Raw genomic sequence first — 276354 nt, forward strand, 5'->3', positions numbered from 1 at the left:
TAACTAACTTCCTTTTGATTTTACAGGCTCATAGGCAAAAGGGACTTACTCGTGTTGTCTCAGATGACACTTTGGACTCGGACTTTTGAGTTAACTCTGAAATGGGTTAAGACTTTGGGGGACTATTGGAAGGGCATGATTCGGTTTTGAAATGTGAGGACATGAGATTTAGGAGGGGTGAGGGGTGGAATGATACAGTTTGGCTATGTCCTCACCTAACTCTCATCTTGAATTTTAGTTCCCACGTGTCATGGGAGGAACCTGGAGATAATTGAATCATGGGGGCAGTTTCCCCCATCCTGTTCTCATAATAGTGAGTTAGTGCTCACAAGGTCTCATGGTTGTATAAGGAGCTTCCCCCTTTGCTGAATTCTCATTCTCCTTCCTGCCACCATGTGATGAAGGACGTGTTTGCTTCCCCTTCCACCATGATTGTAAGTTTCGGAGGCCTCCCCAGCCATGCTGAATGGTGAGTCAATTAAACCTCTTTTTTTTACAAATTACCCAGTCTTGGGTACCAGTATTTTGGTCACAACCATTGAACCAGTCTCTGAGAAGTTCCAAACTTTCCCTTATCTTCCTGTCTTCTGAGCCCTCTAAACTCTTCCAACCTCCGCCCATTACCCAGTTGAAAGTTGCTTCCACATTTTCAGGTATCTTTATAGCGATGCCCCACTCCTGATACCAGTTTTCTGTTAGGCCATTCTTGCATTGCTATAAATACCTGAAACTGGGTAATTTATAAAGAAAAGAGGTATAATTGGTTCAGAGTTCTGAAGGCTGTATCAGCATGGCTCCAGCACCTGCTTCTGGTGAAGTCTTCAGAAACCTTACAATCATGGCAGAAAGTGAAGTGGGAGCAGTCACATCACATGGCAAGAGCAGGAACAGAGAGTGGTGGGGAGGTGCCACACACTTTCAAACAGTCAGATTTCACAAGAACTCACTATCTCAAGGACAGCACCAAGCCATCCAGAAGGGATCCACCCCCATGACACAAGCACCTCCCACCAGGCCCCACCTCTATCATTGAGGATTACATTTCAATATGAGACTTGGAAGGAACAAACATCCAAACTATATCAGCATCCAAATTGGAAAACAAGAAGTCAAACTATTGGGTTGGTGCAAAAGTAATTGCAATTTTTGCCATTTGCCACAATTACTTTTGCACCAACACAATATCTCTGTTCACTGATGATATAATCTTATACCTACAAAACCCTAAATACTTTTATTAAAAAACTCTTAGATTTGATGAACAAATACAGCAAAGTTTCAGGATACAAAATCAATATACAAAAATCAGTACCATTTTTATAACCAAGAGCAAGCTGAGAACCAAACTAAAAAAGCAATCCCATTTACAATAGCTACAAAGAAATAAAATATCTGGGAATATATTTAACCAAGGAGGAGAAAGATCTTTACTACAAAACACTGATGAAAGAAACTGTAGATGACACAAACAAATGGGAAAATATCCCACGCTCAGGGAGAAGAATGAATAACATCAGAATGACCACACTACCCAAAGCAATGTACAGATTCAATGCAATTCCTATCAAATTACCAATGTCATTTTCACAGAATTAGAAAAAGCAATCCTAAAATTCATATAGAACCAAAAAAAAGAGCTTGAATAGCCAAAGCAACCCTAAGCAAAAAGAACAAAGCAGGAGGCATTGCATTACCTGACCTCAAATTATATTATAAAGCTATAGTAACCAAAACAGCATGGTACTAGTATGAAAATAGACACATAGATCAATGAAATAGAAAAAGAGAACCTAGAAATAAACCCACATATCTACAGCCAGCTGATCTTTGACAAAGTTGACAAATATATACATGGGGAAAAAAATGACACCCTTTTTAATAAATAGTACTGGCAAAATTGGATTGCCATATGCAGAGAATGAAACTGGATCCCTATCTCTCACTATATACAAAAATCAACTCAGGATGAACTGAAGACTTAAATGTAAGATCTGAAACTCTAAAAATGCTAGAAGGAAATCCATGGAAAACTATTCTGGACATTGGTCTAAAGAATTCATAACCAAGACCTCAAAAGCACAAGCAACAAAAACAAAAATAGACAAATGGGACTTAATTAAACTCAAAAGCTCCTGCACAGCAAAAGAAACAATCAACAGAGTGAACAAACAACCTGCAGAATGGGGGAAATTATTTGTAAACTATGATCCAACAGGGGACCAATATCCAGAATTTACAAGAAACTCAAACAACTCAATAACAACAGAAATCAAAAATACAATTAAAAACGGGCAAAGGAAATGAGTGGACATTTTTCAGAAAAGACATACAAACGGCCAACAAGCATATGAAAAAATGGCCAACTTCACAAATTATCAGAGAAATGCAATTTAAAACCATAATGGGATATCATCTTATATCAGTCAGAATGGCTATTATTAAAAAATAAATAAATAACATGTTGGAGAAAGTACGGAGAAAAGACAACTCCTACATACTGTTGGTGGGAATGGAAATTACTACAACCTCTATGGAAAACAATATAGAGATTTCTCAAGGAAATAAAAATAGACCTACCATTCAACACAGCAATCCCACTACTGGGTATCTACCCAAAGGAAAAGAAATCATGATATCAAAAAGACACCTGCACTCATGTCTCTCATAGCACTATTTACAACAGCAAAGTCATGAAATCAACCTAAATATCTATCAATGGATGACTAGATAAAGAAAATATGGAGTGTGTGTTTGTGTACCTATGCATATATGTGTGTGTGTATATATATATATGCATATGCATATGCATATATGTGTATATATATATATACATATATATACATATATATATGTATGTGTGTATATATATATATATATATATATATATATATATATATATATACACACACACACACACACACACACACAATTTAATACCGTTTGGCCATAAAAAAAGAATGAAATCATATATTTTGCAGCAACATAGATGGAACTGGAGACCATTATCCTAAATGAAACAACTCAGAAAGTAAAATACAGCTTGTTCTCACTATATGAGTTAAATAATGTGTACACACATGGATACAGAGTGTGGAGTAATAGTCACTGGAGACTTGGAGGGGTGGGAAGGTAGGAGGTGGGTGAAGAATGAGAAATTACTTAATGGGTACAATGTACACTATTTGTGTGATGTTTACACTAAAAGTCCAGGCTTCACTGCTAAGCAATATATCCATGTAACAAAACTGCACTTGTACTCCTCACATTTATACAAATGTTAAAAATAGGAAACAAAAGCAAACTGGGTGGAGAAAAAAATGCAGATCATTCCATTGTATTTAGCAAAATCAAAGAATTCAAACACATTTAACAATATCCAACTTCATTTTGACAATCAAAAATATGCAATGTTTTCATAGCTTGTTAGTTCTGCTAAGAAAATACCTGATAGTGGATAATTTATAAAAAAACGAATTTATTTCTGACAGTTCTGCAGGCTGAGAAGTCCAAGATGAAGGTGCCAGATTCAGTGTCTGCTGTCTTGCTGCATTCTCACTTGGCAGAAGGCAGAAGGGCAAAAAAGGTATGAACCTGCTCTCTCACGCCATTTTAAAAGGACACTACTCTCGTCCCTGACAGCTGTCTTCATGACTTAATCACCTCCTGAAAGTCCCACCTCTTATCACATGGGTAATTAAGTTTTAACATATGAAATTCGGTGGATACATTTGGACCATAGCAAATGCGAATTAATCATTTTTAATTTTTAAAATAATTTGAAATAATTTCTAATGTATGGATATTTATCATTTGCCCAGATTCCTCAGCTGTTAAACTCTTTACCTCATTTGCTTTATAACTTTTTTTGCTTTATATATTATTGCATTTTATTCATTTCTTTCTGAAACATGAAAGGGGCAGGCATGGTGTCCACCCCTAAATTTGCCATTGTGGTTTTCCCCAAGGCAAAATTTTCTCTACATAATCATGCTACCACTTAAGGCAAAAACCAATGGCAAAACATGACTGCCCAAGCCACAGATGCCCTTCAGATGTTCACTCCCATGTGACAGTGTCTTGTTTTCCTTTCTGCTACAGGATCCGCACCCTGGAACATGTGTTGCATTCGGGAGTCATACCATTTTCTTCTTCTCCAGTCTCAAACTGTTCTTCATCATTCCTTGTACTTCTCACCCTCAATATCCTACATGAAATTGAATGATCCTCTACTGGGTCTTTCTGATGATTCTTCATGACCAGATTCAGTGATGTTCCCTTAGCGGGAAGAATACAGAAATTGTGCTGTGCCCTTAGTGCCTCCCACCAGGGATCACATTTGCTATCCCTCCCACCCTGGTGACGTAACCATTAATGACCTGGTCTGGTTGGCATCTGCCATCCCTATGCAGCTTTAATTTACACTTTTTACTTTATATTGAATAAGAGATATTCAAGGCAATGTCAGTAAACTGTTCCTCATCACATCTCCACTAACCAGCTTTTTTGTATAACTCCTATCTGAACCATCTAATACTATGATGATTGCCTAATGGCAGCTCTAGACATCCTGTAGTTGACGTCTACTCTAAGGAGTATTCCCTTCTCCTTCACTTTTCTATTTTTTTATTTATCTTCATATCAAAAATACTCTTCACTTATTATATTATCCAATGGGCTCCATTTTGTTACAATCACTTATTTTCATGCTTATGTGCCAGATTTGGCCAGTGGGAGACTTCTAAAGCTCATATTTTTACACAAGAGGTTCTAGGCTCAGACAATTCCAGATGTCATACTGATATTGTCAATTTCATCAAGAAATATGATTCCCTGTCATGGAGCATGTTATGCAGACACCAAGAGTGTTCATACTTATTTATACCTTATGTGTTTCAAAATCCAATCTCATAACCACATCTCTGATGTTCCCTGTCTCTATCTTACTTTCTCCTAATACCTCCATGTCCTCAGATGCTAGCTGGCTGGCTAGCTGCCAACGTGCCTCCATGTGACTACCTCCCCACTTCCTGTTTGAATCCTTGGGAGCTGGCTAATACACCACTAACACACATCTTCTCTGCTCACCTTTTCCCTCACTGCATTGCCTTCTAGGTTGTTCTAACCCTACTACTAAGGTAACCCAGCAACCAAGGCCAACCTCTGTGGCCAAAAGCAGAGGGAAGGAAATAACAGACAGGAAGAGAGAAAAGAAAGAGCAAGGGAAAGATACACATTTTCACTGGAAACAAAATTCTGAGCTGACCATTTTTTTCTTTCCTAATGGTACCCTAAGATTGTACAGCTCAAGGAGCAGAGCCAGGATTTTAAAAATGGGTGAGTCTGATTGCAGTTAGTAAATGTAGAAATTAGAATGAAATTAGAATATCACCATTTGGCAACTACTACAGAAATAGTAAAATTACGTAGTCACAAAAAAAAGAGACAATGAAGAAGACTGACTTACATAAAGAAAATGGTAAGACTCAACATTATGAAGGATGCCTATTCTTCCTAAACTTATCTGTAAATTCAATGCAGTCCCAACTAAAGTCCCTGGAATTTTTCATGAAAAGTTACAAGCTGATTTTAAAGTGTAAATGGAACACTTGTGAAGAACAACATAAAATAACTTGTCTGATTAGATAATTTTTTTTTTTTTTTTTTGAGCCGGAGTTTCACTCTTTGTTGCCTAGGCTGGAGTACAATGGCACAATCTCAGCTCACCACAACCTCCGCCTCCTGGGTCCAACGGATTCTCCTACCTCAGCCTCCTGAGTAGCTGGGATTACAGGCGTGCGCCACCACGCCTAATTTTGTATTTTTAGTAGAGACGGGGTTTCTCCATGTTGGTCAGGCTGGTCTCGAACTTCCGACCTCAGGTGATCCACCCACCTCGGCCTCCCAAAGATACTGACTTTTTATAAAACTATAAGGCAATATAGTACTGGCATAAAAATAAACAGAGCAGAACAGATCAGAATAGAGGACCAGGCGTGGTGGCTCATGCTTGTAATCCCAACACTGTGGGAGGCCAAGTCGGGAGGATCACTTGAGCTCAGGAGTTCCAGACCAGCCTGAGCAACATGGCGAGACCCTATCTCTACAAAAAATATATTTTAAAAAAATTAGCCAGGGATAGTGGCACACACCTGTAGTCCCAACAACTTGGGAGGCTGAGGTGAGAGGATTGCTTGATCCTGGGAGGTCGAGGCTGCAGTGAGCTATGATTGCGCTACTGCACTCCAGCCTGGGTGACAGAGTGAGACTCTGTCTCAAAAAAAAAAAAAAAAAAAGAATAGAGAACTCAAGAACAGAGATACATATGAAAAGTTGATTAAGACAGTCTGGGCTTTAAAGATCAGTGTGGGTGGATGGATGGATGGATGGATGGATGGATGGACAGAAAGATAGGGAAGAGAGAGAGAGAGATGGAAAGTCAGTGTAAGACAGACTGGGCGGGGTGGAGCAAAGATGGCCGAATAGGAACAGCTCCAGTCTATAGCTCCCAGCGTGAGCGACGCAGAAGATGGGTGATTTCTGCATTTCCAATTGAGGTACTGGGTTCATCTCACTGGGAGTGCTGGACAGTGGGTGCAGGACAGTGGGTGCAGCACACCGTGCATGAGCCGAAGCAGGGCGAGGCATCGCCTCACCCAGGAAGTGCAAAGGGTCAGGGAATTCCCTTTTCTAGTCAAAGAAAGGGGTGACAGATGGCACCAGGAAAATCGGGTTGCTCCCACTCTAATACTGCACTTTTCCAATGGGCTTATCAAACGGCACACCAGGAGATTATATCTCGCACCGGGCTTGGAGAGTCCTATGCCCACGGAGCCTCACTCATTGCTAGCACAGAAGTCTGAGATCAAACTGCAAGGCGGCAGCCAGGCTGGGGGAGGGGCGCCTGCCATTTGCTCAGGCTTGACTAGGTAAACAAAGTGGCCAGGAAGCTCAAACTGGGTGGAGCCCACCACAGCTCAAGGAGGCCTGCCTGCCTCTGTAGGCTCCACCTCTGGGGGCAGGGCACAGACAAACAAAAGACAGCAATAACCTCTGCAGACTTAAATGTCCCTGTCTGACAGCTTTGAAGAGAGTAGTGGTTCTCCCAGCACGCAGCTTGAGATCTGAGAACGGGCAGACTGCCTCCTCAAGTCTGTCCCTGACCCCCGAGTAGCCTAACTGGGAGGCACCCCCCAGTAGGGGCGGACTGACACGTCACACGGCCGGGTACTCCTCTGAGACAAAACTTCCAGAATAACGATCAGGCAGTAGCATTTGCGGTTCAACAATATCCGCTGTTCTGCAGCCACTGCTGCTGATACCCAGGCAAACAGGGTCTGGAGTGGACCTCCAGTAAACTCCAACAGACCTGCAGCTGAGGGTCCTGACTGTTAGAAGGAAAACTAACAAACAGAAAGGACATCCACACCAAAAACCCATCTGTATGTCACCATTATCAAAGACCAAAGGTAGATAAAACCACAAAGATGAGGAAAAAAACAGAGCAGAAAAACCGGAAACTCTAAAAATCAGAGCACCTCTCCTCCTCCAAAGGAACGCAGCTCCTTAACAGCAACGGAACAAAGCTGGATGGAGAATGACTTTGACGAGTTGAGAGAAGAAGGCTTCAGAAGATCAAACTACTCCAAGCTAAAGGAGGAAGTTCGAACCAATGACAAAGAAGTTAAAAACTTTGAAAAAAAAATTAGATGAATGGATAACTAGAATAACCAATGCAGAGAAGTCCTTAAAGGAGCTGATGGAGCTGAAAACCACAGCACAAGAACTACCTGACGAATGCGCAAGCCTCAGTAACCGATGCGATCAACTGGAAGAAAGGGTATCAGTGATGGAAGACGAAATGAATGAAATGAAGCATGAAAAGAAGTTTAGAGAAAAAATAATAAAAAGAAATAAACAAAGCCTCCAAGAAATATGGGACTATGTGAAAAGACCAAATCTACATCTGATTGGTGTACCTGAAAGTGATGGGGAGAACGGAACCAAGTTGGAAAACACTCTGCAGGATATTATCCAGGAGAACTTCCCCAATCTAGCAAGGAAGGCCAACATTCAAATTCAGGAAATACAGAGAACACCACAAAGATACTCCTCAAGAAGAGCAACTCCAAGACACATAATTCTCAGATTCACCAAAGTTGAAATGGAGGAAAAAATGTTAAGGGCAGCCAGAGAGAAAGACCGGGTTGCCCACAAAGGGAAGCCCATCAGACTAACCGCTGATCTCTCGGCAGAAATTCTACAAGCCAGAAGAGAGTGGGGGCCGATATTCAACATTCTTAAAGAAAAGAATTTTCAACCCACAATTTCATATCCAGCCAAACTAAGCTTCATAAGTGAAGGAGAAATAAAATACTTTACAGACAAGCAAATGCTAAGAGATTTTGTCACCACCAGGCCTGCCCTAAAAGAGCTCCTGAAGGAAGCACTAAACATGGAAAGGAACAACCAATACCAGCCACTGCAAAAACATGCCAAATTATAAAGACCATCAAGGCTAGGAAGAAACTACATCAACTAACGAGCAAAATAACCAGCTAACATCATAATGACAGGATCAAATTCACACATAACAATACTAACCTTAAATGTAAATGGGCTAAATGCTCCAATTAAAAGGCACAGACTGGCAAATTGGATAAAGGGTCAAGACCCATCAGTGTGCTGTATTCAGGAGACCCATCTCACATGCAGAGACACACATAGGCTCAAAATAAAGGGATGGAGGAAGATCTACCAAGCAAATGGAAAACAAAAAAAGGCAGGGGTTGCAATCCTAGTCTCTGATAAAACAGACTTTAAACTAACAAAGATCAAAAGAGACAAAGAAGGCCATTACATAATGGTAAAGGGATCAATTCAACAAGAAGAGCTAACTATCCTAAATATATATGCACCCAATTCAGGAGCACCAAGATTCATAAAGCAAGTCCTTAGTGACCTACAAAGAGACTTAGACTCCCACACATTAATAATGGGAGACTTTAACACCACACTGTCAACATTAGACAGATCAATGAGACAGTTAACAAGGATATTCAGGAATTGAACTCAGCTCTGCACCAAGCGGACCTAATAGACATCTACAGAACTCTCCACCCCAAATCAACAGAATATACATTCTTTTCAGCACCACACCACACCTGTTCCAAAATTGGCCACATAGTTGGAAGTAAAGCTCTCCTCAGCAAATGTAAAAGAACAGAAATTATAACAAACTCTCTCTCAGACCACAGTGCAATCAAACTAGACCTCAGGATTCAGAAACTCACTCAAAACGGCTCAACTACATGGAAACTGAACAACCTGCTCCTGAATGACTACTGGGTACATAATGAAATGAAGGCAGAAATAAAGATGTTCTTTGAAACCAACAAGAACAAAGACACAACATACCAGAATCTCTGGGACACATTCAAAGCAGTGTGTAGAGGGAAATTTATAGCACTAAATGCCCATGAGAGAAAGCAGGAAAGATCTAAAATTGACACCCTAACATCACAATTAAAAGAACTAGAGAAGCAAGAGCAAACACATTCAACAGCTAGCAGAAGGCAAGAAATAACTAAGATCAGAGCAGAACTGAAGGAAATAGAGACACAAAAAACCCTTCCAAAAACCAATGAATCCAGGAGCTGGTTTTTTGAAAAGATCAACAAAATTGATAGACCGCTAGCAAGACTAATAAAGCAGAAAAGAGAGAAGAATCAAATAGATGCAATAAAAAATGACAAAGGGGATATCACCACTGATCCCACAGAAATACAAACTACCATCAGAGAATACTATAAACATCTCTACACAAATAAACTAGAACATCTAGAAGAAACGGATAAATTCCTCAACACATACACTCTCCCAAGACTAAACCCAGAAGAAGTTGAATCTCTGAATAGACCAACAACAGGCTCTGAAATTGTGGCAATAATCAATAGCTTAACAACCAAAAAAAGTCCAGGACCAGATGGATTCACAGCTGAATTCTACCAGAGGTACAAGGAGGAGTTGGTACCATTCCTTCTGAAACTATTCCAATCAATAGAAAAAGAGGGAATCCTCCCTAACTCATTTTATGAGGCCAGCATCACCCTGATACCAAAGTCTGGCAGAGACACAACAAAAAAAAGAGAATTTTAGACCAATATCCTTGATGAACATTGATGCAAAAATCCTCAATAAAATACTGGCAAACTGAATCCAGCAACACAACAAAAAGTTTATCCACCATGATCAAGTGGGCTTCATCCCTGGGATGCAAGGCTGGTTCAACACACACAAATCAAAAAATGTAATCCAGCATATAAACAGAACCAAAGACAAAAACCACATGATTATCTCAATAGATGCAGAAAAGGCCTTTGACAAAATTCAACAACCCTTCATGCTAAAAACTCTCAATAAATTAGGTGTTGATGGGACGTATCTCAAAATAATAAGAGCTATCTATGACAAACCCACAGCCAATATCATACTGAATGGACAAAAACTGGAAGCATTCCCTTTGAAAACTGGCACAAGACAGGGATGCCCTCTCTCACCACTCCTATTCAACATAGTGTTGGAAGTTCTGGCCAGGGCAATTAGGCAGGAGAAGGAAATAAAGGGCATTCAATTAGGAAAAGAGGAAGTCAAATTGTCCCTGTTTGCAGATGACATGATTGTGTATCTAGAAAACCCCACTGTCTCAGCCCAAAATCTCCTTAAGCTGATAAGCAACTTCAGCAAAGTCTCAGGATACAAAATCAATGTGCAAAAATCACAAGCATTCTTATACACCAATAACAAACAGAGAGCCAAATCATGAGTGAACTCCCATTCACAATTGCTTCAAAGAGAATAAAATACCTAGGAATCCAACTTACCAGGGATATGAAGGACCTCTTCAAGGAGAACTACAAACCACTGCTCAATGAAATAAAAGAGGATACAAACAAATAGAAGAACATTCCATGCTCATGGGTAGGAAGAATCAATATCGTGAAAATGGCCATACTGCTCAAGGTAATTTATAGATTCAATGACATCCCCATCAAGATACCAATGACTTTCTTCACGGAATTGGAAAAAACTACTTTAAAGTTCATATGGAACCAAAAAAGAGCCCGCATAGCCAAGTCAATCCTAAGCCAAAAGAACAAAGCTGGAGGCATCAAGCTACCTGACTTCAAACTATACTACAAGGCTACAGTAATCAAAACAGCATGGTACTGGTACCAAAACAGAGATATAGACCAATGGAACAGAACAGAGCCCTCAGAAATAATGCTGCATATCTGCAACTATCTGATCTTCGACAAACCTGACAAAAACAAGAAATGGGGAAACAATTCCCTATTTAATAAATGGTGCTGGGAAAACTGGCTAGCCATATGGAGAAAGCTGAAACTGGATCCCTTCCTTACACCTTATACAAAAATTAACTCAAGATGGATTAAAGACTTACATGTTAGAACTAAAACCATAAAAACCCTAGAAGAAAATCTAGGCAATACCATTCAGGACATAGGCATGGGCAAGGACTTCATGTCTAAAACACAAAAAGCAATGGCAACAAAAGACAAAATTGACAAATGGGATCTAATTAAACTCAAGAGCTTCTGCACAGCAAAAGAAACTACCATCAGAGTGATCAGGCAACCTACAGAATGGGAGAAAATTTTTGCAACCTACTAATCTGACAAAGGGCTAATATCCAGAATCTACAATGAACTCAAACAAATTTACAAGAAAAAAAAAAACAACCCCATCAAAAAGTGGGCAAAGGATATGAACAGACACTTCTCAAAGGAAGACATTTATGCAGCCAAAAAACACATGAAAAAATGCCCATCATCACTGGCCATCAGAGAATGCAAATCAAAACCACAATGAGATGCCATCTCACACCAGTTAGAATGGCGATCATTAAAAAGTCAGGAAACAACAGGTGCTGGAGAGGATGTGGAGAAATAGGAACATGTTTACACTGTTGGTGGGACTGTAAACTAGTTCAACCACTGTGGAAGTCAGTGTGGCGATTCCTCAGGGATCTAGAACTAGAAATACCATTTGACCCAGCCATCCCATTACTGGGTATATACCCAAAGGATTATAAATCATGCTGCTATAAAGACACATGCACACGTATGTTTATTGCAGCACTGTTCGCAATAGCAAAGACTTGGAACCAACCCAAATGTCCAACAATGATAGACTGGATTAAGAAAATGTGGCACATATACACCATGGAATACTATGCAGCCATAAAAATGATGAGTTCATGTCCTTTGTAGGGACATGGATGAAGCTGGAAACCATCATTCTCAGCAAACTATCGCAAGGACAAAAAAACCAAACACCACATTTTCTCACTCATAGGTGGGAATTGAACAATGAGAACGCATGGACACAGGAAGGGGAATACCACACTCGGGGAACTGTTGTGGGGTGGGGGGAGGGGGGAGGGATAGCATTAGGAGATATACCTAATGCTAAATGATGAGTTAATGGGTGCAGCACACCAACATGGCACATGTATACATATGTAACAAACCTGCACGTTGTGCACATGTACCCTAAAACTTAAAGTATAATAATAATAAAAAAAAGAGAGAGCATTAAGAAAATGAAAAAGCAAGCTGCGATTTGGATAAATATATTTGAAAAACATAATTTATAATGGATTAGTATCCAGAACATGTAAGGAATCAATAAGAAGACAACCCAATAAAAATTGGACAAAAGAAAACAGAGATTTCATAGAAAAAGAAACAGGAATGGACAAAGAAATGTAATTTATGCCTACTATGTGATATTTTATAATCATCTGGTTGGTAAAAATTAAAAAGCTAGACAATTTCAAAAAAAGAAAAAGACAGACTGGGCTTTAAAGATCAGTAGGGAAAGGATTGATTCTTTAATAAAAGGTGCTGGGCTATTTACTCATTATGAAAAAAATTATATCCGTACATAACATAAAATAAAGTCATACTGTAAGAAAAGGACAAAATAACTTCATAAAGCAGTAGAGGGAAAATGTCCTTATGACTTTAGGAGAGCTAAGAACCTCTTAAAACACAAAAAGCATTATCATAAAAGATGGATAAATTCAATGACATTGAAATTAAGAACTTCTGTTCAGCAAAAGACCCAATAGAATAAAAAAAAAAACAGGATAAAACTGTATGTAGACAAACGATTAGTACAGGGAATATATAAATCAATTTGACATCCAATACAGCAGTGTGCAAAGACTCGAATAGGCATTTTACCGAGAGAAAATATTAGTGGCTTCTAAATATATGAAAAGATGCTCAAGCTCATTAATAATCAGAAATGCAAATTAAGGCCACAAGGAAATAATACTCAAATCTCCTGTATTTGCAATACCTAAAAGATAATACCAAGCACAGAAGAGGATGGGGAGCATTGGGGTGACTCATCTATTGATAGTAGAGACATAAACTAATATAAGCACTTTGGAAATGTTTAGTGCTTCTCAAAAAAGTTGAACATGTATATACTCTATGATCCAGCAATTCCATTCTATGTCAATACTCTTAAACAGTGGTTCTCAAATTTTACTGTGCATCAGAGTCACCTGGAGGGTTTGCGAAACACAGATTGCTGGGCTCCTCCCACATAGTTTTGAATTCAGTAAGTCTGGGTAGGGGGCTTGAGAATTTGCATTTCAAAGAAGTTCCAAGGGATGCTGATGCTGCTGGTCTGGGAACCACTCTTCAAGAGCCATTGCTGTAAAAGAAACTTTTGCACTTACATATCAGGACATATACAAGAATATTAATAATGTAGTGCTTTGGTAGTAAAAAAAGAAAAACTGGAAACCCAAATATCCTTTAACAACAGGATGAATAAATTATGGTATAATCATACAATGAGATTTATATAGCTGTGAAGACAAATGAGATCATGGAGAGGTATGCAAGGGCTTCCAAGTTATCAATGATGTTCTAGTTTTTAAGGCAGGTGGATATTTTATGGGTATTCTAGTTATTCCTGAAACCGTATGTACAAATTTTGCATACTTACTTGTTTGTACGCACTGCTTCTCTGTGGCTACCACCTACTGGCCATTTTTCTACTCTCTAGCCCTACACAGAACATGTCAACTCATCTCAGAATTTGAGTAAAAGGGGAACAGTATTTGGGTCCCACATCTCTACTGCCTCAAATGTTTACACATACTACTACCCCCATCTTCCCTAGTTGCTTTCAGCCAATTCTCAAGTTATTTTTATACCCCACAAGCTCCTAATCACTCTTCTATGACTCTAGGCCTCAAAATGACACCCAAAACTAATTTAAGACTCCATATGTGGTATAACAGACAGTACTTCTAATAAAAACTGTCTCTTGCTACCATAGGTTTTTTTGGTGCAGTCCATGAAGAGTGTTCTTGCAAACTATATCAGACTGGTTACTCATACTGACTTTAGCTTATCTACTAAGATTCTTAGTAATATTCATATATGATGTTGAAGCTATACCTGAGAATGTAAGCCTTTTTGGACCAAAAGAATGGACTGAAAATTTTATCTTATTAGACTCAGCCTTTATGACTTCTTAGATAGAGACAGATAGATAGATAGATAGATAGACAGATAGATAGATAAAACTTCTCTCATCAATGCATTTCTACCATCCATTCTCTGAGGAGGCCTCTGCACTCTTTATAAATTTAATGAGTCATCAATGATATTCAAGGCACTGATCAAAAACTGAACAGGACTGGACCAAGAACAAAGATCTGAGCCATTTCACTAGAAGACTTCTCAATTCATCTGTATACATTAATGTATTACAGCCATTCAGTTGTTGTTGCTGTTTGAGACGGAGTCTCGCTCTGTCGCCCATGCTGGAGTGCAGTGGCATGATATCGGCTCACTGCAACCTCCACTTCCCAGGTTCAAGCAATTCTCTGCCTCAGCCTCCCCAGTAGCTGTGATTACAGGTGCCTGCCACCACGCCCAGCTAATTTTTGTATTTTTAGTAGAGACGGAGTTTCACCATCTTGGCCAGGCTGATCTTGAACTCCTGACCTCGTGATCCACCCGCCTTGGACTCCCAAAGTGGTGGGATTACAGGCTGAGCCACCGTGCCAGGCCAATTCAATTGGTTATTAATCCTCACTCACATTTCTCCATTTTACCACAAGGATATTAAGATAAACTGTTATAAAACATGTCACTAGACTCTAAAGAAACTGAGGATTTATCTAACTCTCTCTGGTCCTTCAGCCTAGTAACACTATTAGAACAGTATTGCTCTGTCATCTTGGACCATAGTGAAGACCACCCCTAGGGAATGACAGAATGGGAAAATGGAAGAAAGCTGGTCTCTAGCAACTTTGTGGAGTTGCCATTCCTGCCTGGGGCTGTCTATTGTCGGAATTCTTTTAACTGGGAGAGAAATAAACTGCTTTGTATAAAGAAAAAAATGGGGGTATTACTCCAATAAATTGAAGTGATCCTAAAACAAAGAATACAGGCCTAGGGAGAATAAAGCAGGCCAAACTACGTGGTGTTTTTTTTTTTTTCCAAACAAATTTAATTCTGTTCCAGCCCCAAAGAAGAGGAAGGACCTAAAGTTCAAAAATAAAAATAAAAATTGCTAAAAATAAAAGCCATTACAAAATTAAGCCCCCTCCTTTAGCAATAAATACTGAACTGATATATACATATGAGGCTTAGGAAGGAGGCAACAACAGGAACCTTGGGGACTCTGTCCCATGGCAAGATCCCAAGACTTCTACCAATTCCATGCTCTTTGCTTAAAACATAGAGAGCAGTGGAAGAGACAGGAGAGATATGCCAGAAGAGTATGTGGCCCTGTAGAGAGCTGGAACATGATGAGGACAGAGGAGAGAGAAGAGATACGAAGTGTAATACAGGCAGGGAAAGAGAAAGTCTTCATTTAAAACATTCCTCCCATCCCTGCTGAATCACTGGATGTGGCTGGACCGGCTGTCCAGAGCCTTGTCTCCTCTCCTCCACTCCCTGTTGAGCATGCAAGTCAAAGGTCATTCACACTGTGGTCGCGATGCCACTGTGGCAACAGCCTGGCTGCTGGATCCCTGAGGCTTCCCATTCACCACTAGCAGGAGGGGCGTCTCCACTCGAACACTGGAAAAGGAATAGTCCTAGAAAAGACAGACAGACAAAGGTTCACTACAGATTCCAAGATGGAAAAAGCTCCAGCATGGGGATACACCACTTGCAACTTTCTGCACCACCTCCCCTGTTGTATACCCCCTCTACTTCCATCTCACATCAGACAAAACTGAGCTAACACAGGGGACGAAAATTTCCCAAAGTTTTCAATCTTCAGAAGGAAAACATGGAGCATGTAAGGTCATGTAGTGCCACTACAAGAATGAGACAGCTCTTTGATCCAAAAAAGGCAGGTTCCTGGCATTGCCTAACAAAAGAATGCAACCAACTCTCATAGAATCTGCCTTTTCCCACGGTGTTTCCTGATAATTAACTAGATACACATAGCAGCCGGCCAGAGCCAGTGGGAATCCTGAGAAAATCTCAGTCCAAATGTTTATAAGGTCCTAATTTAATCCACCAAATACAAATTAAAGTTACTTCTCTTTTATATCAAGAGGAGGAAATAGAACATGAAACAGAATGTAGCCGTTTTCCTAATAACAAAAAAGGTATCAGCTCACTGTATCAGTTTAAGTGTATTTTAAGTTGTAAAACATATTAAATAGTCTTCATCCAAAAAATATGGCAATGAGAGGCAGGCTCTTTTAAGTCCAAGTAAAGTAAATTTAAAAGTTCTCATAAACCAATTTTTTTTAAGTCTTCACAGAAATATCAACAAGTGACACAAAAAATGGCAATTTATACAAGAAATATAAATTAATATTCATGCTATATTTTCCATGTAAAATTAGAAAATAACTTTTCAAAGGTTTCCAACCAGAGTTGAGAAAAAAACTACAGAGAAACACTTATTTACATCCACTGTTGGTAGTGACAACTAACTAGTACAATTTTCCAAAGAATTATTTGGCAATATGTATCAAAAGCCTCAGAATTCTGCATACCCTTTGGACCCAGGAGTCTACATTAGAAATTCATTTAAGGAACTAATCATAGATACAAGCAAAGATACAAAAATCCTCACTGTGTTTCTAATTTTTTTTCTATTATAAAAGTACTAATTTAGATCGGAGGTCATCAAAGTATTTCTGCAAAGGGACAGATAGTAAATATTTTAGGCTTTGTAGGTCATATGGTCTCTGTTACAGAACAAGTCACCTCTGACACTATAGTGCAAAAACAGCCACAGACAATAGTAAGCAAATGAGTGTGGCTGTGTTCCAATAAAGCTTTATTTGTGGACACTGAAATCTGAATTTCCTGTAATTTTCACATATCACAAAATATTACGCTTCTGTCCATTTTTTTCACTTAACAACACAGAAACCACACTCTTGTTTTTCTTTTTTTTTTGAGGCAGACTTTCTCTATCACCCGGGCTGGCGTGCAATGGGACAATAATGGCTTACTGCAGCCTCAAACTCCTGAGATAAAGTGGTTCTCTCACTTCAGCCTCCTTAGTAGCTGGGACTACAGGCATGTGCTACCATACCTGGCTAAGTTTTTTAACATTTTTTTGTAGAGACGGGGTCTCACTATATAGCCCAGGCTGGTCTTAAACTCCTGGGCTCAAGTGATCCTCCCACCTTGGCCTTCCAAAGTGCTGGGATTTTACGCATGAGCCACCATGCCCAGCCTAGAAACCATTATTAATAAACACAAGCAGTGAGCCAGATTTGGTCAATGGGCTTTGCCAACCTCTGATCTAAATGGTTAAACAGTAGTTAAATATCTACATTCATAAGGTTTTTTTAAGAATTGAATGGGGCAAGGCAGGTAATAAAAACTCTTAGCACAGTGTCTAGCACTCAATTAAGTGTTAAATAAATGTTAACTATCATTACCATCTTCATCACCCCGTGTCTACTCAATGTGGTGAAATATGTAAAAACATAGGAAACATTCACAAACATTTGCATATAATATCCCACTCATGATTTAAAATATAGATATATGTGTATATATTTGTGAAAAGAAAAGACTTCAGGTATATACACCAAACTGTTAACAGTAACAGTTAAAAGGCAGTAATACCTGAGTGATAATATTTCACTGCATTTTTTTATTTTTCTGCTTACCAGTTTACCTTTTTAGTAAAAAAATACATATATATATATAAATAAAACATATACACACAAATATATATACACATAGCCTACACACATACTTACATATAATTATTTCTATATCTTTTATAAAAAGATAAGCTTGGTTCTACTTTTAGAGCCTACGAGTTGTAAGAGAATCCTAGCCATTGCTCACCTTTCCTTTGTGCTGAATTCGGTGAAGCCGCAGGTTGGGCTCAGGAATGGCTACAGAGTCTCCAATGAGCACTCCCCAGCTCTGCACTATATTGTACACCATCACTGCATAGCAAGGTCCATCTGAATCTACCAGGCCAAATGTACTACCAAGTAAAGACAGATTAGGAGAGAGGAAAACAAAAAGGTATGTGGGTAGGAAAGAAGAGCAGAAACAGTGGTTTAAAAATACTAGCAAAATACTGGACTTAAAGTCAGTGACAGGTAATTAAAATAAAATATAAAATTTAACTTAATTAAACTTTAAAAATAAAATACTAACAAAATAAACAAATGCTTTTTCTCAGTTACTCAGAAAACCTATGAGAGGTACCATCTTCCACTTTATATATCTGAGTCTTCATTTTTCTGAAACTCATCAGTCACTTTGCTAAGAACTTAGGACAAAGCACACTGAAGCCATTCAACAAATATTAATGATGAACTAGACCAACATGTTACAGTTGTAACATTATTCCTGGTCTATCAATTTAACTATCATACTCTTAACCAAAGCCTCTAACCATCACTGTCTGTGTAGTTTAACTCCACAAACTTTCACTGAATATTACATATGTGCCAAGCATTGTGTTTAGCAATAAGATACCAATCCAGCTATGAATGACCTATAGTCTAGCAGGAGTCAGACAATGAAGTCATCACTTACAGCACAGTGTGATGGGTGCTAGAATAGCTTTTCCCTTGTGCTGAATTCAATGAAGCCACAGATTGGGCTGTGGGAGCCCAGAGGACAAATATCTAAATCAAAATTGGAAAGCAGGGAAGATTTCCTGGAAGAGGTGACGCTCAAAGTGAATCTTAAAGGGTAAAAAACCAGCTGGGTTAAAAGAGAAAAATTAATCCTCGGTAAAAATGTTAAAAACCTCTGAGGGGATAGGAACAGAGATTTTGACTTGGAGGCAACATCAGGGAACTTCCCAGAATGGTGGTAATGATCTCTATTTGGGTTATACAGATATTTTCCATTTGTTAAAAGCTATGAAATGTACGCTTAAAATTGTACATTTCATTGTATGTAAATTTTACATAAAAAGAAAAAATTGAAACAAATACTGAACTCAGTTAATGACTGCATGCTAAAGTATGTAAAGTATATTGATCTCTGCAATTTACTCTGATAGCAGGATAAACAGACTGATATGTAATAAGCTAAGTAAAATAAAATATTAATGGTAGAATATAAGTGGATGAGAACACAAATGTTCAATGTAAAACTCTTTCAACTTAGCTATATGTTTGAAAATTTTTATACAAAATGTTGGGGGCAGAAGAGGATGTTAGCTATGTCAAGAAGAAGCTAGAGATTATCCAGGCAGAGTAACTGTATGTAAGACACAGAGGCATGAAAACAGCTGTTCTAAAACCAACAAAATTGTTCCATGGTTGAAACAAAAGGCACTGGTGGGAAAGAGACAAAAGATAATAGAAAGAGAAGCAGGGAGCAAATCATGAAGGACTTTGTATGCTAACCTAAGTAGTTCACACTTTATCCCAAAAGCTACATATAGTACCAGTAAGGGATCTTAAATAAGAAGTAGCAATGGTCAGATTTCCATCTAAGAAACATTTCTCTGGCAGCACTGTGGAACACTGGAGGAAACCAGAGAATCAGGGAGACCTATCTGGAGAAGTGATAAGGGGGTGAATTAAGGTGGTAAACACAGAGAAGTCAAGTCTATAGGACAAAAAAGGCAAATCTTTTTGGAGAATGGAGAAGCCTATTCTTCCAAAAGTCTTAATCAAGTGACTGAGAGGTGATACCATTCATTCACAAGGAATCCAGGGAGGAGAAGCAGGTTTACAGAGAAAGATTTAGGTGAGTAATACTGAAATACTGAGTTAGAGATTTCTTATTGGAACCCAGAAGCAGATGGTTATAGGAATCCAACACTTGGAAATGAAGCTTGGGCTGGAGATATATCTGTAAGCATATAGGAGGCTGCCAAAGCCTTGGGTTTATATGACATCACAGGGCAAGATGATCTATAGACAGGATGGAGAAGAATCACACTCATGCCATCACGTGACATGCCTGAATTCACAGGAAATATTGCAATCAAGCAAAGCACTCTCCTGATGAATCCAGTCAAAGCCTCAGAATCCTTCTACACAGTATGTCAGGCAACCACTGACAAGTGATCAAAGTTGGCAACTATAGGCCATCCTGATATAAAGAGAAAAAAGGAAAAAAACAAAAATAGAGTCCTGGGAACCTAAGATTTAAAAGTTAGGCAGAAAAAGAGAAACCAAGGAGTGGCAAAATATCTATTTGTTCTCAAGGTCCTCCAAAACCTACCTTTGTCTATATCCCTTTCTAATTCTTCTCAGCTCTAGGATTTGCTCTAGTAAACTAAACTGTTCTCAACTATCTTTTTGCCCTTCAACTCGTCAAATATACAAACCCCTAGAAAATGCCATGGAGAAAGCTTGGGCATATAATGGGAATTGTGAATATTTCTGTTTAGATGAACAGAAAGGATGTGAAAAGCAATAGTGAGAGATAAGTCAGAATGTTTTGGAACCATGCAATAGAAGTTGCTGGATCCAGTGCCTAGAAAGACAATGGTGATCCTAGGAAAATAACAATTTCAGTAGAAAAGAGAAAGGGGAAACCGGTCAACCAGGGATTAGGAAGTGAGTGAAGGACCAAGGAGTGGTGGCATTCACTAAACCGTAACTTTTCAAGATCCAAAAATTTTCTAAACAAATATTCTTAATTCATTTCCTCTGCTGCTAGAAGCACCTGCACCTGGGTCCTTTACATTTCTTTTTTCTCACTCCCTATGACACATATATTACACACTCAATAAATATTTGTTGAATGACATCTAAGACAATCTCCCAACCAGACTTTAAATTATAACTCAAAGCTCACTTTTCAGAACTAAGTATACCTAAGTACAAACAGGACTAAGAAATTTGTCCTCCTTCAACTTCTATGATCATGAAAATGCAAAGGGACAGAAGAATTTTGAGGTTTCTGTCTTATAAAAAAATATGTCCTGCCAAATTTCAACTATGGATATAGGAATCCACATAGCACCAAACTCAGGGATACAAAATGGGCAGTGACAGAATCTACAAAAGCCTCTGATCAAAAGATGGTTAAACATCACCCAGACAATATCTGCCCACGGGATAGTCACAGAAGGAAATCAGAAGTCACAAATCTGTGACCACTGACAATCTCCTCAACTGCCAGGGAAAGAACAGGAAGTGAGAGCAATTAGTTCAAAAGGGTAAAATGGGGGAAATCCAAGAGAAACTCACAAGGGGACTTTCTCCTCTGTGGTGAGGCTAAATACCACCTTTCCCAGGATGACGGCACCGCTGTTCACCCCAGGCTGAAGCGTACTCAGTGGCTTGAGCTCCAGGGTCACTTTCTGCCCAGAGGCTGACTGATAGTGCCCATCACTGCAAGGGCCTAGATGGGCTGGGCGCAAGCTTCCCAGCATGCTCTGCAGCTTTTTGGTCTTCACCTTTCCCTGCAAAGAAGGGGAAATAGGTAAGAAGCTGGAAACTAGTCGCCTTCCTTGAGATTCTAATCCTTCCCTCCCACCCACTTCTATAGGGTCTCTACCTCGTAAACCTATTTATTCTTATTTTATTGACCCACGACAAAATAAAAAAAAAAAAAGTGGAATTCAGCCCTTCAGACATTTTTACCTTACTCTCAAGGAGGCTGGTTAATCTATCCAGGAATTCCAGAAGTTGTTGCTCTCGTTGCCGGGGCTCTGGCCAGGCAGGGTCCAGGGCTGCAGCCCGAGAGAAGCCCTCCAGGGCCTCCCCATAACTCTCTTCATATTTATGCAACTGTACAAGAAGTGTATCCCAATTATAAGTATATCCAGACAAACTATCCCGAGGGAATGGCACCATGGGCTAGGAATCTAGAGAAATAAACTGTTTTCCTTCCTGGTTATTTTCCTGTGCTGCAACAAACAGCCTGAAGAGCTGGTAACACCTTACATCCTTCTTCCTAGCCAAGATGATCACAACCCCAAAGATGGAATCATTTCAAAGAAGCTAATTTCCAAACTCTAAAATAGTTAAGTTGTATATATTGGCTCACTTGACCTTTATATTTACTTAACATTTCAGAAGTCTTCTAAAAGATCCCCCCATTCTCTACCTATTCTTCCACCTCCACAGCCCCTTCTCCTTTCCCTCCAGTGACTACACCAGATACTGAAGCCAAACCGAGCTAGCTATTTATAGAAATAGCATGGCTTTCCTCTCGCAGTCTGTACCCAATCTTGTCCCTATGCAAACTCAGTTATCCTCACAAGCTAAGACATAGGTGTCTTATTTATTTGACCCTCAGATGACTACACCCCAAAGGTCTTACCGTCGCCCTGTTCAGATGAAGGTCAGGATTGCTAGAAGCTTTTCTGTCAACTTTCTCCTATAATGGGATGAAAAGATTATCAGTGGATCCTGTCTCAATGTTAAGGACTGACATGCCCAACATGTCCTACGCCTCCTCTTTCTAGAGAAATGGAAGTTTCTTCCTTGCCAAAATGGTATTTATACCACAGAAGCAGTTACCGTATAACAGTGTGGATATCTTAGTCCCAAAACCTTAGGGATATAAGTGTTTTTGTATGTGTGAGACTTCAAAATATTATTATAATTTATCCATGTAGTAGTATTAAGATAGAATAAATCTTTATATAAATGAAATATGTGGGCCGGGCACAGTGGCTCACACCTGTAATCCCAGCACTTTGGAAAGCCAAGGCTGGCAGATCACCTGAGGTCAGGAGCTCAAGACCAGACTGGCCAACCTGGTGAAACACTGTCTCTACTAAAAATACAAAACTTAGCTAGGCATGGTGGCATGCACCTGTAATTCCAGCTACTCAGGAGGCTGAGGTAGAATTGTTTTAACATGGGAGGTGGAGGTTGCAGTGAGCCGAGATTGCACCACTGCACTCGAGCCTGGGTGACAGAGTGAGACTTCATCTCAAAAAAAATAAATAAATGAATGAAATAGGTGAAATCATTTTGATTTTTAAAAATTTAAATAGTGAAGTGCTGGTAATAAATGAAGAAAGGCTAGGATAGAAATGGTGTTCATTTAATGCATTTCCTCTGCCCATAAACCTAGCTCCAGACACATGCGGAATCATGTTTCTACATCCAAGTTCCCTTAAAACACAGATAGAAAACCAAATTCAGACTCTAACTAAAATAGATGGCCAGGAAAAGAATTTTTTTTAAACAGATAAAATAGATGGCCAGACACCACAAGACAGTGCAGACCATGTGCTGTGAAGCAACTGCTGGCTATGTTCATGACTATGCTTATTATATTTTTTTAATTCTCTTCATTACCTGGCGCATTGTAAAAGCACAAACAACATGAATTAAAATTGTTTAAATGGTTGGTTCAGATATGTTTACAAATGCAGGTCTGGGCGAAAAACTTCAGATTAAAAAGAGATGACCAGGCACGGTGGCTCACACTTGTAATCCCAACACTTTGGGAGACCGAGGCGGATGGATCACCTGAGGTCAAGAGTTCAAGACCAGCCTGGCCAACATGGTGAAACCCCGCCTCTACTAAAAATACAAAAATTAGGCGGGCATGGTGTGGCACGTGCCTGTAATACCAGCTACTTGAGAGACTGAGGCAGGAGACTCACTTGAACCTGGGACACGGAGGTTGCAGTGAGCCGAGATCGTGCCACTGCACTCCAGCCTGGGTGGCAGAATGAGACTCCGTCTCAAAAAAAAAAAAAGATTAAAAAGTGACTATTTAGCAGAAGCCAAATATAAAATGTTGAAGGAATATACCACACTATTCTTTAAAATGTAAACATTCACCAAATTAAGAAATTAGAGTAAAATATAATTGCTCTAAAAGTTCCGTGATTGAAAAAGGGCAGTTTAAAGTCAAAGGTAGAGTTGTGGGGAGAGTGGCAGGAGGGGGAGAAAAACCAATTTAAAAGGGCAGTCCCTGAATTGCAAACATGAACATACAGTAACTGTGTTCTTTATTCTACCACAGGGAGCAGAATAAGTAATGATAAGTTAAAAAGCAATTCTCTATATCAAGAGAAGCAAAAGAAGAAAGGTAAATATGAGAGCTAAATAAAAAGTGCTCAGAGGACCAATGTGAAGTCAGAAGCCAATTCTAATAATGAGAAAAAAGGCACTCAAAGTCTGAGGGAAAGCCCTATGCAAATGCCTATCAACATAAAAATGCTTGAAAACCTAAATAAATTTCTTGAAAACCTAAATAACCTAATTCACTTAATTCCTAGGAAATGACACAGAACAAGCTACACATTGTTTTCTCTTTTAGCCCATGGGAAATCCAGAGCCATAATATTACCTAACGGTTAATTTGGGGATAGCACTTAATTTACACTGAAGTATAAGTTTTCATTATTCTTTAAAATGAATGTACAAAAATATTAATAAGTATTATTTTAATAGACTTTTTTCCCATTAAAAAAGATGAACATGTTGAGGCAGCTCTGTGATTTGGTTATATATGTGTGTAAGAAACCCAGACAGGTCAAGGAGCTATCCAGCACCAATGCGACACGATGCAAGTGGTTCCTAACACTCAAGTTATAAGAAGTCAGTCATCTCTGCAGACACATCTTTGCAAAATCACAAAAATGAGATGCCAGCAAACACTGCCACTGCCCATGATGCTTGCTAAAGGGCCACAAAGAAGACTGAACAATGCTCTTGCTTCTGTTGTTGCCTATTCATCTGGCCTGGTGACCATAAGTACTTACTGCTTGGGCATAGGCACTGAGGGCTTGCTGGGAGATCTTAGGGTTCTGGCCAGTAGAGAAGTAAAGGGAAAGATATGAATTCCCAAGAATATCTGAAAGAGAAACACAGTGACAAATCATCTCAGAGTCCAAGTTCAAGATATGACTTATTTTGATCATTCTTGAAAGTATATTTGAAAGGTCCCACAAGAAATCCAAACCAGGAATGACACGATACTTAGTATACCCAAAACTCCACTAGGATAGAGCACCAAGGACACCAAACTGAAGTTTGAACAGACTGTACAAAAGCCCTTCCTTGCTTACGTGAAAACTAGGATCAAAAGATCGAAGAGTTCCTAGAAAAGTAGTTCCCCAAAATGTCTTTCGTGTGTCTTCAAAACAAAGATGCCCTCTCTGGCTTAAACCTCAGAATCACACTCAAAAGAGGGACTGCAAATGTTGCTCTGATTGAAAACATCTGCTCTAGAAACCTGTTGGAGATCTTTTGAGAGCACTCACACCAGGAGCGGCCATCATGGACATCCATCTGAACAGCCAACTTAGCCTGTCGGACACTGTCCATGACATGGTGAGAATGTTCATCTTCAGTGTCAGTCCGCAGCTGACGAAGCACCATTGACAGGTTTTGCAAGGAGACTTTGTTCCTGCACTGCAAATAGGAAGGGCACATACTCAATCTTCCTGATTCTACCTCCCCTTTCCAGATCTATTCTGAACTCAGTCTTCTAAATCTAATTTTTTACCTTTCTAAGTTTTTTGTTTTGTTTTGTTTGAGGTGGAGTCTTGCTCTGTCACCCAGGCTGAAGTGCAATGGCGTGATCTCGGCTCACTGCAACCTTTGCCTCCCGAGTTAAGTCTTTCTCCTGCCTCAGCTTCCCAAGTAGCTGGGACTACAGGTATGCACCACCATGCCCGGCTAATTTTTATATTTTTAGTAGAGACTGAGTTTCACCATGTTGGCCAGGCTGGTCTTGAACTCCTGACCTCAAGTGATCTGCCTGCCTCAGCCTCCCAAAGCGCGGGATTACAGGTGTGAGCCACCACGCCTGGCCGTATTTTTCTTTTTGTGACAGGGTCTCACTCTGATGGAGTGCAGAGGCACGATCTCAGCTCACAGCAACCTCCACCTCCTGGGTTCAAGTGATTCTTGTGCCTTGGCCTCCTGAGTAACTGGGATTACAGGCACATACAACCATGCCCATCTAATTTTTGTATTTTTTGGTAGAGGCAGGGTTTCACCATGTTGGCCAGGCTGGTCTCGAACTCCTGACCTCAAATGATCTCCCCACTTTGGCCTCCCAAAGTGCTGGGATTACAGGCATGAGTCACCACGTCTGGTCCATGTATATATATATATTTTTTTTTTTTTTTTTTTTTTTTGTAGAGACAAGGTCTCACCATGTTGCCTAGGCTGGTCTCAAACTCCTGAGCTCAAGTGATCCTCCTGCCTCGGCCTCTCAAAGTGCTAGGATTACAGGTGTAAGCTACCACACCCAGCCCTAATTTTTTCATCTAAATTCTTGCTGCCATCTGTATCTTCAACCCCCATCCACAGGGATCAGCTTAGCTGCTAGCTTTTCTTCACTTCCTTTCTCCCCCTGAACCTGATCCCATCATCATCTTCCTTTCCCAGGCCCCTGCCTCTATTTTCCTCATTCAGGTCTGCTCTCTGACCTTTCCTCCCTCCTGATTCTGTCCTAGTTCAATTTCAGTTCTACTCTGGTATTCATGTCCTAGGGAAACTCATAGAACCAAAGAAATTCATCCTTCCCATCTCTGCTTTCCAAAGGGATAGGGGGCAGCTCACATGGGTGAGGGCTCCTGAGAAGCAGGTGTGGGCAGCTGCAACATCCCCTTTTTTCCAGTACACCTCACCCAGCTGGTTCCAGGCTTCCACCAGCTCGGGCTCCAGCTTCACAGCCTTTGACAGAAGCTCCTCAGCCTTAGGGCTATAGTCAGGAGTCACATTTAGTGCTTTCCCAGTTAGCATTAGAACTTGTGCCTTGCCCTGGACAGAACCTAAGAGGAAGAAAAAAAGATAAAGTGGGAAAAAAACAAGTTAAAGACCAGGGCACTTTCTCTCAAAAAATAACTACACGTCAGTTTTAGGAATAAAAAGAGTTGGGGAAAATATTTATCAATAAACCATTTATTGAAAGCTCACCATAGGCAGAGTGTATGTTAGCTAATTAGGCAACAAAGAAAGCACTATTTCTAGAGCTTCTGCCATCTGTTTCTTGGGCCCCTATCTACAAGGATCAGCTCGGTTGCTAACTTTCCTAGAGGGGTTTACAATCTAGTGGAGAAGACAAAGCGTAAACATGGAAAATTAAAACCATGAAAAAGAGCATATGGCATTAGCCCAATGAATGGGCTTTAACAAGTGAAGAGAAGATGAGTCAGGACAAATAGTTATCGTTAAAACAAAACAGAGAGAGAGAAGAAAAGACCCTCCAGGTTAGAAAATGATATAAACAAAGACACAGAATCAGAAGTACATGTGGCCATGTTCATGGGAGAATAGACAGTTCAACCTGGATGAAACAGAAAGTTCCTCTACAAGTAATTAGTCAGAGATAAGGTTAGAAAACAGAGTAAAACAATGGACACTTAAATACCAGGTTAAGGGGGTTAGACTTCAGCTAGTCAATAGCAGGAATCTTTAAAGATACCTGAGCAAAAAGGCAGATGAGAGGATAAGGTTAAATGCATGAAGTAATGATTTAGAAAGATAGCCATGGCCATGGTATTATATAAGTGGATTTGAAAGTAAAAGAAATTAGAGGCAGAAAGTCAGATTACTGCAATAGTTCAAGTAAGTATGCTCTTTCATTTCATGCCATTTGCTATAATCAAATTTTAGGAAAAGTGGCTTAGGGAATGAAAGGTTGCACAGGGGCCCTGAGAAGTAGTATTACGTTGTACTACCCTATAGCAGTAACAGATAGGATACCAAAGAGTCAATGAGGAGGGAGCAAAGGTCAATCACATTTCACTGAAGGATGGGGGTTGTACAATCTCTAGGGCTCATACCCACTACTTCTTCCATCTGCTGTAGGGTTTTCTCCATCTCCTTCTGCACATCCTGTTGCTTCCTCCCAGCATCCTCAACACTATGTGTCTCGAAATAGCAGTCTCGAAATGAGTAGAGCTGATCCACGAGTTCCTAAAAAGTATGACAATGGAACCATTAAGTGGAAAGATCACTGGATAGGGAAACTTGAAATTGGCTAGCCATACCAGCTCTTGGTCTAGAAATACCAATTCTCTTTCTCACCTATGAATGGCACAATAGGCAGGTGGACAGGTTTACTAAAATGCCACAAATCATGAGGAAAAGCAGCCAGTACCCCAGGCCAGCTCTCATGGTCCCATGTTGTCCCATGCCAGTGTCTCTATTGTGATGACCATTTTCTCTCCCTGCCTCAGCAGGGCTTCTAATATGACTAAGCACTTCACATACCACAGTCATGAGGAGGGAAACACTGCAACTTAAGATAAACCAAAAGTTAGTAAGATCATTCTATATGGTCCTGGTCCTCAAAGAATAACACTTTGAAATTTACCCTTAAAGTTGGACTTCTCAACTAAAACCATTTTATCCCTGATTTTTCATATGCTGAGATCTGAAAATACAACACAACCTTTGTGAATATAATAAACATGTTAGAGAGTCATTGTTTTCCACCACAAACATACCAATTTGAACTTGGTAACTTTGGTATCTTTGCAGCATTTTGTTCTTTTAAATGCTTATTGTGGTTTTGTTTAGTTTGATTTTTTTGTCAAGTCATCTTCTGGCTGCCTTGGATTTTTTACAAATAAATATTCTCTTTCCTCTTAAATGCCTCTGAGTCTTCCTGTCACACCAGGCAAAGCTTTTCTACTACAGGTCAAGCATCCCTAATGCAAAAATCTGAAATCCTCCAAAATCTGAAACTTTTGAAACGCTGACACCACAAGTAGAAAATTCCACACCTGACACACAGTCAAAATGCGGTCAAAACGTTGTTTCAGGCACAAAATTATTAAAAATATTGTATCAAATTACTTTCAGCCTATGTGTATAAAGTGTAAATGAAACAATTTTTTTTTTTTCTTTTTTAAAAGACAGGGTCACCAGGCGTGGTGGCTCATGCCTGTAATCCTAGCACTTTGGTAGTCCAAGGCAGACGGATCATGAAGAGATCGAAACCATCCTGGCCATCATGGTGAAACCCGGTCTCTACTAAAAATACAAAAATTAGCCAGGCATGGTGGCGCACACCTGTAGTCCCACCTACTCGGGAGGCTGAGGCAGGAGAATCGCTTGAACCTGGGAGGCAGAGGTTGCAGTGAGCCAAGATCATGCCACTGCCCTCCAGCCTGGCAACAGAGCAAGACTCCGTCTCAAAAAAAAAAAAAAAAGAGTCTCGTAGGTTGCCCAGGCTGGTCTCAAACTCCTGATTTCAAGCAATGCTCCCACCTCAGCCTCCCAAAGTGCTGGGACTACAGGCATAAGCCACCAAGTTTCATATTTAGATTTGGGTCCCATCCCCAAGTTATCTCATTATGTATATGCAGATATTCCAAAATTCAAAAAAATCCAAAATCCAAAAAACTTCGAGTCCTAAGCATTTCAGATAACAGATATCCTATTCTTTCCTGAAACTAAATAGATAGCAGCAGAAAGATATAATCACTTCCCTTCGAGTGTAATCAACAATCTTCACAACACATCCTGAATTCATCCACCTGTCTCCATCCCACTATGACCATTCCTGGATTACATCAGCTTCATTACTTGCCTGGACTGCAAGAGCTTCTTAACCAGTCATCTTGTTTCTGTTCTCTCCCATTCTCCTCACTGTAGTGGGAGTGATCTTATAAAAAACGTACATCATATCACAAACCTTCAAATAGTTTCCCATTGCAGACAGAATAAAATCCAAGTCCTTATCATGACCTAGAAGACTGTATGAGCTGACCTACCACCACCCATCCTGACACAAACTTCACCTCTCACCATTCTCTCTCCTACAATACTCAAGCCAGAGTTGCCTTCATGCAGTTTCTCAAACCCATCAAGCTCAGCCCACCTGGAAGACCTTATGCCTGGACACTTTCTCCAGATCTCTGCATAACTTATTCCTCATCATCATTTAGATCTTAGGTCAAATATCAATTCCAGAAAGGTTTTCCCTAATTACTCAACCCAAATGAATCCATTCCTTCTCTCCTCTACTGTTATATCATACTCTTATTTTTCTTCATACTTATTTAAAATCATGTGGCCTATCATTAATTGTCTATTGTCTGCCTCCACCACTGAAATGTAAGCTCCAGGATGGAAAGGCCTTTAATCTGTTTTGTTTCGAGCTACACCTGAGCACCAGAACGGGACTTGGGACATGATAGGCTCTAATTCACTACACTTGATTGAATTAACTAACTAACTATCCCTGTTCTAACAAATACATATGTGCTATACTTAATTTAAAATCCTATCCAGAATGAAGGGAACAGACTAGCACCCTCTGCAAATTTTATTGTATTATATCCAAGACCCAGCCTGCAGAGACTCTGATTTTAACAGTTTAGCAGAACTCAAAATTCTACATTTTTAACAGGCACCCCAGATGACTGTAATGAAACTGTCTGTAAAACACACTTTGAGAAATATCCATTTATACACTCTTTTTACACTAAAATGTCTTTAACAATGAAATCAAAGTTTACCACCATCTCCATGAACAGCAACACCATTATCTAATCCTTTTCCTCTTCTCTACTTCACTCCTTTATTCCATTCCTGCACCGACCCCACCCCAAGATAACGGAAGTATCCTCTCCCAAGCTGCTTAGGACATTTACCACAAATGAACCTAGGAAAAGACAATTCTCATAAAAAATTACAACCAATTTCCTTTTGTCCTGCAATCAACATGGCTGCAAATTAAGAGTTTTAGAGAAGGGCTTATTGATTGGTTTTAGTTGTTAAACCAAACATTCAAGAAGTTGTTTGGTTTTATTGTTTGGTTTTGTTTTCCTCTGGACTGAATGTTTTTAGAAACTTATTTTTTCATGGCAAAATCAATACATGTAAGTTGTTAAAATTCAAATAGATACATGTAAAAAAAAGAAAGTACAAAATTACCCCAAAGAACCTCAGTGATAACCACTGATTTGTATACCTTTTCAGATTTTTTTCTGTGCATATACAAACATATATACACAAATAATGTTTCTAATATAGAACCAGAATTGAGAATCTCTGATTTCAGCCAGTCACAGTTAGGGAATAAAATGAAGTTAATCCAAATCAGCTGGAACACTCTAAAAAGTGTTACTATTTTAATGTACCCAAGAACAAAGAAATTTCACCAGTATTTAAATTTGTGCGTTAAACACCTTTAGGCAAGTTACAAGCCTGTCATAGTTCTAATATTTAAGTTACAGGCTGCCTTAGAACGAAGAACTGAGTTCCTGAGGTGTAAGGAAAATCATGGGTTCTTAAAGGCAAAGAGCCAAGCAACTAGTTAACGCCTCCCTACCAAGTCCAAAAGACTAGTCTTACCTGTGGACTATGTGGAGTCTGGACCCCTCTGCATCAGACCCCAAAGTGGAATTACACAGGTTGAAAGAAATCAAAACTGAAATCCTAAGGGGAGTAACCAGGACACTTGCAGTGCAGGTCATTAGCGTGATTGTTGCCAAATTCAAAGCAGAAAGGTGTTAAATGGCTTTTGTAGGGATCAAAACAACATGTGACAGTAGTTCATGCAGATCTGCCACACACATGTATATGCTATTCGCTATGGATGAATCGAGAAAACAACGTCCTCTCTAAAAATGTACATGAACAGTTAGGAGCAACAAATCTTCTTCCATACAGGACTGAAATTAACCGCAGTCAGGTCGGCAGCAGGAGGTTCCAACGAGGCTCCCTGGCTGGCTGCGGCTGCACCCTCGAGGGTTGTTATAGTAACCACACAGACGCACGCAGCTTCGCGTGTGTGCCGAGGAATTCACGGGCAGTACATAAACTGGACTCCCTGCTTCATTCGGAGTAACAAAAACACATACAGAATTTAATCTACGGCCCCACCTGCAATTTCTGCAAGATCGGCTTGACTTCTTCCTCTTCATCAGCCATCATCTCCCGGCCACTCCACCCCCAACTTTATAACCACAGAGACGCACGCCCTCTCTCACCGCGGAACCACAGCGACATCTGGCGTTCTGGAGGCTTTTCTGCCCCAGAAGGGCTTTGCTTCAAACCGACTTAACCATTTATTTCCACAGAGATGCTCTACAATCACTTGTGAGTTCATAAACTTCTTTCTTTCCCAGATCCTGGAAACAAAATGTCCTCAGCTTAATTTCTATATTCTTGTTTCATGTCTTCCTACTTATTTATACTAAGATTATAATACTCCATAAAGAAGAGAGTTTAAGAAGTGCACACCTGTGTTGTTTGAAATTTCGAAAGCCATGTAGTACAATAGCTACTTTACTCAATCTTTTCCAAACTTTGCAGTAATTTTCTATGTATGATTAATTTTATCATTTTAATGCACTATCTTAATAAATACTACACTTGGGATGGCTCATAAAAACCACCATGCTCTACACTAACAATGCCTCCATATTTATAGACAACATCCAGAAGGATATATAAGAAAGGATGACTGTCTCTGCAGAGGGAAACACAGAAACTGGGGAACTGTGGGTGAGCGAAGAAAATTTTCACTGCCTGCCCTTTTGAATTTTCTTGCCATCTATATGTATCACCTATTCAAATATAAACATTTTTAAATAAAAAATTATTTGCTTCTACATAGTCTCTGGAAAGAGACACAAGACACTGGCAAGACTATCGCTTACAAAGAGCAGAAGTGAGTGGCTGGAGCAAAAATGAGTGACCAGGGAACTGGGGTAGACTTTTCACTCTATGCCTTTTTTGTAACTTTAAAGTTTGTACCTTGTGAATATATTAAACTTCTGAATAAATCTTTTAAAGTGTCATGTAATATTCCTGGCAGTTTTGCTTTACTTTTTTAGTTTTAATTACAGCTTCAAGCTGATTCTGTGAAACTAACAAAGAAGTAAAACGTTCAAGGCAGAAATCATGAATATACATAAAATCATTTCCTCAAATCATTTTCCAACATAAAGGAAATAGTTTGTATTGTAACCTATAAAATCTATGTCGTTAGCTGTAAAATAGGGAGGGATGTTTTAAAAATTTTTTTTTGAGATGGAGTCTCACTGTGTAGCCCAGGCTGGAGTGCAATGGCGCCATCTCGGCTCACTGCAACCTCGGCCTCCCAGGTTCAAGCGATTCTCCCGCCTCAGCCTCCCGAGTAGCTGGGGCTACAGGTGCATACCACCACGCCCGGCTAATTTTTTGTATTTTTAGTAGAGACGGGATTTCACCGTGTTAGCCAGGATGGTCTCGATCTCCTGACCTCATGATTCACCCGCCTCAGCTTCCCAAAGTGCTAGGATTACAGGCGTGAGCCACCACACCCGGCCCTAAAACTTTAAAATTTTTCATCCTCTTTCTCAGACATTTTAACTTTGGTGCACACGAGGCTGGGCACGGTGGCTCACACCTGTAATCCCAGCACTTTGGGAGGCCAAGGCGGGCAGATCACTTGAGGTCAGTTCAAGACAAGCCTGGCCAATGTGGTAAAACCCCATCTCTACTAAAGATACAAAAATTAGCCAGGTGTGGTGGCATGCACCTGTAATCCCAGCTACTTGGGAGGCCAAGACAGGAGAACCACTTGAACCCAGGAGGCAGAGGTTGCAGTGAGCCAAGATGCTGCCACTGCACTCCAGCCTGGGCAACACAGCAAGACTCCATCTCAAAAAAACAGTAATAAATAATTTTGGTGCACATTAAGAATAATTTTTAAGAGATTTTATACTCTATATTCCTAGTGAAGGAAACACTACTTGCTTTTCAATTATGTAAAGCAGGGGTATTTAATTGCCTTTCTACAATGACTAAATATATCTTCAAATGATTTCAGTATAATTTTTATTACCTAAAAAACAATGGGATTTGACATTTAGGGTAATTCCATTGTTAACACATCTTAAACCATTAAGAATCAATCCTAAAATTTAAGAGTTAGAAAAGGCTGTAAGGATAACTTAATTCAGTCCTTCATTTTACAGATACAGAGACTAAGTCCAAGAAAGTTCAAACTAAGTAGAAACCAGAACCCAGATCTTCTGCCTCTCCAGCCAGTATGCTTTCAAATCTTTCCTCTAACAGGACATAAAGTTACTGAGAATGTCCTTCAAATTTCTATCATGGCTCTACATTTTAAATAAATAAATGCATAAACAATTTAATTCCCATAATAATAGTCAGAAATACTCACTAAATAAAGGAAAACAATAAATAAATCTTTTATTTTAATACAATCTCGAGATCAATAACACATTGGTAAACTTTCTGCAGAAGTGCATTCCTAAATAAGTAAACCCAAGGCAATAGTTGACAAAAAGGTAAAGAAGTAGCTTTATTTTAAAATACAGTCTTCCTTTGGTATCTTTGGGGGATTGGTTCCAGGAACCCTCATGGATACCAAAATCCTTGGATGTTCATGTCACTTTTATAAAATGGCATGGTATTTGCATATAACCTACAGATTCTCCCAAATACTTTAAATCACCTCTAAATTATTTATAATACCTACAATGTAAATGCTATCCAAATAGTTGTTATATAGTATTGGTTTTTAATTTGTATTTTTTTATATTATTTTTTCTCAAATATTTTTGATATATGGTTGGCTGAATCTGCAGAAGCAGAACCTATGGATACAGAGCACCGACTGTAAATGCCAAAAAAATTAACTTTAAAAAATAACTTCATCAACGTGAGTTATTTTTAAATACAAATAGGGACTGAACATACATGCATCAAATTGTACTCTCGTTCACTGACATAAGCACACCTCCAAACAATACGAAGGTAAATACATAAATATATACAAATAAATACACACACCCAAATAACAAGCTACACATCACCCACCATTTTCCAAGACCAAAATTTTCACATAAACATACTGGCAAATACAGCAAAATATCAGTGTACATTAACATACTTACATATACAGATATGCATAAATACCAGAATTCAAAGCAACATGTAGCATATAACACAGGTACTTAAGGCATAAACACCACAGCTCAGTGAGAAACAGCACAGGGAGAAAGAGTTATCTATTGAAACAAATACTATTGTGACCTTCTCACACTAGGGATGAAAATTCAGCAGTTCACAATGGAATTGAGACTAATAAAATGCTTATGCTTTAAATAATAGAAACAAAGAAACCAGACTCTAAACCACTCCCCACTGCCAATGAGTTTGTTATGTTGATAATGTGAAAACAACTTCAGAGACTTAAAAGCACAGAGAAGCTGGGGAGTCCTATCTAGAAAAAAGATTTGCTACCCTGCCCCTGCCCCTGCCTCTGCCTCTGCCTCTCCCTCTCCCTCTCCCCTCTCCCCTCTCCCCTCTCCCCTCTCCCCTCTCCCTCTCGGTCTCCCTCTCCCTCTCTTTCCACTGTCTCCCTCTGATGCCGAGCCGAAACTGGACTGTACTGCTGCCATCTCGGTTCACTGCAACCTCCCTGCCTGATTCTCCTGCCTCAGCCTGCCGAGGGCCTGCGATTGCAGGCGCGCGCCACCACGCCTGACTGGTTTTCGTACTTTTTTGGTGGAGACGGGGTTTCACTGTGTTGGCCGGGCTGGTCTCCAGCTCCTAACCGCGAGTGATCCGCCAGCCTTGGCCTCCCGAGGTGCCGGGATTGCAGACGGAGTCTGGTTCACTCAGTGCTCAATGGTGCCCAGGCTGGAGTGCAGTGGCATGATCTCAGCTCGCTACAACCTCCATCTCCCAGCCGCCTGCCTTGGCCTCCCAAAGTGCCGAGATTGCAGCCTCTGCCCGGCCGCCACCCCGTCTGGGAAGTGAGGAGCGTCTCTGCCTGGCCGCCCATCGTCTGGGACGTGAGGAGCCCCTCTGCCTGGCTGCCCAGTCTGGAAAGTGAGGAGCGTCTCTGACCGGCCGCCATCCCATCTAGGAAGTGAGGAGCGCCTCTTCCTGGCAGCCATCCCGTCTGGGAAGTGAGGAGCGTCTCTGCCCGGCCGCCCATCGTCTGAGATGTGGGGAGCGCCTCTGCCCCGCCGCCCCGTCTGGGAGGTGAGGAGCGTCTCTGCCCAGCCGCCCCGTCTGAGAAGTGAGGAGACCCTCCGCCCAGCATCCGCCCCATCTGAGAAGTGAGGAGCCCCTCCGCCCGGCAGCCACCCCGTCTGGGAAGTGAGGAGCGTCTCCGCCCGGCAGCCGCCCCGTCCGGGAGGGAGGTGGGGGAGTCAGCCCCCCACCCGGCCAGACGCCCCGTCCGGGAGGTGAGGGGCGCCTCTGCCCAGCCGCCCCTACTGGGAAGTGAGGAGCCCCTCTGCCTGGCCAGCCACCCCGTCCAGGAGGGAGGTGGGGGAGTCAGCCCCCCGCCCGGCCAGCCGCCCCGTCCGGGAGGGAGGTGGGGGGGTCAGCCCCCCACCCGGCCAGCCGCCCCGTCCGGGAGGTGAGGGGCGCCTCTGCCCGGCCGCCCCTACTGGGAAGTGAGGAGCCCCTCTGCCCAGCCAGCCGCCCCGTCCGGGAGGGAGGTGGGGGGGTCAGCCCCCCGCCCGGCCAGCTGCCCCGTCCAGGAGGTGAGGGGCGCCTCTGCCCAGCCGCCCCTACTGGGAAGTGAGGAGCCCCTCTGCCCAGCCAGCCGCCCCGTCCGGGAGGGAGGTGGGGGGGCCAGCCCCCCGCCCGGCCAGCCGCCCCGTCCGGGAGGGAGGTGGGGGGGTCAGCCCCCCGCCCGGCCAGCCGCCCCGTCCGGGAGGTGAGGGGCGACTCTGCCCGGCCACCCCTACTAGGAAGTGAGGAGCCCCTCTGCCCAGCCACCACCTCGTCTGGGAGGTGTACCCAACAGCTCTTTGAGAACGGGCCGGGATGACAATGGCGGTTTTGTGGAATAGAAAGGGGGGAAATGTGGGGAAAAGATAGAGAAATCGGATGGTTGCCGTGTCTGTGTAGAAAGAAGTAGACATGGGAGACTTTTCATTTTGTTCTGTACTAAGATAAATTCTTCTGCCTTGGGATCCTGTTGATCGGTGACCTTACCCCCAACCCTGTGCCCTCTGAAACATGTGCTGTGTCCACTCAGGGTTAAATGGATTAAGGGCGGTGCAAGATGTGCTTTGTTAAACAGATGCTTGAAGGCAGCATGCTCGTTAAGAATCATCACCACTCCCTAATCTCAAGTACCCAGGGACACAAACACTGCGGAAGGCTGCAGGGTCCTCTGCCTAGGAAAACCAGAGACCTTTGTTCACTTGTTTATCTGCCAACCTTCCCTCCACTATTGTCCTATGACCCTGCCAAATCCCCCTCTGCGAGAAACACCCAAGAATGATCAATAAAAAAAATAAAAATTAAAAAAAAAAGTTAAAAAAAAAAAAAAAAAGAAAAAAGATTTGCTAAATGAAATCACTAAAGATGAACATAGAAACAGTCTGTAAAGTTAGCTAAATTATCTTTATTTTTTTTTAGAAACAGGGTCTCACTCTGTTGCCCAGGCTGGAGTGCAGTGGCATGATCTTAGATCACTAAAGCCTCAGACTCCTGGGCTCAAGTGATCCTCCCAGCCTCAACCTCCTAAGTAGCTGGGATCACAGGTGCGTGACACTATGCGTGGCTCAAATTCTTTTTACTTTGAAGGCCCTGCTAGAAACTTGCTGCTGCTCTAATTCACGACTTGGAGAGACAAAACTAAAAAAGCTGTTGCTGGGTTCAGGTGCTGTGGGAGAACCCGCAAAAAATGGTCTGAACTGAAAATCTCCATCTCCATCGCCCCGATTTCGAACAGGTGTATTATCCAAAGGAAACTTGGAGTTGTTACCTAGGGCAGAAAAAAAGGAAAAACATAATTTTATTCATTTGTTATCTATATAATCTACTTCAGAGGAATCATCAAATATATATATATGAATATATATTTTTTCTCCAATATTTGTCTTAGAAAAAAACAGACATATAAAATCTTTTACCCCAGGTTAAGAATTTTTTTAAAAAAACATTGCAATAAACATTCTAGAAAAAATATAACTGAAATATTGGCATATACCATGACCCAATATCAATTAGCATAGGCTTAAGACAAGCAGATAATAGATCTGATTAAATTAACATTTAACTACTTCCACTGAACCCTTCCTTGGCTTTTACAGGTTTTAAAGGACCAAATAACTAAAGGAAAATGCTGACTATATATCCTTCAAGCTAACAGTGGCAGCAGGACATAAAAAGGTTAACTGTGTACAAAAAGAGGAATGGGAAAGAACTGGTGAATATGAAAAAAATAAGACAAATGTGGACAGTGACAAAAAAATAAGTATATCTATAATGCCCATTTACAGTAACTCTGATTGACTAAATTACATTATATAAGTAAAACTGAAAGTTAAGCAGAAATTTAGGTTTTTATTCTTATATCTGATATTCCTCATCTCATCACCTCAAACCTGCCCCCCACCTTTTTTTTTTGTAGAGACAGGGTCTCACTATATTGCCCAGGCTGGTCTCAAACTCCTGGGCTCAAGTGATTCTCCCACCTCAATCTCCCAAAGTGCTGGGCCGCACCTGACCACCTCATACTTTTTATAAGACATCAGCTCCTCCCCTATTAAATCTTTTTCCTCAGCCTATAGTAAATATCCAAAAATGAGTATTAGGAAAGTCCAGCACAAGAGGCTTCACTTTTTTGTATGCCAAAAACAATTTCCATTAATAGCATAGCAAAAATCTATTAGATTTTGTTGCATAAAGAGTAGTATAAAGGAGAGAGCTCAGGAAGATATGAGATTCATTCCGTCTGCAAGGCACCTAACAAGCAGAAAAGAGATGGCATCATACTAGATTGTGATTTAAAGAAAGAACCCTATTTGGATAACCTTTATATCCTCATTAGTTAGGATCATACCTAACAAGCTGGTACATAAAACATATTTGCTAAATATTTGATAAATGGAAAAATGATTAGACAAAAGAACAAAACAACCAAACTGACAACTTAAGAACTGTACAATCAGTATTGGCAGGTGAAAAAAATTGAAACATGGCCTTCTTGGAGGATAGCAAATGGTTAAGAGTATAGGCTCTGAAAACAGGTTAGTGATATTGACCAAATTACTTAACTTTCTGTGCCTCAGCTTTCTCATCTGTATAAAAGAAGGATAATAATACTTACTTCATAAGGTTTTGTAAATTATATGAATTTATATAAAACACAACAGTGCCTAGCACTTAGGAATCAATAAATGACAGCTAATATTATTATTACTACAACTACATAGCTTTTAACTTAATGTAGCAATGTGCAAACTTTCATTTTGCAGAGATTAACTGCTCAAATTAAAGCTTTAATTTAAATGTAAGCAAATACAATAGATAAAAGCAATGATGTACAGGTTGAAACATGGGTGAAGAATTCAGAGCCTACCACAACTCAATGCTTGTCTTATCCTTATCGTCTCGACTGAATGCTTGGAAGTGGGCAGAGCAGTATAAAAAATCATTGATTTAAAGAACAGACACTTGATACATGTCCTTTCTTACCTAATGGGAAGCCAAGAACACCAGACTGTGCAATCATGGATGGTTCAAGGGTGCCTTCATGGTTAGCAATAGTGATGTTTCGTAGCCTAAGGCTATCATAGAGGCCTTGGAGCTTTTGATACTGACGATTGCGCTCCATAAGTTTCTCAGAGATGTCACTGAACTTTTTCTTGTATTCTTCTAGTACTTTCTTCATGGAGGTAACCTCCCCTTTCATAGAGGTCAATTCTACATCCTTGCTTTGTATTTGCTGAGTATATATCTTCTCCATCTGTTTCAGATGGCCCTCAGCCTTGCTGAAATTGTATTCTTGATAGAGACGTTCCTGATGTACCTGGTTCCAAAAGAAAAAAGATTTTTAAGGTATTGGGTACAAAGTTATATATTGTAAAATGTTATACAAACACAAAAGGAAAAGAAAGATGCTTATATAGGGATGTTATTTTATCATTTAGAACCCAGTTTAAGAAGCAATCAGGATACACAATGAGGCACAGAAAACAATAAGTTATGTTACTAAATGCATAGAAAAAAAGTCTGGAAGAATACTCTCAAACCACTAACTTTATACCACCAAAAGAACTGAGTATTTGTCTTAACAAGTGACATGTTTTCCAAAGGTTTTTAAGAAATATAATCCCATTTTTCAAGTAATCCAGAGCATGAAGAATAGACTCTAAGACAACCACAAATTATCGTCTCCTGGTACATACACCCTTGTGTAACTCCCTATCCCCTTGCACGTGGGCAGGACCTGTGACTAGAATACTACAGAAAATGTGACAGGTTGTCACTTCATAAGTATATTACCTAAGACTATAAGGTCTGTCTTACTAGGAGACACACTCCCTTGCTGGCTTTGAGGAAGCAAGCAGTCATGTCAGGAAGGCCCAAGAGACAAGTAACTAAGAACAGCCTCTGGCCAATAGCCAGCAAAAAATTGAGGACCCAATGAATCTAGACAGATCTTATACTTTTCACAAAAATAAACTCAAAATGGTTCACAGACTTAAACATAAAATGCAAAACTATGAAACTCCCAGAAGATAACATAGGGTAAAATCCAGGTGGATCTTGGATTTGGCAGTGACTTTTAAAATACACCAAAGGTATAATCCGTGAAAGAGAAAATTGATAAGCAGGACTTCATTAAACTTAAAAATCTCTGCTCTGTGAAAGACCCTGTAAGAGAATAAAAAGACAAGCCACAGATCAGGAGAGTATATTTGCAAAAGATAGCTCTGATAAAGGATCAAAGAATACTTCAAACTCAACAGTAAGGATAAAAAGAACACTTAAAACTCAACAATAAGAAAACAATTTAAAAATAGACCAAGAACTCGGCCGGGCGCGGTGGCTCATGCCTGTAATCCCAGCACTTTGGGAGGCAGAGGTGGGCGGATCATGAGGTCAGGAGATCGAGACCATCCTGGCTAACACGGTGAAACCCCGCCTCTACTAAAAATACAAAAAATTAGCCGGGCGTGGTGGCGGGCGCCTGTAGTCCCAGCTACTCGGGAGGCTGAGGCAGGAGAATGGCGTGAACCCGGGAGGCAGAGCTTGCAGTGAGCTGAGATCGCGCCACTGCACTCCAGCCTGGACAACAAAGCGAGACTCCGTCTCAAAAAAAAAAAAAAAAAAAGACCAAGAACTTCATATACACCTCACCAAAAAAAAAAAAAAAAAAAAAAAAAAAAGGCAAAAAAGCATATGAAAAGATGCTCCACATCATATGTCATCAGAGACATGCAAATTAAAATGAGACACCACTATACACCTATTAAAATGGCCAAGACCCAGAACATGGACAATACCAACTTCTGGCAAAGATGTGGAGCAACAGGAATTCTCATTCATTGCTGCTGGCAATATAAAATGGTATAGCCACTTTGGAAGACAATTTGGCAGTTGCTTACAAAAATAAACATACTCTCACCACATAAGCCAGCAAAAACACTATTTGGTATTTAACCAAAGGAGTTGAAAAATAGAGGAGCATGTAAGAGAAACAACTTACCCAGAAAAATATAATAAAAAGTTACTTGACAGATGACAAACATCCTTAAGAAGTATAAGTGTATATGTAAGATATAACAATACATTCAAGGACATGCTTAAAGTCATCCACAGGGAGGTCTTTCAAAGGAAATACTAAAAGTAGAAATCATAAAGGGAAAAAGTTAAGGATGCGTATTTGATAAGAATGCTTATCATAGCATTTTAATAACTTGGAAATAAATTATGATACAATATAACCATTAAAATATGATTATAGAATAGTTAACTAAAAAATATTTAACAAGATATTCATACCAAGTGAAGCACAGGCTACTCAGGAGGCTGAGGCGGGAGAATGGCTTGAACCCAGGAGTTAGAGACTAGCCTGGGCAACACAAGAAAACCCCGTCTCAAAAGGAAGAAAAATTCATACCAGATATAATATACTGTCAACTCTTAACAATAAAAGTGTGTGTGTTATCTTACTTTTATACAGAAGAGAGAGAGAGTGTGTGAGTGTGTGTGTGTGTATACCCAAAATATAAACAATGGTTATCTCTGAGTGATGGAATTATGAGTGCTTTAATTTTCTTCCTTTTGATTTTCAACAATAAACAGTATTGCTTTTGAAAACAATTTAATAAAAAGAGTTTCTCATATACTCATAAAAAATTAATAATAATACAATGAAGGAAAGACACTAGAAGTTCCCACAAATGCCATAAATCACATGCTCAAGAGAAACTAGACTAAGCACTAACCTGATATGTCCAGAAGGCCAGCGCTCGGGAGCTAATGTCCAACACGATCTCTGGTCGCAGTCCTGCCAATACCATAGCTTTATATTCCTCTGATGGACTGAGTTCTGTGCGGACAATATCTAGCTTTCCAGAAAGGGTACTGTTGCAGGCAGGACAGATAGCTGGTGAGCGACTAAACTCACCACTGCCATGCTGATCACAGAAGATGTGAGAGCAGGCAGTGACCCATGCATAGCCAGAGAGTTTGATGCGACACTTTCGATAATTACAAAGCAGCATGTCTTCACACAAAGACATAATAGGATAGTGAGGTCTCCAGAAGCTGAAGAGAGGCCTAAGAAGGGGTAAATAAAAAGGCCAAGTAAGTTAAATTGCAATGAAAATAAAAGTAAAAAAGAAATATAACATGCACGTTTTTATCATAAAATACTGCACATTTTATTATATTCCTTGTATTTATTATAATTGATATATTGATTTCAGTTACTCAATAATATTAATTGTGCTCGTTTGTCCGGTTTTCTAAAAACGCTTTAAGGACAAAGGTAAAGACAAAGGTGGTTACAGATCTTGCTAACGTCAAAAATAATATATACGTGGGCCAGGCTCAGTGGCTCAAGCGTACAATCCCAGCACTTTGGGAAGCCAAGGCAGGCGGGGTCCCTTCAGGTCAGGAGTTCCAGACCAGCCTGGCCAACATGGTGAAACCCAGTCTCTATTAAAAATACAAAAATTAGCCAGGCGTGGTGATTCAAGCCTCTAATCCCAGCTACTCGGGAGGCTGAGGCAGGAGAATCACTTGAATCCGGGAGGCAGAGGTTGCAGTGAAGTGAGATCGCATCACTGCACTCCAGCCTGGGGGACAGAGCAAGAATCTCTCTCATAACATGTATATATATAGGCTGGGCGCGGTGGCTCACCCCTGTATAATTCCAGCACCTTAGGAGGCCAAGGCGGGCGGATCACGAGGTCAGGAGTTCGAGACCAGCCTAACATGGTGAAATCCCATCTCTACTAAAAATACAAAAAATTAGCTGGGTGTGGTGGCGGGCGCCTGTAGTCCCAGCTACTCAGGAGGCTGAGGCAGGAGACTCGTTTGAACCCGGGAGGCGGAGCTTGCAGTGAGCCGGGATCGCGCCATTGCACTCCAGCCGGCGACGGACTCCGTCCCAGAAGGAAAAAAAAAAAAGTTGCCTTGGCCCTCCAGGTCGATAGAAAAGAACACTCGCACACCTTTATCCCAATAGCCCCGCTGAGTGAGTTTCCTCAGGTATGTCACCTGGCAGCCACAGTTAAGATTAAGAGGCCTATTTTACATCCGGCAGAGTAGGGGGCAGCGGGAAAGCAGAGGAGCTGGGAAGCTTTAAAGCTGAGCCCTCTCTCACGCAGCAGAGGCGCAGCTAATTCCGAATCTTCCACCAGCTGGGAGTAAGCGCCAATCTAACTTCTGTACAAGCTGCGTGAGGGGCAAGTTTTAGAGAAACAGACCCACAGAAATTACACTCTGGAATTTTCAGCCAGCTTTCCACGCTCAGTAGAGAAAATAATAGTAACAAATGATACTTAATCTGAGGCTGAAAGAAAAAGCGCGGAAAAACTCCGTTGCCTCCACAGCTCCACAAGCGAAGATTCCAGGATTCTCTGCGAGCGAGTGCTTCAGGGAACTACGCCAGAGCGCGCATGCGTGGGGTTGCCCCGAAGCATCCTGGGACCTGCCAGGCTGAGGGAGTTGCGGGCCGCAGCTCCGGCTAAGAATCGGGAGAAATTCCCAGAAACAGAGTGACAGCTGTAATTGGACAGCTGGCACCTCCATGTTGAGGTAGTCCACCATTTTATTTTTTATCCACCTTGGAATAGACATCTTTCCACTCTCACACATCCTCTATACACATTTAAGGAAATTATAATTTTCCTTGAGTCTGCATTACAAACATGCATTACAGCTCTTTAAATTAAGCGATAGTGGGCCGGGCGCGGTGGCTCACGCCTGTAATCCCAACACTTTGGGAGGCTGAGGCGGGCAAATCACCTGAGGTCAGGAGTTCCCGACCAGCGTGGCCAACACGGTGAAACCCTCTCTCTACTAAAATACAAAAATTAGCTGGGCGTGGTGGTGGACGCCTGCAATCCCAGCTACTCGGGAGGCTGAGGCAGGAGAATCACTTGAACCCACGAGGCAAAGGTTGCAGTGAGCCGAGATCGCACCATTGCACTCCAGCCACGGCAACAAGAGCGACCCTCCGTCTTTAAAAAAAAAAAAAAATTATTTAATTAATTGATAGTATTGAGGGTCAGAACTTTGAGGTGACCTACCTGCGTGCTCTCCTGGAACTGCTAGCAGTGTTTAAATGATTGCACTGTGCCAGTTTTACTCTAATGCTGTTGCCTGTCATTTTCTTTGCCCTTCTGTGCTTACCCATAGCAGCTGCTTTAGGTAATTATTTTCTGCTTAATCTATATGGATCTGTTAGAATTCAGATTAAAAATTAACCTGAAGAGGAAAGCTAGACGGGTCCTCAGGATATAAACCTTAATGAAGCTTTTTTTTCTTTTCCAGATAGGGTCTCACTCTGTCGCCCAGGCTGGAGTGCTGTGACGCGATCTCGGCTCACTGCAACCTCCGCTTTCCGGGTTCAAACGATTCTCCTGCCTCAGCCTCCCGAGTGGCTGGGATTACAGGCACATGCCACCACACCCCGCTAATTTTTGTATTTTTAGTAGACAAAGGGTCTCGCCATGTTGGCCAAGCTGGTTTCAAACTATTGACCTCCAGTGATCCACCCACCTCGGCCTCCCAACGTGCCGGGATTACAGGCGTGCGCCACCATGCCCAGCCTTATACCGTCTTTTGTAGCCATCTTTCCAGATGTTGTGAACCTATTATGAATTAGTAACAGATGCAATTAGCCACGCAGTGGACATCAAACCCTGCAAACCCCTGAGTAGTGCCAAACCATAATATCAAATCTTTTTCCTTCAAACAAAAAACTGTCAAAAACTGTGCAACTTCCTACAAGGTTTGTCATCTGTTTCGGAGTAATTAGGCCTTTGTACATTTCCTAAAATATCTTCTGATAACTTTAAAGTGGTAATTTAATTTTGGTATAAACCAGTTCCAAAAAAAGGAGATCTTCATGTGTGAACCATATACTCCCTAACATCTGTTTTTGGCTGTTTGAGCCTTCTGTGTGAATTCTGGTTTTAACTATGCCAAATGTAGAAATATTAATACAAAAAATAGTACAACTCATTTAAAGTTGAAAAATGCAAAATATTCTAATTTGACTAGTACCTAACTTTGTGATCCTAGCCAATTCCCTTTGCACTGCAATATGATCACTTCCTGGAGATGTATCTAAGTTAATAAATACTTAACATTAATTCATTTTAACAACATGTACTGCAAATATGCTACAATTTATCCATTCTTCTAATAGACATTGATTGCGGGTTTTTACAATTAAAAACAATACTGCAATGAACATTCTGTACATGTCTCCTTGAGTCCACGTGCCAAAAATTCCTCTAGAATATAACACCCAGAGCCTGGGTTAGTATATCAGCAACTTCAAATCAACTAAATGTTGCCAAACCACTCTCCAAAGTAAAAGCATAAATTTCACTGCCACCAGCAAAGTATAGAAGAGCCCAATGCTATAAATTCAGCAACATGCACACATGTCAAGTTGTTTTACTTTATTTCATTGTTGTCTATCTGATGACAGCGAAATGGTATCTCAGTGTTGTTTTAATGTACAACTCTTTCATTACTCGTAAGAGTGAGCATTTTTTCATCTGAATGACTACTCAGGGATCCTCATCTGTGATTTGCCTGTTCATGTCCTTTGATGACTTTCTTGATTTATATGGAGTCATTTAACAGTAATATGACATGCAAACATAAGTTTGAATTTTAGTGTACACAAATTTATCAACTTTTCCTTTTTGTACTTATGTCTACTCCAATATCATACTCTTGTTTTCAATAATTCTAAAGTTTTGCTTTTCATATATACAACTTTAATTCATTCTTCCCAACATAAAGAGTCTGAATAACTTACAATAAGAGTTGTGAAGGCCAGGCCAGAGTGACCACGACATTCAAGAAAGCAAACATTCCAACAACTTCAGTATTTGATGGAGTGGTAGTCTAGTCTGTAACATTCCTAGGTTATATTTACCATGCAAGGGATACAATATGCATCAAAATATTAGAAATGTATTTCATTTGCTTTTAGAATGATATTTCATCATATTTATTGGCTATAAAAAAACAAGGCAACCAACCACAAAGACAAAACTACTCAGAATAACAAAATTATATTCCAGCTCTTTGGGAGGCCAAGGCAGGTGGATCACCTGAGGTCAGGAGTTTGAGTCCAGCCTGGCCAACATGATCAAACCCCATCTCTACAAAAAAACACAAAAATTAGCTGGATGTGGTGGCAGGCACCTGTAATCCCAGCTACTTGGGAGGCTGAGGCAGGAGAATAGCCTGAACCCGGGAGGCGGAGGTTGCAGTGAGCCAAGATCACACCACCGCACTCCAGTCTGGGCAACAAAGCCAGACTCCGTCTCAAAAAAAAAAAAAAAAAAATTATAGATATGAAATACTTTCCATGAGAATCAGGCCAGGCGCAATGGCTCACGCCTATAATCCCAGCACTTTGGGGGGTCAAGGTGGGTGGATCACCTGAGGTCGGGAGTTCGAGACCAGCCTGACCAACATGGAGAAACCCCATCTCTACTAAAAATACAAAAATTAGCTGGGTATGGTGGTGCATGCCTGTAATCCCAGCTACTCAGGAGGCTGAGGCAGGAGAATAGCTTGAACCTGGAAGGCGGGTTTGCAGTGAGCCGAGATCACACCATTGCACTCCAGCCTGGGCAGCAAGAGCAAACTCCGTCTCAAAAAAAAAAAAAGAAATACTTTCCATGAGAATCTATATAGAGAAAAGCAGTCTGAAGATATTATAATTAAGGAGAAAAGGCTTTGAGTTTCAAGTAGTAGTTGTGCTATATTTGAACACATAGAAGTAACTTCCTGTTTATTTTGATACCTTGTTTTTATAGCCAAAAGTTGAGATTTGCAACAGAAAAGTCTGACTGCCTGAAGACCTAACATATTTCTTGTAATTTGTAAAATGGTTTAACTCAGTTGTTTACTGTTTTTAGACAAACTACTGAATATTCATGAAATGTATATTATCGATGAAGCAATTTCAAGAATCTTTTTTTTTTTTTGAGACGGAGTCTTGCTCTGTCACCCATGCTGGAGTGCAGTGGCACGATCTCAGCTCACCGCAACCTCCGCCTCCCGGGTTCAAGCAATTCCTTGCCTCAGCCTCCCGCATAGCTGGGACTACAGGCACGCTGCCCCACCCAGCTAATTTTTTTTGTATTTTTAGTAGAGACGGGGTTTCACCATCTTGGCCAGGCTGGTCTTGAACTCCTAGACCTCGTGATCTACCCTGCTCGGCCTTCTGAAGTGCTGGGATCATCGGCGTGATCAAGAATCTTAATTTAAAGAATACGTTTCATATTCTGGCCAACACAAGTTATTACAGTTGCATACCATTTGTGAGATTCTGGTATAAGCACGAGTATTAAATCTCATTACAAAAACAGTGAAGTATACCAGACTTTCAATATTTGGATTTTTATTTTGTACCCCTTGCATGTTAAATATACCATCATGGATGTAAACACAGCATATAGGACAGTATACTTTAGTCAAAACAATTGAGAATATTTCAACATGAAGCAGAAATGAGTTTTTAACCATACCTGAATGGTATGTGCAATTTAACTCAATGATAAATATCAAGTAAGATTGTAAATAAAATATTAACAATAAAAGATTTCCTACTAAATACCAGTAAGGTTTTATGTATCTATTCCTCACATAAATAGATTGGTTTTGGCAGTCATTCTTATAATAGGCACTGATTCCAGGTTTTACAATTAAAAACAATACCACAGTGAATGTTCTATACATGTCTCCTTGAGTACATATGCCAAGAATTCCTTTTGGAAACCGCCCTGGTTTGTCAATCAGGGCTTCCCCCACCTTCCCCACCACCCCACCCTGAACCCTCTATGGCTCCCACACCCAGAGACTAGGTTAGTATATAAGCAAGTATTTTTTTGGTATCTCTTTTGGGCCAAGCCTTAGGGCAAAAGAAGGTATCCTGCTTTCATGGAGTTTACAATCTACCAAAGGATCTAAGAATAACAGAAGAAAATGAAAATATTATTTTATTCTTTCCTTTGCCACCTCTTACATTTTTGCAAATTGATTCCATAAAGCCATTTCTGGTGAAAAAAGTCCATCTTTAACTTGAAGAATTATCTACCTTCATACTGCAAAGAAAAGTTTTATATATATATATATAATTTTTTTTTTTTTTTTGAGACGGAGTATCTCACTCTGTCACCCAGGCTGGAGTGCAGTGGCACAATCGCGGCTTACTACAATCTCCACCTCCCGGGTTCAAGCGATTCTGTTGCCTCAGCTTCCCAAGTAGCTGGGACTGCAGGTGTACACCACCATGCCCAACTAATTTTTATATTTTTAGTAGAGACAGGGTTTCACCATGTTGGCCAGGCTGGTCTCGAACTCCTGACCTCAGGTGATCCGCCCACCTCAGCCTCCTAAAGTGCTGGGATTATAGGTGTGAGCCACCGCACCCAGCCAAAAAGTGTATTTTTAAAACTGCCCTGACGTGTGTGAGCAACCACTCTAAAAAACTGAGTAAACCATTTAAAATTTGAACATGAATGACTTTAGAGTATAATGTTTCAGTAACTCTCAGAATCAACTGGCTTTATTTCACAGCACCAGATGACAGCTATCTAATTACTATATGCTCGTGTTTTGAAACTAGGCTGCTTCTTTTATTTTTTTAATCACAGGTACATTTTCTTAATCTGGAATCACCACCCGTTTAGTAATTGTTTGACTCCGCAAAAATCAGAAGGCACTAACGGACAGCCAGCCCATCCTCATGGTGCCCTGAGTGAAGATAAGCCATTTTTGATATATGATGGATCAAAATCCCACTGCCTAAGGCTTCAAGCAGTGAGAGGAACAGCCATCAAAGTTTAACTCCAACCACATTAATTTAAGAAACGTTTATAAAAAATAAAGACATCCCAACCTGGGCAACATGGCAAAACCCCATCTCTACAAAAAAATACAAAAAATTAGCCAGGCATGGTGGCCTGTGGTCCCAGCTACTTGGGAGCCTGAGGTGAGAGAATCACCCGAGGCTGGGAAGCCAGGGCTGCAGTGAGCCCTGATTATGCCACTGCACTCCAGCCTGGGCAATGGAATGAGTCCCTGTCTCAAAAAAAAAAAAATGAAGACATCAAGAGACTCTTATAAGATAGGAATCATTACATCTAAGTAAGAACTAGAGGCCGGGCGTGGTGGCTCACGCCTATAATCCCAGCACTTTGGGAGGCCGAGGCGGGTGGATCATGAGGTCAGAAGATCGAGACCACGGTGAAACCCCGTCTCTACTAAAAATACAAAAAAAATTAGCCAGGCGTGGTGGCGGGCGCCTGTATTCCCAGCTACTCAGGAGGCTGAGGCAGGAGAATGGCGTGAACCTGGGAGGCGGAGCTTGCAGTGAGCCCAGATCGTGCCACTGCACTCCAGCCTGGGCGACAGAGCGAGACTCCGTCTCAAAAAAAAAAAAAAAAAAAAAAAGTAAGAACTAGAAGAGATCATTAAGGATCAACTGATCCAGCAAGGGAAAATGAGGAACTAGATAACAAGTTAGTACCAAAATCAAGATTAACCAACTAAAGAAAATGTTATTCCAACAATTATATAAAGATACACATTATAGTGCCTATGACTAATTCTAGAACTTAATTAAGTTTTGAGGGGCGGGGTGAAGGTAATGAGGGGTAGTCTAATTAACAGAAAGATATATGAGCAATAAAAACAAAGAATTTCCTCTTTTTTTCTGAGACGAAGTCTAGCTCTGTCACCCAAGCTGGAGTGCAGTGGTGCGATCTCAGCTCACCACAACCTCTGCCTCCCAGATTCAAGCGATTCTCCTGCCTCAGCCTCCCAAGTAGCTGGGATTACAGGTGCACGCCACCACACCCAGCTAATTTTTGTATTTTTGGTAGAAACGAGGTTTCACCATGTTAGCCAGGCTGGTCTTGAACTCCTGACCTTAGGTGATCTGCCCACCTCGCCTCCCAAAGTGCTGGGTTTACAGGCATGAGCCACCACGTCAGGCCAAAACAAAGAATTTTCGTCAATCTATTATGCAGATGTCAAAAATTGCCAGGTAGTACAGAATCTAAGAGAAATATACGCATGGATTCTGATGACAAATAGTTAACATCAAACTGAGCATTTACCGTATGCTTTACCCACACCCTTACTAATTTAATCTTCAAAATAACCACCCTGAGTCAAATACTATTGCCATCCTCTAAAATATAAAACTAAGACATAGATATTAGGAAACTTGCCAATGCTGCATAACTGGTGAAGTGATAGAGCATGCGTTTGAACTCAGTCTGACTCCAGAACCCATATATATACTATACAATGCTACTTCTCAACATCTTTAATTGACTCTTTTTTTTGGAGACGGAATCTCCCTATCACCCAGGCTGGAGTATAGTTGCGCTCTCTCTGCTTACTAAAACTTCCACCTCCTGGGTTCAAGCCTCAGCCTCCTGAGTAGCTGGGACTACAGGCGCACACCACCAGGCCCAGATAATTTTTTGTATTTTTTTAGTAGAGATGGGGTTTTGCCATGTTGGCCAGTCTGGTCTCAAACTCCTGAGCTCAGACAATCCACCCACCTCGGCCTCCCAAAGTGCTAGGATTACAGGTGTGAGCCACCACGCCTGGCCTCAACTGACTTTTAAAAAGTGAAATTTAGCCGGGCGCGGTGGCTCACGCCTGTAATCCCAGCACTTTGGGAGGCCGAGGCGGGCGGATCACGAGGTCAGGAGATCGAGACCATCCCGGCTAAAACGGTGAAACCCCGTCTCTACTAAAAATACAAAAAATTAGCCGGGCGTAGTGGCGGGCAACTGTAGTCCCAGCTACTTGGGAGGCTGAGGCAGGAGAATGGCGTGAACCCGGGAGGCGGAGCTTGCAGTGAGCCGAGATCCCGCCACTGCACTCCAGCCTGGGCGACAGAGCAAGACTCCGTCTCAAAAAAAAAAAAAAAGTGAAATTTATAGCACCTTAGCAGCTGGCCATGAAGTCACAAACCTGAATTTTCAAAGACTCATATATATGGCAAAGCTTCTCAATCTCAACGTAAGCCTTACCATAAAAGAAAAACGCAGTACTCATCTACAGTATATCCAGGATTTACAGCACCAAAGAGGTCCAGACTGGAACAGCGAAACTCAGATCTGGTTTCAGTCTCTTGAAATTTTACTCCTGCAAAAGACAACAAAAGCTAAAAAATTATTTCAAGTCCTGATGTTACTTTGAGTTGTTTGTATTTCCTGTATTTCACCCTTCTTTCTACCTAATTCTCTGCTGAAAATGCAGGCACGGGTAAAGAATATAAGCTTGTCCTAAGTTACCTAAAATAACTTTTAAAATATTACAATACATGAATACAATAAAATTAGAAAATAGGTTTATAATAATAAAAGATTACTTGTAGAACCCAATTCTAGAGAAAATAACCCCCTAGTATTTTAGTATATATGTCCTTTCAGTTTTCTTAAGCAAACATATGCATATAAAAATATTTAAGCAGAAACATATTGCTCTATATAATCTGTTTTTCATGTGTCATGAATACCGTTCTATTTCAATAAACATAAAACTGTATCATAACTTTTAAGTGATTCTATAGTGTTGTACCGTATAGTCTTCACAAAATTGATTTAACCAACTCTGTGTTTCCTTTAATCTACATGTATAGATTGATAAAATAATGATTAGTTTAAAACTGCCAGGCTAAATTGCCTATAGAATTATACCAGTTGCCAGTGCTTTTTCTGTAGTGTTTGAACTTTTAGATTAATGATTCCTGACCCTAGTTCTAACTCACAAAAGTGATTTTTTGGGGATATAGAGATATCACAAAAGATCAAAGCACAACAAAACATTAGTCTCAAATTCATAATTTATTAAGATTTAAGAATTACCTGGGATTACAGACTAAATCCCAGTATGAATTCCAACAAGCAGAATTCAATTGCAGGTGTTTGCCCCTAGCTTTAGTCTGCTCAGAGCATGTGTTTAATCAGGCTGATCAGCTGAAACACGGACTTAACATGCATTTCATCATGGCAAACTGTAAATGACTGAGGAAGGGCAAACCAGCACTGGCTCCTCATCCCTAAACAGGAAAATTCTCCTAAGGTTAGAACTGGGGATTTTTTTTAATTACCAAATTCCATCCACTAATAACACCGAGTCCCAAGTCTTGCTAAGTGATTAGAAATCCAAATGAGGTAAAAACGAAGATTTTGCTCTTACTCTTACCTCTGGCATCACATGAATCCAGCTTCTATCTAGAAATCCAGTTGAACCACAGGATCTATCAATTATCTAGGATCATTTCTGGAAAATTTAAAAAACATAAATAAATTCACAAAGGTTATGATTACATGACAACTCACACCAGCATGTTCTATACCAAGTCACAAGAAAATTTAGAGTAACCGTTCATCCTTTATTTAACTCTCCATTCATTAATATAAATTATTGACTCATCTATTTGGAGAATGTCACCAAATGCCCAAGCTCAATATCAAATAGGGCAGGATCAGGAGTTCAAGGTTACAGTGAGCTGTGATCGTGCCACTGTACTCCAGCCTAGGCAACAGAGTAAGACCCCGTCTCGAACAAAACAAAAAAAATTTAACAACAACAACAAAAAAAAACCGAGCAGGACCCCTACACAAGCTTAATTTTGTATAAATTTACAAGCTTGGATAAAACTGCACAATAGTCTAACCAACTTCTGAAAGGCTATAAAGGTCAACAACCTCACAGTAAGAAAACAGTTATGCAAGAGGAAGGAGTCAAGAACTTTTAAGATTCAGATAACTGAGAAAATAATCCAAAATAGTCAGTTTTTTCAAAGCATGTTTCAATTTCATTTGAGCCAATGCCGGATTGTATTTAACCTTTACTCTTCGTAATCCTTTGTCAAAATAATCTGAAGAAAATCTTCCCTTTATATAGGAAAATTGAATTAGTAACATTTGTAACCCAAGTCTGCCACAAGATGGCAGTGTAAGAAAGAGTCTTGCTTTAATTTCCTCTTCCAGCATTTGCGTGTCATCTGAACTTTCAGGTCAAATACATACTAGATACGCAGTTCATCTTTGCAGGCAACCTTCACACTATTCCCTACTCTTCACCTAATTACTAGCTAGAAAATTTTTTGTATTTACTTGTAATGATCATCTAAAACTTGTTAGCTAAAAATACTGCAGTTATACTTTCATCATTATGTTCTTTTTCATGCAGCAGTGTGGAGATTTAAAAATCCATAACCTCAGATACAATCTAGCCAGAAAGACAAGACTCACAGAAATTAACATACCACCAAATAAGTAGTAGAAAGCAAGTAAGGTTAAGAAAAGAAGTAGGATTGGTCAAGGAAGGCTTCATGAAGCAAAAAGAGTGGGTCACAAGTGGACCTTAAAGTTGCATGTCCAATAAGTAACCACTTAATTAGAGTTAAAAATTAAATTTCTCCCATTACCCTAGTCACATTTTCATTACTCAATAGCTAAATTGGCAGTACAAACATAGAGCATTTCCATCATAACAGAAGGCTCCATTGGACATCAGTGCCTTTAAGAATGGGTCTAAAATAAGCTGACAGAAAAGAAAGCAGTGGCTATCATTCTTTAGAAATCCTATCTGTCAAGCTGTATAGAATTTGTATCATTTAAATTTTACAACCCCCTATTTACAGGAAAATTGAGGCTCAGAAAAATTACATAAATTTCCTAAGGTCACCTAACTAGTAAGAGCTAGGATTTAAATTCAATTCCATCAAAACTCCATACTCTTCAATTCACCATGGTACTTCCTACAGGAAATACACAGAGCTAAAGGTTTGCTTTAAAATGTAATGCAGTGACATGCTAGCTCAGTAGGTTGGAAAGAAACTGAAGCATTTTAAATATCTCAGACAGATATGATCAAAATGTTATTTTACTCCTTCCTTGCCCTATACTTAGCTTTAACTATGTAAAATGTTTTCAGATCAGCAGGATGCAAGGTTAACTAAGAGAATGTAGACAAGAAGCAAGACATGGTGTGAAAGGTTTCTCCAGTTTTAACAATGTCTACCTTAAAACTCCTTGATCTCTCCAAACCTAAAATAAATTTTTTTAAAAAGGAAATTAAAAAAAAAACTACTTGATCTAAGTATTCTTACAGGATAATAATTATAGGTTGAAAGGAACAACTTCTCTATTAATCTCAACTCACAAACAAAACCCAGATTGCAAGAGGCCTGGTCTTTTTGTTTTGACACATAGCACAAAGCCTGGCACATAAATCCTGATGTTAAATATGTGATACCTTTCCCAATGTGTGATGCTTCCCTGCAGGATTCTAGTCATGCATGCTTCAACAAGTGTCATTCCACCATACAAAGGACATTTCGTATTTACTAAGTATTGTGCAAATGCTCCATAAACAATCAATGATCCCAGCATTTTGTTGACTGTGGGCAGTAATCACTTCAAAGTACTAGTGTTCATAGCCAAAAGGTACATTTTATATGTGTGAACAGATGCTTCATGAAGGCCTAATACAAACTACAAATTGATACTAAATCAGCAGATACTCGTGTTAAGATTTCATCACCATTCCTTTTGACTCTATTCCAATTTACTCAGTGCCACCTAGCATTATAGGATACAATGGTAACTCGAATCTCTAAGCTAGGCTTTTTAGATAGGAAAGACACACATACGTGTAATGAAGAGAACTTAAGGCAGCTTATCTTGATCAAAATTCAAGTACCAGGCTTTAGGTACCATCAGCCTTTAACCCTTTCTGTTGAGAATATCCAAATCCAAGCCCATATGATTTTCAGGGGGTCTACAGATGGGCCAGTTCTGGACTGGCACACAGGGTGCTGGACTTCCCTCCTCAGTGGATTTCATCTTCAACCTGAAACAAAATGAACACACAAAATTTTGTTCATAGGAAGTAAATACTAGACTAATAGCTTGGTATAGTTTTCCTTTAGAGATAGTTATATAAGGTACTGCTATCAGAACAGACTCCAAGTTTTATTTCCCACTCACTATCAGTTTCCTTCCTTTTTAAGGCAGAATAGTATTCCACTGTACATATGTATAATATTTGCTTTATCCATTCATCCGTTGATGGACCCTTAGGTCAATTCCGTATCTTGGCTTTTGTGAATAATGATGCAATGAACATGGGAGTATAGGTATCTCTGACATACTAGTTTTATTTCCTTTGAATATACCCAGAAATGGGATTTCTGGATTATATGGTAGTTCTATTTTTAATTTTTTGAGAAATTTCCATACTGTTTTCCATCATAGCTGCACTAATTAATATTCCCTAAAATAATAGATTTTGAAATCATACTAAACTAGATTTTAATCCTGGCTCTCTCATGTATTTGCTGTGCCCATGGGTAAGTTATGCAACTTCTCTAAACTTCAGCTGTCCCCTCTGTAAAATGAGGACAAATACTACATACCTCTTAAAACTTCCGTGAAGACTGAGGTAATAAATACATTTTGCACTGTAGCTGGCATGGAGTTAAATGTTTAATATGTTATTTCTATGTCTTGCCCAAGCTCAACCAGCTAGTGAGTAGAAAGGCAAATATTCTGCCTAAAAATTTCACACTTTTCCACAGCCATAAAAAAAAAAAAAACAAAAAACATGTCCTTTGCAGCAACTGGAGCTGCTGGATGCTGCTGGGGGCCATTATCCTAAACGAATTTATGCAAAAACAGAAAACCAAGTATTGCATGTTCTCACTTATAAGTGGGAGCTAAATCTTGCGTTGGGAGCTAAATCTTGCGTAGGGAGCTAAATACTGGGTTCACAGGAACAAAAAGTTGGGAACAATAGACACTAGGTACTCCAAAAGGAGGAAAAGAGAGAGAGGGGCAAGAGCTGAAAAACTTCCTATTGGGTACAATGTTTACTACCTAGATGGCAGGATCAATAGAAGCCCAAACCTCAGCATCATGCAATATACCCTGAAACAAACCTGCACATGTACCCCGTGAATCTACAATAAAAACAAATTTAACAACAAAAAGTCACACTTCTCACAATAACCCAGAAGCCAGAAAGGTCACTCATATAGTACTCATAAGGGCCCTTCCAACTCCAAGATATTGTGTCCTTTTTTTTTTTCACTCTTGTTGCCCAGACTGGAGTGCAATGGCGCGATCTCGGCTCACCACAACCTCCACCTCCCGGGTTCAAGCGATTCTCCTGCCTCAGCCTCCCGAGTAGCTGGGATTACAGGCATGCACCAACACGCCCGGCTAATTTTGTATTTTTAGTAGAGACGGGGTTTCTCCATGTTGATCAGGTTGGTCTCGAACTCCCGACCTCAGGTGATCCACCCTCCTCGGCCTCCCAAAGTGTTGGGGTTACAGGCGTGAGCCACCGCGCCCGGCCATATTGTCCTTCAAGCAAAAAAGACACAGGTTTGCTTCCCCCTTCCCCTCATTTCCTACTTAACAATGAAGACTCCAATGTATTATGAAGTCTTATTAACAAAAGCATGCTTCCATTGGAAAGAATGTAATGTTTTCCCAACTCACAAAACTTCCACCTAAAAAACCGGAACTAAGCCTCTTAAGACTAAAACAGCTTTGGAGAAATTCCCAAAGGCTTCCTTTTTTATTTTGCATGTTTACATCCTAAAATACATTTCAGCTTTTCCTAACTTAATACTAAAATATGCCCTCAACACCATGAGTTCAGGGGCATATCCAGCACACATTTTCTAAGTAAACACTGAAAGCATGCCCTTTCTGCCCCTGTGAATACAAAGATGACTTGGTTGTTCTGGGCCACTGCTGTCACTCCTTCCCAGCATTAAACACATGCTCATAACAAGATAAACCATCCCCACTCAAACCAAAGTGGGCAAAGATATATTCACATAAAAGCCATCAAGATGATTTTCCTTTCGGTAGAAAATCCTTTATTGCTCAATCAAGTTTAGAGTATTGATTGGTTTCTAATCACCACCGTGTACAAAATAAATATAAATAGGAAGCACTGCAAAATATCTAGAGTCCTTTTAAACAAGAATATACCAAAACCCAATTGAAATGCCTTTATGCCAACTGACTGATTTACAAGGTTATTCATTTGAGGGGGAAATATCAAGATCATAAACTATCTGAATACCTACTGATAAAAGCTAAATAAATTATAGTAGGTACATAAATTAGAATACTGAGTTACCATTATACCCTGAAAACCTACTGAAAAAATATATTTTTTAAAAAAAATAATTTTTAAAGAATACTATGTTACCATTATGAAGAATGTGAACACTCTACTCATGGAACTTAAGTGGAAAAAGTAAGACACATAGTAGAGTAGGTATAGTAAAAGGGAAGGATACCTACACATATTTGCTTATATGCATAAAATATCTTAGTAACACTGTTATGAGGGAGAGGAATTGGATGGCTTAGGGAAGGGGATAAGAAACTTTGATATCTTTTGAATTTTGAACCATGTGAATGTATTACCTATTCAAAAATATATATATATATGATGTGTATACATATATATATATATATATATATTTTTTTTTTTTTTTTTTTTTTTTTGAGACAGAGTTTCGCTCTTGTTGCCCAGGCTGGAGTGCAATGGCGCGATCTCGGCTCACCGCAACCTCCACCTCCCGGGTTCAAGCGATTCTCCTGCCTCAGCCTCCCGAGTAGCTGGGATTACAGGCATGCGCCGCCATGCCCCAAAAAATAAATTTTAACAATGCTTGAGAATTATAAAAATTATGGGAGGCCTACAAATACCTATTACTACATTCGATTAACTGGTTTATTATTTGTCTTTCTCACACTTTCTGCCTATAAGAATATCCAACACAAACATCACATTAAAATTAACATGTACCAAAAGAAAGGAATTCAGTGAAATGACATTGAAGGTCACTAAGCAAACTTTTTATGAGAAAACAGATATCCAAAATACTTGCTGTAAATAAATAAGTACTGCTTACTTCTAAAGGTACCTAACATTTATTACACACCAACTAGAGCCTAGTTTTTATATATTTTATCTGATCTTGGAAAGCTAAGCCTCGGAATGGCTCACTGCTTCTCCCAAGGTCACCAGAGCTGTAAACTGTGGCGCTGGAATTTAAATCTAGAGGCTTGCCCTGAACTAAGGTCCCTAATCTTTTTCCATAGCTTTTAAGGACACAATCACCACAGTGGCAACATTAAAAATTAGGAGCTCCTTTTAAGGCTTATCTGTCTTCAGAGTTTGCTGCCCAGGTTCACCAAGAAAGCCGAAATGATCTGAGCGAAGGCCAGGAGAAAGACAAGGTACGCTGCAGCTTCCACAAACCCAGTAAGGACCTGGGCCCTCTAGACACTCACCGGAGAATTAAACTCTACTGAGCTGAACGCCTTCTCCCGAAATCTGACCTCACCCAGGGAGATATAAATCAAAACAGCATTAGGATGATAATATCTTTCCCGCCAAGCAAAATGAAGCCGGCGTTTTCCAAGAACACACGCACTGTGCACATGAAGCACAGTCTATTGTTCCTGGGTCACCAGGACTCGGAGACGGAAGGCAAACCCAGTACTGCAGAGGCCCACGTGGAAACAAGCCAGGAAGAGCATTTCACTGCCTTCTCCCAACCTCCACACAGCCGAAATTAATCTCCTTGCGACTCACACACACTCCTATGCCGACTTGAAATAAAGGCCTGCCACCTGGGTATATAACTCAAATGGAAGAGAAATTCAAAACAATTAGAGAGCAAAATTAAGCGCACACTCACCAGCCCACCAAAACGGAGAGGGAAAGAAAGTGGAGAGACAGGAAGTCGCCTTGGGAAGTGTCTTCAGAACCTGATTGGCTAATGAGTTCAAGAGGATTCCCTCCTCCTTTACCTTAAAAGGTGCTGAAATGACGTAACCCACTCCACCCCTCTTTATGGACCAGTGATGCTTCTTGCACTATTTTTGGAGTGAACTTCTTAAACCGAGTTTCCTTTTGAGTTAATGTACTTAGGCAAAAACAGGCTAATTTAAGCTATTTATACACGTTGTTGTTTGCGTGGGCCTACTGCATTCTATTCTAAAGAATTTTCATCCCTTAAGGGTAATTTCTTATCCTTTGTGACCTCAACATGCTTAACTTATGCTAGGCAACAGATTCCATTATAAACAGTCTAGATCGATTCAAGTTAAAATTTACCTTCATTTTTTCCCCCCAGATCCAAAGCTGGCCTGATAAAATTTACCTTCAGGTAATCTTTGAACTAACAGGCTTAGTAGATAAAAGGTAGGTGGGTTAAGTGTTTTAGGCTTCAAATAAAATTTAGCTGATTTTGAATCTGAACCTTGCCACTTATTTGCACACATCTAAGCCTCAGTTCCAACTATAAAAAGAGGGAAAAAAGATGAAATCTTCCTACTCTGATGGTTATGAGGATTAAGTAAAATAATTTATATAATGTACTCAGTACAATGCCCGGTACACAGTACTCAACAATGTTAGCTGTTATTATTGTTATTACATATTTCTTGTTAGATTTATATTCCCAAGTAGACTATAAACAACTGGAGATCAAAGTGTACGTTTTACACATCTCCAGACAAAAACAATGACTTTCAATGCTGAGGACATAATTGATTAATCAATTATTTTGACTCCTCACATCGCCCTCCAGTTAAAGTATAGGTTCTTACTCTGTTAAATTTTTTTTTTTTTTGAAACAGGGTCTCACTTCGTGTCCCAGGCTGGAGTGCAGTGGTGAAATCTCGACTCACTGTAGCCTTGACCTCCCAGGTTCAAGCGATCTCCTGCCTCAGTAAGTAGCTGGGACTACAGGCGTGCACCATCACACCCAGCTAATTTTTGTATTTTTTTGTAGAGATGGGGTTTCGCCATGTTGCCCAAGCTGAAAGATTTCTTTTTAAGCCATAATTAGAGGACTCCCCGGCACAATATTCATCATTATTCTTAATAAATACTATTATAGTAATAGGGAATATATATACAAGTATGTGTTATATGTACAAATATACATGTAATGTGCAAATGTTTGAAGTATAAAGATTCAAGTTATATGGAGAAATGATACAACTCTAACTCATAGTAGTTCTCATTTTTTAATCATTTCATCCTATCCACCCTGCTTCCACCTTACTAGAAATTACCTATTCCAATCCACTTTAGAGTTTACCTGCCCCAAATTTCCCAACATTTAGCATCAAATGCTAATTTGTTATTTCATAATTGATTTATTGTAACTTCTAGAGTCAAAACATTTCTTGAATGTTTACTATAAATATTCAAGAAATGTAATATTCATTACCTTGTTTAATCTTCACATTAACCCAAGAATGTAAGCACTTTCATTATAACTATTTCACCAAAAAAAAAAAAAAAAAAAAGGAAACAGAGTTATAGAGATTAAGGAATTTGTCTATTTAGCAAGTGGTAAAGTCAGGATTCAGATCCCAGTTGCTATGGTTTGACTGTCCCCTTCAAAATTCATGTTGTCACTCTAGTTTCTCTTCATATCGCATAAATCTTTCACCTTTTACAAAATTCATGTTGAAACTTAATCCCTAAAGTGGCTGAAACTTAATCCTCATTAGAAGTGGGGCCTTCAAGAGGTGACTGGATCATGAGGGTTCTGCCCTCATAAATAAATTAATCTATTCATGGATTAATAGGTTATCATGGGAGGGGAACTAGTGGCTTTAAAGAAAAGGCAAAGAGACTTAAGGATAGCATGTTAGCAGTCTCAGCATCCTGGCCATGTGATTTCCTGCCACGCCTTGGAACATCACAGCGAGTCCCCTCCAGCAAGAAGGAGTTCAGATGCAACCCAGAGGCAGTCCTTAACCTTGGACTTCACAGCATCCATAACTGCAAAAAATAAATTTCTTTTTTAAAATAAATTACCCCACAGCCTAGCCAACATGGCAAAACCTCGTCTCTACTAAAAATACAAAAATTAGCTGAGCATGGTGGTATGGGCTTGTAGTCCCAGCTACTCAGGAAGCTGAGGTGGGAGGATCGATCACTTGAACCCGGGAGGCGGAGGTTGCAGTGAACCAAGATTGTGCCACTGCAGTCCAGCCTGAGTGACAGAGTGAGGCCCTGTCTCAAAAACTAACTAAATAAATAAATAAACCAGGCTTGGTGTGATGGCTTAGACCTGTAATCCTAGCACTTTGGGAGGCCGAAGCAGGTGGATCTCTTGAAGCCAGGAGTTCGAGACCAGCCTGGCCAACATGTCGAAACCCCATCTCTACTAAAAATACAAAAAATTAGCCAGGCATGGTGGTGCACACCTGTAATCCCAGCTACTTGGGAGGCCGAGGCAGGAGAATCGCTTGAACTAATGAGGTGTAGGTTTGGAGTACCGCTATACTCCAGCCTGGGAGACAGAGCAAGACTTTGTATCCAAAAAATAAATTAATTAAAAAACAAACTAATAAATAAGTGACCCAGTTTCAGGTATTCTGTTATAAGCAACAGAAAACAAACTGAGACAGCAGCCATCCAACTTGACAGCCCAAACTCAACCACCACATTGCACTGCTTCCTATATTGTGTGATTTCAGAAAACCTTAGAAAGTACAATATTCTTTTCAAATTCCCATTAAATATCTAACATTTCTTTATGATATTCTGTATTCCAGGCTTTAATACTTATAATAATCCATGATGAAATTCTCTTCAGCTGGTAACATCAAAATTTTGTGCTCTGTAAAATAACTTTGAAATTGTTTAAAAGTCGATAGATTCCTGGGGCCAGGTGTGGTAGGTCACATCTGTAGTCCCAATACTTGGTAGGTGGAGGCAGAAGGAGCGCTTGAGCCCAAGAGTTTGAGGGCAGCCTGGGCAGCATGGTAAAACAACTGTCTCTACAAACAATAAAAATAAAAAATTGCCAAGAGTGGTGATGCCTCTATAGTCCCAGCTACTAAGGTAGGCTGAGTCGGGAAGAGAGCATGAGCCCAGAAGGTAGAGGTTGTAGTGAGCTGTGTTTACACCACTGCACTCTAGCCTGGGCAACAGAGTGAGACCCTGTTTCAAAAAAAAGTAGATTCCTGGGACACACGTTCAGAGATTCTAATTCAGTGGGTGGGACTCAGGAATATGTATTTTAATAAGCACCCTCAGGTACTTCCGGTAGATTTGAGGCTCACCCTTTGGAGAACACCAACTGAATGACTATCGTTTAAGGATGTTATCACTGAAAGGGTGGTGGGGTTGAGGGATAAGGACTACATGCTGAGTACAGTGTACACTGCTCTGGTGATGGGCGCACTAAAATCTCAGAAATCACCAGTAACCAAACACCACCTGCTCCCCAAAAACCTATTGAAATAAAAAATAAATTTAAAAAAAGGAAAAAAGGGATGTTATCACTGCTGAAGTGAGTAAACTCTTGGAAAAGGCAGCACTCTAAAAATTTCATTTATAATTTATTCAAAATGAAGAATTGAGAATGGCCATTTGTCTGTAATTAAAAATTAAGCATCTCCTTTGCAAGTTTACATTTGGTTATCCACCCTGGAGAACTATTGTGCTCAAATGGGCATGTTCAAGGAAGGATGTTCCTTGTAGCACTGGTTATGACAGCAAAACAATTAGAAACACCCATGTCTATTCAAAGATCATTAAATCATGATACAACTATTCCTTGGCGGCAGGGGTGGTTAATGGGTACAAAAAAATCGTTAGAAAGAATGAATAAAACCTACTATTTGATAGCACAATAGGGTGACTATAGTCAATAATGACTTAATTGTACATTTTAAAATAACTGAAAGACTGTCCATGGATAAAGGTTTCAGGGGATGGATACCCCATTCTCCAGGATGTGTTTATTTCACATTGCACATAAAACATCTCATGTGCTGGGTGCGGCGGCTCACGCCTGTAATCCCAGCACTTTGGGAGGCCAAGGCGGGTGGATCACGAGGTCAAGAGTTCAAGACCAGCATGACCAACATGGTGAAACCCTATCTCTACTAAAATATACAAAAATTAGCCGGGCATGGTGGTGTGCGCCTGTAATCCCAGCTACTCAGGAGGCTGAGGCAGGAGAATCGCTTGAACCACGGAGGCGGAGGTTGCAGTGAGATGAGATCGCACCATTGCACTCCAGCCTGGGTGACAGAGCGAGACTCAGTCTCAAATAAATAAGTAAATAAATAAATATCTCATATACCCCATAAATTTATACACCTATTATGTACCCACAACATTTTTTAAATGATACAACCATTCTATGAGATACTACCCAGTAGTTAAACAGAATGAAGTAAATCTGCATGTACTGACATGAAAACATCTCCAATGCATATGAAGTGAAAATAGCCAAGAATAACACCATGTAATATGCTCACATTTATGTAACACTTCTCCCCCCCCCCACAAAAAATGCAAAATAGAATAATTCTGTATGTGCACATTTTTGCAAGTAAATGAAAAGAAAATAGTCTGGAAAGAGACACACCAAACTGCTAACAAGTTACTCCAAGGAGAAGGATTGAGGGAATTAAGGGAGGAGCTTTTTGGTTTTGAATATCTGCAATGTTTTACGAGAAGAATGTGTTCGTGTTTAAAAAATAAAACAGTACCTCTCCACAAAATAAGGGTAGAGATCCAAGAGTAGGTTTCAATTTAGAGGGGAGAAGAGAAAAGTAGGAGACCCCAACCCCCTAAGGCAGCAAAGGACAGGCTTCAAAGGCTAAATGGACACCACATTGAATGCCTATCCCCCAAGTTGAACCTAGGACTCCAGAGATTGGGCCTTCTACATGTTCAACACCTCCTACCCCAACTCTGAGCTACTACTTTCCCCCTTTTAATACGTCTCAGAACTCTCTCCATTTTAAATTAATATCTCTTGAGGATCCTTTCCTTCCAAAGTTGTAGCAAAGTAGAAGGTTCTCATCAACATCCCTTTCCTAGCTATTCCTGAAGACATGTATGCAAATTCCTTTAAATGGTGGTCCTGATCCGCAGCTTTGCTGATCACTTTTGGAAAATTGGCAAATAATAAATTTGGAAATTTGTTTATAACATCAGGCAATATAATATATAAATAAATATAAATAAGTTTGGAAACATATTTATAACATCAGGCAATATAATAAACCATACTTGTGGAATTTCAAAGCTTTTAAAATCTTACTAGTTTCCTTCAATTACTGATCTTTTTGATTCTGAATTTCTTTTTTAAACAACTCTCAAGATCCACCTCTTTGAATAAGGTAGGAAAGAGAAATCCTCAAGACAGTGAAGTTCAATAAAGTCTCACCTTTCCTTCAGAACCCACCCTCTTTTTCAAGTCATACCCCTTGCTCCTTGACACCCTGTCTTATTTAGTATCTCATTCAACAAATATCATTGAAAGCTAGATACTGTTCCAGGCATTGGTTACAGAGCAGGAAACAAAATACACAAAGCCCTGGCTCACTTGGAGCTTACAGTCTATTGGAGAGAGTCAGATCTCCTAAAAATTAAACAAATATATGTTAAGTTGTAATTAGTACTCTGGAAAAAAATAAAGCAGAGTAAGAGGCTACAAGTGATAATGGGAGTGATGTTATTTATATCAAGGAAGGCACCACTGCTACTAAGAACAAAGACCTGAAGAAAGTCAGGGATCAATCTTGTTAGCTGGAAGAAGAGTAGACCAGGTAGAGAGAACAGAAGCCTGTAGGGAGAAGAGTGACTGGTATGTTTGAGACAAAGTGGAAAGAGGCCAGAGTGCCTAACAGGAGTAAGCAAAGGGAAAAATAGTAGCAGATGAAATCAAAGCACTGGGGTAAGAAGCAGATCATATAGAGCCTGGTCAAGCCACAGCATTTGAGATGGGGAGCCACTGGAACAAAAATCTAACATGATCTAACTTTCATTTTATTTATTTATTTTTAAATTTATCTTATTTTTTAGACAGGGTCTTACCCTATTGCCCACACTGGAGTGAAGCAGGGGAATTGCTTGAAACCCGGAGGCAGAGGTTGCAGTGAGCTGAGATCACACCACTGCACTCCATCTGTAAAAATAAAGTAATTCTAGATAACGTGATGTCTTATCAGAAAATACTATAGCATGCTTTTTTTAAAGAACTTTTTTTTTCCTTTTGAGAAAGGGTCTTACTCTATCACCCAGGCTGGAGTACAGTGGCATGATCACAGCTCACAGCAGCCTTGACCTCTCAGGCTCAAGTGATAAATTATACAGCTAATTTTTGCACTTTTTGTAGAGTCGGGTTTCGCCATGTTGACCAGGCTGGTCTTGAACTCCTGGGCTCAAGCAATCCTCCTGCCTGAAGTTCTGACTGCTGAGATTACAGGCATGAGCCCCCACACCTACCCTAAAGGACATTTTAAAATCATAACTAGAATATCATTATTTTAAACCTAACTAGAATACCATTATAATATCTAATAAATAATTCCCTAAAATCATCCAATTTCCAGTCCATATCCACATATCCCCATTTATTGCTGGCTTGTTCAAACCAGCATCCAAACATTGCATTTGGCTGTTAGGCTTCAAATGTCTCTTTTACTCTAAAACAGTCCTAACAATTTTTTTTTTACATAATAGTATGAAGAGAGTAGGCCAGTTGTCCTGTCGAATATTAATTTGTATTTTTCATACTATGTGAGCCTGAATATCTTTTCCATGCACTTATTTATCAAATGCAAACTGTTTATTAATATCTTTCATCCACTTATCTATAGAGGTTTTGGTTTTAATTATGAAAATAAATTTGTTGGTTTCTTCCAGGCTTTTTTTGTTTTTGTTTTTCAGACAGAGTCTCGCTCTCGTCACCTAGGCTGGAGTGCAGTGGTGCGATCTTGGCTCACTGCAACCTCCGCCTCCCCAGTTCAAGCTTCTCCTGCCTCAGCCTCCTGAGTAGCTAGGATTACAGGCACCCACCACCATGCCCAGCTAATTTTGTGCTAGAGAGGGGGTTTCACCATGTTGGCCAGGCTGGTCTCGAACTCCTCACCTCAGGTGATCCGCCTGCCTTGGCCTCCCAAAGAGGTGGGATTACAGGCATGAGCCACCGCACCCAGCCGGTTTCTTCCAGTTATTGGTGACATGCTTCAGTACTATTTTAGTTACACTTGTTCTGTATTTGACTATAAAGAAGTTATATCTTCACAATATATTTTCAGTAATTCTCACTCTGACCACCATAATAACTAAAAAAGAAAAAGAATCAATAAAAACTTTAAAAATACATTTTTAAAAATGTGTGTGGGATGGTAACTACTGTCATGAAACAGAATACATTAGCCTAGTAGATAACAACATAATTTGGAGTCACCCAGATCTGGCCCTGCCTTTTAGGAACTGTATATTATGAGCTGAATTGTGTCACCTCAAAATGTATGTATTTGAAGAACTCTCATTATCTCAGAATCTGCCTGTATTTGGAGATAGGACATGTAAAGGGGTAATTAAGATAAAATAAGGTCATACGGGTTGGGAATAATCCAATATCACTGATGTCCTTATAAGAAAAGGAGATTAAGGGCCAGGCACCGTGGCTCACGCCTATAATCCCAGCATTTTGGGAGGCTGAGGCGGGTGGATCACTTGAGGTCAGGAGTTTGAGACCAGCCTGGCCAACATGGTGAAACCCTGTCTCTAATAAAAATACAAAAATTAGCCAGGTGTGGTAGCCCACGCCTATAGTCCCAGCTACTCAGGGGACTGAGGCAGGAGAATCGCTCAAGAACCTGGGAGGTGGAGGTTGCAGTGAGCCGAGATCTTGCCACTGCACTCCAGCCTGGGCAACAGAGCAAGACTCTGTCTCAAAAAATAAATAAATAAATAAAATAAAGGAGATTAGGACATAGATGCACAGAGAGGAAAGACAGCATCCATCTACAAGCCAAGGAGAGAGGGAGGCAGGCCTTAGAAGAAATCAGCCATGTCAAGACCTTTACCTTGGGCCTCTAGCCGCCAGAATTACGACAATGTATGTAGTTATAGCAGCCCTAGCAATACACTGTGTGATCTTGAATAAATTAAATTTTTCTAAAGCTCAGTTTCCTCAACTATAAATGGAGATAATAACATATGCCTCATGAGGTTGTTGTGAGAATTAAATAATGTATGTAAAGCTCATAGCATAGTAAGAACTAAATAAATTCTGGCTATTATTCTTATGAAGATTAAATGAGGTTATGCATGTAAAGCATTAGCTCAGCCTCTAGTACACAAGAAAGTTCTACTAAGTATTAGCTATTTTTAATAAATTTTCATTTCATAAAGGCTTATATTTTTCCTATCTCCAAAGTATTTCCTTTTAGACCTAGTCTAATTTATTTGTGTCATAATTAAGTCAGATGTAACAGGCTTTGTACCGCTGAAACAGGTTAAGCAATCCTATCCAACAACATTTATTGAGCACTTACATTTTGTTAGATTTATTTCCAACTACTTGATATGCTTTGGTGTTATTGTAAATGCTACCTTATCCAAAAATTTTATTTATAGTTGTTTGAAGCTCTTTTATAAGCATGGAATTTATTTTCACACGCTATTTTCTATCAGTCTTGCTAGGCTTTGTATTAAGGTAAAATTTTTATCCTGTAGTTTCTTCTAGCTTTTAAAATATTCATAATCAAATTACATGCAAATAATGAGATTTTGGGTTTTTTCTTTCTAAACTTTACATCTTTTGATGAACAAAAATTAAAATGTATCAATTTTTTTTTCTTTGTTTTTTTCAGACGGAGTCTCACTCTGTCACCCAGGCTGGAGTTCAGTGGCGGGATCTCGGCTCACTGCAACCTCCGCCTCCCGGGTTCAAGCGACTCTCGTGCCTCAGCCTCCCAAGTAGCTGGGATTACAGGCGCCCGCGACCACGCCTGGCTAATTTTTCACTTTTTTTTTTTTTTTTTTTGTAATAGAGACGAGGTTTCGCTATTTTGCTCAGGTTGCTCTATAACAGATACTATGCTATCCTAACAATATGTTTCTAAATGATATTAGTGCCAAAACCAGGATTACCCAGTGATTTTGTTAATACAGGCTTATTGAATCGGAGGGTCTGGGGTGGGGAATTTGCTTAAGTATGCAGTCCCCATACTCGGTGATTCTCATGAAGCCAAACATTTGGGCGCCCCTCACCTGATGTCACCAAGAACCAGAAGACCAATTAGAATTTTCGTGGGCTTCCTGCCCCATGGTTCCCTCTGTTCCCAAAGGGTTTCTGCAGTTTCACGGAGCTTTTCACATTCCACTCGGTTTTTTTTTTTTTGAGACTCGCTCTGTCGCCCAGGCTGGAATGCAGTGGCGCGATCTCGGCTCACTGCAAGCTCCGCCTCCCGGGTTCACGCCATTCTGCTTCAGCCTCCCAAGTAGCTGGGATTATAGGCGCCCGCCACCACGCCCGGCTAATGGCTAATTTTTTGTATTTTTTTTTTTTAGTAGAGATGGGGGGGGGTTTCACCGTGTTAGCCTGGATGGTCTCGACCTCCTGACCTTGTGATCCGCCCGCCTCGGCCTCCCAAAGTGCTGGGATTATAGGCGTGAACCACCGCGCCCGGCCCGGTTTCGTTTTGTTTTTTTTTTTTTTTTTTTTTTCCAAAAATGGGCGGAGGAGAGTAGTCTGAATTGGGTTATGAGGTCCCCTGCGGGGTACCTCACCTCAGCCATTGAACTCACTTCGCTGGCCGTGAGTCTGTTCCAAGCTCCGGCAAAGGAGGCATCCGCCGGGCCCCTCCCCGAAGGGCGGGGTCCACGGCATCTCCTGCCCAGTCTGACCTCGCGCGGAGCCCCGTTCTCTGGGAACTCACCTCCCCGAAGCTCAGGGAGAGCCCTGTTAGGGCCGCCTCTGGCCCTAGTCTCAGACCTTCCCAAGGGACATGGGAGTGGAGTGACAGGACGCACTCAGCTCGTGGCCCCACTGATGAGCTTCCCTCCGCCCTATGGGAAAAAGTGGTCTCATACAGAACTTATAAGATTCCCAAATCCAAAGACATTTCACGTTTATGGTGATTTCCCAGAACACATAGCGACATGCAAATATTGCAGGGCGCCACTCCCCTGTCCCTCACAGCCATCTTCCTGCCAGGGCGCACGCGCGCTGGGTGTTCCCGCCTAGTGACACTGGGCCCGCGATTCCTTGGAGCGGGTTGATGACGTCAGCGTTCGAATTCCATGGCGGCGCGGCGGCGACGGAGCACCGGCGGCGGCAGGGCGAGAGGTTCGGAGCTCAATATCGCGGGACGGCATGCGGGGGGCGGGCAGTCAGAAAGGAACGATGCCACCTACTGTGACCCCCTTCCCCTTCCAGCTCCCTATAACCTGCACTTGGCTACCAAACCAGTTGGGGTGCTAAATTTTGTAAATTTCGGTTTTCAGAGCTTTGGGGATTACATAATTGTGCATAAAGCCTTGCGGAGCTGTAACAACTAATGTGCCAGTACTGTTGTTAATACCTAATGTCATCCAATTTACAAAAAGTAATTGTAAGGCACACCATTATTTTATACACAACAAAGGATAAGCACTGAAAATGGTGAACTGTGATTCACTGCTTATGTCATCCATTGTAAGATGCATCCCAGTTCCAGAGAGTAAAATGCGAGTCTTAGACCTATTGAGATACGGTATTATGTGTATAATGTTCTTAAATGCATAGGTGCACCCTATAAATTAGGTTCTATTGTACTTCTCTAGAAGTACAGTATTGTACAATATTCTAATATTGGAGTAAGTGAAGTAGGAAGAGATCAAATACTTCTCCAAGTTTCCACAGAGAAAAGCAGCAGAGCTAGGCTCTAAATTAGGCACAGACCCTTGAGCACTTAACTAACCTTTATCCCATACGGCCTCATGTATGAGGTGGGTATTTGGGGGACATTGGGACACAAGTAAAACAGATAAGCAGGCCTCAATCTATGAGCTTACAAGACTCCTGGGACTCCCTTTTATTTTGTTTTATTTCATTTGGCTAGAATAGCAATTTAGGAAGAATTACACAGACTGTTACACAAAAGTAGTGTGGGACAGTTGTTATTGCCTCTGTAAACTTAGAAAATTATCTTAAACCGGCGGGGTGAGGTGGCTCACGCCTGTAATCCCTTGGGAGGCCGAGGAGGGCAGATCACTTGAGGTCACGAGTTCGAGACCAGCCTGGCCAACATGGTGAAACCCTGTCTCTACTAAAAATACAAAAATTAACTGGGCATGGTGGTGCACGCCTGTAATCCCAGCTACTCAGGAGGCTGAGGCACGAGAATCACTTGAACCCAGGAGGCGGAGGTTGCAGTGAGCCAAGATCGCACCACTGCAGTCCAGCCTGGGCGAGAGAGTGAGACTCCACCTCAAAACAAAAAAAGAGAGAAAATTATCTTAAACCATTTCTTTAAAAGATTTTTTTCAATCTTTAAAATCTACACGTATTCGGGTGTGTACTCATTCTTTGCTAATTTCCAAATTCTGTAGCATTAAATGAAAGCAAAAGAGTTAATAATGGCAACACGGCTCCAGAAGACTCTTCCCCTGCCAAGAAAACTCGTAGATGCCAGAGACAGGAGTCGAAAAAGATGCCTGTGGCTGGAGGAAAAGCTAATAAGGACAGGACAGAAGACAAGCAAGATGGTATGCCAGGAAGGTCATGGGCCAGCAAAAGGGTCTCTGGTAGGAGTGGATCTGGGGATGATATCTTGTTATTTCAACTCCTATTTCGTCCTTCTTTCAGGGAATAATTAATTTCTCTATCCTTTGGGCATACCACAGCACTAATCTACTGCCTTGAATCTTCATTTTCATGTATTTGAGATGGATTGGGGTCTAAGGAAAGACCAGGATTGGTTGGGCGGGCAAAGTTAATCCTGACAAGTTTCTGTTTTACCACAACAGCTGTTTTTGATTCCCATAAAGTAGTACCTATCTGTCTTTCCTCAGAATCTGTGAAGGCCTTGCTGTTAAAGGGCAAAGCTCCTGTGGACCCAGAGTGTACAGCCAAGGTGGGGAAGGTAAGAGACTCTGGAACCGATCTTCAGTCCATGGATATCTCAGAGAGCATCCTTTGTTATAAGGACTCCTGTCTGGGATGCTGTTAGTACTCATTTTAGGAATCCTCTCCAAAATATGATGAGTGAGTAGTTTTCTCTAATGGCAAGAGATAGGAGTGGTAGGGCTTGGGGTTAATAATCAGGGTGTTTTTTAACATGGTGTGTTAGACCATTCTTGCATTGCTGTAAAGAAATACCTGAGACTAGGTATTTTATAAGAAAAGAGGTTCCTAGAGGCTGTACAGGAAGCATAGCAGTATCTGCTCCTCAGGAGACCTTAGGAAACTTTTACTCATGGCAGAAGGTGAAGCGGGAATAGGCACGTCACATGGCAAAAGCAGGGGAGAGAGAGAGAGACAGAGAGAAAGGGAGAGAGAGAGATTGGAGAAGGTGTCACAGAGAGAGAAAGAGAGAATGGGGAGGTGTCACACGCTTTTAAACTACCAAATCTTGTGTGAATTCACTCACTATCAAGAGGACAGCAGCAAGACAGTGGTGCTAAACCATTCATGAGAAATCCACTTCCATGATTGAATCACTTCCCACCAGGCCCCACCTCCAGTACTGAGGATTACAATTCAGCATGAGATTTGGAAGGAGACAAATATACAAACTATATCACATGCGTACCTTTTGTGGTTGCCATCAGCCTTCTACACCTCATTCTCTTTTTAAACCAGAAAATGGTATCATTGTTAAGGGAAAACTGTTTTCTTGTTCTAATGAGAAACTGTACCCTGGAATGGCATGAGTTACTGATGAATGGGGAAAAAAGAAGGCTACCTCTGGAATAAGTTTTCTTTAACTCAGTTAGAATCTTTTTTTTTTTTTTTTTTTTTTTTGAGATAGAGTCTCACTCGGTCACCCAGGCTGGAGTGCAGTGGTGTGATCTCAGCTCACTGCATCCTCCACTTCCTAGGTTCAAGTAATTCTCTTGCCTCAGCCTCCCAAGTAGCTGTGATTACAGGTGCCCACCACCACGCCCAGCCTGGGCTAATTTTTATATTTTTAGTAGAGACGGGGCTTCACCATGTTGGCCAAGCTGGTCTCGAATGCCTGACCTCAAGTGATCTGCCCACCTTAGCCTCCCGAAATGCTGGGATTGCAGGCATGAGCCACCATGCGCAGCCTAACTCAGAATCTTTTGTATAGTTAAAAAAAAGGAAGCATGTTTTCATTTATAGTAAGGTTACACCCAGGTTACTGGTAGAACATAGGTTTGCAATTCTTTCCTTGGGAGATGAATGTTGATGTTGCTGTAGAATGATGACTTGAGCCATAAGAAAATTTAGAGCCTCATTTAGGATGTCAGGGCTGAACCTATACTAATGTTGATTTTTTCTCTCTCTCCCTTTCTAGGCTCATGTGTATTGTGAAGGAAATGATGTCTATGATGTCATGCTAAATCAGGTAAGAGGCAAGAAGAGGTGGCACCATTATATTTATGAGACCATCTTCTTGATAATTATTGATGATAGCATCACAGTGTTCAGATCTTTAAAGTCCCTTTTTTTTTTTTTTTTAAATTTTGTTTTTTCTTTTTGAAATGGAGTCTCACTTCATCTCTCAGGCTGGAATACAGTGGCACAATCTCGGCTTACTGTAACCTCTGCCTCCCAGGTTCAAGCAATTCTCCTGCCTCAGCCTCCCAAGTAGCTGGGGTTACAGGCGTGCACCACCACTCCCAGCTAATTTTTTGTATTTTTAGTAGAGACAAGGTTTCGCCACGTTAGCCAGGGTCTGGTCTCGAACTCGTGACTTCAAGTGATCCACCCACCTCAGCCTCCCAAAATGCTGGGATTACCAGGTGTAAGCCACCACGCCTTGCCTAAAGTCCTTCATATGTGTGTGTGTATATATATATATATATATATATATATATATATATATATATATTTTTTTTTTTTTTTTTTTTTTTTTTTTTTTTTTTGAGACAGAGTCTTGCTCTGTCACCCAGGCTGGAATGCAGTGGTGCAATCTCGGCTCACTGCAATCTCTGCCTCCTGGGTTCAAGCAATTCTCCAGCCTCAGCCTCCCAAGTAGCTGGGACTACAGGTGCAGTGTCTGGCTAATTTTTTGGTATTTTTAGTAGAGATGGGGTTTCACCATGTTGGCCAGGCTGGTCTTGAACCCCTGACCTCAGGTGATCCACCCACCTCACCCTCCCAAAGTGTTGGTATTACAGGCATGAGCCACTGCGCCCGGCAAGTCCTTTATATTAATATTAGCCATTAGTGGTTAAACACCTGAGTACTCAGCCCTAGCACACTCTTATCAGATAGCAGAGTCCTCTGTGAGAAGATTTTTTTTTGCAAATTTCATATCATTTATTGAAATTGTTAACTCTCTGTTCATATCCTTTTGCACATTTTTTTTTTTTTTTTAAACAGACAGGATCTTGTTCTGTCACCCAGGCTGGAGTGCAGTTTGTACAGTCATAGCCCACTGCAACCTTGAACTTCTGGGCTCCAGCAATCCTCCCACCTAAGCTTCCTGAGTAGCTCGGACTTCAGGCGCATGCCACAAAGCCTGACTAATTTTTAAATTTTTTATGGAGATGAGAATCTCGCTATGTTGGATAGGTGGTCTTGAATTCTTGGCCTCAAATGATCCTCCTGCCTTGTCCTCATGAGGCACTGGGATTACAGGGATGAGCCACTGGGACAAGCTGTTTTGCACATTTTCTAAAGTTATTGGTCCTTTTCTTACTGGTTTCGAGGAACTTTATATAATATGGAGAATAGCCTTTTGTCTGTAATACAAACCACTTGTGTTTTCCAGATTTGTCATTTACCTTTTGGTTTTCCTTATAGTACACTTTTTGCCCATATTGAAGTTTTAAATTTTTTCTGTAGTTAAATTTATTAATTTTTCCTTTTTAAAAAATTTTGGGTTTTTTTTTTTTTAATTTTAGAGACAGTGTCTTGCTATGTTGCTCAGGCTGGCCTTGAACTTGTGACCTCGTGTGATCCTCCAACCTCAGCCTCCCAAGTAGCTGGGACTACAGGCATCTGCCCCCAAGCTCAGCTTTCTTTTTAATCAACCTTTTTCTCTTGTTTACCTTTGTGGTTTTGAGTAGATAATACATTTGCCTCATTAATATATTTCCTGGATATGACTTCATGTTTGAATTTATTGATCCAACATATATAATTTTAACAACCAATTAGTATTTATTTCTTACTATTTCTTCTACTTAAAATACCACGAGCAGATAGAAAATACCTTAAGGTTAGCCAGGTGCAGTGGCTCACGCCTGTAATCCCAGCACTTTGGGAGGCTGAGGCGGGCGGATCACCTGAGGTCGGGAGTTCAAGACCAGCCTGACCAATGTGGAGAAATCCCATCTCTACTAAAAATACAAAATTAGCCAGGTGTGGTGGCATATGACTGTAATCCCAGCTACTCGGGAGGTTGAGGCACGAGAATTGCTTGAACCTGGGAGACGGAGTTTGTGGTGAGCCGAGATCGTACCATTGTACTCCAGCCCTGGGCAACAAGAGCAAAACTCCTTCTCAAAAAAAAAAAGAAAAGAAGGAAAATACCTTAAGGCAGCCAGGTGTGGTGGCTCATGCCTGTCATCCTAGCACTTTCGGAGGCCAAGGCTGGAGAATCACTTCAGGTGTGAGTTCAAGATCAGCCTGGGCAACATGGTGAAACCTTGTCTCTACAAAAAAATACAAAAACACCGGGCATGGGCCAGCTACTTTGGAGGCTGAGGTGGGAGGATTGCTTGAGCCTGGGAGGTTGAGGCTACAGTGAGCTGTGATTGAGCCATTGCACTCCAGCCTGGGTGACAGAGGGAGACCCTATCTCAAAAAAATAAAAAATAAAAACCATAAAAACATTTACAAAAAAATTTTTTAAAGGAAAAGAAAATATCAAGCTGGGCATGGTGGCTTATGCCTAAAATCCCAGCACTTTGGGAGGCCAAGGCGGGCAGATCACTTGAGTTAGGGGTTCAAGACCAGCCTTGCCAACATGTTGAAACTCCATGTCTACTAAAAATACAAAAAAAAATTAGTCTGGCATGGTGGCGTGTGCCTGTAATCCCAGCTACTAGGGAGGCTGAGGCACAAGAAATTGCTTGAACCTAGGACACAGAGGTGGCAATGAGCGGAGGTTGCACCACTGCACTCCAGCCTGGGCGACAGAGCAAGACTCTGTCTCAAAAAAAGAAAATATCTTAGGCTCCTTTTTGTTCTAACATCTAATGACCTTTTTTTTTTCACCAGTGGGCTAAGGTCGTACAATGGCTTTAGAATGTGAGCAAGCAGGAGATAGAGGTAGGAAGGGGCAGCATGCTTAACAAAAAAGAATGCCTCCATATCCAGGGCTCGGCCATACAACACCAGCTGCTATGCCTTATCATGGACTTCTCTCTCTTCACTCTGAGTGATTTACTTACAGATACCTCTTTTTAGATACTGGCCATATTCTCTCTCAGTATCTCCAAGTCAGGTCAGGTTAGGTATGGGACGGATGTGGCAGTGGTTTTGCGTATCCCTTGTCCCCTCCCATTATTGCCCTGCTCTCAGCTCATTGTCAAATTTCTGCAGCTGACAAACAAAAGCTGTGAGTAGAACTGTCAAGGAGTAAGTCATTTAACAGTTGAGCATAACAGGTTTAGACCTTTGGAGCATCCAAATTGTTTTCATTTGGGAAATAATTATTGGGAGTGGATTGGGAGCTGGAAAACACATATAGCTTAGAAAATATCTAAATAGGGAGCTGAGGCAGGAAAAAACTGGAGGAGCCATTCAATGTAGGATATTTGAGGTTGGATAGAGGGTTTTAGGAAGCTTCTAGGCTCCCACTTTAATTCCTAAGAATCCAAAGTTTAATGTATAAGCCCTATTTCTTCTTTATATCTTTAATCTTACAGGAATCTAATTTTCTTGCCTGATGCTATCCTTTTCCTTATGGAAATAACTGGCACCTGTGACGAAGGATGAGTCATTGGTTTATGTGATTTCCATTTGCAAAACTCCTTTTTTTTGTTTTTGTTTTCACTCAACATAGACCAATCTCCAGTTCAACAACAACAAGTACTATCTGATTCAGCTATTAGAAGATGATGCCCAGAGGAACTTCAGTGTTTGGATGAGATGGGGCCGAGGTAATGATTTTTATTGAGATTTTATGAGTTGGCATTCAGAAAGTCAGAAGCAGCTTAGTGGGTGGCCAAAGGATTCTCTGGGTTTAAATTGGGTCAGTAGAGGCTCTGAAGTCTGGGAGAGCCTTAGGAATCAAGTTGAGCATCTTGAAATTGGGGAATGGCAGGCATCCTCCTTAGAGTTCCCACTGGAAAAACTAAGAGCAGCCCATTGAGTCTGAAAACTCTTCTATAGTTGAACTGCTAGTAGTGCTCATAGACTATGGCAGTTAGCAAGTAACTTGTATCAACATGATTAGTTCCCTAAATCCTTTCACCTTTCCCTTCTCCCTTTCCTGCCTGTTTGTCAGATGTTAAGCAGAGAGATCTTGGAGAGCTGGCCTGTTACTCTTAGGGAACTATCTTATGTGTGGCATTTCCTTTGCAGTTGGGAAAATGGGACAGCACAGCCTGGTGGCTTGTTCAGGCAATCTCAACAAGGCCAAGGAAATCTTTCAGAAGAAGTGAGTGCTGAAAAGTGACTACAAAAAAATATACCCTCCTCTTCTTAGATGTATATTCTCTAAAAAATTTTTTTTTAGACAGTTTCACTCTTGTTGCCCAGGCTGGAGTGCAATGGCATGATCTGAGCTCACTGCAACCTCCACCTCCTGGGTTTAAGTGATTCTCCTGCCTCAGCCTCCCTAGTAGCTGGGATTACAGGCGCCCACCACCACGCCCAGCTAATTTTTGTATTTTTAATAGAGATGGGGTTTCGCCATGTTGGCCAGGCTGGTCTCGAACCCCTGACCTCAGGTGATCCGCCTGCCTCAGCCTCCCAAAGTGCGGGATTACAGGCGTGAGCCACCGTGCCCTGCCTTCTCTAAGAATTTTATAAGTGTGTGGCTTATAAAAAACTTTTCGTTTTATAGGTGTGATTTGGCCTAAATGTTAATGTCTTTTCACCCTGACATTCTGTGGTTGAAACACCAAACTGCATCCTTAGTGATTAAATCAAACTAATACCTTGAAAGTCACTAAAAACAGAAGAATCTAATATATTTAACACATGACTGACAAATTTAGGAAATTTGGGATAAGTGGAGACTATCCTGGGATAGATAATATTCAACTAGGGGCTGAGCACGGTGATGCCTGTAATCCCAGCACTTTGGGAGGTTGAGGCAGGAGGATTGCTTGAAGCTAGGAGTTTGAGACCAGCCTGGGCAACAAAGCGAGACCCCTGACTCTCCCCCAAAAAAAAGGAAAGAAAAAAAGAGAATATTCAGTTAGAATTTTTAAAACTTTATGATATAGATGAAGAACTTTCTGGAGAATTGGAGAACATGTTTCTTTCAGGGAAAGAGATTAGATGGATATCTTTTGTTTGAAATCTCAATGGCTTTTGTGGTGTTTGGGAAGGACAAGCATTGTTTTTCCCATTTTTTAAATTCCATTTGTCTCCAGAGCTTTTTTGTCCATTTAGTGTCCTCATTTAGAATTAGACTAATTTTGATTTATGGAAAGTTGATGTGTAAAGGAGCTCAGTGCTGGAAAATAAATTCTTTGGAGATTTTCTGTCTTGTAAGTCCATCTTCATAGTAGACCTTTATTTGTAAAGTTTTCTTACACCTTGGACTCTACAGATTCCTTGACAAAACGAAAAACAATTGGGAAGATCGAGAAAAGTTTGAGAAGGTGCCTGGAAAATATGATATGCTACAGATGGACTATGCCACCAATACTCAGGTAACTCTCACTATACTTTTCGAAAGAAACACATCTTCTTTTTTTATTTTATTTTTTAGAGGCAAAACTGTGCTCTGTTGCCCAGGCTGGGTGGCACAATCATGGCTCACTGCAGCCTCAAGATCCTCAGGCTCAAGTGATCCTCCCACCTCAGCCTCCTCAGTATCAGGAACTACAGGCACGTGCCACTCTGCCCAGCTGATTTTTTTTCTTTTTTTTTTGTAAAGATGAGGTTTCACTATGTTGCCCAGGCTGGTCTCGAATTCCTGGGCTCAAGCAGTCCTCTTGTCTTGGCCTCCCAAAGTCCTGAGATTACAAGCATGAGGCACCACACCTACTCCTGTTTCTTCTTACTCAGGGTAAAGCAGAATAGCTTAGATCATTCCTGGACTGGGACAGGCCAGGATATCTTGAATCCTTTCTACTTCTCACCTCAGGGGTGCTCTCACTGATCTTTGTAATCCCAAAGGGACAGTAAGAATGAGGATAGAATGTGCCTTTCTAGTCTTGGCTCTGTTATTTACTAAGGTTCTTTTTTTTTTTTTTGAGCTGGAGTTTGATTCTTGTTGCCCAGGTTGGAGTGCAATGGCTCAGTCTCAGCTCGCTGCAACCTCCAGCTCCCGGGTTCAAGCGATTCTTCTGCCTCAGCCTCTCAGGTAGCTGGGATTACAGGTGCCCGCCACTATGCCCAGCTAATTTTTTTTGTATTTTTAGTAGAGACAGGGTTTCATCATGTTGGCCAGTCTGGTCTTGAACTCGTGACCTTGGGTGATCTACCCGCCTCAGCTTCCCAAAGTGCTGGGATTACAGGCGTGAGCCATCACGCCCGGCCTACTAAGTTTCTTATAAAATCTTAGGCCCTATTTCCAGACGTTTATTGTTTTTTTCGTTTTTTTGTTTTTGTTTTTTTTTGATACGGAGTCTCGCTCTGTCGCCCAGGCTGGAGTGCAGTGGCGCGATCTCGGCTCACTGCACGCTCCGCCTCTGGGTTCACGCCATTCTCCTGCCTCAGCCTCCGGAGTAGCTGGGACTACAGGCGCCCGCCACCACGCCCGGCTAATTTTTTTTTGTATTTTTAGTAGAGACGGGGTTTCACCATGTTAGCCAGGATGGTCTCGATCTCCTGACATCATGATCCGCCCGTCTTGGCCTCCCAAAGTGCTGGGATTACAAGCGTGAGCCACTGCGGCTGGCACCAGAAGTTTATTGTTATGGACCAAGAGAGGAGTGATAAAAAATCAAACTGATTAAACAATTAACATTTAAATTTGTTTTCACTTCTGGATATATACCACCATAAAAAATTTAATTTAGATAAACTGAGGTATACCAGGATGCTGAAACTGTCCGGAAACAGTCACATATCCAAAAAAATGGAGAAGTTTTAGTCTTTTTTAAGATGGGAAGATCTGAGACATAATAGCTGTCTTTACACACTGACGTCATGAGGAAAGCCTTTTTTTTCTAGACTTATTCTGAGTTGTAAAATGTGGGAGGCAGAACTTGGATGGTCAACCCTCTATATCCATGGATTCAATGAACTGAGAATCAAAAATGTTTGAAAAATTGCTTCTGTACTGAACCTGTACAGCCTTTTTTTCCTTGCTTCTCATTATTCCCTAGACAGTGCAATATAAAAACTTTACAAAGCATTTACATTGTATAATATTGGGTGTTATAAGGAATCTAGAGATGATTTCTTAGATTGTCTTGTGTTTTGTTTGTTTTTTGCTATAGGATGAAGAGGAAACAAAGAAAGAGGAATCTCTTAAATCTCCCTTGAAGCCAGAGTCACAGCTAGATCTTCGGGTACAGGAGTTAATAAAGTTGATCTGTAATGTTCAGGCCATGGAAGAAATGATGATGGAAATGAAGTATAATACCAAGAAAGCCCCACTTGGTAGGACTTCACATTTTCTTCTGCATTCTCTCCTTATAATTCCTAGCTCCTTTAATGGATACTTTATTATCATTATGATTTAAAGCTTGCTCATAGTACTGAATGAAGAAAATGGGATTTGGGGTGACAGGTTGTATGGAGGGAAGAGGAACTATTTTGAAAGTTGAGGCTGGGTGTGATGGGTCATGCCTATAATCCCAACACTTTGGGAGGCCAAGGCAGGTGGATTGCTTGAGCCCAGGAGTTTGAAACCAGCCTGGGCAACATGGTGAGACCCCATCTCTACTAAAAATAGAAAAATTAGCCAGGCATGGTGGTGTGTGCCTGTGATCTAGCTACTTGCGAAGCTGAAGTGGGAGGATCACCGGAGCCCAGGAGGTTGAACTGCATTTAGCTGTGTTTGTGCCACGGCACTCAGCCTGGGCAACAGGAGTGAGACCCCATCTTAAAAACAGGAAAAAAAAAAGTTGAAAGATGAAAGTCTTTTTTAGGGAAGGATGTTAAGTACAGTTCACTAGATGGGATCCTAGTTTGGAGTCTGATCTCTGGGTGGGCCTGCAGGGAAGCTGACAGTGGCACAAATCAAGGCAGGTTACCAGTCTCTTAAGAAGATTGAGGATTGTATTCGGGCTGGCCAGCATGGACGAGCTCTCATGGAAGCATGCAATGAATTCTACACCAGGATTCCGCATGACTTTGGGTAAGGCCTGTGCTGTTACTTCACTTTGTTCTTCTACCTATACATATCCCCTGTATCCATCAGCAGCAGCTATAATCTTTTAAATCTTTTATTCCTAAGAAAATGATCGTCTTGAATAGGTACAGAAACAAAATGATATATAGGTAGCCTATTTAATCAGCTTACAAATATGGGATGCAATCTCCCGGCTTGACCACAGCCATATTCTCTGACAAAGTGGAAGTTACCAACCCAAGAGAGAATGGGTCTAGCTATCCAACCACCCAAGTAAAACACCTTCAGGCATATCACCCCCTTTTCCTATTTGAGTAACTAAAACCACACAAACACCATTTCTGTGAACTCAAGTGATATTAGATAGACAAAATAACATTTTACATTTGTTGATTCTGTTTTCTGGTTTACATCCGATTTCTATTTCTTTTATAGCTTTATAGAGCCCCGTGACCTAGAAATAACCCTGAGTGGTCAACAGGTCTACCTGTGCTTCTAGATAGAACTGTATCCAACTGTTCCCTGTTGATATCAATATAACTTATTTTTAAATGATTTTATAAAAAATAATTTTAACTCTAGTCTCAAAAGTCAAAATCCACATAGTTCATCTTATACCGAGTATATATTTAATATTATTTTATATATTTGGAAGTTAAGATCTCTTTACAGATCTCTTTCTCTCTCAAATGGAAAACCTGTTTCTCATACCTGTTTTCTAAAGGACCTATCTGTCATTTTCTATTTTTAGTCATGCGCCTTTTAGCCACATGTCAGAAAGCTCATTATGGGTTATATCTCTGTTCTTAGACTCCGTACTCCTCCACTAATCCGGACACAGAAGGAACTGTCAGAAAAAATACAATTACTAGAGGTGAGATATGTATGATTTGAGAAGTATTATATCCCTTATACCAGTGTCCTCCCACATTGATTCTATATCTCATCTTCTCAGGCTTTGGGAGACATTGAAATTGCTATTAAGCTGGTGAAAACAGAGCTACAAAGCCCAGAACACCCATTGGACCAACACTATAGAAACCTACATTGTGCCTTGCGCCCCCTTGACCATGAAAGTTATGAGTTCAAAGTAAGAAAAATGATCATTTATTTTCATATTCTTGCACCCTTAACCACCTCCCCCATCCCACTGTTCTCTAACTACTTCTTGTCAAGAGCAAATTGTCAATTAGGGCAGACTTTTTATGTACTAGGGATTTGGGAAGGCCAAGCTTTTCCTAGCTGCCTTGTAAGACTGTTTGGGAGCAGAAAGGTCTGCCAAGTTATATCAGAATCCCCAAATTCTTCAGTTCAGCTCAGTCTCTTGTAGAGTCTACATCAGCCTTTTTGTCTTATTTTTCACAGGTGATTTCCCAGTACCTACAATCTACCCATGCTCCCACACACAGCGACTATACCATGACCTTGCTGGATTTGTTTGAAGTGGAGAAGGATGGTGAGAAAGAAGCCTTCAGAGAGGACCTTCATAACAGGTCTGAGTCTAGCTTTGCGTTTGGAAAGACACTCCTTGCCCGAAAGTACAGCTGTAGAACTTATAAGAGGGAGTCAGAGGAAGGTGTTGGCTTTTTTATGCTTATGGCCTATCTGTGCAGAACAACAGAGTACAATAATATTGGCTTTTCCTTAGGATGCTTCTATGGCATGGTTCCAGGATGAGTAACTGGGTGGGAATCTTGAGCCATGGGCTTCGAATTGCCCCACCTGAAGCTCCCATCACAGGTTACATGGTGAGTGAAATTGAACTCTGGGAGGAGCACAGGGGAAAGGGATACAGTAATGTTCTCAGTGCTTTTTTTCCTAGATTAGGATTAGATGGTTCCCCTCCCCAAGAGTTAAGCCAGCTCACTGATAACCTTGTCATCTCTTACTGTGTCCCTCTTTCTTTAAATTCCTAAAGATACCTCACCTTTCCCTCAGAAGGCGGAAATTCACAGGGGCTTCTACCCTCTCTAGAACAGAATTGTGAGGGGAAATGGAGAAGGGTCTATATTGTGTTTAAGGGAATGGAAAAACAGGGTCAGTGGTATGCACCTTCTCTCTAACACAGTGGGTTAGAAGCTGACCTTGGTATTCATGTATATATTTCAGTTTGGGAAAGGAATCTACTTTGCTGACATGTCTTCCAAGAGTGCCAATTACTGCTTTGCCTCTCGCCTAAAGAATACAGGACTGCTGCTCTTATCAGAGGTGAGACAGGAGTATGTCTGTGATCTCTAGTTTATTAATTCCAGTTTTTTTCCGATGAGAAAAGTTTGACCCCAGAACCAAGAGGTTTACCTGGGATAGCTTGAGAGAGGACCAAGTACAATTTCTAGTACATTGGATTCCTCTGCTGGAGTAGGGGAAAAAAGTACTGATGGGATTTTCTGTTTGGCTTTGGAGCCATCTAATTCTTAGTAGGATATGGGAATTCAAAGGTTTTTTGCTTTGCAGGTAGCTCTAGGTCAGTGTAATGAACTACTAGAGGCCAATCCTAAGGCCGAAGGATTGCTTCAAGGTAAACATAGCACCAAGGGGCTGGGCAAGATGGCTCCCAGTTCTGCCCACTTCGTCACCCTGTAAGTACTCAGAACCAGGAGGACTAGAAGACTCCTTTTGGCCAGATAAGACTACGTTCTCTATTGCAGCTTCTGAACCAGAGACTGATGTTGACACACTTTTTTTCCATTTGGCAGGAATGGGAGTACAGTGCCATTAGGACCAGCAAGTGACACAGGAATTCTGAATCCAGATGGTTATACCCTCAACTACAATGAATATATTGTATATAACCCCAACCAGGTCCGTATGCGGTACCTTTTAAAGGTTCAGTTTAATTTCCTTCAGCTGTGGTGAATGTTGATATTAAATAAACCAGAGATCTGATCTTCAAGCAAGAAAATAAGCAGTGTTGTACTTGTGAATTTTGTGATATTTTATGTAATAAAAACTGTACAGGTCTACCACTGGCTTCTTCGGGCTTTATTTCTCCAAGAACATATTTCTTCTGACATTAGTAGATCTCCATTTCCAGGACAGAAATTACTCATTGCTCTGAGGGTTATTCAGTATCCTGTTCTTAGTGGCATCTGTGCATTGAGGGACACTAATGGGGGCGCTAATGCTTTTACCTGTTTAATTCAATTTTTCTGCAAACTGGAATTTGTTGAGTATTATCACAGGAAGGGTAGAGGCAACAAAGGCTAAGTCGTGTTTTTCTTTCCCATGCATATGTATTCACTTGCCTTTTTCAAATTTATCCACTGCAGCCTAGGTCTCCCACTACTCAACATCCTAGGACTCATCACATGTCCAAAAATTTGGGAAGCCCTTGGAGGACTGTCACTAAGCCTGAATACATCTTGAGGAGGAAAGGAAAAAAGTGGAATGAGTTTTTACATAACCTGCTCCAACTAAGAAGTACTAAAGTCCAGGTCAGATCCTGATATGGTTAGGCTTTGTGTCCCCATCCAAATCTCATCTTGAACTGTAATCCCCAGAATCCCCACATTTTAAGGGAGAGACCAGGTGGAGGTAACTGAATCATGGGGGCAGTTTCCCCCATGCTGTTCTTGTGATAGTGAGTGAGTTCTCACGAGATCTGATGGTTTTATAAGGGGCTCTTCCTACTTCGCTTGGCACTTCTCCTTCCTGCCACCCTGTGAAGAAGGGCTTCCCCTTCACCTTCCTCTATGATTGTAAATTTCCTGAGGCCTCCTCAGCCATGGTGAACTGTGAGTCAAACCTCTTTCCTTTATAAATTACCCAGTCTCGGGCAGTTCCTTATAGCAGTATGAAAACAGACTAATACAGATCCAAAGACTTCCTGATTGTATTTAAACACACAACACAGATAAACAACACACTTCCTTAAGTAACAGAGAAGTTTGTTTAAATTTTTCCTGTAACTTTTTAGAAACCAGGTTTCCAATATCTATCAAAATTTGAAATGTTCATGCCCTGTTGACCTAAAACTTACAGATATATATGTTTGCATAGATGTCACTGAGGCATTGGTGTACACAAAAAGATCATAGATAAGGAACTAGTCAAATATATCTACTCACTGAAGTAACCTGCTATTAAAACTGAAGTAGACTGCATACTTTTCCAAAGAATAGAAGAGAGGAAAATACTTTGCAACTAATTCTACAAAGCAGAATGAAACCAAAACCAGATGAAGATATCACAAGAAAATAAAATTATAGACCAATATCCCTTAACAATATAATTGCAAAAATCAACAAAATACTACCAAGCCTAATCCAGCAACATTATAAATGGACTATATACAATGATCAAGTGAGATTTATCACAGTAATGCAAGATTGAAAACCAAGGTAGGGCAAAAATCACATGATCATCTCAGATGCAGAAAAAGCATTTGGCAAAATGTAACATTTTTTCATAATGAAATAAAATCCAACAAAGTAGGAATGAAAGGGAGCTTCCTCCACCCTATGAAGAACATCTATGAAAAACTCACAGCTAACATTACAATGGTGAAAGATTGAAAGCTTATCCTCTAAGATCAGGAATAAGACCAAGATGTTTGCACTCACCACTTCCATTCAATATTGTACTGGAGGTTCTAACCATGGTACTTAAGCAAGAAAAAAAAGGCATCAAGATTAAAAAGGAGATAAAACTAAATTTGCAAATTACGTGATCTATAGAGAAGGCCCAAAAGAATCCATATTTAGAGCTAAAAAGTTCAGCAAGATTGTAGGATACAAGATGAATTGTATTTCTTTTTTTTTCTTTTTCTTTTTTTTTTTGAGACGGAGTGTCTTGCTCTGTTGCCCAGACTGGAGTGCAGTGGCGCAATCTTGGTTCACTGCAACCTCCACCTCCCGGGCTCAAGTGATTCTCCTGCCTCAGCCTCCCGAGGAGCTGGGGCTACAGGTGCCCACCACCACGCCTGCCTAATTTTTGTATTCTTAGTAAAGACAGGGTTTCACCATATTAGCCAGGCTGGTCTCGAACTCCTTACCTTGTGATCCTCCCACCTCAGCCTCCCAAAGTGCTGGGATTACAGGCATGAGCCACTACACCCAGCCTGTATTTCTTTTTATTTTATTTATTTTTCTGGAGATGGCATTTTACTCTTGTTGCCCAGGCTGGAGTGCAATGGTGAGATCTCAGCTCACTGCAACCTCTGCCTCCGGGTTCAAGTGATTCTCCTGCTTCAGCCTCCCGCCTCGGCTTCCCAACTAGCTGGGATTACAGGCATGTGCCACCATGCCTGGCTAATTTTTGTATTATTAGTAGAGACAGGGTTTCACCATGTTGGGCCCAGGCTGGTCTTGAACTCCTGACCTTAGGTGATCCACCCACCTTGGCCTCCCAAAGTGCTGGCATTACAGGTGTGAGCCACCACGCCTGGCCTATGAATTGTATTTCTATTTCTACACACTAGTAAAGAATAATCTGAAAAATTAAGAAAACAATTCCATTTATAATAGCGTCAGAAAGAATAAAACACTAGGAATAGATTTAACCAAAGAAGCATGAAACTTGTACACTGATAACTACAAAACTATTGAAAAACATTCAAGGCCACCTTTATTTATTTATTTATTTATTTATCTGAGACAGAGTCTTGTTCTGTTGCCCAGGCTGGAGTGCAGTGGCACAATCTTCCCTTAATGCAACCTCTGCCTCCCGGGTTCAAGTGATTTTCCGGCCTCAGCCTCCCAAGTAGCTGGGATTACAGGTGTGCACCGCCACACCCAGCTAATTTTTGTATTTTTAGTAGAGATGGGGTTTCACCATGTTGGCAGGCTGGTCTTGAACTCCTGACCTCAAGGCCCACCTCAGTCTCCCAAAGTGCTGGGATTACACACTTGAGCCACCATACCCAGCTAAGACCTATTTATTTAGGTCTTGAATTTCTGTCAACAGTTCTGTAGTTTTCAATCTACAAGTGTTCGTAGATTGGAAAATTTATTATTAAAATGGTAATACTTCCCAGAGCAACCTATAGATTCCATACAATTCCTATTAAAATTCCATTATCCTTTTTTTTTGCAGAAATGGCCAAGAAAAATTCATAAGGAATTACAAAGATCATGAATAACAAAAACAATCTTGAAAAAGCTACAGTACTCAAGACAATGTGATAATGACATAGGATAGACATAGAAATCAATGGGATAGAATTGAGAGTCTGGATATAAACCCAAGCAAATATGGTCAATTGGTTTTCAACAAGGGTGCCAAGACCATTCAATGGGGGAAAAATAGTCTTTTCAACAAATGGTGCTGGGACGACTTGGATATCCACATGCAAAGTAATAAATTAGGAACACTATCTCACACTACGTAAAAATTAAAATGGATCAAAGGCCTAAATGTAAGCTAAAACTAAAAAGCTCTTAGAGCATAAGGAGAAATCTCTGTGACCTTGGATTAAGCAACAGTTTCTTAAATATGACACCAATGCACAAGCAAGCAAAAGAAATAAGTTGGTCTTCGTCAAAATTTAAAACTCTTGGCCGGGTGTGGTGGCTCACGCCTGTAATTCCAGCACTTTGGGAGCCAGAGGCAGGCAGATCATCTGAGGTCAGGAGTTTGAGACCAGCCTGGCCAACATGGTGAAACCCCATCTCTAGCAAAAATATGAAAAATTAGCCAGGCGTGGTGGCATTTGCCTGTAATTCCAGCTACTCAGGAGGCTAAGGCCTGAGACTAACAAATCTCGGCAAAGATATGGACAAATAAAAATCCTCACACATTGCTAGTGCGAATATAAAGTGGTGCAGCTGCTTTGGAAAAGCTTGGCAGTTCCTCAAATAGTTGAACATAAGAGTTATCAGGACCTAGCAATTCCACTACTAGGTGTATAACCAAGAGAATAAAAAAGCAATGTTCACACAAAAATTTGTACATGCATATTGATAGCAACAATATTTATAATAGCCAAGAAGTAGAAACACTCCAAACATCCATCAACCAATAAATGGATAAACAAAATGTGGTTTATTCCTGTTAGATATGTTAACTATCTTGACCGTGGTAATAATTTTATTAATATATATATATGTCAAGCTTTATCGAATTGTGTATTTTAAATATGTGTGGTTTATTGCATGCCAATCATAACTCAATAAAGCTGTAAAAACATAAAAAGTATATCCATCCAATGCAATATTATTCCGTCATAAAATGGAATGAAGTACTGATACTGCATGGATGAACCTTGAAAACATTATTCTAATTGAAAGAAGCCACACAGGTCACATATTATATGATTCCATTTATCCGAAATGTCCAGACTAGGCAAATTCATAGATACAGAAAGTAGATTAGTGGTTGCCAGTGGCTGGAGGAAGAGAGAGGGGAGTGATTGCTAATGGAGTCAAGGTTTCTTGGTGGGGTGATTAAAATGTTCCAGGATTAGCGGTAATGGTTGCATAATTTGTGAATATACTAAGAACCACAGAACCGTACACTTCATAAGGGTGAAAATGAATTACAGGCCAGGCACGGTGGCTTACGCCTGTAATCCCAGCATTTTGGGAGGCCAGGGCGGGTGAATCACTTGAGGCCAGGAGTTCAAGACCAGCCCGGCCAACATGGTGAAACCCTGTCTCTACTAAAAATACAAAAATTAGCCGGGCGTGATGGCACATGCCTGTAATCCCAGCTAGTCAGGAGGCTGAAGCAGGAGAATCGCTTGAACCCAGGAGGCGGAGGTTGCAGTGAGTCAAGATCACACCACTGTACTCCAGCCTGGGCAACAGAGTAAGACCCTGTCTCAAAAAAACCAGACAAACAAACAAACAACAACAAAAAGAAAATGAATTATATCACAATAAAAATATACCAAGTTTTTGTAATATAAATATATATATATATATAGGGGGATCACTTGAACCCAGGAGTTTGAGAGTACAGTGAGCTCTGATCATGTCACTGCACTCCAGCCTGGGTGACAGAGCAAGATCCAGTCTCAAAAAAAGAAAGGAAATCAGAAATAATTTCAATAACTAAATGTCAAAGGGAAATAGAAAGTATCAGGGAAAATGGAGGTGAATAGAAAATCATGATTAGAAAACCGCACTAATAATACTGCAGTCAAGATCCATGGATGAATGCTAAGATTAGTCGGGAAAATGATATTTGCATAGCCTCAAAAAACCTACCTCCAGATGTATAAATTTCTTTGATACCTCTCTCTTCTAGAGGTTTTCTTTCCTTCCCCTTGAGTATGGGCTGGACTTAGTGACCCGCTTCTAACAGAAGGTATGGCAAAAATACCTGGCAAATATCACTTTAACTTTAAAAGTGATCAAGGTTAACACCACCAGTTATAAGTTATGTTAATATCATATGCACCCAATAGGATGCAGTATGAAGGCACATCATCTCTTGAATTCATCCATTAAATCCATAATCTCAGCCTATTCATGAAAAAACAGAAAACAAAACCAAACTGAAGAACATTCTACGACATTCTTCACTCTTGTTGCCTAGGCTGGAGTGCAGTGATGTGATACTCGGGAGGCTGGGGCAGGAGGATCACTGAGCCCTAGAGACATGGGTTGCGGTGAGCTGTGATTGCACCACCACGCTCCAGCTTGGGCAACAGACTGAGACCCTGTCTCAAGAATAAATAAATAAATAAATAAATTTATTTTTTAAAAGTGTCAAGATTTTGAAAAGACTGAAAATCTGTCACAGTTGGAGGAGACTGAGAAAACGCAATGACTAAATGCAATGTGGGATCCTGGATTGGCTTCTGGAACAAAACAAAGTCGTTAGCGGAAAAATTGGGCAAATCCAAATCCTGACTGTAATTTAATTAACATTTTTAAATTAACTTACTGGTAATTTAATTAACAAATGTTAATTTCCTAGTTTTGATAAATGTAGCATGGTTATGTAAGATGTTAACATTAGAAGAAGCTGGGTGAAGGGTATCGAGGAACACTTTGTACTATCTTTGCAACTCTTCTGTAAATCTTACATTTTTTTTTATTTTTTAGAGACGGAATTTTGCTCTTGTTGCTGAGGCTGGAGTGCAATGGTGTGATCTCAGCTCACTGCAACCTCCGCCTCCCGAGTTCAAGCGATTCTACTGCCTCAGCCCCCAGAGTAGCTGGGATTACAGGTGCATGCCACCACGCCCAGCTAATTTTTATATTTTTAATAGAGACAGGGTTTCACCATGCTGGCCAGACTGGTCTTGAACCCCTGACCTCAGGTGATCTGCTCTCCTCAGCCTCCCAAAGTGCTGGGATTACAGGCTTGAGCCACTGCGCCCAGCCTAAATCTTACATTATTAAAAAAGAAGGATTAAGAGCCATTCTAGTGGGAAAGCACCAACACAGATATGTTCTTTGGGGATGTCATCTGTGTATTGGCTCCTGGTTCTTCTTTCAGACACATCGTAGGATACTTCCTCCCCATCCCTTGACATTAGGTATGGCCACGTGACTTGCTTTGCTTGTATTTATTAAATATGAGTGGAAGTGATGTGTTTTATTTCCAAGTGGAAGATTGAAGAGTTACTCGCCACGTGAAGCACAGAGCTCAAAATATGCGCAAAGTAGAGCAGGGCCTTCTCGCTGACCCTTAACGGGCCATGTGGCATGATTTAGAAATAAATCTTTGCTATTTTAAGTTGTTGAGATTTTGGGGTTGTTATGATAGCATAACTTTAATATTTTAACTGATAAAGAAACATACCCATCGTTCTGGATGAGAAGATTAGGTATTTGGAGGGTGGGAGGAGGGAGAAGATCAAGAAAAACAACTAATGGGTACTAGGCTTAATACCCGGGTGATGAAATAAACTGTACAACAAACCTCCATGACACAAGTTTACCTATGTAACAGACCTGCACTTGTACCCCTGAACTTAGAAAGAATACGAGTTTCACATTTTTTTGAAAACTAAAAAATTCGGTCCAGATTTTCTGATTGATTAAATATATACTAATAAATAAGACATTTATGAGAAAGAATAATGAGGTGATACTCGTACTGCTAGGTAACAAAAAGAACAGTCAAGTTAGCACTTATTGAATACTTACCACAAAAGTGTCACTGTTCTGTGTTTTACACCTTAACTCATTTAGTCCTTAAAACACTCCCATGAAGTAAGCACCATTATTATGGCTGTTGTACAAATGGGGGAAAGGAGGCATGAAGATTTGAACTCAGGCAGTCTTATTCCAAGTCCATGCTTTTTGCTGCTGTTACCCAGTCTCTCTAGAGTAGTGCTTCTCAAACCTTCTGAGATGAAGGACTAATTGTTCCTTTGTCTTTCTTTCTTCCTTCCTGCCTCCCTCCCGCCCTCCCTCTCTCTTTCTTGCTTTCTTTTTTTTCTTTTTTTTTTTTTTTTGACCAAGTTTCATTCTTGTTGCCCAGCCTGGAGTGCAATGATGCGATCTCGGCTCACTGCAACCTCTGCCCCCTGAGTTCAAGCGATTCTCCTGCCTCAGCCCCCCAAGTAGCTGGGATTACAGGTGCCTGCCACCATGCCCAGCTAATTTTTTGTATTTTTAGTAGAGACGGGGTTTCACCATATTGGCCAGGCTCGCCTCGAACTCCAGACCCCAGGTGATCCACCCGCCTTGGCCTTTCAAAGTGCTGGGATTATAGGCGTGAGCCACCGTGCCTGGCCTGTTTTAATTTCTTATCTGTCACGGAATAATACTTTTATAAAATATAATCAAAATGGATTATTAAGAAAATGAAATTAAAAAGCACACAAAATACAAGCCTCCATTTTTATTATTAAATTTGTCAGATATTACTTTTTAAATTCCTACACAGTTTCTAAATGGTTACTCTCAACTTCCGTACTTATCTCATTATAAAACATTAACAATTTGTGAACTGGCACTAGTCCATGAACCAAACTTTGAGTACCTCTGCTCTAGATTTCAAAAACAGATGTGGATATATGTGTAAAAATTTGGTATATAAAAAAGATGCTTTTCTAGATGGGTAGAAGAAAAGATTGTTCAAATGTCCTATGGTCTCACAATCCAGTGGTTATAACTGTAAAACTCATCCAGCCTTTGGGAGACACTGAAACTCCATTTAAAGATAAGAACTTGAAGGATGTTTAATGTAAACCTAAATTGATTTTCCCTTCAACTCCTTTTGGGTACATAATTACTTTTACCTAGAAGCTGTTCTTGACTTTACTCATAACAATTATACCATGACCTCACTGTCCTTCTCCAAGATGAAACAAAAAACCCTTCAAGTGGGCCTGGCCAACAAGACTGAATCTATTGAGCCTATTGGTCAAGTTAGCCTTTGCTTAACTTTCCCCAACCCCTTCACTCCAGCCTTAGCTGGGATGCTTTTATATAATTTTCAGAGCATGGAAGAGAGACAAATAGAGCTTCCTCCTGCAATTGGCCCAAGATTTTAGGGGAGCAAAAGGCAAAAGATTGAAATCAATGACTAGGATGATGCCATGCCATAGTTCGCTGCAGGATTTCTGGCAAGGATTATGGATCATAAATTTCAAAATACCATAACTAGGACTTCTAGTCACAAGGTAGATGTGGAAATGATGGTCCAGAAGGTATATTTCGAGGCTTGGCATGAGGCACATAAGAGAAGACAGAAGCATGGCCTATCAGCGGATGTCATCATCCTCTGGTCAGGATGGAAACCAGGGCATTGGATAGAAATAAAGTCCCTCAGGTTATTTCTCCATGTAAAACCTGGAATCAGGGTACAGTGAGAGTAAAACTCAGTGCCCTTTAACTCCCCAAGTCTTCAAAACTCATTTCTAGACCAGGGTGTAGTGGTATTTCTCCAAGAGAAACCTACCAAACCAGGACAAAATCCCTGTAATAGCCTTCACTTATCTCCTACAAGTCCTTGAATTCTTGGCCACAGAAGACATTTCCTTCTTCTTTAACCCTCAGAAAGAAAGGGCCTGAGGAAACTAAAGTCAGTGGTTTCAATCTTTTGCCTTTTGCTCTCCTAAAAGCATGGGCCAAGGGCAGGAGGAAGCTCTAGTTGTCTGTCTCCCATGCTCTGAAAATTCTACAAAACACCCCAGCTAAGGCTGGAGTAACAGAGGAGGAAAGTTAAGCAAAGGCTAACCTGCTCAATAGATTCTTCCATATGATTGAATTTTAGAAATATAATAAAGTTCTTTTATGGGCCGGGCACAATGGCTCACGCCTGTAATCCCAGAACTTTAAGAGGCTGAGGTGTGCAGATAACCTGAGGTCAGGAGTTTGAGACCCACCTGGCCAACATGGTGAAACTTCGTCTCTACTGAAATACAAAAATTAGCTGGGCGTGGTGGTGGGCACCTGTAATCCCAGCTACTCGGGAGGCTAAGGCAGGAGAATCGCTTGAACCCAGGAAGCAGAGGTTGCACTGAGCTGAGATTGCACCATTGCACTCCAGCCTAGGTGACAGAGCCAGACTCTATCTCAAAAACAAAAAAAAAAAAAAAAGGTTTTTTACTTAAGAAAATCAGAGTTCATGGCTATGATTGTGCCACCTCTCAATTAGTTTTAATCTTTGTGAATTTCAATTTGAGAGAGAGTAAGACACTTTCGTGATCTCTTCTGAGAATGCCAATTACCATATTGACTAAAGTTGAAAGTCGTGTCAGAAGTTGGGAAAACCAGAAGGTTTGTTCCGCTTTCAATGGCTTGGCTCCTCACCTCTCATCTGGGTAGTTCTTTTTTTTTTTTTTTAGACAGAGTCTCGCTCTGTTGCCCAGGCTGGAGTGCAGTGGTGTCTCGGCTCACTGCAAGCTCCGCCTCCTGGGTTCACGCCATTCTCCTGCCTCAGCCTCCCAAGTAGCTGGGACTACAGGTGCCCGCCGCCACACCTGGCTAACTTTTTGTATTTTTTAGTAGAGACAGGGTTTCACTATGTTAGCCAGGATGGTCTTGATCTCCTGACCTCGTGATCTGCCCACCTCGGCCTCCCAAAGTGCTGGGATTACAAGCGTGAGCCACCATGCCCGGCCTCCTCTGGGTAGTTCTGAGAAAAGGGCTGTCTCTGTGACAGAAACATAGCTCTTTCTAAATGCCCTGATGCATGACTGACTTATTCTCCCTCCCTCATTCTTTCCCGATGAACTGAAAGGTCTTCCATGCTCTGTTCAAATTGAATGTTGGCCAACATCACTCTCATTCCTCCTCCTGGCAAGAATGGCATCCTAGGGTCCTAGGGCCCGCGAGTGATGCAAGAATTCTAAAACCTAGTTTCAAAAGAGTACCTACTAAAGATTTCATTCACTTTCTTGTGGTTCTAGTAAGGATTAATGTTGAATAAGAAGAGACACACATTAGAATGTACATATACATACACATAGAATATCCTCCTGTTCTAAATCCACATGAGAACACAGGCAGGCCTACACTTGAGATTTTTTGACACTTCATTTTTATAATTATCAAGAAATTATTAATTTTATAATTATTAAAAGCTACCAGTGTCTTCAGGCTTTGCATCTCTAGCACAAGGGGTATCATTATTCCCGAGTGGCACATCTTCATTCCCAATTCAGAAAGTACACATTGCCCTGCACGTCTCCCACGGCAAGCTGCAGGGTGGAGTTAGCGCCCAGCCAAGGTTCCAGGCAGCTCACTGACCCTTCGCATCGGAACAGGCCCAGCTACGATGGGAACAAAAATAGGGGAGGTCAGGGCTACAAGCCTCCTTACTAACTTATTTTTTCTCACATTAATGCCTTTTATTTAGAAACAGGTTAGTCATACATTGCAAGTGATTGAAGAAAACAGAATTTTGATCTTTTGCCCTTTCTTACTCTAAGTTTGCTGTCTTGTGACATCCCTTTGGGATAGGTGTGCAGGCGCACGCACACACACACACACACACACACACACACTTACCAGCTGCATACTGGGTCTCTCCCATAGCTTAACATCTCTGTCCTTCGAAGCTGTCACCAGCAACTCAGGTAGCACATGGAGGGCTGTGACAGAGCCCGAGTGAATCTCAAAGAGGAAAGGGGAGAGCAGAATGGTGAGTTCTCAGGGGCCCCTCCTCAGAGAAGCATCACAATGTGCTGTGTCAGACCTACAGCCCTCCTCCCTTAGTATTTCTTTTTTTTTTTTTTGAGACAAGAGTCTCGCTCTGTCGCCCAGGCTGGAGTGCAGTGGCGCAATCTCGGCTCACCGCAAGCTCTGCCTCCCGGGTTCACACCATTCTCCTGCCTCAGACTCCCGAGTAGCTGGGACTACAGGCACCCGCCACCACGCCCAGCTAATTTTTTGTATTTTTTAGTAGAGATGGGGTTTCACCGTGTTAGCCAGGATGGTCTTGATCTCCTGACCTCATTATCTGCCCGCCTAGGCCTCCCAAAGTGCTGGGATTATAGGTGTGAGCCACTGCTCCCAGCCCTCCCCTAGTATTTCTGACCCTTCCTTCAAACTCACCTTTCTACGCTGCCGTGTCTTTAGATGTGGTGTTGGCTCACTATCCATGCTGGCATCACTATCCATGCTGGCATCAGATTCCCTGCAGGTAGATGGGTCTGTCCCTGGAGTTTGGGTTTCTGGAGTGTTTGCTTTTTTCTGCCACATGTTACCTGTGGTCCATTCTCCTTCTGGGCTGCATTTGGCCAGGTTCCATAGGATCCCATCAGAGCTGGCACACAAAAATGAGGACTCTGCCATTTTAAGGACAGAATTAGAGCCAAGTCTCAGGGATCTGCCATCCACCCTGGGCCATCTCCCGGCTCCTCAGGTCCTCCTGTTACCACTCACCAGATTCAGGTTTGGCTTGAGTTATCGATATTAGGGTCCTACTAGGATTCTCTAAGTTTATATCAAAGTTCAGCCTCTCTTCAAACTCTCCTGATTCCTTTTGCCTCTGTGAAAGAATAGGTAATTTTGTTTAGCCTACCCATATGAGTCAACTTGTACCAGACAAAACAACAGTTTTCTGCTCTGGGCTGGTCAGGAATTTTTTTTTTTTTTAACTACAACTTAGATACAATCAAGTGCGCAAATTTTTTTTTTTTTGAGACGGAGTCTCACTCTGTCGCCCAGGCTGGAGTGCAGTGGCGTGATCTCGGTTCACTGCAACCTCTGCCTCCTGGGTTCAAGCGATTATCCTGCCTCAGCCTCCCAAGTAGCTGGGAACACCGGCGTGCGCCACCACACCCAGCTGATTTTTTTATTTTTAGTAAAGATGGGGTTTCACCATGTGGGCCAGGCTGGTCTCGAACTCCTGGCCTCAGGTGATCCACTGGCCTTGGCCTCCCAAAGTGCTGGGATTACAGGCGTGAGCCACTACACCTGGGTAAGTGCACAAATCTTAAATGTACATCGGCGATGTATTTTTACATGTGCATCCACCCATGCAGTCACCCGACAGATCAAGATGTAGAGCATTTCCATCACCTCAGAAAATTGCCCTTATGTCCCTTTCCCATCAATACCAGACCATCACCACAAAAGCTAAAAATATTCTAATGTCTGTCAACTGAAATTAGTCTTGCTTGTTCTTGAAACTTCATTTAGGTGAAATCATATAGTATGTACTCCTTTGTAACTGGCTTCCTTTGCCCAGAATAATGTCTACGAGGTATGTCTGTATTATTCCATTCATCAGCATGCAGTATCACATTAATTTTTTTGCCATGTAGTATTCCATTGTATAGATATACCACAAATTATTTATCCCCTTTCTATTTATTAATATTTAGCTATGATGAATAAAGCTGCTATGAAGATTCTTGTACCCGGCTTTGCAGAATGTATGTACTCCTTTCTCTTAGGTATATATTTAGGAGTGGAATCACTGGGTCAAGCATAGGCTTTAGTAGATAACTTTAGTGGGTAGCAGGTCAGGATTTAATAACCTTCCCAATAACAAGCGGCTCCCAGGAAACTGCATTTGAAGTGAACAGCTAGCTTTGGCACACTCAATCCAAAAAGTGTTGAACATCTATTAAGTAACTGCTAAGTATGATGACAAAAACAAGATGGAGTCCTTGCCCTCAAGATGCTATTATTCATAGGGGCAAGACAAGAGAGACACGGGAAAAAATGCAATTGAGAAAACTTCTAGGTTTATGGTTTCCTATGGCTTTCTAAAACGGTAGAGTCCTTTCTTGTACCAGTGAAATCTTACATGGGAACCCAATACACAATGTCCTAAATTAGAACTGCTCCAGTTGAAGGAGGATAAGAGGATTTGCAGCCAACTGCCTTTCCCTTCCCTATCCTCCATGACGGGCCCCAAGGTGTAAAAACACTGGTCCTAGACGAATGTTTGCTTTAGCACACACTCAAATAGGACTTACCAAGAAAGAAAGAACTCCAGGATCCTTGGGCTGCAGGACAAATATGCCATACTCCTTGTGGGTGGACAATATCATAGGATTTTCTGTATAGCTGCTCCTGGTTTGTGAGAAAGGAATAGGTTGAGCTCAGGATTTAAAGAGAGGTAAAGAGAAGAACACCTCTCTTTAAGACTCCAGAGTTTTCTTCTAAGTTAGACTCAACCTCAGGATAACCACTAACTCAGGTTTCCTTTTTCCCCAGCTCAGGAGGAAATGGCATTTTGGATCTTACCAGATTTCAGATGGAGCATCCCCTGGCTTCATGCAAAGTAACTTCAAATCTGCTTTGGCCAAGATGAGAAAGTGACCATCAGGAGCCCAATCCAGACTTGTCAGCACCCCTAAGTCCTCCTGTAGAATTCGGTTCAGGTGAAGACTAGCTCAAAAAAGTACATGGACAGAGAAAGATCCTATTTTAGTTAACCTTTCTCAGGCTCCTCAATCCCACATGAATTCCTCAGGAATGAAGTACAAAGCAAAATGTATCACCTTCCCTGAAAATCCTGTTCCACTTTCTGGTTTTTGTTTTTTAACATTAGTATTCATCGGTGCCATCCCATTACTTGCTCAAACTAGGAATCTCTAACATTCTTGGCTTTTCCTTCCCTCTCTACCTCCAACTCACCAGTAAGGCCTGTGGATGCAACACATGCCTAAATCCGTATCTCCCCTTCTCATCTCCACAGCCCAGGTCAGGCCCACATTACGTCTTTCCTAGGCTATAGCTACAGGTGTAAATGTGGTCTCCTTACCTTTAGTATCTCTCTACTACCATCCATCTTCCATACTGCCACCAGTTCTCTTTATAAAATCCAGATAATTATTCCACCCAAAATTCTTAGCACTGTGCCCTCTACAGCCTGACCCCAGTTTATCTATTCAATTCCATTTCCCTTACTCCCACCAGGAATCCAAGGAGCTGGCTATACCCAGAATATACTACATACTCTCAACATCTCCATATCTTCTGTACATGTTCCTTCCTCTTCCTGAAACACTGTTCCCTTCTCTTACTGGTCCAGAAAACTCCTACTCATTCTGTAAGTGTCCAACCTTAAATACCAACTCCTTCCCACAATTTCTCAAATTTTGAAGCCCCAGGAATATGTGTGTGTGTGTGTGTATGTGTGTGTGTGTGTGTGTGTGTGTGTGTGTGTATCTTCATTATAGCACTAGTCAGTCTGAATAGTGCTGCTGGTTTAAATATATGCACATTCCTCTACTGTGAGCTTCCTTAATTAAAGGATGAATTTCATCTGTAACTGGTTCATACTGCCTGGCCCAGAGCTTGGCATCAAGTAGGCACCTGAGAATTATTCATTTACATTGCCATGGACAGAAGCAGAAAATAATGTCCCACTCAGTAACTAACATCCAATTGACCTAGTTCAGAAGCAGAAGTGCAGTAATTTGGGTAAAATGCCAGGAGTGAGGAGACTGCTGTTTCTATCCCATTAACCCATCAGCCTGTTTCACCTCAAATTTCCGGGTGCCGAACCCTTCCGCAGTTTCACTTGCCACTCGCTGATTTTCTCATCAGCACTGAGGACAAAAAAGGTGTGTGCCGAGGACCAGATCAGAGCACCAATGTGGCCTGGAGCCTGGTGTACACAACAAGTTCAATTCAGTGCTTCTGATGAGCCAGGATGCACCATCTTTTCCCTCCCAGGCACATATGCAACCTCTAACGCCCAGTAAATACACAGCCAGGGTAGAATTCACACAGACAAAGAACCAAGGGTACACCGACTCACCTGTGCTGTGGCCACAGCCTTAGCTTCCTGCCACAAGATTAGTTCCCCAGCTTGATTTCCAGATACTGCCATGGAACCATCTGGTGCCCAAGCCACAGCAGTGACGGCTGCAGAACTCCTTGGTATACATGTGTCATCTGGAGGAGAAAGGACGTGTTTCATTAGGAGCTGGGATACTGCTGGGATAAGAGATATCAGGCCACCCTTGACCTTTTTTTGTGCCAGTAACACACCCTGTCTCTCTCCAAGCCTCACTCACCTGCTTCCTTAGGAACCTGCCAGAGCCGTACAGAACCATCCTCAGAGGCGGTCAGCATGAGGCCTGAGGTTTCTGAAACAGCAGCAGCACGGACTGGGCCGCTGTGTCCCAGGAGGGTGTGGGTTTGGCACACCTAGGAGGAAGGGATGGAGATGGGCTCATGAGAGTGGGCACAACAGAAGGTTATTCCGCATACCTTCCCCACCTCCCTTGACTCTGGTCCTTGCAGGAACTCACCAAGAGTGGATGCCATAACCGTGTGGCCCCATCTAGCCCGACGGTTACCACCAGAAGCTCTGACCCAGGCTGTCCAGCTGATAAGACACAGAGACTGAGTCAGAAGAAGGGACGGAGCAGGGGAGAAAAGAAGAGACAGCAGGGAAGGGGAGGTGGCTGACGTTTTGTTACCTGCACGGGGCTCCATGGCAGCTGCACAGTGGCTAATGGGTCCTGAGTGAGCAGGGATGCTGGTCAGCTCCACGCCTTGATGGTCCCACACTTTCAAGGTCCCATCCCGGCTCACAGACACCACGTGCTCCTCCTGCCCACAGAGCACAAGATCAGAGCAGAGTCATATTGAGCAGGACATGGGAAACAGAACTTCCTCCACAGAGGTGGGTGGAGCATTAGGAGCATGGAAGATGTCAATGAGGGAGGAGAACTCAGGAACAGTGGGGTTGGGTGGCTCAGGACAGTGGGGTCGGGTGGCTCAAGTTCATGATACCAAGAGGCTGTGTTTTCATGCTCTCCTCTCTCCCTTTACACCAACCCTTAGCCTCAACACCATAATCCAATCCCAAGTATCTCATTTTCTTTTTCTCTTTTTTTTTTTTTTAAAGATAGGGTCTCACTCTGTTACACTGGAGGCTGGAGTGCAGTGGTTTGATCATAGCTCACTGTAGCCTTGAAATCCTGGGCTCAAGTGATCTCTCGCCTCAGCCTCCTGAGTAGCTAGAACTACAGGCATGTACCATGGTACCCAGCTAATTTTTATTTTTATTTTTTATAGAGATGGGGGGTCTTCCTATGTTGCCTAATCTCTAGGTATCTCATTTTTATGCTCATTTTGCCTCTGGGATTAGATACTCCATGCACCGTCTCCCAAAGCCCCCTTAGCCCTTCCAGAGACCCCCCAGTGGGATCTCCATTGCTTTCTCACCACAGCTGCCACAGCGCTCACAGCACTCTGATGACCCAGGAACTGACCAAGCCGCTGTCCTGACTCTGGGTCCCAGAGCCCCACAGAGCCATCACTGGAGCAGGATATCTACAGAGTCAGAAGTCAGAGGAGTGGGATTATCAGCATCCCTCCAGCATTTTGGTATATCTGTAGTGTAGGGTGGAAGGCGGTTAGCCACGTAATTAAGGGCCTGGGTTCTCCTGGGTTCAAATCCTAGCTCTGTCACTCATTACTTTCTGCTTTGTGGTCTGTTTCTCTTTCTGAGCCTTGGGTTTCCCAACTATTTAATGAGTATAATGATAATGTACCTATCTGATATGGTGGTTGTGGGGCTGAGTGCGTCTACATAAAGGACTTAGGCTGGGCACGGTGGCTCATGCCTGTAATCCCAATACTTTGGGAGGCCGAGGCAGGTGGATCGCCTGAGGTCAGGAGTTCAAGACCAGCCTGGCCAACATGAGGAAACCCCATCTCTACTAAAAATACAAAAAATTAGCTGGGCATGGTGGCAGGTGCCTATAATCTCAGCTACTCAGGAGGCTGAGGCAGGAGAATCATTCGAACCTGGGAGGTGGAGATTGCAGTGAGCAGAGATTGCGCCACTGCACTCCAGCCTGGGCAACAAGAACGAAACTCTGTCTCAAAACAAAAAAAAAAAAAAGGACTTAGCATGCTGCCTGGCACACAGTGAGCATATAATAAATGGTAGCTATTGTCCATATTATTATTGTTATTATTTTGAGATGGAGTTTCACTCTTGTTGCCCAGGCTGGAGTGCAATGGCGCGACCTCTGCCTCCCGGGTTCAAGTTATTCTCCTGCCTCAGCCTTCTGAGTAGCTGGGATTACAGGCATGTGTCACCACGCCTGGCTAATTTTGTATCTTTAGTAGAGACAGGGTTTCTCCATGTTGGTCAGCCTGGTCTTGAACTCCTGGCCTCGTGATCCACTCGCCTCGGCCTCCCAAAGTGCTGGGATTACAGGTGTGAGCCACCGTGCCCAGACCTAGGCTTTCTTATTAGAGAGTTCCCTGGCTCAGCTTCATCATTGACCTTGGAAATGTTCTGAGTTCAATTTCCTTGTCTGAAAAATAGAGATAAAAGGAGTATCTACTTTACAGGGTGTTGTAAAGATTAAGTGAAGCAATATATGAAAAGAGCTTAGTTCAATGCCTGGCACATATCAAGTTTGACAAATATTAGCTATCACTATTATTAATGGGTGCCAGAAAAAGGACGAGGTGGGGAGTGTTGTCTTGCCCCAGGAACCCAGCTGGGCTCTGTGCCACCCCTGGCCCTTTACTCACCAGTAGGTTATCTTTGGTCCAGGCACAGCCAGTGACCCAGTCACGGTGACAGGCAGGGAAGGAGTGGATCAAAACAGGGGTTTTGGGTGTCCTCACGTCCCAGCAGAGGAGACTCTGGATAGGCCCCAAGGAGAGGGAGCAATCAGGACCAAAGGAAGGATGGGAACCCCGGAGCCATTTCAGGCAAGAAATTTCAAGGAAAGAGGGGCACAAGGAAGCACAGGCAGACAGATCTATACTAGATTTGGCAAAACAAAAAGCAGGAGGAAGCAATGGGAAATGGGTTGTTAAGAAATCTAGGAACTAGAGAGGCTATGGGACCCCAGGGTTGCATCCTTCTGCAGCTCACCCGATCCCGGCCCCCGGTGGCCAGGCTGCCTCCATCAGTGCTGAAACTACAGCAGCTCACAGGGCCCTCATGTCCCCGCAGCTCAGTGCCACAGGGAAAGTCTTCTGCCTTGTGTGGCCGCGTCAGCAGCTGCCTTGGCCACAGCTGCACTGTGAAATCCTCTGCATTGGAAAAAGAGAGAGGGAACAGCTTCCTGAAAGAGGAAGCCAGACAGGCCCTGGGAGGCCAAAGACAGGAGCGGCCATGGGGGCTGAGGGTGACACCTGAGGCTCAGCTCCATGGGAGGGATGCAGGGAGTCACAAGGCTGTGGAGAGGCCCTGGGCAAGGGTCATCAGCGAGTGTGTACATAGGACGGGAACGTGCGGCACTCCCAGCTCCAGCTCCACAGCTCAGGCCGGGAACACAGTTCCTTGTCTCTGCTTCTCTAACTGTACTCCCACAGCAGCTGCTCCAGACCCCTCCTCTTCTCAAGTGTCCAGTGTCACTTCCACCTCGTGACCTGTGAGGACCAGTTCTCCCTCCTAGAGAGGGCCTAGGCCATTCTACATTTTCACCTCAACATCTCTCTCTCTCCTTCTAAGGGAAACCTATCCCTTTTCACAGCAAAGTCTCCCACGGGGCAGAAACTCAAAGGATTACTGGGAGGTTAGAGGTCCCAGAATGAAGGTGAAGGAATGAGTGGAAACAGTCTAAACAGATTATGCAAGATAATTGCATTCAAAAGCACTTTGAAAGTTGTAAAACAAAATCGCACATGTGTATTTTCATACACATATACATACAACTTGGAGAAAGGTGTTAGTGTCTTTAAAAGGAACAGTGATTTGTGGGCCAGGCGCAATGGCTCACGTCTGTAATCCCAGCACTTTGGGAGGCCGAGGTGGGTGGATCACCTATGGTCAGGAGTTCGAGACCAGCATGACCAACATGGTGAAACCCCATCTCTACTAAAAATATAAAATTAGCCGGGCGTGGAGGCGCATGCCTGTAATCCCAGCTACTCGGGAGGCCGAGACAGGAGAATTGCTTGAACCCAGGAGGCAGAAGTTGCAGTGAGCCGAGACCGTACCACTGCACTCTAGCCTGGGCAACAAGAGTGAAGCTCTGTCTTAAAAAAAAAAAAAAGAAAAGAAAAGAACAGTAATTTGTTAACCCTGCCCACTGTCTAGTAGTACCTGAGGCAGAAGCCAAGAGCTCCTGGGAAGTGGCCAGTCCTAGCACAGGCTTCTGGAATCTGGACAGGAGCCAGAGGGACTGAAGGGAGCATTCCTTGAGTGCCCAGCCCTGCAAGGACCCATCTTCTGCACCACTCACCAATACCTTGGGGCTTAGCCAGGCCAGGGCGGACACTGCCACATCCAGTGCCTGACCCTGAGCCCCCTGGGAACCTAGAGAATGAGAGAGAACAAGGGAGTAAGACACTTGGGAAGGGGTAGGGGGCAGGGGCTGCGCTCTTTCTAAAGGCTCAAAAACCCACCCATTCCCATTTCAGTACCTGAAGAGATTTTGTAGATCCTAATGCCATCCGCTCGATATCCAACAGCCACCCGATCACCATCTGGGCTGAGTGCCACAGAGAGGGCAGGAGAGAGAGAAAGGGAACCCAGGTGCCCACGGGGCCGACCCAGAGACCCTGACCACACCTGAACCTGGGAACCAAGAAAAGGGCTTAAGGATACCACCTCCACCACGCGGTCCTCCTTCCTGTTTTGAGTTACAGCCACCCCCATTAAAGTCCTCCTTCCAGAGACTCTTCTCATGAGAGCTGCCCCTGCACACAGCGGCACCCCTCTCCCCGTGGTTCCTGCAATCCAAGCTCCTCCACAGTCTCCTCGACAAAGGACCCCCACCCCCACCAAGATATTCTTTGCCTTTGCTACTCCTCCTCACAACCCACCACCAGCCCTCTGCAAGCTGACCTTGCCATCCTCTCCAGCCGTCAGTAACTGGCAACCCGCATGCAGGAAAAGCGCAGCAGCAACAAAGCCATGGTGGGCAGGGAAGGCAGCCAGCCGTGCCCCTTCTCGCCAGGCCCACAGCTCCACCATACTGTCCAGCCGGCCCACAGCCACAACCCCCCCAGGCACATTGAAGGCCAAGGTACGGATAGAGGCTCCGGGTGCCCCCAGGTCCTACACAGGGAGGTAGAAATGGAAACGTGAAGACCTGCTCTCAGCAAAATCTTAAGTGACCCAGAATGCTGCTGTCTGTCGTCTGCCACCCTCCACTCCTGTCCTCCTGTGCTTCCCCCAAGAGCAACACTGGACCTTCTTACCTTGGTGACTTTGAGCCCATCCACCTGGAAGAAGCTGATGCTGCCAGCCCAGCTGCCTGTGGCTATTACCTGCCCCTCTGGGTGGAAGGCAACACAGTTCAGGGACTTGGGGTAGGTGTGCTGGAAGGCCAGCTGCCCACGGACTGTGTCCCACAGCTGAGGGAGAGAGAGGAGGAATCAGGATGCTGAAGAGAGATGCCTGAACTTCTCAGTCCCAGACCTCCAGGAGCAACCTTGTCCAGTTACCCTGCCCTCAGCAGGGAAGGCCTTCTCTGGCCAGGGAGTCAGCAGCCTCTGCCGCACTGAGAGAACAAATTCACGAGGGTGAGTCATGGCTCAGGGCCACTCTGACCACTGCAGACCCCAAGTCTTACCTTTAGGCATCCTCCCAAGCACACGGTGGCTAGCAGCCGGCAGTCTGGGCTCAGGCAGCAGCCAGTGATTTGGTACTGGTGAGCCTTAGTCTGCAGCACCCTATCCCAGGAAGATGAAGTCAGTCCTCTGGACCCTGGCCATCAGCTCCCTCCTCATTTCCTTCTCCTGGGGCTTCCAAAAAATGGGGAAGGCCCTCATTCCAAGACAAATGGGGAGGACCCCTTACCGACAACCATGCTGCAGGTCCCAGAGCTCCAGGAGCCCGTCGAAGGCAGTAAGAAAGAGTGTATCATCGGAGAGGAACAAACAAGCAGAGATTCCATCACAGCCACTCACCACAGACTTCTCCTCCTGCGACAGTGGGTGAGGGAGCGCAGCTCAGGCCATCCCCTTGACCCTCCAAGTCCCACCACTCCAGGCCCCACCCAAAAAGAAGGCCAAGGCACAAAGGCCATGAGTCCTTGGCTCTCTATGTTCCAAGTCAAGCACACGTTCAAGTGGGGGCCTCGTGATCCAAGTGGGGCCACATTTTCTCCCCTACTCCAAACCCCATACCTATTCCCCAAGTTACAGAAAATTTTGATGGGTCTGAGAAAATGGGGTTACATGGGGTAGGGGATGACATGAGTGTAAAGAGGATAGAAAGAGGCTGTGGTTCTAGGACTCACCTCTCCAGCCTAATGTACTATTAGCCTCCCATAAGCACGCTGTGCTGCCATAATTCCCAGCAATTTACAAATTTACCAGGAACATTCCCCTCCTGTGTCTTTGCTCAGGTTCCTTGTTCAAACAAGAGTGCCTGCCCTTCTCTATCCTATGTCCTCCTATAGCTGCACAACTCACTCATGTCTTAATTAGATTACATGGCTATGTTTTGGTTCCTTTTTTACCTCGTATGTCTTATCTCCCAACAAAACTGACCACTTGGTGGGCAATGACAATGTCCCAAATCCTGTGTTTCTTGCAACGCTTAGCACAGTGCCTTAAATGGAAGGTGTGCAGCAAATATTTGCTGTGTGATTGATTTTTTGGCCAAGCCCTTTGAGCTGATGTGCAGGCAGTAAAGTTGCTGAATTAATCAGAGTGATAACAGGTGTGTTTGGCTCATCTAGGGCTTCAGGGCAGTCTGCATGGATTTTCAGAGGGTAAATTCTGCCCCTCCTTGATTGTCATACCTGCCAAGTTCTCAGGTCCAACAGGTAAACTGTCCCATTGGCAGTGCCCACAGCTGCTCTTTGCCCATTGGTGGAGAAGGCCACAGCAGTAGGGGATGAGGAAACTGCCAGAGACAGGCTGGAGCTAGAGAAAGAGTAGGAAGAAAGGGAGGAAATAAACGAGAGAATGCAAACAGGAGTTGATTTATGTGCTTCTGTGCCTGGATCCCTCTCCAGTGTTTCTGGTCATCCTTATTCCTCAGTTTCAGAAAGAGCTGCAGCTTGCTCTCTGGTGGGCTTACTAGGGTCTGGGGTCAAGGTCTTACCTTTGCTGATTTTTCATGGTCCGGGGTTTATTAAGCCATCGTAGTGTGTGTTGGAGGTGCCATCTCCGGGAGAGCAGCGAGGCTTGGTGGCAAAGAGGTGAGTCCAGGGGCTGGTTGGCTGCCTGCTGGGGCAGGAGCCGGGGGTACTGGCTGAGGATTGAAGCCTGCTGCCTCAGGAAGGTGCGAAACACTGCAACGTCAGCCTCGGGGAGCTTTTGTTCCTCTTTGGGGACTGAAGAAGCTATAAAAGGGTGGCAGAATGTCACTGGGGAGCCAGCTGGACCCCATTAGCCCCAGCACCAAATAAAACCATATGGTGTGTCTACAATAGTAAGTCTCAAAGTGTGGCCCTCTGGCCCTATATCAGGAATATCTCTTAAAAGTACAAAGCTTTGAGCCCCACTCCAAACCTAGGAAACCAGAATATGGAGACCCAAGGATCTGCAATTTGAACAAGTTTCCTAGATAGTTTTATGCTAACTAAATAAAGTTGAAGAATCTCTGGTCCAAGAGATCAAGGTGAAAGGTCTCCTGAGAGTCACGTGCTCACCCTCTTGGCATTTTCAACTCGAAATGGAAATTTGAATCTTTTTTCCCTGACACCCACACCCCTGCCCCAACCCTGAGCAGGGCCCCCATAAGCACACCCAGGAGTCCCATATCTCAGAGAAGAACCCAGCCAGTGACTCATCTCACCATAGAGGGCATGGGCCTCCAAGAGCCGAGAGACCAGACCCAATTCCAAGTGTGCAGCCACCACATGGAGGTTGGTAAGGAACTTCGAAAGAAGTCCACGGTTCCCGCTCTGGAGCTGAGAAGGTCAGATTGAATTCATTAGGGATATGAAGGGGCTGGTGAGAAGGGACAGTTTAGTCTCAGAACCTGGATACAGAGATAGGATCTGAGCTGGGACAAAGGACTTGAAGAAGAAGGGCAGGAAAACTGAAAGGAAAGAGGTCAAGGGAGTTTGGGAGGGGTAATGGCGGCGGTGATGGTGGAGATGGTAACGGGGAGAGGGGTCTCAGAGCAACCAAAGCACTCACTTTGGGAAAGGTGTCTATGGGGTCTAGGAACTAACCAGGTGGTAAGGCAGGTCTCCCAGAGCCTCAGGAGGGCAACTTCGGAAGGTGCCTGAGGCATCAGCGTCACATGTCTTCCAGAGCTGAGCTGCATGAACAGATATTGAGAAAGGCTCAGCCCTGCATCATTCCCAAGGGCAGTAGGTGAGCTGGCCAGCAGATGGGAGCACAGTGGGTGGTCCTGGCCTCCAGGCCCAAGCCCCACACTCAGTGCCCAGGCTGACTTGGGCTGCAATCACCTGCAATGAGGATGTGTGCCGTGTCCTCTAGCCCTGGCCTCTTCCCATAGCAACGTTTAGCTGCTGTTCTCAGGGGCCCATCAGGGAGGCACAGCCGGGCACCAGGGCGCTCCAGAGGGCCCTCCCCTAGCAAACTGTCCTCGTGTGAGGAAGGGAGAGAGAAGAAGGAAGAGGCCTGTCAGTGAGCTTCCTGGCACACAGTGGGCTCCTATTCCCCCCTCAAATAGCGGAAACTGGAGCAGCTGGAGCAGTAGCTCATTCATGGTCTGGGAGCCAGTTGTTGAAGCTATACAGAGGGCCCCGGCTCAAAGAAGGGAAGGCACAGAGAGGTCAGCGGGAGCTCTGCTGGGGCACCTGTACCTGCGCAGACTCTGGACGAGGCAGGCAAACGGGCCCATGGGGTAGGGGTCTCCACTGTTACCAGCAGCCACTGCTTCTTCCCAGCTCTTAGTCCCCTTCGGTAGTGTCCGCCACACACTCAGCACTCCGTGCAGCTGGTCCACAGTCAAACCTGAAAACTCAAGCTCTCTGAGGCCCTCATCTAACCATACGGTGTCCCCGCCCCCACCACACCCAGTCTCTCCTTGAACTGCCTGCTGAGACCCCAAGGGAACCAATGTAATCCGAACCCTGGCCCTCAGCCTCCCAACCAACCCACCCCAAGCACTGACCACTCCGTGTGACTTCTAGGGCAGTCAAGGCCTGGGGAAGGACATCAGGCCCGTGCTCCTTCTCCAGTGTGCTCAGGATGTGCTGCAGCAGCAGGGGGACAGTGGCAGGCAGGGTCCGGAGTCTCTCAGACACCTAGGATGGCGGGAGGACAGCCTTGTTCAGTGCAGTGGGAGGAGAAGCAGCTTGGCTTGTGGGATAGGGAAGGGGCAGCAGGAGGACAGTGTGGAGGAATGAAAAAGTAAAGAACAACAGTAGGAGGGAAGTGAGGCGAGGTATGAGGCGAGGATAGGGAGTGGGTGATCACAAGACAGCAAAGGACGTGGGATAGGGATGAGACAAAGCAGCTGAAGAGAGAATGGGAAGTAGTGATTAGGACTTGGAAGGTGATGAGAACTGACCTGCTCATACAGCGTGAAGAGCCTCAGGTGATCGGTGACCAAGCGCAGGTAGAGCGGCCGGCCTGATTCCCGCTTCACCAGCAGCAGTCGCATCTGGCAAGACTCAGGACTCAGGGTGGGGTCCAGGAGGGCTGCCCGCAGCCAGCCCTCTGCCCCAGCACCAGCCCCTCTGCCAGGCAGCTCCTCCTCTGAGAGTCCCCAGCAGACGCCAGGTCCATGGCATCATCCCAGGACACAAACCATCCCTCTCCTACGCTGCTCTGCCCAGCCAGCCCTGCCAGAAAACCCCTGTGGCTCGGCCTACCCCACCAAAAACCACTTGACTCATCCCCTCACCCCGAGAGGCCCTGGAAAGGCCATTCACCGGGGGAAGAGGGCTGGGTGACATGATCAGGAATCACAATTTTCTTATTAACAACTTCCCATGGACAGAATTTCTGAGAAAACAAAGGAGCAGGTCTGTGCAAGGCAGCTAGCGGCCTCGGCACCCCAGGTCCTCATAGCTCCCAGATTCACCCCACACACCCACCGGCCCCGGCCTAGAACCCAACCTGGTTGTTAAATGGTGACTCCTCCAGCCGCTTCCCGTACAGGGCCAGCTCCTCTCTCACCAGCCGGGCCCGAGCAGAGGCCTCCAGAGGCCCCAAGGCCAGCACGTGGGCACCCTGGCTCTGCTCAAGGGTCTCCCCTAGGCCTGCATCACTAGACACACTCAGCACCAGGTGTACACACTGTGATATTTGGGCAAAGGGGCAGGAAGGTAGAAAGAAAAGGAGAACCACATTGGAGAGGCCTCTCTCCTCCGTGCCGTATCCCTCCTTCTCCCCAGCCTGCCTCCCGACACCCACCTCCTTCTCACACTCACCCGGGGAAGCTTCTTTGGGATCCAGTCTGAAATCAGCTGCCCATTCTGGTCCACTAACCTATCAGCCCCATCGATGATCAGGACCTGGGTCTGGCCAGGATGCAGGGACTCAGCAGACTTGGGCAGCAGCCTCTGCTGCAGCTCCCACACCAGGCTTCTGTACATGGAGAGGAAGTCAGGGTCAGTGGGAGAGAAAAAAAAAGCAGGGGTGGTACGTGGGCATCAACAAGGCTGGGCTCATTGGGGGATACCCACCGGTAGGTGCTGGGGAGGGCACCTGGCTCTTTTAGTTGGCCACGCAGATAGGTACAGAGGCGTCTGAGCAGAGTGAGGGCAAGACCCTGGTCAGGACGAGCCCCAGAAAAGTGGAAGAAGACTAATGATGCCACCTTGGCCCCATCAGGAGCCTGCAGGGCTGACACAAGAGATGCCTGCATGGGACAGGAACAGAAAACATGGTCACATTTTACATGCCTGAGCTCCCTGTGCCTTACCTCCTTAGCCCACACAGCCTTCCCTCCCTCCTGCCCAGGCCCCTGAGACTCTGTACCAGGAAGGCTGTCTTGCCCTGTCCTGACTGCCCCGTCACCAGGCTCAGCCTTCCGTGGGGCAGCATCAGCCGTTGCACTGTGTCCTGAAGAAGGCGTGGCCGGGCAGGACTCGGTGGCTTCTGCAGCTGCTGGAAGGTGGCCTGGACCAAGTCATCGTCTGGGATGGACACTGGCTGCTCCAGCAGGGCCCCAGGCTGAGGGTAAATGGGTCAGTGACTATCCATGGTGCCATGCTCCTCAGCACTCCCAGGCTAAAACTCACAGAGCCCCCGCCAAGCTACTTCCTCCCCAGGACAACCCAGACCACCCCATGTCCCTCTCCATGCCTCTGGTCACCAGTGCTTCTGCTGACCTGCAGGTAGAGCTTCTGGATCATATTCCATACATCCTGCAGAACCAACTGCCCAAACTCCTCCAGCCCGCCAACATAGGGCCGGCCAGCTGCCACACCCCCCCACTCACAGGGGTATCTGTGGGCAAATCAAGCACAACCAGGTCAGAGCAGGCCCGGCTCCTCTCACCACATCTCTGTACAGGTGCTCCCTACCTCCCTCAGCTCACCTGCGGCAGGTGATCCCTTTCTGTCTGCTTAGGTAGCTCTTCAGTTCTGAGATCCGACGTGCGGCCTCTTCAGACTCAGAAACAAAGTCAGATTTCCAGGCATCTGGCACAGAGCTGACCACCAAAGACCCCAAAAGTTGGAATAGACTCAGACCCCAGCCAGCCTCCCTCCACCAACCACCAGACATAGCTGTAATTTCCTGAAGCTCCTCAAGTAGAGAGCTCCTGACTCCAGCACCAAGGCTGACGTGGGGCTGCAAAGGCATGCTGAGTCCTGTTTCTGCCTCATAGCACTCCCCTTCTATACTCTGAATACTGAGGAGAGAAGACTGGCCTGTCTGGCCTTTTGGGGAAGGAGCCCCAGCCTGCAGGCAACAGACAGTACCTGAGGAAGCTGGAATCCCGGAAGTAGATGAGAGCTTGGGCAGAGGGCTGCAGACGTTGGTTCCGGTTCAGGAACTGCATCACCTCCATCTCTGTCACAGAGCGCCCTGAAGGGTACTGCTGGGCCTGCGGGGAGGACAGAGACAGTGAGTTTAGTCCTAGGCCACAATGACCCTCCCTCCAGACCTGCCAAGGCCCCAGGACTCCTGTATCTCTGATGTTCCTCTCTCCTTCCCTCCAGGCACAAGCAATAAAATATAGCTAATAGCTAATGTTTTTTATTTATTTTTATTTTTTTTTCCTGGAACAAGGCACTAATAGCTAACATTCATTGAATGCCTGTAATGTATTGAGTATTCTGTTACAGACCTTTGATTTTTTTTTATTTTTTATTTTTTGTTTTTTTGAGACTGAGCTTTGTTCTTGTCACCCAGGCTGGAGTGCAATGGCGCAATCTTGGCTCACAGCAACCTCCGCCTCCTCGGTTCAAGCAATTCTCCTGCCTCAGCCTCCTGAGTAGCTGGGATTACAGGTGTCTACCACCAAGCCCAGCTAATTTTTGTATTTTTAGTAGAGACAGGGTTTCACCATGTTGGCCAGGCTGGTCTCAAACTCCTGACCTCAGGTGATCCACCCGCCTTGGTCTCCCAAACTGCTGGGATTATAGGCGTGAGCCACTGCACCTGGCCCTGTTACAGACTTTCAATTCTCATAATAACCCTCCAATGTCAATGTCATTGCTTCTCTTTAATATAGGGAAATGGAGGCTAGGTCAGAGTAAGCTGCATCACACAAAGCCACACAACTTGTAGATGACAGAAGGGAGATCAGTACCCAGATCTATCTGATGGCAACACCTAAGCAGACCCACCCTCTTACTTTTGCTCATGGCCAACCCCAGAGGCACTTCTCAAAGGACTTTTCTCATCTAGAGCATGGTCACTTGCAGTATCTTCAGCCTGTATTTCACTTCAAGTCTCAAGGACCTGCCTGTTCATAGTTGCAGGGTTTCTGACAGAGTGTGGCTTCTCCCAGCCTCTGCCCCAATCTTTGCTTCCTCCCCAGCCCTCCTCCAAACCTGTCTGCCTTACCCAGTGGAAGTGTGGATGGTCAGGAAGGTTGTAGCTGGGGGGAATGTATCCATAACGGGAGCCCAGAATCCCCACAAACAGCTGTGCGTTCTCCACCTCCCCAAGGCACACTTCCAGTTGTCTGTAGGCATGATGATAGGGACGTGTGGGAGTCACTGGGGGCATGGTATCAGGGAACATAGGCACAAACAGGGAGACGGGGCCCTGACTCGCAACTGAGTAAAGAAAAGGTAGGCTGCTCTTGTTAGTATCCAAGGAGCGACTCCCGCCTTCACCCTCATCCATTCTTGCAGCCCCAACCATGCCCACCTCAGGTCCACCACTCAAGCCCCTCATCCCCGACCCAGCCCCTCTTCTCTGCAGCCCCCACACCTGTTCCTACGGGTCTCCTCCTCAGTGACGCCCCAGCGGAGGTCGATTCCGTGAAGGCTGATACGGTGAGGGGCCGCTCGGGCCTGCAGTGCTGGCAGCACAGACCTCAGCAGCAGGTCCCGCTCCCCATGCATGTCTCGGAAAGTGGATGAAATGAAAAGCCGGATGCTGCGCCATCTGGGGATAAGCAGAGAGCTGGGCTCAGTCTAGGGATGATTCCCACCCCCCATCCATAGACACTGCTGTGATCACCCTTTAGCACTGAGCACAAGCCAGGTACGACAGACAGCAGATGGGTGCCCAGCAGGCCTTCAGAGAAGCACCTGCTAGTGGTCTCAACTGCAGGGCCCTGGAATTTAATGCCCACTTGCTATTTCTTGTACACCTCTCTTTTTTCTGGTAATCATTTTTATATACTTACTGCTTGTTCATGACAGCACTGTGAGGTAAGCACTATCATTATCTCCATTTTAGCAATCAAGAAACGATAACTTTTTTTTTTTTTGAGACAGAGTTTTGCTCTTGTTGCCCAGGCTAGAGTAAAATGGCGCGATCTCGGCTCACTGCAACCTCTGCCTCCAGGGTTCAAGCAATTCTCCCACCTCAGCCTCCCCAGTAACTGGGATTACAGGCATGAGCCACCACACCTGGCTAATTTTGTATTTTTAGTAGAGACAGGGTTTAGTCATGTTGGACAGGCTAACCTTGAACTCCCGACCTCAGGTGATCTGCCCGCCTCGACCTCCCAAAGTGCTGGGATTACAGGCGTGAGCCACGGCGCTCAGCAAGAAACTATAGCTTTAAGAAATTAAGCAACTGGTCAGGCGCGATGGCTCACGCCTGTAATCCCAGCACTTTGGGAGGTCGAGGCGGGCAGATCACCTGAGGTCGGGAGTTCAAGGTTAGCCTGTCCAACATGACGAAACCCTGTCTCTACTAAAAATCCAAAAAAAAAATTAGCCGGGCATGGTGGCAGGCGCCTGTAGTCCCAGCTACTCGGGAGGCTGAGGCAGGAGAATGGTGTGAACCCAGGAGGCAGAGCTTGCAGTGAGCCGAGATCACGCCACTGTACCCCAGACTGGGCGACACAGCGAGACTCCGTCTCAAAAAAAAAAAGAAATTAAGCAACTAAGCCAGATTCAAACTACTATTTGGCAAAGCCACAATGAAAAAGCCAGAACCTGTGCTCCTAAGCCCTCTGCCTACGCCCTGGCCATACGGCCATGATGTCTGCCGTCATCTTTGCATTCTGACTTCCTTTCCTCAGTAGAGAAAGGAAGGGCTTGCTCACAATCTGACAACTCCCTGTGGTAGAGAAACCTCCGCCTGAGAAAGAGGAAGCATGCCTTCATGAAGAGAACAAGCGGCACCTCACCAGCTAGAATTTCAGCCCCAGGGTTTCCCAAGGTTTGACTGCAGCCCCTCCCAATTCACAAAGGCATAGAAACACAGACTGACCCTTGCTGGGAAACAGGAGCCAAGGGGCTTGGAGTGTCCTCTTCCAGTGGCCGGAGAGACTGGACCCCTGTCTTTCCTGGGGGTGGTGGAATCTTGAATATTTTGTCCATTTGGCCCACATGTTCCAGAAGATGGGAGGCCCCATGCTCTGCAATGAACCTGACATAAATAACAAGATAAATGAGAGTAGAATACCACAGGTCGAAATCAGTGAGGTCTTCCGAAAAGGGCAGGGGGAAAAAGATATGTCCAGGTTTGGTGACCAGTTAAGTCAAGCTCCTTAAGAAGAGGACCATAAGCAGTTTATGCAGACTTAAAATAAATGAGGATGCAGAACCACAGGAATGAAGGAAAAGAGAAGCCCAGCTCTAGCCCCTCCTGCTGTGCGTGGTAATCACAAACTTGCTGTTGGGCCGGGGCAACGGGGTAGGGAAAGGTGTAAAGATTAAAGCCATCCCAGTCTGGGCTTGAGCAGCTCTGTGCCAGCCATAAAGGCCCCCTGGAGAAGGAGGAATGTGCCTGAGGCTTTCTCATAGGAGTTGAGGGAAATGGATGGTATCCAGAGGAAAAGCCAGGGGAGAAAACAAGTAAATAAGAAGGCAAAGGATGGAGAGACAGATAAAAAAAACGTGAAAAGATTTCTGTAATTTTAGCTTAAATAGACATAATTTTCTCTGGATCAAGAATTGAACAGAAGCCACAGTGACATGGCCAACTCTTGACAGTGAAGTCTCCCATGTCCCCTTTCTTCTTTCCTACTGGATATAATACAAACTTGGCTGAATACCAAGATGGCTGGAGCTCAGGCAGACATATTGAATTATGAGGTAGAAGCTGAGTATTTGAGGATCATGGAGCAATAAGAGAGAAAGTGCCTGGGTCCCTGTGACACTGTGTTGCTGCTATGCCTGGATGGCTGTAAAAGAGGAGTGAACTACCTCACTTTAAAAAAGAAGTAACTGGAGCCGGGTGCGGTGGCTCACGCCTGTAATCCCAGCACTTTGGGAGGCTGAGGTGGGTGGATCACAAGGTCAGGAGTTCAAGACCAGCCTGACCAACATGGTGAAACCCCGTCTCTACTAAAAATACAAAAATTAGCCGGGCATGGTGGTGCATGTCTGTAGTCCCAGGTACTCGGGAGGCGGAGGCAGGAGGATCGCTTGAACCCAGGAGATGGAGGTTGCAGTGAGCCAAGATTGTGCCACTGCACTCCAGCCTGAGCGACAGAGTGAGATTCTGTCTTAAAAAAAAAAAAAAGTGACTGGAGTAGAGATAATCTCCTAAAAACTTTCCAACAAAGTATCCAACCCTTCAGTATCCATTCTGTACTCACTTCAGTATCGCATCAGTACAGCCTGAGAGTGTCACATCATTGGGATTCAAATCTGTTGACCTGGCAAAGGAAGAAGCAGTCATTAACCATCACAAACAATACCTGGAACACAGTCACTGCCCACTAACATCCCAAGATGAAAACCCCACTTCTGCACCTTTAATAGGGTTATGTGGTAGGCTAGGGCTAGGGTGGACTCTCACAGAGGGGTACAGAGTTAGGCTAAAGTATCCACCTGAAGTGCAACAGAGGTAAGAAGGCAGAGTTGGGGAGATCCCTGCCAAGTGGGAGTGTCCTATGCTTTGGCAGGCGTAGAGAGGAAATGTAGACCACTGATTTCTGACACTGGGCAGGAAGTATAAGCACCCTTACAGGTATTGTACCCTTCTTAGGAGGATACCAACAAAGAGGCACTTGGAATTCACACGCTGCCAGTAAAGCTGTTTGGCCACATTTATCATTCCATCATCCATGCTTTGGCCAAGGAGGATGACCCTGTCCACCTGTAAGATGAAAAGGGAGAAGATGCTAGAGAAGGGATGCTAGACAGCCCAGGACATTAAGATATGAGCTTTCTGAGGACAGGAGGATTAGGAGAACTCTGAGAGGAGTACCTCTCCTGAGAGCACATAGAATGAGGGAAGCCACTGCATTTTAACTTACAGGGGACATCAAAGTGGAGGTTGGAGTGGGGCAGTGGTATACTGCAGCTGGCTCATTCAGGCTCAAGAGAGCTGATTGTTAAGTTTTCAGGAAGTTTGTGGGCAGTTGTTAAAGGTGGACATTATTAAACATTAAATTGTATACATTTAAAAAATTAAATAAGTTATATTTAAAACAAATGTGGCTGGGCATGTTGACACACACCAGTACTCCCAGCTACTTGGGAGGCTGAGGCAGGAGAATCACTTGAGCCCAGGAGTTTTAGTTGCAGTGAGCTATAAGCGAGCCACTTCACTCCAGCCTGGGCAACGGAGTGAGACCCTGTCTCAAAAAATAAAAATCAGAAAATAAAACAAATGTAATAAATACTCAAAATGTATAACTTCCTAATAATTTTACTACATTTTACTATTATCTACACGTGCTTATTTACATCTACTATATCAGGAGTGTGAGAATACTACACAGCAGTGTGCTCCTGAGCGTCTTTTCCCAACTCTATGTTCAGTAGCATCATGTCGATAGCTTGAAATCAGCCACGGTAGGACTGTTTACACCATGGAAATTTAGCAGATGCTACTAACCAAGGCTTATTTTTCTAGGCAGCTGGTTGTTAGATATTCAGCAGCACACCACTGGGTAGGGGGTTGTAGCCAGTAGAGCTGATCTGACTATTGTATGTGGTTGGAGAAGTCAGCTCTAAAGGTCAAGAAATGAAATATATCAGTTGCAGAGGAAAATGTGGGGGAGGGAGAGGGTTTCTCAGGGATTAATACTCACAGGAACCCTTTGGCCAGCCAGAGACAGCAGGTATTTCCCAAAAGTATTCAGGGACCATCCATCATTTTCATCAAACTCCTGAAGGAAAGAGACTTCATGTTATGTGGTTGCACAGTAAGCGACAAACACTGCAGTCTTGCAGTCTGCTTGGGAAATCTTCAGAACTGTGTATTGTCTGTGCCTTTACCAAATATCTGGGCTATTCCCAGGCCTGTGTCCTTCATGTATTTTTGGATGGTGGGTGTTGAGTGTCTGACCTGGACTTGAGCCTGGAGCTTGATGGCAGTCTTCAGGATGCCTTCTTCTGCCTTAAGCACTGCAGTCTTCAGAGTGTCACCTCCACACAGCACGACGTCCACCTGCTCCGCCCTCGTGATCATCATCCCAATCAACAGCAGTGCATAGTTCAGCGGGGGCTGATTGGACAAGTGTCAGGGGAAATAAAGCTCCCCTGCTTTGGAATTCACCCTTGCCCAGCCAGCCCTGGAGGCCAAACCCTTCCATTGGTTAGAGGGAATAAGAAAAAGTGTAAAATCCCAAGTTAGGAGGGGTCAGCTTCAGCAGCCCTCAGGAGGAGCTGACTGTGGAGGGAGGAAAAGAGGAGCCAGGATCCCTGCCCAAGTTCAACACCGGGATGTAGTGAGGTGAAAGTGAGACATATTTTGGTGATGCAAATTTAGAGAGTACCAAGTACCAGCCAAAGGTGAAATGTTAGTATTATAATCCATAAACCTGGTTGAAACAACATCCTAGGAATTGCCCCTAGGAACCAAGGACTGATACTTGGAAGCAAATTCATATCATTTATTTCAGTCTGAGTGTTTGCCTGGGAAAACCAGCTCTGGGAACAGGATACTGCTCAGGATCCCCAGCATTCTACCAACCCAACCCCTTGGAGGATGCTTTTTGTTTTCTTACCCCTTGTGGGTTGCTCTTTGGACAGAGCCTGTCTGCATTAGCATCTGTCAGATAGACCAAGACAGTGCGGCCTGGCAGCAGGGGCAGGCTGTGCTTCACAGAGAGGTTCACAGCTGTCTCTAGGGCCTGTCGGTACCTGTTCAGCATCTCACCATCATATTTCCACTGTCTACATGCAAGAAAGACACAGACACAGGGGCTCAGGGACTTATCTGCCCCTTAGAGGCAGACGGGGAGATGAGAAGTTGCCACTAAGTATTGAGTCTTCTCCCTCCCTCAAGCACCATACCCGCTTCCACAGCCCACTCCATTTCTGGTGTAGAGGACTGGGAGAGAGCTTCCCTCTGCCCCCATCCTATAGGATTCTTCTAATCCACACTCATGGTAGGAGAGGGGAAGTCACCTGTAGACCCACTAGCTACACTTACCACATGAATCCATTCTTACTTCATGAAGCAAGATTCAATGGCTACATAGTTTTAAATTGTATTTTAAAAAACAAATGCTAACTCCTTACTCTGAAAACTGGCAATTAAAGGAGAATAAATTGAATATTCATCCCACCTTTCCCATACAATCTATTTCCGGGTAACTAAATAAATATAGTTGATAAGGGAGGCTGTTTTTAAAATTCCAGTTAAAAAATATGCAGGAATGATAAAACCCTCATTCTGCAACCGCCAATGAAACAATTGGTTCACGCAAAGATCACCAATGGATGAGCATTAACTACTGTGGAGAGATTAGGCTATTACTACCTAGAAGTGCTGATCAACATTAGCATTACTGAGTAGTGGTCCCACTTAAATAGTATATATATAGGATCACCTATGAACTACTTGGCAAATCTAAATCTGTTCGAGGCTTTAGAGCTAATGCCCAGTGAACAAAAACAGAAAAACAAGTTAGATGACATCATGAGGAAGGAGGCAAATCCAGAATATGGGATATTCTTTGGGGTCCCTGAACCTGGTTTTCACAGTAGCTCAATGCCATAAGAACAATTAAAAGGTTAAAAGTGACATAACAGACTTAACAACCAAATGTAATGTGTATACCTTGTTTAGATCTTGATTTGAATAAAACTGTGAAATGATATTTTTAAACAATTGGAAAATTTGAATATGGACTAAATAACAGATGATTTCACCGAGGAATTATTTTTAGTTTTGTCAGGTATATTAATGACATTCTCATTGTATAAAAAATGTCCCTTTTTAAAGAAACACACATGAAATAAGGAAAGGTGAAATAAAATGTGTCTTATTATTTGACATTTGTTTTAAAAATATCTTCAAAAGAAAAGAAAAAGAAAAAAAGATCAGTAAAGAAAATGTAAGCCGGGCACGGTGGCTCACGCCTATAATCCCAACACTTTAGGAGGCCGAGGCGGGCAGATCACAAGGAGATCGAGACCATCCTGACTCACATGGTGAAACCCCATCTCTACTAAAAAAAATACAAAAAAATTAGCCGGGCGTGGTGGTGGGTGCCTGCAGTCCCAGCTACTCGGGAGGCTGAAGCAGGAGAATGGTGTGAACCCAGGAGGTGGAGCTTGCAGTGAGCCGAGATTGTGCCACTGCACTCCAGCCTGGGCGACAGAGCAAGACTCGGTCTCAAAAAAAAAAAGAGAAGAAAAAAAAGAAAATGTAATAAAATCTAGATAATCACTGAATCTGATAGTTTTATGAAAGTCTATTAATATTTTTATTACTTGTGTGCATATTTAAAGTTTTTTATACTAATTTTTTAATCTAGCAAAATCAGTAGTCTTCCCAGCACTATCCAATAGAATTCAATTACAATTAAATCAAATTAAACTTAAATTATACACATATAATTTTCTAATAGTCACATTTTAAACAGTAAAAATAAATTGGTGAAATTAACTTTTCTTTTCTTTAAGAGACAAGACAGGCATGGTGGCTTACGCCTGTAATCCCAGTACTTTGGGAGGCCGAGGTAGTTGGATCACTTGAGGTTGGGAGTTTGAGAGCAGCCTGGCCAACAGGGTGAAACCCTGTCTCTACTAAAAATACAAAAATTAGCGGGGTGTGGTGGTATGCACCTGTAATCCCAGCTACTTGGGAGTCTGAGGCACGAGAATCACTTGAACAGGGGAGGCAGGGGTTGCAGTGAGCTGAGATCACACCAGCCTGGGTGACGAAGTGGGACTTTGTCTCAATTAAAAAAAAAAAAAGAGCCAGGGTGCTTAGCTAATGCCTATAATCTCAGCACTTTGGTTTGGGAGGCCAAGGTGGTTGGATCGCTTGAGCTCAGGGGTTTGAAACCAGCCTGGGTAACATGGTGAAACCCTAACTCTACAAAAAATACAAAAAATAGCTGGGTGCAGTGGTGTGTGCCTATAATCCCAGCTACTTGGGAGGCTGAGGCAGGAGAATCACTTGAGCCTGAGAGGTAGAGGTTGCAGTGAGCTGGGATTGTGCCATTGCACTCCAGCCTGGGTGATGGGAATAAAATCCTGTCTCAAAAAAAAAAGGGACAGGGTCTTCCTCTGTTGCCTAGTCTGTGCAGTGGCATGATCATAGCTCACTGCAGCCTCAAATTCCTGAGCTCAAGAGATCCCAGCACCTCAGCCTCCCAAGTAGGTGGGACTACAAGTGCAAGCACCTGCACCTGGCTAAAATTAATTTAATACTGCATTTTATTTAACCCAATATATGAAAACATTTTCATGTCAGCCTGTAATTAATACAAAAGTTATGAATATTTCACACTCTTTTTTCAGACTGCCTTCAAAACCTAGCATGTCTCAACTCAGACGTCACTAGCATATTTCAACTGCTAAATAGCCACATGTGGCTAGTGGCTACATTGGTCAGTACACAAATACCATTTGGACTGGCCCCTTGGGCTTTTTTTTTTTTTTTTTTTTTTGAGACAGAGTCTCACTCTTGTTGCCCAGGCTGGAGTGCAATGGCGCGATCTCAGCTCACAGCAACCTCCGCCTCCCGGGTTCAAGTGATTCTCCTGCCTTAGTCTCCCAAGTAGCTGGGATTACAGGCACCCACCACCACACCCGGCTAATTTTTGTATTTTTAGTAGACAGGGGGTTTCACCATGTTGGCCAGGCTAGTCTCAAACTCCTGACCTCATGATCCACCTGCCTCGTGATCCACCTGCCTCGGCCTCCCAAAGTTCTGGGATTACAGGCGTGAGCCACCACACCCAGCCAGGCTTGATTCTTAAATGGCCCTCTGTTCAGCTACTGATTCAGGAGATTCCTAGTTACTGAGCCCTCTAGAAAGTTAAGTGAGTCCTGTGTTTGTTTTGAGTAAAAATAAGTGTAAGATACTGATGAACCACTTAAAAAGACAGCTGAGACTTCATCAAGCCTACAAAACAGATGGTACATCTGTCTTTGAGCCTGCTGATGGTAACTATCTTTGTGTGTATTTCAAAATACACACACACACAACAAAAACAAAAAAGATGAATGGGTCAAAAAATACAGAAAGATAGAAACAAAAAGAAAAACAAACATGTCACAGAAAAGAAAAAGAAAACCATGAATCAGAGCAGAAGCAGAGAGGACACCAGCATACACCACCATACATCAGCATAACTAAAAGAAAGGAATCTACATAAACCAATAAAACAATCACAGATAATAGAGTGGAGGTCCAGGAGTAGACTTTGTTTCATGATCTCTCTTTAGGACAATGTTAAAGACAAGGTGTGCTGTGCAAGAAACCAGGCAGTTCTGAGCCACTGCGATGACTGACAAGCAAACCTTTACAGAAAAACAGTTGGGATTCCCAGATGACTTCCAACCTGTGCCAGGGTAGCCCCGATTGCCCACCCTTGGCTCCCAGACAGTGCATACATACCTGGCCTTGTGTACTCTCAGCTTCTCCCTCTTGAGCTGCTCATACAACACAGGTATCCTCATTGCCATCCGAAGCTGCTGACGGCTTAGGTGGCAAAGAAACCTCCGCCTGGGACGGTTCTTTTCATTTCTAGTTAGTATCCGCCTCATCAGTGTTATATTCGAAGGAAAGGGCAATGCTGTATGATGACAGGTAAATTTCCGAGTTAGGCAGCTTCTATTCCCTCATCTTTTCCTACCAGTAATGTGACCTGAGCCCCAACCCTTGGGGCTGGCAAGTGCCTGACCTCTGCCCCCCACCCCGATACACCCTGAGACTGCAAAGCAAGAGGCTAAAAATATTGGTGCTGCTGCTTCATTTATTGTCAGATGTGGGAGGCAAAGAGGAGTTGGAAGAAAGGGGAGAATACCTTGATTTCTGAGTTGAGCCTCGAGGGCATCAATGGCATCATGGGCGTTAAGAAATCTGAATGGAAACTGCCGACTGTGGATCACCGACTTCTAGAAAGCAAAGGAGGGAGGGGTCATGAGCACAGGAGCCGGGAGTATGGGGGGCTTCAGGGGTCCACTCTATTAGCTTTGTGGGAAGGTACAGAAGGACAAAATGAACTTAGACAAGAGATATAGAAAAGGGGTAATAAGAAGAAAGAAAAAAGTCATCATTTTAGGATGTGAGAAAAGGTAACAAAAGAAGAGAAAGTAACAGAAGGAGCCCCGTTTCTTTTAAGACTCCCTCTGGGCAGGGTGTGGTAGCTCACGCCTGTAATCCCAGCACTTTGGGAGCCTTAGGCAGGTGGACTGCCTGGGCTCAAGAGTTTGAGACCAGCCTTGCCAACATCGCAAAACCCCATCTCTATAAATAAAAAACAAAGACTCCTTCTGAAATCAGTTACATCACACAAGTGTCTCTTCCTGGTAAGTCACTGAGCTCAGAAAATTAAAATGAAAGTTCTTATACTCTACTGTAACTTCTCAAAGGATTTACTGAACCCCAAAACTTATCTCCCTCAACCTAGCTGTATTCCCAGATCTACTTACAGCCCACATGGAAACAGCTTGAGGGCCGTACCTGCCTCTGCCCCCTGAAAAAGCCTGGCCTCTAAAGCAGCAGTGGCCTCTCCACGTGCACATCTAGTTGCTGGGCCCCATGGCTACCAGCCCCTCACACATACCGCATGCTGGAGTCTCTGGAGAATGAGCTCATGGTGGCGGGAACTGATTCCAACCCGCAGCAGGTTGCACAGGTTCCGAAGCATGGCCATGAAGGGAAGCTTCCCATTTTCTGTGGAATGTGGGGCATAGAGTGAGAAAAACAAATGAGAAGGCCAGGCACAGTGGCATGCACCTATAATCTCAGCTACCAAGGAGGCTGAGACAGAAGGATCACTTGAGCCCAGAACCCAGGAATTAGAGTCCAGCCTGGGCAACATAGCAAGACTGTCTCAAAAAAAAAAAGCAAATGAGGGATGATTAGAGAGAGGTCAGAGACCAGAGCAAGAAGTTCAGAAACCAGGCATGTGGAAAGTCCAAGATAGAGGAAGTGAGGAATTCACATACAATCTACCCTACTCAAAATGTTTTAAAGGCTTGGAAAGATTAAAAACAGGGTTGGCCCAAAGTTTGGAACAAAATTTATGCAACACTGTTTATGGGATGGCTGTTATGTTACCACTTAATCTGTTGGCTCTAGCCCTAAGATTGGGTTCAACTGGCAAAATGTATTATCTAGTCTAGAGCAAAGGTTTCTAAACTTTTTAGATGGCCAAAAGAGAAATTTCGTAGTGTAAGTTGATTTATGAAGTATATACTAACATAATGTAGCACATTCATTAGTTAATATTTCAAGGCACAATATCCATTTAAAAGAAGGTTCACCATTTATGAAACCCCGTCTCTACAAAAATACAAAAATTAGCCAGGCGTGGTGTCTGGTGCCTCTAATCCCAGCCACTCGAAAGGCTGAGTCAGGAGAATCGCTTGAAACCAAAATGCGAAGGTTGCAGTGAACCGAGATCACGCCACTGCACTGCAGCCTGGGTGACAAAGCAAGACTCTGTCTCCAAAAAAAAAATTAAAAAAAAGTTCACCATTTATAATGACGAATGTATGTAAATCCATATTTGAAATAGTCTTCATAATTTGTAAGCTTCTCACCCAATTTCTTCTATTTGATTAGTCATTACTTTTTTTGCTTAAATATAGGTGAAAAAGATTTGCACTGGAGATAGAATTTCACCACTGACCTCTGTCACTTCCTTATTGTTCCCTTGTACCTGTGTTATTAATATTATCTTCAAGCCATAGTTTCTTTTCTTTTTTTTTTGAGACGGAGTCTCACTCTGTCACCCAGGCTAGAGTGTGGTGGTGCAATCTCAGCTCACTGCAACCTCTGATTCCTGGATTCAAGCAATTCTCCTGCCTCAGCCTCCGAGTAGCTGGGATTACAAGTGCTCACCACCATGCCTGGCTAATTTTTGTATTTTTAGTAGAGACGGGGTTTCACCATGTTGGCCAGGCTGGTCTCAAACTCCCGATCTACAGTGATCTGCCTGCCTCGGCCTCCCAAATTGCTGGGATTACAGGCGTGAGCCACCATGCCCAGCCCATAGTTTCTTAATAATAATATTTTTAAGGTTTATATCAATTTTAGGCCGGGTGCAGTGGCTCACGCCTGTAATCCCAGCACTTTGGAAGGCCGACTCAGGCGGATCATGAGGTCAGGAGATCAAGACCATCCTCGCTAACACGGTGAAACCCCATCTCTACTAAAAATACAAAAATTAGCCGGGCGTGGTGGTGGTCGCCTGTAATCTCAGCTAATCAGGAGGCTGAAGCAGGAGAATCACTTGAACCTGGGAGGCGGAGGTTGAAGTGAGCCGAGGTCGCGCCATTGCACTCCAGCCTGGGCATCAAAGTGAGACTCCGCCCAAAAAAAAAAAAAAAAGGTTTATATCAATTTTAGACAGTTAATTTGGTTAATACTGAATAATATAATTCCAAATCCATCTACAATTGAAAGATAAATTGCTATAAGTCAAATTATATAGAAACCAAAATTAAAAAAAAAAAAGAGTGAAGGGGTGACATTAATGCCCTCAGATTGTGGATGCTCAGAAAACCTCAACTATTACACGTAACACATAACACTGTATCATATGGATTCAGTGACTATGTGGGTTCAATCTGCATGGTAAGTACTGGGAAAATTCTTTTCTTTTAGATAAAAGTAAACATAAATAGGAGGTGTGATTTTCTTTTCCTGGACAGAGGTGCATTCAAACCACTTTAGAGGCCAGGCCGGTCAGTCCGTCACCATGCCTTGTGCACCAGCCCACACCATCAGCAGCTTCATCAGGTAAATGCTGCTCCCTTTGTAAAGGGGATGTAAGTCTTATTTGAATTATAGCTGGAAGCTTTCAGCCCTCTGGAAGTCTTGGGATTCTCCAGTCATCATTCTTTTTTTTTTTATTTTTGAGATGGAGTCTGTCTCTGTCACTCAGTGGCACAATCTTGGCTCGCTGCAACCTCCACTTTCCAGGCTCAAGCAATCCTCCTGCCTCAACCTCCCAAGCAGCTGGGACCACAGACATCAACCACCATGCCCAGCTAATTTTTCTATTTTTGGTTAGAGACGGGGTTTCACCATGTTGCTCAGGCTGGTCTCAAACTCCTGAGCTCAAGTGATTTGCCCGCCCCAGCCTCCCAAAGTGCTGGGATTACAGGCGTGAGCCATGGTGCCTGGCCTCCAGTCATAATTCTGATTCACAAACTGTATGGAACAATTAGGTTGTATATGTACTATAAATGAACTATTGCATCCATTGTCGACTCAAGTTTTTTCCACTGTTACTATGTATAAAAGGTTTTCTAGATCATTTTCGGTAAGAAATTAAGTCCAATATCATACTGGTGATATTAGAAAATAAACTGGACATTTATCCTTAAGATTGCAAAATTCACTAATTTCATTCCAAAAAAATGTTAATGAGTTATTAATGAGATCTGTGGTCTTCAAAAAGGGTTCTGTATATCCAATTACATTTTATCTTATATTTTATACTTATATCTTTTTTTATATTTCCTTTTATTTATTTATATTTATTTTTGGCTGGGCACAGTGGCTTACATCTGTAATCCCAGCAATTGGAGACCAGCCTTGGCAACAAAGTGAGGCCCTGTTTCTTAAAAAAAAAAAAAAAAAAAAAAAAAGTACATATACATATATTCTGGTGTATCCTAAAAATTGTTTTTGTAGTATATGATTAAAAAAAAGAAACACTAGCCACCACGGGATTAGACTATGGGCATTTGCCTCAACCAGGATAAATGACATTAAAAGAATAAATTTACATGTCCTTACATTTTCAGGGACAGTGGTTCTCAACCAGAGGGAGGAAGTGGAGATGGGTGCATATAGAATTATCTTCATATGGCTGGGCGTGGTGGCTCACACCTATAATCCCAGCACTTTGGGAGGCCGAGGCGAGTGGATTACTGGAGGTCAGGAGTTCAAGACCAGCCAATATGGTGAAACGCCGTCTCTACTAAAAATACAAAATTAGCTGGGCATGGTGGCATGCGCCTGTAATCCCAGCTACTCGGGAGACTGAGGCAGGAGGCAGAAGTTGCAGTGAGCCAAGATTGCGCCATTGCATTCCGGCCTGGGCAAAAAGAGCAAAACTCCGTCTCAAAAAAAAAAAAAAAAAAAAAAAAAGAATTATCTACATATACCGGCTTCTATCCAGGCCCCTTTATTCTACTCCACCCCAAGTGGTTTCAACCATCAGGGAAGAAGAGGCTGTCAACTGGGGGCAGGTGTGTGTGTGTATGTGTGTTTGTGTGTGGGTGCGTGTGTGTGTGTGTGCAGTGGCTCATGCCTATAATTCCAGCACTTTGGGAGGCCAAGGTAGGAGAAATGCTTGAGGCCATGAGTTTGAGACCAGCCTGGGCAACATTACAAAGACCTTGTCTCTAAAATTTAAAAAGAAAAGTAATAATTTTATAAAGTAAAAAACGAAAGAAAGAGCCTGCTATAGGTAAAAGTAGACCAAAAAAAAAAAAAAAAAAAAAAAAACAGAGAAAGAGAAAACTGAAGATAACTTGATCCTCCTCTATTTGACTTTTTTTTTTTCTGTATCAATGTGGGCAAATTACCTAAAACTTCCATGTCCTAAATACAATATGAGGTTCTGTACAGATTCCAATATGCCATGTGCCAGTCCTACCTTTTTTGGAATGAGTTACAGAGATATCGATATGAGTACAATGAGAGAGAAGGTACTTTTGTCATATGTTGATAAAAACTTGTACATCACCTAACTACATCTGGTATAATGATCTATGATGCCAACATTACTCAAAGCAGGTACCACTGTTTACTTTGGTGTAGTCAATGGCAGACCTTATAAATCAAATACAACAACCAGGCAAAGTAATAACTTCATCATTCCACAGAAATCTTCTAGTGAGGATCTAAAATGTGGAGGCATAAATGGGGAAGAGAAGGAGGGAATGTGATGGTCAAGGTCACTCTACCAATGAGTTCCTCCCAGACCGACGCTTTGTTCCCCCGTAGGCTCAGCTCCCGCTCCCAGGTCTCTGGCCTAGACAGCTTCATCCTCTTCCCAGCTCTGCTAGAATCCCAAGGCCCAGGAAGGCGACTTCGAGAAAAGAGCTGTAGGTTGGAGGGGTATCTGAGGATAGGTAAGAAAGAGGTCTATCATTTCAGAGTCAGCAAGAAAATAACTCAGAAAAGGAAAGGTGAGTCATGTTTACAGGGCATGTCTGCCCAAATATGCCTAAAAATAACTCAGAAAAGGAAAGGTGAGTCATGTTTACAGGTGAGTCAGAAAAGGAAAGGCAGCAATTGGAAAGGCAGTCATGTCTACAGGGCATGTCTGTCTAAAGTCATGTTGCTGGGTTTGAGAACTACTGGGATGGGGGCCACGGATGTTGAAAAGTTAAGGAATTACTTAGATGGAATGCATGCTCAGGGTGCAGCTTCTCACCTGTAACCCAGCAGGGCTTGAACGTGCTGGGCAGGCTTGTGGATGTGCAGTCGCTGAACCAGCTTCTTCAGGGTGAACCTTGGAGGATTCTTTTTCTCTGACACTGTATCACCGGCCTTCTCAAACTGTGGAAACATCCCCAAGTCCCACAGGGGTCCTTTCATCCATGACCATGGGAACTTTCTTCAATAAAGCAGATTGTAAGACCATCCGATCCCTATGTGGTAATTTCTTTCTTCAAAATAGATTTGGCCAAGGAGCAGGAATAGAGGGTACAAATCTCTGGCAACAAGAGCTCCCATGGTAAGCAGCACAGGATGGCAACTCTTTGGGGTCACTGTTTCATTCACACAAGCAGTTAACATGGGTTGACTGGCTTGTGAGAAACAAGGTGGGGATAGAATGAACACAGGACAGCTTTGTTTGTAGAGGAGGGGAAAGGGAAAATCAGCTCCGATTTAAATCACTAAGACTCTTAATAGATAAATAGAGAAACGAGCACAATGCAGGCTACGAGGAGTTTAAAAACTAAAAGTAGGCAGGGCGTGGTGGCTCATGCCTATAAACCTAACACTTTGGGAGGCCAAGGCAGGTGGATCATTTGAATCCCAGCTACTCGGGAGGGAGGAGTAGGAGGTCAGGAGTTTGAGACCAGTCTGACCAACATGGTGAAACCCCGTCTCTACTAAAACTACAAAAAAATTAGCTGGGCATGGTGGTGGATGTCTGTACTCCCAGCTACTCGGGAGGCTGAGGCAGGAGAATTGCTTGAACCCAGGAGGTGGGGATTGCAGTAAGCCAAGACAGCACCACTGCACTCCAGCCTGGGCTACAGAGCAAGACTTCGTCTCAAAAATAAATAAATAAATAAAAACTAAAAGCAGGTAGCTTTCAGCATCTTCTATGGCAGAAGAACTAAATTTAGGATATATTAATAGGATGAAGAGAAAAGACGAGTTGACCAACTGAGAAAGCGTTTTTTCTTATAACGCTAATATATATTTTCCTAATCATCTGTTTTAATAACGATGATGGTAGTGATAGCTAACACTTATTTACTTCCAGGAATTGTTAGAAATACTTTAAATATAGTAACTTATTTAATCTTTATGACAACCTAACAATGTAGGTTCTGCTTTTATTCCCATTTAATACGTGAGAAAACTGAGGCAAGAGAGGTTAAATCATTTGACCAATGTCTCATAGCCAGTAAGGGGTGGATGGAAGATTCAAAGCCGGGTGACGTGAATCCAGATTCTATGCTCTTAAATGCTACGTACAATACCTTATTTGTCCAAAAGTAAAAAGATTTTGTTTGGTTTGTTTTTAAAACTTCCTGTGAAAGGTATATATTTCATAATGTTTTTAACTCACTTATCCAACTTTACTGACATGTCACCCGGCAGTAAAGTACAATACCAGCTGGGTGTGGTGGCTCACATCTGTAATTCCAGCACTTTGGGAGGTCAAGGCAGGTGGATCACGAGGTCAGGAGTTCGAGACCAGCCTGGCCAACATGGTGAAACCCCATCTCTACTAAAAACACAAAAATTAGCCAAGCGTGGTGGCACACGCCTGTAGTCCCAGCTATTCAGGAGGCTGAGGCAGGAGAATCGCTTGAGCCTGTGAGGTGGAGGTTGTAGTGAGCCAAGACCGTGCCACTGCAGCTCTCCAGCCTGGGCCACAGTGCATAACTTCATCTCAAAAAAAAAAAAAAAAAAAAAATACAATACCAAGGAGAGTGAAGTGAAAAAAAATAAAACCACATGCCTTTCCCAGTGCTCTCAGAACCTTACCCACAATCACAGCCAAGAATCCCCAGGAAGAAAGTATTTTCAACCCTAATAGAATTTTGTTCGTAAATATTAGTCCAGAAGAGATTGTACATGCACATATACAACCCCAGAAGAAGGGACTCACCTTTCTCTGCTCTTCTCTGAGAAACCCTATGTACCTTGGAAAACATCTGTGAGAAAATGGAGGCTCCATCCCCTGTAGGGACAGGAGAAGCAATTTCAAAAAAAGGGAACTGGCTGTCCTTGAAGAGATCCAGTCAATAGCCCTGAAGGTGCATCTCTACCAAAAAGGAAGCCAACTAGAAAAGAAGACTGCCCTGCACCATATGCCCATGAGCTCTACCCAGCTCCCCTGCATTTCTCTGACTCCCTTTGCTCCTGGTGTGGGACTCCCCAGCATCAGCATGCTCCCTTGTCCTGCCCTTCCTGGAGAAAAGGGGCGTGGGTCGAGGGCTGGGGCAGTGACTGACTGGAGAGCGGGGTGGCCGGCGGGGGTGTCTCTTGGCCCGGTGCTTCCGAGGGTTGTACTTAGCCAGCTGGTACTCGTCAAACTGGGCAAATTTGTCCGTCATGGCAGTACGGAGACAGGCGGGCAGGGGCACCAGCTTATTCTTATCTCCCTCAGCCAGGCTCTGTCAAAGAGAGAGGAGAGACCACTAGAAGCAAGACCCAAACCAACCCTCCAAAACAAAACGAGATCACTTCATGGAGATACACGAGAGCACAGAGTAGCGAGCAAGTTCCCAGCCCTAGCTCCAAAATCACAATTTCTGTGGTACTGATTTTCATTTCTTCATTAGAAACATGAGGTCCTGGCTGGGCAGGGTGGCTCACCTTTACGCCTGTAATCCCAGCACTTAGGGAGGCCAAGGCCAGTGGATCACCTGAGGTCAGGCGTTCAAGACCAGCCTGGCCATCATGGTGAAACCCCATCACTACTAACAATATAAAAATTAGCCAGGCGTGGTGGCGCACGCCTGTAATCCCAGCTACTTGGGAGGCTGAGGAAGGAGAATCGCTTGAACCTGGGAGGCGGAGGTTGCAGTGAGCCGAGATCACGCCATTGTACTCCAGCCTGGGCGACAAGAGTGAAACTCCGTCTCCAAAAAAAAAAAAAAAAAGCATGAGGTCCAGAATAAGACCATTTTTTTTTCTCAAACTTTGGTCCAGCCCTTCTCAATCACATTCTCCATGCTGGACAACCCAGCCTAGTGGAGGGAGAAGCTGTCCTGTCTGGGCACCAATGCTGAGGAAAGCTGAGGGGAAACCAAATTGCCTGAGAATTTTCTCCAAGGATGCAGTGAGCATAAGAGAAGGAATGAAGTGAAGGCCCAAGCTCAGGGAAATGAGCACCATACCTGGTAAAGCTCAGCCACCTGGATCCAGTCAGAAGGCAGCTGGACAATGGCACAGAAATATCGTCGCAGGTGGGGGCGACACGCCGGCAAGAAAGCAGCAATGGCCAAGATGTTATTGGCCACATTCCGGACGTTCAGCTGCTGCCTGGCATACAAAGATGCCTAGGACACAGGGTGAGAGGACTAGAATCTCAGTCACTCCTCCCGTAGCTTTCTGCCCTGAAATTACTTGCTGATTGAGTGTGCCTGTATAAAACCTTTCCTGAGCCCTCCACGTTGTCCACAAAATACGAAGCCCAGGCCACCTGACTTGGCATTCTAAGTCCTCCATACTCTATCCCTTACTCAACTTTCCAGCATGTCTTCTTCTGAGTCTACTGACTGCCTTGCAAGTCAACCAGGCCTTTTCCTTCTTTGGAAGACCTCCTGCATCAACAGCTATCAAAAATTTATTCTGGGTTCAAATCATTGATTAAACCTGCCATTTTCCAAAGCATCATAGAAGATATTTCCCACCGCGCTCTTCTTTGCTTCAGAAATGTTCACTATCTAATATTCCAGCTGTATTTGTATGATATTTGGAAAAGTATTTTGCTTCCCTAACAATACTATAAGCTCCTTGAGAGAATGGGTACTTACTAAACAAACCAAGTCTAGTATACTCTTTCCCCACTCTTCACTGAACCACAGGGACTAGGCCGCAGACTCACCCAGAAATCCTTCCTAAGAGAAGCTCCTCCCACCCCCAACATGAAGCTAGTCACCACCCCGCCACACACCATAACCACACTCCCAGTCTACCAGCTTCACACCCCCATCCCCTCCTTCACACCTCAATACCTTGAGGATAAACTCAGGCTCCAGGAGGGCAAGTTCACGACAGATTTCAAAAATGGCAGCCAGGGTGGGGTCAGATGTATTGTTCATGTTTACTTCTGAGACCAGAGTAGAGCACAGCAAGCTCAGTAGAGCCATCTGGGAATTGAGAAAGAGGGAAGAAATGAGAAGAGAGGTAACAAGGACCAACTTAAGCATCCATGCAGACTAACTTACAAAGTCAAGGACAGAGAGAATGGACCCGAGATGTGGAGTCCAGTTGAGAACTTACAAAAGGGGATTAGGGCCAGGCATGGTGGCTCACATCTGTAATCCCAGCACTCTGGGAGACTGAGGTGGGCAGACCACCTGAGGTCAGGAGTTCGAGAGCAGCCTGGCCAACATGGCGAAATCCCATCCCTACTGAAGATACAAAAATTAGCCAGGCATGGCAGTGCACGCCTGTAATTCCAGCTACTCAGGAGGCTGAGGCAGGAGAATAATGAATTCAGGAGGCAGAGGTTGCAATGAGCTGAGATTATGCCATTGCACTCCAACCTAGGTGACAGAGTGAGACTCCATCTCAAAAAAAAAAAAAAAGAAAAGGAAAAGAGAGAAAGAAAGGAAAGAAAAAAAGAAAAGGAAAATAAAAGAAAAAAGAAAAGGGGATTAGGAAGTGAGAAATAAGAGCTAGGTTGTATCCCTACCTTCCCCTTCCAACTGGGGAGGGGACCTGGTTCAAGTACTCCACCACCAACCTCCCCTCCACACCATTATTAACCTTCCCCTAACTCTTGAATTTTTACCTTCTTTTCCTGAAGGACATGGTCAGTAGGCTCTGGATGAGATTCAGAGTCTCCAGAGGTGAGCTTCACGGCCAGATCCTCCACCTCCTCCTCCTCTCCCAAGCTCAGACTATAAGAAGGCATTTGGGTCTCTGCCCCTTTCTTCTCTTCTGAATCAAACCAACGACCCTGGGGTAGTAGTGGCAGTTATGAATCACAGCAGGTATCCACAGCCCCTCAAAGCCAGATGGATCTGAAGGCAGCACCAGGCCACGGGAAAAGTCTACATCTCCATTAATAGCACCTCTAATGTTCTCTCCCTTCACACACCAGCACTGATGTGTCCTGTCTGACTTACTGCTCTCACACACCACCTTGCTCTACTCAACCTTCAGAGCCTTCGCCCACATGCTTCATGATCTGCCCCTGCTTTCATCTCTTCATTGGCGTCACAACCTGGGAGCATGGGGCTCTTCACACACCTTTTAGGATATTAGTAAGATGTTTTGGGGGTCAGAAGAAAAAGGGCAAAGCCCCATATTAATCCCCCAGCAGCCTTGGGCTGCTTAACCTCTCTGAACCTCAGCTTTCTCTCATTCACTACCACCTATCTGATAGGGCCACTGGGAAATTAAATGGAGTGTTATATGTATGTATGACTCTTTGCAAAATGCAAAGCCCTAAATCAATGTAAGATGGCAGCAGTTGTAATCCTGATAACAACCCTGTGAAGTAGATTTTCATTAAATTCATTTTAAAGGCGAGGAAATTAAAGCTCTAAAGGGTTAAGAGGTTGCCCAAGGTTGCATAGTTTGTAATTGGCAGAGACAGAAGAGGGTTCAGATTAGCCTTGTCCCTCAACCCGAAACACAAGTATATACAGAAGCAATGTGTGTCTTTCTAGTGATTCTGAACTGTATACTAAATGTAGGCATGTAGATGTGTAAAAGTGGACGTGTATTTGCACATGCACAGACAATTAAGTGGTCTCTGGTACAGGCCCTGATAGGGCTGTTGGAAAATTAATTAGCAGATGTATCTCATGCCTGATCTCAAAAGCACCTAACTGACTCTGCTATAGTAACATTAAGCTGGCTCACCTGAACAGAGGCTTCCTAAGGACAGGGACTGTTTTTTGTTGTGTCTTTTGGGCTTTCATTTTTTTGAGACACAGTCTCTCTCTGTTGCCCAGATTGGAGTGCAGTGACACAATCTCGCCTCCCGGTTTAAGCAATTCTCGTGCCTCAGCCTCCCAAATAGCTGGGATTACAGATGCGTGCCACCACACCTGGCTAATTTTTGTATTTTTGGTAGAGACGGGGTTTCACCATGTTGCCCAGGCTGGTCTCGAACTCCTGGACTCAAGTGATCCGCCCGCCTTGGCCTCCCAAAGTGCTGGGATTACAGGCATGAGCCACCGCACCCAGCCAGGACAGGAATTGTTTTTGATCTATTGCACAATATCTCCAATGTAGATATGCAATAAAAGTAATGATGCCAGTGAAGATGGTCCTGCAACAAAAGGCACCTTAGGAGAGGCTCTGAGGAGAGAAGATAGCCAGACACAGAGCAGCACAGAGGGAAACTGAGACACTGAAAGCTAGAGACAAGAGCATACAACAGACATGGCTGGAGTCAAGATGAGTGCCTGGAGCTATTACCAAAGTTGCTTCCTGAGCTGTCTCTGTGGCAGAGATGGATTTCAGGGCTATAGGGCAGGTTGAAAGGTCTAGTCCCTTAGAGAAATGCTGAGCCCTCCAACTTGGAGGCTCAGAGAGCAGGCAATTGCTGTTGTTCACACGGTACAAATCAGCTTGCGTCATGTGAGATATCTGTAGACTCTGGAACAAGGGGCTGGCAGACACAGTGCTCTTTAGACTAGAGAGGGTGGCCAGGCACCGGTTCTCCAAGGAGAGGATGTCTGGGTGGGCAGAAACATGTCCATGTGGTTTCTCCATGGTCTTCAGGTCAGAAAGTGTGGCCAGGCACTGGTTCTCCAAGGAGAGGATGTCTGGGTGGGCAGACACATATCCATGTGGTTTTTCCATGGTCTTCAGGTCAGGAAGCGTGGCTAGGCACTGGTTCTTCAAGGAGAGGATATCTGAGTGGGTAGATACATGCTGATGTAGTTTCTCCAAGGGCTGTAAGTCAGGGAGCATAGCCAGGCACCGGTTCTCCAAGGAGAGGATGTCTGGATGGGCAGACACATGCCCATGGAGTTTTTCCATGGCTGAAACTCAGCTTGTATATGCCTAGAAGGAGAGAAAGACAGGAGATGAGCACCTGGCTGCACTGAGCGTGTATTTGCATGAGAGCATATCTTCCCCACAGCCCTCCTGATAATGCCAATGATTTGTGGGTAGAAAACAACCAATGTTGTTTTTCCCAGGACTGGGTTCATCCAGAGAATATTCTAAGAGAGAGGGATAGGGAAAAGGTAAGGCAGAGGCTTAAGAGCAGAGAAATTAAGAAAAGGCCAGGTGCAGTGGCTCATGCCTGTAATCCCAACACTTTGGGAGCTGAGGCAAGAGGATTCCTTGAGCCCAAGAGTTTGAGGCAAGCCTGGGCAACACGGTGAAACCTCATCTCTACAAAGTTTTAAAAAATAAAAAATATTTCTTAAAAAAAAAAACAACAAAAAGGAATGGCTGGAGAGGAAGGGACATGCCTTCTCATAAGAAGGTAAAGGAGACCCAACCCCCCTGACCCCCGCTGCAGGACTATCAGTTTGATCCCTACTTAGTAGAGAGGCCTCGCAATATAATCTGGACTGTGGGTTCATAGCTCCAGAGAAACAGGTACTTTAATCAAGTTGTCAATATTCACCACCCCAGCTTCCTTGCCTCCTATTCACTCTTTAACCAACTAAATGGGATTCTGTCCCCACCAGTCCACAAGTCCTCTTAGGTAACCAAGGAACTTTTTCTTACTCCCATAAATAAATATATCTTGGCCTTTATCTTATTTCACCCCTCAAGTAGAATATGACATTGTTGATTACTCTCTCATTAAAACTCTCTCTTCCTTTGCTTTCCATGATGCTACTGTCCTGATTTTCTTCTTAAAACTATTCTGACTAGATCTTCTGAGGGATTCTTTCTCTGCCATTTCTTAACATCAATGCTCCTTGCAGTTCTATTCTAATCCTTTTACATACTTTCCTGGAGTGGTCTCACCCACTATGTGGCTCCAAATGACATTTCTATGCTGGCGACTCACAGATCTATTCCTGGACCTAGATCTCCCTTCTGAGCTTCATATTCACTTATCCATTTCCCCGTTGGACATCCCCACTGGATGACTCAAAGGTGCTCCAAATTCCACAGATCCTAAATGTATCATCTTTCTCCTTCTCATATCTCTGCCCCAAATCCATTCCCCTTCCTTTGCCCCCTTTGCCCACTGGAGTTGGAAGTGAGACAGACTTTACTTTGAATCCTCCTTTACCTTGGGATCTTGGTTGGATAAGATACTTAAATTCTCTGTGTCTCTAGGGTTTTCTCATTTATAAAATTAAGAAAAATGCTGGCCGGGCGCGGTGGCTCACGCCTGTAATCCCAGCACTTTGGGAGGCCGAGGCGGGCGGATCACAAGGTCAGGAGATCGAGACCATCCTGGCTAACACAGTGAAACCCCATCTCTACTAAAAAAATACAAAAAATTAGCCAGGCAGGGTGGCGGGCACCTGTAGTCCCAGCTACTCGGGAGGCTGAGGCAGGAGAATGGCGTGAACCAGGGAGGCGGAGCTTGCAGTGAGCCCAGATTGGCCACTGCACTCCAGCCTGGGCGACAGAGCAAGACTCTGTCTCAAAAAAAAAAAAAAAAAAAAAAAAAAAAAAAAAAAATGCCTACCTCACAGAGTTGTTATAGAAATAAATGAGAAAAAAATATTAGGCACTTTGAGCATTGCCTGGCACTAAGTGTTCAATATAGAAGCTATTATTATTTGTTATTATTATCCAGTAAACTACTAAATTCTATTGATTCTACTCCCTCAGTGTCTCTCAGATCTATCCAATTCTCTCCATTCCTCCTACCACCACCTTTGTTGAAACCCTCTAATCCATGTGGTGACATACTGTATATAGATTTGTCTAAAGGACCTCCCTGCTAGAGCCAGATGTGGTAGCCTGCAATCCCAGTGACTCTCAGAGGCTGAGGCAGGAGGATCACTTGAGCCCAGGAGTTTAAAACCAGCCTGAGCTACATAGTGAGACTCCTTTTTTTTTGAGACAGAGTCTTGCTCTGTCACCCAGGCTGGAGTGCAATGGCACGATCTTGGCTCACTGCAACCTCCGCCTCCCAGGTTCAATCCATTCTCCTGCCTCAGCCTCCCGAGTAGCTGGAATTACAGGCGCCCGCCACTATGCCCAGCTGATTTTTTTTTCTTTTTTTTTTTTTGTATTTTTAGTAAGAGACAGGGTTCCACTATGCTGGCCAGGCTGGTCTCGAACTCCTGACCTTGTGATCCACCCACCTTGGCCTCCCAAAGTGCTGGGATTACAGGTGTGAGCCACTGTGCCTGGCGGACTCCTTTTTTTTTAAGCATGTTTGCTTATTAGCCCACTTGCTAATTGTTTCTCCTTTGTGGTTTTTTTTTTTTTTTTTTTTTTTTTGCTTTTTGTTTTTTGAAACGGAGTCTCACTCTATTGCTGGCTGGAGTGCAGTCGCACAGTCTCAGCTCACTGCAACCTCGACTTCCCGGGTTCAAGTAATTCTCCTGCCTCAGCCCCCCAAGTAGCTGGGATTACAAGTGCCTGCCACCACACCCAGCTAATTTTTGTATTTGTAGTAGAGACAGGGTTTCACCATGTTCATCAGGATGGTCTCAATCTCCCGACCTCATGATCCACCCACCTCAGCCTCCCAAAGTGCTAGGATTACAGGCGTGAGCCACCGCACCCAGCCTAATTGTTTCTCTTTACTGAAATACAACTCCTTAAGGTAAGGGCTCCTTTGTCTTGCTCCCCTCTGCATCTTCAGCATCATACACAAAACCCGACTTCCGGTCACCTCCCAGCATCATCTCTCACTAACACCCCGATCTAACCCTCAGCACTCTAAGCTTCAATCATACAAATTTTATTTAGCTTATTAATTGCCAAGGTATCTCTTGACTACGGGCCTGTGCACAGGCAGATCCCTGGAACACTCTTTCTTCTACCAATACCACCCCTCCTTTACAAGGCCAAATGCTACTTTCCTCTCACTCTACAGACTTCAGTTTCATCAACTCCTCCAAAAAGCCTGTGCTGACACCAAGCCCCAGTCTGATTTAGGTGGCCTTCTCCTTGTTTTCACAACACCCATATGTCCCCTATCATAGAGCACATCACCTGTTTGTCTTTCTTCCCAATAGACCATTAAGTTCCTGAGGAGAGAGACCCTTTTAGCCTTGTTCCCACAATTGCTGGTCAGCGGGATTCAGAGGCTTTTGAGAATCTGGTAAAAGCTATGGAGCTTTTTCACAGAAAAAAAAAAAGTATATACTGTTTTGTGCTCAATTTTCAGAGTGTCTATGAAGCCCATTTATGGACCTCCCAGGATCTCCATAAACTGAAAATTAGAAACCTCTGCCTAACAGAATGCTTGAATTATACCATCAGGAACCTATTTTCTGGCTGGGTGTGGTGGCTCACACCTGTAATCCTAGCATTTTGGGAGGCTGAGGTGGGAGAATCACTTGAGGTCAGGAGTTCAAGACCAGCCTGGGCAACATAGTGAGACCTCTATTTAAAAAAAAAAAGGAATGTATTTTCTTACTTATTTGGACAAAGGCTAATCTCTCATTCATATGTAAATATTTTGGGAATAATATTGTTAAGTCAACCACCTAAACTTAGTGTGAAAAAGCTTAGGGACAAAAGTACAGAACACTTCCAAGAAGACCTGAATGACTAACAATCCAGGGCCAAAAAGGACAACAATATCTCACTGGACGTCAGTGTGACAAACACGTAAAAAATGATGGCTTCTGTGCCCAATACACTTTGCTCATGTCGTTGCCCTATATAAGCCCCCAAGGAAAGGAGTGGGGAAACTCAGAATTGACTCAGATTTTTTTTAAAAGAGATCTCAAGCCAAAAATAAACAGAAAAATAAGGACAGTTTATTTGAGCAACATAGTGAGACTGTCCTATCCTTAAAAGGACAGTCTCACTATTTTGCTCATTTTATTGTTTTGCACCCTGGAGTTTTTGAAAGGAGATTCGGCTGAACCACAAATGGAAAGTTAAAGTTCCGTCCCCACTTCCATCTCTAGTTCCCTTCTCTGGAAGTAAACATTGCTCACAGTTTTATACTAACAGTTTCACAGTTTCTATGCATATGCAAATACATGCCTTCACCATCACCACTGCTTTTGCTTTTGCTTTACACAAACAGGATCATAAGTTAGATGCTATTCTGCACTTAGTATATCTCAGAGACCTTGCCCTGTTAACACATTAATACCCACCTCACTCTTTCCTTTTTTTTTTTTTTTTTTTTTTGAGGCGGAGTCTGGCTCTGTTGTTCAGCTCACTGCAATCTCTGCCTGCCGAGTTCAAGCGATTCTCCTGCCTTAGCCTTCCGAGTAACTGGGATTACAGGCGCCCACCACCATGCCCGGCTAATTTTTTTGTATTTTCAGTAGAGAGGGTTTTCACCATGTTGGTCAGGCTGGTCTCAAACTCCTGACCTCAGGTGATCCCCAACCTCCGCCTCCCAAAGTGCTGGGATTACAGGCGTGAACCACCGCGCCCGGCCTCCACCTCACTCTTCAAGTGGCTGTATGGTAGTCTAGCACATTTAAGCACAGTCTGGGTTTCTATTATCACAAACGGTTCTCATACTACCATTTGTTGGTGACAGCCACTGTCCCCTTTCGATGGGCACACAGGGCAAGGAAGTAAGAGGGGATGATTCTTACGTGGTCTCTCTTCCTGTCCCTCCCTCTCCTTCAGCCTTCTCCTCCTCCTTTCTCACCTCCCCTTTCACGCAGTATACACTCCCTCCCCTTCCCGGAGCCGCCGGGAGGAGCAGGGTGGATGCACCCCTAGCTGAGTCTCGGGTGGTTCCTAACCGGCCCCGCCAGGCACTTCCCACCCAGCTCTCAGCCTCAGAGCCCAGCGCCCTAGACCCAGGGCCAGGGCAAGTTCTGCCTGCGCTCGGACCCTACCTTAGACTGGGGCTGGAAACCCTGGGTGCCTGACCTGGGGCGTCCGATTCCCGCAGCAGGAAGCAGAAACTTCGCTCTGGATTCTGCCGGTGGGAAGGGTGGCAGCCGGGGGAGGAGCCGGATGCGGATCTGAGAAGAGACGGTGCGGGCGGAGACTCTCGGGCCCGGGCGGGGCGCAGCAGCTGCTGGAAGGGCAGCGAGCCGAGGGCCGGGCAAGACGACATGCCAGGGCTGCGACGCGAATGCCCAGGACCCCTGCCGCCTTTTCTGGGGCCCGAGTTTAGTTTGTTATTGTTTCTATTTTTTTTCCCTTTCTGGTCCTATTTTCTCCTGTCCCTAGGGCTTCCCCCTCTACCAAATTCGTCTCCTCTGGCTAATTTTCGTCTTTTTTTCTCCCATTAACTCTTCAAACACCGTTTCCTGGAAAAGATTTTAGCATGCTCGCTGCCTAGCTGTACACCTCTCCTTCCTAATATCAAAGACGGTCAGACTCAATTCATCCTAAAGTTCCTTTGAGGAACTCCTTAAAAGGAGACGGAAAGCGGAAAGCAACCGCCTGTAACCAAGTGTAGACATCAGTCAATCAAAGTTCGCTGAACTGAGAGCAAGTGCCTCCCCTCCTGTTGATCAGAAGAGAGATCCGTGGATCACACAGAATCTATCTGGAGCCATCCTGAATGATTAATGCTGAACCCTTTCCAGGAAGATGGAACCAGGCTTAGGAAAGAGACAAGTGACCCTTAGGTTAATAATCCTAGCTTCATAAAGAGAGGACCAAACATAGTAGCAGGAGAAATATGCTTTCTGCCTTTATATAAAGCAGATTAGCTGTCTTCTGGAAAATATCATTGCTTTCCTTAGAGAGGTACCCTTGAGTCTCAGGTAACAGCTGAGCTTCCGCTCAGAATTGAGGGCATTCTGTCCTCTATTAACTGAGCCAGTACCCCTTTCCTTCCTTAGAAACCTCTATTGCCACCAGTCCCAACACTCCCTGCAATGGTCTTTATGTTTGTGTCTCCCCAAAATTTATATATTGAAACCCTAATCCCAATGCGATGGTATTTAGGGTGGGATCTCTGGGAGGTCATTAGGTCATGGAGTTTAGAATACTCATAAATGGGATTGGTGGCCTCATAAGGAGAGACGGAAGAGCTAGCTAGCTCTTTTTCCACGATATGAGGATACAAGAAAACAGCCATCTGCAATCCCAAGGAAGACCCTCATCTTCAGAGGCAGACCATGCTGGCAATCTGATCTTGGACTTCCATTCTCTAGAACTGTGAGAAATAATATTTGTTGTTTAAGCCACCCGGTCTACGGTAATTTGTTATAGCAACCTGAACTAAAACATTTCCTTTTTATAACAAATATTTTAAAGCTCTTTTTATTTTTCTGAAACATAATTCGTAAAGAATGTAACTTACCCCCACGCACAATTTTAAACCAAAATTTAAAGACAAAAAGTAGAGACAGGGTTTTGCTATGTTGCCCAGGCTCTCTACCTCCAGGGCTCAAATAGTCCTCCTACCTTGGCCTCCCAAAGTGCTTGGATTACAGGCATAAGCCACCATGCCTGGCCAAAAAATTAGTAAAATCTCTTAAAGAGATATAAAGGAGTCTACGGCCATACCACCCCGAACGCGCCCGATCTCCTCTGATCTTGGAAGCTGAGCAGGGTTGGGCTTGGTTAGTACTTGGATGGGAGATAAAAGGAATACTAGAAAGAATATGACTTATAATTAAATACTATATGTTTAGATATGTAAATGTTTGTGTATAACATTCAAGAAGACACAATGTGGTACTCAGATATATGCATCTGTATATAAAATCACCTGGAATGTAACAGCTACAAATGCAGAATGATACAGGCATTATAATGGCGATTCAAATACCATGAACAGAATTACTGATGTGGTATGATTTTCCAGAATACTAAATAGCTTTTGGCAGATTTTCAAACAAAACAAGGTATGATCATCCCATGATTTTCATGGTAGTTGCATCCCTGGAAAGTTCAGTGTGTATTAAAACTACGCATAAAATGCCTTGTGTTTATATTTAAAATTAAATTATGGTCAGGCACGGTGGCTCACGCCTGTAATCCCAGCACTTTGGGAGGCCAAGGTGGGCAGATTACCTGAGGTCAGGAGTTTGAGACCAGCCTGGCCAACATGGTGAAACCTTGTCTCCACCAAAAATACAAAAATTAGCCGGGCATGGTGGTGGCCGCCTGTAATCCCAGCTACTTGGGAGACTGAGGCAGGAGAATGGCTTGAACCCAGGAGGTGGAGGTTGCAGGGAGCCGAGACCACACCACTGCACTCCAGCCTGGGTGACAAGAGCAAAACTCCGACTCAAAAAAAAAATAAAAAAATTAAGTTAGATCCTAATTAAAACAAGTTTTCAGCTACATGAATGACTGGCAAGTTATTCAAAGTTAAAGATGCGGAAATGTCACTCATTGTGTGGTAGTGTCCTAAACAGTTCCTGAATGTTGAGCTATCCTGGGCCCTACCCATTTAAATGTGTAAAATCATCCTAATTATTGTGAAAGCCAAAAACACCCCCTAGAGGGCAGTACCACTCACATCGAAAACCTTCATTAGTGGTCTGTTTAGAGGAGAAAGAGAGGAGTTTGGTGAGGGAACACAAGAGCTAGGAAACCTGAAAGAAAGGGTTACGTGAGGTGACTACAGTGGGAGCATATTGAGGAGAAGGAAGTGAGGGGAGGGATTGAAGGAGTCCACACAGGGCCTTTCTTCTGAAGGCCAGCTTTATAAGGCCTCTTCCCCATAGAATATGCCTTAGATAATAATCCCAACCTCAAGACCTCGTAGTCTGTGACTCTCTGTGGGAAACACCTGCCCCACCAGTGAAAGAACAGCATATGCAAGCCCTTCCATCATATTCCCATAAATATCAGACCTGAGAAGACTGGCAATACAGGAGGGAAGGCAATTGGTGATGGCTTCCTGATTGGCTTTGAGGATCTAGTTTTACTTTCTGGTTTCCTGAAGCAGCAAAGAGATTCAAGGCCAGCAAGGCTTGTACACTGGAACTACCTGGAGATCTTTTAAAAATTCCAAAGTCCAGGCCACACCCCAGACCAATTAAATCGCAATCACCCAGAGTAGGACCCAGGCATCAGTAGTTTTTGAAGTTTCCTAGGTGCTATGGTCTGAATATGTCCCCCAAAATTCATGTTGAAACTCAATCTGCGATGTGATAATATTAAGGGTTGGGGTCTTTAGGAGGGATTAAGTCGTGAGAGCAGAGCCCTTATGAATGGAGTTTGCAGCCTTATAAAAGGGCTAGAAGAAACCAGCAATCACTCCTTTGTTTGCCCTTCCACCTTCTGCCATGAGAAGATGCAGCAAGAAGGTATGTTCTCACCAGACACCAAATGCTAGTGCCTTGATCTTGGACTTCCCCAGCCTCCAGAATTATGAGAAATAAATTTCTATTATCTATAAAATTACCCAGTCTCAGGTATTTTGGTATAGCAGCACCAGTGGATGGAGACATCAGGTGATACTAATGTGCAGAAAAGTTTAGGAACCTCTGCTCGAGGGTCTCACTAATCAAAGTATGGGATTGTGGACCACAACATCAACATCACCTTGTTAGAAATGCAGACTCTCAGGCTCTACCCCAGATCTACTGAATCAGAATCTTTTAACAATATTTTCAGGTTATTCCCACTCACATTAAAGTTTGAGAAACACTGATCCAGACAAGTGGGGTGGAACCTGAGAATCTATATTTCCAAACACTGTGGTCAGGGCCCAGTGATTTGTATTTTAACAAGCTGTCCGGTTGGTTTTGGTACATGCTTAAATTTAAGAACCCCTGATTAGGCAGGGTGTGGTGGCTCATGCCTATAATCCCAGCACTTTGGGAGGCTAAGCGGGCAGATCACTTGAGCTCAGGAGTTTGAGACCAGCCTGGGCAACATGGTGAAACCCTGTCTCTATAAAAGATGCCAAAAAAAAAAAAAAAAATTAGCTAGGCATGGTGGCCCACACCTGTAGTCCTTGCTACTTCTGGAGCTGAGGCAGGAGGATTGCTTAAGTCCAGGAAGTCGAGGCGGCAGTGAGCTGTGTTCGTGCCCTGGCAACCTGGGTGACAAAGCAAGACCCTGTCTCAAAAAAAAAAAAAAGCTCTGATTAAAACGAAGATTGTTGCTCATCTCTTTTGAAAATTTCTGATTCAGTAGGTAGGTCTGAGATGGAACCTGAGAATTTGCACTTCCAGCAATTTCTCAGGTAATCATGACTCTTATCTCTGATCTGAGGTAAACATTTAAAAAACTATTAATCTAGGATGATTACCTAAACAGAAGCGATAGTTACTACCTACCACATGGCAGAGGTAGGTAGTAAATAATGCACCTGTCACACTTGAATTGCATATATAAATTAAAAATTTGGCCCAATTCCCAGATGTTCTGTTCCAATCACACAGCCACTGAATGATCCCTAAAGGACATTTCAGCTGTGTTTTGAGGAGCCAGATAAACTATCTCTGCCTTGCAACAGAGAAAACCTTTCAACTGGCAAGATGTTCACAATGTTCAAATTCAGCTTTTCATACCCGTAGGAAGTGCTAATCATATTGCCAATATTTGCTTCTTTGAGTCATGCTTTCCTAAGTTAGCCATTCCCTTGAGTTGAACCAATCTTTCTTCAGATGACTATCATTAGAATAAATCAGGAGTTTTGCCAATCAAATAACTATACCAGGGCTGGGAAGATGTGCCATTTCCCACTGGAATGAAATCACTTAACTCTCACAGAACCATCTTACATTCCTTATTTGCAAGTTCTTAAAGGACCATTCACTTTCTCCTGCATATAGGCCAACACCACCTTACTGTTGATTAGTAGCATTGAGCTGCGATGGCCAACTGATGGGTGTAATATCCAGATTTGTCTCTGGGACAAAGGAGTGCCACCCCCTCAGTCTTCCCTTTTGGGAAGGGTCCTACCACCTGTTAAAATTGCTCACTTGTGGTCAGTTTTCTTGCATGTTCATTGTCCTCCTCTACTTTGATCAACAAACATCTGCTAATCCCCTGTCAAAGAATAGTGCTAGTACATGGGTAAAATGTATACAACATGCCTTCTTCTCAAGACTTCATCATCTTGTAGAGATAGACACATGTAGAAATCACAAAAATACAAGGCAGATAAAGAGAAGTGCTATAATGGACTAAGAGACAAACTATAGGGTTATATAGGTGAGAGCAAGGATCTCAAGCAACTCCCTGGAGAGATGGACTTTGAACTGGGAAGGGCAGGCCTCTGATAAGCTGGGAGGGGAGTGACCAGTAGGAAGTGGAAAGGCCATTGGTTTTACCTGATTTTTTTCTTCTTTGTGAATGATTACCTTTAGATTCACAGTATACGTTTGTTTGACCTAACCATCACAACTTAAAGCATCACACAAGCCGTGATATGTGGACAAGCACACACTTACTGGATAGCCACTTGTCACCTCAGACAAGCCCTTCTGGGCCATCTGAAAGCAGATTACAAGAACCTCAGTGTCTTCTCCCTTCTGACTCTTCTGAATCAAAACAACCCTGCATTTGGCCTCTGGTCTGTGGACATTTGCCAATATCTTTCTTCATCTTTCTTTTTTTTTTCTTTTTGAGGCAGAGTCTTGCTGTGTCGCCCAGGCTGGAGTGCAGTGGCACGATGTCGGTTCACTACAACCTCTGCCTCCTGGGTTCAAGCAATTCTCCTGCCTCAGCCTCCCAAGTAGCTGGGATTACAGGCACCCACCGCCATGCCCAGCTCATTGTTTGTATTTTTAGTAGAGACAAGGTTTCACCATCTTGGCCAGGCTGGTCTCAAACTCCTGACCTCAGGTGATCCGCCCACCTCAACTTCCCAAACTGCTGGGATTACAGACATGAGCCACCATGCCCGACCTCTTTCTTCATCTTTCTTCAAGGACATTCCTCACTGACTAGTCTCCCTAATCGGGTATGGTAATTAAAATAGGCCACAAATTCTTTGCTTCCTCTCCCATTGAGAGGCAGAGTCTAATTCCTTCTTGAAACTGGGCTGACCTGGTCACTTGCTTGACCAATATAATGTGGCAGCAGTTGCATTCTGGGACTTCTGAAGCTAGGTCAAAGGAAACTTGCACTTCCTCCAGGACTCTGGAACACTCCCTTGGGAAGCCCTGAGCTGCCATGTGAGTCCAACTACCGTAAGACTGCCACTCTAAAGAGGCCACATGTAGGTGTTTCAATTAACACACTCAACTGAGCTCAGCCTTCTAGCCATCTCCACCAGGGCACCAGACATGTGCCCTGTCTGGTGCCCTAGTGGAGAAAGAAGCAGTCTTAAGTCCCTCAGACCAGTTCATCTACCAATTGTCTATTATCAAGTAACTTCCACTAATGACACATGAAACAGAAGAATCATCTAGTGGAAGCCTGCCTAAATTTAGTGAAGTCAGTTACACATAAAATTGTGAGATATGATTAAATGGTTGTTGTTTTAAGTCACAAAGTTTTGGGCAGCAAATGATAACTGGTACACTAGGCCTGCAAAACATAAGACAGTTTACATCAGGGTACTCTGTAATCATCCTACTTTTTTTTTTTTTTTTTTTTTGAGACAAAAACAGTACACCTGATCCCGAAAAGGATTTGAGTCCTGCTTTTGGATGGGATGAGGCAGAGGTAATTGGAAGTAAACTTTGGATCTCAAAATAGTGAACTTGGTGCCGGGCACAGTGGCTCACACCTGTAATGCCAGCACTTTGGAAGGCAGAGGCAGGCAGATCACCTGAGGTCAGGAGTTCAAGACCAGCCTGGCCAACATGGTAAAACCTCGTCTGTACTAAAAATACAAAATTAGCCGGGTGTGGGGGCGTGCACCTGTAATCCCAGCTACTTGGGAGGCTGAGACTGGAGAATTGCTTGAACCTGGGAGGTGGAGGTTGCAGTGAGCCAAGATCACGCCACTGCACTCCAGCCTAGGCAACAAGAGTGAAACTCCGTGTCAAAAAAAAAATGAAAAAGAAAAAAAAGGCCGGGCATGGTGGCTCATGCCTGTAATCCCAACACTTTGGGAGGCCGAGGTGGGCGGATCCCAAGGTCAAGAGATCAAGACCATCCTGGCCAACATGGTGAAACACCATCTCTACTAAAAATACAAAAACTAGCTGGGCATGGTGGCATGCGCCTGTAGTCCCAGCTACTCGAGAGGCTGAGACAGGAGAATTGCTTGAACCTGGGAACGCGGAGGTTGCAGTGAGCTGAGATTGTGCCACTGCACTCCAGCCTGGTGACAGAGAGAGATTCCGTCCCAAAAAAAAAAAAAAATAGTGAACTTGGAACATTTTAATGACTTGTAGGAAGAATTTAAAAAATAGGGGAATTCAGATAATCAGGGAAGAACTGGAGTACTTGGCTGCAATCCAAGATATGGGTGAAGATAGTATATTACATATATATATATATATATATATATATATATATATATTTTTTTTTTTTTTTTTTTTTTTTTTTTTTTGAGATGGAATTTTGCTTTTGTTGCCCAGGCTGGAGTGCAGTGGCATAATCTCGGCTCACTGCAACCTCTGCCTCCTGGTTTCAAGCAATTCTCCTGCCTCAGCCTCCCAAGTAGCTGGGATTACAGGCACCTGCCACCACCGCTGGCTAATTTTTTGTCTTTTTAGTAGAGACAAGGTTTCACCATGTTGTCCTGGCTGGCCTTGAACTCCTGACCTCAGGTGATCCGCCTACCTCTGCCTCCCAAAGTGCTGGGATTACAGGAGTGAGCCACCACACCCAGCCAGATAATATATTATATATTAAATATGGTTGTTTAAACATGAACTCTGGAGTCCAACAGATCTGGGTTTATTTTTTATTTTTTTATTTTTATTTTTTGAGACAAAGGTCTTGAAACATGTGCCACCACACCTGGTCCAATGGATCTGTGTTTAAATCCTCCTCTGCTACTGACTAGCAGTGTGACCTAAGCTGTAGAAGAAAATAAGGTTAATAATCTCAACCCTCAAAGGGGCCAGAGAGTGGTCCTTGAGTCTGCAGTAAGATCACATGATGCTGATTTGGCAAAGGGGTCAGGCTAGGTTCTCCGTTTGAAAAGTCTCACCTCCTGTCTCATTTTCATAACAATCCCCAGCTCAATACATCCTAATAAGTGAAAAAAACTGCTGGAAGGAAGAACCCACTGCCCCTTTCTCTGGCTGAGCGTCTTTTAAATTCACAGCTATTTGCATTACAGCAATTGGATGTTAATTTTTCAAGACCATGTCTCCAAACCTCCAGTGGCACTTATACTCGCTCATTGCTCCCACTTGTAGAGCCCATGTATGAGTTTCATGGATAAAGCTTGCCACTCAAGTGGAGATGGAGCTACATTAGAGAGGGGGCATAATAAAGTCCTTCTACCAGTTTAAATACATGCTCAACATTTACAAACTCCTCTAATCTTCCAGTTTTCTCATCTATAAAGTGGGAATAATAATAGCACCCGCTTTTTATGGACTGTATTGTCATTCAAATTAGATAATATACATAAAGCACTTAGCATACCACCTGGCATATAGCTAGCACAAACAATGATAACTATAATCTAAAACAAGCAGTTCTAGGCTGGGCACAGTGGCTCACACCTGTAATCCCAGCACTTTGGGAGGCTGAGGCAGGTGGATCACCTGAGGTCGGGAGTTCAAGACTAGCTTGGACAAGATGGTAAAATCCCATCTCTACTAAAAATACAAAAATTAGCCAGGCATAGTGGCAGACTGCTGTAATCCCAGCTACTCTGGAGGCTGAGGCAGGAGAATCACTTGAATCTGGGAGGCGGAGGTTGCAGTGACCCAAGATCGCACCACTGCACTCCAGCCTGGGCGACAGAGTGAGACTCTGTCTCAAAAAAATAAAAAATAAAACAAGCAGTTCTTACTCTGCAATGAAAGAGTTGGCTTTCATCAGTGACAGCTTGCTTGAAAAGTGTGTATTGGGGCTCAGATTGCCTACCTGGCAATTAGTCAAACTGATATATAGGCCGGGCGCGGTGGCTCACTCTTGTAATCCCAGCACTTTGGGAGGCTGAGGCGGGCAGATCACTTGAGGTCAGGAGTTCAAGACCAGCCTGGCCAACATGGTGAAACCCTGTCTCTACTAAAAATACAAAAATTAGCCGGGCATGTGCCTATAATCCCAGCTACTCGGGAGGCTGAGGTAGGAGAATCACTTGAACCCAGAAAGTGGAGTTTGCAGTGAGCGGAGACTGCGCCACTGCTCTCCAGCCTGGGAGACAGAGCAAGACTCTGTCTCAAACAAAACAAAACAAAACACCAACTAACTGATACATAGCTCTCTAACTATATGCCTTGGCCTCATTTGGAATCCAGATGAATCTGCTTCCCTGTCTCAGGAGTACATCAGGCTGGAGTAGCTTATAACCTTCTGTACGGTACTCGTGGTCTCAGGAGCCTGTCACTACGGTATACTGGCCTCCTTGTTTGGCATCATTTAGCTCTCTGATCTAAAAGGATATGTCCTAGGAACTTGATTTATAGATTACCAAGGCACACTTTTCCAAATGTGCCTAGAGGTCCTTAGGACTGTCCCAAGCTCTGGGGTTCATGAGCTATAATAACACTGTGGTGTTTACAATACCATTATGGTGCTTATTTTATGGGGTACGAACTTGGAATTCAAACTGGTTAAAGGACTTACTCATAATTACCAAAGCAACAATTGAATTGAAACTTGAAGCCAAGTTACTGAATCTAGCTCAGTACACTTTCAAGGCTATACGTTTTTTTTGTCATTCTTCTAATACTGTATTTGTCTGTTCTCACATTACTATAAAGAAATACCCTAGACTGGGTAATTTATAAAGAAAAGAGGTTTAATTGTCTCATGGTTCTGCAGGCTATACAGGAAGCATGGCAGCATCTGCTTCTGGGGAGGCCTCAGGAAGTTTTCAATTATGGAAGAAGGCAAAGGAGGCGTGAAACGTCTTACATGGCAGGAGCAGGAGCAAGAAAGAGAGTGAGGCAGAAGGTGCTACACACTTGTAAACAACAAGTTCTCACGAAAACTCACTACCAGAAGAACACCACCAAGGGAATGGGGCTAAACCCACCATGGAAACCACTCCCATGACCCATCACCTCCCACCAGGCCCCACCTCTGACACTGGGGATTACAATTTGACATGAGATATGCACAGGGACACAGATCCAAAACATATCAAACACGAAATATAGATTATTAAATTCTGAATCAGCTACAGTAATAATACCATGATCATTTCTCTCTCAGAGAAAACAGACTATAATCTCACCACTAATGATATATATGTATGTATGTATATACACATAAATATCTATCTATCTATAATTTTTTTGGTAGGTGTTTTACCAGGAGCTGTGATGAATTCACACGTTTTCACTTAGGGCTCCTTGATCTCAAGGGCTAGACAGGATTTAGGATATAGTCTATGATCCTGAAAGAGTAATTATGACTGTCCTGTCTATAGACCTCGTCTGTGATGTTTGTCTTAGCCTGCCTGTTGGTCCTAATGTATGTGAGAGACTAGTTTCATGAAAAGCCTTCCTCTTCATTATCCAGACTGTGTACCACATAACTTTATTTCCTAAGCTGTGTAACAAAAGGTTTGAATTACATGATCTCTGAAACCTCTCCATTCTATAATTCTATTAAATAATCTTTCTATGCAATTTTTCTTTTATTCCTTTTTTTTTCAAGATGGGGTCTCACTATGTTATCCAGGCTGGACTCGAACTCCTGAGCTAAAGCAATCCTCCCACCTCAGCCTTCTGAGGAGCTGGAACTATGGGCATGTAGCACGGTGCCTGGCACTTTTTCATTCTTTTGATTGAACATTGTTGCTTCTACAACCCAGAGTGTCTGTCTGGGTAAGTAATAATTCTTGGTTTCACAGCTAGTGAAATTTTCATATAAATTTGCTCTTCTATTTTTTTAAACCTTCCTTGCTATCAATTTTCCATATATTATTATTATTAATTTGAGACAGAGTCTCACTCTGTCACCCAGGCTGGAGTGCAGTGGTGCAATCTCAGCTCACTGCAACCTCCGTCTCCCGGGTTCAAACAATTCTCGTGCCTCAGCCTCCCATGTAGCTGGGATTACAGGTATGTGTCACCACACCTGGCTAAAAATTTTCCGTATATATTATATTTAACACAGAAAAGATTGGGAGAAGACACTAAGTCAGTTTTTCTTTGGGTAGTCCAGTATTACATGATGAGTCAAGTAAAGAAGAAAAGATAAAGGAAAATAAGCTCAAGAGGATTCCAAAGCTTCAGGCCCAGGAAATAGGAGAAATGATAGTGCCAATAAAGCATGAGGAATCTGAACTAATGATGCTGGCACATCTAAATGGAGGTGAGAATCACTGAAAAAAATCAGACTAGAACCCAGGCGAACCATCAAGGTTGGAGACAGAGGAGAGGTGAGCTTCCTGACAGGGAGCATAAAACAAAGGAAAGGAAGAACGTGAGCAACCCAGCCAGGACTAGGCACAGGAGACAAGTGATACCTAGAGTCCCACACACTTACTTGTACTAAACATTAACCTGCATGTCCAGTCCTACCCAGTACCTGAGTCAACCTTGGAAAGATAAGAGAGATATCAGAAATTTCACCCTCACCAGCAAAGGGGGTGGAGGGAAGACTGTTGGGGGAGCTATTAGAGAGCATCTAGAACACCTTGGCTTATCATCTGATTCACCAAAGGTAAGAATCCCAGGCCTCTACAGTCATCAAACTAGTCTTGCCAGGTCACCACCACGGCTGCCCAATCTGTATGCATAGTTTCTATCCCAATTCCTACTTCTCACTCCACTTCCCTTCTGGGGTTGAAATGTTACCCTGATATTACCCTATTCTTAGTCTGCCTGGCTGAAGACCCAGACTGTTACCTTGCCTATATTCAGTCCCTTCTCACTGATGAATGGACTATTGACTAGGGTCCTCCTTCAAGTCAGAGGTCTCCTCTCTCCTCACTCTTCCCTCAGTTTTAAAGACAAATAATGAAAGTCAGAACTTTCTGCAATGAACCACCCTCATCCACATACCTGTGGATCCTTGGCTATCAGCTCCAAGGATGAAGCCACACCCCCCTGGACACTTTGATCTGGCTTACTGGATTTTGGATTGGAGAAATAAGAGAAGGTCCATCCAGGAGAGTGTGCTATCTCTAAAGCCAGAAGAAGAGAAATTTTTAGGGTAAGAGCCAGTTTTCACGCCAATCAGTTCCTGTAGAAAGATGAAAGAGAATGAAGATGGCCACAGATTGTTAGATTTGGTAAGAAGCAGGTCACAGTAACAGTGGAGGGAGATGATTTCAATCATGTGGTAGACCTAGAAGGCAGAATACAGGGAATTTTATTTTGAATGCTTTTTATAGTAGAGAAACTCAGATAAGAAAGATTCAGTCACTATGAAACCTTTATTTAAGTCTGCCTTTAGGTACAAATCACAAAAAATGTTCATAGAAGTTCATCCAGAGAGCTTGTCATCTCCTTCAATTTCCTTCTTCCCGTTCTTTATTCTTCCTTCTCTTTTCTCTTATACATCCTACTTACCCCTTCTCATTTTCAATTACATTCCTAGTCTATCTTAAATAGAGATACAGAAAAAGATCTTACTAAAATAACGAAATCTAAAAATAAATAAATAAAATACATGCCAAGTACTTCTGGGGCCAGAATGAAGAAGGGTGCAAGGGAGACTCCATCATCACCCTTAGAAACATGAAAATCTTAATAAACAATGGTAATAGAAAACTGACCTACACAGGCCGGGCATTGTGGCTCACGCCTGTAATCCCAGCACTTTCGGAGGTCGAGGTGGGTGGATCACCTGAGGTCGGGAGTTCAAGACCAGCCTGACCAACATGGAGAAACCCCGTCTCTACTAAAAATACAAAATTAGCCAGATGTAATAGCTGTAATCCCAGCAACTCAGGGAGGCTGAGGCAGGAGAATCACTTGAACTCAGGAGGAAGAGTTTGCGGTGAGCTGAGATCACGCCATTGCACTCCAGCCTGGGCAACAGAGTAAAACTCTGTCTCAAAAAAAAAAAAAAAAAAAAGAAAAAGAAAATTGACAACAGGTGCTGGAGAGGATGTGGAGAAATAGGAACACTTTTACACTGTTGGTGGGACTGTAAACTAGTTCAACCATTGTGGAAGTCAGTGTGGCGATTCCTCAGGGACCTAGAACTAGAAATACCATTTGACCCAGCCATCCCATTACTGGGTATATGCCCAAAGGAATATAAATCATGCCGCTATAAAGACACATGCACACATATGTTTATTGCATCACTATTCACAATAGCAAAGACTTGGAACCAACCCAAATGTCCAACAATGATAGACCGGATTAAGAAAATGTGGCACATATACACCATGGAATACTATGCAGCCATAAAAAATGATGAGTTCATGTCCTTTGTAGGGACATGGATGAGATTGGAAATCATCATTCTCAGTAAACTATCGCAAGGACAAAAAAACCAAACACCGCATGTTCTCACTCATAGGTGGGAATTGAACAATGAGAACACGTGGACACAGGAAGGGGAACATCACACTCTGGAGAATGTTGTGGGGTGGGGGGAGGGGGGAAGGATAGCATTAGGAGATATACCTAATGCTAAATGACGAGTTAATGGGTGCAGCACACCAGCATGGCACATGTATACATATGTAACTAACCTGCACATTGGGCACATGTACCCTAAAACTTAAAGTATAATAATAATAAAATAAAATAAATTAAAAAAAAAAAAAGAAAAAGAAAATTGACCTAAACACACACAAAAAAACTGACCCTTTTTTGCTCTCAGCTGTCCAGTAGGCAGAAATGGAAAGAGCAGACAGGAAGGATAGAGGTGAGTCATAGAGGGCGGGAATACACAATCATTAAGTGAAAGCCATTATCCTCAGGAAGGCTCCAGAGAAGAGAGTAGGTGGCAAGAGCAGCAGAATTATCTGAAAAGCCTCTGGAATACCCACTTCCTCTTTGCTATGGAGAAACAGGGCATGGCATGCCCCACTTCTTTCTGTTTCAAATGCATTCCCCCTTCTCTAATGGGTGAGACTCTAGGCAGCCTTTAAGATCCAGTTCAAAATACACCCATCGGATGACACCTTTCCTAACAGAAGCCTTCCTGAGCAGAGTTCACTGCTCTATCCTCTGGGCTCTCGCAAGACTCGTCCATACATGTAAGTCCACTCAAAATTTGTATTTGTTTATGTCTATCTGCTGGTCAGGAGCTCTCTGACCTCTGTATCTTGGTGCCTCCTACAGTGCCTGCCACACAGTAGGTAATTAATAACTGTGTGAGGGAGAAAGAAGAGAAAGAAAAAAGAGAGGCAGTGGGGAGAGCAGGATGGGGGAAGAGAGAAAGAGGAAGCACCTGACTACCTTCCCTGGCCAAGATAAAGGGAAATGGATTTAAAAATAACTCTGGGGGAAAGGAACTGAAAGGGGGAAATGACTTTTCTGAGTCTTGTCTGCTTCTCACTCTTCTCTCCCCCCACATCCTCTCACCACTTGAGACCTCAGGCAACAACGGTCTCATTTTCACTCCTGATTCCTCAGTTTGCCCAAAAGAAAGAAGGCACACAGGCTTCTGACTTCTTCCACCCCATCTCCTTAAACCTCAGATCATCTGTTTTTCCACTGTGGGCCTCTCCCTCCTTGGCCTCTGCCCCCATCATCTTTCCCACACAACACTCCTGCCACATGGCCCTGGGGGGCCCGTCAGGCCTCTCAGGCCCCTGTGCCGTGCATGTCCATGTGGGAGCTTCTGCCTCAGAAGGAAACCAAGAGGTTCTCAGGGGCAGCCTGTGGTGTCTCGCTGGGAAACGCTAGACCAGGCCTACAAAGTTACCCGGGAGAGAATATTGTTAAGAAGGTTTAGGCATCCCAGGGGTGGGAGAGGAGAAAGGAGCAAGTTCCAGGAAAAAAAGGGCTGAACGATTTACAGTCCTTACTCCTACACTCCTCAAACTCTTTCATGGATGGCCATTCCACATTTTTCCCATGATCCATGGGTCAGAACCATTTTTCCAACTGTCCTCCCATGGTCTCTACACTTTGGCTACTGAAGCTTCTTAACTCTCTTTCAAACTAGATGCCCTTTCCCTAAGAATCCCTAAGCCTTGTGGAGTTGCTCCCGAGTCTCCTTTCCTCACCTGGGTATTCAGCTGCCTCCCCTTTCCCTATATGTTTTCCCTAGGAGTTCTGGAACCACCATTTCCTCAACGGAGATCATACGTACAAAAGCAGTTTACAATGCACAGTGTGAGAATAAAATACTACCAAGAATAAAGCCTCTTTTCACTCCCCACAATCTCTGTCCTTCTCTCAGGCTATTTCTTATGCCCTCCTCTCCCCATACACTGTTGCTCCCTCTTCACCCAGCAGGTTTGGTTTGGTGTGGGGTGGGAACCAAAGCTATGTGCTGCACAGCGGGCAGTGTCAGGATGCAGGCAGGCATCTCAGCCCGAGGCCTTGGCAGAGTTCCCAGGCAGAGCCATCGGCCCAGGCCAGGACAGTAGGCATGGATAAGGTGAGAGAGGGCATAAGTACGGTGACTGTAGCCCCCGAGCACCAGTAGCTCCCCCTGCAGCACAGCACTTGCAGCCCCCACATGGGGGGAGGGTAGGGGTGCCAGGTGAGTCCAGCTATCAGTCCTTAGTTCATAGGCCTCAAAGCTTAGCAGGTCCTCAGTCTCACCCAGCCCACCTGCCACATACAACCTCCCACCCAATGCAGCCATGACATGGCCAGCCCGAGGTACCCCCATAGGGCTCAGAAACGTCCCTGGCTTCTCAAGTTTGGGGTCATAGTGCATCAGTGAGGCCAGGTATTGGCCAGTCCCACCACAGCCACCGCTCACGTACAACTGGCCCTCCAAAATCGCAGCTGCGTGGGCAAAACATGGTGCTGGAAGTGCAGGTGCTGGCCTAAGGGAGAACAGGACACAAGATAAGGCAACTAGCATCTTCAACTCTCCTTCTATTCCAAGTCTCCTAATCTCTCCCAGATGCCCCCTTGCCTGCTTACCTCCAGACATTGAGCTCAGGGTTGTAGGTCTCCACAGAGTCCAGGGCAACATCATTGTGTCTTCCACCCAGGGCATAAAGTTTTCCATCCAGTGCCACCAAGGAGAAAAGGCTTCGAGCCTGGGACAAAGGAGCCATCTCCTCCCAGTCCTCTTGACTGGGCTCCCACCTGGACACAGTAGGACAAGAGATTGGAAGAGGGACTCTGGGCATCCGTGGTTGGCTAGGCCAGCAATTTCTCTCCCTGCCCACCTTAGGGCCTGCCACACCCTGCCCACTCCTAGAAGCTTATACCTGAGAGTTGAAGCCAGGGTGTTGGAGTGACTGTAGAAATCTTGTCCCCCACACACATAGAGTTCACTTCCTGCCAGGCTTGCAGCCCCATGCCGGAAGCGTCCGGGGGCAGGCAGGGCAGGCAGCTGCCCCCACTCAACAGTTCGTACCAGTCCCACGCCACAGCGGAAGGCCCGGGCCCACCACACTGCTCGGGATGGTTGTCTTAGGGCCATGTCTGGTCTGAGCCCATCCCCGCCAATCACTACCAGTGCCCGGTCAGGCTCCCTCCGTCTCTCTTGGCCTGGAACATCAGCCTCTACCATCAGCTGGTGCAACAGATCTGGGGTCAGGGGTGGAAGTAGCCCGGCTGCCCGCACCCTCCGCAACTCCCTGGTGGACATGCGGCCAAAGCGGACACATCGCAGCAGGGCCTTGGCCTCTGACTCCTGGGTCTCGGGGTTGGCAGCCAGCCAACACCGTGCAGCCACAAAGGCCTCAAACTCCTCCTGCACATGGAGCTCATCACTATCCAGGAGCTCAGCCAAGCAGGCAGCTGGTAAAGAAGGGAAAGCAGGACACAAGGCTACAGCAGGCAGGTGGGTGAGGAGGTAGTGACGGGCTTTGCTCCAGAGCCTCTCCAACCCAGGGGCTTCCGCCATGGGGAACAGGGCCAGGCAACGGGCAGGGCTGAGGCCCCGTGCCAAGCCTTTCTGACACAAATCCAAGCAGGAAGAGCTCTGGTACTGCAGAGCAGCCTGGGCAGCTCTCAGTAGCCCTGGCCACCTTGCCCGCACAACTCCGGAGTAAGCAAAAGAGACGAGGAGTCGCAGGTCCTGGGTGGAGATCGTCCGCAGAGATACCTCTGTGCCCTGGGATTCCCTCATCCCGCTCAGGAGCATGGCCCCAAAGAACTCACTGCCACAGGCCAGGGCGGCTCGGTGCACTGCAGGAGGGGAGAAGGAATAGAGGAGGACTCAAAGTATTGCAAGACCGATAGGCATTACCCCAACTTGGTACTCTAAGTTTGGCCAAACTCTAAGTTTGGCCCTCCAAGCCACCCACTGCTACAGACCAAACTGTGGTGTGCATCAGAATACCATGGGGTAGTTGTTAAAATGCAGGTTTCAGCAGTCCACTCCCAGAGATTCTGATTCAGCAGTTCTGGACGGAGACCCTAGAAATTTGTATTGTAACACTTCAAGTAACCCTATGTGATTCTCATGTTAGTGGCCTGAAGACACTTAGATAAACATTGCTTTAGTCTTTTTGGTCAGATGAGTCAGAAAAAGAGTCTTCATGGATCAGGTTGAGAGGAAAGCATTTGCTAAGAGGAGCACAAAATAAATGGGAAATGACCAACAAGCAACTTATATAGGTCTGTCTATATCGTGACAAAATAAAATTCTTTACAATCAAGAGCCAAGACTGTCAGCCATTCTGTTAGATTTTGCTGGGAAAGTGGCACCACTCGGGAATGGCTGTAATCCAACCTCATCGGATTGCTGTCTCCTCTTGCCTAAGATTTAGTGTTTAATGTTTTCCGTGCGTCCCAGCTTTTCTCTGCATAACCCTCTCCTGTTCTTGGTGTAATTTGTAGAATCATGAGATCTGAAACTTGAGAACTTCAAAATAATCTAATTCAATTATTCCCTTTAAAATAAGGAAACTGGTTGGGTGTCGTGGCACACACCTGTAATCCCAGCACTTTGGGAGGCTGAGGTGGGTAGGATCACTTGAGGTCAGGAGTTCAAGGCCAGCCTGGCCAACATGGTGAAACTCCATCTCTACCAAAAATACAAACATTAGCCGGGCATGGTGGCAGGCGCCTGTAATCCCAGCTACTTGGAGACTGAGGCAGGAGAATAGCTTGAACCTGGGAGGCGAGGGTTGCAATGAGCTGAGACTGCGCCGCTGCACCCAGCCTGGGTGACAGAGCGAGACTCCATCTCAAAATAAATAAATAAATAAAATGTGGAAACTGAGTTGGGTCCCAAAGAAAGCATGTGATTTATTTTTCATTTCCATGCAGTGGCTGTGTGGGCAGATCATCTCCATCCACTGCCACTGATGTCAGGCTGCAATAAGCATGCTTGTGTACCAATACCTTGGTTATCTGCATGGTCCTCATGACAATGAAACTGTCCTATTAACCTACGCTGTTAAACAATTAGACCTCATACTCAGCATCACTTATGGATTATTCTGGCCAAAATATTTAACTTGAATCTGTTCAACTCTTTAGATCTAAAGTCAAGTTTATAGGAAGTTGAAAGGCTAAAGGAACAATTTAGAGGGGAAAAACCACACAAATCAAGAAAATGGAGCATTTTATAGGATAACCAATTTTTTTTTTTTTGAGATAGGGTCTTACTCTGTCACCCTGCCTGGAGTGCAGTGGTACAATCTCGGCTCACTGCAACCTCCACCCTCCAGCTTCATGTGATTCTCGTGCCTCAGCTTCCAGATTAGCTGGGACTACAGGTGCACGCTACCATGCCTGGCTAATTTTTGTATTTTTAGTAGAGACGGTTTCGCCATGTTGGACAGGCTAACCTTGAACTCCTGGCCTCAAGTGATCTGCCTGCCTCGGCCTCCCAAAGTGTTGGGATTACAGGCGTGAGCCACTATGCCTGGCCCAGGGTAACCAATCTTACATGTTATTGTCTTTACCAATCAATATATAAAGTAATAAAAAAAAAAAAGGAGGAAGGACTGTACTAGATTAAAGGAAGCTTAAGAGACATGCAACTGAGAATAGCATAGTCCTTGATTAATTCCTGGGTTGAACAAACTCACTTTAAAAAATGTTTTTTGGACAACTGGGAAAATATAAATGTGGACTAGGTGATATTAAAAAATTACTGGCCAGGCGCGGTGGCTCATGCCTGTAAACCCAGCATTTTGGGAGGCTAAGGCAGGTGGATCACCTGAGGTCAGGAGTTCAAGACCAGACCAGCCAACATGGTGAAACCCCATCTCTACAAAAAATACAAAAATTAGCTGGGTGTGGTGGTGCACGCCTGTAATCCCAGTTACTCGGGAGGCTGAGGCAGGAGAATCACTTGAACCTGGGAGGTGAAGGCTGCAGTGAGCCGAGATCGTGCCATTGTACTCCAGCCTGGGTGACAGAACAAGATTCCATCTCAAAAAAAAGAAAGAAAGAAAGAAAGAAAGAAAGAAAGAAAGAAAGAAAGAAAGAAAGAAAGAAAGAGAGAAATTACTATTAATTTTGTCGTGCATGATAAAGGTATTATGGTTATGAGAAAATGTCCTCTTTGTTTTATTTTTTCCTTTCACACCTAGTCCCACAGAATTGTCTTCTTTTAAAAAGATACATACCCAAATACTTATGAGTAAAATGTCATGAATTTCCTTTAAACTTCAGTAAAAAATAAAATGAACAGATGAAATAAATATAGTAAAATATTAGTTGTTAAATCTGGGTGATGGGTGTTGTTTGAATGTTCATCTTAATATTCTTGGTTTTGTAAAATGCTTCATAATAAAAAGGTGGGGGGTAATGCTCCTAGAAGTCCTTTTAGGCAGGTCACAGAGGGCCAAGCTGTTTAAGAACTCCATGCTGCTTTGACCAACTGAGGCATGCGTGCCTTTCCCAAAGGGCAGGTGTTGTTCATATGACTTTCCACTGTCTTTTAAGCAGTAGGTAGTGGCCTGGTGCTTCCCAAGTAGTAAACATCAATGACAGATTTCAAATATATATTGTCTGAGAAAATCTGCATTCCTCAAAACAAGCTAAGCCATCTCAGCTCCCATATCATCAATCAACCTATAGTTCAGAGCCAACCCTGAAAGGGCTCACAGCCACTTGTATTCACCTCTTACTCATTACTATACCCTAGGATTTTAAGTGACAGATTCGCAACCATTAAGTAGGAATATTTCCTAGGGAAATAAAAGCAGTGATATGAGTATGCTTAAATTCAAAAGCCTAGTGAGAATTTTATGATTATGAAAAATTTAAATCCCCTCTCCATCTAGTGCTATCATAAATGAAAATAGACTTTTGGAGTGGTTTTCCTTCTAGGAGTCCCAGAAGCACTTCAGTTCCCAGTCACTCCTCTAATGGGCAGTAGCTATGTGACTTTGGACAAGTCTTGGATTCTGATTTCGTCATCATCAAAGTGTAACAGCCCAACTAGATAATCTCTAAACTAATCCCTTGTAATTTTAAACTTTCAATGTGTCCACATGGCCTAGTGGAAGGAGACTGGACTAGTGATGTAGGCTTGTATCCTGGGGTTGTCCCAAGTCAACATCTCCAAATTTAATGTTCCTTATGTGCACCTGTAGATAATGATATTGACCTCACCAGCTTTCAGTAAAATTTAAAAAGAGATGTCATGTGTAAAAATTTCAGGTACCCAGTGCCTCACTAAATGTTAGTAGACTCCGAATAATACTCAACTTATGCAACCCTACTTAGCTTTCCTGGTGATGAGCAGAGTTAACTTCAAAGTGCCATGGCCAGGCCGGGTGCAGTGACTCATGCCTGTAATCCCAGCATGAGACAGGTGGATCACCTGAGGTTAAGAGTTCAAGACAAGCCTGGCCAACCTGGTGAAACCCCATCTCTACTAAAAAAATACCAAAAAAATTAGCCAGGCATGGTGGCAGGTGCCTGTAATCCCAGCTACTCGGGAGGCTGAGGCAGGACAATCACTTGAACCCAGGAGGTGCAGGTTGCAGTGAGCCAAGATTGTGCCACTGCACTCCAGCCTGGGCAACAGAGTGAGATGCTGTCTCAGAAAAAAAAAAAAAAAGTGCCACGGCCTGGTAACCTTAAACAGTACCAGACCTTGCTCATTAGCTGCAGGGCCCATAAGTCAGCCATGGCGTCAAGCACACCAAGGTGAAAGCACACATTGAGTTTTCCACCATGTTCCCCTGGCTTTCCTGTGTCCTGAATGGAGGATGCCAAGAAGGGCCTTTTGTTAATTTCTGCTTGAGTCAATCCACTTTCTGCTTGTTCTACTGCCATGGATTGTACCCTTAGCTCTAGCCAGCTGGCTGGAGATTCCTTGTTACTGGACACAGGAAAAGCCAGACAGAGGGTCAGTTTAAATCTGTCAGAGCGCCTAGAAAACAACTCGACTGCGCATGCCCGGCTCTCCGTGGGGCAGGAGAGGCACCAAAGGCCACCCCAGGGAAATTCTGACAGCAGCAGGGATCAAAACCATCATGGTGGGGATAAAACCACCTGCTGCTTGCACACACCATTCCGTTAGCATATGCACCTGCAGTAATTTAATGCCCCACAGGCCCTCACCCGACAGCTGGCAGCCGCCTGCCTCCAGCTTCAAGTCACACCCGACGCCCTCTCGGTAGAGGAGCTCGATTCCGCGCAGGTTCTCCCTCAGCTCCTCTGCCTGGCTGGGCTTCTTTACATCTTCCCTGGCATTTCCAGCCCTCTCGCATGTCTGCTGGGCAGCAGCCTTCACCCGGGGCGCTCCCAGCGCCTCTGCTGCGGCCAGCACATCCCCCTGCGAGGCGGGGCCCAGCACCCCCTCATAGGCAAAGGTCAGCACGGCCTCCCAGCCCCCTGGGGACACCTCGAGGCTGAAGGGGGGCCGCGGACCTCCGCCGCCCAGCAGCCTGTCTCGGAAGAGGCTGCTGATTGCGGCCAGGATCACCCGATGCACCCCGTATACCCGCCCCGCGACTGACACCTCTTCGTCCAGCAACAGTCTCTGCTCCCGCAGCCGCTGGGCCTCGGCGAAAAACTGGCTCGGATGCTCCTCGCTGCGCAGCCACTCGGGCTCTGCCGCATCTTCATCTTCTTCCTCTTCCTCTTCTTCCTCTAGGGACAAGGCTGGAAAGGGAAGGTTCCTTGGGACCAGGGGCCTGGAACCAGGCTCCTCCAGAGGAAAGGAAGGCAATCTGGGATCCTCGTCGGGGGAGGGAGGCCAGGAAGGGGTTCTCTGGGCGTGCACAAGGAGTCCAAGGCAGTCCCTCTGGACGGGATGAGAGACACTCTCCAGCTCAGGGGGATAATGTGGGGTGTCCGAGACGCTCATGCCGAGGTTTGCTGGATAGCTGCAGGTGAGCAGAGGCAAGACAGCCTGGCGTCAGAGCTGGGCCCAAAGAGGCCAGAGCAACCATGTCTCCAGCCAGTTGAAATGTCAGTCTCTCCCCTGCTCCAACACCCTCCTCCTACCCTCAGCCACATCCCAGCACTGGAGTATCTGGGATATACAGGACAGCTATAGGGTGCACGCGGTGCAGTGAAACATGCAAGAAGCCCTGTAAAGATCCGGTAACCGGGACCACACCCCTCCCCTATTGCCCCCATCCTTTTAGTCACCCTCAGGAGACACCAGCGTTCCGCTTGCCCTCTCACTTAAGCGCCCGCTGTGCTTGGGGCTGCGTGGCAGAGGGAACTTGCCCACATGGCATCCCAGTCAGCCAGTGGCCCCATGGGGCTAATTATAGCCAGTCCTGGCTGGCTAGGCACTTGGCACCTGGTGTCCTAACTCTGACACCCAATCCCCTGGGCTCCCTCCCAGACTGACATCCCCACCCTTCCACCTGTAGGTCATACAGGAGTGTGCTGAGCTAGGCAAATTAGGAAACCAAGGAGAATGAGGGGATCTGGTGGAATGAGCCCAAGGCCAGAAGGGCTGGGCCACTAGAGTGGGCTGGAAGGATCAGGCAAAGAGTCTGGACCAGGCTTTGGCTGTTGACTTTTCTGTGCATGATAAAGCTGGGACCCCGCCGGGCATGGTGGTTCTTGCCTGTAATCCTAGCACTTTGGGAGGCCAAGGTGGGTGAGTCACTGGAGCCCAGGAATTTGAGACCAGCCTGGGTAATATGATGAAACTCCATATTTTTTATATCTACCAAAAATTACAAAAATTAGCTGGACGTGGTGTCTCATGCCTGTAGTCATAGCACTGTGGGAGGCCAAGGCGGATGGATCACTTGAGGCCAGCAGTTTGAGACCAAACTGGGCAACATGGTGAAACCCCATCTCTACAAAAAAATACAAAAATGAGCCAGGCATGGTGGGGCACATCTTTAGTCCCAGCTTCTTAGGAGGCTGAGGTGGGAGGATCACTTGAGCCCAGGAGGCAGAGGTTGCAGTGAGCTGAGGTCGCACCACACACTCCAGCTTGGGTGACAGAGCAAAACCCTGTCTCAAAAAACAAAAAAGCTGGGACCCAGGAGCGAATATAGCCCAGCTTTATTCATGGAGGGCAGAAGAGTGGGGAAAGTGAAGGGCCAGGGGGCAGGGCTACGGACCTAGGTGGCTCACCCCACACAGGGATTACTATCTGTCCAGAGGTGGGGTCCAGGGTAAGAGCCTGAAATCCAACCCTGTGTCTTTGGAAAAGTGTGGGGAATTCTAACTCTCATCTTGGCACTGGGATAAGAACCAGACAGTGGAAGGTGTGCTTGATCTGCATGCTGTGAGGACCAGAGTCCTGGACTAGATGGGCTATGGACATGCAAGTATTCCATTTGAGCCAGACGGTAACAGCCACTCCTTCTCCCTCCAGGACAACACTTCCTTTCTCATCCTGAGGCCAAGTGCTAGACTAAAGCCCCTAAAAGCCAGGCAATCACTTTGTGCCGCAGTTTTGAGTGTCATCTTGCAGAAAGGATTTAGGGAAAGGTGCAGTGACACACTTCCTCTCCCTTCTCTGGGGGAGGTAGGACAGGCCAAGGACTCCTACTTCCTGGCCTATAAAATGTCTGGTCCAGGCTGGATAGGTTGACTCCACAGGCAGACTTAATAAGGGAAGGAGGAACGATTGCTCCTTGTGATTCAGATGAAAGGGCTCATGTGGAGGGCGGGGTAGGGTGGGAAGTGGGCTGACCTGCACAGCACCCCCTCCTACTTTCAGAGTTGTCTCCATTTCCCCATTTGTGGCCTGGGTACCCCTGGCAACTCTGAGTAGCTAGCATTCCCTGGGTGAGCCTAGCCAGCAGGTGCACTCCCCAAAATGGTTCGACTGAGAGGCAGTTTATGGTTATCCTGGCCAGCAAATGGGGAGATAGTGTCCAGGCTCTGCACCCTGTTTCCCAGTTCAGACATTTCGAATGCCTCTCATGTCCTCCCCAGAGCAAGACAATGTGGCCAGCATCTTGGCCCCCAACCAGGAGTTGGAGGAACTGCAATCTGGTGGAGACATACCCCGAGCCAGCCTCTGTTCACCAACTGCTTACAAGGATGAGGACACTGGACCCTGCTACGAGTTCTATGCCAACTCCGTAGTCCTGGGATGGCTCCATACAGCTTGGTAAGACCCAGGCCCCACAGTGAACTCCTGAAGGTAGGATAACATCTGCCTGTGGGCTACCACCACCCTTCATGTAGCTCTGGGACTGCCCTCCAGGTCCATTAGCTGTCCTCCTGGTTGCAGACGCGCTGGCTAGCAAGGGGTCTTGGCATTTCAGTTATGTATGTGCTGTCCCAGCCAAGAAATAGTGCCACGTCCACCTCGAGAGGAAACCCACACCCAGCCACACTCCCAAGATGATCTGGAGAATTCTGGGGCCAAAATCGGCAAGGCCCCAGTGCACTTCAGCTGGGTCATAGGAGTCATGGTAATGGATTGGCGCTCATGGTTCCCTAAGTCTGGGGATCTAGGCAGGCGAGAACTCTTTGCTCCAGGGGAGTTTTTGGGAGGTACCTCTGAAGAAGGGGGCAAGGGGTGGGACTCACACTGGAGACTGCAACCCCTCCCTTACCACCCCGCTCCCCAGATTTGCTGTATGCTCAATATCTGGGGCATCATTCTCTACCTGCAGCTGCCTTGGATCGCTGCTCAGGCAGGCACAGGTATGAGCTCAGAGCTCTCCTGGGCAGTAGGAAGGGATGTGCATGTATGAATAAATTCCCATCCTCACCCCAGGGCTCACATGGCTCATCATCCTGTTCTTGGCCTCAGTCATACTGTCACTGGATTGTCTATCTCAGCCATCTCCAGCAACGGCAAAATCAAGGCTGGTGAGTCTGTAGTGACTCCCGCTCCTCCCTTCATGTTTCCCCATCCCTCATATCTGTTAATGAATTGTATGGTGTTCTTCGATGATCACATTTGGTCATTTCCTCACTCCCCCAACCCCTGCCACACAAACATTTTCATTTCCCCTTTTGGTACTGGTGGTACCTAGATAGCCCTACTGCTTTGGGATGGGGTTTTCTTCCCATGAAGAAATGTGTATCCTCAATCTCATTTCTAGGCTCCTGTATGATTCAACGTGCTTCCGAAAATAGGACTGACATGGGTGTGCAGAATGGGAGCCGCCTGGGCGCAAAGTGCCAGTATGGCTGGGATTTCAGCAGTTGTCGAGAGCAAGGGTCCTGCCTCTGTGGGCTCTCTAATCACTATGAGGTGAGTGAACCAGAGCGGAAGTGTAGAGAGAGAAACCTTGCCCATTGCCTGGCATAGCATAGATGTTTAAGTTGATTAATTTGGGGCAAAACCTTCAAAGATGCAGATAAATTTTAATAAGTCTGGGAAAACTAGGTGAAAATACGGGTGGAATGCATTACTTTGGAAAGGCATTGATTTTTGCCTCTGTCTGCCCTTTTCCTCAGACCATGAACATGGTGTCTGCCTTTAGCCCTCTGATGTCTGCTGGAATCTTGAGAGCCATTCTGTTCTGTACCCTTTCCTGCTTTGTTTCAGCCCCTAATATCTTCCAGGCTAGTTGAGATCTTAGCAAGAGGCTTGCAAGAGAAAGGAAAGAATGTTAGTAGACACGGTCATCCCAAGTGTATAATTTTTGAGGAGGGGCAAAAGACGGCTCAGTTCTCAGCAACTGGGAGTTAGAAGGTAACTTTGGGAGATGGAGATGACTGTGGCTGGCTAATGTTTAAAGAGATAATCCAAGCCCACATAGCAACATTCAAAGTCTGCCTGTAAATCAAGGGAAAGTATGGGGAAGGTGTCACTCTTTTTTTTTTTTTGAGACACAGTCTCACTTTGTCACCCAGGCTGGAGTGCAATGGCATGGTCTCGGCTCACTGCAACCTCCGCCTCCCAGGTTCAAGTGATTCTCTCGCCTCAGCCTCCCAAGTACAGGCACGTGCCACCACATCCAGTTAATTTTTATATTTTTAGTAGAGATGGGGTTTCACTATGTTGGCCAGGTTGTTCTCGAACTCCTGACCTTGTGATTCACCCGCCTTAGCCTTCCAAAGTGCTGGGATTACAGGCGTGAGCCCCCAGGCCTGGCCCGGTGTCACTCATCTATCTACCTCCCCACTCTCAGTTTTTCCCATCCCTCATTCCCAGGGATCTTACCACCCCCTACTCCCTCTACTCCTATCCTTTCTGCCTCTGACCCCTAAACTCCCTTGACTTCTGTCTATGCTTCCCACTCTCCTGCCTCTTTAGAGGGAGAGGGCTCTCATTCTCCTACTTCCTGGGACCCTCCCCTATTGATCACCAAGACCTCTTGCAGCAGCTGTGCCAGGATAAACCATACACAATCACTGGCTTTTTTGGGGGGAAAGGCCATGGCAAGAACCACGAGCCTCTGTGGGGCTATCTGCTCACCTTCCTCACTGCTGTAGGTTTCATCCTTATCGGTGACTACTCCCCACCCCACCCTCCACACTGGGCTCTATTAATCACCATTCCTCTCAGGCCCTTCCCAGCCCTACCTCTGGCTTCTAGGAGCTGATCCTAAAACCTCTTTTCTATCTCTCTTTTCCTGAAAGTGGACGAAAAATGTCTCCTAACCTTGCACTGCTAGGGGTGGTATGTGTGTGGGGGTGGAGTGAGGAGTAAGAAGGGAATAGAGAGAATGGAGAAAACCATAAAATGATGTCCTGGACTTCTAGACCTGCATCTTATGACACTAGTGTGGAGACTCACTCCTGACCTTTCATCTCCCCCAAAGCCGAGCTGAGTATCATTGCCCCCACCATCGCCAACTTCCTCCTCTGTTCCTGTGCCCTCAACTTTGGCTGTCTCTACGCCTCCCTTACCTGGTTGTCTGGTTAGTGTGGGCAGGTGTTCAGGTAAGCTCTAGGGCTGGAAAGACCTGGGGAGTTGGGAGAGCATCCTTGCGGTACATGAGTGGGTGGTGCTGGGGCTAAGACAAGGGCTTACATTTGCTGTCCCCTGCAGGCTGGCGCCTTTCCTTCTGCAGGTAAAGTCCCTGGGTCTCTCTCCTGGGCTCTCTGCTCTGCCTGCTCATCACATTCCTCCTCACATGGCGGGCAACACTGATTACTGTGTTGCTTACCCTTCTGCTGTTATATGATCTACAAAACCTGGTGAGTGAGTAGGCGGGTGTGCAGGGAGTCAGGAAGTGAGTTACAACAGGAGGCTGGCCCCTAGAAGAAGCCCAGAACTACGAACAGTGTTTCCTCTTCTACCTCACCATTGATGCACCACCCCTTTCTCTGCACAGTTGTGAACTGGGGCTCTTCAGCCCAGGCAGACACCTACCAAATGGCGCTGTCCTACTCAGTGAGCCTCACCAATGTGTAAGATCACATTAAGAACTTCCAGTCAGGAAGTCTGTAGATGAGAGATTGAAAACGGTGGCCTATGGACGGAATGTTGCCTGGAAATGAGTTTTTTGATTGCACAGCATTTACAATTTTTAAAATAAACTACCAACGTTTAAGATCCAGGCATCTGCTAATCCTGGGCCTCCAACCCACATGACACAGTTAGCTGGGGCTGAGTAGCTCCTGTCCCATGGGACAAGGCAGGTGCTCTCCAGTTTGCCACAGTTCCCACTTGGTCCACTTTATTCTTTAATACTACATGACTGGTTCTTGCAAACTTTTGGCTTTTTTGGGAAAGGCCATGGCAAGAACCATGAACCTCTGCAGGGTTATCTGCTCAGACACAGAAGGAAACTAGCTTCCTGAAATCTGGGCGGGGTAGTGGAGAAAAAGGAAGCCTTCTTGTCACCTCTCATCCAACATACCATATCCCCTTCTTTCCTCATTGCTTCTCCTTTCAGGTCTCATGTTTGAACCAACTGAAGTCCAATGTGCTGGTCTTGGGATATAAGCAAAATTGGGAGAAAGGGCCTGTATCTGCCATGGAGTACTACATAGGCATTCTAGTGCGAATGTGAGATAGAGAAGGGTAAGATGGACATAGAAATGGTCAGGAACTAGAAAGAAGAGGAAATATAATCGTGGTGAAGCCCTTGTTCCCAACAGCTGCCCAGCAGTGCCTGTGTCCCCAGGAAAGAGACCCCCACCCCTTCATCTCTTCCTCCTATATCTCTTTTTCTCTCCTCTCCATAAAGTGATGACTTTGACTACAACTATGGCATAGGCCTCATAAGGATGCCAGGAGGGTTAAGCCCGGCTACTCAACACCAAGCTCAAGGTGAGTGAAAAGAGGTGGGCCTAAGAGAAGGATGTGGTGTGGGAGGTATAGAAATTGGCTCTCAAAGACAGTCTGGGAGGCAAATGAACTCATCTAGAGTTACCAAGACCTAAGACTGAATAGAATTGGGTACCAGGATGCGAGAGAAATGAATTTTGCTTGAGCTTTAGTTCTCCTGAAATTTTCAGGGTGGGGGAAAACTTTAAAGGTATCTTCTAAATTCAGGTGGGAGAAATTTGGATCAAAAGATACAACATAGCAGGGTAAGCTGGAGTGTGGTCAGGAAGGGCTATGGCCCAATTCTAGAGAAGGGTTTCTGGCACTACCCCAATTCTAATAATATTACACATCTTATCAGTTAAATTTTGGGCATCCTTAGCAAAAAGATAACATTATTTTGTGTTATACCCCCACTTTTCCCAGTACACCCAGCATATTTGGATGTCATAGGGATGGATACTTAGCAGGCAGGAGACCAATTCTAAAACATGTCCTGTTTTTAGGAATAACAGAGTTGTAGAGCGGGTTAGAGAAGCAGACACCAAGGAAAATAAAAAGGAAATGCGGTTAGTCAATGCGGAGAGAAGCCACATGACGTTTCTCTAGGATAGCAATAATTCTCATAGGGGAGGAGAGGTATTATACTGAATTAGGAGCAACTGCTCAGCTGGAAAGGAGTTTGTCTCATTCTTTTCTTCTCTTTTCTCGGGCAGCATCCTTATTCCAGCAGCCTCAATGTTCCAATCCAAGCAAGGCCGGAGGGCAGTGGACGTGTACTGGCTCGGTGATGATGAAGGTAGGGACTCCATGGCTCCCCAGGAAGTCCCAAGTTCTCCAAGTTCCAGGGAGAATAGGAGAGGGAAGATAGTGACATATAAACCAGAAAGGACTAGAAAATGAACTCTGCATTTACCAAGTACCCAATACTCTCCTCCCACCTCAGAGGACAACTGTGGTGTTTAAAGGCCAACAGAAAAGCCCGTGTTGCTGGAGCAGCGCAAACAAGGAATTGAGTAGCAGATCAAAGTGGTAGGCAGGGAAGGGCAGAGTGGATCACAGAGGGTCTCACAGGCCTTTAAATAGACTGGCCAGCCGCCCTGTCCGGGAGGGAGGTGGGGGGCGCCTCTGCCTGGCCGCCCCTTCTGGGAAGTGAGGAGCCCCTCTGCCCGGCCGCCACCCGGTCTGGGAGGTGTACCCAACAGCTCATTGAGAACGGGCCATGATGACGATGGCGGTTTTGTCAAATAGAAAAGTGGGAAATGTGGGGAAAAGATAGAGAAATCGGATTGTTGCTGTGTCTGTGTAGAAAGAAGTAGACATGGGAGACTCCATTTTGTTCTGTACTAAGAAAAATTCTTCTGCCTTGGGATGCTGTTAATCTATAACCTTACCCCCAACCCCGTGCTCTCTGAAACATGTGCTGTGTCCACTCAGGGTTAAATGGATTAAGGGCGGTGCAAGATGTGTTTTGTTAAACAGATGCTTGAAGGCAGCATGCTGGTTAAGAGTCATCACCACTCCCTAATCTCAAGTACCCAGGGGCACAAACACTGCGGAAGGCGGCAGGGCCCTCTGCCTAGGAAAACCAGAGACCTTTGTTCACATGTTTATCTGCTGACCTTCCCTCCACTATTGTCCTATGACCCTGCCAAATCCCCCTCTCCGAGAAACACCCAAGAATGATCAATAAATACTAAAAAAAAATAAATAAAAAGACTCTGGTTTTTCTTTTGATGTAAGAAAGCACTGAAGGTTTTGAGCAGAAGAGTAACATGATCTGGCTTCCACGCTAACACTATTCACTCTGGCTGCTATGTGGAGAATTGACTCTAAGTTGGCAATGGGGAAAGGAGAAGGAGCAGCTACTGCAATAATCTTGAAGACACATAATTCTGGCTTGATCTACAGTGGCAGCAGTGGAAGTGAGGAGAAATGGAATTCTGGATGTATTTTGAAGGTAGAGCCAAGAGGATTTGATTAATTGGAGAAGAAAGAAAACTGACAAAGATACTTTGACATGAACAACTAGAATGGAGTTGTCGTTGACAGAAATAAGAAAGACTACAGGACTAAGTTGGGGAAAGAATAAGTGCAATTTTGAATATGTTAAATTTGAGACGCCTATTAAGCATCCAAGTGGAGGTGCCAATGAGCAGCTAGGTATTTGGGATAGAAGTCCAGGTTGGAACTATAACTGGGAGTAACCCCCATCAAAATGATTTTAATGTATACAACTAGATGAAGTCACTACAGGTGTATGTGTAAAGAGAGCAGTCTGAGGACTAAACTCTGTGGAGATGAGGAGAAACTAGCAAAGGAGATTAAGAAAGGGCAGTCAGTAAGCTAGGAGGCAGACCAGAGAATGCATCCTAAAGCCAAGTAAGGAAACTTTTCAAAGAGGGAGTGTCAAATGCTGCTGATAGCTTCTGAGGATGAAGAATACGCCATTAGATTTAGCTATGTGCAGGTCATCAGTGACTGTGATAAGAATAGTTTTGGTGGAGATTTAATAGGGAACTGGTGGAGAGAAATTGAAGACAAGTCTTTCTAAGTTTTGCTGTAAAGTGGAACAGAAAAATGGGAAGCAGCTGGAAGGGCAAATGGGGACAAGCAGGCATTATTTGTAAAATGAGGAAAACAGTGGCATATTTGTGGACGGCAGGATTCAGGAGAGAAGGAAATACTGACTCTCCAGGAAAAGAGGGAGAATTATCCCTTTTTTTGAGAAAGAGTCTTGCTCTGTCACTCAGGCTGGCATGCAGTGGCACAATCTTGGCTCACTGCAACCTCCGCCTCCTGGGTTCAAGCGATTCTCGTGCCCAAGTAGTTGGGATTACAGGCATGCAACATCATGCCAGCTGATTTTTTGTATTTTTAGTAGAGGGGTTTCACCATTGCTGGTCAGGCTGGTCTTGAACTCCTGGCCTCAAGTGATCCACCCGCCTTGGCCTCCCAGTGCTGGGATTACAGGGGTGAGCCACTGCAACCAGCCCTGACTTCTAATCAGTAAAATATCCTCCTATCGACGGTGACAATCCAGTGTCCTCTGAGAAGCAAAATCAGCTCTGGTTGAGAACCACTGGTTTATGGTAACAGGAGGAAGGCAGAGTACATGGGTACAGATACTGGAAGATGGTTAGTTTCAGGGGCAAAAGCTTGTAAATGTATACTGATTGTTTCTATTTTCTTACTGAAATAGGAACTAAGGTAAGAGTCAGAATAGGGGGAGATGTTAAGAGATTTGAGGGGTCAGAAGGTATGAAACAGTCACTAGAAAAGAGGGCAAGTGAAAGGACTAGAGAGATGGCATATTTCTGGGTGGCATAAAGGACCCATTTTAGTGTCATGGTCGTAAGTTTGAAGTAAGATCAGTCAGCATGGCTATTTTTTACTAGCCCTTTCAGCTGCATGGGTCTAAAGTAGGTGATGAGTTGAATATGACAAAAGCAAAAGAGGGGAAGGGAAATGAGGTGGATTATGGGAATTTAGCTGAAGGAGGGAAATAAAAATACGTGGGGGATAAAATCTGCAGAAAGGAAGTATGATCAATGGACCGTAGGTCCTGGTGAAGGGATGAACTGTTGGATTTAGCATACTAAAGAAAATGAACTGGAAGAACAGGAGGTGGTGGTAGTCGAGAGTGGGACGTCTGAAACTGAGATGTGGAGGATCTGCAGCTCCAGAACATGACCAAGGAAATAAGTGGCTGAAGCGGGTGTTAGTATGATCTACCTGAATACTGAAATAAGATTTATGACAAACGTGGTGTTCGTATGGTAGTTTCTTTCAAAGCAGAAGGGTACTAGGGATGAGGGATAATGGTCTGGAAACAGTATGAGGACACGTGCACCACCTCCAGGCCCAGTGGGACACTGGGTGTGGAAGGGAAAATGCCACCACTACTGAGGTGGTAGGAGAAGCAGAGTCCTCATAAGAAACCAAGTCTGAAGAGCATAAATGTGAAGGGAACGTTCAGAGAAGAGGTTGAGGACACAGAGAATTTGACAAATGACTGGCCATCAGTTCCAGAGGGCACAGTGGAAGAGCTTCTAGAGTTGGAAAAGGTAGGTAGATGGAGACAAAACAGAGTGGAGATACATGGTTATTAAGTGTAAAAGATGAGATGACTCAGTAGTTTAGGACTAATTGTGATGATTGATATCAACATCAATAAGATTAAGGGTATGAGATTCGTTCTGTTGTTTGTGGTACGGAGGGATGTGCATCTGCGGGCATTCCTCAAGCCTGCCGATGGATGTGCATGTAGGAGAAAGTATACGGAGTAGAGGCAGTTTTAGAGTTACAAGTTAGACCAATCTCCAGGCTGTTTGTTTGTTTGTTTTTAAGAGACAAGGTTTTGTTCTGTCACTCAGGCTGGAATGCAGTGGCTCAATCACAGCTCACTGCAACCTCAAACTCCTGGGCTCAAGCTATCTTCCCGCCTCAGCCTCCCTTGGAGCTGGGACTACAGATGTGCGCCACCATGCCCAGATAATTTTTACATTTTTCAAATAGATGGTGTCTTGCTATTTGCCCAGGCTGGGCTCAAACTCCTGGGCTCAAGGGATCCTCCTGACTTGGCCTCCCACAGCACTGGGATAACAGGTGTGAGCCTCCAGGCTATTTTGAGAGAAGTCTTGCACACCTACTTCAAAGAATTTAAATGAGAGAATGAATGTAAAGCAGTTAGCACGGGACCCGATGCTATAATAATAGTTATGATACTACTATTGTTGCCAGGCACAATGGCATCCTTACTCAGGAGGCTGAGGTGGTAAGACTGCTTGAGCCCAGTTCGAGACCAGCCTGGGAAACACAGCAAGATTCCGTTTCTTAAAAAAAAAAAAAAAGATACCTCATTCTTGGTTCCACAGCAGCAAGCTCCAACAAGAATTTATCCAGCACCAAATCTACATTGGTCCTGAACAACACAATCCAATCACCAACATACAAAACCAAAAAACCAAAAATATTTTATTGCTGAGTCATCCTGGGGTTCCATAAAGGACCCCAAGCCTTGCTTGGAGTCTATAGCTTTGCTAGGACTCCCATGACATCAGGATAGAGATTGAGGCACGGGGTCCTTTGGGTTCCGATTAAGGAACTATCTACTCTGATTCTGTTGATCTTATTAGTCCCTCCAGGTCACCTCTACTTCATCTGTCCGATACCTGTGGAAAAACAGAAGAAACATGGTGGAGAGCGAGCCCTTAACATCCTTCATTCTTCTCTGCCCTCATGTTCCTGGACTCTTCCCTGCTGTTTTTGTCTATGTCCCAATAATCTACCCTCACCAAGAGGTGAATCACTCACCTCTGTGTAACCCCAGAATCACTGAGTGGGGTCCTGTGTCCAGCCCGAAACATCTCCCAGCCAGCCTGGGCTATCATCGCTCCATTGTCAATACAGAATCTGGGATGCAAGAGAGATGAAAATTGGGATCTAAGGGTGGAAAATCACTATAACAGGAGAAGTAAAAAAGAAACCAAAGGGAAAGTGTCTTTACCTCTCATCTGTAGCAAAAAGCCGGGCTCCACGTTCCTGGCACATTGTTGCCATCATCTCCTGTAGCCTCACATTACCTACAAAGAGGCAGGGAACAGGATTAGCTTAGTTTTAGCCATCTCTTCATGGTCCAGCAGAACACGTCATGTGCACTCACTTAGAACAATGACATAGGGGATTAGGGGCAAGGATTGGGAAGCCTACTCCAAACGCTTAATGATTTAGAGTACCAGGAGGAAGACGCATAGTGTTAAGAATAGGAAAGAGGAACACTTTTCAATAATACATACACCCCACTCCTCCCACAATGAGGGCCTCCTGGGAGCCACAATGTGCCATGGCTCGCTCTGTGATCTCTACCAGCATTGCAAACACAGTTTCCTGTCAGGGACAGATAAGGAGAAAATATTAGAGGGGCATCCCAGATTAGTTCTGCTCTACAATATAAAACCTTCAGCCCCAACTTTCTGTCCCAGTTTTTTACTGCATTACCTGCAGGGAGAAACACAGATCCTCAGGAGTACACTCGCCTGTGGCCAGCATCCGATGGGCTACATCCTACAATTAAAGGGAAAAACAAAAGAATCAACAAATCATGGTTTTGGGATTACACGAGAGCAAAAATTAATGCATTCGGAGGGTCATCATGTTTCACCACAATTCAAGTTACCAGCACATCCTGTACCACATTCCCTTCACTGGCATCATGGCATAGAATGAGCAGCTTTCATTTAAGATGCAATCATTACTTTTTGAATACTTGTCCTGACATCTCTCACCCCTTACTTATCCTGCTTAATTTTTCACCTGTACTCATCATCATCTGGCACTTCATTATTTTCCTCTTTCTTATCTCCCCCGCCCCCCATTTAGAATCTAAGCTCCATGTAGACAGGGATTTTTGTTTTGCTCCATGCTGCATCTCTACTATCTAGAACAGCATGTGGCACACAGAGATATTCAATGAATACCTTCTAAATGAATTTACCCAGCACATGATATGGACCAGTACTGTGCTACATGAATATACTGAGCTATACGAAATATAATCGTAAGTAAAACAGATATGCTTCATTTAAAAAGCATGAAAGTGCCCGTCTCATCACCTCTCACACTCACCTCAATGAAAGACAGGATCCCTGAGAATGAGACGTCCATCCCCTTTACAGTGTATGGCAGCTCAACTAGCTTCTTGCCTCTATGTGGGAATAAGCGTACGAGGCACTAAGCCTACAGTCAGCTGGCTTCTCACCCTCCAAAGCCCGTCCCAAATTTTGTTAATATATACCGTATATGGGGAAATCCCTGAAGCCCCAGCAGCCAGCCTGCTTCCACCTTATGTCCCCTTACCGCTTTGCCATCTGTTCAATGTTGTATCCTGGACTTGGGTCGTTAGAAATCTAGCAGAAGAAAAAAATAAGGAAGGAGGGAATGGAAGAGGATGAAATCAGATATGCAGGAAGCATAAGAAGCTCATTTACTATTTCCTCCCTCCACCTCCATGGCTTCCCAAAAATTCACCCACATTTTATGTTCTCTGCAGCCCCACTGGCTTACCTTCAGCACTCGAGCAAAACGATCCAGACAATTACCCACTGCAATATCGATGGTTTCCCCAAAGATACGGTAACGATGTTCCGAGTATGCAATCACCTAAGGGTGATGAGGAAGTCCATGAAACCCCAAGTCTGTAAAGAGGATTATTTGGCTTTGGGAGAAAAACATAGCAGAGGATCAACATGACCACCAGGGCTTCCAATAAGAAGTGGAAGAAAGGTGTTTCCCAAATGGTGAATGGGTAGTTTTTACAGCTCTGATTTGAGAAGAAATCTGTATACCCTGAGGATTCCAGGAACAGATTCCTAGACAGTGTAGGTTCAGGCAGAAATAAATTGTCATTTCAAATACATTGGTTTTCCGGCTTAGAAGTTCCTAATATATCCCTTAAATGCAGTCTTGATAGTAGGTAACCGGCTTTTCTGCTTGGAGGCAGAGAACATGAATCCTTCTAAATTATGACACAGTGGCAGTGGTAATTTTTTTTTGAGACAGGGTCTCGCTCTGTCTCCCAGGCTGGAGTGGAGTGGTGTGATCATAGCTCACTGTAGCCTCCACCTCCTAGGCTCAAAGGATCCTCCCACCTCAGCTTCCTGAGTAGCTGGGCTACCATGTGTGGCTTATTTTTATATTTTTGTAGAGATGGGGGTCTCACTATGTTGCCCAGCCTGGTCTCAAACTCCTGGTCTCAAGCAATCTACCTGCCTCAGCCTCTCAAAGTGCTGGGATTATAGGTGTGAACCACCGTATGCAGCTGGGCAGTGGTATTTAGAACCAAGAAGCAGAGCTGAAGAACTCAAAAATCTCATATGGAGTCAGACTAATGGCCCAGCCAAGTCAGCAATGGCAATTCACTTAAGGCCATTTTTCTTTTCTTTTTTTTTTTTTTCTGAGACAGAGTCTTGTTCTGTCGCCTAGGCTGGAGTGCAATGGCGTGATCTCAGCTCACTGCAACCTCTGCCTCCCAGGTTCAAGCAATTCTCCTGCCTCAGCCTCCCAAGCAGCTGGAATTACAGGCACCCACCACCACTTTTTTGTATTAAGGCCGTTCTTCATATGTGACCAACTTTTAGCACAGAGAATATCTGTCCCTTACTGACACATATTCTGCAGACTTATAACACCGAGGGCTTCCTACGAACCTTAAGAAGTCCCTTTCCCTTCCCAGTGCTGTTAGGGATTTCTTCCCTTTCTGATACAGATCTTAATCTGCTGTCAAAAAGACAGTAACAAAGGCGAAGGAAAAATCCTGCCTTTCTGCTTCTGCTATCCACTCCTCTCCACCTAATCACCCTCCCTGTTTCTTACACCTAAGCAAACATTAAAAGAGAAGAGGAAGACAAAACCGTCACTGCTCCTTTCATCAACTCTTGTAGCCTCCATTATACTTTCCACAACCCAAGTCTCTGACCTTGTATGTCATCCTTCAGGCCTCAACCAACTACTTGCCCTCTACCTGCTGAAGTTTCTGCATCATTTTCATGGGAAACATGTGCCTCATCTTCTCGACACAACCCTTTCATGAGCTGGGGACAATGCTGAACTATTTCTAATGATAATCAAGTGTTCTGTTGGAAAAGAATCCAATCCCAACCTTAAAAAGGTCATATAAGGTAACCCAAACAACTTTAGCTTCACCTATAAATTTAAAATACCTTCTGGCCGGGCATGGTGGCTCACGCCTGTAATCCCAGCACTTAGGGAGGCCGAGGCAGGTGGATCACCTGAGGTCAGGAGTTCAAGACCAGCCTGACCAACAGGGTGAAATCCCGTCTCTACTAAAAACACAAAAAATTAGCCAGGTATGGTGGCGGGTGCCTGTAATCCCAGCTACTCGGGAGTAGAGAAGAATAGTTTGGACCCGGGAGGCAGAGGTTGCAATGAGCCAAGGTTGCATCATTGCACTCCAACCTGGACAATAAGAGCGAAACTCCATCTCAAATAAATAAATAAATAAATAAGATAAAATAAAATACCTTCTATAATTTACAAAGTATTTTTTAAAGTTATTTATATTTCTAAACTCTTAGAATAACAAAGTCTACATAATCATTCCCAGTAATATAAAAACAAAACATGTACTTGCCCCAAAATAATAAATCAGGTAGTGTCCTTTAGTTGTTTTTTTTTGTTTTTTGTTTGTTTGTTTGTTTGAGACGGAGTTTTGCTCTTGTTGCCCAGGCTGGAATGCAATGGTGCGATCTCGGTTCACCGCAACTTCCGCCTCCTGGGTTCAAGTGATTCTCCTGCCCAGCCTCCGGAGTTGCTAGGATTACAGGCACCTGCCACCACATCAAATTAATTTTTGTTATTTTTAGTACAGATGGGGTTTTGCCACGTTGGCCAGGCTGGGCTCAAACTCCTGACCTCAGATGATCCACCCGCCTCGACCTCCCAAAGTGCTGGAATTACAGGCATGAGTTGCCATACCCAGCAACTGTTAGTTTCAATTGCTAAGATTTATAGAAAAAATAAGCTTCAAAATAATGCAAGAGCTTTCAGATATTCATTATTTTGAAGATTTCAATCCTTTTCAATCCCATTCATTCCTTTCCTGAAGTAGAAATTCCTAATCTTTATAATCAGATATAAAGTCTGATAATGATAAGCCATCTAATGTTCTGATCATGCTGCCAAAATTTGCAATGTTACAAACTCTGTTGGGGGTTTTCTGGTCTACAGTATTTTAGGTTCAGATAAGTCCATCTTTGTTCCTGACATTCCCATGACTCAGATAGAACAAAGAAAATACTGGTTCAGTGCCTCAGAAATTGAGATGGAGTGGGTAGAGCCCTCTAAATACCTGCGTATTTCCTCCACTCACATACAACACGGTTGGGCTGGTGGCTCCAGTGATGAGGCGGCCCATCTCAATGTGGCCTATACAGTGGTTCACACCCACCAATGGCTTATTCCACAGTTGGGCCACAGTACGGGCCACAACAGCCACAGAAACCAGTGGGGCACCCATGCCAGGGCCTAGGGAGATAGAAATGGAAGTTATAATCCTAGAGATTGGAAAAAAACAATAGTGGGGGACATAAGGGATGTGAGGTGGGGTAGGGGTAGTGATGGTGGCAGAGGTAAGGTGTTGGCTATTTTGACCTAGCCAGGTTGCAGGTATATTCCTCCATCGTTGACCACTCTCCCAGCCATACCCTTGGTGTATGCAATGCAGTCGATATCCTGGGAGGTTAATCCAGACTCTGTTAGTGCCTCCTGCAGCAGGTCTAGGATAACAGCTCGGTGATGCCTGGCTGTATCACCTGGAAGGAATCCTAGAAAATGAACATAGGTCAGAGATCACAGGGATTTTCTGTAGCAAAGGTAGGTAGGAAGTTAAAGAAAGCAACAGGAGTTTTAGTGATGTAGTAAGAGTCCTTTCACTTTCCCCAAGCATCCTATCTTCCACATTTTCACATCTACTCTTTCCGGCTTCTATATAGGCTATTCAACTTTCAGAAATGCTCTTCTTCTTACCCTACTCAGCCTTCAGGTCTCAATGCAAGTAGTATCTACCTCATACCCTTTCGTGATCTTTTTTTTTTTTTTTTCTTTTGAGACAGTCTCAGCTCTGTCACCCAGGCTGGAGTGCAGTGGCACGATCTCGGCTCACTGCAACCTCCACCTCCTGAGTTCAAGAGATTCTTCTGCCTCAGCCTCCTGAGTAGCTGGGACTACAGGCGACACCACCACGCTCAGCTAACTTTTGTATTTTTAGTAGAGACGGGGTTTCACCATATTGGCCAGGCTGGTCTCGAACTCCTGACCTCGTGATCCGTCTGCCTCGGCCTCCCAAAGTGCTGGGATTACAGGCCTGAGCCACCGTGCCTGGCCTTTGGTGATCTTCTTTCTCTGTGACCCTACAGAACTCTATGCATGATGATGTCATTTATTTAACATAACAATTACAGCATTATAATTTTCTGTGGTTTGCTCAGCTTAATCATGAATATCTCAAAGCATTGAGTATTTTATTTATCTTTGTATTCCCAGTGCCCAAGTGCCCAGAGGAGTGAATGCTAAACATACATATATATTTCTAGTGAGTATCTGTCACAACATCACCTGTTCAGGGAGGCTTTTCAGATACATGCAAGTCAGCTGCCCTCTCCTATGTATGCAAGTGTTTGAGGGGAGAGTAGCAAGATATAATAGCTTATTTAAAATATCAATTAAAAGTTGTAATGTGTTTTGTACTTTTTTTTTTTTTGAGACAGAGTTTCACTCTTGATGCCCAGGCTGGAGTGCAATGGCACCATCTCGGCTCACTGCAACCTCTGTCTCCCGGGTTCACGCAATTCTCCTGCCTCAGCCTCCCAAGTAGCTGGGTTTACAGGCATGCGCCACCACGCCCAGTTAATTTTTTGTATTTTTTAGTGGAAACATGGTTTCTCCATGTTGGTCAGGCTGGTCTCGAACCCCGACCTCAGGTGATCTGCCTGCCTTGGCCTCCCAAAGTGCTGGGATTACAGGCGTGAGCCACCACGCCCAGCCGTGTTTGGTACTTTCATCTAATCTTCAAGACCTAATGATACAGGTATTATTCCCATTTTAAAAACAAAGACCAGGCCCGAGCGGTGGCTCATGCCTGTAATTTCCACACTTTGGGAGGCTGGGGTGGGCGGATCATCTGAGGTCAGGAGTTCGAGACCAGCTTGGCCTGGTGGAAACCCCGACTCTACTAAAAATACAAAATTTAGCTGGATGTGGTGGCGCACACCTATAGTCCTAGCTACTTGGGAGGCTGGGGTAGAAGAATCGCTTGAACCTGGAAGGCAGAGATTGCAGTGAGCCGAGATCGTGCCACTGCATTCCAGCCTGGGCGACAGAGCAAGACTCTGTCTCAAAAAAATAAAATAAAATAAAAAATAAAGACCAAATGTCCAAAACAAAAATATTTAATATGAATATAGCAAAGCCAGCCAGTTCTGTCTGACATGTAAGCCGGGAGTCTTTCCACTCTCATCTCTCTACTCATCCTAGAATATTTCAAAAAATAATTTTTTTTTAAAAAGGGAGTGTATATTCAGGGCAACTGGAATCTATACTCCTGCTAAGCGTTTTTTAAACAGAATATTTCGAGTCCATCTCTATTATACTGTTTATCATGCTGTAGTATAAACATCTATTTATATGTCTGACTCCACAGCAGTATAACATCTATTTCTGAATACTTAGCACATAAAATGCGCTCAGTAAAAGGTAAATGAACTCATCAGATCCACGTCCAAGTGCCTGTAACTCTTCTAGTCATCAGCCTTGTGACGTTAATAATGTCACATAATTTCAATGAGACTCGGATCGAAAGCTGCACCTCACTAGTATTTAGGAAGATGGAAGGCTGATTCTGTGCGGGGAAGTGCGCGGAAAACTCTTAAGTCCCCTACTCACCAACCTGTGCCAGGAGGCGTGACGTAAGTCCGCCGCGGGTTCGCCAGCACCTTGCCATCCCGCACCACGCCCACGCCAATCTTATTGGCGCTGCCTTCAAAACCCAGCACCGCCGGCATGGCGGAGGCTGGGAGAAAACGCCGACAGGACTCCTGGCAATGTCAGGAGCTGTGGAGGTCCTCACTAGTCCGCGCTGGGCCGCAGCTTTCCGGAGCGCAGAGGAAGCTGGCCAGCCTGCAGATAGCACTGGGAAAGACACCGCGGAACTCCCGCGAGCGGAGACCCGCCAAGGCCCCTCCAGGGACCTGTCTTCCTAACTGCCAGGGACGCCGAGCCAACTCTGTGCCTTACATTCGTATCCGTTTTCCTATCTCTTTCCCGTGGTCCAGCCCAGCCTTCTCCACTGTTTTTTTCCCTCTTGCACATAGTTAGAATCTTAAGTCAGTGTCACACAATGTGCTGTGCATCTGGCACAACGATAAACAGCCCGAGGGAGGGTTGGGGACCTAAGTGTCCTAGAGAATTAGAGGAGGGAGGCGAGGCTAAGCGTCTCCGTCACGTGGTGTCAGACAGACCAATCACGCGCATTCTTCGGCCACGACAAGCGCGCCTCTGATCACGTGACCAGGTCCGCTACCCACGTGGGGGCTCAGCGTGCACCCTTCTTTGTGCTCGGGTTAGGAGGAGCTAGGCTGCCATCGGGCCGGTGCAGATACGGGGTTGCTCTTTTGCTCATAAGAGGGGCTTCGCTGGCAGTCTGAACGGCAAGCTTGAGTCAGGACCCTTAATTAAGATCCTCAATTGGCTGGAGGGCAGATCTCGCGAGTAGGGTACAAGGCACTATGAAATGATCTAGTTTCGTGGGTGAGGGGCTGAAGGGCCTATGATGCACGGAGGCGGGGAAAGGATTTAGAGATAACGTGGTTTGAAAGGCGGGACCTGGTGCGGGGACGCTCTTGGGAGGAGTCTTCTCCCCAGCCTTAGCTGGTTTCATGATTTCTTTGCGTCTGTAGGCAACGCGGTAAAAATATTGCTTCGGTGGGTGACGCGGTACAGCTGCCCAAGGGCGTTCGTAACGGGAATGCCGAAGCGTGGGAAAAAGGGAGCGGTGGCGGAAGACGGGGATGAGCTCAGGACAGGTAAGGGAATGAAATCAGCCCTTCTTCCTAGAAGCTGCGGCGGGGGTGTTTGTCATTCCCTTGATGTACGGTAAGTACGGGCCGACTCATTTTTGCAGGGGTTTGTGAAGAAGTCGCAGGAACCGTAGGCTTTCGTTGGGTCTATAGTTAACGCCGGATCGCAGTTGGAAACCACCAGCTTTTTGTCAGTATATATTACTCATTTTATAGAGCCAGAGGCCAAGAAGAGTAAGACGGCCGCAAAGAAAAATGACAAAGAGGCAGCAGGAGAGGGCCCAGCCCTGTATGAGGACCCCCCAGATCAGAAAACCTCACCCAGTGGCAAACCTGCCACACTCAAGATCTGCTCTTGGAATGTGGATGGGCTTCGAGCCTGGATTAAGAAGAAAGGATTAGATGTGAGTGGAATTTGAGGGAAAGAGACATTTTTTAGTATTGAATGGTCTTAGGGTTTAGTCACCCCTTTTCTCCGTTTAGCCTTCAGGCTGTTTTATTTTTCTCCTGCCCGTAGTTTTCTGTGGGGCTTCCCCAGTCTTGCCAGTTGTATTTCCTAAATGTCTGTTCCTTCACTTCCATTGCCATTTTCTTTTTTAGTGTTCTCTCCTCTTCCCAGAATGTTGCAAAAACCTCTTCACTATACTTCCTCCATTTTATCTTCCTGCATTGCATTCCATATGAAGCATGTCCTCCATTCCATTAACCATAGCTTAAAAATCTTAGCTTGCTATCCACTGCCTATAGAAAAAACACATCTCCTTGGCATAGCATGTAAGACTTTCTTACCTCTCTATATTTGTTTTCATTTATCTAGCTTAGAATTGTTTGAATATTGTGCTGCTTGACTCGAACTCCTTAGGCCAAGAGACTGTTTAACCCGTGCGTATCTATGACTTAGCATATAGATTATTCAATAAATGTTCTGCTGAATTGATAATACGTTTTCCACCTTTCTTTTCACTTACAGTGGGTAAAGGAAGAAGCCCCAGATATACTGTGCCTTCAAGAGACCAAATGTTCAGAGAACAAACTACCAGCTGAACTTCAGGAGCTGCCTGGACTCTCTCATCAATACTGGTCAGCTCCTTCGGACAAGGAAGGGTACAGTGGCGTGGGCCTGCTTTCCCGCCAGTGCCCACTCAAAGTTTCTTACGGCATAGGTGAGACCCTATTGATGCCTAATGCCTGAACTCTTCAAAACCAATTGCTAATTCTCTATCTCTGCCCCACCTCTTGATTGCTTTCCCTTTTCTTATAGTTTTTTATGCTAATTCTGTTTCATTTCTATAGGCGATGAGGAGCATGATCAGGAAGGCCGGGTGATTGTGGCTGAATTTGACTCGTTTGTGCTGGTAACAGCATATGTACCTAATGCAGGCCGAGGTCTGGTACGACTGGAGTACCGGCAGCGCTGGGATGAAGCCTTTCGCAAGTTCCTGAAGGGCCTGGCTTCCCGAAAGCCCCTTGTGCTGTGTGGAGACCTCAATGTGGCACATGAAGAAATTGACCTTCGCAACCCCAAGGGGAACAAAAAGAATGCTGGCTTCACGCCACAAGAGCGCCAAGGCTTCGGGGAATTACTGCAGGCTGTGCCACTGGCTGACAGCTTTAGGCACCTCTACCCCAACACACCCTATGCCTACACCTTTTGGACTTATATGATGAATGCTCGATCCAAGAATGTTGGTTGGCGCCTTGATTACTTTTTGTTGTCCCACTCTCTGTTACCTGCATTGTGTGACAGCAAGATCCGTTCCAAGGCCCTCGGCAGTGATCACTGTCCTATCACCCTATACCTAGCACTGTGACACCACCCCTAAATCACTTTGAGCCTGGGAAATAAGCCCCCTCAACTACCATTCCTTCTTTAAACACTCTTCAGAGAAATCTGCATTCTATTTCTCATGTATAAAACTAGGAATCCTCCAACCAGGCTCCTGTGATAGAGTTCTTTTAAGCCCAAGATTTTTTATTTGAGGGTTTTTTGTTTTTTAAAAAAAAATTGAACAAAGACTACTAATGACTTTGTTTGAATTATCCACATGAAAATAAAGAGCCATAGTTTCAGCCTTGCTGTCTTCGTGTCTTACCCCTTCGTGGGGCTACACATTCTCTTCCTCATATTTTCATGCACACAAGTTAACAACTGAAAAAGCGTAGAGTCATGACCTTATTTATTTACAAGCACAGGATAAGTCCCTAACCTCCCCCAAAGACTGAGCAACCCTACCCAGCCCAGTTAAATACTGCAACTGGGGGGGTAAAAAAGGTCGGGAGGAGGAATTAAGGGAAATACAGGAATAGGGGAACATATCCCACATTAAATAGTTATATACACATCAGTTCCTGTGGTTCTGTACAGAGCAGCGGCTGACCCCACCCCCACAGGACACAATGTGGGGAGAGGAGACTGAGGGTACTGAGGCCAGAGCCAACCTCTGGTGAAGTGCAATAGCAGCAGCAAAGTCCTAATGGTGCACAAGAGGGAGGGGAACCCCCAGGGCTACCCACCCCCACCCTGCCCTGGAATGTGTAAGGGACAGGAATGGCTCTCAGGGAGCACACAGGAAGGACAAGGCTGGAACCGTCTTCAGGGCCCAGTTTTAAGGGCAACGTTTTGCCTACTTCACCCTAGACACAGCAACCCTTGGAGGAAAGCAGATGGTCAGCAGTGCTCTTATCTGCCCCTCCAAACCTAAGTGAGGGCCTGGTTCCTTCCTACCTCTCCCCAGGGAAAAGGAAGGCAGCTGCTTGGCTTCCTTCTAGAAGCCCCGGGAGCCTTTAACTACCCCAGCTCCCTTCGTAGTGTCACTGTCCCCACCAGGGAGGGGCCAGGCACAGTCTGTGGGTCATCAGGCTCAGGAGAAGTTCTGGACAGGGTGGCTGACCTTCATACAGGCCCAATAAAGAGCCCGGCCCAAACACAGCACAGCCAACAGGATGACAAATGCCCAGGCTGCATAGATGCCTCCATATCGCCGTGCATGCTTCCATGTGCCAAACTGATGAAGATAAGGAGGGAGAAGAAAAGAAAGATGGGGTTAATGTTGGTCTCCACTACCTCCTATTAGTTCTAAGAACAGTAATAACTCACGCTTCAGTCCTTGTTCCTTATCCACATGTAGCCACCCTCAGGGACCTTCTTAAAGGCAGAGCTGATCAGCTTCCTTCCCTTAGGCGTAACATACTCATCCCATCCCACACTGTATCTCAGTTTTTCTTAATATCTGACAACTGAGCCAGGTTTGAAAAATAGCAACTCTTAAATTAAGAATTTCACTGTCCTATCCTCATCCTACAGAGAAAGGAAGGCTGTTTTTCACTCTTGTAGTAGTAATAAAGTCTGTTTGATCAGCCACTTTGCACTTTAGCTCATCCATATCTTAAAACAAAACAAACTAGTCCCCCAAGTTTCTTCCACTTTTTTTTAGGGTAGCAGTTTCCCAAATCTTAGCCTATGGAGATGAGGCTGCAGAATGAAAGAGGTTGGGGCAAGGGTACTCACGGCAAGGCCAGTGGCAGTGACTGCCAAAAGCAAGCCAAGCAAGAAGCAGCAGATACATCTCTTACGTGGGTATCTGCGCCCAATAGATGACCTGTGGGGAGGCAAATAGAAATGGATGCTTTCTATGGCCTTGTAGTTTTTACTCCATACATCAATTACCAGCTCAATCCCTAATCACTTACACTTTCCTGCAGTGAGGACAACGTGCCAAAGTGCGGTCTGTGAACTCTGTCCACTATGGAGAAAGAAAACAAAAATAATAGCACAAGCAGGGTCTCCCTCAATGAGAACCTTGGGGTGGGGATGCAGAACATGTTCCCATAGGACAGACCTTTCAGGGGTCATTACCATTACTCTAAGAAATATACTCGAAATGACTCTTAGTCTCCTTTCCCCTCCCCTTCCCAATACCCCTTCCTCACCAGAAAAGTATTCTTGCAATGTCCACAGATAACCCTGACACCCATGGGTTGGGGTTCTGGACTCAGAGGTCCGGGATGCACAGGCCCCAGGTTGATGATTCTTTTGCTATACAAAAGAAAAAGACTTGTATTTTCAAACTTGTGTTTGAAAAATTTTTAATCCTAAAAATCTTCACAGTCCCTGTTCCACATCCCCCACTCCCTGTCTATTAAGTCACTCGACTTCTCTGTACTTAAGATACTCTGTCCCCCAACTGTATACCCTCAAGAATCCTTGAGAAAGAAAGAGCACTGTTTAAACTTCAGGTCCCCAATTCCCCTCCGACCTCAGGATAACACACCCAGTCCCCAAGGCTCTCTATTCTCCGAAACGACATCATTTCATCTCAATATTTTTATTGAGAAACGAGAAAGACAGCTATAACATTCCTGAGGCACATGCTTCAAAGCCTTTTCTCCTAAATAAACACTAGGCTCTCTCACCTTTACATTCTCTGTATACGCTCATCCTTTTTTGACTTTCCAGTTCCCCACTTAGGCCCTTCCCCACCTTATGCCTCTTACCAGTAGGGCCGAGGGCATGCAATCCGTTGGGATGTCACTTTGCAGATAAGGAGACAGTTACAGGGGCATCGAACATATTTTTTCCCTGGGGGTGCATTCTTGATTGGCTAGAGAATAATAGGGTCATCAGCAAGCAAACCTCTAATCCCAATCCCCTCCACTTCCCTCCAAAAACACTTTATGAGATCAGAAAAATAAGGTGCTAACCAGGAAGGAGAAATAAAAGAAAGACTATATCATGAGATTTGCAAATAGGAACTAGGCTAGGTGTAAAAGTGAGAGAAAGTGAACATTAGCTTTGGTGAGTGGCTTCTGGGGAAATGGCTGTGTGAGACACCTGGAACTGAAACCTGGGTATCATCAAAAGCACTTGGCTAATAGCCGGAAGGTCAGGGTCTAGAACCAAGACATCAGAAAGAGGATCCAGGAAACAGGGCCCATTTCATAGATATGTGTAACTCACGGTGGCTTCATTGCAGACACCACATTTGACTACATGCTGATGCATCTTGCCTTCCACGTTGATGAGAGATTGGCAGACTCGGCAGGTGATCATAGGGGCACTCCCACTGTCCGGGCTAGTTAAGGGTGAATAGGGGGGTGGGTCCTCCCCAGGCAACACGGCTGGATGCCCCTCGGGAAACGGGGGAAATGCTGGAGAGGAAGCAAATAGAAGGGCTGGGATCACTTACACCCCCACTGATGCTCCACGGTGGTAGGGAAGTCCTTCTGATCTTCAACCCTCTGACCAAGCTCGGAGGGCTTCTCATAATTGGCACTTCTATCAGGTTGCTCAGAACCCCCTTCCGTCCCTAGGCTGTGGTCGCGATTACGGAGGGAAGGAAGCCTCGCCCAGTCACAGGTGCAGCAGTCCCGCACCTGGCGACTGGGACCCGCCTCCGCCCTCGGTCCCGCCCCCTCCCCGGCTTTCAGAGTACCCCGGGGAGCACCTCGGACCCGCCCCGGCTTACCCTGGGGCGGGGCATGTTTACCGGCTCCGTACGGTGGTGCGGAGGGGGTCAGGCCTCCCCCGGGCCCAGCCCCACTCCCGCCGGGCCCCACTAAACCGTTGCCGCCCGCGCCACCGTCGATGGGCTCAGACAGCAGCGGGGAACGCTCTCCATCTGCCGCCATGGCCGCCACCGCCGCCTCCCGCTCAGGTCGGCGATCCGGCTCCCTTCGCCTCTGCCGTCGCCGCAGCCACCGCCACCGCCGCCACCGCCACCGCCGCTACCGGGTCCCCAGGGCGCCTGCGCGCCGCGCGCCCAGCTCACTCCGCAACCAGTGGCCTGCCCCGCCCCGTTCCGTCTAGCAGCACGTGATAGGCTATCCCCGCCCGGGTCATGCTATTATTCGCGTAGATAAACCAATTCCTGGTCCTGTGAAGGCAGCTCTCCTTTTCCATTGGGGAGCGACGCACAAACGTCAACTGTCACATGACCTGCCAGATGCTGCTGGGCTTGCAAAACCTGCACGTGACTAGAGGTTCTGCAAGCTATTGGGAGCGACGCCCATCGCGCTACCTCCAGACCAGGAGGTAGGGCTAGGCTGCGTCTGCTCAACTGGTCACGTGTTTCTGGAAGCTGCACGGTCCCTGTTGCTCTGCTCCTCATTGGTTCAAAGACACCACTAAAACACTTTTCTCCGGCTTTGCGTTGTAGCTGGTTTCCTATTGGCTGGTGACTTTACTTCTTTCGTCCTGTGATCCTAGCGGCGCAACTGCATTGGCCCGAACTTAGCGCCAGAACATGGGGGGCGTGGCTTATGCATTTTAAAGGAGGCTGGGCGGGTGCAATAAAGGAGTGCGGAAGCTTGGGATCTTCTGAGCGGGGAGAAAATGGACGGTGGGGAACAGTAGACAAAGTTAGCTGTTCTACTCAAAGAAGTACCTTTAAAAAGTCAGAGTAATGAGGTACCAGAAGGAAATGGATTAAAAAGTTAAGATTATCACTCCAGCCTTTGTCGCTAGAGTCACTTTCAGGACAGGACACAAGACTGGGTTTTCCTGGAAGCTGTCCTTACAGAGCCCCGTCTTTCCCCATTGCTGATCAAATTGTTAAATTATCTTTTCATTAGTGTCTCCACTACTAGAAGATTTCATCGTTTTACTAAAAAAAAAAAAAAAAAAATTCAATAGAGATGGGGTCTTGCCTATGCTGGACTCAAACTCCTGAGTTTGATCTCCTGCCTAAGCCTTCCCAGTAGCTGGGACTACAGGGACAAGCCACCGTGCCTTTACTCAGTTTTATGACCACCAACCTTTAACATACGCACAAGTTTGTAGATTGGATTAATCAAATACAAGGTTATTTTCGTCACCTTATTTGACAGATGGGACAGTCTTTAGGCCTGTCTCAACTTTGCTTCCAGCAAAGGGGCAGTGCCTCCTCCCCTACCTGAAGTCTCGTGTGGTCTTTATGGGCGCCTGAACCACACCTGGATTTTTTCCCAAGTCATAGCCCAAACTGGGACTGCTTTAAATATGGGAAGCAACAAGGAATTGATAAAAACAATAAACCCCGAGGAGGTCCATTATCAGTTTGGCTAGCAGACTCTCCACTAAGAAAGGAAGTGCATCAAAGAAAGTACAGCCAGCCCCAAATATGTAATAACAAAGGAACTGCAGATGTCCCAGCACTTGGCTGCTACAGGGGCTGGAGACTTCACCTAGGTCCTGATTTTTTTAGACAGGGTTTTCTCAGGCCAACTTCTACTTGGAAGCTAGTAACCTTCGACCAGTTAGATAAGAGCCCCTAACAGACACTTAAAGAACTAAGGAAGCTCCAGATACAAAATAGGGAAGAGGTTGTAGCTCCATAGAGGGAGGCCAGTCTGCTGCTTTTTCTGCTGTTTGTGGCACACAGATGCTCAAGCATTGTCTGGGGTTGGAGTAGGATCCATTATTTGCGCCCTAGTTACACATATATTCCAAAAACTGTCCTAAAAATATTTTTTAAATATCTACACTTTGTGAAAGACACTCCTTAAAAAAGCTTACACTCTGGGTAGGGAGACAGAATAGTGTAAACATTGACAGTATAACATATCAGGTCAGGAGTGGTGGCTCATGCCTGTAATCCCGGTGTTTTGGGAGGCTGAGGTGGAGGATTGCTTGAGCCCAGGAGTTCAAGGTTACAATGAGCCATGATCTAAACCTGGGCAACAGAGCAAGATCGTGTCTCAAAAAAAAAAAAAAAAAAAAGAAAATCAGCACTAGTATTTTATTACATGGAAAAATATCAATACTAGAAATTCATGATACAGCACATGCTTCATAATAAAAGAATTAAACAATGTAATTCAAGTTCAAGAAAAGAAGAGATCACTTCTAGCTAGAGCAGCCAGAGAAAACTTCTAAAACATAAAGAAAAATGAGTATTGTGCATGGATAACTAGGATCTGAGCTCTGTGTTGTTGAGTAGATCAATAGGCAGAAAAATGCAAAAAGTAATCATAATATTTGGAACTTGCTCACAGTTAATAAAGCATTTTTTTTTTTGAGACAGAGTCTCACTCTGTCGCCAGGCTGGAGTGCAGTGGTGTGATCTCTGCCCACCTCCCGGGATCAAGCGATTCTCCTGCCTCAGCCTCCCGAGTAGTTGGGATTACAAGTGTGTGCCACCACACCCAGCTAATTTTTGTATTTTTAGTAGAGATGGGGTTTCACCATGTTGGCCAGGATGGTCTCAATCACTTGAACTCGTGATTCACCCGCCTCGGCCTCCCAAAGTGCTGGGATTACAGGCGTGAGCCACTGTGCCCGGCCAATAAAGCACATTCATAGTTATATTCATTTTATTTCAGAACCCACTGTGATGTGGACAGGGAAGGCAAGACTATATCTTTATTTTACAGATGTGGAAACTGAGGCTGTGTAAACTGGAGTCATTTAAGCTAAGTGACAGATTGAAATGGAGCTCTAAATCCCCGTCTTCTGACTTATGATCTAATATTTTACATTCAAATAATTTGATAGGTAGATTGAAAGGGACAGAAGCACAGAAGTGGCAGAGAGAAGGTGCTTGGGATGAGCCCCCTTTTATGCTAAATGCCTGGAACATAGAAGCTGCTTGATAGATGGCTCTCTAATTAATTAATGAAGTAACTTAAGCCCCATCTTGGGATAAATTTGCTGGGTACTGAACAATATTGTTAGCTGCAGTTGCAAGCAGGGAGGATATTCAGCTGGGGCACTACAGGGTGGCTGGCATTGGTTGTTTATGGCGCCATTGGTTCTGATTGGTTGGTACCTGTATTTTACAGATAAGCCATTTTAATATTATCTCTGGTAAATATTGAGTGTCTCAGGTATTGCCTGATTTTTACCTATGGGGTGGGATCTTCTCACTTAGATTGAGAACAGTTAGGCTATTGAGGTGTATTAATTTGCTAGGACATAAAAAACACTATAGATAGCATAAACGACAAACATTTATTTTCTCACAGCTCTGGAGTCTGGAAGCCCAAGATCAAGATATTGGCAGGTTTGCTTTCTCCTGAGGCTTCTCTCCTTAGCTTACAGATGGCCACCTTCTCACTGTGGCATAAATGGCCTTTTCTCTACACACATTTTTGCTTTCTCTTCCTCTTTCTCTTCTTTTTCCGTGCTTTTAGAGACAGGGTCTCACTCTGTCACCCAGGCAGGAGTGCAGTGGTGCAGTCATAGTCTGTGGCGGCCTTGAACTCCTGGGCACAAGCAGTCCTGCCACCTCAGTCTCCCAAGTAGCTGGGATGACAGGTGCATGCCACCATGCCTAGCTAATATTTTAATTTTTTGTAGAGACAGGGTCTCACTATGTTGCCCAGGCTGGTCATTGGTCTCTAACTCCTGGGCTCAAGTGATCCTCTTGCTTTGGTGTCCAAATGCTGGGATTACAGGTGAGCACCACCCTGCCTGGCCTCTCTTCTTCTTATGAGAACAACAGTCTTATTGGATTGTGGCCCCACCATTATGACCTCATTTAAACTTAATTACCTTTTTAAAGGACTTATCTCCAAATATAGTCACAATGAGGATTAGAGCGTCAATATAAGAATTTGGGGGAACACACTTCATTGTGTTATATAATAGAATAGATTTCAAAGCATTTTTTTCTTTAGATTTCCAACAAAGTGATAACTAGTACAGTGTGTACATGGCCAGAGGATGGGGTGGAAAACATCTGCTTGGCTTCTATGACCCAAAGTGTCCCAATCTGATTTCTTTTTTTTCACATATTCCACATGCCCTATTTCTTTTTTCCTCTTTCCTGAAGTGGTAATTTACCACCTGTGTGAAAACAACACAATCCCTTACTGCATTTCAAAGGCACAGAAAGTTTCTGGTAATGTGCAGAGTGAGTTAACTAAGACGAGGGGTAGTTTGCCGGGGGTTGGGTGGGATTGGGTAGGGTGTGACCTGGTTTTAAAGAATTAATTTACGTTAATTACATTGGGACTTTGCTCCCTTGTGCTCCTTGCTCTTCCTGGGCCTCAGTTCTTTGCTCTTTCCTTTAGGGAATTCCTGGCTTCCCTTTCTAGGAGCCAAGGTCTTTGGAATAGAGGGTGGTAGGCCAGTCCTTTATCTCTGCTCTGTTCTTCCTGCCACTGAGTGAGGCACAGATGGAAGTCTCACTCTTAGAAAAGAGAAATAAAAGTGATCCCTATAACAGAAAGAGAAGGGCTGGATGTGCTGGTTCATGCCCATAATCCCAGTACTTTGGGAGGCTGAGGTGGGAGGATCACTTGAGCCCAGGAGTTTGAGACCAGCCTGGGCAACATGAAGATACCCCATCTCTAAAAAAATAAAAATAAAAAATAGGCGAATGCGGTGGTGCGTGCCTGTAGTCCTAGCTACTTGGGAGGCAGAGGAAAGAGGATCGCTTGAGCCTAGGAGATTGAGGCTGCAGTGAGCTGAGATTGAGCCACTACACTCCAGCCTGGGTGGCAGAGCGAGACCCTATCTAAAAACAAACAAACAAACAACAACAAAAAAAAAACAGGGAAAAACCCTAAAATGTTTTAATTTCAGTAATTGGAGAAAATGGAAGACCAAAGATTATGGTGATAAGGGGAGTAGATATTTTATTTTATTTTTTGAGATAGGGTCTCACTCTGTCACTCAGACTGGAGTGCAGTGGCTCCATCACAGCTCACTGCAGCCTTGACTTCCTGGGCTCAGGTGATTCTCCTGCCTCAGCCTCCCTAGTAGCTGGGACCACAGATGCCACCACACCTGGCTAATTTTTGTATTTTTTGTAGAGATGAGACTTCACCATGTTGCTCAGGCTGGTCTCAAACTCCTGGGCTCAAGTAATCCTCCTGTCTTGGCTTCCCAAAGTGCTGGGATTACAGGTCTGAGGCACTGTGCCTGGCCAGGGATAGATATTTTTAAAACCGCATATTTAGCTTGTGATCTAGAGAGAATAAGAGATCTCAGTTGAGAGGGCAGGAATAAAATACGTTCCACAAGGCAATACTGAGTGACTTAGAACCTATTCCTGCCACTTTTTTTTAGTTTCCTTGATCTTGCGGGTGGAGGGTAAGTGTGTTACTAAGTATGTTCCTGGACAAGGAGTCCCTCTGAAGATAGAAGTGATGAGAAGATAGAAGAAAAGGTAATAAGGCATTAATGAACTCTAATCACACTAAGATTGATGATCGTCTGGTTCCTGTCTATAGGAATGCTACAGGAACTCTTTTACCCTAAAAGTAAATAATAAAGCACAGTTCCAGTTTCTTTTATGTGGATACAAGGTGGCAGTGACTAGAAAAGATAAGAACAGTGCTGTGCTCTAGCATAAAAACGTAATTATGCTATGCAATATGGTAGCCACTAACCACATGTGACTATCGAGAAGTTACAATGTAATTAGTATGATTAGGTAACTGAATTATTTTTATTATATTTCATCTTAATTAATTTTATTACTTTTAAATAGCCACACATGGCTAGTGCCTTCTGTTTTGAACAGTGTGGGATTCATTGGTATTGATAGGCTGGATATACCTCTAGTTTTTATTTTGATTCAATTTATGGTTAGGTGAGTCTAGAAAGAACAAAAGAGAAAGAGACAATGGAGATTAATCATAATAGCCAGCATTTAATGTGTGCTTATTATATATCCAGGCATTTACCTAAACATGTAAAAGGTATTCTGTATAATCCTTGCAAAAATACTAAGATTATTGCTATTTTACAGATGAAAAAATTGAAGCATAATAAGAATTTTACTTGCCTAGAATCACACGAGTAAATAAGGGGTGAAGATGGCATTCATACACAGGTAGTTTTATTAGAGCCCATTCATTTACACTACATAGATTCAGGAATGAGGTGGCATGGAGTGACTGGGGCCATGGTTCCCAAACTGTGCCAAAGTACAAGCTCACAAGGGTATTGTGGAATATTTTTAATTTTCAGAGGAAACACAGCAATATTTTATATTTCTTAAACACTGTGTGACCTATTAACTTGAGGTGATTCACAGTTGGAACATTAGATTGTGCTACATTCCTTTTGATGACAATATATCTGGCCAGGTGTGGTAGCTCATGCCTATACTCTCAGCACTTTGAGAGGCCGAGGTGGGCAGATCAGTTGAAGTCAGGAGTTCAAGGCCAGCTTGGCCAATATGGCAAAACCCCGTCTCTACTAAAAATACAAAAATTAGCCAGGCATGGTGGCAGGCACCTGTAATCCCAGCTACTCGGGAGGCTGAGGCAAAAGAATGGCTCAAACCCAGGCAGCAGAGATTGCAGTGAGGCAAGATCGTGCTACTGTACTCCAGCCTGGGTTACAGAGTGAAACCCTGTCTCAAAAATATATATATATATAAAGACAACATATCTTTACAAAAGATGGTTTTAGAAGGTCCCTCTGATAAAAATTAAGTATTAAGTAAAAAAAAAAAGTACTGTGTAAAAATCAGCATGGAACAGAAAATGAGGGTGGCAGCATTGGATTCCTGCATGTGAGAAGTTGAGTAGTGCCAAACAGATGTACATATCCCGTAAGTAACTGTTTGTGGTTATTTAAGAACGAAATTTTTTTTTCAATTTGTGTGCATTGTTATTTTCAAAGTGCTAGTAAGTTCTCAGGAACCAGCTACTCACTCTGTTGCCCAGGCTGGAGTGCAATGGTGTGATCTCAGGTCACTGCAACCTCCACCTCCCGGGTTCAAGCCATTCTCCCTGCCTCAGCCTCCCAAGTAGCTGGGATTACAGGCGCCTGCCACCACGCCCAGCTAATTTTTTGTATTTTTAGTACAGATGGGGTTTTGCCTTGTTGGCCAGGCTGGTCTCCGACACCTGACCTCAGGTGATCCACCCACCTCGGCCTCCCAAAGTGCTGGGATTACCGGCGTGAGCCACCGCGCCTGGCCTTTATATATAAATTTTTTTTTAATTTTTTAAATTAAAAATTAAATGTAAATTTAATGTAAAAATGTAAATTAAATGTAAAAATTAAATTGTAAATGTGGGCAGAAGTAATAGTTGTATTCTACCAAAGACACGCTATTTATGTTATATTCTGGTACCCGTGTATTCCGATAACAGAATTTTCTTCGTGGGAGGAGTCCTCTAGTTACCTGAATTGCTTGGATCAATATTGCGCAGATCAAGGGATTATCTGTGTCCCTACCCACCAAATCCATCCTTATCCTTTCTGTCGGCATCTAGGACCCCGGAATTCTTGCCTGAGAACTTTTTCTTCTCCCGGTCTGGGCCTGGATGTGCTCTCCTAAACCCTGTATCCTCCAAGTTAGCACTGTTGCCGGGGGCGACCCAGCTTCCCTTGTCCAGGGAGCAACTCAGACACAGTCTCGCTTCATTTTTATTCTGGGGTTGTACAATCTAAGGTATGAAATTTTTCCTTTTTGAATCTCTCACGGTTTGCTATTGACACAGCTGGAATGAGGTTGCAAGGAGAGGGCTGGGGGCTCTCCTCCCTACTTCTAGCCCTATTTCCGCATAGGCCTTCTTGCTGGGAACTCCTGCCCTGCGGACTGGAATGGGTACCGAGATGAAATGCTGGGTGCGCTCCGGCTCCCCCCGCCCGCCCCGGGGCAGAAGGTTTAGGGCTGGGAAGAACTCTGATTAGGTTTACAGCCCAGGTTCAGCCGATTGAATTAGGGTGTGTCACCATGGAGACAGGGCCGGCCCGCGTGCTCGCTTGCCATTGGCTGGGGACTCCAGGGCAAGGGATATAAGCCAGAGCCTAGACCAGTGAGCCAACTGTGCGAACCAGACCCGGCAGCCTTGCTCAGTTCAGCATAGCGGAGCGGATCCGATCGGATCGGAGCGGATCGGAGCACACCGGAGCAGGCTCATCGAGAAGGCGTCTGCGAGACCATGGAGAACGGGTGAGGAGGGCACCAGGCCCGCAGGACCCTTGGGGAGGGGCAGGTGCTGTGACCCGGGAACCTGGCACACTGGGCCCAGAGGGAGCTGGCGGAGGGAGCGAGCGCCCAGGGGATGCAGAGAGGCCTGGCACTGAGCCTAGTGTCGGGAGCAAGGCGGCAGAGTCATGCGGCAGCCAGCGCGGGCAGGGACGCACGCGGGAATCGAGCTGGGGTGGCGCCACCGGAGCAGGAAGGGGACAGGTCGGTGCGGTCTAAGCTACTCCGTAAAAGCAGCCGTTGTGTGTCTCCGTGTGTGTGTTAGGGGAACAAGTGGAGAGTGAGTATATGTATATATCCCTCACTCCATACCAGGAGGAGGTCTCCTCACCCCCTGCGCTCTTCATAAATTCCCATGCTAGGGTCTGGGTAAAGCTGCGAGGTACTTTTGGTGCTCAAATTCGGAGTTCCTCCTTTAGAGGCAAGATTACTCACCTCCTTTGCCAGTTGCACTCCTCCCTTCCTTCCAGACTGGCAGTATGATTAACTCGGTGGGAAGTGACTGCTAAGTGGAGACGGAAATCAGTCACCGAACTGAGCAACAGTCCTGTGCTCACTTCCCCCACCCCACGCCTTTGAAAACTCTTCTCTCGGCTTGGGTCCTGGATATCCCAGTCCAAGTGACCTGCATTAGGCATCACAGTTGCTTTTGGATGCCCAGGGAGCCAGGGTGTTCTTGAGGGGACTGATAGCCAATGAGGAAGTGCTGTGAGATGTGGCTAGACATGCCATGTGGCGGCAGCTTCACACATTCATTTCCTTTGCACCTTTTGGGGATGCCATTTGATTAACATTTTACCAGCTTAATTGCTTCTCTCCATTGTCCTGTGGCTCCGTTGACCAGCCCCCAACCTACCTGATCCAACTGCTTCCCTGAGGGTAGCCTGGTGTATTGTGCAATCATGTCTGGTTTCCCGGGCTCTGCTTTCCAAGTAAAAAATTTCCTGTGAAAGCTTGGTTAGTTGTGTTCAGCTCTGTCACACCTCATTGCCACCTCTGAAAGCAACGTTTGGTCTTCCCAGATGGATGTGAGAGAACTGGACTTGGAACTGGGAGAAAAGTAACACGGGTTGATTCTTGCTAGTGTAGGGGTTCTGGGTAAGTGCCCTGAGGTTTCTGAAGAGCAAAGATCCTCGGTGGAGAGAAAGGAAACTGGGAGGAGGCAGGGAGGGGGAAGGACAGGAAGAAGACCACAGGCAGGTGGAAAGCAGGAGAAAGATTCAAATACTTTGTGTAACAGAGCCATAGGTCTTTGGAAGTTGTTAGCAAGTATTCAATTCATTTTCAGATTGAGCCTATAAGATAGATGGGGCCAATTTACATCCCTTGTTTATACCTGAGAAAATAATTTAAAGCACAAATTACATGCCTAAAAAGACAATATTGGGACTAGAATCTAGGTCGAATTCTGCTTCCCTCCAGACCAGCAATTCCTAAACCTGGTTTTATTTTATTTTATTTTTATTTATTTATTTTGGAGTCGGAGTCTCGCTCTGTCTCCCAGGCTGGAGTTCAGTGGAGCGATCTTGGCTCACTGCAACCTCTGCCTCCCGGGTTCACACCATTCTACTGCCTCAGCCTCCCGTGTAGCTAGGACTACAGGGGCCCGCCACCACGCCCGGCTAATTTTTTTTTTTTTTTTTTTTTTTTTGTATTTTTAGTAGAGACGGGGTTTCAACATGTTAGCCAGGATGGTCTCGATCTCCTGACCTCGTGATCCGCCCACCTCGGCCTCCCAAAGTGCTGGGGTTACAGGCATGAGCCACCGCGCCCAGCCCCTAAACCTGGTTTTAAAATCAAAATTACATGGGCTTCAGAATCTGTTTTTTGTGGGGGTTTTGTGTGTGTGTGTGTGTGTGTTTTTTATAGGGTCTCACTCTGTCACCAGGCTGGAGTGCCAGAATCTGTTTTTCTAACAAGCTTCTGCTGAGAATTTGTGTAGTCAGTCCTGGTTTAACCTTTGACAACCAGTACTGTGGACTGGGTCTGCTTTTTTGTACAGCAGTTTATCTAGTTTTTTGTCTGGAATTAACCCCCTTGTGATCCAGGGAGCTAAGAATGGCACGTAGACCTCTACCAGGGGTGGTCCCATTGTGTTTTATTGGTTAAAACAAAAAAGAAATGTAGCCCTTAAGTCTTTGGCTGAGGAAGGAACTGGAGGAATGAGGGTTCAAAAGGAAATTTGAGTTTATCTCTGCCTTCATAGTAGTTGGTCTTAATTACATTTTGAATGTCTTTGGGGAACAGGTAAGGTAATAAGGGGGATTTTACTAGGTGGGCACCACCCTCAGGAAGGGCTTAATCCCATTTTGAGTACTCTTCTTGGGCTCCCTCCTGGCCAAGCCCTTTTACCCTCCCTAATTTGATTATTTCCTTGCACTTCCCCGTACACTCTGGCCCCTTCCTCTCTAAACCTTTGTCATAAGGATAAGTATGCAGCTTGCCAGTGTTCAGTGGATCCAACACTGGAGTTGGGCCTGTTAGTAGAAACAGGCTTTATTAACTTTTGCCAGGCTCTAGAATGGAGGTAGTTTCATATCAGACTTGTAGTGGGCTTGATTCAGAAAGAAGGGTGGCTGAGTAGATGGAAGAGCATAGTATGGCCTTTCCCTCTGTGCCAGCTTCTCCGTCCCTGCTGCCTCAGTATACCTGCCAGCCTTTTTGCACCGAAGGTCATTTGTCTGTGATGCCCTTGGAATGGGAGCAGAATTCACCTTGATATTTTTTCTCCCCCAGATACACCTATGAAGATTATAAGAACACTGCAGAATGGCTTCTGTCTCACACTAAGCACCGACCTCAAGTTGCAATAATCTGTGGTTCTGGATTAGGAGGTCTGACTGATAAATTAACTCAGGCCCAGATCTTTGACTACGGTGAAATCCCCAACTTTCCCCGAAGTACAGGTACTGGCAAGGGAAAGTGGGGAATGGGACTGAGGGATGTTCTTGGAATTCTGTGGAACACAACCAAGGAGGCCAATGTTTCTACTCCTTGACCTAGCATTTCACTGAAGACAAATGTTGTAAGAGAGGAGAAAAGCCCACCATGAGTCAGAGTGACTTTAGGAGATGCCTCTAGCAGACATCCCATAAGAGACAGGACATGTGTGTGTCAGTGGACTGAGGCTAAGACTCAGAAGAGGGCCAGGTGACAGGGGCCAAGTAAAGGGCAAGGGTTGTTTATTTGGTTTACGTAATTTCTCAAATAACTAACTTCTGTTGGTTTATTTATTAATTTTTAAGATTTCTATCTTCTTTTCCCTGGAGAGTTAAGAATTTTTTTTTAAGACCTGTCAGCAGGAAAAGACCTTTAATAGCTATTTTTTTAAACTCTTTAACACAAGACTGGAAGAGCAGAGGGAGAAGGTGAGGGAAATATTAACAGAGGGTGTGTGAAGGGCATACTTCTCTAAGGGAGATAGTAGTGACGCTGGCTCCACTGGCCACTCCTACCCCCAGTGAGAAGGGCACTGCATTAAATGATAAGTGGGTTAGTTTTTTTAAGCTTATCAACATGTTTATTTTTTATACTCCACTTGGGTTTCCTTTGTCAACTTTATTACTGTTTTTGTTTTGTTTTTTTGCATAAGCTCCTCTATCTTTGAGAATTTCTCAGCTCTTCCTCTTGGTTCTAGTCCCTCTCCCATTCCCTAAGGGATAGGTTGGCCGTCTATTAGAAGTGACTGCCAGATAAAAGAAATGGTAATAATGGCTGTTATGTCTGTGGGGAGTTATCTTTGCACTCCCACGCACCCCTCCGTGGGCATGTGTTCCCATAGGACTGTTCCGTGGGTCATAAGGAAAGAGACACTTGCATGCGTTCAAATTCTTTCCCCCTTGTTCAGTAGCCTCTTCTTTAAGAAGCCAGAGTAAGTATACTATGAGCTTGCTTGCTGGACTGAGGAGGCAGGTAATTAAGTTAGGGCAATAGATAAGAATACATGTTTTGAGAACTTTGAAAAATTTGAAGAGGTCTATAATTACTGCATTCACTGTACTCACTTTATTTTGAAACAGAGTCTCGCTCTGTCACCCAGGCTCGAGTGTAGTGTTGTGATCTCGGCTCACTGCAACCTCCACCTCCCAAGTTCAAGAGATTCTCCCACCTCAGCCTCCCGAGTAGCTGGGATTACAGGCATGTGCCACCACACCTGGCTAATTTTTGTATTTTTAGTAGAGATGAGGTTTCACCATGTTGGCCAGGGTGGTCTTGAACTCCTGGCCTGTTGATCCGCCTGTCTTGGGCTCCCGAAGTGCTGGGACTACAGGTGTGAGACACCGCACCTGGCCTATTTTTAATTTTAATTTTTATAGATTTACAGGGGTACAATGCAGTTTTGTTATATGGATATACTGCGTGGTGGTGACGTCTGTGCTTTAGTGTAACCATCACCTGAGCAGTGAACATTGTACTTATTAGGTAATTTCTCATCCCTCATCCCCATCCCACTTTCTCACCTTTCCGAGTCCCCAGTGTCTATTATTTCACTCTGTAGGTCCATATGTACACATTTGGTTCCCACTTATAAGTGAGAACATGTAGTATTTAATCTTCCATTTCTGAGTATCTACTTTTTTTGCTCACTTTTTACTCTCTGGCAGTATGGCTTGTATTATCTTGAAATTTCTTTAAAAAGCCCTTCCTTCTTTGTGTGTTCATGCTGAACATGCTGAACGCACCCCATATCTCTAATCTTGGGTTGTATTTGTATAATTATTAGTAATGCCTGGCTCTCTCACCAGACTTAAACTTTCTGAAAGCAGAGATAATAATGAGTCTTTTACTTAATTACAACCTAACATTTTGAGCAGAGCGAGTAACTCACAGTAGGTGCTTAATGGATATGTGTTGCATGAAAATATAATCCCATTCATTTCTCTTTCTGTTTTGTATACAGTGCCAGGTCATGCTGGCCGACTGGTGTTTGGGTTCCTGAATGGCAGGGCCTGTGTGATGATGCAGGGCAGGTTCCACATGTATGAAGGGTACCCACTCTGGAAGGTAAGTCAGAGGGATAGGTCCGGTTGGATCTGGAAGAGGCAGGAGAGAACTATCTAGCCTCTTTCACTACCTAGCTATCTGGGCTAGGTGGATTTTTGGTCCTCTCCTTCCTTTTCTTTCACGATGTATGTCATGCATTTCAGTGTAGCTGAATTAATGAAATTTTGTAAATTTTTTTCGGATTGTTTGCTTCGAAGGTGACATTCCCAGTGAGGGTTTTCCACCTTCTGGGTGTGGACACCCTGGTAGTCACCAATGCAGCAGGAGGGCTGAACCCCAAGTTTGAGGTTGGAGATATCATGCTGATCCGTGACCATATCAACCTACCTGGTTTCAGTGGTCAGAACCCTCTCAGAGGGCCCAATGATGAAAGGTATGTATGTTACTCCGTTTTTTTTAGGTGGGTAGGATTTAAAGACTTCTCTAGGAGCTGTGGGAGAATTTTTAAAATTCCGTTTATGTGAGATAATTCAACCTGTGTCCTAGGTTTGGAGATCGTTTCCCTGCCATGTCTGATGCCTACGACCGGACTATGAGGCAGAGGGCTCTCAGTACCTGGAAACAAATGGGGGAGCAACGTGAGCTACAGGAAGGCACCTATGTGATGGTGGCAGGCCCCAGCTTTGAGACTGTGGCAGAATGTCGTGTGCTGCAGAAGCTGGGAGCAGACGCTGTTGGTGAGAAGGGGAATTTGGCTGGAAGCTTGAAGAGGGAGGGGTTTAGCAAAATGGGAAGGGGAAGGAGTAGGAAATAACAGGCCTCATTGGACTGAGAGGATCTGATTTCAGGGAAGGGTGAATTAAACTGACTTATTGAAATACAAACTGGTGAGATTTGGTGTAGCATCAAATCTCCCTACGAAGCACCAAGGGGTTAACAGCTGCAGTGCTAATGAATGATCTATCCATGATTTGATGACTGTTTTTTGAGACGGAATGTCGCTGTGTTGCCCAGGCTGGAGTGCAGTGGCATGATCTCGGCTCACTGCAACCTCCGCCTCCCGGGTTCAAGCAATTCTCATGCCTCAGCCTTCCGAGTAGCTGGGATTACAGACGTGTGCCACCACGCCCGGTTAATTTTTGTATTTTTAGTAGAGACAAGGTTTCACCATGTTGGCCAGGCTGGTCCTTGAACTCGCGACCTCAGGTAATCCGCCCATCTTGGCCTCCTAAAGTGCTGGCATTACAGGCGCGACGCACTGTGCCTGGCCAATGTGATGACTGTTTCTAAGAATTCTAAAAAATTCACTATAGCCACCTTCTGTACCTCTAGCTGGAAGATGGAACTCTATCATTAGGATTGAGTTCAAAATTGCCACAAATATAGAAATGAAGGATTGTATTGGTAATTTTAAGAAATGTGTATTTATTTTAGGCAATACAGAAGATAATTTAGCTGCTTCTTTGGATTTGTTTTAGGTGGGGCCTTGCTCTGTTGCCAAGGTTGGAGTGCAGTGGCACCATCTCTAGCTCACTACAGTTCTGACTGCCTGGGCTCAAACAATCCTCCCACCTCAGCCTCCTGAGTAACGGGGACCACAGGCGTACACTACCACACCTGGCTAATTTTATTTATTTTTTGAGCCGAGGTCTCTTTATGTTGCCCAGGCTGGTCTCAAACTCCCGGGCTCAAGACATCCTCCTGCCTTGGCCTCCCAATGTACTGGGATTACAGGTGTGAACCACTGCACCCGGCCATCTTTGGATGTTTTTTGAGATTTTTAATTCTTGTTGAAAGCGAGGCTAAAGGGCAAGGAAAAGAGTTATTTGAGGATCCTGACAGTTGGTTTCCATCTTTCTCACTATCAGGCATGAGTACAGTACCAGAAGTTATCGTTGCACGGCACTGTGGACTTCGAGTCTTTGGCTTCTCACTCATCACTAACAAGGTCATCATGGATTATGAAAGCCTGGAGAAGGCCAACCATGAAGAAGTCTTAGCAGCTGGCAAACAAGCTGCACAGAAATTGGAACAGTTTGTCTCCATTCTTATGGCCAGCATTCCACTCCCTGACAAAGCCAGTTGACCTGCCTTGGAGTCGTCTGGCATCTCCCACACAAGACCCAAGTAGCTGCTACCTTCTTTGGCCCCTTGCTGGAGTCATGTGCCTCTGTCCTTAGGTTGTAGCAGAAAGGAAAAGATTCCTGTCCTTCACCTTTCCCACTTTCTTCTACCAGACCCTTCTGGTGCCAGATCCTCTTCTCAAAGCTGGGATTACAGGTGTGAGCATAGTGAGACCTTGGCGCTACAAAATAAAGCTGTTCTCATTCCTGTTCTTTCTTACACAAGAGCTGGAGCCCGTGCCCTACCACACATCTGTGGAGATGCCCAGGATTTGACTCGGGCCTTAGAACTTTGCATAGCAGCTGCTACTAGCTCTTTGAGATAATACATTCCGAGGGGCTCAGTTCTGCCTTATCTAAATCACCAGAGACCAAACAAGGACTAATCCAATACCTCTTGGATTTTATTTAATGTCATAATGTTGTCAGAATAAAGAGAAAGATGAAATAATTTCATTTTTTTGTGTAACTTGGTATGGGGCTGGGGCACAGACCAAGATTGACATGAAAGGATGTGAGATCGCATGTCTTGTGTGACTATCTGCTTCTCAGACAAGCAGTTAGGAACTGAGATGAGATAGTATGTGAGGGCAGCAAAGGATGAAGAAGGGCAAAATGATGAAAGGTGAGGTGGAAAGAGGTTATGAGATGGTAAAGAAAAGTTAACTTCTGGCACTTGATTGCCACTTCTGTCAGGCTGGTCCTGCCTCTCTCCCTTGCCTTCTGATTGTTTCATTTCCTGTTTATTTGATCATATCTGAATTAGTTCACTGGTTAGCCTCTTCCTTAGTTCCCACTTCCTTACCAAAGCCCTAATTATATTTCCTCTTGTTTGCCTTTTCTCTCCTACTCTTCTCTAACATCTGCAGCCACACTCTCCATTCACTCCATGCTGACAAGGCAGTGGCAAACACTTTTCTCTGCTGCCAGCCACTCCACTGTTGACTGGATTGCTGCCAGCCCCAGGCAAACCTGTGAAGTTGTTTCATACTCTGCTTCTCTTTGAGTGCCTCCTTCTCTCCTTCCTCTTCCTTTCTGGGCTCCAGTCTTTCTCTTCACTTGTGCTTGTCAGAACCTCCCTGTGATACTGCCTCCAGGCATTTCCCCCATGTTGGCTCACCGCACTATTATCTTTGCTTATCAACTTGCATTCAGCTGGCTGGCATGTTTCAAAACCACACTGCCCTCCCAGGCCTGTGTGCCTTTTGAGAAAGACCAGTGCTGGATGAGCCTCTAGTAATGACAACATTTTAGTTGTTAGTGGTATAATACGGAAGAGATATTTTGCACAGGCTGCTTTGGAGAACTTTCAAATTATCCTTTGTTTGGTAACTGACCTACTTAACTGCCCAATACAAAGAAAAAGCATCTTGGAGTGGCTCTGTCTCCTTTTTTTTTTTTTTTTTTTTTTTTGATACAGGGTCTCACTGTCACCCAGGCTGCAGTGCAGTGCTGTGATCTCAGTTCACTGCAACCTCCGTCTCTCAGGCTAAAGTGATCCTCTCACCTCAGCCTCCAGAGTAGCTGGGACCACAGGTGTATGCAACCACACCTGGCTAATTTTTGTATTTTTTAGTAGAAATGGAGTTTCATCATGTTACTGAGGCTGGTCTCGAACTCCTGGCTTCAAGCAATCCTCCTGCTTCAGCCTACCAAGGTGCTAGGATTACAGGAGTAAGCCATCGTGCCTGGCCTTGCCCTACAATCTTAAGATTCATTTACAAAGCCACTGTTGTATAAAGCTTGTACAAAATGAGTACAAGTCACACGTGGGAGCTCAAAGGAGGGATTGATTGTATACACCGAACAGTGTGAATTGGGTAGATTAGGGAAAGCTTTTTTTCCTTTTTTTCTTTTGCTTAAAGTGATGGATACTTAATATTAGGTAAAGTTTTATAGAAAACTTTGAGCCTAGTCTTGAAGGATGAAGCAGGGGAAGAGGATTTCACATCAGGATGAGGCAAAGCAGAGCTGCAAAAAGTACTAGGCATGTTCGTGAGTCGTTGTCACAACTGGTGGGACTAGATCAGGACATGGAAGGCTCCGGTGAGACAGGCAGAAAGGTAATTGGTTTGAGGAGGGCTGCATTTGGCACTTGGCTTTCCTACCCCCAGTCTCCCTCTTGGTCAGATTGACCAGGAATCACAATGGGGCCATCTGAAAAATATGTCCTAGAGATACTTGAGTGGAATATTTAAGAGTGGAATATGTAAGCTTTTTAGACTTAGTAAGTAGATTTACTAAATTCATATTTATTTATATGAAGACATAATGTCTTCAGTTTCTTTTTTAAAAAACAGCTGTATTGAGATAAAATTTACGTACCATAGAATTCACCCATTTAAGGTGTGTGATTCAATGGTCTTTAGTGTATTCACAAATAAGTGCAATTATTGCCAGTTAATCTGAGATCATTTCATCACTTCAAAGGGAAACGTTATCTGCTCCCCCATAGCCCCAAACAGCCATTTATCTACCTTCTGTGCCTATAGATTTAACTATGTTGGACTTTCACACAAATGGAATTGGACTTTTGTGGCTGGCTTCTTTCACTTAGCATAATGTTTTCAAGATGCATCCAAGTTGTAGCATGTATCAGTACTTAATTCTTTTTTGAGGCCAAATAATATTCTATTGCATGGATACACCACATTTTGTTGATCGAGTGTCTGATTTTAAAAAGCCAACCAGTCCAGCCAAAACCGAACGTATCAGTTTAGGATTGTAGGATACGAGCACAAAGTGAAGGGAAGTAGGTGTGGGAGGGCTTTCCAGAGAAAAGACATTCTTGAAAAAAACTGGCGATGATACCATTCATTTCTGGAGGGGCCTGCAGAATGCCTGCAAAATAGATTGATTTTACTGAGTCTCATGGTAGGTGTCCAAACACATTGAAGTCAGGCTTGCTTTCTTGACCCTATCATGACCATCTTTATTAGCATCAATAAATATTCATTAATCATGTATTATGTAGAGAACATTGTCCTAAAAACCAAAATGTAAGTTGGTATAAGATGAAGTGTCTACAGTCTAGATGTGAGACAAGATGTATGCATAAAAAGAAATAACTAGGCTGAGTTATTTGAGCCCTTTATAGCTGCTAAAGACTTTTACTAATCTCTTCATATGTTATATTGTCATTGTTTAGAATCAGCTTTTTCGACTGAACTGAGGAAGAGGGCCTAATTTTTTACAAAAGGAGTACAGTAATGTGTGAAAAGTAGCGTATGCTAAGTGTCAATGATGGTATGTGCTACAGGAATTGAGAGAAGAGGACCATCACCGGAGCTGGGGAGTAGGAAAGGATTGATGAGACATTATTTAGGCCTTACAGAAATGCCAGGCACAGTGGCTCATGCCTATAATCACACATACTAGGTGGGAGATTCACTTGAACGCAGGAGTTTGAAGCTGCAGTGGGCTTTATGATTGCGGAACTGCACTCTAGCCTAAGTGAGAGAGTAAGACTCCATCTTTGAAAAAAAAAAAAGATAGGTGAAGAGGACATGGCAGAAGCCATTACATACAGATGAATCCAGGAATGTTTAATCATTGAACAAACTGAAATGCTTAAAGTGAAGAAATAAATGGGAAGATGGGCAGCAAGCTGGAGAGGAGCTCTGATTCCAGGCTCAAGAGTAGGACCTTAGGGCCAGGTGCGGTGGCTCACGCCTATATCCCAGCACTTTGGGAGGCCAAGGTGGGCGGATCACTTGAGCCCAGGAGTTCAAGACCAAGTTCGAGACCAGCCTGGGCAATATGGGGAAACCTCGTCTCTACAAAAATTACAAAAATTATCTGAGCATGATGGTGGTTGCCTGTGGTCCCAGCTACTTGGGAGGCTGAGGTGGGAGGATTGCTTGAGTCGGGGAGGCTGAGCCTTCAGTGAGCCATGATGGAGCCACTGCGCTCCAGCCTGAGCAACAGAGTGAGACCCTGTCTCTCAAAAGCAAAACAAAATGAAAGAGTAAGACCTTATTTTCTAGGCAAGATGGCCAGCCATTGACAGTTTTTAAACGAAGGACTGGTAGATAAAAATTGCACTGTAGTATTTTGGTGGCTAGAAGCCTGACTAAAAGAGAGGCTTGTTTTGATAGTAGAATTACTTTCACCCAAAATTAACTGTACAGAATAGCACAATGGTTGGTGTTAAGTATTTAATTTTTAGTCAGGTTGGGGTCTTCTGTAGTGTTTTAAAGAATAAATTAGCCGGGCACAGTGGCTCATGCCTGTAATCCCGGCACTTTGGGAGGCCAAGACAGGAGGACTGCTTGAGTTCAGGAGTTTGAGACCAGCCTAGGCAACATAGTGAGACCTTGTTTCTACAAAAAATTTAAAAATTAGCTGGGCATGGTGGTGCACACCTGTAGTCCCAGCTATTCGGGAGGCTGAGGTGGGAGGCTGGCTCAAGCCTGGGAGATCGAGGCTGTAGTGACCCATGATCATACCACTGCACTCCAGCCTAGGTGACAGAGCAAGACTCTGTCACACACACACACACACACACACACACACAAAAGGAATAAGCTGTTATAAAATAGAATGTAGAGGCAAAAGTGCAAACAACTTAGAGATGAAAATATACACTTAAGTCAATAGTTTCCCCTTCTTTTTAATATAAAATTGTGAATAGGTATATAATCACATAGTTCAAAAATTAAGCAACATAAAATGTGTATAGTGAGAACTCTCACCCCTATCCTGTCCTCATATGCCCTTCCTTCCCCACCCACTGGTGACCACTGTTATTAGTTTCTTTTGCATTCTTCCAGGATCTATACAAATATAAACAAATACAAATTCTATTTTTCTTCTCTTATTATAAACAGCAGTTAGTATGTTATATATACTTTCTGTATCTTGCTATTTTATTTTAACATATCTTGGAGATCTTTTCACATCAATGAATTAGTGTGCCTTCTTGATGACTTACATCAATGCTGCCAAGGATATATGTCTGTCACCTCCAGTTTTTTAGAAGCAAAGGGAGAATATGGTCTTAATTTTTTTTGCCACTTCTCAGTTCGTTTGTTGATTACTAATAGGAATAGACACAAAGAGGTAATGCCACCTGCTGCTCCTTTAAAGCAAGAAGTTGGGAAGAAGAGAGCTATTCATTCTGTGCTGTGCCTTCTGCCTAATTCAATTTGGCTTAGATTTGTGTTGCCTTTTTTTTCTTGTAAATAGGCCCCTGATTTTCATAATAATGTTTTGTTTCTCAGGGATGCCTTCGAACAAACACTGGTTATCTGCTTGGTTTTTCTGTTACTGTAAATTTGGATTTTAATAAAAATAAAATTTTCCTGTCTTTAATCATTTTGTCTAATTTTTAGTTTTGGCTTAAATTAGATGTGATATTCTTTTGGATTAATCTGAATTTGCTCTGTTGTTTTCGGGTCAAAGAACCCCTACCCCTCCATCGGGCTTTTACTTTCACGTCCATTCTGAGTTTGTTTGTTCATTGTAGAAAGCTTTTACTTTGTCTCACTTGCCAATCTTTTTTTTTTTCTTGTTCTCTTCTTCTTTTTGCTGTTACTCTTTTTAAAACACCATTTCACTTGTTAGCTACTTGACTTTGGCCTTGGTTTTCCCTTTTCCTCTTTATTTTGAACTGTTTCTATCTGAGCTCCTGTTGTAATTTATAATAAAAAGTTAGTAGAATATAGTACTTCTCTTGTGTAGCCTGACCTGATCTAGTTCTATCAACTGTTCTTTTACCAATCAGAGGTTGTTTAAGATCAATTCCAGTTCACAGTATTAATCTTTATTATTACCTGCTTGTGTCGTCTCCCCCAAAATAATAATACATAGCTACCACCATTGTCACTGTTCCACTAATGTCATCAAAGTATGAAAATTATTTAATTGCAGTAAGGGATAAGTAGTTGTTTTTCATACGGTTGTTTTCGCAGTGGGAAAGCTCTCACTCTGGACATCATAGATAAGATGTTACGGAGTCAGTAAAGTCCCTGAAAAGCAAAACTGAGTCATGCCTGAAATTTTTTAGGCAGGTGATGGACATTAGATTTCCTTGGATGCTTACTTTGCCAATTTCCTCTCCCCGTCACAAATAGAAACTACTAGTATTAAAAAAGACAGAATTATGGTAAGAGTAATTTTGGATATTTTCTGTCACTCTGCCATTCTTTATGGCTGTGCAGCTTCTTAACTATTTTTTATCTACTGACTCTTCACTTCAGGATACACCCTATGGCTGTTAGCTGGTCTGTCAAAGATCCAGGAAACTGATCCCTGCTTCAGTTCCACAATACCGAGTTCAGGAATGTTCTCAGACCAGGATATACTGTCTGAGAGAGATGCCTTAGAGAACCAAACTGTTCTCTAAGACCGGGCAATAGTGCTGTCATTATATAACCCTTACACACATGAGATACCTCTGCCCAAGGAGGGGCTCTAGGCAGATTCACACTTGTTTATGAGCACAGATAGGCTGGACCAAGAGAGACTAAATTTCTGCAGAGTCTTCTCACCCATTTAGGAGTTTTCAGTAATAACGCACACACTTTTAGTGAAGATGTTGGAGTGAAGATATGCTTCTGTCTGAATTGGAAAATGTGTTCACTTTTTTGACTGAGCTGAATTTATGCTGTGCTCTTTGGATAAATAACCTTGTTTGATTTATTCAAGTGACATTGTGTCAGGTCTTGCTATCAATCTGCACCTAGTATTGACATTTGTAAATGTAATGGCCATTCAGTTTCTAGATAACCATAACATTTACTTGACAACTCTGTATTGCGCTTACGCTCATTCATTTTTTTTTCTGCATTTGCTTTGAACTTTGTCCTTTTGATAATCAGATGTATTAAGCCTCATATAGAAATGCCAGGATGTGTGTGTGTGTGTGTGTGTGCATATACATCTGCAAACATATGTGTACATATATACATGTATGCAAAATCCAAAATTGACAACTTATAAACTGTCATCTGCCCATGCAAACTTGAAGAAGCTGAGCTTTTCAGCTTTTCAATATCCCAGACAGGGCACCTATCAAGTGTATCTTTCTAGGCTGCTGAACAAGAAGAGATGAACACATGAGAAGGATATGTTTATTTACTTACTCAACAAACGTTCTAGGGGTTAGGGATATGGAGAAGAACAAGACAATGTTTCTGCCTTCATGGTATTTACATTAAATTAGGGGAGTGCGACAACCAATAAACAGAAATGTTTTTAAAAACCTAAGGTAATAATAAGTGTTAAGAAAAAAATAAAGAGGATAGAAGGTAATAGAGGAAGGAAAGGCAAATTAAAACTACAATGAGATACCACTTCACACTCACTAAAATGACTATAATAAATAAGACACACATTAACAAATGTTGGTAAGGACGCAGAAAAACAAGAATCTTTTTAAATTGTGGAATTTCCACTTTCTGGTGGAAATGTAAAATAGTGTAGCCAGTTGGAAAACAGTTTGTCAGTTTCTCAGAAGGCAAAGCACAAAACTACCATATGACCCATCATTTCTACTTGTAGCTGTTTACCTAAGAGAATTAAGATCATAACCACACAAACACACACAAATGTCCACAGCAACTTTTAAAATAATAAGGACTGGAAACATCCCAAATGCCCATCAACTGGTAAATGGATTGTTTAAAAAATGTATATCTAGGCTGGGTGTGGTGGCTTGTGCCTGTTATCCCAGCACTTTGGGAGGCTGGGGCGGGTGGATGACTTGAGGCCAGGAGTACAAGACCAGCCTGGCCAACATAGCAAAACCCTGTCTCTACTAAAAATAAAAAATTAGCCAGGCATGGTGGCATGCACCTGTAATCCCAGCTACTCTGGGGCCGAAGCATGAGAATCACTTGAACCAGGGAGATGGAGGCTGCAGTGAGCTGAGATCATGCCACTGCACTCCAGCCTGGGCAATAGAACGAGACTCCTGTCTTAAAAAAAAAAAGAGAGAAAGAAAAAATGTAAATCTATACAATGGTATACTATTCATTAATAAAAAAGAACAAACTACTGACACATGCTATGTCATGGGTGAACCTCAAAAACATGCTAAATAAAATAATCCAGATACAAATCTGTATTATGTGATTCTATTTATATGAAATATCCAGAAAAATTTCTAGAGACAGAAAGTAGATTAATGGTTTTCTGGGGCTTAGTGTTGAGATGGGGATTAATATAATGGGCATAGAGATCTTATTTAAGGGATAAAAATGTTCCAAAACTGATCTACGTGATTGTTGCAACACTAAATAAAATGATAACAATCATTGAATTTTGCACTTGAAACGAGTGAGTTTTATGATACGTGAAATACAGCTCACTAAGGCTGTTCTGTTTGTTTGTTTGGTTGGTTGGTTGGTTTTTTTTTGAGATGGAATTTTGCTTTCGTTGCCCAGGCCGGAGTGCAATGGCGCTATCTCTGCTCACCGCAACCTCCGCCTCCTGGGTTTGAGCGGTTCTCCTGCCTCAGCCTCCCAAGTAGCTGGGATTACAAGCATGCACCACCATGCCTGGCTAATTTTGTAGTTTTAGTAGAGACAGGGTTTCTCCGTGTTGGTCAGGCTGGTGTTCAACTCCCGACCTTAGGTGATACACCCCCTTGGCCTCCCAAAGTGCTGGGATTACAGGCGTGAGCCACTGCGCCCAGCCAAGGCAGTTTTTTTTAAAAAAAAAGTGATAAAAGGGTGAGTGATTTCAAATAGGTTGGTTCAGGGAAGGCCTCTCCAAGGAGCTGTCAGTTGAGCAGAGACCTGAGTAAATGAGGGCGTGAATGATGCAGTGATTAGAGATGAGTGTGCAAGCAAACATACAAGTTCTTAGGGAACTTAACAATTTAGCAGTAACAGAAGGCCAGTGCTATTAGAGTAGACTGAACAAGGGGAATGGTGATGGTAGATAAGGCTGGAGATGAAGGCAGGTGTTGTAGGTCATGATAAGTTTAGGTTTTATTTTGAGCATGAAAGAAGGTCACTGAAATGATTTTTAACCAATTTACTTTTTTTTAAAAAAAAAAAAAAAAAAACCTCACTGGCTGCTTTGTAGAAAATCAGTAGTATTAAGCAAAAATAGGGTGATTGGTTAGGAGACCTCAGAGGTAGATTAGGGTAAAAGGTGGTTTAGGCTGGAACCAGTGGTGGTAATGGAGGTGCTAACGATACAGGAACTAGAAGAAATTATTAGGTAGATGATGAGGGCAAGAGTCCTTAGCAAGGTTTCCCTTTTTAACTAAAAGCAGCCCCCGAGTCATTTCTTTTCTAACAAAGAGTGGCCTGAAAAATCGAGCTGCAGACAGAGATAAGCAAGCTGGAAGTTTGCACAGGTGAATGCCGGCCGCTGTGCCAACAGAAAAGGGCTGCCTGAGGGCCAGGCATGTTCAACATGGAGGCTCCATCTTCCCTTTTCTTAGTCACCACGTGCACAGTAAAGAACCAGGCAATATGGCAATGGCCAAGTAAAAAACCCATCCGCATAATAAAAGATTAGGGTGGGGCAGCCAGCTTCTTTGAGTGCTATGCAAATGGCATACCTGGTCCAACCAATCTTTCGAGCCCTGTGTAAATCAGACACCGCCTCCTCAAGCTTATCTATAAAACTTCCTGCATTTCACTGTGGAAGTGGCAATCCATTTTCCCCAGGACCCCTCTCTGCACAGAGAGCTCTTCTCTTTCTTTCGCCTATTAAACCTCCGCTTTTAACCTTACTTCTTGTGTGTCCACATCCTTGATTTCCTTGGCATGAGGCAGCAAACCTCAGGTATTACCTTAGATGAATGATGCTGCTTCAGTAAGAAGAGGTTGGATTCTGGAGATATTTGAAGGTAGAGCAGATAGGACTTACCTATATTTACATAGATATAAGGAAATATATATATATAGAGAGAGATATATATATAGAAATATATATATTTCTATATATCTACATATAGAAAAAAATATATATTTCTATATATCTATATATATATTTCTATATATCTATATATAAAAAATATATATTTCTATATATCTATATATATAGAATAAGACTTACCTTATTTCTATAGATATATAGAAAATAAAATATGAGTAAAAAATAGGAATTTAGAAAGGTTCCTAAGTTTTCAGCTTGACCTGCTGGGTGAATGGAGTTGCCATCTACCAAGACACCGCTAACAGAGGAGCAGTTTTGGCATGGTAATCAAAAGTTTCTTTTAAGGCTGTCACGTTTGAAAAGCTAGACCTCCAGATGGACATGTGGATTACACAGTTGGGTATATGAGTTTGGAGTCCAAGGGAAGAGGTTTAAGCTAGATAAATACATTTGGAAGTCATTAGCACATAGGTGGTGTTTAAACCAAATTATCTGGACGATATCACTTGGGGACAGAAGTCAGGAGAAGGAGAAGGATCTAGCAAATGTGTTTGAGGAGACATTAATGAGGTAGAAGGAAAACCAAGAAGTAGGATGCCTTGGAGGGCAAGTGAAGAAAGCGTTTTAACACAAGAGACTGATCGAGGTCACTGCTCACCTTGACGAGCAGTCTCAGCGGGGTAACAAAGATGATATCTTTATTAGAGCGGACACCAGAAAGAATGAGAGGTGAGGAAATAGAGGCAGCAAGTGCAAACCATGAAATTTTGCTATAAAGGGAAGTGGTAGCTGGGGGAAAGGATGTGGGTTCAGGAGAAGGTTTTTTCCTTTTTTTTTAAATGATGGGAGGCATTTTGAACTGGAAAGAAGCCAACTGGGACTTGGGTGTGATCTGAAGAAGAGAAGATGGCCTGTACCATAGTCTGAGAGTTAAATGGCACCTTTATTGATTATTGATATAATACCCTATGGCTTGCTTATAGTACAGTTACACCTGTGTTGTGTGATAGGGAGCCTTGCCAGTGGAAGCAAATTGGTCTAAGATAGAAGCTTGGTTTTGACTTGATAGCTGCCCATAAGAGGGCAGCAGAGCAGAGCTAGGAAATTAAAAACAACAACAACAATAATAACAACAACAAAGAAAAACTCTGCAAGGTGATCCCTGCAGGGTAAAGACTTTTTAGCAAACTCTTTAAAGATATTAAAGAAAGTTCAGCCCTTCCTCCCCAGAGCCTCAGTGCTAGATTCTTGCTTAGAGACCCCAAAGGCTCCAGACTTGGGAATACAACTGGTAACATGGCAGACTATGAGCCCTGCAGGGGAGGGAGCAACTGTAAAGCTGATTGAGTGTAAAAGAATGGCTAGTACAGAAGGAAGATGTAGCTGTTATATCGAAGCATTAAAAACAAACAAACAACAAACTAGGCCAGGTGGGGGCCGGGCACAGTGGCTCACGCCTGTAATCCCAGCACTTTGGGAGGCTGAGGTGGGAGGATCACTTGAGGCCAGGAGTTTGAGACCGACCTGAGCAACATAGCAAGACCCTGTTTCTAAAAAAAAAAAAAAAAAAAAAAAAAAATTTACAAGCTGATTGTGATGGCACACACCTGTAGTCTCAGCTACTTGGGAGTCTGAGGCAGGAGGATCACTTGAGCCCAGGAACTCCAGGTTACAGTGAGCAATGATCATGCCACTGCTCTCCAGCTTGGGTGATAAAGCGAGACCCTATCCCTCTCTAAAAAACAAGACAAAACAATAACAATAAAACAAATTAGTCTGGACCATTGTCATTATGAACAGACTATTTTTTCAAAGTAATCACTGCAATTTACTATCATTCCATAAAAGCCATTGATGCTGAATTCCAATGTGTGTGGCTAAATTTTACCAAAAAAACCTAGTATAGAAGGACTTAATTTATGCTGGGAGGAAGGGAGACACTCATGCTGAGATTGGACCTTTAATGTGAATATTCACAGCAGGTAATATGTACATAGTGCTTTATAGTTTACAAAATATTTTACATTTTTTGGTCCTTTTTAGTTGTGATAATTACTGAGACCCTTGAGCAAGTATCATTGATATTTTTCTCATTTTCATTTTTCTGATTTAAAAAGGCTTAGAGAAAGGTTATCTGACTTTTCCAATACCACACAGCAAAGGAATAGCTAAGCTATTCCTTCAGGCTCAGAACTTTTGTCACCATAGCATTAGATCTACATAAAGAGATGGGGATGGAGAATGTGTAAAAAGGCATCACGTTTAGGTTGAATGAAAAGCCAGAGAGTAGTTAAGTTTGGTGGTAAACAGAAGATGAAAGGAGGTAGTGAAGAACTGTCTTCTATTAATATTATTATTATGATTTTTTTAAGAGATAGAATCTTGATCTGTTACCCAGGCTCTGTGGAATGCACTAGTATGATCATAGCTCTCTGCATCCTTGAACTCCAAGGCTCAAGCAATCCTCTTGCCTCAAACTCCTGAGTAGCTGGGACTACAGGCACATATCACCACACCCAGCTGATTAAAAAAAATTTTTTTTGTAGAAACAAAGTCTTGCTATGTTGCCCAGGCTGGTCTCGAATTCCTGGCCTCAAGTGATCCTAGCACCTCGGCCTCCTAAAGTATTGGGATTACAGGCATGAGCCAACGTACCTGGCCTTATATTATTTTTAAACTTATTTATATAGAAGAATCAAATTTACTCTGTGCAACTTTGGAGAGTTGACTAGGACAGGAGAGCCCACTCAATATTAGAAAAAGAGCTCTACAAAAAAGACATTGTTACGTTACATTCCTGAAATGTTGAAATAGGGGCTAGAGGAATATTTGACAAAGCTGTAGAGAGAAATAGTTGACCTTATGACCTCTAAAATTCTTTTCAAGATATTTTATCTGCAAAAACCTGAATAGCAACAACTATAGTTCCACAACACTCTAGTTCTACAGAAGGAGGGTGGGATGTTACACTGTGCTTTCATGTTTCAATAATTATATATCTATCCATGCATGTCCACTTCTGCTTGATGCCACTGAAGTGGGACCTGAGGAGCTGGGGTGCTAGGGCAGAAAGAGTAAGGTCTGTGCCCGATCCTAGACAAAAGTGGAAGCAATTCACTGCTTCATCCATCACGGAAGGGCAACTCTTTAGCTTAGCAAACTGAGAAATTTTCAGGCTCAACACCAGCAGGAATTCAATTTGCAGCAAGATAGACCTCAGGGGATTGAGGCAATGATTCAGAGAGGATGGGTGGGGTAGGGTTACACAGGAACTTTAGAGAAAGAATCGTTTGTGGGTGGAAGCCTTGGGCAGAGGTGCACTCAGTAGAGAAGAAAGCCATTTGTTCCAGAACAGCAGTTTGAAAGGGGTGTGTTTTGTGTGGGCAATGGTGTATGAGGAAAGGGTTTGTGGGGAAGAAGCGTGTGGGGCTACTAACAGGCACAGAAACACTTGTTGAGAAATGTTGTTCATAGGGGGATTGCTTTGCTGGGGCCCAGGAGCAGGTGGTTTGGTGCAGTGAAAGAGGCCAGAGGGGCAGAAAGAAGGGTCCTAGCTGTGGCCTTAAACACACACATACACACACACACACACACACACACCAAAAAGCAAGGAAGAACCCCTTATCCTCTCAGCCAAGATAAGCAAGCGCTGTTACCAGCTAGGTGTGCTTACTATGGATTTTATACATTTTAGAGAAAATTTCTAATGCCCATTTGTCCTGAACTTTTTACTTGGAATATCGTTAAGTTTACGGAAAAGTAGAAAGGATCATGTAATGAACACTAGTGTACCTCTCACCTAAACCATCAATAGTCAATAATCTGCTACATACATTTGTTTTCTCCTGAGCCATTTGAAAGTAAATTGCTGCAGACAATTTGCCTATCAGTCCATTTTTGAATATATTGGCACGCATCTCTAAGAATAAGGACATTCTCTTACATAATAGCATTGCCATTATGAAGATCTTACCTATGAAGATCCACATTAATTCATAAGATCTGCATGTGTGTTACTTATCAGTACGTCTTATAATGGATTCTGAATGCTTTCCCTTTTCTTATTTCTCTAGCTGTCATCTTTGAAGGTAAAACCTCGACTGCATATCTGGCCAGCCAGGCCAGGCCAAAGTACCTGTATACTGGGTGAGGGGATAAGAAAGACTCTCTCAAAGAGCACAGGAACCTGGAAGCCTGTCAGAGGTCACCTCTCACGGAAGCCCAGGACGCTTCCTTCCTGCTGAGCTAATCTTAACTGCTGACCTCCACGCATTGCTCAGGGCTCCCTCCCTCCCTTCTTCCCTATTTCCTTCCTTCCCTTTCCTCTCCTTTCCTGTCTCTTTCACCAAACCTTAACGGACAACTCTTCTGTGCTAACTTCTGTGCCAGTGTATTAGTCCGTTTTCATGTTGCTGATAAAGACATATCAGAGACTGGGAAGAAAAGGTGGTTTAATTTGACTTACAGTTCCACATGGCTGGGGAGGTCTCACAATCATGGCAGAGGGTGAAAGGCACTTCTTACTTGGAGGAGGCAAGAGGGAATGAGGAAGATGCAAAAGTGGAAACCCCTGATAAAACCATCAGATCTCGTGAGACTTATTCACTACCACGACCAAACCATATCAGCCAGTATCTGCCATCCCAAGTGAACTTAGTCTGTGAACTCAAAATAGTGCTGGCCAGGCATGGTGGCTCACGTCTGTAATCCCAGCGCTTTGGGCGGCCAAGGCGGGGGGATCATGAGGTCAGGAGATCGAGACCATCCTGGCTGACATGGCGAAACCCTGTCTCCACTAAAATACAAAAAAATTAGCAGGGCATGGTGGCACATGCCTGTAGTCCCAGCTACTAAGGAGGTTGAGGCAGAAGAATGGAAGAATGGCTTGAACCCAAGAGGCAGAGGTTGCAGTGAGCCGAGATCGCGCCACTGCCCTCCATCCTGGCAACAGAGTGAGACTCTGTCTCAAAAAAAAAAAAAAAAGTTCAGAAAAGGCAGAGTTTCTTCTGGCGAGTCATTCCTTTCTTTGGCTCTGTGACCCGCCCTTTAGGAGCATCGTGCAGATGGACTGGCTTGTCCACCTGGTGGCCCTATCAGGGTATATGGGCTTGGCATGGAAAAAGCCTCTGCTCCTTGGATCACTAATATTACCTTGATCATCATCATTACCTGACCAGAGTACTAGACACAGTTTCATGAAGAGAAAGCAAACCCTTTCATCCTGAAATTTTAACTTAGTTGCTCCTCCCATGGGGTGATTCTTGGTGCAGGGGAGATATCTATTTGCAAATTGAGGGGCATTTGTGTCTACCTTCTTGACTTAGGTGGTTTCTGTTTTGTTTCTCGTTATGGTTGTTGGCTGTCCTTTCAAGATTATTTCTACGCGTCAAAAAGTCTGTGAGCTAATTTTAACATGTCAGGCATCTTACTGGAAACCACACATTTACTCCGAATAAAGCTACAACATGCTAACTAAAACTAAGTTTGTTTGAACTATTCAAACCATTGTGGTCATCTCATTCTTACTAAAAACCTTTTCTGGTAAGTTTCATTTATTTATTTATTTTTATTAGTACAAATGGGAAAATAAAGTGGTGATTCATAGGTATAAATATTATATGGCAAAATTTCTTCAACACTTGAAATTATTAGTACCACCTGAGAATTACATCAGGTCAAATCAGCATTTGGTAAATAGTAGTCACCATTTGTAGAATTAAACCATCCAAACTTCTAATCTATCACCTAGGGCTAAGGACTCACACACTTCAGCTCTGGGGACCAAAATGCTGGCTTCAGGAAGCATAATGATTTTAGCCTCGATACAGTGATGGCATAATCAATCAAGTTGTATCCTGCCTCTTTTCTCTCACCTAAATTTGATTTGTGTGATTATTTATTGCAGACAGTTTTGCAAGCTGACTTTAATCCTATCTTGGAATGAGGTGGAGTATAAAAGAATACAAATCAACAAACATGCTAATGTATTTTAAGAAGGAGATAGGAGAGTTTGGAAATTGGAAAGGGAAATTCTAAATTTTGAGAATTGCTTTCTACTAAACCATCATTGTCCAGGAGTAACACACTAGCTCACTTCTTAATTTCAAGTCAGAAACATTTTCCCAAGCTTATCCTGGCCCGAAGGAACTGTGACGCTGCTGACCACTGATGCTCACCAAGCAATCATCTCTTTGAGGTTTGGTCTCCCACTTGAGTCAGGGAGAGAATGTATGGGGCAGGTTTATTTTCACTGCACATATTTTTCAATGTAGATCTTGTTCATAGTTTTAACTGGGGATTGGTTGGTGTGAGTAACTCGCATGAAACTGAAAAATGCGCTGGACACAGTGGTTCATGCCTGTAATCCCAGCACTTTGGGAGGCTGAGGCAGGCAGATCACCTGAGGTCAGGAGTTCAAGATGACCCTGGCCAAAATGGTGAAACCCCATGTCTACTAAAAATACAAAAATTAGCCAGGTGTGGTGGCGGGTGCCTGTAATCCCAGCTACTTGGGAGGCTGAGGCAGGAGAAGCTTGAACTCGGGAGGTGGTGGTTGCAGTGAGCCGAGATCACGCCACTGCACTCCAGCCTGGGCGACAAGAGTGAGACTCCATCTCAAAAAAAAAGAAACTGAAAAACTCAGATAAGATCAAGTTTGCACCTGTAAGTTGTGGATAGGATCCAATGTATCTTGGATAATTGTGCAGCCTCCACCTCCTGAAACCCTTTCTGGGTGTCCATCTGGTTTTTTTGGACATGGTCCCCCAGATACATTTGCTAAGTTACAACTATATCTTAACAAATATTTATAGGGACCTATGGGGGCTGGGAATAATAAAAAGGGTCTAATAGGTTGGGCAACCCCATCTCTACATCTCTACAAAAAATTAAAACATTAGCTGGATATGGTGGTGCCCACCTGTACTCCCAGCTACCTGGGAAGGAATTTTTAAAATTTTATTTAAAAAAAGGAAAGAAAAAAGAACCCATGATGATCAAAAGATTAGAAGCTACCAGTTTAGCTGGTACATCTTCTTCAGACTTTAGTGGTTTTGTCATTTGGATTGAACGCAGTTCCCACTGAAACTTATTTGGCCACTATCTGAAGTTGAAATATCACACAGTGACAATTGTTTGAAAATTTCAGCTCCCCTTCTCCTGCCTCCTCTTCATCTCTAAGTATTTTCACTCCCATCTACTCATGGCAGTATCTGGCCACTGCCCATTCTCAGACCAGAAAGGGATCAGGAAAAGGCCAGTGTGTGGGGTGAGGCTGACTTCCAACAGTTGAGCTAGTACAGAGCCACTGAGCATTTCCCTCCCTAGGGCTCACTCTTCCTCAAAACTGCTAGTGTCTTGCAGATCCTCTCTCAAAACAAAAGAGGAAGTCAGAGGTGGAGCAGGGAGTGGTTTGAACTACTGGTTTTACTGGAAAAGGATTCCTGTTCCAAACCTCAAGAGCAAGTTCTTCGATCTTGAGCAGGAAAGAATTAAGGACAGGGCGCAGAGTACAGTATAGTTAAAACAGTTCATTAGAAACTACTCTATTACAGAGTAGGGCATCCTCAGAGAGCAAGAGGAGGAATGCCCCTACTTTAAATGTAATGCTTGCTTATACAGGATATTAAGGTTAAGAATAGTTTACTTTGGGAGTCCGAGGTGGGTGGATCACGAGGTCAGGAGATCAAGACCATCCTGGCTAACACGGTGAAACCCCATCTCCACTAAAAATACAAAAAATTAGCCGGGCATGGTGGTGGGCACCTGTAGTCCCAGCTACTCGGGAGGCTAAGGCAGGAGAATGGCATGAATCCGGGTGGCGGAGCTTGCAGTGAACCGAGATTGCGCCACTGCACTTCAGTCTGGGCAACAGAGCCAGACTCCATCTCAAAAAAAAAAAAAAAAAAAAAAAAAAGAATAGTTTACTTTATTATAAAGGCTTGTGATCAAGTTGTGACAGGCTATTAGTATTGTTATTCTCCGGTGTAACTATTGATTTCAGCAATAATTTATGAGTGTAGTATTATCTTTAAAGTGAAACCCATGTTTATTTTTATGTGTTTATTTGCTTACACCTTCACCACCACAAGAAACCCTCCCACCCACCTTTTTTTTTAAGACAGAATTTCACTCTTGTCGCCCAGGCTGGAGTGCAGTGGTGCGATCTTGGCTCACTGTAGCCTCCACCTCCTTGACTCGATCCTCTTTGATCCTCTGGATTCTCTCACCTCAGTCTCCATGCCCAGCTAATTTTTATTTTTATTTTTTTATAGAGATAGGATTCTACCATGTTGCCTGTCACGTGTGTCCGTGTGAAGAGACCACCAACGGGCTTTGTGTGAGCAATAAAGCTTTTTAATTACCTGGGTGCAGGCGGACTGAGTCCAAAAAAGGAGTCAGCAAAGGGAGATGGGGTGGGGCTGTTTTATAGGATTTGGGTAGGTAGTGGAAAATTACAGTCAAAGGGGATTGTTCTCTGGCGGGCAGGGGTGGGGGTCACAAGGTGCTCAGTAGGGGAGCTTCTGAGCCAGGAGAAGGAATTTCACAAGGTAATGTCATCAGTTAAGGAAGGAATCGACTGTTTTCACTTCTTTTGTGATTCTTCAGTTGCTTCAGGCCATCCGGATACTTACACGTGCAAGCTTGGGCTCAGACGCCTGACATTGCCCATGGCTGGTTTGAACTCCTGAGATCAAGCAATCTAACTGCCTTGGCCTCCTGAAGTGCTGGGATTACAGGTGTGAGCCACCATGCCATCCAAGAAACCCATTTTTAAACTAAGAATGCCTTTTTCCATCAACTCATTTCCTCAACCATAAACATTTTGTGATTAACAGTGCCCAATTTCCTGGGAAAGTAACCCAGCAGGTTTGGCTTCATCTGGCCTTTATTCAAGATGAGTCACTCTGATTGGGACACCTCGAATACTGGTGCAAATACCCAAAATGAAACAAAACTGCCTGAACTTACTCATTACCCCCTTCCTTACAAAGCCAGCAGACTTCCTTTTTGTAATTTCCTTCCCCTTCAAGTTTCCTTTCCTTTCCTGTTCTTTCTTTTTTTTCATTCCTTTTTCCTTTCCTTTCTCCTTTCCTCTTTCCTGTCCTTTCCCCTTTCCTTTCTTTTTCTTTTCTTCTTTTCTTTTCTTTCCTTTCTCCCTTCCCTTCCTTCCCCTCCGCTCCCCTCCCCGCTTCTCCCTTTTCCCTCCCTTCCCCTCCCTTTCCCTTGCCCTTTCCTCCCCTCCTCTTCCTTCCTCTCCCTGCTCTCCCCTCCCTTCCTTTCCCTTCCTTTTCCTTTCCTTTACCTTTCCCTTCCTTTTCCTTTCCTTTCTTCTCCTTTCCATTATGGAAATTTTTAAACATGCACTGAAATTAGAAAGAAGCATATGATTTAATCCCCAAGTGCCCATTACATGCAGCTTCAACAGTAATCAACATTTTGCTCATCTTGTTTCATCTCTTCTCCTTATTTTGTTATTTTTACTTATTTGTTTATTGCTGCAGTATTTTAAAGTTAATTGTGAGTTTATTTTTAATGGAGTCTCTGTCTCCCCATGGTACAACTTGAGGCTGGGCAGAGGAAACCAAGCTTGATGAGTTCAGTGCCTCTGCCTGCCTCCCTGGCTCTCCATTGCCGCCTCACAGTTGGAATCAGGTGCGAAAGCTATTTCACAACCTGATATTTATTCTTCTCATAAATGTTGTTGACTACCTTCATTGTTCCACACACTTTGCTTGGCACTGAGGACAAGAAGAGAGATGGCATAGGAAGCTCTCAGCTCAGTGTGCTGGAAGATAAGTAAAAGGGCAATCCTGACGGTTTGGCCTGATTATTTCCACAGGTGGAAGAGTTTTATTTACCATATAGGCCTTCTTAAGTTTGCTTCGTAAATCTAGAGCCATATACTATTCACAAGGCCACAGAATGAACTTCTTTCTAGAAGTTTCCTTAAGAAATCTCAGACTGACTTTTAAAAGCCTCTATTATTTGCTGTTGTGAGGTTAGAAAAACCAAGCTCAAGAATCTCTTTCCACTAGATTTTTACCCACAGTACCTATACATTTGGATGAATTTCTTTCTTCTCAAGTTTCTCATATTTTCTTGAAGTTTCTTACCTGCCAAGAAGGTAAGGAACCAAGAACTAGGAAGTGACCTTCCTCACCTCCTGCAAGACTGGGACTCTGTAAGCCAGATCCCAGGTGGGTTTTTCTGAGAGGATTTTGTAGGCATTGGCTCATCAAAGCTGATTAAAGGAGCACCATTCTCAAAAGTGACATTCTGGCCCACACCTTGGTTGTGTAACTGTTTTTCTGTTATATCCTGGCAAAAAAGAGAAAAGATTCTTGCTGAACCTATTCAGATAACTATACTGTTATAAAAAGTAAGAAAGGAGGTAAGAGTTTCTGAATTCTTAGTTGGAGTATGTGGGTCAGTAAGAATCAGATATCATTTAAAAATGTTTATTTTTGATAAATATTTTAATTTTCAAAAGCTCCTAACTTATGAATTAGAGAGATTTTAAGAAGAAAGGAAAAAACCTTGTTTATATGTTCAGAATAGAACATTAAAACAACATCAACATTAAAGCAGAACTTTAAAACAATATTCCAAACAAATAACTACAACGTTTCTTTATAAGTTCATTCAGCTTTACATAATTAATTCTTATTCTGTTGAAACTTGAGTTAACTGTCATGAAGAGGTTTTTTTTTTAAATAAAAAAACTAAAATGAGTTTTGGAAATCTGGAGTCAGTCTACAGGTTTGATATAAAAAAAATTTTTTTTTTTTTTGAGATGGAGACTGGCTTTGTCACCTAGGCTTGACTGCAGTGGTGCGATCTCTATTCTCTGCAACCTCCACCTCCCAAGTTCAAGTGATTCTCCTGCCTCAGCCTCCCAAGTAGCTGGGATTACAGGCCCCCCGCCACCACTCCCGGCTAATTTTTTTTGTATTTTTAGTATAGACAGGGCTTTGTCATGTTGGCCAGGCTGATCTCAAACTCCTGATCTCAGGTGATCCACCCGCCTTGGCCTCCCAGAGTGCTGGGATTACAGGCGTGAGCCACTGCACCCAGCCTGATCTAAAAATTGTCTAAATGATGTTACATCAAAAGCCTATATCCAAGTATATGCTTTGAAGTATTAATAGTTTGAAATATCTGGTACAATCGTTTTTCATGAGGCTTTGAGACTGTCCTTCTTTATTGAAGACACAAATTGTGGCCTGTAATTTATAGCAGAGTCTTTAGGCAAACATTAGAGTAGAGCAAAAACTATCTGTAGGTGACAGAGCTTTAAAATGACTGTGGTTAGTTTATTACCAATAATTTTCAAATGTGAAAGGTTATGCAGGCTCATGATAAGAATAATGCAACTTACAGGCCGGGCGCGGTGGCTCACGCCTGTAATCCCAGCACTTTGGGAAGCCGAGGCGGGCGGATCACGAGGTCAGGAGATCAAGACCATCCTGGCTAACATGGTGAAACCCTGTCTCTACTAAAAATACAAAAAAATTAGCCGGGCATGGTAGCGGGTGCCTGTAGTCCCAGTTACTCGGGAGGCTGAGGCAGGAGAATGGGGTGAACCCAGGGGGCGGAGCCTGCAGTGAGCCGAGATCGCACCACTGCAATCCAGCCTGGGCGACAGCGAGACTCCGTCTCAAAAAAAAAAAAAAAAAAAAAAAAAAAGCAACTTACAAAGAAATTTGGTTATTTCTTCAACATATACAACCAGATAATAAAGTCATCTCCAATAATTTTTAGATGAAATATCTCTAAAGATAATGATTAAGCCTATTTCAAAGAAGAGAGTGAATATTACTTACACTGATAAAAATGTTTGAATTTTTTTTTTCTTTTGAGACATTCTGTTGCCCAGGCCGGAGTACAGCAGTGTGATATCGGCTCACTGCAGCCTCAACACTCTGGGCTCAGGTGATCTTCCCACCTCAGCCTCCAAAGTAGCTGGGACTACAGGCACGCACCACCACACCCAGCTAGTTTTTGTATTTTTAGTAGAAACAGGGCCTTTCCATGTTGCCTAGGCTGGTCTCAAACTCCTGTGCTCAAGTGATCCACCTGCCTCAGCTTCCCAAAGTGCTGGGATTACAGGCTGAATGAGCCACTGCACCCGGCCTGAGCATGATTTTTATCGAGGATGACACCCAGAATATCAGAGAGCTGGCATCTTTTCTAGCAGAGGTATAGGCTGTAAAAAAACAAAGAACTTCTTGGCAGGAGTGATTCATAAATTAGATGTGATTTTGGGGAGCTCCTTTTGTAGACTGTTGGTTCTGGAAGTTTCTGTTGCACCAGAGTGGTTGTGGTTTGTTTAACGGTTCATATGTTATTAGCAAAACTCTTCCAAGATTGCAGAAGCTGCCCAAATCACTCAGTTAGAAAGAACAAGACATAATGTGGTAACTCCCCCAGAGATCAATCCATGGACTGAACCCATGGCTATGCAGGGCCTGAACAGGTAGAAATCTAGATCAGAGAACTACAATGATTAGAGAGGGGGAACAAGGATCATAAGAATAAAGTAGCAGGCAGACTAAGAAGGGTTGGGTTCTATAGATTGTGAGCAGGTTTGTGTAGTTCATTTTACAAATGTGAATTGTGATTCTTAATAATAACTAAAAATACCTATCTTATATATTCAAGATTGTTTTCGGAATCACTGGTAACCAATTGTTCTCTAGGTCCATGAGGAAATGATTTCACCTGGAACACATTATCAGGGTCTAGGCAGATGCTAAAAAAGAAAAAACAATGGGTGGAAGTCAGCAGATCGGGGCCTCATTCCTGTTCTGCCACTCGCCACCTATGTGGCCTCAGGCGAGTCACTTAACAGCTTGAGGCCTCAGTTTTATTGTAAAACCAAAGAAGTAATTTGAGACCTTCTTACTTGGTGGGGAAGTTGTGAGGATCACATGAGGTTACTTATGTGAAAATGAACTAAAATGTAGCACCATCTGTTTAGGTCCCCAGAAAGCCCAAACAGCACTTTTATATGAATGAGAAGAAAGGCTCTTCCTCCTGGTGAAGTCAACTCAGCGCTAGTTTGTACAGTTTGTTTACAGAGTATAGGTTAGGTTTTCATTTCTATTTACCCCCTTTGCTGGCTACCCTTAAGCAAACCATAATCTTCAGAAATGTTTCTGTAAGAAGAATTATACTACATAATATCATAAGAAAGCCTTTTCTAGGAAGATGTTTAATAGGCTAGGTCCCTCTGTGTTTGGTGGGTAGACTGACGCTATGATCTGCACACAATTGAGCACTCTGGGATCCTGATGGAAGACCGTGCTTAGATATTGGGTCATCTCAAATAACATGGCAGTTTCTGAAAAAGTGCCCCCTCTCCCACCACAGACTTTGTTTATCTGGTGGGCATGTGAACGACAAAAACCGTAGGAAAAAAGATAATGGCTTCTTTGGGACCCACAAGAAAAGCATTGTTCAGTATTCCTTCCCTTCTGCTGTTCCCATGTCTCGCATCCCAAGAGAGACCTCATACCTGGAAAGCCTCCATCCCACAGCTGAGCTGGATTCTTATATCCAGTCAACTGGAGCAGCTGCAATTGCAGAATTAAGGAAAAACTCATGTGTGCACAGTGTAGCGAGACACTAACCATTACTGATTGTTTCAAACCGCTGGTTCTCAACCACGTCACCAGATCCAACCTTTCATAGCAAACATGTTGTTTCCCTTTTACTATCCTGAAGTGTAATTCATAGATAACATAACACATTTACACACATAAACCTAGGTGATCTATTCTCAGTCTTAGCACTCAAACTATTGCTCTAACAAATATTTTCTTTCACTCCTGCATTACGCTTTTCCTCTCTACTGTGTCTTTACTATCAACAAACAAGCTATTATTTCCCCCATCTTAAAAACAAACAAAACAAAGTTAAAAAAGAATCTCTGGACACTGTCATCCAGTCTCATGTCTTTAGATACATAACCATATGCCTTTATGTCTCTTTATGTCTCAAATTTATATTTCCAGACTAGACTCTTCAGAACTCCAGATTGCTGTATCCACTATGTCCAACTACCACTTGACATTTCAGCTTGCAGGTTTTTTTCTTTTCTTTTCTTTTCTTTTTGAGATGGAGTGGAGTTTTGCTTTTCTTGCCCAGGCTGGAGTGCAATGGTACGGTCTCGGCTCACTGCAACCTCCATCTCCCGGGTTCAAGCGATTCTCCTGTCTCAGCCTCCAAGTAGCTGGGATTACAGGTGCCCTCCACCAAGCCAGCTAATTTTTGTATTTTTAGTAGAGACGGGGTTTCACCATGTTGGCCAGGCAGGTCTTGAACTCCTGATCTCAGGTGATCTGCCTGCCTTGGCCTCCCAAAGTGTTGGGATTACAGGCCTGAGCCACCATGCCCGGCCAACTTGTAGTTTCTATAGACATGTTAAACTTAACGTCAACATGGGGTTGAGTTGGGTGGAGGAAGATTGCAAAGATACACACCAACGTGTAAATAACAGTAGGATGAGGGTCTTGTGTGTGTATTTGTGTGTTTCTATATACTATTACATAAAACTTCTATAATGAGCATTAACATTTTGAAAAACTTTTTATTTTGAAATAATTATAGATTCACAGAAAGTTGCAAAGATGGTACAGAGAGTCCCCATGTACCTGTCAACAGTTTTCCCCAGTGGTTATATCTCACTTAAAGAGTACAATATCAAAACCAGGAAATAAACATTAGTGTGGTGTGTGTGTGTGTGTGTGTGTGTGTGTGTGTAGTTACAAGTCATTTTATTGTGTGTTTATTCCTGTAACCACCACTGCAATCAAGATACAGAACTATTCCATCACCACAAGGATCTCCCTGGTGATACCTCTTTGTAGTCACGCGTATATCCCTATCCCCATGATCCTTGACCCTGCAACTATGAATCTGTTCTCCATGTTATGTAAATGGAATCATACAGTACATGGCTGCTTGATGATACATTTTTTTCATTTAGCATAATGCCCTTGAGATGTATCTAATTTATTGTGTGTATCAATAGTTCATTCCTTTTTACTGCTGAGTCATATTCCATGGTACATGTACCATGGTTTGCTTAATGCATCACCCATTGAAGAACATTTGGATGGTTTCCAGGTTTTGAATATTATGAAGAAAACTGCTATTTTATTTCTGTACAGGTTTTTATGTGAACATATGTTTTCATTTCTCTGGGTTAAATGCCAAGGAGTGCAATTGCTGGGTTGTATGGTAAGCATACACAGTTAGACAGAAGGAATAAGTTACAGTGTTCAATAGCACAGCAGGATGACCATAGTTATCAATAATTTATTGTATATTTCAAAATGATTAGAAGATTTGGAATGTTCTCAACACAAAGACATGATAAATGCTTGAGGTAATGGATATCCCAATTACTCTGACTTGATTATCGAACATTGTATGAATGTATCAAAACCCCACAAATATGTACAACTATTATGTATCAGTAAAAAAAGGAATCTGACAAACTGTTTTACAGAGTGGCCATAACATTTATATTTTCACCATTAATGTATGCGTGTACCCAGTTTCTCTGCCTCCTTGCCGGCAGTTGGTATTTGCGCTATTTATTCTTTTAGCCATTCTGATGGATGTGCAGTGACATCTTGTCACTCCAGATCTCTGAAGTTCTGTCTGCAATTCTGTCCTCTCTGGTACTGTGCTCTGTGAACTCCAGTTGCCTTGGCTTCCTTGGACCCCCAGTTTTATCTCCTCAGCTCAGGAAGACTGGCGGACTCTGCCTGGGTCTCCCTCTCTGTGCCACAGCCTGAAAACTCTTTCTAGGAAATAAGCTGGGAGAATTGTAGGGTTCAGTTTTAACATCAATCTTTTCTACCCCTATCTCTTTACACCTATCTATCTGTCTGTCTATCTATCTACCTATCATTTATCCACCATCTATTTATTTATCATAAATTTTTCTTAACTACAAGCCAAGGGTTTTAGTATCAGAACTGCTATTAGTTATCTGTAGCATTTGGGACATTAACTTACTTGAGCCACTTCTTTGTTGGTGAAATGAGGGTCATCTTATATCAGCCTTCTCATAATTCCTTCTGAGAGATTCCAGGATACTGGTTGACTCTTCTAGAAGATACAGTGAGCAGTGTTGGTAGCTACGGTCCTTAGTATGTGCTATTTCTAAACAGGAAAATGATATTGATTGGGTGGGTAATGAGCATGTGTTGGTAATTGCTATGTAAGAGCAATAACAACAACAACTAATACATTTAGCCTTTTACATGCAGTGTCTTATATAATATTTACAACAGCCCTGTAAAGTAAGTGCTACTATTATCCAAATTTATTCATTTTTTATTTAAAAAATTTTTTTAGTATTATAAACCACTTTATGTCCAAGAACGATTCAAATTTAGAAGACGAGAAAACTGTAGCCTAGAAAAAGAAATAAAAATGAAAATTAAAAACCTGTCCAGTCTAAAGGTTATACTTACACAGACTTAGGTTCTTTCTTTGTATTTAATTAAAGGTTAATTTCAAATGATCTCTAGTAGTAACAAAACTCTTTAGTTATAAAGAAGCAGGTGATGCATGGTTGTTGAATACATTACCCCTGCTGACCTTAGACTGCTGCTGGGCTCAGCAGATAATTCTTGATTTTCTCTTCACATTGCAAATAGACCTCACCAGAATAAATGGGCAGAATAGACACCAAAGAGGGATAGCGCAAGCAAATGTGAGGGTGAAATGCAGTCAGTGCCTTGCAAAAGGAAGTGCTCAATACTGGTAGTCGGTGTCATTGCTCTTACTGCAAATTATAAACACCAGCACTGCAAAAGTCAGCCCAGTAGACTTTGTAAATCACAGAAGTGGCTCCTAGACCACCATTTGAAAAATTCTGCCTGAAGGACTAAGGAAAACATCTTCTTTTATTTTTATTTTATTTTTTTATACCACAGTTTAGGAAAACATCTTCTTAAAAGATCGTGTTTATGTCTACAGATGATTTTTATAGTGCCTTAACAGTCTCCAGAGTGGTTTTAAAAATATTATCTCAGAATGTCAATTTCAGCTAAAGAAGTGAACCTTAGGATCAACATTGTAACCCTCCTGGTTTTATTCACCCAGAGTATAGGGACTGATAATGATAATGCTGCTTTGGATAGTCTCCTATCTAGGGCTAAATGATCAGATTTGCAAAATCCAGATATTCTTATGGGAATGTGGTTATTGGCTAGGGGAATGGAAAGAGGGAGTAGAGAGTGGAAAACTGGATAAAGTTATAGGTAAAGATATGTGAAAACTCATGATTGTCTCAAATACTCTAAATCTTGTCATAATACACTTGTAAAGTAATAATCATGTTGGAGAGATGGCCAAATAAAGGCCAAAGATCTTGACACTGCAGAAATTATAGGAGAGGATTAAAGGAAGTACATGTGGCAGATATAAGAAAAGACTAAACTTGAGATTCATGCACAAGGTCAGGCTGCATAAACCACAGGATAGCGGGTGTAACTCAGGAGCAGAACAATTGATCCATGAAACAAAACTGTCTGCAGTTTCCCAGGCTGGAGAGATTTCCCGTCTTGGATGTCTGGATCTGTCTCAGTGCCCAGATAGCCTCACTTCAAAGTGTTTGTGGGAACAGAAAGAATTGGCTGAGTGTGTTTGTTCAGTGCTAGGCGGAGGAAGTGAAACGGGGAGTGGGTTTAGGAAGTAAGTGTGTGTTTAAGAGCACGTGGACCACCAGAAGATAACCATTTTTCTTCAGACTAGCAGCCAGGGCACTGCTCACGAAGAAGGAAACCCTGGGAGGGAAGAACTTGGGGAACGAGAGGACACAAGAATCTCTGCAGCTGCTTATGCATGTACGTAAGTCACAGAGGTGTTGGGTGCCTCAAGGAACAACATGGAAGTCCTCTCTCTTTTTTAAAATAAATAATTTTTTAATAAATTTTCGAGCACTTTGGGAGGCCGAGGCGGGCGGGTCACGAGGTCGGGAGATCGAGACCATTCTGGCTAACACGGTGAAACCCCGTCTCTACTAAAAAATACAAAAAATTAGCCGGGCGCGGTGGCGGGCGCCTGTAGTCCCAGCTACTTGGGAGGCTGAGGCAGGAGAATGGCGTGAACCTGGGAGGCGGAGCTTGCAGTGAGCCGAGATCGCGCCACCGCACTCCAGCCTGGGCGACAGAGAGAGACTCCGTCTCAAAAAAAAAAAAAAAAAAAGGAATCTGTCATTACAACCTTCTCTCACAAAGAACTCCAGGCGCAGACAGCATCACCACAGCATTCTACCAACCATTTACAGGGAAAGTAATGCACGTCCACAAAACTCTTCCAGAAAGACAAGGGAGCACTCACCAGCTCCTGAGGCCAACGTAGCCTCAGTCCCTAACCCAGCAAGGACAGCAGCGGAGAGGAGCTCACAGGCCAGCCCCCGCCACACGTACACACCACTGCGAGGCTCCAAAGCTCAAGCAGCGTGTATCCAGCGAATACAACAAGAATAATGAAAAAGCGTTATCTGATCAATTGCTAGAGGAGCAGAAGTAACTCTGGCAAACCTCACTGAATGTGAATCCTGAAAGTGCCTTGATCTGCGGTTCTACAAGTTATGGTGCTGGAGGTCTCAGCCAATGCTGTAGGGTAGGACAAAGAAAGAGCTCCAGTGCCAGACAAGAAAAAGTAAAACTCTGATTGATTCACCCATGAAACAGTGTCTGTGTTTAGAAACCCCAAAAGAATATATAGACAAATCATAAGGATGAAAAAGTGAGTTTGCTCCCTCTCCCTCTCCCTCTCCCTCTCCCTCTCCCTCTCCCTCTCCCTCTCCCTCTCCCTCTCCCTCCACGGTCTCCTTCCACGGTCTCCCTCTGATGCCGAGCCAAAGCTGGACGGTACTGCTGCCATCTCGGCTCACTGCAACCTCCCTGCCTGATTCTCCTGCCTCAGCCTGCCGAGGGCCTGCGATTGCAGGCGCGCGCCACCACGCCTGACTGGTTTTCGTACTTTTTTGGTGGAGACGGGGTTTCACTGTGTTGGCCGGGCTGGTCTCCAGCTCCTAACCGCGAGTGATCCGCCAGCCTTGGCCTCCCAAGGTGCCGGGATTGCAGACGGAGTCTGGTTCACTCAGTGCTCAATGGTGCCCAGGCTGGAGTGCAGTGGCGTGATCTCAGCTCGCTACAACCTCCATCTCCCAGCCGCCTGCCTTGGCCTCCCAAAGTGCCGAGATTGCAGCCTCTGCCTGGCCGCCACCCCGTCTGGGAAGTGAGGAGCGTCTCTGCCTGGCCGCCCATCGTCTGGGATACGAGGAGCCTCTCTGCCTGGCTGCCCAGTCTGGAAAGTGAGGAGCGTCTCTGCCCGGCCGCCATCCCATCTAGGAAGCGAGGAGCGCCTCTTCCCCGCCGCCATCCCATCTAGGAAGTGAGGAGCGTCTCTGCCCGGCCGCCCATCGTCTGAGATGTGGGGAGCACCTCTGCCCCGCCGCCCTGTCTGGGATGTGAGGAGCGCCTCTGCTGGGCCGCAACCCTGTCTGGGAGGTGAGGAGCGTCTCTGCCCGGCCGCCCCGTCTGAGAAGTGAGGAAACCCTCTGCCTGGCAACCGCCCCGTCTGAGAAGTGAGGAGCCCCTCCGTCCGGCAGCCACCCCGTCTGGGAAGTGAGGAGCGTCTCCGCCCGGCAGCCACCCCGTCCGGGAGGGAGGTGGGGGGGGGTCAGCCCCCCGCCCGGCCAGCCGCCCCGTCCGGGAGGTGAGGGGCTCCTCTGCCCGGCCGCCCCTACTGGGAAGTGAGGAGCCCATCTGCCCGGCCAGCCGCCCCGTCCGGGAGGGAGGTGGGGGGGGTCAGCCCCCCGCCCGGCCAGCCGCCCAGTCCGGGAGGTGAGGGGCGCCTCTGCCCGGCCGCCCCTACTGGGAAGTGAGGAGCCCCTCTGCCCGGCCAGCCGTCCCGTCCGGGAGGGGGGAGGGGGGGTCAGCCCCCTGCCCGGCCAGCCGCCCCGTCCGGGAGGGAGGTGGTGGGGGTCAGCCCCCCGCCCGGCCAGCCGCCCTATCCAGGAGGTGAGGGGCGCCTCTGCCCGGCCGCCCCTACTGGGAAGTGAGGAGCCCCTCTGCCCGGCCAGCCGCCCAGTCCGGGAGGGAGGTGGGGGGATCAGCCCCCCGCCTGGCCAGCCGCCCAGTCCAGGAGGGAGGTGGGGGGTCAGCCCCCCGCCCGGCCAGCCGCCCCGTCCGGGAGGGAGGTGGGGGGGTCAGCCCCCCGCCCGGCCAGCCGCCCCGTCCGGGAGGGAGGTGGGGGGGGTCAGCCCCCCGCCCGGCCAGCCGCCCCGTCCGGGAGGGAGGTGGGGGGATCAGCCCCCCGCCTGGCCAGCCGCCCCGTCCGGGAGGTGAGGGGCGCCTCTGCCCGGCCGCCCCTACTGGGAAGTGAGGAGCCCCTCTGCCTGGCCAGCCGCCCCGTCCGGGAGGGGGGAGGGGGGGTCAGCCCCCCGCCCGGCCAGCCGCCCCGTCCGGGAGGGAGGTGGTGGGGGTCAGCCCCCCGCCCGGCCAGCCGCCCTGTCCGGGAGGTGAGGGGCGCCTCTGCCCGGCCGCCCCTACTGGGAAGTGAGGAGCCCCTCTGCCCGGCCAGGACCCCGTCTGGGAGGTGTGCCCAGCGGCTCATTGGGGATGGGCCATGATGACAATGGCGGTTTTGTGGAATAGAAAGGCGGGAAGGGTGGGGAAAAAATTGAGAAATCGGATGGTTGCCGGGTCTGTGTGGATAGAAGTAGACATGGGAGACTTTTCATTTTGTTCTGTACTAAGAAAAATTCTTCTGCCTTGGGATCCTGTTGATCTGTGACCTTATCCCCAACCCTGTGCTCTCTGAAACATGTGCTGTGTCCACTCAGGGTTAAATGGATTAAGGGCGGTGCAAGATGTGCTTTGTTAAACAGATGCTTGAAGGCAGCATGCTCGTTAAGAGTCATCACCACTCCCTAATCTTAAGTACCCAGGGACACAAACACTGCGGAAGGCTGCAGGGTCCTCTGCCTAGGAAAACCAGAGACCTTTGTTCACTTGTTTATCTGCTGACCTTCCCTCCACTATTGTCCTATGACCCTGCCAAATCCCCCTCTGCGAGAAACACCCAAGAATGATCAATTAAAAAAATAAATAAATAAATAAATAAAATTTTCAACTTTACAAACAAATGTGATAATAATTCATGGAACTCATGAATATTCTTTATCCAGGTACATTATTTTTTTAAACTTCCCTTATTTATTTATTTATTTATTTATTTATTTATTTATTTAGAGATAGATTCTCACTCCGGTTGCCCAGGCTGGGGTGTAGCAGTTGGATCATGGCTCACTGCAGCCTCAACTTCCTGGGCTCCAACCATCCTCCCACCTCAGCCTGCCTGGTAGCTGGAACTGAAGACACACGCCACCAAGCCAGGCTAATTTTTTCATATTTTTTGTAGAGATGGGGTTTCACCATGTTGCCCAGGCTGGTCTCAAACTCCGGGACTCAAGTGATCCACCTGCCTCGGTCTCCCAAAGCACTGGAATTGCAGGCATGAGCCACTGCGCCCAGGCCCCCTATTTATTTTTTATCATTTTCTCTCTCTCTCTGTAAACACACACATGTATACATATCCATATATCTATATTCCGAAGCATTTGAGAGTATATTGCATATGTTGTGCTCTTTTCCTGCTTAATATTTCAGTGTGCATCTCCTAAGAAGAAGGATATTTTCTTAAACAATCAGGGTACAGTTTTACATTCAGTATATCAAATACATATATACAGTGATTCTCCCTACCCAAAGTTTCAGTTACCCATGGTCAACGACGGTCTGAAACTATTAAATGGCAAATTCCAGAAATAAACAATTCATAATTTAATGTTGCATGCTGTTCTGAGTAATGTGATGAAATCTCTCACCGTCTCACTCCATCCTGCCTGGGATGTGAACCATCCCTTTGTCCAGCGTGTCCATGTTGTAGACACCACCCACCCATTAGCTACTTAGTGGCCAATATCAGATGCACCGTCACAGTATCTCAGCGCCTGTGTTCACATAACCCTTATTTTACCTAGTAATAGCCGCAAAGTGCAAGAATGATGATGCTGGCAATTCAGACACGTCAAAAAGAACCCGTAAAGTGCTCCGTTTGAGTGAAAAGGTGAAAGTGTCTCAACTTAATAAGGAAAGGGGGGAAAAACATGCTGCAATTGGTAAAATCTACAGTAAGAAAGAATCTTTTATCTGCAAATTTTGAACAGTATATTGTTATAATTATTCTATTTTATTAGTTGTTGTTAATATATATTACTAATTTATAAATTAAACTTATGTAGATATGTATGTATAGGAAGAGAACAGTACATATAGGGCCTTAGACATTCACTGGGGTCTTGGAACATATTCCCTGTGGATAAGGGGGACTGCCATAATACTCTTATCTACTACAGAGATCATACTTTTATCAATTGCCTCAATAATGTTCTTCATAGCAATTTTTTTTTTTTCTGGCAGGGAATGTGTCTCTTTGTTAAGGGGATGAGACTGGCCTAGCAAGACAAAGATGCATGCTCAGCTCTCCTTAGGATCTTCTTTTTTTGAGACAGAATCTCACTCCGTCACACAGGCTGTAGTGCAGTGGCACCATCTTGGCCTTCTCACGGGTTCAAGCAATTCTCGTGTCTCAGCTTCCCCAGTGGCTGGGACTACTGGTGCGTGGCACCATGCCGGCTAATTTTTGTATTTTTAGTAGAGATGGGGTTTCACCATGTTGGCCAGGCTGATCTTGAACTCCTACCTCAGGTGATCCACCTGCCTTGGCCTCCCAAAGTGCTGGGATTATAGGCAGAAGCCACCAAGCCTGGCCTCCTTAGAATCTTTATGAGTAGGGGAACCCCCAGCAGGTCAATTGTTTGATTTTCTTTGGTTTCATTCTTATTCCATTTCTTCCCTGAGAGTATAAACCTAATCAGCAAGACTACTCAGATGTTAAGAGATCTTTAATAGTAGAAGGAATCTGGCTTAACAAGATGTAGCTTTAGCAGGGGCCTGAGATGTAAAGTTGGACATCTTCCCTCCAGCCTCAGCTTAGGAGTAAGAATGGACTGTGGTACTTTTTCTATTCCTTTTTATCTTTTGTGGGGAAGGTGGGTAACAAGAAGAGTAATAGATATTTGAATAAGCAAAAGCAAATTTGGGTTAAAAATAAAGAGATGGTCTTCTGTGGTAAATCTAGTCCTATATTGACAATAAGGCTTTCTACAAGAATTTCCCTAAAGGAGAGTGTGACACTGTACACGCTTGTCTTCTCAATCATTCTCTGGTTATTTGGCACAAATTTCTGTTTAAGAATCAATTGATGTCAGGGGCATGGTGGCTCACACTTGTAATCCCAGCACTTTGGCCAAAGTGGGATGATTAATTGACCGCAGGAGTTTGAGACCAGCCTGGGCAACATAGCGAGACTCGTCTCAAAAAAAAAAAAAAAAAGAGCTGGGCATGGTAGTGTGTGCCTGTGATCCCAGCTACTTGGGAGGCTGAAGCAGAAGGATCACTTGACCCTGGGAGATTGAGGCTTCAGTGAGCTATGATGGTGCCACTGTACTCCAATCTGGGTGACAGAGCAAGATCCTGTCTCAAAAGGAAAAAAAAAAAAAAAAGAATCAATTGATGTCAACTTTCCTCACTGATTTCCCATATGTAAATTACCTCAGAACTGCTTCCCTTGGTCATCTCCCTACTCTTCAAGAGAAGAAACATGAGGAAACTTCCACATTTTATTACACAGCAACAGGGAATGTGGTAGGGAGGAACAAGAGAAATGGGAATGGAAAGAGAAATCGCTGCCTTGAAGAGGGTAGAGTAATGTGCAGAAGACACAGGAGACCCCAGATACAATGCTGTAGGGCTTAGTGAGATTACAGTCTCTACTAGAGCCAATTTTGATCTCAAAGTCACGTTCTTCCATTTCCCGCTTCCTCTCCAGGCAAAATGAAGCTGAATCTGGTGCAGATCTTTTTCATGTTGCTGATGCTGCTGCTGGGCCTGGGGATGGGCCTGGGGTTGGGACTTCATATGGCTACAGCAGTCTTGGAGGAGAGTGATCAACCGCTCAATGAATTTTGGTCCAGTGACTCACAGGACAAAGCTGAGGCCACTGAGGAGGGAGACGGCACCCAAACCACAGAAACGCTGGTGCTTAGCAACAAAGAAGTGGTGCAACCTGGCTGGCCAGAAGATCCCATCCTCGGTGAAGATGAGGTTGGGGGTAACAAGATGCTCAGAGCCTCAGCTCTCTTTCAGAGCAACAAAGACTATCTTAGGCTTGACCAGACAGATAGAGAATGCAATGATATGATGGCACACAAGATGAAGGAGCCCAGTCAGAGTTGCATAGCCCAGTATGCATTCATCCATGAGGATCTAAACACAGTCAAAGCTGTCTGTAACAGTCCTGTCATTGCCTGTGAGCTCAAGGGGGGAAAATGTCACAAAAGCTCCCGACCTTTTGATTTGACATTGTGCGAGCTGTCCCAACCAGACCAGGTCACTCCTAACTGCAATTACCTAACTTCTGTTATAAAAAAGCACATTATTATAACCTGTAATGACATGAAGCGCCAGTTACCAACTGGACAATGAAGCAACTCATCATCTTTTTTCTCTTCACCTTCTCCTGTTCCTCTTCCTTTTTTACTTCTTCTTTCTCATATAGTTCTCCTGATCTTAGGTATCATGCAGATGGAATTCTTCCTTGCCCTATGGGTCACCCAACTTGCATTTTGTTCCTAGGATTAGAGATGGTAGGATAAGGTGATGATGCCTAGTTTCTCTAAGCTCTCTGCCTCTCCTTTCCCTTACCCTGGAAAGGAGTAAGTGAAGAGCTGCTGTAGTCCGTACTGTAGTCCTGGCCATCCATTTGTTTCCTGCTCTGCTCTGAGTTTGTCTCTGGATGTGGACTGGAAGAGTTTAGTGTATCCTTTACCCATGTTCTTCCCTGCTGCCCACCCTGAGCCTCTACAACAATCACATAAGACTCTTGGGTTTTGCACAACTGCACTTCTCTATTGCGGATGAAGTTAAAGTGATTCTATCTGTAATGGCTTCTGGAGGACCATGTGGAACAGGCTTCCTTTTCCGAGCTTGGAAAAATTTAGGGCCTAGGTATGGGGGTCTGCTGGGGAGGTGGTGTGGTGCTGTAGAGCAAGATAGAAGATGGGCTGGAGCAAGAATAGAACTCTTTTTTCTTGACCCTTCACTGCCCTTTTCTCTTTCTTCCCACCTTTTACTAGCAGCCTCCTTGCTTGGCTTCTTGTTTTCATCTCTTACCTTTGCTTTTGTCCTTTGCTTCTTTTTCTCCTTACTTTCTCTGTTCTCCTTTTCCTCTTCTTTTTCTTTTTGGGCCCGCTCTTCTCTTTATCTGGATCCTTTTAGAGATTCAGTCAGCCGATACTGATCACTTATGCTATGTTGGTCCTATAGTCAGTCATGCAAGCAGATGTTCGTCCTATAGTCAGAGTCTGGCACAGGGAGTTAGAGGGGGGTGGGTCAAGAGAATGAGAAAAAGAGAGAGGAAAAGAGAGAAAGAGAAAGAGAGAGTGAGAAATCTTTTTTGAATTATGTCCAGAAGCAGAATAGTGCTCATATGAGGTGCCCAGTAGATGTGGGATGAATGGGATGGGAGACAGTCTTTTTCTCATTTAGCATCGTTTCCGCTTTATTGCTCTAAAGAACAAGAAAGTTAGTGAAAGAATAATTTCAGCAGAGAAGGTATCAAACTTAATCAAGGAGAAGAGAAGCTGTGTGGCTGGATACACAGAAGATGCAAGTGGCTGCCCTCAGCCTATTTCCTCTAAATTCAAATGAGAAATAGTGTAGTTAGTCATGCATAGGGAGAAGAGGAATCTGAGAACATAGCTGTAAGGATTCACCGTGTGACTGAATTTTGAGATTTCCTTCCCCTAGAGTTTTTCTCTGCTTCACATTCCTAGACTATTATAGACCCAAGTCAGGGACATACATAAATGGGAGACTGAAGGGAAGAACGGTTTGCTTTACTCTGACCTGGCTTGCATTTTCCTGTTCTTTCTGTCTTTATTCTCTTTATCCTTCCTGTTTTCACAGACAGGCAACCACTTTAGTATCCTCCTAGACGTCCCTGATTCAATATATCCCTTATACCTCTGACTCACTTCCAGCAATAACCTCTTAGGAACAGTGTTGTCTCCCAGGGAATTCTAATAATAGTGGACAGGAGGTATGTCTCCATCTGTGGGCTGGCCTGATGTTTTAGAGGTGGTAATGAAGTGGTGAAAGGTGATGACCCAGCCAAGGCAGATTCCTATGCTTCCTGAGGGCGAATCCCTCTCCGGGGAAAGAGACAAAAGATTATCTAAGGTAAGGGGGAAAAAATGAGAAATAGGATGGGAAGAGGGGAAAGAAGAATAGGTGTCAGAGAAAATCGGCCACGTTAGCAATCTGTCTGGTAGGTAAACCAAGGATTTAGGAATGAAATGTGAAAGATCTCCATTGTATGGAGTGAATTATTAAGAGAATGGAATTAGCCAGGGATTAAAGCCTATATTCTCTAGTATTCAGATGTGGCTCCATCCTCTTCAGCTTCCGTCCAGCTTCTCTCCCTAAGCGTTCCGGCACTGTTTGATGGGCATACTCATCTCCTCCGGGTCTTCACTTTGGGCAAATCTCAGTGGGTCATGTTTTTCTTTTGTTTTGTTTTGTTTTGTTTTTGTTTTTTTTGTTTAATCTGACCACGTAGACTATCGCAGGAAAGCAATTTACAAAATACTCCACAGGCGCCTAGTGGCTCAAGCAGGAAAATATAGCTTCCATGGCTGATAACAGGGTGACAAGGCATTGTGGGGACCTCACCTCCCAGGGGCAGAAAATTAACTCACTGTAGCTCAAATTCTGCCTCATTCACAAGACTTTCACCGAGTCTTCTAATTCCAATGTAGCTTCCTCTCTACACTTCCAGGATCTGTGTTGAGCCCATATGACAGATCCCAGTCCCTTATCTACAGTACCCAAATCTCTGAAGCTCTGAAAATGGAAAGTTTTTTTCAAAGTGGCCCCAAAACTCATTTAGATATGACACCTGACTAGATTGACAATGTGAGGCTATTTATCTTGTTTATTTATGCTATGTGACCATTACATATTTCACTGTGGAAATATCACTGTGTTTTGTTATGAGTAGGTCCTTCTAAGAGTGTGTTAGTCATATATGATATAAACATACACACATTAACATACAATAGTGCTTTTTAAAATCTGAAAATGTTGGCCAAAATGCATTGGCCCCAAAAGTTTCAAGTAAGAAATTGTGGGATCTATATATACTATTTAATTAGCCTTAATTAATTTGAGTATACTGGATATGATCCTAGTTAGGCCACTAGCACCTTTGTGGAAGGATCTGTATTATAAGTTTCTTCTATATTCTTCATTGACACATTTATTAATCAATGACTATCTACCTATGGGCCAAGGGATGTCTCCTCTACTGTTTGGAAGACACTCAAATATTGTCTTCAAAACACTCTGTACAAGTTTTTGGCCAGGTGTGGTGGCTTATGCCTGTAATCCTAACACTTTGGGAGGCTGAGGTGGGAAGAACACTAGAGCCCAGGAGTTCAAGACCAGCCTGGGCAACGTAGGGAGACCTCATCTCTACAAAAAATAGAAAAATTAGCCAGGCGTGGTGGCACATGCCTGTAATCCTAGCTATTTGGGTTAGGCTAAGGTGTGAGGATTGCATGAGCCCCAGAGATTAAGGATGTAGTGAGCTATGATTGCACCACTGCACTCCAGCCTAGGTGACAGAGTGAGACCCTGTCTCAAAAAAAAATTTTTTTTAAGTTGTTCTGAGCTTTGCTGCTTATTAACATTACTGTCCAGGAATGGTGGCTCACGCCTGTAATCCCAGTACTTTGGGAGGCTGAGGCAGGTGGATCACCTGAGGTCAAGAGTTCAAGACTAGCCTGGCCAACATGGCAAAACCCCATCTCTACCAAAAATACAAAAATTAGCCCGGCATGGTGGTGCAAGCCTATAGTCCCAACTACTTGGGAAGCTGAGAAAGGAGAATCACTTGAACCTGGGAGGTGGAGGTTGCAGTGAGCCAAGATCATGCCATTACACTCCAGCCTGGGCGACAGAGCAAGACTCTGTCTCAAAACAAGCAAACAAACAAACAACAACAACAAAACATTACCTTGGGGAGTTTAAAAATTTTTTAATTAAAAAAAAGTTACAGGGCCCTCTTCTAGCAATATTGGTTTAATTAGTCTGAGTTGGAGCCTAGACATCAGGTGGGGTCCAGCATCTTGGAGCCTACCAGTTTTCCTGTGAATTAATGTTTCAAAACTGTTAATAAAGATGTTGAACTGCTCAGGTTATTAACTAATATGATGTGGTGTGATGTAGGAGAAAAGAACCAATTCTTGGGATAAACGTGAGAATATCTCAGCTCTGCCATTCAAAAAAAAAGCAGCTGTGACTATGGGAATTGCCCTCAGCTCTCAGAATCTGAGGTTTCTTATCAGTAAAATGAGAAAATGATCATACCTACTTTATAGGGTGGCAGTGAGGATTAGATGAGATTGAACAGCCCATGGTAGGGTTCAATGAATGGCAGCTGCATTTGGTGGTGATGCTGCAGGGCTCACTGCCCACGGAGAACACATAATATTTTGACGGAGTCCTTCTGGAAGCAGCACTATGACACGAAGTGCAATACCATCAGCACAGGTTTGAGTTTCAGGTGTGTTGGCAGTATGTGGACATGTGGGATCTTATAGGATTTTTAAAATTTCATTCCTTGGATGGCCACAAAATTTATATTCTAGGGCCAGTAGAGTCCTTAGACTTGAGCGAGCAGGGCCACTGCCCTCAAGGGTCCCTTTGGAGTGCCTTCCATACAGGAAGTTACCCCACTACAGTATCTGGGACTGGCTGAGGCCAGCAGTGCCATGTGGGTAGGGTGCTCTGAGCTTAGACTAGGACTGGTGTGGGCCCGGGTCCCATTTCTCCCCTTTGGAGCACTGTCTCCCCACTGCCATGTGTGGGGTCAACTAGGTGCTGCAAAAGAGTTCTGGGACTTGGTCAGGCGTGGTGGCTTATGCCTGTAATCCCAACACTTTGGGAGGCCGAGGCAGGTGGATCACCTGAGGTCAGAAGTTCGAGACCAGGCTGGCTAACATGGTGAAACCCTATCTCTACTAAAAATACAAAAAAAAAAAAAAAAAAAAAAAAAGCTGGGCATGGTGGCAGGCACATGTAATCCCAGCTACTTGGGAGGCTGAGGCAGGAGATTTGCTTGGACCTGGGAGAGGGAGGTTACAGTGAGCAGAGATTACAGGCATGAGCCACCGCTCCTAGCCCCAATGGGGCATTTCCTGTCAATGTTCTCTCTTGCCTCCAACTGGTGGGTGATAACATGCTTTCTTGGGTTGGTCTTAATCTGTGCAAGATGAAGGATAATCACTCCTTGCATGAACAGGATGCTTTTTTCACTCTGCCCACGGGTCTCTTGCTAGTAGCAATGTGTGGAAGGTAGGAATGTGGTTAGTTGTAAAAGAGGTCACGTTCTAGGAATGCAGTAATTACGGCTTAAAGAGTTCAAGAGAAAATATGATTGGAAGATATGTTTTATGTTTATACTACAAAACTCCAAATGGCAAATTCTACATGGCCTGAAAATTAATTATCATTCTCATTTTCTGGCATATTCTGGATAAGACTTGCATTTGTGATCATCACCAACAACATAAAGTAATAAAGTAACCTTTGAGAGAGTCATTGGAAGTTGGTATTTAGGCCATAAACTGGATAATTCCCTGTCATGAGTAACACTATAACTGACATTAAATGGCATTAGGAAACTACAGAGGCAAGAAGATACAAATTGTTTCAATTTAAATAGGTTTCGAAGAGCTGTAGCAGTGTGATACCCTTTTTTCTTGTGGTTGGAGACATGAAATATTCAAGAATGGTGCATTTGACAGTAAGGAGTGTGAAGAAATGATTCCTAGATCTAACAGGAAGAGATGATATCTGGACAGTCCGAAGAATCTCCATATACATTGATGGGACAATAAAGAAATATATAGTATCTCTTTCTTTTCTCATTATTCTAAAACTTCATTGACAAATCATGATACTTCACTTGGGCTCATAAATTTTGTAATATATTTAAACATGAAACTGTTTATATAGATAGGGCCCTCTTCCTCACCCTTACCCCCCAAAAAATTTAGCCAGGGCCACACACAGTAGAGGCAGCTCTGGTTGTGGCTGTATCCAAGGTAATGTCTCATGTGTTATGTCCTTATTAGGCTCTCGACAAGAAGTCATCTCCTCGCCTTCCTCAAGTGCTCAGTCTACCAAGCAGGGTAGCCTCAGTTGGTTCTTTTCAAGCCTCTCTTTCCCATGAAATGAAGTTACGTTATCCAGCAGAGATTCATTGCTGGTGGGGTCAAAAGGAACTCCAGGGCACAGAGTTTCTGTCATTTTCAGCAATGCTTTGATTTAGCGTGGAATTTGTTGATGTTCCTGCCTCCATTTCCTGTATCCTACGCAGAGACCTGCCTTTCTCTCCTCTTCACATTTTTGCAATGGGCTCCAGTTTGTTTTCAGAAAGTGATTCACATCCCAGAGACGTCACTTCCAGGAGCAGCTGGGCTGATTCTTTATAAGAATTATGATTCAGAAACCCAGTTAAGTTTGGATTTAGGGGAAAGGTAAGGGGAAGAGGAAAATGGTAATATTAAGGCCAAGCAACAGAGGCAATGAGGGAAATGTGAGTCTCATGTTGAGACATAATAGTCCATTACCTATGGAAATAGGATTTCAGGAGGTACTGGGATGCCCCAGTGTTTGAAAATGTCAGCTCTCCAGCACTAGCATGAGGTTAGTGTTTGGAATTATATCCTTATAAACTTATTGCATATCCCTATACACAAGTATATAAAATTATTAACTTCAAAAAATGGGATCTTCGGCACATTTATAAGGTGACAACAAGAAAAGAAAAAAGCAAAATAGGCCTTATTCTATGAATGCTTTTGCATGCGTTTGGCACTGTGCTACCTACTTACTGGGTATACAGTCATTAAAACAAAACAAAACAAAACAAAAGAAACAGGCTTTGCAACATATCCACAAATGAGATCCAGAGGGGATAATTGTGATAGGAAGAAGGAAGGTGATGTGATTAGAGCCAGCCCTGGGCACTGCTCTGGAAAGCTGGTCTTGCTAAGGACCAAACATACAGCAAGCAACTGTATTAGAAGACTGGGGTTAAAATAATATATTTGTAAGGTTGAGAACAGTTGATACATATAGACCTCCCTTACCAGGGAGGTGCAGCCATCCCACAGCTGCTGAGTATTCTCTGTCAAGAATTCACAGGTGCACTCTTCTCCAGAGCATAGCCTCCAGCCTATGGGGGCCGCCTTGTTGACAATGTCTAAGAGGTTATGTCCTTCCCCAGGGGTAGCCCATAGCCAATGACTGGCTGATATGGATGTGTAAGAACTTAGACCTCTTGCCTCAATCTTATGGCATCAGTCATGTTTTAGAGCTCCCCATGGGGTCAGGTTTGAGACTAGCTTTTAGCTAAAATCACTTCTTTTTTTAGCTTCTTACATACAGGTTTCTCCTAAGAGCACTCCCTCAATAAATCACTAACTCAAGAACATGTTCTTTTTTTTTTTTTTTTTTTTTTTGAGATGGAGTCTTGCTCTGTTGCCCAGGCTGGAGTGCAGTGGCGCGATCTCGGCTCACTGCAAGCTCCGCCTCCCGGGTGCACACCATTCTCCTGCCTCAGCCTCCTGAGTAGCTGGGACTACAGGCGCCCGCCACCATGCGCGGCTAATTTTTTGTACTTTTAGTAGAGACGGGGTTTCACTGTGTTAGCCAGGATGGTCTCGATCTCCTGACCTTGCGATCCGCCCGCCTCGGCCTCCCAAAGTGCTGGGATTACAGGCGTGAGCCACCGTGCCCAGCCCCTCAAGAACATATTCTAAGGAAGGAATAGGGAATTCATTTTTCTTGAAGCCCTCCAAGAGCTGAAGGTCAGGGGCCCAAGCTGGAGATCACTTCAGGCAGGTGGGCAGGGTAGACTCTAGAATGTCAGTGAAGCATAATGGTTAAGCACATGGAATCTGGAACTTCAATTGAAAATTCCAGAACTTTCATTGAAATTGTACTTCTAACATTTACTAGCTTATCTTAGGTAAGTAACTTCGATTGAAAGTTCCAGAACTGCGTTAAAATTGTAGTTCTAACATTTACTAGCTTATCTTAGGTAAGTAGCCTCTCTGGTTATACCCAGTAGAACTAACACAATGCCTTGTGCATTGTAGGTGTTCAATGTGTATATATCTAGTTGAACTCACTTATTTTTATTTTTATTTTTTGCATAGCCTATTCTCATACATTGACTAATATGCCTTTTTTTTTTTTTTTTTTTTTTGAGATAGTCTCGCTTTGTTGCCCAGGCTGGAGTGCAGTGGCTCGATCTCGGCTCATTGCAACCTCTGCCTCCCAGGTTCAAGTGATTCTCATGCCTCAGCCTCCTGAGTAGCTGGGATTACAGGCACCTCCCACCACGTCAGGCTAATTTTTGCATTTTCAATTGAGACAGGGTTTCACCATGTTGGCCAAACTGTCCTCGAACTCCTGACCTCAGGTGATCTGCCTGCCTCAGCCTCCCAAAATGCTGGGATTACAGTGTCACTGTGCCCGGCCATGACTTGATCTTCCCTGGTCCAATATTCTGGCCCCTGAATCAGTGATGTTTCCATTACACTAGGTTTCCAACTTTATTTTTCTAAATTTAAATGTAAAAAATGTTTTAGGCTGGGCATGGTGGCTCATGCCTTTAATCCCAGCACTTTGGAAGGCCAAGGCAGGAGGATCACCTGAGGTCAGGAGTTCAAGACCAGCCTGGCCAACATGGTGAAACCCCGTCTCTACAAAAAATACAAGAAAATTAACCAGGCGTGGTGGCACATGCCTGTAGTCCCAGCTACTTGGGAGGCTAAGGCAGGAGAATTGCTTGAACCCCGGAGGCGGAGGCTGCAGTGAGCCGAGATCGCACCACTGCATTCCAGCCTAGGTGACAATAGCAAAACTCAGTCTCAAGAAAACAAAAATATTTTTAGAGATGGGGGGCTTTCTATATTGCCTAGACTGGCCTTAAACTCCTGGCCTCAAGTAATCCTGTTGCCTTGGCCTCCCAAAGTGCTGGGATTATAAGGGTGAGCCACTGCACCTGACCTTTCTTGATCTGTGGTTAGTTGGCCATCTGTCATCAATATCTGAGACTATAGAAGCTCTTGATAAGAGCTTCATGTGTTTTAGCTATTATGGTAGCCTTAAAATGTGTCCACACAGTCACTAATGCTCTTCCCTCCAAAAGGTGAGCTTAATCTCTCTCTCCTTGAGTGTGACTGAATTCAGTGAGAGAATCTGCTAGAAATGGATTCACTTCCAGCGAACAGAATGTGATCAAAGTGATGGCATGCCTCTTCTGAAATAGGTCCAAAAAAGGATTTGGCTTCCTCCTTGCTCTTGAGCTCACATCACTCGCTCTGGGGGTAAGCTAGGTGCCATATCATATGAACACTCAAGCAGCACAATGGAGAGACCCATGTGGGAATTGAGGTCTCCTGCCAACACCAGGAAGGAATTAAGACCTCCTCCCAAAGGCCGTGTGGGTGAGCCATCTTGCAAGCAGCTCCTCCAACCCCAGTCAAACCTTCAGATGACTGCAGCCCTAGCTGACATTTTTACTGCAAGCTTATGAGAGACCCTGAACCAGAACCTATCAGTTAACCTTCTTCTAAATTCTTGACCTTTAGAAACTGCAACATGGTAAATATTTGTTGCTTTAACTGCTAAGTTTTACAGTAATTTGTTTCACAGCAATAGATAATATAGTTATGAAATGCAAGACTTTCTGGTCTGGAATGGCTCATTATAGTGTTTTTTCCATCTCTCCACTCATATCATTTTTTCTTTATCTAGTAACTAAAGAATTATTTTACTTCCTCTCCCCTTCCCCACTCCCAGGCTAATAATTGACCTACCAACTTAGTTAAAAAACATAGAATGTTTATCATTTTTAGTACATTTATAAGCTTATGAAATGTATTTTCTTATCCAGTTATCTCCAGAAATATTAAAGATTACTGTTTATTCTGATTATTTTAAGTTCCTCACATAGAAAAAAGATACTATTTAACATTGTCATGGGTTAGGGTACCAGGCAGGTAAGAATATACGCCGATACACACACTTTCTAGAGGGCAATTTGATAATATGCAGCAAAAGTGCCTAATATTTTTTTTTAAATCTTTGACCCCAGGATTTTACTTTTCATAATTTATCCTAAGGAATCAATTTGGCAAATGCATAAAGTTGTATGAATAAAAATGTTCATCATAGCATGATTTATAATGGTAAAAGTAAAAAAATTCTAAGTGTCCAACATCAGGGATTATTTAAATAAATAGTAGTTTAACAATGAAATAGTATTCAGTCCCTAAAGGGATAGTAAAGGCCTAAATTTATTGACGTGAAAGAATGTAGATGAATTCAGTGAAAAAAATTTATGGTGTGTTTATTATTATTTCATTTTGTGAAAACACATGCCTACCTTTGTAAATAACATTTTATATATATATGTTTTCTAATATATATTTAACTTTCTTATACATGCATATATATATATATGCGTGTAAAAAATCCTGGAAGGATAGATATCAAAATGTCATCAGTGGTTAACTTTCAGTGATGAGATTTAGGGCAATTTTAATTGATTCATTATTTTCAAATTTATTTGTATTTTCTAATATTTTTCCTAGTGATTTAATGAATAAAAATAGCAATACCATTCATTGTAAAAAAAATTAGGAAAATACAGACGAAAAAGGAGAAAATCATGGTCAAATGTAGTCACACTATTTAAGATTAATCACCCTTAATATTTAGGTGCATATACTTTTAGATTTTTATGTGCAAATATACATACGAACATGTATATGTTAAAAAACTTGGAATCAAATATTATTTACAGGGTTGCCTTATAATTTTGAACTGTAATTTTAAATGTTTGAAGTAACATCAATCTCAGAAAAATTGCAAGTACAACACAAATAACTCTTTTTTTTTTTCCAGAACCATTTGAGAGTAAGTTAATGAATGCGCCTCCATTCCTGAATACTTTGGTGTGCCTTTCTTGTAACAAGGATATTCTCATATACAGCTATCAAAATCAGGACATTAACGTTAACATTCACATTATGCTACCATCTAACTCAGACTCTACTCAAATTTTACCATTTGTCTCAATAATGTTCTTTAGAGCAAAAAGATCCAATCAGAATCATGTGTTTCATTTAGTAGTCATGTCTCTTTATTCTCATTTGTTGTAATACAATTCCGCAGGCTTTCTTAGACTTTGACTCTTTTGAAGATTCCAGTCCAGTTATTTTGTAGAATGTTTCTCCATGTGGGTTTGTCCTGATTAGATTTAGATTCTCCATCTTTGGCAGAGATGTCACAAAAATGGTGCATGTTCTTCCCACTGCATCCTCTAAGTTTCAATTCAATTTCAATTTAAACCATTATTGATGATGTTTACTTTGTTCACCTGATTAAAATGAAATCTGCCAGCCTTCTCTACTGAAGTTATTATTTTTTTCTTTGTAACTACTAAGTATTTTGTAGTGGATGCATTTTTAAACTATGTAAGTATTTCAGCTGGGTCCGGTTGGCTCAGGCCTGTAATCCCAGCACTTTGGGAGGCTGGGGGGTTGGTGGAGGGTGAAGATCACCTGAGATCAGGAGTTCGAGACCAGCCTGGCCAACATGGCAAAACCTCATCTCTACTAAAATTATAAATATTAGCTGGGTGTGATGGCAGTTGCCTGTAGTTGCAGTTACTCAAGATGCTAAGGCAGGAGAATCACTTGAACTTGGGAGGCTGAGGTTGCTGTAAGGTGAGATTGCCTCACTGCATTCCAAGCTGGTTGACAGAGCAAGACTCCATCTCAAAAAGAAGAAGGAGAAGGAGGAGGAGGGAGGAGGGAGGAGGGAGGAGGGAGGAGAAGGGGAAGTGGAAGGGGAAGGGGAAGAGGAAAGAGAAGGAGAAGGAGAAGAAGAAGAAGAAGAAGAAGAATAAGAAGAAGAAGAAGAAGAAGAAGAAAACTGTGTAGGTATTTAAATCCTTATATTTTAAATGCATTCATTTATTTATATCAGTATGGATTCATGGTTTCTTGTTTTATTCAATGAGTTATAAGTTGTCCCAGATTAGCCAGTGGAAGCTATTTTAATAGGGCTTCTGTGTGTTTTTGATGTATCCCTATTCTTTCTCCTCCTCCTCCTCCTCCTCTTCTTCTTCTTCTTCTTCTTCCTCTTCTTCTTCCTCTTCCTCCTCTTTTTCTTCTTCTTTCTCTCTTCTTCTTCTTTTCTTTGCTCTGTTGTCCAAGCTGGAGTGCAGGGGTGTGATCATGGCTCACTGCTTTCAAACTCCTGGGCTCAAGCAATGCTCCTACCTCAACCTCCTGAGTAGCTGAGACTACAGGTGTGCATGACCATGCCCAGCTAATGTTTGTTCTTTTCTTTCTTTCTTTCTTTCTTTCTTTCTTTCTTTCTTTCTTTCTTTCTTTCTTTCTTTCTTTCTTTCTTCCTTCCTTCCTTTCTTTCTTTCTCTTTCTTTCTTCTTTCTTTCTTTTTCATTTTTTGTAGAGATAGTGTCTCACTATGTTGCACAGGCCGGTCTCTGAACTCCTGGGCTCAAGGGGTCCTCCTGCCTCGGCCTCCCAAAGTTCTGAGATTACAGGCATGAGCCACCATGCCCAGCCTCCCCATCATTATTTAGGCAGTTCCTTGCTTTTAGAAACTACAAGATGGTCCAAGCTCATTTTATATTTTCCTTCCCCTGGAACCAGTCATTTTTCTAAGATGACCTGGTTGTGTTTAGTGACGAACAGTATTTTGAAACCTGGATCTGGGTGCTAGGTAGGTGCTCATTGCTGTTGGGGTGAGAGAGCTCTAAGGCTGTCTCAGTGGACATAGGTGGGAATATGGCAAATAGCCAATCACACTCACACTCACATGTATTTGCATGTATTTTCTCTTTTTTCTTTCTTTCGTTTTTTTAATTTTTGCTTACAAACCTTTTTTATTTCTCTTATTTTTGAGAAAATCTGATCCTACTGAACTTTGCATGAAGATTTCAAATCTATATGCAAATACGCATAGGCATTATTGTTTTGCATATGGAAAAATGAGGGCTCAAGTCATAGAAATATATGATGGCAGATCAGTGAGGAAATCCTGGGCTATTTTCTAACATGATAGAATAGGGTTTCAGACCTCTTGAATTCAGCAAGGATGTAATTTACAAGTAACTACTCCCTTGAAAATCAGAGTGACCACACTTGTAGTGAAATTCATTCCTGTGGTGCTTGCTGGATTCCATTCTGGTGCTGGAAGCTGGACTGGAGACTGACCATGTTCCTTCAGGTATCCTCAGCAGTGTACAAGGGAAGCTCCTTTCTGAGGGAACCATGCTTGCATGTAGACCTTCACAGTAGTGCAACATAACTTCTCAGAGATCAACATGCCACCATTCAGTGAACTTGGGAATTTCAAGAGGAGGCTAAGTGTCAGCACAGCGTCTACTGAAGTGCAATGCCTGCTTCTTAGGGAAGGCAACAACTCACTAGAAGCAGGCCCTTCAGATCCACAGGTGGATGAAATGAGGATTATTACTCAGCCAAAAAGGACCGGTTGAGTGGCTGGAAGGTCCAATGGCTCATCATCCTCTTGTTTAATAGCAACATATGGGATTTCCTGTCCCTGGGGGTGTGGCAGAGCAGAGTACCCAAAGTACAAGTGGTGACCTGGCCACTGATGTGCAGTTTTCCATAGATCTCATTAAATCTGGCCACAAGGGCAGGCATATCCTTCACTTTTCCTTCACTTTTGCCAGCACTTCCTCTGAGAATGCATGTCTTTTCACAAATTTTAATAAATTTCCTTCTGCAGCATTTTTTTAGTGTCTCTATCAGGGTTTCCAACATATTTGACTGGATATGGATTATAATAGTTAAGTTAGTGCAGGCTATGCTTTCTGGATTCATGGTTTGAGAAAAAAATGGACATAGCTTTTGCCACTTGGTTCTGATTCAGAGCTAACGCCACAAAGAAACGGGATGCTCTCCTGGAGGGAACCTCTCCTTTGAGTGGGGCTTCTTCTGTTAATGCAGAACAGATTTTGAAAGACTCAGCGCTCTTCAGTTTGTTGCAAACTGCAAAACTAAGAACATAGGATATTTGGTGAATTTCACAGCTTGATTTTTCATCTCTATCAATACTTCCAAAGCACTTTTATATTTGCCTTTGATAAATAACATATCCATCAAAATATTGAATGATGTGGAATCTGAGAAGGAATCTCATAAATGCTGGTCTTTCATGAGCCCCTCAAGATCCAACCCATAACAGACTCATGAAAAGTGGTCCAAACCTATACTCCCCCAAAGTGATATTTCTGTTCCCTGCATGGTACCTGTAAATGACATTTGTAGCCAGCTCCACATGGTCCTGGGACCCACAAAAATAAAGTAAGGTTATCAACTCCCCCTTCAAGATGAGCTTGTCAGTTTCTCTTCCAAATTCCTAAAATAGGTTTCTTTAGGAAAGATTACATGCAACAGCCACCTTCTTGTGCTGAAATTCTTTTAATTTCACAATACTATCTGTAAGTAGGTATCTGTTAGCTCTGAAAGGACAGCAGCCACAGGCAAAGCTGGAGGCTCCCACCCCAGGATACACCGAAATCTGCAGCAACCTGCAGGAGAACTCGATTCGAGGGCCTAAGTGCAGCACATGTATTTTCTTTATGTAACATGTAAGTTCTCACATGTATTTTCTTTATGTAACTATATTGAAAACCATACGTTTATACCAATACCTCAATTCAAATCCAACCCCACAAGCTCATATTAGGTTTTCTCTTCCCATATTTATATCTTAATTTTCTTATTTATAACTTTTTGACTTATAAATTTCTTCTCCCATATTCTTTAATATAGTTGCTTATTGCATGCATCTTCATGTATGTAACCAATCTCACCTTGCTGCCGCCATTCCCCCTCCCATATGGATGCCCTTTGCCCACTCTGGCTCTGACACTCTGTGCCAGGGCTGCCCCTCTACATGGGTGTCCACCATTTGGGCCTGGATATCTCACACTAGGCAACCCCTCTGAGTGGACATCTCCTCCACTTGCTCAGGCTGTGATTCTGCAGGCTGTGTTCCCCTCTCAGCCCCCTCAGACATCCCTCACCAGGGACACCTTTTCATCTCTCTTGGGTTCTGAGTTCTTATTCCTGTGCCAGATGGCCCCTCCTCATCAATGTCTATGACCTTGTTCTGCCCCACCTGGTGGCTTTAGGACTAAATGGTTTAGAAAGGGAAGGTTAGGGAAAGAGGACTTATATCTTTTGAAAATTCTATTATATAATAGAATTTTCCATATTGTTGAGTAGTCATTAAAAAGTTTTACTCGATATATTTTATTCTATTAATGTAATGTGATTTATTTAAGTATTCCCTCTTTTGTCACATTAAGGTGATTTCCAATCGTAAGTAATTTGGGCTGGGCATGGTAGCTCATGCCTATAATCCAGCACTTTGGGAGGCTGAGGCAGGTGTATCATGAGGTCAGGAGTTCAAGACCAGCCTGGCCAACATGGTGACACCCTGTCTCTACTAAAAATACAAAAATTACCTGGGCATGGTGGTGGGCGCCTGTAATCCCAGCTACTTGGGAGCTGAGGCAGGAGAATTCCTTGAACCTGGGAGGCAGAGGTTGCAGTGAGCTGAGATCGTGCCACTGCACTCCAGCTTGGGTGACAGAGGAAGACTCCATCTCAAATAAATAAATAAATAATTTGCAGGCTGTTTTCCCTCAAACGAATTCCCTCTAATGGTGTCCTCTACTAGGAAAGGTGTCCTGTACTCACTAATCCATCAAAGGTCTATTGACTTTACAACATATTAAGGTTTAGCTCAACTCCACCTCCCTCCCCTCTTCCTAATATAGCTATATTTCAGTTCTCTTGTTTACCTTTCTAACTTAATACTATGCTAATCATTTTAGTATCTTTTTCAGATAGGCACTGGGTATTCTGAGTTCCTATTTTGTAAAATAAGAATATTAGTATCCTTCTTTTCATTCACTCTCTTTTCGTCTGTGTCCCAGCTTCAGTCAACTGTACTTTACTTTTACATTGCCTTGATTGTTAATATTAATATTTAATTCTGTAACCAAAATTAAGACTTAAGTTCATTGACTGTAAAAGCTGAAAATTGATACAAAATATTTATATTCTTTCTTTCTTTATTTATTTTTGAGACAGGGTTTCACTCTGTCATCCAGGCTGGAGTACAGTAGTGAGATCTCAGCTCACTGCAACCTCTACTTCCCCAGCTCAAGTGATCCTCTCACCTCATCCTCCCAAGTAGCTGGGACTATAGTCATGTGCCACCACTCCAGGCTATTTTTTGTATTTTTCTGTGGAGACATGGTTTCGCCATGTTGCCCACACTGGTCAAACTCCTGCGCTCAAGCGATCCTCCCCGCTCAGCCTCTCAAAGTGCTGGGATTACAGATGTGAGCCACTGTGCCCAACCTATATTATTTTATTTTTAGTTTTTAATTTTTTTGTGTACATATTTAGTCTTATTGTAACAAAGCAACTTGTGCACTTTTAACGTTTAAAACTGAGCATCATCTTTTCTTTCCAGTGAAACGAAAACAAAATTTAAAAATAAACAGGAACAAAATTACAATCGAGAATGTCAATTCCAAATAAGATCCTACAGGTTCTGCTGATTCTCCCATTGAGTGGCAGGGCTCAGGTCATCATTAGGAGAGAATTTATTTTTAAAGTGTCATCTTAAACTGCAAGGATATCTGTCAAACATCACAAACATCCCAAGGAGAAGCCATGTTGTCAAAATGCCCACTTAACCCGGCCAAACATGTCAAAGCCACCCTTTGCTGACCTTCTAAAACCCCATTTTTTAGAACTGTTTTTTTCCTTTTTTTAAACAAAAGACAGTAGACAGATACATGTTGGTAAATGCTAACTGTCTTTATTCACATACAGGCACAGTGTACTCTCTGAGCTCAATATATAGAGAAAGTAGGAAAGAAGCTAGAATTCTCCGCACTGCCACACAGGGCCCTCACACCCTCCAGCTTCCAGCAGAGCAAAGGGAGCAGGTTTTTTTTTTTCCCCACAGAGCTCAGTGGTGTTGATTCCATACAGTTTTTGCTCAGACAGGAAGGGATAAAAATGAATTAAGAATAGAAAGAGGATAGAGGCTCTTTTCCCATTGTATTCTGCTCAAGGTATTTCCCTCCCAAATAAGTTGAAAACCATGGTGTAGAGAAAAGGGACCACGAGAACAGGGTTACTGAGCACAAGAAGCGGGGTGGGGCGGGGGAAAGACTGCAACTTGCTCCCAGGAACTGGAGAAAATTTCTTTAAAAGGAAGGTTGGAATCCATCAGTGTTCTATTAGTCATCTTCTCCTTCATCCTCCTCTCCTTCCTGCCCTTCATCACCATTGTCATCTTCTTCACCTTCACCCTCATCTTCTTCATCAATATTTTCTAATTCTTCCTCCTACTAATCTTCTTCTCCTTCTTCTTCTCCATCATCCATATTGGGAACCAAGTAGTACTATAATGGGTTTGGCCAAATATCACCTTTGATGACCTCTCCTAACTCATCAGCACCTTCATCAGAATGGTGGGTAAATCAGGTAGAGAAGCTCTCTGGTGCCTCATGCTGCCTCTTCCTGCTGGCTTTACTCTGCATCTGACTTTAATGTTTTGTCAAATTTTTTCTAAATTTCCATTTGATTTCAGTGGAATTTGCAGATGGATCACCACTCTCATTCAGATGAAATTCTTTGGAGACAACTTTGTTTTCAAAGTAAGGATTTTCATCAGAATAAAAACCTATTCTATAACCTGATTTAATATTTTCAAATTCTGTCATTTCAACTCTGATCAAATAATGCAGTGCCTCTTCCTCCTCCTCCCCAAGCAGTGCAGACACGTGGAGATGGTTGACAAATGTTGCCCGAAAATTTGGGATCTTGGCAATCAATTCTGACGTCTTCTGAAAAAATGGTTGCAGGAGTTTGTATTATTTCTGTTCTGCTTTCAAAATCTCCTCACTAGCTTGTTCATTAAGTCTATTTCTTTTTGTACTTCATCAATATGTTCAATTGCTTCTTGCTGTTCTTTTTCTCCCTTCTTCGGCAAGCCTACAGAGACTGATGTCTCCTCCAGTCTCAGAGCAGGAGGTAGTCTTGATTTCTTCTTTTGAGGTGGGAGTGGAGACGGGCATTTGGGGGCCATGCTGCTAGGGAAGTCCAAGAACCAGACCACAAGTCTCCTCACTTGTGAGGAAGCAGGCAGAAAACGGCCTATATTATTCGAAATATCCAAACAATGTCTTCCGGAAGTCCAATAACACCATACAGCCTAAAATAGCATTATGTGTTTCCTGGAGTTTATTGCTAACTTTTTTTTTTTTTTTTTTTGAGAAGGAGTCTTGCTCTGCTGCCAGGCTGGAGGGCAGTGGCGCGATCTTGGCTCACTGCAATCTCTGCTTCCCAGGTTCAAGCAATTCTCCTGCTCGGCCCCACAAGTAGCTGGGACTACAGGCGCACGCCACCATGTCCGGCTAATTTTTGTGTTTTTAGTAGAGACGGGGTGTCACCATGTTGGCCAGTTTGGGCTCAATCTCTTGACCTCGTGATTTGCCCACCTCAGCATCCCAAAGTGCTGGGATTACAGGCATGAGCCACCGTGCCTGGCCTATTGTTACCTTTTAATTTTCTTACACTTTGTGCAGGCCTTATATCCTCAAACTCATCCATCTTCTCAGTCAAGTTGTGTTTCCTATTAGCTACTTGCCTTTTTCCTAGAGATTTTTGTCCTTGAGCCTCTGCCTCAATAAATCTGCTCTGCAGCTATAATCCTGTAATCAGTGTTACCCAGATCTCATGTTTCCTTTTCCTTGGTCTACTCTTCTCTGTTTATTCCTGATTTTTTTTGGAGCATATCCCGAAGTACATTCATAAGAAAGTGTGCTTGGGAGGTACATTTTGTGTGTTCTTCCATATCTGAAAATGTATTTATTCTATTCTCTGATTTGATTAATAATTTGCCAGAGTATGGAATTATAGAGTTACAATTCCTCCACAGAATTGTGAAAATGCATTGCTTCAGAGTCATCTATCATCCAGTTCTATTGTTGAGAAGCCTGACGCCATTTTGAATCTTTGAAATTGATGCTTCCCTTTTCCTAGAAAGCTTACAGGATCTTTTTATGCCTCTGTTCTCAATCTTCACAGTGACATGCTTAGGTACGAGTCATTGTATCCTGCACTGGGGATGGGGGTGGGGTTAATTTGGAAACTCAACTTTTCGGGTATGGGAAATTTACTTCAGTAAATTTCCAATTTCTGTTTCCCTCTCTCCTCTCTTCCTGGAACTCTATTAGTCAAATATTGAATCTCTTGGATTGCTCTACTGTATTATCTTTTCTTCTGTTTTTCCTCTTTTGGAAGTCATTTCTTTGACTTTATCTTTTGAACCTAATACTAATTCTTCCACTCCTGCTATTTTATATATTTATTTTCCAAGTGCTTGTTCTTTTTTGCTTTCCTTTTACAAGTTTTTGTTTGTTTGTTTTGAAAACAATAGTTCCCCAAATAACTCGGAATATACTAACTAGAGGTTATTAAGGCTTTATCCTCTGTTCTCTGCTTTGTGATGTTTCTTTCACTTTATGTTTTTAAATTACAGTCTTCACAGAATTATGGAGACTGTCGAGTATGTGTGGAGAATGGACCTTGCAAACAAATAAAACCAATTTTGTAGACTTTGACGAATAAATTTCTCTTTAAAATAAAGATAGCTCAATGTTGTTAAAATTATATACACACATACAATTCTAAGCACATGGTAGGCGCTGAATTTATGGTAGCTCCAGTCTTTTCTCTTTTATGAATCAATTTCTCAAAAATATTTAAAGTGGCCAGTGCAGTGACTCACACCTGTAATCCCAGCACTTTGGGAGGTGAAAACGAGCGGATCACTTGAGCCCAGGAGTTTGAGACCAACCTGGACAACATAGGGAGATTCTGTCTCTACGAGAAAAAAAAAAGAGGAAAGAAAGAAAGAGAAAGAGAGGGAAAGAGAGAGAGAAAGGAAGAAAGGAAGAAGAAAGAAAAGAAAGAAAAGGAGGGAGGGAAAGAGAGAAAGAGAAAGAAAGAAAGGAAGAAAGAAAAAGAAAGAAAGAGAGAGAAAGAAAGAAAAGGAAGGAAGGAAGGAAGGGGGAAGAAAGAAATGAGTCGGTGTGGTAGTTCATGCCTGTGGTACCAGCTACTTGGGAGGCTGACGCGGGAGGATCACTTGAGCTCAGGAAGTTGAGGCTGCAGTGAACTATGATTGTGCCACTGCACTCCAGCCTGGATGGCAGAGCGAGACCTTGTCTTAAATGATGATCATGATAAAACCCCCAGTATCTACAACGTGCGTGAGATGTGCCACCAGATGGCGCCATGATTGGAACTGTAACATGGAAGAACTCCAACTCCCTTCTTTAATATTTCTGCAGATTTCTGGTGAGGCTTTTATCCTTATGATCCGCTCTGCTTTTTGGATACTTTTTTTGCATGTGAGGTCCCATGTTGACCCCATTCCTGAAACCCAGCTCCTTTCTTAACTCTTATTTATACCTGTCCCCTTCTGCTACACACACCCCAACTCAGGTAAAGTCTTCAGGAGTAGATTTGGAAGTTAAAGAGTAAATGAGGGTTTATGTTTTTGTGTTGAGAAAACTTTTTATTTTACCCAGATTACATCTCTTTTCTTAAAATGTAATTGGCCACACCATCTTCAGTTCACTGGCCCTTCATCTTGTACAGTTCTCAACCTTACACTTTCTTGCTGGCTTGTGATTTTTTTATATCCACACACACAGTCCCTCTGTTTCGTCCCCTCTTCCTTAGAACAAAACAAATTATTTTCCTTGATTTCTGCTATATTTAAGGCACATATTTATTATGTAACTTCCTGTGACATGTATGGCCTTAACATCTTACCTGCTAGGTGAGCAGCATATGATGTTATTTTCCCAAAAAGAGTTACTTTACTTCCTAAGAAAAGCTGTTGTCAGTTATTTAGGATAGTAATATTTTTACCTCATCATTCAGGTTTCTACAAATCTGAGGGAAAAAAGGAAAATATCTGAAATCAAGAAAAGAGAACTAACTTAAGTGTGTGGGGATATAGGGAGGGCAAGAGAGGTGATGACTGAGCTTGGACTAAGAAGAAGAAGCTATAATGTGTGAAAAAGAAAAAATAAGTAAGAGAAATATGTAAGTATGGTCAATTTCTGGATTACTTTTATTTTATTATTTCTCAAAATGCCTCTAAAATTTGTTAGTGAGAATTCTGAAGTGATTAAGTGGTACCAATTTCTATGGTTTGGATTTTGGATCATGGACTGAAAAGAGTGTGCTGTGGAATTAGACATATATATTTCGTTCCAACTCTGCCATTATTATGGTGTAACCTTTAGTAAGTTACTTCACTCCTCTGACAGTAGTTTATTATAAAATGGGAGTAATAATGTCTTTAAAAATTAGATGATATAGTGAAAGAAAACTATCTGTCTTAGTCTATTCTGGCTGCTATAACAAAATAGACTGTGTAATTTATAAACAACAGAAATTCATTGTTCACATTTCTGGAGGCTGGGAAGTTCAATATCAAGGTGCCGGCAGATTTGGTGTCTGTTGAACGCTCACTCTCTGCTTCAAAGATGGTGCCATCTATCTGTATCCTCACATGGGGAAGGGGCAAACAGTTTCCTTCAAGATTCTTTTATAAGGGCACTGATGCATTCATGAGGGAAAGCCCTCATGAACTACTTATCTCCTAAAGGCCCCACCTCTTAATACTATTACATTGGGTATTAGGTTCCGACATATAAATTTTGGGGCAACACCAACATTCAGACCTCAGCACTACTAAACAATGGCTATAAAGTATTCAATAGATGATAATTATTCCTAGAATGAGATTCTTTGACTCCTTTTTAGCCCTAAGATCTTTGAATTCTTGATGAGGAAGAGATATAAAATAAAAAGAAGTAGAAAGCCTGCTGACTGACTTCTCAGTTTTCATTCTCTGCTTATTGATCTAAACCAATCATGACAATCCCTCACAATAGTCAGTAATTGGTTTAGGGATAAGAATTCATGAGCCAATTTGGGGCAATGAAATGTAGAAAACACTTAAAAAGAACTTTTGCACAAAAAGTTCCCTTCTAACTAAGGGATAGGGTGATCAAAAGATTATTTTTATATAGCTAGACGCAAAGACTCATGCTGTCTTGGTTACAGCTAACAGCCATTTCATGACTATTAAGGTAATTCACTTATTACTTATATTAATCTTCCACTTTGGATGGATTTCTGAGGATTTTCTACATAAATAATTATGTCATCTGTAAAATAATTATTTTCTAAATTATATGTTTTTTTAATGCTATAATGTACTGGCTAGATCTATAATACAATGTTGAATAGAGGTGATGAAAGTGAATGTCTTTACCTTGATTTCAATCTTAAAAGAGCATTAGTTGTAGGTTTTTTGTAGATGTCCTTTATCAGATTGAGATGTCCTTTATCAGATGTCATTCCCAGCTTGATAATCGTTTGTAGAATAAACGGGTGTTCATTTTGACAAATGGGTTCTTTTTTCAATTTTCAAAAATTGTGGTCATATACACATAACATTTACCATCTTAACAATTTTTTTTTTTGAGATTGTATTTCGCTCTTGTTGCCCAGGCTGGAGTGCAACAGCACGATCTCGGCTCACTGCAATCTCCACCTCCCTGGTTCAAGCAATTTTCCTGCCTCAGCCTCCCACGTAGCTGGGATTACAGGAGCCCTCCACCACAACTGGCTAATTTTTTTTTTTGTATTTTTAGTAGAGATGGGGTTTCACCATGTTGGCCAGGCTGGTCTCAAACTCCTGACCTCAGGTGAGCCACCTGCCTTGGCCTCTCAAAGTGCTGGAATTACAGGTGTAAGCCACCATGCCCAGCCAGTATTAGATACATTTATCATGTGTAACTATCACCACCATCTATCTCCATAACTCTTGTCATCTTATAAAACTAAAACTCCATACCCATTAAATAATAACTCCCCATTTCCCCCTTTCCCCAGCCCCTGGCAATCACTATTCTACTTTCTTTAACAAAGGTCTTTTTCTGTATCGTTTGAAATGGTCATATGGTTTTTCACTTTTATTCTGTTAATAAAGTGGACTATATTGATTGGTTTTTATATGTTAAACCTACCTTGCATTCTTGAACAAATTCTCTTTTTTCTTTTAAAAGGCAGGGTCTCACTCTATTGCCTAGGCTGGAGTGCAGTGGCATGATCATAGCTGACTGTAACCTCGAACTCCTGGGCTCAAGTGATCCTCCTACCTCAGCCTCCCAAGTAGCTAGGACTATAGGTGTGCACCACTAGGCCTGGCTAATTTTTTTTTTTTTAAATTTGTTGTAGAGATGGAGCCTTGCTATGTGGCCTATAGGCTGATCTCAAACTCCCAAGCTCAAGTGATCCACCCACATAGGCTTCCCAAAGTTTTGGAATTATAGGCATGAGCCACCTGTCTGGCCCCTTGGGTGAACTATATTTGGTTATGCTGTATTATTCCAATAATATATTGCTAGATTTTATTTGTCAATATTTTATTAAGGAGTTTTGCATCTGTGTTCATGAGGGCTACTTGCATATAATTTTCTTTTTTAAAAATGTGTTTGTCAGGTTTTGGTATCGGGATATCCTCCTGGCTTTGTAAAATGAGTTGGGAAGTATTCCCATTTCTATTTTATGAAAGATTTTGTGTTGAGTTGGTTTTATTTATCTCTTAAATGTTTGAAAAAATTCACCAGTAGTGCTATCCGGATCTAATTTTTCTTGTTGGTAAGTTTTAAATTATGAATTTATGTAGTAGATACACACCTATTCAGATTTTCTGTTTCTGCCTGTGTCTATTTTAGTAATTGATATCTTTCACAACATTTGCATATTTCTTCTTATTTCTTACATTTATTGAAGAAGTTGTGCAAATGCTGTTCCTTGAAAAGTAATACACCTTCCCCTCCATACTTTTTTCCCTCTGGCTGTTTTAAAGATTTATCTCTTTGGTTTTTATTAGTTTTCCTATGATGTTGTTAAATGTGGTTTCCTTTCTGTGTGGTTTTTAGCCTTTTTTTGAAACTATAGCTTAATATATTTCTACAGTTTAGAAATATTTCAGCCTTTTTTCAGCCAACTTTTCATAGACTGTTTCTCTCCTATTCACTCTTCTCTTTTCTCCAAGACCTCAAGTCCATGTATGTTGTTTATGCCCCATATGTCACCTACACTTTTTTTCTCAGTATTTTTCATGCTTTTTTTCTTTTTTAATTACTGGTTGTTTTATTCTAATCAATTTTCCAGATCTCTCTCTCTTTTTTAAAGTTGTGTCTATCTGTTTTTAAACCCATGCATTGAGCTTTTTATTTCAGTTGTAGTTTTTAGTTCTGGCATTCCATCTGTTTCTTTGGCATTGTTTCTTATTGCCTGCCAAAGTTCTCAATCTTGTTACATTGGCTATTTTGTTACTGCATAACAAATTACCACAAACTTATTGGCTTAAAACAACATATATTTATTATCCCACAGTTCTGTGGGTCTGAATTTTGGGTGCAGCTCAACTGGGTTGTCTACCCAGTATCTAACAGCTGAGTTGCATTCTTATCTGGAGGCTGTGGGGAAGAATTTGCTTCCACGCTCATGCAGGTTGTTGGTACAATCCAGCCTTTTTGGTTATAAGGCTGAGGTCCTTGTCTTTTAGTTGGCTGTTGGCCAGGGGTCACTCTCAGCAACCTGAGGCCATCAGCTGTTCCCTGCCATGTTGTCCCCTCCATCTTTAAAGCCAGCAATGGAGGATCTCCTCACATCAAATCCCTCCCATACTTCAAATTATTTATTTTCAGCAGCCAGTCCACCTAATTAGGTCAGGCCCACCAAGGATAATATCCCTTTCTTAAATTCAACTGTTCCATAAACCATAATGTAATCACGAAGTAACTATCCCATCATATTCACAGGTCTTGCTGCACTCAAGGGGAGGAGATGATGTGGGCACATATAACAGGAGTGGGCATTTTGTAGGTCATCTTGTAGGAGCAGAACTAGACTACCGCATTGGTCTTTCATGTATTTCAACATAGTCATTTAAAAATTCTTGTCTAATAATTGTTTTCTGGATTACGTGGACATCATTTGTTTTCAATGTCTCTTGTTCTTGGCTTTCGTCATGACTTATCTTCTTGTATCTTTGATTATTTTTCATTGTATATTGAGTGTGGCATATATAAAATTGTAAAGATATTTGAGGCCCTGAAAGATGTTATTCTCCTCCATGAAGTTTCTACCCCAGCCCCCACCCCACCACCATTACCACCCACTGTTGTCCAGGCTGGAGTACAGTGGCGCGATCTCAGCTCACTGCAACCTTCACCTCCCAGGTTCAAGTGATTCTCTTCCTGAGTAGCTGGGATTACAGGCACGTGCTACCACGCCCAGCTAATTTTTGTATTTTTTGTAGAGACGGGGTTTCACCATGTGGCCAGGCTGATCTCGAATTACTGACCTCAGGTGATCCACCTGCCTTGGCCTCCCAAAGTACTGGGATTACAGGTGTGTGCCACTGCTCCTGGCCTCTCCGTGATATTTTTCTTTTGCTTTTTTCAGGAAGGAGAGCTTGGACCATTAGCAATCCTAATTGAATTTATTCATCAGAATTCTACATGCGACAGGGCTGGGATTTATTCTCAGTGATGGTAGGTCTTTTTCTGGCTCCTTCTGACTCCTAAGATATAGCTCTCAGCATTCTAATTAAAAGCCTGGGACACTATCAGATGTCTCCTCATTCTTGTGTCTTAAACTTTAATTTTTGTTTCCTCAGCCCTATGATTCTTATTAAAGCTCTTGTCAGCTTCTCATTTGCCACTTTTGAAACTGACATTGACTTGAAGTGGGGGAAAGTGACCCCAAATACCAGGCTCAGCCTGTCCACTCCTGAATGGTGGTTACACAATTCCTCACCACCTTGGTACTCTCTCATGCCTTAAGAAAGATTAAAAAATATTTGTGTTCAGCTCTTCATTATTTTAACAAGAAGTCGATATGAAACAACTTATTCCGCCATGCCAGAAGCTGCAGTAGTAGAATTTCAAACTAATGGTGACCTATTGGGCTATACTTTAAAAATCAATAATGTTGGAGTTTTACCTCACATCACGTACTAAAAAATATCTCATCTGAATTAAATATTCAAAACATAAAGAATTTTAAAAACATTATAAAAGTAGATGCACAAAAGGTTGGAAAATGTAATGTTAAGGGATATTGCAAACCATTGTTCATAATTTATTATATAAATTTTAAGACTTCTAGGTGACAAAAATATCACAAATTTGTAAAAGAAGCATCTGACTAAGATAAATATTTGCAGCATCTACTAGAATTAATTTTTGTTGTATAAGTGCTCCTAAAGTCAATAAATATATAAAGACATGCAAAAGACATGAATAGGAAAATCACAAAAGAAAATAAATTGCTAGTAAACATATGAGATGTTTAACCTCATTAATAACCAGACAAATATAATTTTATATCTACTAGAATGGAATATGATATATCTGATAATGTTAGAAGGATTTAGAGATTCTGGTAGACTATGTTTTGATGCAGGTTTTTGGAAAAAAATTGTCAATGTGCATAAGTTTTAAAATGCAGATTTGCTGATTCCAGAACAATTTTTTTTTTTTTTGATGGAATCTTGCTCTGTCGCCCAGGCTGGAGTGCAGTGGCACGATCTCGGCCCACTGCAACCTCCGCCTCCCGGGTTCAAGCAATTCTCCTGACTCAGCCTCCTGAGTAGCTGGGATTACAGGCGTGCACCACCAAGCCCGGTTAATTTTTGTATTTTTAGTAGAGATGGGGTTTCACCATCTTGGTCAGATTGGTCTCAAACTCCTGACCTCGTGTTCCGCACGCCTTGGCCTCCCAAAGTTCTGGGATTAGAGGCATAAGCCACCATGCCCGGCTGATTCCAGAACAATTTTAAACATATTGAAACTGAGGTATAATGCAGTTATAGAAAAGTACACAGAACATACATGTACATTTTGGTGACTATCACTAATCAAATACTCACGTAACCCATGAAGTTTGTTTCTAGGGCTCTATCCTTAGAAAATATTTCCAAAGGCAAACAAACAGGCTTATAAAAAGATGTTACCTTCAGCATATTTAAGTACAGTTTGAATGTTTTTAAATCCCAATTTTATTGAAATTTAATTTCAAAGATTTTTCTATTTGATCCCAGCTCTGTTCTGAATAATTAAGGGAAAGACATAGTCTATTCTTGTTAGAATTTATTCATTTATTTATTTATTTTTAACTTATTTTAGGTTCAGGTTACATGCGCAGTTTGTTATATAGGTAAACTTATGTCATCGGGGGTTGTTGTATAGATTATTTTGTCATCCAGGTACTAAGCCTAGTACCCAATAGTAATTTTTTTTCTGCTCCTCTCCCTTCTCCTACCCTCCACCCTCAAGTAGGCTTCAGTGTCTGTTGTTCCCTTCCTTGTGTCCATGAGTTATCATCACTTACTTCCCACTTATAAGTGAGAACATGCAGTATTTGGCTTTCTGTTGCTGTGTTAATTTGCTAAGGATAATGGCCTCCAGCTCCATCCATGTACCCACAAAAGACATGATCTCATTCTTTTTTTTTTTTTTTGAGACGGAGTCTCGCTCTGTCGCCCAGGCTGGAGTGCAGTGGCGCGATCTCGGCTCACTGCAAGCTCCGCCTCCCGGGTTCACGCCATTCTCCTGCCTCAGCCTCCTGAGTAGCTGGGACTACAGGCGCCCACCACCACGCCCGGCTAATTTTTTGTATTTTTAGTAGAGATGGGGTTTCACCGTGTTAGCCAGGATGGTCTCGATCTCCTGACCTCGTGATCCGCCCACCTCGGCCTCCCAAAGTGCTGGGATTACAGGCGTGAGCCACCGTGCCGGGCCTATCTCATTCTTTTTTATGACAGCTTAGTATTCCATGGGGTATATGTACCACATTTTCTTTATCCAATCTGTTATTGATGGGCATTTAGGTTGATTCCATGTCTTTGCTATTGTGAATAATGCTGCAATGAACATTTCGTGTGAACGTATATTTTTTGTTTTTTTTTTTTTAGACGGCATCTTTGCTCTGTCGCCCGGGCTGGAATGCAGTGGTGTGATCTCGGCTTGCTGCAACCTCCGCCTCTCGGGTTCAAGTGATTCTCCTGCCTCATCCTTCCAAGTAGCTGGGACTACAGGTGCGTGCCACCATGCCCAGCTAATCTTTGTAATTTTAGTAGAGATGGGGTTTGACCATGTTGGCAAGGCTAGTCTTAAACTCCAGACCTCAAGTGATCTGCCCGCCTTGACCTCCCAAAGTGCTGGGATTACAGACATGAACCACTGCGCCTAGCTGCATGTGTTTTTATGGTAGAATGATTTATATTCATCTGGGTAAATACTCAGTAATGGGATTGCTGGGTTGAATGGCAGTTCTGTTTTTAACTCTTTGAGGAATCACCACGCTGCTTCTCACAATGGTTGAACTAATTTACACTTCCATCAACAGTGCGTAAGTGTTCTCCTTTTCTCTGCAACCTCCTCAGCATCTGTTATTTTTTGACTTTTTAATAGCTATTTGAAAGTGTATAGTGTATTAACTATAGCCATTCTACCATCATATAGAACACTAGAGCTTATTCCTCTTCTCTAGCTGTAATTTTCTTGAGATATAAAAGTCCAGGGGAAGCAGCAGGGACCTGTCACCTGAAACAGAGGCGATGGGTGATGCCGGAAGCAGCAGCTCCTGTGGGAACAGGCTCAAGATATCCTCTGACAGGACAGTTATGGACATGACACCTGGACAAGGAGCAGCAGGAAGAACTCAAAGGACCTGTGAGGATGCATGAAGGTAGCACCCCCAGGAAATTCATAAGTTACCCAAGGACGTTAAAGGAAAAGTACATTCCGATCTGGGGATATGGACATTTGAAGTCTTTAAGTGTTTTTTAAATGAAGGTGTAGCCTTATTTTATACTTACAAGCTGTTGAAGCCTGGACATGTTACTTTCATAATTTGTGTTCTTACTGTGAGAAGAATGAGGTCAATGTGTGATGGACTGCACATATCAGAATGTTCCATATCTCTTACATAATTTTTTTAACTGATCAACTCTGTCCTTTGATCATGCCCAAGCTGTGCCCCAGGGGTTCCCTTGAGTCCGTCAGTAAGGTCCATAGCCATCATTGTATGCTTCTTGGCCCTGAGCCTAAAACAGAAGGCCCAGGGCAGGCTCCACGCCTAGGATCATGGGGATTTTTCTCTAAACTAAGCACTGAGCAGCGATTGAGGACATGCTGATGTTATCAGGCTATTGCAGAACAGAAGATGCAAAACAGAAGGGCTGATGTGAGTTTTCTGGAGCACTCAAAACAGTTTTTTCGGAAAGCCTATTCAGAAGTTTATTTTGGTTTTAGCAATTGGAATTCACATTGGTTAAAATTTAAAAACACAAGACACATAGTTCTTCCTTAGGCTTTTAAATAAATTTGCAAATTTTATTGTTCAATTCACAAATTCAGTAGATATCTGACTGTATTTTGTGTATCTCACAAAGCTTTCTTGTGACCTGTGTTCATAAATCATGATGGATACTGAGGACACCAAGCACTAGGAATCTCGGTTTGGGTCTTAGCTTGGGGCTTAGAGAGGCAGAGGGCTGATTAAAGGGCCTCACTTACGCTTGCAAGAGTTTCAGGACTAAGAAGAATAATCTGTGGCTAATGAAGCATAAATTATTTCTGCAGTCCTCCCGGCTCATAAATAAGTCATAAATAAGGGCATCCCAAACTGTAATTCTCAACTTAAGAGTTGTTTCCTTAGGCCAGGCATGATGGCTCACACCTGTAATCCCAGCACTTTGGGAGGCCAAGGTGGGCGGATCACGGGGTCAGGAGATCAAGACCATCCTGGTTATCACGATGAAACCCCGTTCTCTACTAAACCTACAAAAAATTAGCTGGGCATGGTGGCGGGCGCCTGTAGTCCCAGCTACTTGGGAGGCTGAGGCAGGAGAAGGGCGTGAACCTGGGAGGCGGAGTTTGCGGTGAGCCGAGATCGTGCCACTGTACTCCAGCCTGGACGACAGAATGAGGCTCCATCTCAAAAAAAAAAAAAAAAAAAAAGAGTTGTTTCTTTAATCCATAAAATTTAATTTTTTTGTTGTTGTTCTCCTCCCATGCCAGAACATTTGAGGTAAAGAATGTGGATTGGACAATAGTTAGAAGAAGAGGTTCACAATTTCTCTAATGTAGCCTCGGCTGTTATGCCTCTGTTTTTATAATTATCTCATTATATGTAGTGCTAGAAATTCACACCAGGCCTAAACTTGGATAACCAAATCTTTTCAGGCCTCACCAGTCTGGAGTTACTGATGGGACCACTTTAATAGTAACAACCTATATCTCATGAGTTTATTACCATCTCTCTAATTCTTGTGTGTATTAATTAGAATTGGTTTGGCAGTGACAGAAACTTCAGGTAGCAGTGGCTTAACAAAAAAAGTGTTTATTTCTCTCATTTCTTTTTATTTTATTTTTTAGAGACGGAGTCTCACTCTGTCACCCAGGCTGAAGTGCAGTAGTATGAGATCATAGCTCACTTCAGCCTCGAACTCCTGGGCATAAGGGATCCTCCTGCCTCAAACTCCTGGACAGCTGGGACTACAAGTGTGTGCCACCACACCTGGCTAATTTAAAAAATTTTTTGTAGAGATGAGGTCTCATGCCCAGGCTAGTCTCAAACTCCAGGCCTCAAGCAATTCTGCCTCAGCTGCCCCAAATGCTGGGATTACATGAGTGAGCCACCATGGCCAGCCTTTACACTTTGTTTTCTGAAGTCCAGGGATAGTCAATTTAGGTCTGTTATGGCGTTCCATGGTGTCAGACATTCAGGCTCTATCTTGCTGCTCTGCTAAACTCAGCATGTGGCTTCCCCATCAGGATCCAAGATGGCTAGTCTAGCTTCAGACAACATGTCCATTCCAAGGAAAAAGGAAAGAAAAAGCAAATATGGCATTCTCCTTCCCTTCAAGGACACTTCCCAGAGCTTTCACTCAACTCTTTCTCTTCACGGATATGTCCCAGGCTCTCTTTTTATTTTGGATCGCTACGTGCTCAGGTAAAATTGGAGGTTTCTGTTACGACCCACAGAAGAAGAAAAGAGTTGCAGACACTGAGAGACAGTGGGTAATGTCTACTCCATCCCTTACAGTTCTCCTTAAAATCTCACCTGTCTCATCTCTGCCATATCTAGGATTCTCCAGGGAAGCCCTCAAAATGCTCCCAGACAAGGAGGTCAGGTGTATCAGATGGTGTCTTTGATCTCTTTTTCTTCTGCTTCAGTCTTGATGGTGCCTTTTAGTAAAGCAGATACCTGTGGGAGCCTGATCGACTTCATGGCTCCATGAAAACAATAGCACCTGTGCCAAGATGTACTTTCATCCAACAGCGCTGAAACTGTTTAGATGAAGTCTTAGAATTGGGTGGGTTTTGGGGGTGGGAATTAAGTGGATAGACTATGGCTTTATCACTCAGTACTGCCTTTTATCCCCTGAGCACCAAAATAGTATTGTTTGTTTCTCTGTCTCTCAGCATCTTTCATAAAAATAACTCCACCACATTCTACTTAAAGCTCCTCCCTCCATAGTATTCAACACTGGTCAAAAAGGCAAGGTGCATGTTGTTAGTGTGTATGTGGTGTGTGGGGTGAGGAGGTGGATGGATGTGAAACACCATTCTTGCTTCTCTGCCCCACTATTCATCTTTTCTATCATGCAGAATCCTTCCTCTTCATCAATTCTTCCCATGTAACTGGAACCCTTCCAAACACTGCCTCACCAGTTAACCATGTATACCTTAATCTTTTTGAACTCTGGTTTTAGGAACAACTTAACCTTGAGCCAAGTACCCACATTTTACTTTGTGTGCCCAATGCCGGCAAAGCAACTGGCATGCATAGATACAAAATACATAGTTGTTAAATAAATGAATGAACACGTGTTTAAGTAGTGACAGAGATGGTGTTGTTGAGTTTAACTATGTCTTACTGATTTTCTACCTGCTGTTCATTTATGATAGAGCAGTGCTGAAGTCTCCAACTATAATAGTGGATTCATCTATTTCTCCTTGCAGATCTATCATTTTTTACCTTACACATTTTGATGTTCTGTAATTACAATTATGACTTCTTGGAGAATTCTGATGTCTTTAACATGTAACAACCCTCTTCATTCCTGATAACTTTCCTTGCTTTGAAGTCTGCTTATATCTAAAATGTATATAGCCATTCTCAAATTCTTTTTTAAAAATTAATTATTTTAAATTGACAAAAATTATACATGTTTATCACATACAATATGTTTTGAAATATGTATGTATTGTGGAATGGCTAAATTGAGATAATTAACATGGTTTTTGTGATAAGAACATACAAAATCCACTTTTAGTGATCTTCAAGAATAAAATACATTGTTATTATTATTATTATTATTATTATTTTTGAGGCAGAGTCTCGCTCTGTCACCCAGGCTGGAGTGCAGTGGCATGATCTTGGCTCACTGCAACCTCTGCCTCCTGGGTTCAAGCAATTCTCCCTGCTTCAGCCTCCCGAGTAGCTGGGATTACAGGCACCCGCCACCACATCCGCTAATTTTTGTATTTTTTAGTAGAGATGGGGTTTCGCCATGTTGGCCAGGCTGGTCTTGAACTCCTGACCTCAGGTGATCTGCCCACCTCGGCCTCCCAAAGTGCTGGGATTACAGGCATGAGCCAACACACCGGCCAACACATTGTTATAAACTATAGTCACCATGTTGTACAATAGATCTCTTGAACTAATTGCTCCTGTCTAACTAAAATTTTGTACCCTGTGACCAACATCTCCTCACCGTCCCAGCCTCTGGTGACCATTTTCTACTCTTTCCTTTTTTTTTAATAGCTTTAGGGGTACAAGTGGTTTTGGTTACAGAAACAAATTGTATAGTGATGAACTCTAGAATTTTAGTGCACCCATCACCTAAGTAGTGTACGTTGTATCCAATAGGTAGTTTTGCATCCCTCATCCTCTCCATCCCTCACCCTCCCCGCTCTCCCCTCCTCTGAGTCTGCAGTGTTCATTAAGCCACGCTGTATGCCTTTGTGTACCCACAGCGTAGTTCCCATTCATAAGTGAGAACGGGCGGTATCTGGTTTTTGATTCTTGAGTTACTTCACTTGAAATAATGGCCTCCAGTTCCTTCCATGTTGCTGCAGAAGACATTATTTTGTTATTTTTCATGACTGAGTAGTGTCCTATGGTATATGTATATACCACATTTTCTTTATCCACGCATCGGGTGATGGGCACTTAGGCCGATTCTATATCTTTGCAATTGTGAATTGTGCTGTGATAAACATACATGCGCAGATGCCTTTTTGATATAGTGACTTCTTTTCCTTTGGGTCACCCAGTAGTGGGATTTCTGAATCAAATGGTAGATCTACTTTTAGTTCTTGAGAAACCTCCATACTATTTTCCATAGAGGTTGTACTAATTTACATTCCCACCAGCTGAGTATGAGCATTCCTTTTCACTATATCCATGCCAACATCTATTGCTTTTTGACTTTTTGATAATGGCCAGTCTAGATGAGGTAAGGTAGTATCTCACTGTTGTGTTAACTTGCATTTCCCTAATGATTAGTGGCATCGAGCATTTTTTAATATGTTTGTTGTCCATTTGTATATCTTCTTTTCAGAAATGTCTATTCATGTCCTTTGCCCGCTTTTTATTAAGACTTTTTCTTGCTGATTTGTTTGAGTTCCTTGTAGATTCTGGATATAAGTCCTTTATTAGATGTATTATTTGCAAATATTTTCTCCCATTCTGTAGGTTTTTTTGTTTACTCTGTCTGTTATACTCTGATGATTATTTCTTTTGCTATGCAGGAGATTTTTAGTTGTAATTAGGTCCCACTTATTTATTTTTATTTTGGTTGCATTTGCTTTTGGGGTCTTAGTCATGAATTCTTTGCCTAAGGCAATGTCTAGAAGAATTTTTCCTAGATTATCTCCTTGAATTTTTGTGATTTCAGGTATTAGATTTGTCTTCGATCCATCTTGAGTTGATTTTTGTATAAGGTGAGAGAAAAGGATCCAGTTTCATTCTTTTACATGTAGCAATCCAATTTTCCCAGCACCATTTATTGAATAGGGTGTCCTTTCCCTAATTTATGTTTTGGTTTGCTTTGTCAAAGATCAGTTGTTTGTAAGTATTTGGCTTTATTTCTGTGTTCTCTAGTGTGTTTCATTAGTCTATGTATCTACTTTTATACCGGTACCATGTTGTTTTGTAGTGTAATTTGAAGTCAGGTCATGTGATTACTCCAGATTTGTTCTTTTTGCTTAGGATTGCTTTAGCTATTCAGGGTCTTTTTTTGTTCCATGTGAATTTTAGGATTGTTTTTCTAATTCTGTGAAAAATGAGGTTGATATTTTGATAGGAATTGCATTGAATCTATAGATTGCTTTGGGCAGTATGGTCATTTTACAATATTGATTCATCCAATCCATGAGCATGGGATGTATTTCCATTTGTTCGTGACATCTACAATTTCTTTCAGCAGTGTTTTGTAGTTCTCCTTGTACATCCTTGGTTAAGTATATCCCTAGGCATTTTATTTTTTGTAGCTATTGTAAAACGGATTGAACTCTTGATTTGATTCTCATCTTGGTCATTGTTGGTATAACTGTGCAACTAATTTGTGTGTATTGATTTTGTTACCTGAGAAGTTACTGAATTCATTCATGAGATCTAGGAGTCTTTTGGAAGAGTCTTTAGGGTTTTCTAGGTATAAGATCATATCAAAGTATAAGATCATATTATTGGAAATAGAGATAGTTCAACCTCCTCTTTCCCAAGTTGAATTTCCTTTATCTTTCTCTTGCCTGCTTGCTCTGGCTAAGACTTCCAGTACTATGCTGAATAGAAATGGTGAAAGTGAATATCCTTGTCTTGTTCCAGTTCTTAGGTGAAATGCTTTCAGCTTTTCCCTGTTCAGTATGATGTTGGCTATCATTTATGGCTTTTATTATTTTGAGGTGTGTTCCTTCTATGCCTAGTTTGTTGAAGTCTACTCTGTACTTCCATAAGTTCAACTTTTTAGATTTCTAGGCTCCTGGGCTCAAGGATCCTCCTACCTCAGCCTCCTGAGTAGCAGGGACTTCAGGGACACACTATCATGTCCAGCTTGGATATTTATTTTATTCTGAGTTAAAACTCATAGCAGTGTAGACTTCATGAATGTTTATTCTATTCTGAGTTTACATTCGGCAGTGTTTTTAAAATGTATTTATTTACACTTAATCTCCAATGTGATGGTATTTTAAAATTTATTTTGGTGCTAACATTGTTCCAGCTTTGGTCATTAAGTGCTCCTTCAGGTCCCTATCCTTTTTAGAATATTTCTGTGTTTTCCAGAATTACAAGATACTACAGGCTCATCTCACATTTTTCCTTCCCTAGTCCTGAGATTAGTTTCTGTCAGGAAAAAATCGGGCCAGGCACAGTGGTTCATACCTGTAATCCCAGCATTTTGAGAGGGATTACAAGGAGAGCAGATCACTTGAGCCCAGGAGTTTGAGACTAGTTTGGGCAACATGGTGAGACCCTCACCTCTAAAGAAACAGAAAAAAAAAAATCTAATTTCTCAATGAAGTTTGTAGAAAAGCTTAGGATAGCTAGGCCATGCGGCTTACTGTTACTTGCAAGTAAAAGAATTTGATAAGGACAAGCAAAAGAAAGCTTTGCCCCATTTCCAGCCAAAACCAGAGGGATGATAGTAATGAGAACAGAAGGACAATATGAGAGCAAAACCATTAGGCATACATCTCTCAATTTCGTCTGGTGAGGCTTAGTCTTGGAGAATGAAAAGTTTCATTAGATAAACTGGAGATGACATTGAGGAAAGAGTCCTTAGGTTACACCCTCATCAGAATAAAAGATGAGGCACATCACAGACAGTCAGAGGGGATGCTCAGGCTTCTTGAAATGCATTCAGCCTCCATGTAGCCTAGATGATGAGTGGAGAGGCAGGTAACCTCTCCAAGATAACCCTGCACAGCGGAGGCTGAACTGGACTTCCAGATGCAGTCATGTCACCTATGAATCTGCAGTCAAGGGGAGCCAGGGTAAGGCTGAGTCAGCCAGGTAATGCTACTGGGCCCCAAACAAGCTGATAAAGTCCAGATAACATATTACATCAACCACACCAGGCACATTGCAGACAGAGGCTACAGCTCTGCAAACAAAGGGAAGGAGGGGGCAGAACACCAGAGGGCCATGAATCTCTACTGCTACAGTGTAGAAACATACGTATTTCCCTCCCCATATACTTCCTTTCCGTATAAGAAGAGAGGTTTGGGAGGGAGGAGTTTTTGAGAGTTTGGACATATTAATTAATCTCAATGAGAAACTGTTTTCTAAGAGGCTGTTTAATGTATTGAATGATCTTCAGTTGGAGCTGTACTGAATATGTAGTTCATATGTTTTTCAGCCTTCTTAACAGTGGTATCTCAACAGAATGTCAGATTAGTTATCAACAAAATAAAGACATTGCAATTTTTTTCCTCCACAATTTGTAGTAGAAGGAAAATTTTGAGATCTTTTTGTATGAGGATTATTGTAGTCACATTAGAGATTTGACAAAAATTTCCCTAGGAGAGGCTGGCTAGAATTATTAAGGTAAGAGCACCACAACTGAGTTTCTGTTTTTAGCTTTGCTTTTCAGAACATTGATTTTTATTAACACACCAACAGTTAAGAAAATTCTGACATTTTGCTATGTACCTTTCATATATCAAATCATAATGCAGGTCTATGAATTTATAGGGAGAACAAGACTGCCATAAAGACTCTCATTCCTCGGTTATTTTTGTTGTTTGTTGTTGTTGTTGTTTTGATTTTGTTTTGAGATGGAGTCTCGCTCTTAATGCCTGGGCTGGAGTGCCGTGGCATGATCTTGACTCACTGCAACCTCTGCCTCCTGAGTTCAAGTGATTCTCCTGCCTCAGCCTCCTGAGTGGCTGGGACTACAGGCACCCGCCATCACGTCCAGCTAATTTTTATATTTTTAATAGAGACAGGAATTCACCATGTTGGCCAGGCTGGTCTCGAACCCCTGACCTCACATGAGCTGCCAGCCACGGACTCCCAAAGTGCTGGGATTACAGGTGTGAGCCACCGCGCCCGGCCTTGTTGGTTATTTGTAATAGGTTGCTTAATTTCAACCAGAGCAAGGAGAGCTAGCTAGATGTAAAATGTTGATAGCTATTGTCATTCATCTGTGATAGCCTGATGCTATCTTTAGTAAAGGAAAGTTCTTATATTGGATATTATATCTTCTTGATGGTTTGTTTTAGTATTAGACTTCTGGCATGACACTAACCAATGATCCAAAGCTCTGGCTGAAGCTTTAATTGCCTGTGACACATGAAAAAAATACAGATGGCTAGGTCTTACCCACACATAGTGAATTAAATCTCCAGGAGTGGGCCTGAGCTTTGGCGTTTTTGTTAAAAGTTTTACAGGAGACTGGTTAATTAGGCAGAGTTGAGAACCAGTGAACCAAGTCTTTGCAGTTAGGTTTCTGCAGTCACTCTAGGCAGAAACTGTTGGCAATGGATCTGTACTTCTGTTGCAGTTGACTGAGATAAGACCTTGCAAACGTAAGCAAGACTCTTACCAGCAGCCTTACATAGAGCTGCGCAGACTAGAAGGCAGTAGAGCAGTGAATGCGTTCCCATTATTCCTACAGAGGTCTAGAGTGGGTCTAGGCAGATGTTTAAAGCTGGATGACAACAACAATAAGAAAAAAAATTTCGGCCAGGTGCGGTGGCTCACGCCTGTAATCCCAACACTTTGGTAGGCCAAGGTGGGTGGATCACCTGAGGTCAGGAGTTTGAGATCAGCCTGACCAACGTGGTGAAACCCCGTCTCCACTGAATACAAAAAGTTAGCCAGGCATGGTGGCACATGCCCGTAATCCCAACTATTTGGAAGGCTGAGGCAGGAGAATCACTTGAACCCAGGAGGTGGAGGTTGAAATGAGCCAAGATTGCATCATTGCAGTCCAGCCTGGGCAACAAGAGCAAAACTTCATGTAAAAAAAAGAAAAATCATTTTATTAAGTAAGATGAAATGTTTGACAGACTGGTAATTGTTTCCCAGGATACATATTTTTCCTTCTAGAACCAGACTGCATTTCCCAAACTCCCTGCCTTAAACATGTCCATGTCACTATGTTCTGGCCAAGTTGATATGAGCTGAAAAAATGTGAGCAAATTCTTAGCTAGGTCTTCTTTAGAGAAATCTGGTTTCCCTCTACTTTACTTTTTCTTATTCCCGTGCACTGAAAGGCAGATAGATCTGTGGTGGGCTGGCTTCAACCAACCAGACCAAGACACACCTCAGAACTGGGAAATGGTAGAATCACAACCTTGATAAACCCCCTCAATGATCACATGGAGAAAAGCCAGCTTCCCACCATGATAGATTGCCTTTCCCTGGATTGTTATGTAAGGAAGAAATAAACTTCTTTTTTTTTTTTTGAGACGGAGTTGCCCAGGCTGGAGTGCAGTGGCACAATCTTGGCTCACTTACAACCTCTGCCGCCCAGTTTCAAGTGATTCTCCTGCCTCAGCCTCCCGACTACAGGCACATACCACCATGCCCAGCTACTTTTTGTACTTTTAGTAGAGACGGGATTTCACCATGTTGGCCAGGCTGGTCTCGAGCTCCTGACCTCAGGTGATCCACCCGCCTCGGCCTCCCAAAGTGCTGGGATTACAGGTGTGAGCCACTGGACCCTGCTGATAAATAAACTCCTATTTGTTTGAACTACTGTATTTTGGAATCATTGTTGCATTAATTTTTTCTACATCTTAATTACTACAAGCTACAGGACCAGTAGTCTCAGATCTTCACTTACTTGTTGAACTTCTTTCACTAGAAACTTCTCCAAATGCTGGGGTCAAAATTTCAAAAAATGAGTCGCTAATAAGCTTTCAATGTCCATTTTTCTAAAGATGC

General features: G+C 43.4%; 10 protein-coding genes, 3 non-coding genes and 4 pseudogenes across 35 annotated transcripts, besides 56 other annotated features; 6 read left to right on the forward strand and 11 right to left on the reverse strand.

The window, feature by feature from the left end:
- Positions 1 to 12636: 12636 nt before the first annotated feature.
- TTC5 (tetratricopeptide repeat domain 5) lies at positions 12637 to 32361 on the reverse strand. The gene is made up of 10 exons (NM_138376.3): positions 32297 to 32361; positions 28243 to 28375; positions 27017 to 27228; positions 25708 to 25858; positions 25207 to 25298; positions 22800 to 22856; positions 22118 to 22264; positions 21722 to 21936; positions 18393 to 18537; positions 12637 to 16156 (listed from the first exon to the last, which is right to left on the reverse strand). Exons 1-10 carry the CDS (start codon positions 32345 to 32347, stop codon positions 16037 to 16039), a joined length of 1323 nt encoding a protein of 440 aa, NP_612385.2. The 5' UTR covers positions 32348 to 32361; the 3' UTR covers positions 12637 to 16036.
- Positions 21466 to 22665: an enhancer, noted in NCBI's record as "CDK7 strongly-dependent group 2 enhancer chr14:20763215-20764414 (GRCh37/hg19 assembly coordinates)". NCBI's record gives its function as "activates an origin of replication core promoter dependent on BRD2, BRD4, P300/CBP, MED14 and CDK7 cofactors, with strong dependence on CDK7, by STARR-seq in HCT116 cells {active_cell/tissue: HCT116}" and the evidence as "EXISTENCE:reporter gene assay evidence [ECO:0000049][PMID:35650434]".
- Positions 32267 to 32506: an enhancer, noted in NCBI's record as "active region_8067". NCBI's record gives its function as "activates an Ori minimal core promoter by ATAC-STARR-seq in GM12878 lymphoblastoid cells {active_cell/tissue: GM12878}" and the evidence as "EXISTENCE:reporter gene assay evidence [ECO:0000049][PMID:35858748]".
- Positions 35287 to 35487: a silencer, noted in NCBI's record as "peak2110 fragment used in MPRA reporter construct". NCBI's record gives its function as "represses an SCP1 promoter by STARR-seq MPRAs in K562 erythroleukemia cells {active_cell/tissue: K562}" and the evidence as "EXISTENCE:reporter gene assay evidence [ECO:0000049][PMID:32103011]".
- Positions 37780 to 59689, reverse strand: CCNB1IP1 (cyclin B1 interacting protein 1). Of its 3 annotated transcripts, NM_182852.4 has the most exons (8): positions 59664 to 59689; positions 55584 to 55783; positions 53126 to 53203; positions 51949 to 52063; positions 44204 to 44384; positions 42637 to 42970; positions 39878 to 40211; positions 37780 to 38162 (listed from the first exon to the last, which is right to left on the reverse strand). In NM_182852.4, the coding sequence occupies exons 6-8, from the start codon at positions 42931 to 42933 to the stop codon at positions 37960 to 37962; spliced, it is 834 nt and encodes a 277-aa protein (NP_878272.1). In that variant the 5' UTR covers positions 42934 to 42970; positions 44204 to 44384; positions 51949 to 52063; positions 53126 to 53203; positions 55584 to 55783; positions 59664 to 59689; the 3' UTR covers positions 37780 to 37959. The 3 variants fall into 3 exon arrangements, with proteins under 3 accessions (NP_878272.1, NP_067001.3, NP_878269.1); NM_021178.5 differs by lacking the exon at positions 44204 to 44384; NM_182849.3 differs by lacking the exons at positions 44204 to 44384; positions 55584 to 55783.
- Positions 49589 to 49736, reverse strand: SNORA79B (small nucleolar RNA, H/ACA box 79B). Its single transcript, NR_145735.1, has one exon. It is a non-coding gene; the product is annotated as a small nucleolar RNA, H/ACA box 79B (small nucleolar RNA).
- Positions 52851 to 52949, reverse strand: SNORD126 (small nucleolar RNA, C/D box 126). Its single transcript, NR_003693.1, has one exon. It is a non-coding gene; the product is annotated as a small nucleolar RNA, C/D box 126 (small nucleolar RNA).
- Positions 59459 to 59768: an enhancer, noted in NCBI's record as "active region_8068". NCBI's record gives its function as "activates an Ori minimal core promoter by ATAC-STARR-seq in GM12878 lymphoblastoid cells {active_cell/tissue: GM12878}" and the evidence as "EXISTENCE:reporter gene assay evidence [ECO:0000049][PMID:35858748]".
- Positions 68928 to 69027: an enhancer, noted in NCBI's record as "active region_8069". NCBI's record gives its function as "activates an Ori minimal core promoter by ATAC-STARR-seq in GM12878 lymphoblastoid cells {active_cell/tissue: GM12878}" and the evidence as "EXISTENCE:reporter gene assay evidence [ECO:0000049][PMID:35858748]".
- Positions 69481 to 69821, reverse strand: RPPH1 (ribonuclease P RNA component H1). The gene has a single exon (NR_002312.1).
- Positions 69958 to 70127: an enhancer, noted in NCBI's record as "active region_8070". NCBI's record gives its function as "activates an Ori minimal core promoter by ATAC-STARR-seq in GM12878 lymphoblastoid cells {active_cell/tissue: GM12878}" and the evidence as "EXISTENCE:reporter gene assay evidence [ECO:0000049][PMID:35858748]".
- Positions 70045 to 84314, forward strand: PARP2 (poly(ADP-ribose) polymerase 2). 5 transcript variants are annotated; one of them, NM_005484.4, is made up of 16 exons: positions 70045 to 70097; positions 71342 to 71536; positions 71804 to 71874; positions 73273 to 73323; positions 76936 to 77032; positions 77457 to 77532; positions 78655 to 78757; positions 80495 to 80657; positions 81219 to 81357; positions 82162 to 82225; positions 82307 to 82441; positions 82717 to 82844; positions 83000 to 83099; positions 83461 to 83559; positions 83806 to 83930; positions 84048 to 84314. In NM_005484.4, the coding sequence occupies exons 1-16, from the start codon at positions 70052 to 70054 to the stop codon at positions 84205 to 84207; spliced, it is 1752 nt and encodes a 583-aa protein (NP_005475.2). In that variant the 5' UTR covers positions 70045 to 70051; the 3' UTR covers positions 84208 to 84314. The 5 variants fall into 5 exon arrangements, with proteins under 5 accessions (NP_005475.2, NP_001036083.1, XP_005267304.1 ...); NM_001042618.2 differs by having other exon boundaries at positions 71342 to 71497; XM_005267247.4 differs by lacking the exon at positions 83806 to 83930.
- TEP1 (telomerase associated protein 1) lies at positions 92077 to 139911 on the reverse strand. Of its 8 annotated transcripts, none has more exons than NM_007110.5 (55): positions 139815 to 139911; positions 134283 to 134873; positions 132643 to 132810; positions 131861 to 131995; positions 131021 to 131182; positions 130133 to 130294; positions 129787 to 129858; positions 127867 to 127991; positions 127394 to 127551; positions 123031 to 123140; positions 122269 to 122359; positions 121860 to 122037; positions 118009 to 118177; positions 117348 to 117506; positions 117091 to 117168; positions 116020 to 116150; positions 115648 to 115707; positions 114315 to 114473; positions 112857 to 113033; positions 112485 to 112605; positions 111395 to 111519; positions 111010 to 111123; positions 110801 to 110918; positions 110448 to 110642; positions 110153 to 110328; positions 109898 to 110054; positions 109584 to 109763; positions 109033 to 109125; positions 108634 to 108766; positions 108323 to 108473; positions 107963 to 108096; positions 107723 to 107811; positions 107341 to 107455; positions 106645 to 106885; positions 106340 to 106463; positions 105391 to 105515; positions 105164 to 105263; positions 104790 to 104945; positions 104434 to 104646; positions 104010 to 104163; positions 103690 to 103902; positions 102514 to 102674; positions 102165 to 102278; positions 100839 to 100946; positions 100088 to 100220; positions 99917 to 99993; positions 99680 to 99812; positions 99421 to 99557; positions 99143 to 99267; positions 97899 to 98042; positions 97628 to 97724; positions 96084 to 96189; positions 95754 to 95986; positions 95208 to 95312; positions 92077 to 94969 (listed from the first exon to the last, which is right to left on the reverse strand). In NM_007110.5, the coding sequence occupies exons 2-55, from the start codon at positions 134847 to 134849 to the stop codon at positions 94847 to 94849; spliced, it is 7884 nt and encodes a 2627-aa protein (NP_009041.2). In that variant the 5' UTR covers positions 134850 to 134873; positions 139815 to 139911; the 3' UTR covers positions 92077 to 94846. The 8 variants fall into 8 exon arrangements, 7 of the variants coding, with proteins under 7 accessions (NP_009041.2, XP_005268084.1, XP_047287689.1 ...); XM_005268027.6 differs by having other exon boundaries at positions 139781 to 139911; XM_047431733.1 differs by having other exon boundaries at positions 133722 to 134873; positions 139781 to 139911.
- Positions 105946 to 106146: a silencer, noted in NCBI's record as "peak2111 fragment used in MPRA reporter construct". NCBI's record gives its function as "represses an SCP1 promoter by STARR-seq MPRAs in K562 erythroleukemia cells {active_cell/tissue: K562}" and the evidence as "EXISTENCE:reporter gene assay evidence [ECO:0000049][PMID:32103011]".
- Positions 127039 to 128238: an enhancer, noted in NCBI's record as "CDK7 strongly-dependent group 2 enhancer chr14:20868788-20869987 (GRCh37/hg19 assembly coordinates)". NCBI's record gives its function as "activates an origin of replication core promoter dependent on BRD2, BRD4, P300/CBP, MED14 and CDK7 cofactors, with strong dependence on CDK7, by STARR-seq in HCT116 cells {active_cell/tissue: HCT116}" and the evidence as "EXISTENCE:reporter gene assay evidence [ECO:0000049][PMID:35650434]".
- Positions 138749 to 139665: an enhancer, noted in NCBI's record as "H3K27ac hESC enhancer chr14:20880498-20881414 (GRCh37/hg19 assembly coordinates)". NCBI's record gives its function as "activates a minimal SCP1, AML or CMV promoter by ChIP-STARR-seq in naive H9 embryonic stem cells {active_cell/tissue: H9 hESC(naive)}" and the evidence as "EXISTENCE:reporter gene assay evidence [ECO:0000049][PMID:30033119]".
- Positions 138775 to 138944: an enhancer, noted in NCBI's record as "active region_8071". NCBI's record gives its function as "activates an Ori minimal core promoter by ATAC-STARR-seq in GM12878 lymphoblastoid cells {active_cell/tissue: GM12878}" and the evidence as "EXISTENCE:reporter gene assay evidence [ECO:0000049][PMID:35858748]".
- Positions 139495 to 139564: an enhancer, noted in NCBI's record as "active region_8072". NCBI's record gives its function as "activates an Ori minimal core promoter by ATAC-STARR-seq in GM12878 lymphoblastoid cells {active_cell/tissue: GM12878}" and the evidence as "EXISTENCE:reporter gene assay evidence [ECO:0000049][PMID:35858748]".
- Positions 140065 to 140114: an enhancer, noted in NCBI's record as "active region_8073". NCBI's record gives its function as "activates an Ori minimal core promoter by ATAC-STARR-seq in GM12878 lymphoblastoid cells {active_cell/tissue: GM12878}" and the evidence as "EXISTENCE:reporter gene assay evidence [ECO:0000049][PMID:35858748]".
- RNA5SP382 (RNA, 5S ribosomal pseudogene 382) lies at positions 141397 to 141508 on the forward strand (annotated as a pseudogene).
- On the reverse strand, positions 152262 to 162576 carry KLHL33 (kelch like family member 33). 3 transcript variants are annotated; one of them, NM_001365790.2, is made up of 5 exons: positions 162509 to 162576; positions 161474 to 162240; positions 156205 to 157129; positions 155912 to 156079; positions 152262 to 155811 (listed from the first exon to the last, which is right to left on the reverse strand). In NM_001365790.2, the coding sequence occupies exons 2-5, from the start codon at positions 162219 to 162221 to the stop codon at positions 155259 to 155261; spliced, it is 2394 nt and encodes a 797-aa protein (NP_001352719.1). In that variant the 5' UTR covers positions 162222 to 162240; positions 162509 to 162576; the 3' UTR covers positions 152262 to 155258. The 3 variants fall into 3 exon arrangements, with proteins under 3 accessions (NP_001352719.1, XP_011534752.1, NP_001103467.2); XM_011536450.3 differs by having other exon boundaries at positions 162362 to 162576; NM_001109997.3 differs by lacking the exon at positions 162509 to 162576 and having other exon boundaries at positions 152265 to 155811; positions 161874 to 162240.
- Positions 155404 to 156036: an enhancer, noted in NCBI's record as "H3K4me1 hESC enhancer chr14:20897153-20897785 (GRCh37/hg19 assembly coordinates)". NCBI's record gives its function as "activates a minimal SCP1, AML or CMV promoter by ChIP-STARR-seq in primed H9 embryonic stem cells {active_cell/tissue: H9 hESC(primed)}" and the evidence as "EXISTENCE:reporter gene assay evidence [ECO:0000049][PMID:30033119]".
- Positions 162123 to 163032: an enhancer, noted in NCBI's record as "H3K27ac-H3K4me1 hESC enhancer chr14:20903872-20904781 (GRCh37/hg19 assembly coordinates)". NCBI's record gives its function as "activates a minimal SCP1, AML or CMV promoter by ChIP-STARR-seq in naive H9 embryonic stem cells {active_cell/tissue: H9 hESC(naive)}" and the evidence as "EXISTENCE:reporter gene assay evidence [ECO:0000049][PMID:30033119]".
- On the forward strand, positions 164914 to 165859 carry LOC100422510 (solute carrier family 12 member 3 pseudogene; annotated as a pseudogene).
- Positions 172811 to 181222, reverse strand: OSGEP (O-sialoglycoprotein endopeptidase). The gene is made up of 11 exons (NM_017807.4): positions 180979 to 181222; positions 178739 to 178858; positions 178384 to 178559; positions 175581 to 175676; positions 175374 to 175423; positions 175143 to 175221; positions 174516 to 174581; positions 174314 to 174404; positions 174025 to 174100; positions 173832 to 173930; positions 172811 to 173689 (listed from the first exon to the last, which is right to left on the reverse strand). The coding sequence occupies exons 1-11, from the start codon at positions 181091 to 181093 to the stop codon at positions 173650 to 173652; spliced, it is 1008 nt and encodes a 335-aa protein (NP_060277.1). The 5' UTR covers positions 181094 to 181222; the 3' UTR covers positions 172811 to 173649.
- Positions 178054 to 179872: a silencer, noted in NCBI's record as "1.9 kb HindIII/SmaI fragment". NCBI's record gives its function as "negatively regulates APEX1 expression" and the evidence as "EXISTENCE:reporter gene assay evidence [ECO:0000049][PMID:8942627]".
- Positions 178054 to 181899: a biological region, named in NCBI's record as "OSGEP/APEX1 bi-directional promoter region". NCBI's record gives its function as "regulatory_interactions: APEX1 | OSGEP".
- Positions 178741 to 178755: a nucleotide motif, noted in NCBI's record as "nucleotide motif; nCaRE-A". NCBI's record gives the evidence for it as "COORDINATES:sequence alignment evidence [ECO:0000200][PMID:8942627]".
- Positions 179135 to 179157: a protein binding site, noted in NCBI's record as "nCaRE-B1". NCBI's record gives the evidence for it as "EXISTENCE:protein binding evidence [ECO:0000024][PMID:8942627]".
- Positions 179139 to 179154: a nucleotide motif, noted in NCBI's record as "nucleotide motif; nCaRE-B1". NCBI's record gives the evidence for it as "COORDINATES:sequence alignment evidence [ECO:0000200][PMID:8942627]".
- Positions 179139 to 179417: a mobile genetic element.
- Positions 179789 to 179813: a protein binding site, noted in NCBI's record as "nCaRE-B2". NCBI's record gives the evidence for it as "EXISTENCE:protein binding evidence [ECO:0000024][PMID:8942627, PMID:11809897]".
- Positions 179789 to 179813: a protein binding site, noted in NCBI's record as "nCaRE-B2". NCBI's record gives the evidence for it as "EXISTENCE:protein binding evidence [ECO:0000024][PMID:11809897]".
- Positions 179793 to 179811: a nucleotide motif, noted in NCBI's record as "nucleotide motif; nCaRE-B2". NCBI's record gives the evidence for it as "COORDINATES:sequence alignment evidence [ECO:0000200][PMID:8942627]".
- Positions 179793 to 180077: a mobile genetic element.
- Positions 180986 to 181006: a protein binding site, noted in NCBI's record as "APE-C". NCBI's record gives its function as "contributes to induction of transcription by hydrogen peroxide" and the evidence as "EXISTENCE:protein binding evidence [ECO:0000024][PMID:10441516]".
- Positions 180986 to 181006: a protein binding site, noted in NCBI's record as "APE-C". NCBI's record gives its function as "contributes to induction of transcription by hydrogen peroxide" and the evidence as "EXISTENCE:protein binding evidence [ECO:0000024][PMID:10441516]".
- Positions 181135 to 181579: a promoter, noted in NCBI's record as "-486 to -42 from OSGEP major translation start site". NCBI's record gives its function as "minimal promoter for OSGEP gene" and the evidence as "EXISTENCE:reporter gene assay evidence [ECO:0000049][PMID:12039036]".
- Positions 181170 to 181259: an enhancer, noted in NCBI's record as "active region_8074". NCBI's record gives its function as "activates an Ori minimal core promoter by ATAC-STARR-seq in GM12878 lymphoblastoid cells {active_cell/tissue: GM12878}" and the evidence as "EXISTENCE:reporter gene assay evidence [ECO:0000049][PMID:35858748]".
- Positions 181206 to 181536: a transcriptional cis regulatory region, noted in NCBI's record as "-141 to -471 from APEX1 transcription start site mapped in PMID:7534297". NCBI's record gives its function as "important for antisense/bidirectional promoter activity" and the evidence as "EXISTENCE:reporter gene assay evidence [ECO:0000049][PMID:9506886]".
- Positions 181209 to 181746: a promoter, noted in NCBI's record as "pCB22 fragment". NCBI's record gives the evidence for it as "EXISTENCE:reporter gene assay evidence [ECO:0000049][PMID:7534297]".
- Positions 181411 to 181745: a promoter, noted in NCBI's record as "-130 to +205 from APEX1 transcription start site mapped in PMID:8086453". NCBI's record gives its function as "minimal core promoter" and the evidence as "EXISTENCE:reporter gene assay evidence [ECO:0000049][PMID:8086453]".
- Positions 181467 to 181622: a transcriptional cis regulatory region, noted in NCBI's record as "-210 to -55 from APEX1 transcription start site mapped in PMID:7534297". NCBI's record gives its function as "required for optimal APEX1 promoter activity" and the evidence as "EXISTENCE:reporter gene assay evidence [ECO:0000049][PMID:7534297]".
- Positions 181493 to 181534: a transcriptional cis regulatory region, noted in NCBI's record as "-184 to -143 from APEX1 transcription start site mapped in PMID:7534297". NCBI's record gives its function as "required for repression of transcription by p53 protein" and the evidence as "EXISTENCE:protein binding evidence [ECO:0000024][PMID:18208837]".
- Positions 181508 to 181529: a protein binding site. NCBI's record gives the evidence for it as "EXISTENCE:nuclease protection assay evidence [ECO:0001106][PMID:7534297]".
- Positions 181531 to 181536: a transcriptional cis regulatory region, noted in NCBI's record as "E box E3". NCBI's record gives its function as "important for stimulation of transcription by microphthalmia-associated transcription factor" and the evidence as "EXISTENCE:reporter gene assay evidence [ECO:0000049][PMID:18971960]".
- Positions 181547 to 181579: a transcriptional cis regulatory region, noted in NCBI's record as "-486 to -454 from OSGEP major translation start site". NCBI's record gives its function as "required for OSGEP promoter activity" and the evidence as "EXISTENCE:reporter gene assay evidence [ECO:0000049][PMID:12039036]".
- Positions 181549 to 181553: a CAAT signal. NCBI's record gives the evidence for it as "COORDINATES:motif similarity evidence [ECO:0000028][PMID:7534297]".
- Positions 181582 to 181742: a protein binding site, noted in NCBI's record as "probe I (-95 to +65)". NCBI's record gives the evidence for it as "EXISTENCE:protein binding evidence [ECO:0000024][PMID:7534297]".
- Positions 181592 to 181597: a transcriptional cis regulatory region, noted in NCBI's record as "E box E2". NCBI's record gives its function as "important for stimulation of transcription by microphthalmia-associated transcription factor" and the evidence as "EXISTENCE:reporter gene assay evidence [ECO:0000049][PMID:18971960]".
- Positions 181613 to 181618: a transcriptional cis regulatory region, noted in NCBI's record as "E box E1". NCBI's record gives its function as "necessary for stimulation of transcription by microphthalmia-associated transcription factor" and the evidence as "EXISTENCE:reporter gene assay evidence [ECO:0000049][PMID:18971960]".
- On the forward strand, positions 181636 to 184177 carry APEX1 (apurinic/apyrimidinic endodeoxyribonuclease 1). Of its 4 annotated transcripts, none has more exons than NM_001641.4 (5): positions 181636 to 181804; positions 181988 to 182113; positions 182324 to 182511; positions 183078 to 183270; positions 183401 to 184177. In NM_001641.4, the coding sequence occupies exons 2-5, from the start codon at positions 182056 to 182058 to the stop codon at positions 183916 to 183918; spliced, it is 957 nt and encodes a 318-aa protein (NP_001632.2). In that variant the 5' UTR covers positions 181636 to 181804; positions 181988 to 182055; the 3' UTR covers positions 183919 to 184177. The 4 variants fall into 4 exon arrangements, with proteins under 4 accessions (NP_001632.2, NP_001231178.1, NP_542380.1 ...); NM_001244249.2 differs by having other exon boundaries at positions 181636 to 181799; NM_080649.3 differs by having other exon boundaries at positions 181636 to 181748.
- Positions 181680 to 181899: an enhancer, noted in NCBI's record as "active region_8075". NCBI's record gives its function as "activates an Ori minimal core promoter by ATAC-STARR-seq in GM12878 lymphoblastoid cells {active_cell/tissue: GM12878}" and the evidence as "EXISTENCE:reporter gene assay evidence [ECO:0000049][PMID:35858748]".
- Positions 183500 to 183794: a silencer, noted in NCBI's record as "tiled region #9617; K562 Repressive non-DNase unmatched - State 2:TssF". NCBI's record gives its function as "represses a minimal TATA promoter and a strong SV40 promoter by Sharpr-MPRA in K562 cells {active_cell/tissue: K562}" and the evidence as "EXISTENCE:reporter gene assay evidence [ECO:0000049][PMID:27701403]".
- PIP4P1 (phosphatidylinositol-4,5-bisphosphate 4-phosphatase 1) lies at positions 184091 to 187844 on the reverse strand. Of its 4 annotated transcripts, none has more exons than NM_144568.4 (7): positions 187594 to 187844; positions 187065 to 187255; positions 186602 to 186708; positions 186038 to 186143; positions 185798 to 185850; positions 185616 to 185706; positions 184091 to 185112 (listed from the first exon to the last, which is right to left on the reverse strand). In NM_144568.4, exons 1-7 carry the CDS (start codon positions 187733 to 187735, stop codon positions 184969 to 184971), a joined length of 834 nt encoding a protein of 277 aa, NP_653169.2. In that variant the 5' UTR covers positions 187736 to 187844; the 3' UTR covers positions 184091 to 184968. The 4 variants fall into 4 exon arrangements, with proteins under 4 accessions (NP_653169.2, NP_001094284.1, XP_024305508.1 ...); NM_001100814.3 differs by having other exon boundaries at positions 187573 to 187844; XM_024449740.2 differs by lacking the exon at positions 186038 to 186143.
- Positions 187164 to 188130: an enhancer, noted in NCBI's record as "H3K27ac hESC enhancer chr14:20928913-20929879 (GRCh37/hg19 assembly coordinates)". NCBI's record gives its function as "activates a minimal SCP1, AML or CMV promoter by ChIP-STARR-seq in primed H9 embryonic stem cells {active_cell/tissue: H9 hESC(primed)}" and the evidence as "EXISTENCE:reporter gene assay evidence [ECO:0000049][PMID:30033119]".
- Positions 187299 to 187468: a silencer, noted in NCBI's record as "silent region_5564". NCBI's record gives its function as "represses an Ori minimal core promoter by ATAC-STARR-seq in GM12878 lymphoblastoid cells {active_cell/tissue: GM12878}" and the evidence as "EXISTENCE:reporter gene assay evidence [ECO:0000049][PMID:35858748]".
- Positions 187529 to 187938: a silencer, noted in NCBI's record as "silent region_5565". NCBI's record gives its function as "represses an Ori minimal core promoter by ATAC-STARR-seq in GM12878 lymphoblastoid cells {active_cell/tissue: GM12878}" and the evidence as "EXISTENCE:reporter gene assay evidence [ECO:0000049][PMID:35858748]".
- Positions 188059 to 188128: an enhancer, noted in NCBI's record as "active region_8076". NCBI's record gives its function as "activates an Ori minimal core promoter by ATAC-STARR-seq in GM12878 lymphoblastoid cells {active_cell/tissue: GM12878}" and the evidence as "EXISTENCE:reporter gene assay evidence [ECO:0000049][PMID:35858748]".
- Positions 188131 to 189096: an enhancer, noted in NCBI's record as "H3K27ac hESC enhancer chr14:20929880-20930845 (GRCh37/hg19 assembly coordinates)". NCBI's record gives its function as "activates a minimal SCP1, AML or CMV promoter by ChIP-STARR-seq in naive H9 embryonic stem cells {active_cell/tissue: H9 hESC(naive)}" and the evidence as "EXISTENCE:reporter gene assay evidence [ECO:0000049][PMID:30033119]".
- Positions 188429 to 188508: an enhancer, noted in NCBI's record as "active region_8077". NCBI's record gives its function as "activates an Ori minimal core promoter by ATAC-STARR-seq in GM12878 lymphoblastoid cells {active_cell/tissue: GM12878}" and the evidence as "EXISTENCE:reporter gene assay evidence [ECO:0000049][PMID:35858748]".
- Positions 195583 to 196087: an enhancer, noted in NCBI's record as "H3K27ac-H3K4me1 hESC enhancer chr14:20937332-20937836 (GRCh37/hg19 assembly coordinates)". NCBI's record gives its function as "activates a minimal SCP1, AML or CMV promoter by ChIP-STARR-seq in naive H9 embryonic stem cells {active_cell/tissue: H9 hESC(naive)}" and the evidence as "EXISTENCE:reporter gene assay evidence [ECO:0000049][PMID:30033119]".
- Positions 195748 to 195867: a silencer, noted in NCBI's record as "silent region_5566". NCBI's record gives its function as "represses an Ori minimal core promoter by ATAC-STARR-seq in GM12878 lymphoblastoid cells {active_cell/tissue: GM12878}" and the evidence as "EXISTENCE:reporter gene assay evidence [ECO:0000049][PMID:35858748]".
- On the forward strand, positions 195816 to 203499 carry PNP (purine nucleoside phosphorylase). The gene is made up of 6 exons (NM_000270.4): positions 195816 to 195945; positions 198718 to 198887; positions 200882 to 200985; positions 201183 to 201358; positions 201472 to 201662; positions 202794 to 203499. The coding sequence occupies exons 1-6, from the start codon at positions 195935 to 195937 to the stop codon at positions 203009 to 203011; spliced, it is 870 nt and encodes a 289-aa protein (NP_000261.2). The 5' UTR covers positions 195816 to 195934; the 3' UTR covers positions 203012 to 203499.
- Positions 196278 to 196347: an enhancer, noted in NCBI's record as "active region_8078". NCBI's record gives its function as "activates an Ori minimal core promoter by ATAC-STARR-seq in GM12878 lymphoblastoid cells {active_cell/tissue: GM12878}" and the evidence as "EXISTENCE:reporter gene assay evidence [ECO:0000049][PMID:35858748]".
- Positions 196378 to 196507: an enhancer, noted in NCBI's record as "active region_8079". NCBI's record gives its function as "activates an Ori minimal core promoter by ATAC-STARR-seq in GM12878 lymphoblastoid cells {active_cell/tissue: GM12878}" and the evidence as "EXISTENCE:reporter gene assay evidence [ECO:0000049][PMID:35858748]".
- Positions 204092 to 204280: a silencer, noted in NCBI's record as "fragment chr14:20945841-20946029 (GRCh37/hg19 assembly coordinates)". NCBI's record gives its function as "represses an EF-1alpha promoter that drives an FKBP-Casp9 reporter gene in an ReSE screen in K562 erythroleukemia cells {active_cell/tissue: K562}" and the evidence as "EXISTENCE:reporter gene assay evidence [ECO:0000049][PMID:32094911]".
- Positions 218081 to 218180: an enhancer, noted in NCBI's record as "active region_8080". NCBI's record gives its function as "activates an Ori minimal core promoter by ATAC-STARR-seq in GM12878 lymphoblastoid cells {active_cell/tissue: GM12878}" and the evidence as "EXISTENCE:reporter gene assay evidence [ECO:0000049][PMID:35858748]".
- On the forward strand, positions 230643 to 240294 carry RNASE10 (ribonuclease A family member 10 (inactive)). 2 transcript variants are annotated; one of them, NM_001012975.3, is made up of 2 exons: positions 230643 to 230755; positions 236877 to 240294. In NM_001012975.3, exon 2 carries the CDS (start codon positions 236882 to 236884, stop codon positions 237530 to 237532), a length of 651 nt encoding a protein of 216 aa, NP_001012993.1. In that variant the 5' UTR covers positions 230643 to 230755; positions 236877 to 236881; the 3' UTR covers positions 237533 to 240294. The 2 variants fall into 2 exon arrangements, with proteins under 2 accessions (NP_001012993.1, NP_001373135.2); NM_001386206.3 differs by lacking the exon at positions 230643 to 230755 and adding an exon at positions 231947 to 232429.
- Positions 240295 to 250498: 10204 nt separating this feature from the next.
- Positions 250499 to 251817, reverse strand: PTCD2P1 (pentatricopeptide repeat domain 2 pseudogene 1; annotated as a pseudogene).
- Positions 253544 to 253754: a silencer, noted in NCBI's record as "fragment chr14:20995293-20995503 (GRCh37/hg19 assembly coordinates)". NCBI's record gives its function as "represses an EF-1alpha promoter that drives an FKBP-Casp9 reporter gene in an ReSE screen in K562 erythroleukemia cells {active_cell/tissue: K562}" and the evidence as "EXISTENCE:reporter gene assay evidence [ECO:0000049][PMID:32094911]".
- Positions 254347 to 255435, reverse strand: SETP1 (SET pseudogene 1; annotated as a pseudogene).
- Positions 257246 to 257745: an enhancer, noted in NCBI's record as "H3K27ac hESC enhancer chr14:20998995-20999494 (GRCh37/hg19 assembly coordinates)". NCBI's record gives its function as "activates a minimal SCP1, AML or CMV promoter by ChIP-STARR-seq in primed H9 embryonic stem cells {active_cell/tissue: H9 hESC(primed)}" and the evidence as "EXISTENCE:reporter gene assay evidence [ECO:0000049][PMID:30033119]".

The sequence above is a fragment of the Homo sapiens genome, chromosome 14, assembly GCF_000001405.40.
Source record: "Homo sapiens chromosome 14, GRCh38.p14 Primary Assembly".
Taxonomy (NCBI): Eukaryota; Metazoa; Chordata; class Mammalia; order Primates; family Hominidae; genus Homo; species Homo sapiens.

What these genes read in the sequence shown, in the direction of transcription:
- CCNB1IP1 (NM_182849.3), bottom strand. Translation starts at nt 42,933, where the DNA reads ATGTCTTTGTGTGAAGACATGCTGCTTTGTAATTATCGAAAGTGTCGC. An exon ending in TGGCCTTCTGGACATATCAG is followed by an intron (nt 40,212 to 42,636) that starts GTTAGTGCTTAG and finishes TTTTGGAACCAG; the next exon opens with GTACATCAGGAACGTCTCTA. An exon ending in TGTTCTTGGCTTCCCATTAG is followed by an intron (nt 38,163 to 39,877) that starts GTAAGAAAGGAC and finishes TTTCTGCCCTAG; the next exon opens with GTAACAACTCCAAGTTTCCT.
- KLHL33 (NM_001365790.2), bottom strand. Translation starts at nt 162,221, where the DNA reads ATGAGCGTCTCGGACACCCCACATTATCCCCCTGAGCTGGAGAGTGTC. An exon ending in ACCCTGGCTTCAACTCTCAG is followed by an intron (nt 156,080 to 156,204) that starts GTATAAGCTTCT and finishes TACTGTGTCCAG; the next exon opens with GTGGGAGCCCAGTCAAGAGG. An exon ending in CCTGAGCTCAATGTCTGGAG is followed by an intron (nt 155,812 to 155,911) that starts GTAAGCAGGCAA and finishes GTTCTCCCTTAG; the next exon opens with GCCAGCACCTGCACTTCCAG.
- APEX1 (NM_001641.4), top strand. Translation starts at nt 182,056, where the DNA reads ATGCCGAAGCGTGGGAAAAAGGGAGCGGTGGCGGAAGACGGGGATGAG. An exon ending in TTAAGAAGAAAGGATTAGAT is followed by an intron (nt 182,512 to 183,077) that starts GTGAGTGGAATT and finishes TTTCACTTACAG; the next exon opens with TGGGTAAAGGAAGAAGCCCC. An exon ending in CAAAGTTTCTTACGGCATAG is followed by an intron (nt 183,271 to 183,400) that starts GTGAGACCCTAT and finishes TCATTTCTATAG; the next exon opens with GCGATGAGGAGCATGATCAG.
- PIP4P1 (NM_001100814.3), bottom strand. Translation starts at nt 187,735, where the DNA reads ATGGCGGCAGATGGAGAGCGTTCCCCGCTGCTGTCTGAGCCCATCGAC. An exon ending in GCATGCCCTCGGCCCTACTG is followed by an intron (nt 186,144 to 186,601) that starts GTAAGAGGCATA and finishes TCTTTTGTATAG; the next exon opens with CAAAAGAATCATCAACCTGG. An exon ending in TGTCCTCACTGCAGGAAAGT is followed by an intron (nt 185,707 to 185,797) that starts GTAAGTGATTAG and finishes GCCTCCCCACAG; the next exon opens with GTCATCTATTGGGCGCAGAT.
- TTC5 (NM_138376.3), bottom strand. Translation starts at nt 32,347, where the DNA reads ATGATGGCTGATGAAGAGGAAGAAGTCAAGCCGATCTTGCAGAAATTG. An exon ending in ACAGAGGAGAAAGTCCCCTT is followed by an intron (nt 18,538 to 21,721) that starts GTGAGTTTCTCT and finishes TTTACTTGGTAG; the next exon opens with TACATTTGGCCTGGTAGATT. An exon ending in GAATTCAGCACAAAGGAAAG is followed by an intron (nt 16,157 to 18,392) that starts GTGAGCAATGGC and finishes TGTCTTTTCTAG; the next exon opens with GACTATTCCTTTTCCAGTGT.
- OSGEP (NM_017807.4), bottom strand. Translation starts at nt 181,093, where the DNA reads ATGCCGGCGGTGCTGGGTTTTGAAGGCAGCGCCAATAAGATTGGCGTG. An exon ending in ATTGAACAGATGGCAAAGCG is followed by an intron (nt 175,222 to 175,373) that starts GTAAGGGGACAT and finishes ATTCCCACATAG; the next exon opens with AGGCAAGAAGCTAGTTGAGC. An exon ending in GATTCTGGGGTTACACAGAG is followed by an intron (nt 173,690 to 173,831) that starts GTGAGTGATTCA and finishes GTTTTTCCACAG; the next exon opens with GTATCGGACAGATGAAGTAG.
- PARP2 (NM_005484.4), top strand. Translation starts at nt 70,052, where the DNA reads ATGGCGGCGCGGCGGCGACGGAGCACCGGCGGCGGCAGGGCGAGAG. An exon ending in GGCCAGCAAAAGGGTCTCTG is followed by an intron (nt 71,537 to 71,803) that starts GTAGGAGTGGAT and finishes GTCTTTCCTCAG; the next exon opens with AATCTGTGAAGGCCTTGCTG. An exon ending in AGAGAGGACCTTCATAACAG is followed by an intron (nt 82,845 to 82,999) that starts GTCTGAGTCTAG and finishes GCTTTTCCTTAG; the next exon opens with GATGCTTCTATGGCATGGTT.
- RNASE10 (NM_001012975.3), top strand. Translation starts at nt 236,882, where the DNA reads ATGAAGCTGAATCTGGTGCAGATCTTTTTCATGTTGCTGATGCTGCTG.
- PNP (NM_000270.4), top strand. An exon ending in AAGGGTACCCACTCTGGAAG is followed by an intron (nt 200,986 to 201,182) that starts GTAAGTCAGAGG and finishes TTTGCTTCGAAG; the next exon opens with GTGACATTCCCAGTGAGGGT. An exon ending in GCTGGGAGCAGACGCTGTTG is followed by an intron (nt 201,663 to 202,793) that starts GTGAGAAGGGGA and finishes TCTCACTATCAG; the next exon opens with GCATGAGTACAGTACCAGAA.
- TEP1 (NM_007110.5), bottom strand. Translation starts at nt 134,849, where the DNA reads ATGGAAAAACTCCATGGGCATGTGTCTGCCCATCCAGACATCCTCTCC. An exon ending in CAGCTCAGGAAGCAACTTTG is followed by an intron (nt 132,811 to 134,282) that starts GTAATAGCTCCA and finishes CTACTACCCCAG; the next exon opens with GGTCGTTGGTTTGATTCAGA. An exon ending in GATGCTCCATCTGAAATCTG is followed by an intron (nt 97,725 to 97,898) that starts GTAAGATCCAAA and finishes CTCACAAACCAG; the next exon opens with GAGCAGCTATACAGAAAATC.